Below are 288,358 nucleotides of genomic sequence, written 5' to 3'. Positions count from 1 at the left end.
AACTATTATAAAGGCTTTATTGGCACCATGAAGTCTAATTGGTTTAGTGGAAAGCTCTCAAGAGGTGTGCTTGAAGTGGGTGTAGGTTGGAAGAGTCAAACCTCTGTAAATCTTTGGTGTCTTTGTGTTTTATTATTTGCATTTCATTTTTTATATTCTAGTACATCCTCTTCATTGTTTTGTGAAGAGGATGTACTTTGCAAGTGGCAATTCTATCTATCTATCTATCTTTCTATATATATATATATATATATATAAAGTGTGCATGTGCTTTGCATGTGGCAATTCTAGATGATAATAATGATAGTAATAATGTATCCAATTTTTTTCTATAAATTGTGTTTTTTTCTTTTTTTTTTTATATTTTTTGTTTTTATTATTAATTAGATGAGATTGCAAATTTTAAAACGCCAAACATCTCATCCCAATATGTGATAATGGGATGGAGTTATGAAGTTTCAAATATCATTGACAAGCCTACATGCTTAGCCAAACTATTCTTTTTATAATGTTTTATCCTTTTTGTGTATCTACTTTTGTTCATTTATAAAAAAATATAAGATTTAAATAGAGAGAAGTGAATGAGGTGAAAAGTAGTGGTTCAATTTGCAATTTAAACCTATTAAATATGGACTAAATTAAAAAATGAGTATCTCAGTCAAAATAAACTTCCAAAATTTTATTCATATTTTTAATAATAGTGTAGATATAGAATTATAGACGTTTTCAATTTATTCTTTAGTTCTTTTGTATTTCAGTGTGTAAAAATAATTTTGATATGTCATACTTACTTTTTGTTTAATATGATAAATATATGATATTATACATATGCCTAAATGTTTTCTTTAAAAATTTATGTATTTTTTTTTGTTTTTTACATTTTATTAATTTTCATTATGTATTTATGACATTAAATGTTAATACATTTGATCCAAAAGTTAAACTATTTATCTTTTCCAAACAATAAAATAATGTCAATTTTGATTAGTTCTAAATTATCTATTTCATTTTCATTATCAATAAAAATAATTCTTGTTTATTAAACTTATTTTTTTAATTTGATTAATAAAAATATCATAAATGTGTTTGACTTTTTACTATATTTTTATAATTTTCTATGTTTATTTCTAATTTAAAAATTTTATTACCTCACTATGTCTTCATAGGTTGATTATTTGATTCGGATGGTTGAATTGATCAATCACCTCTTGGATAAAGAATGGTTTTGTTTTTGAGTCAGTTTTAAAATATATGGATTTGTATTGTTAAAAATATTGACATAGATCTAATTGCTAACATTTATTAGTGAAAAATAACTTAAATATAAGATTTAATAAGAGAAAATGAGAGCTAATATACTACAAGAAAATATATTTCTACCTAATTTCAGACCTAGCTATTTGTTGATTGCCGCTAGAAATATTGATATTTAGCGTTAGTCAATTAAAATTGCCACTAAAGACCCAAGTGACTATTGCTAAAAAAGAGTTGTGATTGAACAATGATTTTCTTCCTCGTGCCTCTTCCTCTACACATTTTCTTCCTGTTACTGCCCTCTTTGTCTCTCTCTATAACTTCACGCCACTGTGTCGACTGAACCACTGCACGATATCTACCCACTGGTAAATCTCTCTCTCTCTTCAATCTCACATTTCGTTTTCTTTATGTTCTCCTTGGACGATACCAACTGGTGATGACAACCACATCTAAATCTTCAACCTAGGATCCGGTGCAGGTTTGTATTCGATCTAACATTTCATTTTGATTGGTTGTTTAATAGTTCAGTGAAGACCATAGCTTGCTATACAAATCTCTACCATATTTTTTTTATTTTATAGAGAGAGAGAGAGAATTGGATCATAAGGAAGATGAGGGTTTGTGGTGGAAACATCCTAGACGAAGGAGAGGTGGAAGGGGATGTGAATGGCAATGCCGCCAAGATGGTTAGGGAAGAAAATACTATAATAAAAAACTTCCAAATGATGGAAGAGAATTTGATAGGTTTTTCATCGGTGCCTAGGTCTTTAGATTTCCTTTTGTTGCTGGATTTAGCCATCTAGGATCTAGGTTTGGGTTTTAATTTTGGTGACAAACGAAGATGATATTGGAAGAGAAACTGAGGAATTTACTACTCTTGTTGTTATTGGAAGCTTTCTCCATGGATTGATTAGGGTTCATGCCTTGGATATTTGACGAGGATAAGAGTGTTTTGAAGTGATTGAAGAGGTTATCAAAATCGGTGAGATTGAGGTTGTGATGGTAATTGGGGTTTCGAATGGGGTAGGTCCCAACCGAGGAAGTTGATCTCTCAAGTGAAATTCATTCAATTGTTGATATTGAACCACCTACTCTTGATATTATGCCCATGGGAAGCCATTCTTGTCTGCAACACTGTTTCTAGATCATCATTCCCTATCTATTATTCTAGGCTTTAGAGCTTAGACTCCTTTTCCTCATCTCTGACGTGCTGTGACTTGCATTCTTCTTAGATGGCATAGCTAAAAGAAGAACCACTTCCATCAACCAAAAAGCAGAAAATGGAGAACATGGATAACAGTTTCCAATCGAATTTAACTCAGTATGTTGATAAACAACACATAGAAGCAGAGTTGAGCCTCTATGGCCTCTCTCTTAATGTGTTAAAGCTCAGTTCCCTGAATGCTAACCACCGTTAAGACTAAGGGAAGCAGCGGAACTAGTCTTGTTTCTGACACTCTAGTAATCTTTGTTGGTGAAATGGCGTTGCCAGTGATGATATTAGTACCCAAAATACCATCTTTCGGGATTGAATGGCTTATTAAGCCTTGTTGTCATTCTGCAATTCTGATCTTCACATGTGCCCATGATTCCATTGGTTTTCTCATTGTGCTTCATCACTACATAATTCTGATAATGTCTCCGATTAATTGGTTATTTGATCAGAGAAAATAACCAATTTAGTTTAATTGAATATAGAGAAAATAGGTTATTTGAAGAAAATTAGAAAAAAAAGCTTATTTGAAGAAAAATACTTTTAGCGGCAATCTAAAGAAGCCCACAACTGCCCCTAAAAAACATGCGCCAAACTTGTAGCGATAGTTTTAGGGAAAGTCATTTTTCTTGTAGTTATACTATAAAACTTAATGAGAGGGGATTAAATAAGGTAGAAGGTAATAATTGAAGTTACATTTTCAACCCTTACAATTAGAGAATGACTAAATAACAAATATGAGCATTTTATTAGCCATTAAAGTTGTAATAAAATAACTTTTATACCCTTCATCAAACAAAGAAATAAAGGGTAATTTTAGTCCAAAAAAACTCACTTTGCATTCACACTTTTATATATAGTATAGATATATAATATATATGAACAAATATATTAAAATTAATATCAAGATGGATATTATACAATTTTATTAACAATGAATCGATCAAGAATCCAAGACACAAAACACAAGCAACTATTGTATTTTAAATATTATATCAATTATATTATATTTTACTTTTTAATATTAACAAAAAAGTCAACTAAATATTAATAATTTATAAAAATATATAATATTAACTTTAAATATACAAGATATGTTAAAATTTCTATCAAAACGTAAATTCATAATTTTTAATTAATAAAATAATTATTCCATTATTAATACTTTTATATCTATATACATTTTTTTCTGAAATAAAAAATTATTTTTTGATATAAATGTAGCTTTGTGATTATGATAAGTTCAATCTAATATTATATACTTGAATATTTTATAAACAATATCTTTATCTTTTAAACAAAAATGTATTTTTATTTAATATAAATTAAAATAATAATTGATAATTTATAAAATATATAAAAATTTAAGATACTTTTTATATTCAAATTTATAAAACTACTTTTATATGAAAGCACTTTTATGGAAGTACTTTTATGAAAGCACTTTTGTAAAATCACTTTTACGGAAGTACTTTTATAATAACACTTTTATGTAATACTTTTACGAAAACGCTTTTACGAAAACACTTATAAAAGCACTTTTATGGAAGTACTTTTACAAAAGCACTTTTTGCGAAAGTACTTTCACAAAAGTACTTTTACAAAAGCAATTTTAGGAAAGCACTTTTATGAAAGTAGTTTTATCAAAGCACTTTTACGAAAGTACTTTTACAAAACATCTATGCCAATTGGTAAACATTGACTATTGGAGACCTAGGCTGACAGTTTGTGAATATCGACACTTTTTTTTTTTGAAGAATGAAAATGAGTAACATAGGACACTTGTTAGTCAAAAAAGAATTTAGTTTTAAGAGACAAGCGTTTGGTTCATAGCAATATTTTCTCATTCTGCCTATTTTTACACATTCTTTTCAATTTTAGAATTTCATCTTAGGTAAGAATGAGAAAGAATGAGAATTGAACCAAACATGGCCTTAATGTTTCCACCTGCACATATGTAGCCTTAGATTCAGACAAGACTCTCCACTTGACCAAGTATTCAACCTACAATGCTCCCTTGGCAAAGTTGGTCACCATTTCCCTAATGATTTCCTCTTACACCCTTTCATGTGGAAATGTTGTTTCCATTGCTTCCATTTAAGACCCTTGATTCAAACTTTGGTTCCAAATTCAGCCCCCTTGGGTTTTGAAGATCCTGAATTGGATTTGAATCTATCAGACTTAGATTAGATTCAGATTTAATTTGACTCCACTTTATTTTATAAAAATAAAGAAAAACTTAAGGCCCCGTTCGCTTTTCGGTAAGTTACTTACCTGGGTAAGTTTTTCCAGGGAAACACTTACCCAGGTAAGTGCATTTACCCGTATTCTTTTATTTTAGGTAAACAATGTAATGACCATTTTAGCCATAAAAATCAATTATTAAAGGTGGCAAATTTCCCCTTTAAGTGCTAACAAATTTCCCCTAGTTGGGAAAGTTATTTACCCCACCTAGGAGATGGGGGTATATCCAAGAAAATAAACTTTCCCTAGTCCCTACATAAATCTGAAAAATGAACATGAGATTCTTGGTGAATAGGAACCACAATCCCATTGACCAACTTTCCCCGCTCCCAAAATCCCAAAAAAAGAACACCCCCTAAAAAACAATTACTCTTTAACTTATATATAATAAATAAATATTAATATTAAATACTAAATTTATTATATATAGTATAATATATAAAATTATATTTATATATAATTATATAAAATTTATACATTAAAATCAATATATTGCAAATATAATCGAATTTAAATATTAATTAGATCAAATAGGGTTAAATTTGCATATGATCTGATCCAATTATTAATCGGATGTAGATGTAGATGATAAAATCCTAATATGATTTGAATTTGAGATAATTAGATCTGATGTTAGATCAGATCTCGGACATTTAGAATCAGAGTCTTTGCTCAAACAAGTGAATTGCACTAACATTATCTTTATTCCTAAGGGCAAAAGTTTCTAAAGGTCCGTATCAATACCAGCCTACCGGTCTTTGTAATGTTTGCTATAAAATTATTGCCAAATGGTTGGTGATGAGATTTACAACTACCAGCCTACCGGTCTTTGTAACAAATCAAGATGGATTTGTTAAAGGGAGGAAAATATTAGATAATGTGGTATTAGCCCAATAAGTAGCTCATCGACTCCAACATCAAAGGGCATACACTATATTGCCTTTAAATTGAATATGTTTAAAGCATATGATTGTATGGGCTGGCAATTTACTAATGAGGTGCTATGTAGAATGAATTTTCTAAAGAAATGGAGAAATTTAATCAATCAATTCATAGCTTCTTCTGAAAATAAATGGTGAGGTAGGAGATCAATTTAAGATTAAGAGGGGGCTAAGACAAGAGACTCCTTGTCACCTTATTTGTTCATTCTTGCCATGGAGGTACTCTCTCAAATGCTTTATAAAGCAGAAGCAAATAATGAAATTCAAGGGGTAAATTTTGGAAGAGGTACAATGAAGATGAGTCAATTGTTTGTAGATGGCTGTATTCTTTTTTTTTTTTTTTTTTTTTTTATGGCAGATTTAAGAATGCTAAGAAATTTTGAAAATCACCACAAATCTAGGCTCGTGTTTAGCAAAAACCTACATTCAAGACACCAAAAGATTATCTCAAAATTATTGAAGATTGACAAGATGCATCCTAGATCAAAGTATTTAGGTGTCCTACTCTGCATGGATAGAAGATTGAAGGCTGACTATAGGGAGATTATCCAAAAAGTACAGGAAATACTAACAAGTTGGAAAGCAAAACTTCTTTCCCGAGCAGCCAGGACTACTCTAGTTCAAGCTATATAGCAAGCCATACCATCCTTTATAATGGGAGTATCCATCATTCCATCAAGAGTGACCAAAGAAATTGATGTTATAAATAGAAGTTTTTGGTGAAAGCATGATCATTAAAGAAGAGAGGTCCAACTAATATCATGGGACAAATTGTGTAAACCTAAACAAGTTGGGAGTCTAGGTTTCAAGAGTAGAGAATTTAATTTGGCTTTATTTAGCAAACGTGTGGCATTTAATGAGCCATTCAAAAGCATTTTGAGTAGAATAAATTAAGTAGACATATTACCCAAACAACTGCATCAACTTAGTGGCCTTAAAAGCAAACCAGTCAAAGTAGTGGAGTTAGGCTAAAAAGATATGGCCAGTTTGGCAAGTCTTTTGAGAAGATCTTCTGGTAGCTTTAGCAGTCAAAAGATGCATTGAGCTTTGATAGTCAAGAATAAAACACAAAAGATGCGAAAAGCTTCATTTGGAGCTGATGCGTATTTTTTTACACTAACAAGTGCACTAGCCACACACGTAATAGAGTGATGAATAGAGTATCGTTCCCACGAGAACTTATGTAGCAACTATTAGTAGTACATCAGCCAACTCTTATTTGATTAATCGAAATTTAAATATAATTCAAATCTGAAATCCTAACTACAAAACTAGCTCTGACAAATTTGATCAAACACCTTCAAAGAAAATTGAGAAGACAAACTAACTATGTATATAATTGATTCAACAATTAGATCTCTAGGTCATTCGATTAGATTAGGATTCAACCTTGGTTTGGTGAAACCCCAAGGCAATGAACAACCTCTCTCAAGCGCATGTTCATTCCATGCATGAGTGGTGATTCTTATATCTCTAGCAAGAATCTAATCCCCATGCATGCATTAAGATCTAGAAATTCTAGGGCGTCATTTCAGATTTGAATGATCATCAGCCGAATTGTGCAAGTTATTTCCAACCCTGCACTCAATTCGGTTCTTGATTAGTAGATCTGAAATCTTAGAGTCTTTCTCAAGCACTCTAGGATTTCCAGTGAACAAATCAGCCAAACTGAGTTAAAGTTACCTGAATTCTCTCTCAAGCAATTCAGATATTACAAGTTCATGATTTAAAATTACAAATTTGAGATTACAGAATAGCAGTTTGGATATCACAATTGCATGAACTGAAATTTCAGATATGAGATTACAAGATAGCAGCTTGGCTAACAGTTATACAATTGAATTTGTAATCAAGAAACATCAAAATTGAATCTAATTCATTTGAATAACCCTAGAGAACTAATTACAGATCTGAATTTACATAAAACATCATTCAATTACAGCAAGAAAAATTGAATTAATGGAGAAAATAAACATGAAAGCCCTAGCTGAATTCGATTACCACTTGTATAGAAATCAAGGAAAAAGATAACCTAGATTGATCTCCTTCAATGGATTATTCTCCAAATTCGAAATCAGCTTCTTATTCTCTTGAATATTCTTGAATCTTCTCCTCTCTTCTCCTCTCTTGCACCTATCTTTCTCTTTCCCAAAAGGAATTCGCCCAAAAGGTTTTTGACCCATTTTCCCCTCTTCCTCTTCTCCTTTTATAGCCTTCTCTTCAGCCCCTTTCTCTCATCTAGAAAGTTTTCCCATCTAGAAAGTTTGGCACTTTTAGCCTCTCTTGAACCTTCTAAAAATTGTTGCCCTTAGCTCTCTTGATCTTTCTAGAAGTTGCAGCCCCTAGCCTTTGTTGAAACTTCTAGAAGTTGTTGGTGTTAGCCTCTCTTGAATCCTCTAGAAGCTACCGCCCTTAGCCTCCTTTAGCTGCAAATTGGGCTGTTCTTGAGTTGCAAATGGGCCTCCTCTTTGCTGGGCTGAATAGGTTCCCTTGGAAGGTTGCGGCTGGGCTCTCTCTTTGGCCTCTCCCAAAGAGTGCTACATAGGCTTTAAGGGCCGAATATCTCTCCTTTAACCTTTCGGCTGGGCCTTGTTCCCAGTTGGGTTGTATCACCTTCAATTTGGCCTCCTTTAGCATGGTTTTATTCTCTTTTTCCTTAGACTTGTCCCCTTTGAAAATTTCCTGAAATCAAGCTCAATTGGGGTAAGAACTCACACAAATCAGCATCAAAACCTTGCATAAACACCAGAATTTATATGTAAATTGTGCACACATCATGAGCTTCCCGAAATCAGCCCAAAATGGGCTTCTCGCATCTTTTTGGTGCTCCAGCTTTTAATGGCTAGATCTTTCGTGAACCAAATAGGAATAGACCGAAAATCGGTTTGCCTGGCTTGTAAACAGTCGAAAGACTGCACAGAAAGATGCACCAAACATGCCCATAGTTAACAAGCTCAAGATGGGTTGTTGATAGGCAATTAAAGATGGGAAGTATGTGTATGCATTTCAAGATCCTTGGGTGCCTATGCTTGTGGATGGTGTACCAACAATGAGGGTCCTTTATCTAGGCAGGAGAATAATTTACAAGTAACGGATTTACTAGTTATAGATTTCTTGGAATATGTCTTTATTTCAACAACTCTTACCTACAAATCAAATTCAACATGTAGTCTAGATTAATCTTTGTAGTTCATTACATGCATATGCTTCTTATTGTTAAAGCACAACTCAAATGCCAAGTTCACAACCAAAGCAATGTACAAATTCCTTCAATCAGAATTTGCCACCATAACATCAATTTCACTAGTATGGAAGAATAAAGTGCCATTTTCCTTCCAACTATTTATGTGGAAGGCTTGTTGGGAAGGAACCATAGTATTTGAGAAGCAATTGTATCTCAAGAAGAACAATCCACTTACATGTGTTTTTTGTAAGGAGGCACAAGTGTCAAGCACTCACTTTTTTTTTCAATTGTCCATTTACTAGAGTAATATGGCTTTAGGCACAAATAGATATAAATCCTAAGAATATAATTCAAGGCCCATTCATTCATACAATTAGGCAGTCGATGAATACTAAAATTGATAAGCTGCCAAAAGAAACACAACATCATTATTGGGACACTCTCATGATAATATTGAGATTAATTTGGGAAGCCATAAATGACATTATATATCATAGTGCTAAACCAGATCCTCAGAAGATTCTATCTCAAATTTCCTAGTTTTATATAAACAACTTAATTAGCAATCCTACACACGTAGCATAGATGGGGAAACATCAATTGATCAATTCCTAATCTTTGTGGTTCTCATTTATGCCACTTAGTGGTAAAACAAGTATTGGATATATAATCTTAACTCAGGACGTAGCATATGGTCACCATAACTATGTACATATTGAATCTTTTTTTTTCTTTGGTAAAGTAAGAGGAGCTACACAAGGCGGAAGGTAGCTTGGCCCCACGGATCACTACACACTACAAGAAAAAAAGGGTTATGGTGGCAAACAAAATCCGTTAGTATAGACTTAAAATCCGTCACTATAGGATCTATAATGACAAATAAATGATGAAATGTCATCTGTCACCACAAGTGGCATCACTATAGCCTATAGTGACGGATTTCAAAATCCGTTGCTAAAATTAGGTTTTTAGTGACGGTTATGTTCGTCACTGTAAAATCTTATTATAGTAACAAACAATATATAACCGTCACTATAAATAATATCTACATTGGCAGAATTCAAATTTCGTTACTAATTTAAGCCTAAAATGACAAGTACATTTGTCACTATAGAGTCTTGCTATAGTGATAGACAATACAAAACAGTCATTATATATAATTATAGTGACGGTTTTGTCTATCACTATATTAATTTGTAAGTACCTATAGTGACCATTTTAACTGTTACTATATTTAATTTTAAATATTTAAAGTAAATTTTATTCGTCCCTATTAGATCTGAACATTTATAGTGATGGTTTTCTGTCACTATATTGGGTTTCAAATTCCTCTAGTGATAGTTTTATCTCTATAATAACACTTTTGTCCATCACTACATCAAATTTTAAGCCTTTATAATGATGGGTTTGTTTATCAATATATTTGATTTTGGTTATTTATAGTTAAGTCTTTTATGATTACAAGATTTTGACTTGTCCAACCTGTAACATGTATGAGAGATCACCTGTTTTATTTTGCATCATATCAAATTTATAAATAAGTTTCTATAAAATTTTAATATATTAATTAAAACTAAAAGTACATGAAAATATAATTTCCATACATCAATGTGTAAAAAATATATCACAAATGACAATTATCTAATTACATATAATAACCCACAAGAAGAATGAAAAATATCAATCATAAATCTCTTCATCCATGATTGTTACTCCTTACAGTTCAACTTAGAACGCAAAATGAAATAAAAATTAAAATTTTACATTAATATACATGAAAATTTCAAATATAAATTGGAAAAAATACATAAGTCAATGGTTCTACAATAATTGTTAACTTGTCTATAGGCCATTCTCTTAGCATAAAATCCATCCAATTTAATAACTAATGCATATGGAATGAAGTGTATACTTATAGGTCATCTTTGGTAAGAGATAAATTCCCATACATTTGTCACCATCAAATTAATCTTAAACATCCCTTTTCTTTCACAAAAAGAGGACCGACCCATATCACCTTCAGCTTTGCTTAAGTAGAACCTTGAGATATTCTGCAATAACTAGCACCTGTAGCACATAAAACACTTTGATCAGTTCTAATAACAAATCCATAAGACACAAATTATCATCTTTTATGTCACCATAGCACCAGCAAGAACCATTTACAATTTTTTTAGTATGAAAGGTAAACTCTGTTACAAATTAAAAAACTCTTTTAAAATTATTGTTTCTCTACAAGTTTCTGCTTCAATTTTTTGTTAGAAGAGAACAAGTCATTGTTGAACACTAGGGGTGGCAGGAAGACTAGAAGTTTATACCGGAAAGAGTACAAAGAGGCATGTGCCATGGATTGGAGAGGTCACTCTGGTCATGTATACTTGCACTTAGTGTATACCTTTACCTAGTCAAGGTACCTTACCATATACTTAATATGATACAATTGTTCTGGAGTTCAAATTTGGCCGTTCAATAGTAGTCTTTCTAATATGCTAGCAATCAATATGATGAGCGATCCAGGCACTCCTAGCTGGTGGTCGAATGGCTCCTAGCTGTAACGGACTGTACCTGAGAAGAAGACGGTGAAGGATTCCCGGGGGACTTGCCCGATGGGAATACTCCGATGCTTAAGTTAGAATGCTTCTGTGAGCAGTAAAGAGTGCAGGTAGCGCTAGATCAATGATAGTTCGAGGTTTTCTTGAGATTAGATCATGGTATGTTCAAGATACCCCTTCCCCTTTGACTATGGGGCTCTTAAATATGGGCGTTCTTGTCAAATTGAGCGTAACCTCCATTGAACCTCTGTCGCAGCCATTATTTGCCAGGGCTGTGCATGTAACCGCTGCAGATTACTACCCAATCAGATGATTGACACGTCCCAGGAAGATAGACACGCCACCACCTGTCGAGAGACGTGGGTGTAGTCTGTTGGGCTAGTAGGGACTGTGTCATTAGTCAGGAGACGTGGTGCAGTCTGACGAGTACGGTCTTGTTAGATAGAAGCTTCTTGAAAGCGTTACGTCGCTTAATGGCAAGCTGCCTTGTAGCAAGCTATTCCGTAGCGAACTTCCTTGTAGCGAGCTCCAAGGGGCACTTCGAGGCGATTTCTCTTGAGGTTGTCTTTGGGGTAGTTTTCCTGCCTAAGTATCGGAGCAAGCTGGTTATTATAGCTCGTGAGCTGAGATAAACTTGTCTTGGAGCATTCCCTTTCGATACGTCGGGGGTCCTCGAGCTCGTGCTATAGCGATCTCATCTTGTGGCGAGTTGTAATGTAGCGATCTGTTCTGTGAACTCGTTACTTAGTCGCAACCAGGCTGTTGTGCTGAGCTGTTACTTGTGTTGAGTCATGTCCACGGGTCACCTTCTCAAGGGGTCGAGTCAAATCGACCTCCATCAATTGCCCCCCACTCCTTGGGCCAAGGGTTCTATTCTGGTGCGAGGAGTTCATGGAGTGTGACAGGTGGATTTGACCCAAAATTCAAACTTGGTTGACTGATCGCATTAAATACGCGCGCAGAAGTCAGGGGGACTCTGGACCATTTGGATGCCAAAAAACGTGCTGAAGTGGCTCTCAATTCCGGAAGACGTGCAACCATCATTACCTTAATCATGGGAAATGTGCAGCCAGTCACATTTCAACTTCAGGAGGCGTGCAGTCAGCTTGACTGTGAACCGTCAGATCCGTCTTAATCTGAGCCATCGGTTTGAGGGCACAATGGCTATAAATAGGAGGGCCCCAAGCCTCATTTCTTTTACGCTAACTTGCCTTGCTTTCGGATTCTGAGGTCACATCTTCATCTAGTTGCCCGAGCTCTTCTTCTGTTCACACCATCTTTTCTGTTCATCTCTTCCCTGGTGAGTCTTATCATTTTGTTAGTATGCCTGGGTATCCGTACCACGTCTTTCCCCAGGGTGATGACCAAGATGATGCCCCTTCGAGCTCAGGGGGAGCTTGGGGGCAGGCTCCAGAAGCTCGGGAGGCTTCTGGCGAGACTTCTTCTACCTCTCGGAGCAGGGAGCCAAATATCTTTGGTCCTTCCTCCATGTCGATGGAGAGACGTAGGACCTTGGTTCTCCAATTTAACCTCCCCAGAGACTTTTTCTATAGTCTCCCTTCCGGTAACTATCCCTGGGAGCATGGTCTTAATGAGATAGTGATCTTCCAGGAGCAGCACATCGCTGGCCTCCGTCTTCCTCTGCATCCTCTCGGGGGAGCTTGGGGGTAGGCTCCGGAAGCTCGGGAGGCTTCTGGCGAGACTTCTTCTACCTCTTGGGGCAGGGAGCCAAATATCTTTGGTCCTTCCTCCATGTCGATGGAGAGACCTAGGACCTTGGTTCTCCAATTTAACCTCCCCAGAGACTTTTTCTATAGTCTCCCTTCCGGTAACTATCCCTGGGAGCATGGTCCTAATGAGATAGTGATCTTCCAGGAGCAGCACATCGCTGGCCTCCGTCTTCCTCTGCATCCTCTGATAGTGGAGGTTTTGAATCACTTCAATGTCACTGTTGACCAGCTTCACCCCAATTCCAGCTGAAATGTAGTTGGGACTATTTCTCTATTTTATGAGTACTATCTTCCCCTTAACCTTGACATCCTCTCCACCATTCTTTGCATCAATAATGCTTCCCCTGGAGCACCTCCAGAAAGGCGTTCCTACTATTTTTCACCCTGCCACGGCTTCAAGCTCTTATACGAGCTGCGAACAGGATCCTGGCTTGGAAACGAGACTATTTTGTAGTTCGCAACATTGAAGAGTGGCCCTTCCCAACTCACTAGAGGGCTGCCATCCAAGATTCGGGGGTTGACTTGGATCCCAAAGTTTGAGAAACACTGCAGTCTTGGGCCACAGTTAGCTTCCATTGGTCGGACTACTTGATCGAGGACAAGCTCGTGCAGGCCGGCCTAAGCCCTGGTAGCTTGCCTTTTAGGTCGTGTAGTGTCTTGCAAAATTTTTTTGACTAATACCTTGTGATTTTTGGCAGCTATCATGTCTGGTGTTGACGCGCACCACCTTCTATCCAGCAACCAAAAGCGCAAGGCTAAGAGGCCTCGCCCTGACCAAGCTTCCACTTCTGAGGGTGCTGAGATTGAGGCTGCTGATCCAACCTTCGCTTTTCCACCGCTTGAGGTCCCCCTAGTCTCGTTCGGGGGAATTGCCATGGAAAGTGGCCTTGAAGAAGGCGAGCTCCCAACGCAAGGGTAGTTCCCTCCGCCTAGGCAATCCCACTCCCTCGCTCTCCCACGGTCCCTACCAGGAACTGGGAGAGTGTCACTAACTTCATCGTGGCTTCATGGAGGAGCCGAAGGGCGGTCTCCCACGAGGAGGTCGCCAGCTGGGGAGGGATGGACCCCAAGCAGCTCGTCAGGCTAGCCTCTGCTCACTACATGGTGGTAAGTGATTACTTTTTCTTCTTTTCCCTTCTTCTTCTTCTTTTTCTTTTCTGACCTCGAACTTTTGTTGGCAGGTGAACTCCGCCATCCACGCCATGGCCCTCCAGACCAACATTGACTCCGGTAATGCTCTCGCTCAGAGGTCAACTGTGCAGAAGCTCCAGGGCGAGCTCGATCGGGCCAAAGGTGAAGCCCTTTAGGCTCGAAAGGGGAGCGAAGCCCAAGAACTGCTCGTCCAGGACCAGGAGGCACAGATCGCCCGGCTATCTGAGGAGAGTGCTCGCTACCGGGAGGAGTCGTCAAGGGTGACAGTGGAGAGGGAGCTTCTTCGCCAGCAGGTTTGAGACTTGGAGTCCATGCTTCAGGACCGAACTCGGAACTTCGACACCATGGTGGAGGCCAAGCGGGCTAAGTCGGTGTGGGACTTCAAGGACTCCCAGGAGTACCATGACCTCCAGGTAGAGTATGGCTTGAGCTCCTACCGCTTTGGATTTAAGCTCTGCCACTGGCTGGTCCAGAAGAAGTTTTTCGGGCTCAACCTTGACGTCATAACAATGAATGGTCTGGATCCTAAGACGGTAGACCTAGAGGAGGAGGAGGAGCCTGACTCTTCGAAGGATGATGAGGATGTGGAGGTGGTGGATCCTTGAGGCTGGTTGCTGCTCTTCTATTTTTTGTTTTCCCTGAATGGATTCTGGTGGTTCCCGGGTATTTGAACCCGGTTTTAAATATCTCTTTCTAATGAAGTCTCATGGGCGGTTGGGCCCTGCTTTTTATTTGTTTTCTGTTGAACTTTTCTCGGGCTGTTAAGCCCGGTTTTTTGTTTATATGAATTAGTAATGAAATGTTTTACCTTTTTCTGCTATGTTTGGTGTGCTCTTTACTTTCTGTTGAAGCGATTTTATCACTCGAACTGTTAGAGATACATACCCGAAGTAGGGTTTTTCGGTAGTTGTTATCCCGAGCTTCTCCTTGGTGCTTGAGGTAGTTTCATAGTATACCCCGAAGTGGTTACCACGTATGCTCGACCTGTACTTCCCTTACCGGGTTTAACTAGTGTACCGAGACGAGCTGCGCTTCATAGGGTTCACACCCGAGCTGCCTGCGCCTCTGGTACTAATACTTGGCCTTTGCCGATGAAACGGTTGTCTTATATAGTGCCGAGGTCTTCGTTAGCTCGGCATTCTAGCTCTTAGCCTAAGGGAGTGACTCGTGGTCTACTCAATAGTTCGCCCATGCCATAAAGGCGACCGGGTCTTATCGCGCCGAGGTCTACGTTAGCTTAACATTTTGGCCCTTAGGCTCTGAGAGTGAATCGTGGTTTACTCAGTAGTTATAGGTAGTATTGCCTTAAGTTGACAATATTCCATGCTCGAGATACTTGTTTCCCTTCTAGGGTTTTGAGCTCGTATGTTCCTTCCTCGAGCATTCGTTTTACTCGGTAGGGTCCTTCCCAATTAGGGTCGAGCTTGCCAACACCGGGCTCAGGCACCATAAATTTACGAAGGACCAGGTCACCGATGCAGAGGTTCCTCTTCTTGACCATGGCGTTATAGTACCGAGCTACTCTCTGCTGGTAGGTTGGGGTCCTGATATATGCGAGGTCCCTTATTTCGTCAAGTAGGTCGAGGTTGGTACGTAGCTCGTCTTCATTTTCCTTATCATCATATGCTTCTGGTCGTAATAAGGGAACCTCAATCTCTACTGGGATGACTACTTCGGTGCCGTAGGTGAGGTTGAAGGGGGTTTCGCCTGTAGCGATCTTCATTGTGGTCCAATAAGCCCATAGAATGTTGGGTAGCTCGTCTGCCCATAGTCCTTTAGCTCGGTCTAACCGTGCCTTCAGTCCGCCGATGATAGCTCTGTTTATGACTTCTGCTTGACCATTTGCTTGAGGGTGTGCGACTAAAGTGAAGTTCTGCCGAATTCCCATGTCTTGGCACCAGTTCTGGAATTTAATGTCTTCGAACTGCTTACCATTATTAGAAATCAGTACTTGAGGTAACCCAAAGCGGCACACTATATTTTTCCAAAGGAAGTTCTGTACGTTTCGAGCTATGATAGTTACAAGAGGTTCAACTTCTACCCACTTGGTGAAATAATCAACTGCTACCACTAAGAACTTCGTCTGGCTTGTCGCTGGTGGAAATGACCCGAGTATATCGATGCCCCATTGTACGAAAGGCCACGGGCTGGTGAGATACTTGAGGTCGGCAGCGGGCTGATGGTGGATATTGGCATGCCTCTGGCACTTGTCACACTTTTTGACGAGCTCAATAGCATATGTTTTCATTGTTGTCCAATAGTACCTCTGTCGTAGCGCTTTTTGGGCGAGGGCCCTGCCCCCCAAGTGTCCATCGCACAGGCCCTCATGAGTGTTGCGAAGCATGAGCTTGGCTTCAGAAGGTCGTAAGTAGCGTAGGTAGGGGAGCGTGTAGGATTTTCGGTACAGCCGTTTGTCTATCATGACGTATTTGGCTGCCTGACGCTCTACCCTTCTGGCAGCATTGCGGTCTGTAGGGAAGGTCTCGTGTAGCAGGAAGCTCGCAAGCGGTTCAATCCAGCTCGGATATACTTGAACGACATGAGCGACCTCCTCTGCCCCCCCGAGAATGCTAGGCCGAGGCAGGTTCTCTATGTACATAGTTCTCATGGTATTATCACTGGTGCTGGCTAACCGGGATAGGGCGTCGGCCTCAGTGTTCTCTGACATCGAGATTTGCTTGATGAAGTGTGACTGGAAGTTGACCAAAGCCTCTCTTACTTTGGCTAAGTAGGCGATCATAGTTGGTTCGTGAGCTTCGTATTCACCTGTGACTTGATTGACCATGAGCTAGGAATCACTACATATGACGGTATGCTTGGCTTTTACTTATTTGGCTAGAGCTAGCTTGGCTATTAATGCCTCGTACTCCACTTCATTGTTGGATGCCGCAAACTCGAAGCGTAGTGCATACTCCAACTTTATGCCACTTGGGTCGTACATAACGATTTCGACTCCATTGCCCTACTGGTTTGAGGAGCTATCTATGTGAAGGATCTAGGGCTCCTCATCCCAGTTCACGCTTGGCCTAACCAGGAGAGATGCCGCACTGGTTTCTACCTTACGATCCTCGAACTCAACCGGCATGGGAGCTTCGGGCTCGCCCGAACTGGGGGCCTCGTGCTCAACCGCCCTGGGGACTTCGGAGATGAAAGAGCATTTCACTACGAAGTCTACCAAGGCTTGGGCCTTGATAGTAGTTCACAACTTGTATTGAAGGTAATACTAGCTCAACAGCCCACTTCGTCAGTCAACCAGAGACCTTGGGCTTGAGTAAAACTTGCTTAGGAGTATGTTGGTGAGGACAACAATAGTATGAGCTTGGAAGTACGAACGAAGCTTCCAGGCTGCAATAACTAGTGCGTAGGCCAACTTCTTTATCTCCGAATATCTCGTCTCTGCTCCCTGCAATACCTTAGTAACATAGTAGATAGGTCGTTGGACCTGATCTACCTCTTTTATCAATACCGAGCTGACCACTTCATCACTTGCTGAGAGGTACACCTCTAAAATATCGCCTTCCTCGGGCTAGGTTAAGACCGGTATGCTAGCGAGGTACTTTTTCATCTCATCAAATGCGAGCTGGCAATCTTTGGTCTATTCAAACCCTTTGCTTTTAATTGTTTTAAAGAAAGGTAGGCAGTGCTCTGTCGACTTGGACATGAAGCAACTCAGAGCTGCTATTTGGCCATTCAGCCTCTGAACCTCCTTCATTTTTCGGGGTGGTCTCATGTCTAGGATGACCTTTATTTTATCTGGATTAGCCTCAATGCCGCATTGGTTAATGATGTATCCCAAGAATTTACCCGAGGTGACACTGAAGACACACTTATTCGGGTTCAATTTCACGTTAAATCTATACAGAATTTCAAAAGTTGAATGCAAATCTTGTATTAAATCATATGAAAACTAGGTTTTGACGACCATGTTGTCCACATAACATTTTACTTTTCGGTCAATCAATGGCTCAAACAATTTATTCACAAGTCTTTGAAAGGTTGCCCCGGCATTTTTTAGCCCAAAGGGCATGACCTCGTAACAGTACTGGCCAAGCTCGGTTATGAAGGCAATTTTTTCTTCATCGGCTGGGTCCATCTTGATCTGGTTGTAGCCCAAATAGGTGTCTAGAAAACTCAACAACTCATGCCCTGAGGTCACATCTACCAGACAGTCTATCTTGGGGAGTGGGAAGCAGTCCTTTGGGCAAGCTCGGTTTAGGTCGGTATAGTTGACGCACATGCAACATTTACCGTTGGCCTTTTTTACCAGAACAGGGTTGGCCACCCAGCTCGGGTAGTGGACTTCCCTGATAAAATCGGCTGCGAGGAACTTCCCGACCTCCTCGTCAACTGCCCTCCATCGCTCTGGGGCTAAGTTGCGTTTCTTCTATCTAATGGGCCTAACTACAGGATCAGTATTAAGCTTATGAGTTATAATGCTGCAGTCTATGCCGGGCATTTCTGCCATGGACCATGCAAAAACATCTAAGTTTTCAAGTAAGAAGCGTACCAGTTTAGATCGCAGAGGCTCCTCGATGGAAGCGCCAATCTGAAGTGTCTGGGTTGGGTCCTCCGTCGATGCTAGGATGGAGATGGTCTCTTCTGTGGGCGCAGCTTGCTCCTCGCACTAATCTGTAGGTCGCTCCAGCTCGAGGTCGTCGGCCACCTTGGCTTTCCGTTTCAGGGCAGCAACATAGCATTTGCGAGACTCAAGCTGGTCACCTCGTGCTATCCTGATTCCGAAGTCCGTGGGGAACCTCATGGCCAAGTAGTAAGTGGAGACCATAGCTCGTAGGGCATGGGTGTTCGACCGACCTACTATGGCATTGTACGAGGAGGGGTTGCGATCACTAAGAAATCGTGGTTGAGCCTTACTATTCTAGGCCAAGTGCTGACTTCCATAGGTACTGTAATCCTTCCTAGGGGTCTGACTTCCTCTCCACTGAAGCCTACCAGGGGAGTGTTCGTGGGCTTCAGGTCACTCTCTTGGAGCTAAAGTTGGTCGAAGGCTACTTTGAAGAGAATGTCTATTGAGCTGCCTGAGTCGACGAGGACACACTTGACTTCAAAGTCGTTGATCTTTACCTTTATGATGAGCACGTCATCATGGGGGTAGTGGACCCCGTGTGCGTCATCCTCTGTGAAGAAGATCGGGTCTTCTACCCTTGGCTGCTTCGGGGGGTTTTGTTCTTCCCTGGTGGCCTCGCGAGCTGACGCCCGAGCTGCAGCTGAGGTGCAGCCCTCTATAATCGAACCTCCGACAATCACGTGGATGGTCCCCCGAACTGCTCTCTCTTTTGGGGGCTGCTTTTGCGATTGTTCTGCTTGCATGCTGGATTCGGGAGCATCTATATTATGCTCCCCCTGCCGACCTACTTTATTATTATTATTATTATTTTGTACAAAATTTTTCAAGTATCCATGACGGATGAGCTCCTCTATCTCGTCGTGGAGGTTTTTACAATTTTCGGTGCTATGGCCGTGATATTTGTGGAAACTATAATACAAATTTATATTCCTTACACTAGGATTGACCTTCACCCAAGGTGGCCACTTCACGTACGGGGCATCCTTGATCGCCTTGAGGATCTCGGCCCGCTTCGTGTTGAGGGGCGTGTAGTCCGCCCTTTCTGTTGCTAGAGCTCGGAAGGGTTGATTCGGCCTTGCCCCACGAGTTGGATCCTTCTTTTTCTTGATACCCCCTTGAGTCAGGGGATCGACTTCCCTTTTCCTTTTCTCGAGGGCCGGCTCGCCCTTCTGGCTGATCTCTTCCTCCATCCTATAAACTGATCCACGAGCTTAAGAAACTCGGTTACGGTCTTAGGCTGATTGACAACCATGTGCCATTTGAATTCTTTATGGGTAATACCTTGCTTGGCCGCGGTGAGGCAAACTGTAGGGTCCAGATCGGGTATTTGTAAGCAAGTGTCATTGAACCGCTTGATGTAACTCCGAATGAACTCCCCTTCCTTTTGAACTATGACGAGGAGGCTTTTTTGGGTTCTTGGGCATCTCTTGCTGGTGACAAATTGGGAGGTGAAGATTTGCACAAACTGCGCCCAACTTCTTATCGATCTGGGCGCAAGGTTTCGGTACCAAGTGCAGGCCACCCCTTTGAAGGTGGTGGAGAAAGCCACGCATATACAAGATTCATTGGATCTTGCCAGGTGCATTTGGGACTGAAAGGCATCCACATGATCATTCGGATCGAAGGATCCATCGTACTTATCCAGGTGAGGGAGATTGAAGTCCTTTGGCTTGGGGACAATAAGAAGTTTTGGTGATAGGGGGGAAGGAACTGAAAGGAGAGGAGTAGCTTTTACTTCATCTGAGCTTACCTCCTCCTTACCTCTGAGCTCGGGCAAGATGTGAGTAGCAGTTCGGCAAGCTCATCGGCACCTCCGCTTCTGTTTCGTCGGCTCAGCATTGGTGCTGCTTGCTTCAGTATTACCGAGCTCGATAGGCTCGGACTGTCGATGGTAGTTCTGAACCAAAGAGCCCTACCTGTAATCTGCGGCTAGGACCTCAAACTGGTTTTCTGCGAGCGAGAGTGATAAGACTGAAAGAACCCTATTTTTGTCCCCTAATTTTCATCCTTTTATACAACCTTAGCACTTAAATGCACTCATTACTCTTGTATTTCAATTCAGGGCAATAAAGAAGGCAATTGGAAGGAAACAGGCAAATTCAGGTGATTTTGCACAGTTTCGGCGATAGTCGGTGATCTGGGCCTAACTCACAATTCCAGACTCTACATTGGGCAATTCAAGAAGAATTAGAAAGAAGAAAGAAAGGCCCACAACTTTTGTGTTTTGGGTTTTGACTGATTCGGTCCGCATCGAGTACAAAACCGGGCCCGAATTCGGAGCAAGTTCGCAGCCAGGCCCGTTTAACAGCTGAAGCCCAACTCGCAGAAGAACTTGGAAGCAACCCAAGTAGCAGAGAAGCCCAACTCGGATGCAAGAGTCTAGAGTCCTAATTCGAATGTGATCTCCCAAGAGGGAGAGTGTCTTATTAGATCTAAACTTTGAATGTAATCCTATAAGGATAAGAAGGTGGGGATTAGATAAGAGATATGATAGGATCAAGACTCCCTAAAGATAAGACGATCTCCTAGAAGGAGTTGGAAAACAACCATCTCCTTTGGCTATATAAAGAGGGGGGCAAACCAGCTCTAGCATCACTCATTCCAAGATCCAAGAGATCATCAAGAGGCCAAGAAGCTCAAGGAAGCAGTTCTGCTATGGAGAAGAAAGGCATGGAGATTGCACAGATCATGAGTAGCTAAGCTTCTTTTTCTGGTTCAAGGGGGGAGGTTCGATTGTGTCATTGTGAGGTTTTGTAGTTACTTTATTTTCTTGATTTCTAATTCAAGTATTCATTGATTTTTGTGTATATTTTTATTGGATGTTGATGTTAATTAGTTTGACAAACTGAATTAATGTTGATTTTCCTATTGCTATCCATGATTATGATCCGCAATTGTCACGAATAATGGTACAAGTAGCAATTAGGTTGATATCTTTTTGGGTCAATTGTTCGTGACAGCCTTTGACCAATGTTTTATCATGGTTCAACCTAAAGGAATCGATGAAACGAAATTCAATAATTGCAGCTATCTCAATTATTGTTATTTTGGTTTAACTGTTTTCACAAATCTTAATGCTATCATTGTTTAACATGGAACGCTATCGTACCCAGTTGAATGGTGATAAGTGTTGATCGAATGCTGGGTTTGGTCAATTAAATTAGGAAAACACAAGGTTTATTATGGCTATCCTAGTAAATCTAAGGTTAAATGCTTGAATTGCAAGAATGCTGATATGTACCTAAGATCGATGGCCAATCGATTCAACCCGAACCCTTGAACCAGAATTCAGTAAGACTGATTTTCTCTTGTTTGCTTAGTTTGTTATTCTTTTAATTTTAGTTATTAAATTTTCCCACACAATTACTTTATCCATTCAGCTAAGAGATTACTGATTTGCTCCCTGTGGGATTCGACCTAGTACCACTTTTACTACAAATATTTTATTGTGGGACTAGTACTAATTTTGAGGGCTTCGACAAACCCGTCAAAATTTTGGCGCCGTTGCCGGAGAGCAACGTTAATTTCTTAGCTATTACCATCTTTTGCTTACCTTCTTGTTTATGACTCGTGCTTCTCAATGAGGTGAACTTCAGTACAACCCCAAGATTGAGAGGACCACCTGTCGTTTGAGGAAGGAGGCGAAGCAAAGGAAGGATCGTTCACCAAAAAGGGTGAACTCAGATTGCGAATTGCCCACTTGTGATTTTCCCATCTTCGAAGAAGGAGAAAAAATGGCTAACAGAGAGAGGGCATTGAGGGAGTTGGCTGCACCAATTATGAACCAATAGCCCTTATGCATCACGTACCCCACTCTTGAGGTAGCCTTTGAACTCAAATATGGTTTGATTCAACTATTGCCTCTGTTTCACGGTTTCCTAGGTGAGGACCCTCACAAACATCTAAAGGAATTTCATGTCGTCTGTTCAAGCATGAAACCCCACGGTATGACTGAGGACCAGGTAAAACTCATAGCCTTTTCATTTACTTTAAGAGATAAAGCAAAGGATTGGTTGTATATTCTCCCTCCCGGTTCAGTACGCACATGGGATGAAATGAATAGGATATTTTTAGATAAATATTTTCCTGCGTCCCGGGCTGCGAATATAAGAAAAGAAATATGTGGAGTTTGGCAGTTTGGTGGTGAGACATTATATGAATATTGGGAAAGGTTTAAGCAACTTGTTGCTAGTTGTCCCCACCACCAAATTCATGAACAATTGTTAATCCAATACTTTTATGAAGGGCTTTAGCCCATGGATAGAAGTATGGTCGATGCAGCCAATGGAGGAGCTTTAGTGAACAAGACACTTGAAGCGGCCAGGGAATTAATCTCCAATATGGTAAAAAATTCTCAGCAATTCGGTACAAGGACAGAAGGTACCATTAGAAGGGTTAACGAGGTAAGCCATGCAAATTTAGAAAACCAGATTTCTGATTTAACTGCTTTGGTTAAGTAGCTCGCAGCAGGACAATTACAAACTGCTAGGGTGTGTGGTATCTGTTCGATCCCTAGACATCCTACGGACATGTGTCCATCACTACAAGATGGCCCGATGCAGCAAGTCAATGCCGTGGGATGATTCCCGGGCCAACTCCAACGAAAGTATGATCCTTACTCCAATCATTACAATCCGGGGTGGAGAGATCATCCAAATCTAAGCTACGGGAACCAAGGAAGACAATAGAAATATCATCCCCAATACTTCAGTCGACAACCCTAGTTTTCAACACCTATCACAGCGCAAGGCCAACCCCCGAATTCAGGTATGTCCTTAGATGATATAGTTAAGGCTCTCGCTACTAATACTCAGCAATTTCAACAGGAAACAAGAACCAGCATTCAGAATTTGGGGAACCAAATTATCCAACTTGCCACTTCCATCAGCAAGTTGGAGGCGCAGAACTTCGAGAAACTACCCTCACAAACGGTAGTTAATCCGAAAGATAATGCAAGTGCGATGGTGTTGAGGAGTGGAAGAGAGTTGCAGTCCCAACCAAGTTCACCATCGAAGGCAGCCAAGGAAGAGGAAGGACAAGGGTCAAACAACAGCCCCATTGAGGTAAAATCGGACCCCCCTCCCCTTAAGGTTACTAATGTTGTACCAACTTTTCCTAGCAGGTTGGCAAGTTCAAAGAGAGAGGAATATGAACAAGAAGTGTTAGAAACCTTCAGGAAGGTGGAGATCAGCATTCCCTTGCTAGATGCAATAAAACAAATCCCTAAATATGCAAAATTTTTGAAAGAGTTATTCACTAACAAGAGGAGGCTGTGAATTGATGAAAAGGTAAGAGTGGGAGAGAACATTTCAGCCATAATTAAGAGGACCCTGCCAGAAAAACGTATTGATCCAGGTATGTTTACCCTACCTTGTGTGATTGGCAATAAACGAATCGAGCATGCCATGCTGGACTTAGGTGCATCTATTAATGTCATGCCATACTCGATTTTTTGTGCATTGAGACTAGGTCCTTTAAAAGAGACTAGAGTTGTTATTCAATTGCTTGATCGTTCTAATGCATACCCCGGAGGGATTGTTGATGATGTATTAGTGCAGATTAACGATTTGATCTTTCCAGCTGATTTTTACATCCTGAAGATGGAAGAAGACACAACCACGAGTTCAGCCCCACTTCTATTAGGTCGGCCATTCATGAAAACGGCCAAGACCAAAATAGATGTGGACGAGGGTACCCTCTCTATCAAGTTTGACGGAGAGATTGTAAAATTTAATATTTTTGATGCAATGAAATATCCTAGTGAGTGTCATTCGATCTGTTCCATTGATACTATCGATTCGATTGTGCAGGAAGTCTTTGGAGAGGAGGACATGGACGATGAGCTGGAATATAAGGCACAATCAGATAGGGAGGAGGAGATCGATGCATCCTATGATACTCCGGAACCTGAATAGGAGATAAGTACTTCTGATGTTCAATCGAAAATTTCTCACACAAGGCTGCTGCCCTCTGTTTTACAGGCTCCGGAGCTGGAACTAAAGACCCTACCTAATCACCTAAAATATGCCTACTTGGGCGAAAAAGAGACACTGCCTGTGATCATTGCAAAAGGGTTGACTGAGGAGCAAGAGGAGAGGCTCATCAAAGTCCTAAAGGACCATAAGGAGGCGATTGGCTGGACCCTAGCCGACATAAAAGGGGTCAGCCCCTCGATTTGCATGCATAGGATCCTTTTGGAAGATGATGCCAAACCGATTAGAGAACCACAAAGGAAACTCAACCCGGTAATGAAAGAGGTAGTAATGAAAGAGGTGCTTAAATTGTTAGATGAAGGGATAATTTATCCAATTTTAGACAGCAAATGGGTAAGTCCTATTCATGTTGTGCCTAAGAAAACTGGGATGATTGTAGTAAAAAATAAAAATAATGAACTAATTCCCATGAGGGTACAAGGTGGCTGGCGAATGGTAATAGATTTTTGAAATCTCAACTTGGCCACTCGAAAGGACCATTTTCCCCTACCCTTCATTGATTAGATGCTAGAGAGGCTGGCAAGTAAGACTTTCTTCTGTTTTCTCTATGGATTCTCCGGGTATTATCAGAATGTTATTGCGCAGGAGGACCAAGAGAAAACGACATTCACTTGTCCATTTGGAACTTTCGCCTACAGACGAATGTCCTTTGGTTTGTGTAACGCTCCGGGCACTTTTCAAAGATGCATGATGAGCATATTTTCTGATTTTATTGAAAAATGCATTGAAGTGTTCATGGATGATTTTACTATTTATGGTGATTCGTTTGATGACTGCTTGAATAGTTTAAGTAAAATTCTGAATAGGTGCGTGGAAACAAATCTTGTCTTAAACTATGAAAAATGTCATTTTATGGTGAAGAAGGGTATTGTGTTGGGACATGTAGTTTCAGCTAGAGGAATAGAAGTCGACAAGGCAAAAATTGATTTGATTGTGAGTTTACCTTACCCTACAAATGTTAGGGAGGTTCGTTATTTTATTGGACATGCAGGTTTCTATCGTAGGTTCATCAAAGATTTTTCAAAAATTGCCCTGCCATTGTCCAGTTTGCTGCAAAAAGATGTGCCTTTCGATTTTGATAATGAGTGCAAGGAAGCATTTAACAAGCTTAAAAATTTATTAATCATTGCACCCATCATTCAACCACCCGATTGGAACTTGCCCTTTGAGATCATGACTGATGCAAGAAATTATGCAATAGGGGCTGTTCTAGGGCAGTGAATAAATGGGAAGAGCCATGTCATTCACTATGCTTCCAAAATGTTGAATGCTGCACAGAGCAATTACACAGCCACTGAAAAAGAGCTATTAGCTATTGTGTTTGCTTTAGACAAATTTAGGTCATATTTGCTTGGCTCTAAAGTGATGGTTTTTTTTTTACCATGCAGCTTTGAGATACCTACTAGCAAAGAAGGAGTCGAACCCGAGGCTGATAAGGTGGATACTCTTGCTCCAAAAGTTTGATCTAGAAATCAAGGATCGAAGGGGAGCTGAAAATTCGGTGGCTGATCACCTAAGTAGGATGGTGAAAGACGAGGACTCCTCTCCCATCTGTGTGTTGTTTCCTGATGAGCAGTTGTTCCACGTGAGAGGTATGACTCCATGGTATGCTGACATTGTGAATTACTTGGTCACTGGAATTTTGCCTAATGACCTTAGCAGATCCATAAAGAATAAAATCAGGTATGAGGCAAAATATTATGTATGAGACAAACCCTATCTATGGAAATTTTGTTATGACCAAATGATTAGGAGATGTCCCTGAGGAGGAGCAGATGTCGATTCTAAGGTTTTGACATAATTATGCTTGTGGGGGCCATTTTGGGCCAAAGAGGACTGCTCGAAAAGTCTTGGATAGTGGGCTGTATTGGGCCACCCTACTTAGAGATGCCTACTTGTTTTGCAAAAACTGTGAAAGATGTCAACAAACAGGTATACTATATCGTGGGAATGAGATGCCCCAAACCCCCATTCTTATATGTGAAATATTTAATGTTTGGGGCATTGATTTCATGGGACCCTTCCCCCCCTCTTGTGGTTTTTCTTACATACTTTTGACAGTCAATTATGTCTCAAAATGGGTGGAAGCCAAAGCCACCAAAACTGATGATTCTAAATGTGTTGTAGGGTTTATAAAATCTAACATCTTCAGTAGGTTTGGCATTCCTTGAGCCATCATAAGCGATCAAGGGACCCATTTTTGTAATAGAACAGTTGAAGCCTTGTTGTGAAGATATGGGGTGCATCACCGAATTGCCACTGCTTATCATCCCCAGACTAACGGGCAAGCTGAAATTTCCAATAGAGAGGTAAAGTCCATCTTGGAAAAGACGGTGAATCCAGGAAGGAAGGATTGGAACATACATCTAGATGATGCTCTCTGGGCATATCAGACAGCTTACAAGACCCCAATAGATATGTCCCCTTATAGGTTAATTTTTGGCAAATCTTGCCACTTGTCGGTGGAAATTGAACATAGGGCCTATTGGGCAATCAAGTAATGCAACATGAACATGGAAGAAGTAGGGAAGGAAAGGAAGCTCCAGTTGCAAGAACTAGAAGAGTTGAGATTAGAGGCATACGAGAATTCAAGAATCTACAAGGAAAAGACCAAATCGTTCCATGACAATGCACTCTTAAGAAAACAATTTAAAATTGGACAAAAGGTCTTATTGTATAATTCTCAACTTCAACTCATGCCAGGTAAGTTGCATTCCAGGTGGATGGGTCCGTTTACTGTGACTAATGTTTTTCCCTATGGTGTAGTAGAGATCAAAAGTCTCGACATAGGTAAGATCTTGAAGGTAAATGGACATCGATTAAAGTTGTTCCACGAGGATGCAAATGTCCCCTCTACAATAGACATCTTGTTGGACATTCCATGGTATTCTTTGGATTAAAGGAGCAATAGGAGGACGTCAAGCATAACGACGTTAAACAATTGCGCTTGTGGGAGGCAACCCATTGTGTTTAGTTAATTTTTTTATTTTGTTTTTGATTTTTGTGTTTAGCAGGAACCTCACAAGGCAAACAGGAAAGTACCCCCAAATCCTTCTACTTTATGCATAATCACATACATTGGGGACAATGTATAACTTAAGTGTGGAGGGATTAGGAAAATCTGATGGAAATTTGGGATACCTTACCCTTTTAAAATTTCTGCTCCCGGAAACTTATCCTTGAACGATTCAACTTATCAGGAATCATGTGCTTAGGCTGAATAGATAAGATAGGATGCAAGCATGACTAACTGAGTCTTTCTTGGCTGCATATGGTACCTCATGATTTTATTCGATCAATAGGCAAAATGCATAAGGGTTTGATTGATTTTCACATAATTATCTATCAAACATGGTTTGATTATTCTAGAACTTGCTGTGTTAGGCATATTGAGACCATGATCAATGAATTCACGGATCAGGCGGCGAAACCCTGTGATTCTTGTGCAAAAAAAAAAGAGAACAAATTGAAAATCGTGACTAATGTGAGATGGAGCATAAAATGCACTCACATCTTGAAATGAAGGCAAGGGTGAGATAGAGCATAAAATGCACTCACCCTAGAACCCCAACCCCATTCTCACCTTAAGATCCTAGGAATTCATACTAAGTGGTGGAGATGTGATACATAGCAAGCTTATGGCAAACACCTTGTTTTGATTCGAAGAAAAGTAATTGCATTTGGCTGAATTGGTTTGTTAAAGCAACGAGTACCCATTCAGCCAAGGATGTTTCAGTCGGGAAGGCTTGTCTCCTAGACTATCGATTTAACCTGGGACCATGGGGAATGGTGATTTGCAATCACTCTTGGACAAGAAGAAGGGGAGAAAGAGATATAAAGAGGGAAGGTTACTAAGTCTGAATTAAAGCATGCAATGAACTAGGCCTCATGTAGAGAAAAATAAAGATTGAAAAACAATAGTTAGTCTCTCTTGTGTTACTTTAGATTTTTGCCTTGCCCGAGGACGGGCAAAGTTTAAGTGTGCGGGGATTTGATAAGACTGAAAAGAACCCTATTTTTGCATCCTTTTATACCACCTTAGCACTTAAATGCACTCATTAATCTTGCATTTCGATTCAAGGCAATAAAGAAGGTAATTGGAAGGAAACAGGCAAATTCAGGTGATTTTGTATAGTTTCGGCGACAGTCAGTGATCTGGGCATAACTCACAATTCCGGACTCCGAATTGGGCAATTCAAGAAGCATTAGAAATAAGAAAAAAAAGCCCACAACTTTTGTGTTTTGGGTTTTGACTGATTCGGTCCGCATCGAGTACGAAACCGCACCCGAAGTCAGAGCAAGTTCGTAGCCAGGCCCATTTAACAGCTGAAGCCCAACTCGCAGAAGAACCTGGAAGTAGCCCAAGTAGTAGAGAAGCCCAACTCAGATGTAAGAGTCTAGAGTCCTAATTCGAATGTAATCTCCCAAGAGTGAGAGAGTCTTATTAGATCTAAACTTTGAATGTAATCTTATAAGGATAAGAAGGTTGGGGATTAGATAAGAGATAGGATATGATCAGGACTCCCTAAAAATAAGATGATCTCCTAGAAGGAGTTGGAAAACAATCCTCTCCTTTGGCTATATAAAGAGGGGGGCGAACCAGCTCTAGCATCAATCATTCCAAGATCCAAGAGATCATCAAGAGGCCAAGAAGCTCAATGAAGCAGTTCTGTTATGGAGAAGAAAAGCATGGAGATTGCACAGATCATGAGTAGCTAAGCTTCTTTTTCTGGTTCAAGGGGGGATGTTCGATTGTGTCATTGTAAGGTTCTGTAGTTACTTTATTTTCTTGATTTCTAATTCAAGTATTCATTGATTCTTGTGCATATTTTTATTGGATGTTGATGTTAATTAATTTGGTAAACTGAATTAATGTTGATTTTCCTATTGTTATCCATGATTATGATCCGTAATTGTCATGAATAATGGTACAAGTAGCAATTAGGTTGATATCTTTTTGGGTCAATTGTTCATGACAGCCTTTGACCAATGTTTTATCATGGTTCAACCTAAAGGAATCGATGAAACAAAATTCAATAATTGCAGCTATCTCAGTTATTGTTATTTTGGTTTAACTATTTTCACAAATCTTAATGCTATCATTGTTTAACATGGAACGCTATCGTACCCAGTTGAATGGTGATAAGTGTTGATCGAATGCTGGGTTTGGTCAATTAAATTAGGAAAATACAAGGTTTATTATGGCTATCCTAGTAAACCTTGAACCAGAATTCGGTAAGACTGATTTTCTCTTGTTTGCTTAGTTTGTTATTCTTTTAATTTTAGTTATTAAAATTTCCCACACAATTACTTTATCCATTCAGCTAAGAGATTACTGATTTGCTCCATGTGGTATTTGACCTAGTACCACTTTTACTACAAATATTTTATTGTGGGACTAATACTAATTTTGAGGGTTTCGACAAACCCATCAGAGAGCTCAAACTAGGAGTGCCGAGGTGATGCAGGCTTGACCGGCTGGGAGGCCCCCAACTTGCCTGCAGGCTACGAGGCGGGGGTGGCTGGCCTCTCCTTCCTGCCATGGGACGAGGCTTGGCTTTTGGAAGGATTCTGGGTTTGAGAGGCCTCCCCCAGGCGAGGATGTTCACTCCGATGGGAGGGCTTGGCTTGTTTCGAGGCTTGTTGCCGGGGAGGGAGTGGTTGCTGGGCCTGAGGCAGTGAGGGGAACTACTGGTGGTACTGGTACTAAGAAACTTGATGCAGCACTTGCTGCTGGTAGAATTGGAACTGCTAGAACTGTTGCATTTGAGCTTGCATAGCTCGCATGCACTGTACTAGATCCTCCAACTGGTTTTGGTTGCTCGTTGGGGGAACAACAGAAGGTTCAACGAAGGTTGCTCCAATCACGGAAGGGAGTGGAGCGTTCACGGGTGCCACTATGAGGGGCACGTTCAAGCTGGGAATTCCGTCCACAAAGAGTGGGACGGTGAATTGTCCAATGCAGACAGTTAGGAGCTGGGGCTGTTCCTTGAAGTGTTCTGGTCGATACTGCGTCCGGCATTACTTGAAGAAACCATGAATGCTAAGTTCTCAAAGAGAGTTGCATAGATTAGAGGAAGGCTTTTTGAAGCGTTTCCCACAGACGACGCCAAATGATACTGCACAATCCGGGCACTCCTAGCTGGCGGTCGAATGACTCCTAGTTACGACGGGCTGTACCTGAGAAGAAGACGGTGAAGGATTCCCGGGGGACTTGCCCGGTGGAAATACTCTGATGCTTAAGTTAGAATGCTTCTGAGAGCAGTAAAGAGTGCAGGTAGTGCTAGATCAATGAGAGTTCGAGGTTTTCTCGAGATTAGATCAAGGTATGTTCAAGATACCCCTTCCCCTTCGACTAGGGTGCTCTTAAATATGGGCGTTCTTGTGAAATCGGGCGTAACCACCATTGAACCTCTGTTGTAGCCGTTATTTTCCAAGGCTGTGCAGGTAACCATTGCAGAGTACTACCCAATCAGATGAGTGACATGTCCCGGGAGGATAGACACGCCATCACCTGTCGAGAGACGTGGGTGTAGTTTGTCGGGCTGGCAGGGACTGTGCCGTCAGTCGGGAGACGTGGTGCAGTCTGACGGGTACGATCTTGTTAGATAGAAGCTTCTTGAAAGCGTTACGTTGCTTAATGGCGAGTTGCCTTGTAGCGACCTATTCTGTAGCGAGCTTCCTTGTAACGAGCTCCAAGGGGCACTTCGAGGCGATTCCTCTTGAGATTGTCTTTAGGGTAGTTTTCCTGCCTAAGTATCAGAGTGAGCTGGTTATTCTAGCTCGCGAGCTGAGATAAACTTGTCTTGGAGCATTCCCTTTCAGTATGTCAAGGGTCCTCGAGCTCGTGTTGTAGCGAGCTCATCCTGTGGCGAGCTGTAATGTAGCAAACTGTCTTTCGAGCTCGTTACTTAGTCACAGCTAGGCCATTGTGTTGAGCTATTACTTGTGTTGAGTCATGTCCACGTGTCCCCTTCTCAAGGGGTCGGATCAAATCGCCTTCCATCACAATACAATATAGAAGTTTTAATCAATTTGATCCCAAGGAAAAACAAAGAAAAGAAAAGTCAAGGCTATGTGAAATGGTTGGATCTTATAAACTTTTGAAAAGTAATAGCAGAAATAGAAACATGCATAATAGGAGCATATTTCTAAATAAGATAGCTTATCACATTAACATGAACTATAAGAATACTATAAATCATAGTACCTACTAAAATGCTTTAATAGTCTAAAAAGTAGACTATTAAAGTATTTAGTGCTCTGCAAAACAAACCTCCTTTAAGAATTTCCATAGAAATAAGTGGACGGAATGATCCTAAAGTAATTGTTCTGCTAGTCTTTAAGGAACCTAAGCATAAAGATCAAAGTTATATCAAGTGCTTTCCCATTGGTTGTTACATGTGTCACATGAATTGCAGAAGTATAGAATCTCTGAAAGCACTCTGCCCTGAACTACAGATGGAGATCCATAAGAATGGTCTTAGTCAATAGACAATGGGGGGAGGATCTTCAACTTCTTCGAGTGCAAATGTAAAGTTTCCAAACTCTCTTTGCAGTAAAACTGTTTTATGTATAAGAAAACTTCTCTAAGATTTGACAGAAAAGTACCCAGACTAAAATGCTTTCCACAACCTGCAATCTGTGACAAGAGGTCTTGGCTTGACATTGGTGTATCGGTTTTAGCATCAGATCCATTCTGTCAACTTCCCATTCAAATAGATTTCTTCGCATTGTCAAGTGAACAAGAGAGAGAGAGAGAAAATAGAAGATTTTTTTTTTGAAAATTGGGAACTGGTTACCTGATTCATGTGTATATTTCTGATTAGCTAATGCCTCCAGTCATGATACCTTTCTGGTATCATAGAAAGAGAATTGCTTCTTTGATCTGTCCACAAATCATGATAAGCTTGTCTTCTGCTTTCATCTCTAATAAAATGTCATGTCATCTCTGTCCATAAAGTGTTTTTTTCTTTGAAGTTTTAGAGAAGATGGCCATTTTCTCATGTTCTCTATTTTAATTCATTTATAGTCTCCAATAAAATTCCACATCCCAAGTTGAACTTTCACTTGGGACACATGATTACCTTGCTAACACCAATCCCATGAATCTAAATTCGCAATTTAAGTTCCTAGATTTTCATCTTTTCTTTTTCTTTGATCAACAATGAAGGAAATCAATGTTATTAATGCTATCCCTCCCTAATATTTTCAGGAAAAAATACAATTTTGTGCAAAACAAGTGGTTTCTATTACACCTTGCTTAGCTAAAGCAATAGTTTTTTTGGTAGTAAATAAAAAAGAAATTTTATTAATAATAAAAAAAGAGGTACAACTGAATCGTGATGAGAAATCACCACAAAGTAAAGAAATCAACTCATAAATGGAACTAAGAAAAAAAAAAGTAGAAACAGGAGATCTAACTCAAGAAGGTTCCAGAATCCAGCACCAAGTTCTTCCTTTGAAACCCCATCAAACTCTGGAAGAATGAGGACCCAGTCCATGATCATTTTCTTGCAAATAAGAGTGATTTGATCTCTTGTATGGGATTTGTTTTCGAATGTTATCCTATTTCTTTCTTTCCAAACTTCCTAGCAGGTAGCAAAAGGGATGCAACTCCAACTCCAAGCAAATTTTTCCTTGCCTATCGAGCAAAAATTTCTTCTGGTGATCTAGGTTCTACCCAACTAGCTTTAAAGAGACCAAAGAAAAATCATCTGTTTCTACATTGCAAGTTTGTAACAATGATTTAGAACTATTTTCTAAAGAACTTAGGGGGTGTTCTTTTTTTGGATTTTGAGAGGGGGGAAAGTTGGTCAATGGAATTATGGTTCCCATTGACCAAGAATCCCGGGTAAGTGATACCCATCTCCTAGGTGGATAAATAACTTTCCCACCTAGATAGGGGGAAGTTGCCAAAACTTGAATGGGACAAAAATGCCCCTTTTAATGATGGATTTTTATGGCTAAAATGGTCATTATCTTATTTACATGAGATTAATGAACATGGGTAAATGCACTTACCCGGGTAAGTGTTTCCCAAGAAAAATTTACCTAGGTAATTGCATTTACCCGGGTAAGTAACTTACCGAAAAACGAACAAAGCCTTAAAGGTAAGCTGGAGTATGCCGGCCTCAGTTAGAACATGCTTGGAGGCTTGGCACATATCTGGAATGACAGAAGGGGAAATTATGTTGGAGCGTGGTCCTCCTTTCCTTTGGCTATTTTGTGGGTAGTTTGGGCTGAAAGGAGTTACAAGACTTTTGATCAGAAAGCCTCCTCGGAAGCTGAGGTCATTAACAGGGCTATAGAGCTTCTTAGGAGCTGGGTGTCTATACACGCAGGTTTCAAAGATGATACAAATGATTGTACTTTTTTGAGGTCCTTTTGTTGCAATTTTTGTACAGTTTCTCTTTGTTCAAAGGACCGGTTGATTAATACAATTATACTTTACCTTTTCTCAAAGAGACCAAAGAAAAATCCCCAAATGAATCTCATGTAGTGGCATCCAATAAACAAGTGAAGAACATTGTCCTTTGCATTCTCACACAAGTAGCATCTATCAGCCAAGTGAAAATCCCTACTCTGGATATGGTTTAAAGTTAGATGCTGTCCAAATCCACTAACCAAGCAAAAGCTTCCATCCTTGGAGGAATAGGGTTTCCCCAAATTCCCTTTAACTCAGTTCTTTCTCCTTTGTTTTTTAGAAAGGCCTTGCAAAAAGATTTGACAGAAAACAAACCACTTCTAGATTCCTTCCACCATCTTAAGCCTCTCCTTTCCACTTGCACTTCAGCTGATTGTAGTTGTGAAAGTAACTCCACATGGTTCCAGATTTCCCAATCAAAAATAGGTATATGTTTGGAATCAATGTTGTGGTTGCAGCAAGAAAACGGTGCTGCTGATGTGTGGGTTGGAAGCACCATTTTCTCAAAAAACAATGCCTTTTTGGTTTGGAATCATTGCTGCCAGGTAGAACGTTTCCTGGAGAAACAGCTTTTTTCATTTGGTACTAATGCTTCAGGAAATGTTTTCTGCACTTCTACCCATTATTCAATGCCATATCATTGCTACATCACTGCCCTATTGGCAGCAATGAGCTGTAGCTCCAGGAAGCGCCAAATTTGGCGTTGCTCCAAGCCATGCCTTCTTGATTTCCAAGGCGTGGCTTGGAGCACCGTTTTCTATGGAAAAACAGTTCCAAATATATGGTTGTTTCTTGGAGGACCATTTTTTCCTACATTGCATTGATGTAGCGCCATTGCTCCAAGAAACAACAACAATGCCAAACAGCCACTAGATCTTTTAAATTTTGGACACCAAGTTTCCATTCCTTGGTTAACATCAAAATTCTTTTTAACCAATATGGTCTTCTTACCCAACCTGTACAAACATGGGCAAAGATTGCATTCTCACATGCATGTTTCTTATAGCCATCGATATCTTCTCATCTTGTTTCCAAATATTCACATATCTCCCTCCCCATTCCAAATATTCACACATCTTCGTTTTTGCTTTAGTGTTTCTGTTTCTCTACTGCTTCTAGGGGTGCAAATGGATCGGATCCGATCCAATCCAAATTCTAATCCTATCTTGTTATAAATGATGCAAAACATATGCTGAAATATGTGGGTTACAATTTTTTTCTTGATTTTTTGTGATTAATAATTAGTTAAATGTTTATATTTTTATTGATTTGTGATTGCATTTTTCTTTATTTTTGATATGAACAGTTGTGTGTGATGTCTTTTGTATTTTGTTGTGATTAATATTTAGTTAAATGTTTACATGTATTCTTGATTTGTGATTGCATTTTTCTTTATTTTTTATATGAATATTTGTTATGTTTGTATATGTCATTGTGATTAATAATTAGTTAAATACTTGAATTATTTTTTGAAAACTTGTGATTGAGTTTTTATTTCTTAAGTGAAATGGTGAAGCTTTGTTAGTAAAATATCATTTGGTGATGTTAAATTCACATTGTATTTTTCATGATTTTTTTTGTTCATATTTTAATTCTTTTGAATAACCCAAAATTTCAATTTTTTGAATAAAATAATTTTCCTATTTTACTTTTTTTTTAAATTCTCATTGGTATTGGTGTTTTTTATTAATATGTATAATTAATATTATCTTATTTTTATTTTTTAAATAGGATAAAAATAAAAGTGCTTTATAGAAGTATTTTGTGAAAACTATGCCTTGAAAGTACTTTATAGATATACTATTCAATATTTATTAAATTATTATTATTTATTATTTGTTATTATTATTTGTTGTTGTTGTTGTTATTATTATTATTATTATTATTATTATTATTATTATTATTATTATTATTATTATTTGGGTCCACATGGCACTCCACATGTGGACTCACGCGGGTTCTCATGTGTCATGATGTGACGATTTTTCATTGAAATGTATAGTATAATATGTGAAAAGCATTGTTTATATGTATGAGTAAAGTGAGGGCTAAAATTATCATTTGTGTCAATATAAACACTTATGGGGAAAGTAGCTTACCGAACATCCCCACACCAATAAGTGCTTAAAAAACATAATAAGTGATTTAGTAAGTGGGTCACCAAACAACCTTAAGTGATTGTTAAAATAAGCATTTCTAAAAAGTACTTGTTCAACAAGTACTTTTAACAATTACTTATTCACCAAACATAGCCTAAAGACAACAATAATAAATATGTCTCCTATTTTTTTCTCACAACATGAAGAACAACAAGACAACAATAATAAATACTGCATTCTATCTACTTATCTCATGGCACAGGCACCTAAATTGGCAATCAAGAAGAACAACAAAGAAGCAACCAAACATTTAGGCCCATTCATTTTTTGGATTTTGAGAGGGGAGAAAGTCAGTCATGGGATTTTGGTTCCCATTGACTGAAATACCCATGTTTTTTTTTTTCGGATTTATGTGGGGTATGTAGAAAATTCATTTTCCTTGGATATCTCTCCCAAGTGGGGTGATGTGTGGCTCATTGTGACACTAGCAAGTGCACTAGCCGTTCAAGTAATAAAGTAGTGAGTGAAGTATCGTTCCCACGAGGATTTAGGAAACAATTACCAATACTAAATTGAACATTTCTTATCTGATCAACAAATAAATCGAAACTCTAATGAAAGCTAAGAAATCCTAAATTAAAATCTATCTAAATCATTGGTCCAATTGCCTTCAATTCAGGTTAGAAGAGTAAGCAGTAAATGTCAATCTCAGAATTCAGCAATCTATCAATTTGGATCATTCGAATGAATCATGATTGAGCCTTGGTTTGGTGAAACCCCAAGGTCATGAACAACCTCTCTCAAGTGCATGTTCATCCTATGCATGAGTGACGGTTCTTCTATCTCTAGCAAGAATCTAATCCTCATGCATGCATTTCTTCAAACACTTCTAAGGCATCAATTCAAATCTGAATTGATCACCAACTGAATTGTGCAAGTTATCTCTAACCTTGCACTCAATTCAGTTCTTGAATAGTAGATCTGAATTCCTAGAGTCTCTCTCAAGCACTCTAGGAATTCCAAGCTGTAGATTAATTCGCCTAATCTGAAAATTGCAGATCTGAATTCTCTTTCAAGCAATTCAGATCTTGCAATCTCAGATCTGAGAATTCAGATCTGAGTTTTGAAGGTTAGTTGGCTGAATTAATCTACAATCACACCCTTATTCAAGAAACTTCAAATACAATGCATGACCATTTGAATGAATCAAAAAGAATTAGATTGCTGAACTGAAATTTTACAAGCTGAAATACATCAAGGAAGAATGGAAACAAGGAGAAAGAAGAAAGAACATATAACTAAGAAACTGAATTCAAATCAAAAGAGAATGAAACTACAAATGATTTATTACAGAAGATCTTTGAATCACAAACTCTCAATTCGAACTCACCTTCTTCTTCTAGCTTGCTTGTCTTGAACTTCCTTCAGCCCTTCTTCTTCTTCTTCCTTGCGCCTAGCCTTCTTCTCTTCTCTTCTCTCAAGGTGGCCGAACCTCTAAGAGTGGGAGAGCCTTCCTCTCAAGCAATTGAACAACTTTATCCCCTCCTAGAGGCCTCCTTATATAGTTTTTCAAGGGGGCTCTTGCCCCTTCTTGAAGCCTCTAGAATGGGGTGTATTACACCCCTCATGAACCTTCTAGAGTGCTCCCTCCTTCTCTTCAAGAAACTCCTAGAAGTTGCCGCCCCTAGCTCCCTTTGGGCTGCTATTTGGGCTACAACTTAGCTTGCTTTTGAGCTCATGTGGGCTACACTCTAGGCTGTTATTTGGGCTAAAAATGGGCCTTCCTTGCTGGGCCGAATTCTCCTCATAGCTAGGCTTTATTTTCTTGGGTTTTCTCAAGGAATTCACTTGCTCTTTTTGGGCCGAAGTGCTCTCTCTTGCTTCCATGACCGGGCTGGACTGAAATTGGTCTTTTTGAACCTTCTTTTCTTGCCTTTTTCCTTCATTTTCTTGGATTGATTATCCCTGAACTTATTCTTAGCATTAAGCTAAATTAAGGCAAAAATTAATAAAACCGGCATAAAAATCCATGCTAAAGTCCTCAAAAATTATAGATAAATTGTAAGTTCATCATGGGGGGAAGTTCCCAACACTTGACTAAAATGGTCATTGTCTTAGTTACTTGAAAAATAAAAGAATATGAGTAAATGTAATTAGTTGGGTAAGTGTTTCCTGGGAAATACATACCCGACTAGGTAGGTAGCTTCCGGGGATAATGAATGGGGCCACGAATGTAAGTTCAAGGTGTGAAGGTGATAAAATCAACTAACAAGATGTAGTATTATAAGTTTATGAAAGGAAGAATATTGGATAGACAGAGCATAGTACCTTCTCAAAATCTAGTCAGAGGAGGAGATTGAAAGACCGTAACAGAGACTGAAAAAGTGGAGCAAGGTTTAGCTTAATGCTTTAGCTATTCAACAGGTTGTGAGACTAATGATAAGGTTCCATGGCAGTATTTACATACAAGGGCCCAAGGATACGATACTCCCGATATGGGGTGTATCATATCCGTTTCCATGATGATATGCCTTTGTATCGGGCCGTATCACACTATATTGATGGATACGGTCCGATACGAATTGTACATTGAGTGCTTTTGGATGGTTTTTCATCTTTAATACAAGTTAAAAAATAATATTGTGAAACTGAAATAAATACTTTAAGATTTAATTTTTCCAAAAAAATAATAAAAACTAAAAATTATAAAAATAATATTTTTCATCTACCTTAGGTGATTTAAATATTTTATTTTACACATAATTATATGTTAAAATGAAAACATAGTTATTATATAAAAATACTAAATAAATAAATTTTCTCAACAAAGTTAATGGAAAACAGAAAATTATAATTATAAAAAGTGAAAATTAAATATAATTTATTTTATCTATCTTAAATTATTTATTTGTTTTATTTTACAATTATGTATAAAATAAAAATATTATATTTTAAAAAGGGAAATATATTTATTATTTAAAAAATAGTTGTTATTTAAATAAAATACTAATTTAATAAATATCCCCAAAAATTAATAAAAATTGAAAATTATAATTATAAAATTGAAAGAATGATAATTATTAGGGTAAATAACAAAGACCCTCTATACTTTGGGGTCTGTGACAAAGACCCCCCTGTACTTTGTTTTGCAACAAACACCCCCTTTGTACTATGATCGTGAGACAAAGACCCCTTTCCGTTCAAAAAAACCATTACAATACTTTTTAATCCCTATATTACCCTCGGACGAACAAACATTGTTCATCTTCCCCGACCTCATACACTAAGAATAGCGGCACTAATCTCATCTATCTCAGATTTTTTCAAATTTCTCTCTCCCTCTCTCTCTCTCCCAGATTTTGTCACACCCAAAGTGCTCTATGTTCATGATACACTAACAGATCTGGAGGATAAAAATCCAGAGTGCATTGGTGTGAATCCTCCGTGGATCGCGTTCTATAACAGTATCATAGACAAGTTGCACCTTCTTCATAAATGATAAATCATGTGCACCTTCTTCATAAATGACAAATCCCATTTAACTAAGTTACTAGTATGTTGTAGGAGGGAGGTTTGGAGACGTTAATCCTAAGGGGACCGCGTTCTATAACAGTATCATAGACAGTCTCCTACTGAGAGAGGTGAGTCAGAGACTTGGAATTTAATTCTAACCAAATATGCTCTGATAGACATCAAGACTAGAATTCTAACATTATGATAGACAATCTCCTAGACTCATGTGTTCCTCTTATTGTCTGTAACAAATTTAGGCTTGTGTCGGCAGGGATCGAACCGTTTGTGACCTTGTATCATCATGACCTGCCACAAGAACTAGAGGACAGATATGGGATGGTTGAGCCCTCTAATACAGTAAGCTCATGAACATTTGTTTCTCTAATTATCTGAATCTCGTTTAGATTTTTTGAATTATAAAACACAAATTTCTAGGGAAGTCTGTGTTTGTGTCTCAGAGTCACAAATCTTGTGGTGAAATCGTGAAGAGAGCTTGACTGGAAATAGAAAACGGGACTTTGATTTTGTTGGTGCTTGTTGTTGCAAGGAAGATTTTGTATATTTTGCGGAAATCTGTTTTGGGAGCTTCGGGGATCGGGTAAAGTTGTGGAGTAGCTTGAATGAGCCAACGCATATGCTATTTATGTGTATCTCAGGGGAGTGTACCCACCAGGCCATTGTTCAAAATTGAACTTGTGACTGTACTTCAAAATATGGTGTTGTCCCACGCCAAGGCCGCTAATTTGTACTAGATTTTTATCCTCCAAATCTGTTTGTGTATCATGGATAGTGCACTCTGGATTTGAAAAAATCTGGGAGAGAGAAGTTTGAAAAAATCCGAGGCACAAGGGGGGTTTGTTGCAAAACAAAGTACGGGGGGTCTTTGTCACAGATCCCATAGTACAAGCAAGATTCAATGTATCAATACGATACGAGTTTCAGTCGTATTGCATCGGTACTTAGAATCGGCTGATACATACTTTTTGTTTAGTTCCTTTTTCAAAGTTTAATTTTTTAGGAAGCTTATAAGATATTTTTTATTATTAAAAAAAATGGGGGTCTGAAACACCTGGGAATAGGCATTTCAGACCGTATCTTTTTAAAAAAATATACACTCCGTATTGAACATATCATATCGATACTTTGAACCATGAGTATAGGGAGGTCTTTGTAATTTACCCTAATTATTATACAATGTTTGAATGTTCTAGAGTTCCCGATATTATAATATTTCTAAATATGCATTTCTCATGTGTTATATATTGAAATATGCATTTCTCATGTGTTTATATCTTATTCCTAAATAATTTTAATATTATCAGCTAATCCGAATTTGAACATCCAAGAAACCGGTTAAAAGAGACCAGCTAATCCTACGCACACGCCAAAAAGGGCAGTTAAGTAAGACTACGGATCTGCTACCCAAAAGGCTACTGACATGGCACGACAGCTGCACATCGGGAAACTGATCCGTGCTCGTCTGTGTATCTCCGTGACAGCAGATCTGAGCTCGATGATTAGCTCATCTATGATATGTACATAAATACATGATATTATTTTCTCTTTTCTGCAGCTGCATGTATTTATTTGATATTTCTGGATTTGGACATCCGGGTTTTGATTTTTCTTTTTTTGGAAATGGGTTTTGGTTTGCAATCTTACCCGAGTTCTACAGAGTTAACATGTCTCGTCCTACACTCTGACACCTGAAATCTGAAAACCACGGCAAATGTAGATAATCAAGATGAACCACCCAAGAGTGTGCAACGTGACAACCGATTTCTCGATCAGTCGATCTCTCTCTCTCTCTCCTCCCCAAGTCCCCAACTTGTGGATATCTGTAAACGCTGAACAGCTAAGGCCGCAACTTCGCCACATCGCTCTCTTCTTGCGCTACAAACGAAACTTGGTGAGACAGAGACAGAGAGAAGAAGAAGCAGAAATGGTGACAGCAGTAGAAAAGAAGACGGAGCATGTTACCAACGGAGCGCCAGGGTTCAAGCTGGTGGGATACGCCAACTTCGTACGCCACAACCCCAAGTCCGACCGGTTCCATGTAAAGCGCTTCCATCACATCGAGTTCTGGTGTACAGATGCTACCAACTCTGCTCGTAGGTTCTCATGGGGCCTCGGCATGCCCATCGTCGCCAAATCCGACCTCTCCACCGGAAATCTCGTGCACGCATCTTACCTCCTCCGCTCCGGTGATCTCGACTTTCTATTCACCGCCCCTTACTCCCCCTCAATTACCGGAAACCTGACCAACACCGCCTCAATCCCCACCTTCAACCACTCCGCCGCCCGCTCCTTCTCCGCTTCTCACGGACTCGCTGTCCGAGCTATTTCGATTGAAGTCGAAGACGCTACGTCTGCGTTCAACATCAGCGTTGCTCATGGCGCGAAACCGTCGTCACCCCCCGTTGAAATCGGTGATGGTGTCGTCCTCTCCGAGATCCATCTCTACGGTGACGTCATCTTACGCTACATCAGCCGCAAAAACCCTAACTTAAATCTAATCTTCTTGCCCGGATTCGAGAAATACGAAGAAGGTTCATCGTACCCACTAGATTTCGGAATCCGACGGTTGGATCACGCGGTAGGGAACGTTACGAATTTAGCGGAGGCGGTGTCGTACGTGAAAGAATTTACTGGGTTTCACGAGTTTGCCGAATTTACGGCGGAAGACGTCGGGACGAGTGAGAGCGGACTGAACTCAGTTGTTCTAGCGAGCAACGACGAGATGGTATTATTGCCGATGAACGAGCCGGTGTTTGGGACGAAACGGAAGAGTCAAATACAGACGTATTTGGAGCACAACGAGGGACCGGGGGTGCAGCACTTGGCTCTGGTAACTGAAGATATATTCAGGACATTGAGGGAGATGAGGCGGCGAAGTGCGGTTGGTGGGTTCGAGTTCATGCCGTCGCCGCCGCCGACATATTACCGGAATTTGAAGAACAGGGCCGGAGACGTATTGACGGACGAGCAGATAAAGGAGTGCGAGGATCTGGGGATTTTGGTGGACAGTGATGATCAGGGCGTCTTGCTTCAGATTTTCACCAAACCCGTCGGCGATAGGTGATCTCTCTCTCTCTCTCTCACAAACCATTTGTTTGTTACATGCTCCGCGAATTTGAATGTGGGTCCCGTTTTCAGAGAGGTTTGGATCCATCCAATGATGCGTGGGTCCTCTGCCCTCGCCTTATGGTTACACGCCATGTGGCAACCCTTTCCGGGTGGCAAATATCCAATGTTTTCCTTTCCGCATGAGGCCTATTTGTTTGCAGTGCACATCTCCAGTTTGCACTCATGCAATTTTTGCATCCTACTTCATATCCAAACAAATATGAAACCCTCTTTCTACCTCCATTCTCACAAATAAATAACGCAAAGTTAATTCTACAGCAAAAAGAAAACAGAGTTTACAGTTGCATTCATTCGCATCGATGCAAATGAAATTTGCACTGCAAACAAGTTGAGCCAGAATGAATGTACCTTTTTCGCAATGAGAGAATTTTCCTCGGTTGGACAGTTTGTCACGGGGAGGGAGAACAAGATAAAAGGTAGAAACAAAATAGCAATAGATCGACTTTTTCTCTGTACCCCTTACGGATGCATCTTTGGTGGGCCATATATTTGAAGAACAGTTTGTCACAAATATATCGACTCTCTTTCTCTGTACTCAATCACACAACCTGGATTTGGTATAATTAGTTGAAGGACAATGATCACTTGATAGATATAGTCCACCACTTTGGTGGGCCATATATCTAGTTTCATCTACCATTCGATGTTCATCGGAAAGAATGCACTGTACGTATTTGTATTTGCACTATTCCCATACTGAGCCGAGGACTTGTTTGTTTTAACTACAATTTCATTTGCACTGATGCAAAAGCATGGAAGTGCAAATAAGTTGAGTCCAAATTTTGGTTTAATTTGGTTATAGGTTTTACTTTGCTTTGTTTATTTTTAGTGCAAATGAAGTAAAATAAAACCTTAATGCTGTGTTTGGTTGAAGTGTAATTTTATTTGCATTAGTACAAATGCATGAAAGTGCAAATGAAACAAATGCAAATTCTCGTTTAATTTTGTTTTGGGTTTTATTTTATTTTGTTTCATGTCTTAATTTAATGTACTACCGTCAAATACTCAAACAAAATAAGCTAAAATTTGAAACAAAATTGATCAGAATTTACACTAAAAATCATTTGCACTGCTACAGTTTTGCATTACTTGTACTCCCACACATTGAATCAGCATCCCTCTATGTGGGAAAAGTATTGTGGTCATGTAGGGAAGCTTCCTACATGAGAATGTAACTTGTTATCATATTTATTGTTCTTGACTTCTAGTACTAACAAATCAATAACTTTTTCCCTCTTCTTCGTTTAGAGGAATGCTACCTAGTATAAGAAGTGTGCGACTGTGTTAACTAGCATTTGTTGTTTTCTTGGGAATAGTTTGAGATACTCTAATATACTGTTGGAATCTCTAGGCATAATTGATCTATATGGCCTCTGTAAGTGTGCGACTGTGTATTGATCCATTATCGATGTGTTTGTGTCTGTCTGTGTGTATAATATATTTAATTTATTCCGTTTGCTTCCGTTGTTAATGATGAATGAAGGAATCTTTGAAACAGGAGTTTGTCTCATTTGGTGCAGATGAAGACCTGAAATGATTCTTCACTGACAGAATGAGCCATATTTAATTAGTGGATGCTTTAGCAATCTTAAATTAATGTATTACTGAGATTTTAGTTTGTTTTAGTTCATGTAAGTAAAGTAGAGAAGGAAAACAGGAAATGTCAATGTTGTCAGGACTTGTCATGTCTACCATCTGACTATCTTTGCTTCTTCATTTTGGCAGGCCAACCATATTTATAGAGATAATCCAGAGAATCGGGTGCATGGTGAAGGATGAGGAAGGAAAGACATACCAAAAGGGAGGGTGTGGAGGATTTGGGAAGGGAAATTTCTCGGAGCTCTTCAAATCCATTGAGGAATACGAGAAGACCCTTGATGTGGCCAAGCAGATTACCAAGCCAGCTGCTGCATGAGAAAAATCATTTCTTTCTTTCTTTCTTTATCTTAGTAGAAGAAAACAACTTGAAATTTGAAGTTTATATGTTCTTCATGCTGTTCTATCAAATGGATAATTATAATCCATTCTTACTAGGCAATATTTATAACATATATAGGTCCCAATATTTGTAACAATTGGTTTAGGGAAATTTACACTCTCTCTTTCTTTCTCATGTCTTTTCCAGTTAAAGGCAGCATTTATTCTTACCAAATCACTATAAAACAAATTAAAAGAAAAGAGAGAGTGAAGCACCTGATTTATATGGTTTGCAAATTTGCCTACATCTGTATGTAAGCCTATATTTGGTTTGATAGAAAATAAGAAAGAGAAAGTTGAGGGAAAGTTACTAACATATTATGTGAAATTCCTTAAGAGCTTCCCCTCAATTTTCTCTCTCTTATTTTCAATCAAACCAAACACAACCCTTTTTCTGTATGTAAGCGAAACAATACAAGAAAGGTATTCAGAATTGGGGAAAAAGTACAAATATAAATATGTACAAAGAAAAACCTTGTACTTGTATTCTCTCCAAACAAAGCCTAAAACTTTTCCTCAACTTTTTGTTTCTCCCTTAGTTCTTATCAAACCAAACATAGTTAAAGCTATCTTCTTCAGCATATAAGAGAAACAATTAAAGAAAAATATTCAGAATTTTTAAGTTGAGTATTAGGCGTTTTCAAGTAATAGTGATGATAGTGATACTCTAGTTTTTCTTTCATTCTTTTTAAACCTTTTCAGGATGATAATTCATAGATGGATAACTGAGGATGGGAATTAACATGTGAAACCATTGCAATGCTTGAACTCTCAGTATTTTATTTTTTTGGTTCTTTTGCATATTAAGTGAGAAAGTTTGCTAATTTGGTTAATTCAATTATGTTTTCAAAATAATTATAAAAACAATGAGTGGGAGAAGTTTTTAATTTTTTAAAACCAAATTTCCCTTCATTTAAAACCTGTCCATACTATCTTACTCTTCTCTCTTTCTCATCATTCTTTTAGTCTCTTGTCTCTAAGTTGTTCTTTGAAACTGCATAAAAAAAAAAAAAACAACAAACATTAGAAATAACAGAATAAAACAATAGAAATCTCCTAGAAGTTTTTGGTTGAGAGCCATCTTCATGTATTCTTGATCAGTCTCTCGGTGATAGTCGATGTCTCCTAATGAAAAACCAAAACTAGGACCCATATGGCCAATGAATAACCAAACTGGGTCTGTACAAGATCCCAAAAATTAACAAATGCAAAAGAGATAAGGGCAGATGTGTGTGGACAATGGAAGAGAGAGCCATTCTTCATGCAAACTCTGCCATAGAATCTCTATCAAAACACCGGTTAATCAGACTTCGTTCATGGTGCCAATGAAAACGATTTTTGGTGCTTCATAGATGGAAATACATTGGAAATGGGTTTAGTGAAAGAGGCAAAAAGGGATAAATGAGAGATGAAACTAAAGAAAAATAGAAGTAAATAAACTAAGAAAATGAACTAAAGTAAACATCGAACAAGATCCAACAGGTGGCAAAGATGCCAAGCCACCCGCTAGAAGAAGGGAAGCATTTTGGGGAACTTCTACTTTTAAGAACTTCTGTTATAGCCCTGGTGAGATTGGTGGCACTGAATGAAAGGGATAATGAAACCAAATGGAAGAATGCTCCAAGATCAGTTCTTGTTGAAGATGACACAGCTGTGGATGGAACAGAACCAGCAGGGTGCGTCCTACACACTGGATCCTTCACAAGAATCCTTTTAGTCTTTGTTGCAAGACTAATGTCAATAACAGATTTCTTGACTTTCTTTTTCTGCAAAGTTTTAATCTTGCAAAAACAGATGACGGCGGCAGGAGGAGAAATCTAAAGGCGAAAAGGCTGAACTGCCTTTTTTTTTTTTCTGGAGTATGAAATGAGATCCTATCTCAATTCGCAGGAGATATCCTATATCTCTTCAAGGTGGTTCGAAATCTGATATTTCTCTTTTTGGGTTTCTCCTCCTTTCTTCTTGATTAAGAATCCTCCTAATTAGGAGTTATCCCAATCCAAATCAGTATTTGGATAGGGGATAATCTTAATCCTATCTGCAGATAAAGTTAGCTTACTCCTGATCTTATTAGGAGGTTACCAGATTCAAATCTAATTTGAATTTGGTCTCCAAGAGTGGATAAGGCTAAAGGCCCAATCCTTTTATTAACATTAATCTCAGATTCGCCCCAAAGATGGGTGATCATATCAGCCCACCTCGAAATGGGCTTCTGACCCATTAAGTGTTCAGTGTCTAATTACTTTCCAATCTGCTGCCCAGTTGGGCTTCTTTGTATGGCGTGGGACCCAAGCATTGATCTACACACCAGCCACATGGGTTCGGCCCAGCCTTTAATACAAGGCCCAGCCGAATTCACTGAAAAACTCAATGAACCCCTTGAGTCCATCATATGGACCCTATGGGCCCAACACTTACATTAAGTGGTCCCTGGGCCAAGCCATCTTATAAAAACCCAGGGACTGTGGGCAGGTGCAAGATTAGCCCATCAGGTATTATCCTCAATGGTCTTACACTTAACCTCTCAGCCCTTAATGATCAAGCACTGCCCGACAAGAGAGGACCTCTCCCTCGGTTGCAAGGAACAGTGCCGCACTCTCCTCTCACATGGATCCCGGGAATTAAAACCATTTGCAAACAATTTAAAACCGTACATATATATATATAAATATATTAATTTTGCAAAACAAAATTCCAACGATTGAAATCAATTGCCGGCAGTTTGGTTTCCATCAGAGAGAGTGCATTCCCGATCATTACCCTTTGTCCGACAAAGTGGCTGATTCTGTCATTATGATCACCCACTCAGATGAATTCTCAAACTGCCCCAACATACCCAGGTTTTGATCCCCGCTAAGGATCTCACTGATTGGTACATCAAAGACAGCCCGATCCGACACCTAGTGTAGTATCATAATCGAGTCTAGGGGTCGGGTGTAACTTTCCAGTTTTGCCCATCAATCTCCAAGGTCCAGGGCAATACTGGAAATCTGGTCCAGTTCAAAGATTCAATTAATCCCACACTGTATGTGCCTAGGGTCTCACCCCAGTAGCTGAGACAAGCCACCCCAACCGACTTGGTGGCACCACAGTGTCAGCCTTGTCAGGATAGGTCTCCCCAGACCGACCCACTGGCTGTGAACATTCTAAACTAACACGAGTCTCAATAAGTGTCTAGTTTAAGGGTATTACACAGAAACATATCAAGGGAACATGAATCAAATATGTACTTTTAATCATTTACAATAAACTCATAAAGTACATCAATTTTGATTGAAGCTAAGGGCATACAAAATTGTCTAACAGCTCCCACTTGCACTTAGGTCCAATCAGGTACTAGCCAGAGTCCCATGCTTTCCACGTGTTTCTCAAACACTTTCTGTGTCAGTGGCTTAGTCAATGGGTCTACCACATTCTCCGCTGATGCTACCTCTTGCTATCATCCTCCTGTAGGTCCAGTGTTGTCATACAACAATGGAATGGGTGATGTGCTGAATTCCAAATTCATGAATGAACACCTTCATTCATAAGGCAGCATCACTTATGGCAATGCACTCAGCTTGGGTTGTGGACTATTAATTTGCAACTTAGGACCCCTGTTTGCTGACACTCAGAAAACAACACACGATCCTATCGTGAAAATATATCCAGATGTAGACTTTCTATCATCTGGGTCTGACTGGAAATTGGCATCTGTATACCCTTGGATCTGTAGTGAGTTACCGTCGAATACTAGACAAAACTCTTTTGTCCTTCGAAAGTACTTAAGTATGTTTTTCACAGCAGTCCAATGCTCCTGCCCTGGGTTGGCCTGAAATCTGCTTACTACACTCACTGCCTGAGCTATGTCAGGACGAGTGCACAGCATGGCATACATGATGCTCCCTACGGCAGAGGCATAGGGAACGTCTTTCATGCCATCAATCTCCTCAGAAGTCTTGGGAGACATCTTTTTGGAGAGAGTGACTCCGTGCCTGAAAGGAACATTTCCTTTCTTGGAGTTTTCCATGCTGTATCTTTTGACTATTTTGTCAATGTAGGCAGATTGGGATAATCCTATTATCCGCTTCGATCTATCTCTATAGAATCGAAGACCCAGTATATAGGAGGCTTCTCCAAGATCTTTCATGGAGAATTGTTGTGATAACCATACTTTCACCGTAGTTAACATACCTACATCATTCCCAATGAGTAGAATGTCATCTACATACAGAACCAAGAAGGTAACCTTATCTCCACTGTACTTCCTGTAGACACAGGGTTCATCCGAATTCTGCTCGAAGTCAAACGATTTGACGGCAGAGTCAAAATGGATGTTTCAACTTCTAGAAGCTTGCTTAAGTCCATAAATGGATCTATTAAGTTTACATACCATGTTTTCCTGACCTGCAGCAATGAAGCCTTGCGGCTGCTGCATATAGATATCTTCAGTAAGATCTCCATTCAGGAATGCAGTTTTGACATCTATTTGCCAAATCTCATAATCATTGTATGCTGCTACAACTAGCAGGATCCTAATGGATTTAAGCATGGCCACAGGCAAAAAGGTTTCCTCATAATCGATGCCCTCTTTCTGAGTGTACCCTTTCGCCACCAGACGAGCCTTGAAGGTCTCAACCTTACCATCGGGGCCCTTCTTCCTCTTGTAAATCCATTTGCAACCGATTGCTTTTACCCTGGAGGGCGGATCTACTAGAGTCCAGACTCCATTGGTCTCCATTGAGTCCATCTCTGCTCTCATGGCCTCCACCCACTTCTGGGAATCTATGTCCAACATAGCTTCCGTGTAAGTCACGGGATCCTCCTCACTAGTCAAGGTTTCCACCAGGTAACTATCCTGGTCATAACCATAACGGACTGGTGGCCTGGATACCCGAGTGGATCTTCTAGGTTGGTCACTACCTGGAATTTGTGGGACATCTCCCACTGCTCCTGAGCTCTCCTCATCAAGAACAACTTCCTGACGATGGGTGTCCAGGATATTGTTGGTTTTCAAGAATTGCGCATTACGACTGCAGAACACTTTCTGCTCACTTGGGTCATAGAATAGGTAACCTACAGAGCCTTTTGGGTAGCCTACAAATAGGCAACGACTGGTCTTGGATTCCAACTTGTCTGCACTCGTTCTCTTAACGTGTGCTGGACAACCCCAAATCTTCAAGTGTTTGACACTTGGTTTCTTTCCGGTCCAAAGTTCATATGCAGTATTCGGAACCGATTTGGTTAGAACCCGATTCAGCACATAAATCATATTCTCTAATGCGTAACCCCAAAAGGATGTGGGTAACTCTGAGTGTATGAGAAGCGACTGGACCATATCCAATAAGGTCCTATTCCTCCTCTCCGAAACACCGTTAAGTTGTGGTGTAGCAGGAGGAGCTAATTGTGATACTATCCCATTGTCCTTTAAGTAGTCCCTGAATTCGTCAGAGAGATACTCGCCACCTCGATCTAATCGAAGGGCCTTAATTTCTCTCCCTAACTGTTTCTCGACCTCTTGTCTAAACTCTTTGAACTTTTCAAAGGATTCAGACTTGTGTCTCATTAGGTACACGTAACCGTATCGTGAAAAATCATCTGTGAAGGTGATGAAATACACGTGTTGATTTCGTGTCCTAACACTCAAGGGACCACATACATCAGTATGTATTAGGTCAAGTGTGTCCGTACATCTTTCAGGCTTACCGTTAAATGGCCGTTTCATCATCTTGCCTTGTAGGCCAGGCTCACAAGTGGGAAGATCTTCTACAGTTAGAAAATCCAAAGGACCATCCTTTACCAACCTTGTGATTCGGTCAACACCGATGTGGCTAAGTCGATAATGCCACAGACACGTGGGATTAACTGTATCACGAGCTCTCTTCTTAGGGATTTCAGCCGACGTAGTTTCAGTTATGTTAGTTTCTAGAGAAGGATGTAGAACATAGAGACCGTTCTCCAGTTCCCCGTATGCGATGAATCTGTTGTTTCTTTTAACAGTAATCGTATTACTAGAGAAGACAGAATAACCATCTGCACACAGTTTTGAGACAGAAATCAAATTTCTCCTTAAATTTTGTACATAAAGACAGTCTTTCAGTACAATTATTCCTTCTCTAAAAATTAATTCCACGGTTCCTATGGCCGCGGCTGCAACAGTTGCAGTAGTCCCCAAGAAGAGTGTGACTTCTCCTTCACTCAGCCTTCTGCTTACCTTGAACCCCTGCAGTGAGTTACAAGCATGAGTCGAAGCCTCGGAGTCAATACACCAAGATGCAGAAGCTACCAACAAATTGGTTTCTATAACCCAAGTTTCGAAGTTACCTTTCTTGGATTCCAGGTAGGCAGGACAGTTCCTTTTCCAGTGGTCAGTCTTCTTGCAGAAGTGACAGGCATCCGATGCTTTGTCTTTCTTCTGCTTCTTGCTCTTAGTGGCTTTCTTCTGAGGCTTCTTTGCCTTCCTCTTTCTCTTGCCTGTCTTGCCAGATTCAACAAGCATGGCTACAGGCTCATCCTTTCTAATCAGTTCTTCAGCTCTTTGCAACATATTGCTGAGCTCTTGTAAGCTGACATTCAGCTTGTTCATGTTATAGTTCGTGATGAACGGATTAAAGGAATGAGGCAAAGAGTTAAGGATAGCATCTATCTGGGTAGCAAGGTCCAGCCCGGATCCAAGAGCCTCCAGTTCGTTGATGTATCCCATCATTCGAAGACAATGGTCGTGAACTTGTTGACCCTTGGACATTTGTGCGGTCATGAACTATTTCAAGACCTTTTGTCGAGTAGAACGATTCTGCTCTTCATACATTGTCCTGAGACTATCCAATATGTCTTTAGCAAGTTCGATCTGATCGAACTGCATCTGTATCGGGTTGTCTGAGGCAATGATGTAACACCGGGCAAGGGAGTTTTTCTCCTCCCATTCTTAATAGTCTCTCCTTCGGGCCTCAGAAGCCCTATCACCCGGACGCTCCGGGGCAGGATTCTTTGCCACTTTGTCCAGCTTTTCAGAAGCTAGGACCAGCATAAGGTTCTTGTACCAATCAGCATAGTTTGGGCCCTTCAGCTTGTTGTCATCAAGTAGTTTTGCAAAAGATCCGTTTGCCATTTTCTGATAAAAGATCAAACATCAGTCCACAACCTAATTTGATTCATGTTCATTTCATAGATATGGATTTTAATCTATGATCCATTTCCATTTATTCGTCTTTGAGATTTTCCTCCTCTCTCAGTGACGGAGACTACGGGTTGTCTCTGGAAATGTGGGAAATCACATAGGGTGCATGGAGCCAACTGTTTCAGCTGCATAACCCCACCACCTTTTTGTGAAGGATCACATCCACTCATCATATGAGTTTTCCCTTTGGCCTCTGTCAGACAAGGTTCAGAGCCGTTTTCAGGTAAACCTTTCTGTCCAGTGAGTGCTTACCCATCATATTCGTGAACACCAATGTACCGTGAGAGAGTTCCCATTTTCTGGTGAAGCCCCTCCCACAGGTGGAGATCAAACTGGCAAACAGGGTGGCAAGAGCAGGGAGGCGGCAAGAGAGTATTCGCAGGGTGCAGAATTCTCTCTTCTTGATTTCAGCACTAAAGAGGATCTGATGTGTTTCTTGGTCTCTCTCAAGGCTGCCGCCCCCTCCTTCCTTTTGTTACTTGAAAAGATCAGCTTCTAATCCCATTAGGAGGTGCTTATCCAAATCATATTTGGATCAGCCTTCTCTTCTAGTGATAAGGATAAACCCTTATCTTATCTGCAGATTAGATTAGCTTTATCCTAATCTTATTAGGAGGTTTCTAGATCTGAATCACATTCAGATCTAGACTCTCTGAGTGGATAGGATCATGACCCTATCCTAACTACTAATCCATCTCAGAATTCGCCCCTTTAATTAACTAAATTAATAGCCCAGTTCGAAATGGGCTTTAGGCCCATTAAGCTTATGTGCTCACTTAACCTTCCTAACTGCTGCTCAGTTGGGCTTCTTTGTATGGCGTGGGACCCAAGCATTGATCTACACACCAGCCACATGGGTTCGGCCCAGCCTTTAATACAAGGCCCAGCCGAATTCACTGAAAAACTCAATGAACCCCTTGAGTCCATCATATGGACCCTATGGGCCCAACACTTACATTAAGTGGTCCTTGGGCCAAGCCATCTTATAAAAACCCAGGGACTGTGGGCAGGTGCAAGATTAGCCCATCAGGTATTATCCTCAATGGTCTTACACTTAACCTCTCAGCCCTTAATGATCAAGCACTGCCCGACAAGAGAGGACCTCTCCCTTGGCTGCAAGGAACAGTGCCGCACTCTCCTCTCACATGGATCCCGGGAATTAAAATCATTTGCAAACAATTTAAAACCGTACACATATATATATATATATATATATATATATATATATATATAAATATATTAATTTTGCAAAACAAAATTCCAACGATTGAAATCAATTGCCGGCAATTTGGTTTCCATCAGAGAGAGTGCATTCCCGATCATTACCCTTTGTCCGACAAAGTGGCTGATTCTGTCACTATGATCACCCACTCAGATGAATTCTCAAACTGCCCCAACATACCCAGGTTTTGATCCCCGCTAAGGATCTCACTGATTGGTACATCAAAGACAGCCCGATCCGACACCTAGTGTAGTATCATAATCGAGTCTAGGGGTCGGGTGTAACTTTCCAGTTTTGCCCATCAATCTCCAAGGTCCAGGGCAATACTGGAAATCTGGTCCAGTTCAAAGATTCAATTAATCCCACACTGTATGTGCCTAGGGTCTCACCCCAGTAGCTGAGACAAGCCACCCCAACCGACTTGGTGGCACCACAGTGTCAGCCTTGTCAGGATAAGTCTCCCCAGACCGACCCACTGGCTGTGAACATTCTAAACTAACACGAGTCTCAATAAGTGTCTAGTTTTAGGGTATTACACAGAAACATATCAAGGGAACATGAATCAAATATGTACTTTTAATCATTTACAATAAACTCATAAAGTACATCAATTTTGATTGAAGCTAAGGGCATACAAAACTGTCTAACAGATCCAACAGGTGGCAAAGATGCCAAGTCACCCGCTAGAAGAAGGGAAGCATTTTGGGGAACTTCTACTTTTAAGAACTTCTGTTATAGCCCTGGTGAGATTGGTGGCACTGAATGAAAGGGATAATGAAACCAAATGGAAGAGATGTTTCCACCCTCCTCCCGGTGAGAAGAGGCATGTAGCCAACCTCGAGCTATAATGAGATAGCTCACTGCTCCAAAGGATATTAAGACAAACTAGGGGTTAGCTACTTCATTCATAATTGGAGAAAAAGGAGAAACAGATATCCACTGTTGTAAGCCTTGTTCTCAAAGCGGACCCCAGGATACTTACTCTTTTGAATTTCCCATTCCTCCCATGTACCATCAGAAGCGGGAGTGCATCCCATTGTATCAACATCTCAACTCTAGATTTGTTTCCCTTCTTAACAATTCTTTGTTCTAGTATGGTTGTGGGGTAGGGAAGTAGTGTTCCAATAGTGTTAAGGGGAGGTAGTGTAGTCATTGAATGGCATTGGTTCCCCAATTTCTTTTTGAGCCATGAAACATGATATATGGGATGGAGCCTATAGCCAAGAGGCAACTCCAGCCTATATGTCACTGGGCCGATACTTTCTAACACCTTCTAAGGCCCATAGAAGCAAGCGGCTAGTTTCTGTGATTTTCTTAGAGCCAGGCTGCTTTGTTTGTATGGTTGGAGGCGAAGATAGACATAATCACCAACTTCAAGCTCCCTCTCACTTCCTTGAGTTGGGAGAGAACCTTATCCCTTTATAGGAGTTCCTCTTCAACGGATTGTGCTTTAACAGTTCCAGGGATGTATGTCAGTGGGTTTGGAGGTGGTATGCCATAGACAAGCTGAAATGGGGTAAGCTTGGTAGCTGAATGATAAGTGGTGTAATACCATCATTCGGCAAGAGCCAACCATTTGGCTCAACTATGGGGACGGGTGCTTGCGAAACATTTCAAATAAGCTTCCAAAGTTCTATTCAATATCTTGGTTTGACCATTGGATTGTGGATGGTAAGTCGAACTCAAGCACAACGTAGTTCCTTGCAACTTGAATATCTCCTTCCAAAAGAGGCTGATGAAGGTTGGACTATGATCACCGACAATAGAGGATGGCATTCCATGCAACCTGAAGACTTCTTCCATGAATAACTTGGAAACGCTTAGGGCTGAATAAGGGTGTTTTAGAGCAATGAAATGTCCATATTTGGACAACTGATCAATGACCACTAGTATGGAAGTCTTCCTTTGAAAGGGGGTAATCCCTCTATAAAATCCATACTAATATCAGTCCAGATTCGCCTAGGCAAGGGTAAAGGTTGTAGTAACCCAGAGGTGTGGATATTTTTTATTTTATACCTCTAGCATATCTCACACTATCAAACCCATCCCTTTACTTGTGTTTAGGTACCCAAAGTGGCCCCTTGAAGGTGAGTCGTGGGCCCCCTTTCTCCATAATAGCCCATTTTTGCACTTAAATTTTTCTGGGTTGGGCTTTCCAAGATAATTTGTTGTAGATCTGGGTCTCTGTTTCTTCCTTCATCGTCTCTATCCAATTGGGAACGAGCTGGGAGATGGCGAGCAATTCTTCTTCGGTTCAACGAGAAAGGGCGTAATACAATGTTGTCCTTCCCTTTACTTGTCACTATTTCATAATCAAAGCCCAATAATTTGGTGACTAGACTTTGCTGGGTGGGGGTGTGAATCCTTTTCTTCAAGAGGAAACCCAACTTATATGATCCATCATTGTCTTGAATTTTGTCACAAGTAAATAATGCCTCCAGTTCTGTACTGCTGACACCACGACTAACAATTCTTTCTCATAGGTAGGGAGGCCCAGATTCCTCTTAGGCCCATGGCACTTGCAATCGCTTTCTACTATGAAGCTCTTTGAGAAATCAGGTAGCGCCAGCACTAGTGCGGTCACCATGGCCTATTTTAGTCTTTCAAAAGTTGTTGTTGCTAGTGTTGTCCACTTCCATTCCCCTTTTTTAGAAGTTGTGTTAGGGGTTAGGTAATGACTCCGTATCTTTTCACAATCCTGCGATAGTACCCGGTTAGTCCAAGAAAGCCCCTTAACCCTTTTATGGATTTGGGAATAGGCTAAGTGGTAATTCCTTGGGCCGAGATAACATGGCCTAAATATTCCACCCTAGGTATTGCAAATTGACATTTGCTCAGTTTTATAAATAATTTGTGGTGCTTGAGTCTCTCTAATGAAATCTTCAAGTGGTGAATATGGGCCTCAAGGGATTCATTGTAGATGAGAATGTCATCAAAGAACACAAGGATAAATTTTTGCAAGTGGTCTTTGAATATGCTGTTCATCAAACCATGAAAAGTGGGTGGGGCATTAGTAAACCTAAAAGGCATGACAAGTAACTCATAATGTCTTCTTCTTTAATTCTTATTTGGTGGTACCTAGTTTGGAGAGTACTTTGGCTCTACATAACTCATCGGGAAACTCATCTATTATGGGCATAGGAAATTCGTCCTTTATGGTGGCATTGTTGAGGGTCCAGTAATCGACATAGAGGCGCTACCCTCCATCCTTTTTTCTTAAAGAGGGACTAAGGCCAAGAAGGAGTTGGTATTGGGCCTTATGATTCTAATGTGAAGCATCTCTTTCACTAGAAGTTCAACCTCCCTTATTTTTGTATGGTAAGGTCGAGCAACAATGGGTCTGGTGCTATCCAAGAGGGAAATGGCATGGTCCTAGGCTCGAGGGTGTGGTAGGCCCACAGGTTTTGCAAAAATTTTCTGATAAGCATCCAATGGAGTTTGTATATACTGGTTCACCTTCAACACGGGCCCTTCTTGGGTATGAGTAACTATTTGTAACAAAAATATTTCATGGGCCTTGTCTATTGCCCTTTTAGCCTGACCCGTTTCAATTATTTTGGGTTTGGGCACCTTCATCCCCTTTAGTTCATGTGCTCCTTCACTGTCAAGGAACCGAAGCCATAAGGCACTAAAATCCCAGAGGACTAGCCCTAAAGTTTTCAACCACTACATACCTAAGATGGCATCATATCTGGGTAGAGGTAAAAAATAAAAATTTGCAATGATGACCACACCTTTGTCACGGTCTAACACAGGCTTAGCCTTGCCTACGCTTGGCGGGCTTACGTTAAGGGACCTCACTATCATTTTTGCCAGCAAGATTATTGGGAAATCTCATGTCATCTTCAGGAAGACCTCCAAAAGCTTAACGTACTCTTTGAGGAGGGGTGGTCAACTTCCTTGGGTGCCTGACCATGGCATTCGTAGACCAACATCCCTTGCGGGGCGGCCCTGGTTAATGGCTAGCATGGCTACCAGGGCTCCTCATGGGTGCACACATGCTCATGGGGATAGTGCATGGACTGGCACTGCGCCACCGACACTTAAGGGAGGCTTGGCATGCAGGCCTGGCCTAAGCATGACCCTTCACCACACCAACCCCTTGCCTAAGTTGAATGAGCTATCCCGTTGCCCATAGCGCATGGGTGTGTTCCAGCTCAGCAGTTGCCTATCGTCATTGGCAAACAGGTGCCTAGCATCATCGGCATACAGGAGTTCCTCTCATCGGTGCCAAGTCGCCTCTCATCATGGTTGTCTCCCTTTAGCACGTAAGCGGCGCCTCCCATGGGCCGAAAGGAGCCAACACAGTGCCTCGACCATGCGAACTGAGGTCATGATCCAGTGCTACTAAACTTGGTGGAGCCATCACATCAGTCAACTCCTAGCCCCAAGCACACATAAGGCTTGTCCTGGCCTGCCTTGGCCTGTACGCCGCACGGGTTTCTTCCACTGCAGATCTATTCCCATGACACCTTGGTCCTTAATGGGTAACTTGAGGCATTTGCTTGTACCCTATAACCTTTGTCCACTAGCAACCATAACTTCAAAGGCCCGGTCACTGTTGGGGGAGAGCCTAACTCTCTTAGACATTTGAGGATCTTAAAAAATTTTGGGTTAACCCACTATGTATGAGAATTGATAGAGGTTTGTTATAGAGAGTACCGTTAATCTTCATGGACTGAGATGAATTGGTACCGAAAATGGTATTTAAAGAGATTTTCTCTTTTGTCCCGTTAGTGTGTTCCTTGTTCCACCTTGTATCTTCTTGTGTCTCTTCATCAGGTCCCATGATCCAGAATATTTTCTACACCTTTCATATGTGTTAAGGGGTGAACAACTCATCATAGTTGTAACAAAGCCCTTCGGCTCTTCTTTCTCTAGCTTCTGTTGGGGTCAGGTGATTCACCTTCGACATTTGGGTTCTTCCATCAGTCTTCTGGCTTAAAAATGGTCGGGTCTTCGAACTCAAAGTGACCTTCCTCTTGGCTTCCCATTCTTCTTTTTTTAGTTGGGCTAATCGGATGGCTCTAGTAAGAGTCACTAGTTTGAATTTTTTCACTCCAGAATGGAGCTCAGGTTTCAAACCGGCCATGAAACAGCTAAGAAGGTGCTTATCCTACAGTTCCTCAACTCTCGTTGAGAGTCTCTGAAACTCCTCAATATATTAAGTTATTGTCAAAGGTTGTGTTAGTTTGGCCAGTCCTCAATATATTAAGTTATTGTCAAAGGTTGTGTTAGTTTGGCTAGTCAGCCTGAGAGGTTGTAGCTTTGCAGTCCATTAAAACAACTATCCAAGGTTGCAACATACCATCTCCACGTCGGGTTGGGCTGGTAACCTTTGAACCAGTAGCACCACTTGACCTTTGTTGGCATCCCCAATTTGAGTTCTAGGAACCTCCCTCCACGTTTAGCTTTTCTTGGTTGGGTCCAACGATGCTTGTCTACTGGTTCCTTCTGATGGGGTGAAGCTGCTTAACCGGTTGAATAGTTCTTCAAGCCTTTGGTCGATGCGTTCCAAATGATGTTCAATTTTTTCCATCTGTTGTTCCAATACCTTCATATTTTGACTCAGGATCTGGTTGTGAGCATTGAGAAATGACTCACTTGGGCTGGAAATGGAGTTGTCACTTATCAGTTATGGAAATGGAGGTGATGGAACATTCGAGAATGATTTTCAAAACCGCTTTGTTTTAGCGACTCCAAAGCCCGAGGCACCAGTTATACCAATCTGGGTAAGACTCGGATGGGAGAAGGAAGGTGTTAGACACCCCTCTCCAGGTTCCAATAGGTTCTTCCTCTCCTTTCATTTTTTTTGTACAATTATTTATCTCAGTATTTTGTTTCAACAACCCACCCAGCTCAAGAGGGTACTTGTCACCTAGTCCATGAAAGAACAGGAATTATTCTCCATAGTCCAAATGCTTGATTATCCATTTATCTATTTATAGTATATTCTATTGATCAATATCTTGGTATTTCCCTCATTTTTTATATGTGATAAAAGCATGTCAAAGGATGCTATTGTAAGGAATTCCAGAAAACCATCTCAAGCATTAAACCTTGAAACAGATCATTATAGTTAAATCAAAAAGAGGGAAACAAAACATATTATTATCTATTGTTGTTATTTGAATGAAATAAAACAAAATTGTAATATTAATATTAAACATGATGAAAAAAGAAAAGAAAGGAGAATGACCCTGTATGATGAATGGAATATGAAAATTTAGCTAATTGGTCGTTTTAACTCACAACATTAAAGTACTTGAGCCAAACTTCTCATTTAAGCCAAGGTGCGAGTCGAGCAAAGCAACGTTCAGAACATAGAAACAAAATCAGCGTAACCTGATTCATTATATAGCCTAAGTGGTTTGCTGCAATGGGTCAGTAGAATAGCAATTGGACTCTCCTTCTCTTACCCTTCCTTGGACTCTTTAAGTGCACGATGCTGTCGAAAATGAAGAGGGGAAGCTCTGAAACTGAATCGATGGTGAAAGAATGCCGAAAAAATAGGGGAACCACCTCTCTTAGTTAATGATCGGATTAGACGGGTTGAAGAGAAGTTGTAAGGTTAACGGATAATTGTTGGCTATGGTTCAATGTGATGAGGAGATGGTAGGCGAAGAAGAGAAGAACATCAATGTGCTTTACTAAGGACAACAAACCAATGCATGTGGATGGAAACAGGGGTACAACAGAGATTAGTGCCATTCATGTTCGGGATGGTGATGGGAGGGATTCTTAGAAATGATGAGTGCCCATCGAAAACATAGATGGAAGATGTTGGATCTTCATTACTGCTAAAGTGTTCCATTCATGTTCGGGATGGTGATGAACTAAGGTATGGGAGGGTGATGAATTTGAGAACAAATGGGGAAAACATAGAGAGAAGTGAGAATGAGAAGATGAGAGAGGCCAAAATGAGAGGAATAGTTGGAGGAAATTGGGTTGCCTCCGCCATTGATTCACTAGTCAAGAGGTAGAAAGATGGTGAATAGTAAAAATTTCTCCCCCTTCTCAGGTTCGGTGGTGATAGAAGAGCAAGATTGAAGAAGAAGAAGAAGAAGAAGAAGAAGGGAGGAGAAAGGTGAAGGAATTGGAGGTAGAGGGGATTACCGCCACTACTGTTTGGGGGGAAGATGAACAGTGTTTCCTCCTCTCTTTCAAATGAAAGAAAAAATGAAGCTTTAGTATTAGGTTAAAATGGCATTTTTTTTGTAATTTTTGGGTTTAAGTGGTAATTTGGTAATTTTACAAAATCCAGTGTAATTTGGTCCAACTGGGTCTAATGGGGTCATACTAGGATTCATGGGTGGGTGGCTAAGATTTCTAGGCCAAAATGTGAAGGGTTAAGATGGGTTTGACCGCTGAGAAGGGTTTTGTATGCAAGCCAATAAGATTGACCGAAATGGAATCTTTCTTGATGAGCGGGTTAATTGGGGAAGTTTTTGCTAAAATTTGGTAGGGTGGGGTTTTTGGATGTTTTTATCTGATTGGTGAGGTCATATTGGGCCACATGGGCCCGTATCGGGCAGATTTGGAAAAGGGGCTTGAATTGATCAATCCGAAGCCTCAAAACAGAATCTTGGTGCAATGGAAGGTTAAACAAAGGCAGATTTGGGTGAAACTTCATAGGGTAGGGGTCTTGGGATAATCTGAAGTGATTGGTAGGGTTTGATTGGCCATTTGAGCCCAGATAGGAAATATTTGGAATCCAGTCAATTTAGAGTCTTGAAAGGAAATCTAAGTGCGATGGAGGGGCAAATAAAGGCAGTTTAGGGTGAAACTTCACAAGGCAAATGGAGGAATTTGGAGTTGAAACTTTCTGGATAGGTGTTTTGATGTATTCGGAGTTTAATGGTGTAGTTTGATTAGTTTGGATGTGTTATGATCAAGGGAATCTAGGATTTGAGTGTTTAGGCTAACAAGAGGCATCAGAATGGAATCTTCTCTTGATGAAGTGGTAAACGAAGGAATCTGTAGTTGAAATTATATGGGCAGTTATTTAGAGAGGTCTTGATTCTGATGGTATTGTCTGATTTGAGAGTAAAGGTGTAGATGAAGGTTGATCATGGTCATTGAATTGGTATCGGATGGGTTTAATGTTGGATTTAGGGGCTTTGGGGCTGAAAGTTGGGATTTTTGGATTTTGGGGTGTTTTGGAGAGGTTAGATGAATCCGATCAGGTGTTTGGGGTAAATTGGAGGTTCAAGCAATGGACTGAACAAAAATTGGATACTAACACTAGTGTTTTGATACCAAATTGTCACTGCCCTCCTCCCACCATCGAGAAGAGGCTTATGGCTGACCTCGAACTATAGTGAGATGACTCGCCGCTACAAAAGATATTAAGAGGTTTGGCTATTTCATTCATAATTAGTGAAGAAGGAGAAACATATGCATATAGGCTAGATCGTTATAACAACCTTCCAGGTGTACAGAATATTCCCTTGTCCGCATGATTTCCCTAATGATTACAACTATTCTATTTAAAAGAAAATATAAAGAAAAGCAAGGAAGACTTGTGAGCTGGCATGAAGTGCTCCTTTCATGTATGCATACATGGGTTTGTTACATTCCCCTAATCTCTCCTAATCGGTTTCTATGAATGTGGGTTGGGTCGTGATATCCAGTAGAATGCATATCAAGAGATGAGTCCAACCACTTATTTTGGCTATCTTCTTCCTTGTTTTCTTCCTAAGATCTAAGATCTACAATTAACGTTTTGCCTCCGCCATTGATTCACCAGTCAAGAGGTAGAAAGATGGTGAATAGTAAAAATTTCTCCCCCTTCTCAGGTTCGATGGTGATAGAAGAGCAAGATTGAAAAAGAAGAAGAAGAAGAAGAAGGGAGGAGAAAGGTGAAGGAATTGGAGGTAGAGGGGATTACCGCCACTATTGTTCGGGTGTCAACATTTCCTCCTCTCTTTCAAATGAAAGAAAAAATGAAGCTTTAGTATTAGGTTGAAATGGCATTTTTTTTTTGTAATTTTTTGGTCTAAGTGGAAATTTGGTAATTTTACAAAATCTAGTGTAATTTGGTCCAACTGGGTCTAATGGGGTCATACTAGGATTCATGGGTGGGTGGCTAAGATTTCTAGGCCAAAATGTGAAGGGTTAAGATGGGTTTGATCGCTGAGAAGGGTTTTGTATGCAGGCCAATAAGATTGGCTGAAATGGAATCTTTCTTGATGAGCGGGTTAATTGGGGAAGTTTTTGCTGAAATTTGGTAGGGTGGGGTTTTTGGATGTTTTTATTTGATTGGTGAGGTCATATTGGGCCACATGGGCCCGTATCGGGAAGATTTGGAAAAGGGGCTTGAATTGATCGATCTGAAGCCTCAAAACAGAATCTTGGTGCAATGGAAGGTTAAACAAAGGCAGATTTGGGTGAAACTTCATAGGGTAGGGGTCTTGGGATAATTTGAAGTGATTGGTAGGGTTTGATTGGCCAGTTGGGCCCAGATAGGAAATATTTGGAATCCAGTCAATTTAGAGTCTTTAAAGGAAATCTAGGTGCGATGGAGGGGAAAATAAAGGCAGTTTAGGGTGAAACTTCACAAGGCAATGGAGGAATCTAGAGTTGAAACTTTCTGGATAGGTGTTTTGATGTATTCGAAGTTTAATGGTGTAGTTTGATTGGTTTGGATGTGTTATGATCAAGGGAATCTAGGTTTTGAGTGTTTAGGCTAACAAGAGGCATCGAAATGGAATCTTCTCTTGATGAAGTGGTAAACGAAGGAATCTGTAGTTGAAATTATATGGGTAGTTATTTTGAGAGTATCAGATGGGTTTAATGTTGGATTTAGGGGTTTTGGGGCTGAAAGTTGGGATTTTTGGATTTTGGGGTGTTTTAGAGTTGTTAGATGAATCTGATCAGGTGTTTGGGGTAAATTAGAGGGTTAAGCAATGGACTGAACAAAAATTGGATACTAACACTAGTGTTTTGATACCAAATTGTCACTGCCCTCCTCCCACCATCGAGAAGAGGCTTATGGCTGACCTCGAACTATAGTGAGATGACTCACCGCTACAAAAGATATTAAGAGGTTTGGCTATTTCATTCATAATTAGTGAAGGAGAAACATATGCATATAGGCTAGATCATTATAACAACCTTCCAGGTGTACATAATATTCCCTTGTCTGCATGATTTCCCTAATGATTACAACTATTCTATTTAAAAGAAAATATAAAGAAAAGCAAGGAAGACTTGTGAGCTGGCATGAAGTGCTCCTTTCACGTATGCATACATGGGTTCATTACACTCCCCTAATCTCTCCTCATCGGTTTCTATGAATGTGAGTTGGGTCGTGATATCCAGTAGAATGCATATCAAGAGATGAGTCCAACCACTTATTTTGGCTATCTTCTTCCTTGTTTTCTTCCTAAGATCTAAAATCTACAATTAACGTTTTGGCTTTAACCTATGACATGTATCGAGCTTAAGACTTACAAGAATTTAGAGATACTTGAACAAAACTAACAAGCTCATATGGAGATATCATTTACTATGTTCATAAATATAAACAACTAGCTTTAGAATATCCCCTTCTATAGAATCATAAGATCCATGTGCATAGAAAGATCTCTCTCTCTCTCTCTCTCTCTCTCTCTCTCTCTCTCTCTCTCTGAATGATGTGTATGTTGAAAGAGGTCTCTAAAATATGAGAATAGGGAAAGGGCCAAGATAGTCGAGAATGAGAAAATAGGCAATCATTTATTTAACGGTATTGTAGTCCAAAAAAATAGAAACCTCGTCCCATCTCTTTTGTTGCAATTTTTTTTTTCAAAACGTACTTGATTTAGTCAAATGGCCAAACTTGGTCATTTATTTTTGAAAAAAGGCCTTTTCTTTTATTCAGTAGTCTCAACACTGATACAATATGCATGATGCAATGCAATATGCATATATTGATTCTTTAAACCCTGTTTACAACTACTCATAATCCAATTCAGTTTATTCAAAAGTATTTGGTCACCTCAATATGCTTTATACGATCAGATTGAATAGGATTGTCAGCAATATTTATGGTTGCTTGATTGTCAGAATACAATCTCATTGGAGTATTTGCTTTGATGTCAATCTTAGTCAATAAGGTCTTCAACCAAAGTAGTTCAGACACTCCATGAGCCATTGCCCTGTACTCTGCCTTAGTATTAGAACAAGCAACAATCGATTATTTCTTACTTCTCCATGGAACTACTTTGCCTCCAACTAAGGCATAGTAACCATATGTAGATCTTCTATCATCAATTGATCATACATAGTCAACATTTGTGTAACCTTCAATCTTTAGATGGTCTTGATTGGAATACAACATTCCTTTACTAGGGCATCCTTTCAGATAACCTAAAATTCTATTAATTACTTGCATGTGAGATGTTATAGGTTCATGCATATATTGACTAACCATTCCAATAGCATAGGATATGCCAAGTCTAGTCAAGCAAAGATACAAGAGATGGCCTACCAATCTCTGGTATATCCTTCTTTAACTTATCCTTCAGTGGCATTCAACTTGTGGATATGGTCAATATAGTCAATTGGAGTTTCTATAGGATTATACTCTAATTTCCCAACTTCATAAAGCATGTCAATAACATATTTTCTTTATGTAAGAAAGATTCCCTTCTTAGATTTTGCAACTTTAATGCCAAGAAAGTATTAGATATCATTGAGATCCTTAATCTCAAATTTTGAAGCATTGAAAGATTTTAATTAAGAGATACATGTGATGTCATCACTCGTCATAACAATGTCATCAACATATACTATCAAGATTACTTTACCATCAACTCTTCTTATGAACCAGGTGTGATCTATTTGAGATTAGAAAAATCCAATCTTTAAGACACTATTTCTAAATTTGTTAAACTAGACTCTAGGGAACTACTTGAGCCTATAAAAGGACCTCTTTAAGTGGAAAACTTTTCCTTCAATGTTAGTAAAGCTTACCCCAAGTGGTAAGTTCATATAAATTTCTTCTTGTAAGTCCCCATTAAGGAAGGAATTCTTTACATTCATTTGATATAAAGGCCAAGAATGGTAAGTAACAAGAGATATAATCACATGAATAGAATTTATTTTAGCAACTAGAGCAAATGTTTCGAGATAATCATTGTCATAAATTTAAGTGTATCCTTTGGCCATAAGTCGAGTTTTGTAATTGAGTCATTTTCCTTGTGCTTAATAATGTAAACCAACTTACACCTAATAAGAATCTTATCCTTGGGATAATGAATAATCTTCCAAGTCTAATTTCTTATAAAGGCTCTCCATATCTTTGTTTATAGCTTCCTTTTATTAAGGAGACTACATTGCCTTTGCAACACAACAAGAGATAAAAATAAAAGAAATAACAGAAATATAGGCACAATAAGAGGGTGAAGAGCATAATAAGACACATAATTAGTAATAAGATACTTACTACATGTCCACTTCTCTTTTCAAATGGCAATAAGATGATCAAGGTCATGATTAGTAACAAAATTATTAGGAGGTTAATGATTACCTCAATCGAGGAAATCAAATTGTGATGGGAATTCATCTTTTAGAGCCACCCTCTTATTGTGCCTGATAAGAACTACTGGCAGGATCGAGGCTGATACACAAGAGGAGGAGGATGAGAGTAAGGAATATCATTGTTATAGGGAAGAGAGGAAGAATAAAAAGGAATAGGGATAAGAAGATGAAGATAGAAGGGAGTTTAATCTTCACTTAAATTTCCCCCCTAAAAGAAAGATGGATGACTAGAAAAAAGGAGGAAAACTCTATAAAGGTAAAATCCTTAGAAACATTCTCTTGCTAGAGAAAAGATCAAAACATCTATAGCCTTTTTCTAGACTATAGAGTAACCAAGGAAAATACATTTGATTGATTTAGGATCAAACATATGTTGAAAAGAACTCATATCATGAACAAAACAAACATAACCAATGATCCTAGGGGTGTAAATTAAAGTGGAGTTCATCAGGAAAGGGGTGGGAACATAACTATCTCAACAACATCACCCTTGAAATGGGTGGGAACATGAGTTTGAAACAGTAAACCTCGAGCAATTTCAGTCACATGCATGTTATTCCTTTTAGCAACTCATTTTATTATGAAGTATGACTACATGGACTCTAGTGAATAGTTCCCTGATCTTCAAGAAATCCATACAAATGGCTTTGAAAATATTCCTTGGAATTGTTAGATATTATTATCTTAACTCTTTTCTCAAACCATATTTGTACCATATTCATGAAGTTTTGAACAATCATGGGAACCTCATCTCGACTTTTCATTAAGTAGAGTCATGTATACCAACTATAATCATCTATGAAGAGATTGAAGTATTTATACCCACCCATGCAAGGGATAGCATATGGACCTTAAATATCAGTATGGACCAAATGAAAAGCCATATTACTTTTTCTACTACTCGCAAAATATGTGGTTCTATATTATTTGGACAGATGACATACTTCACATTTAGAGTCCAACTTTGACACTAAGTTAAATAAATGGAAATAAAAGTTTTACAAAATTAAAAGACATGACCAAAGTGATGGTGTCATAATTTCAAGAGACTCATTTTCTCATTAGAACAAAACTCAGTCTGGCTCGATAATCCATGCTTTGAAGGTCCACCAAAGAGGTAAACTCCATTGACACTTCTAATCATCTTCCCCTTGCTCAAGTCCTTAAAAAGACAAATGGTAGGTGTAGGTATATAGTGCTCATTCAGACCCTCAAAGCACAGTAAACACTGCATTGATACCACATGGACACTCGTGATCAGTCTGTAGCCAACCCTCCTTCTACGATGAACCTACGGCATGCATCGCAGGACTACGATAAACTCGTGGTTCATCACATGCGCACGATAGGCCCATTCTTAACTCGAGACAATTCAATCCCAGGCTGAACCTACGATTAGGTTCACTCACACTCGGTCCTACGGTAAACCCTCAACTACTGCGGCACCCCAGTCCGCTGAGAACTGCGTCCAGATGCCACCTGTGCGCATAATGTCGAAGAGATGAATGTGACAAGGCATCACGTAGGTCTAATGAGATTTTGCCCGCTAGACGGTGACGTCACTAGCGACATGTCAATTAAGTGAGGCACACATGAGGTAGTAGCACACACGAGTTATGAGGATCTCCAATTGAAAGGAAAACCAATCCTCGGATAGATCCCCATAAGGACACGTGGCGAAGCCCTAACAGTGCCCTTAATGACTGACAACAACTCCAATATTCCCTTTCCTAGTAGGAAATGAGCACCTCTGGCTCCTTCCTTTTAGGATGTCGGGATTTCCCCCATAAATAGAGATCCTCCTCGTAATGAATGACACTTATCCAGTCATTGATTAACCTTATCATTAGACCCCGGCTCAGCCATCTCTTTACCCTCTTCGCCTCAACCTCCCATTTGACTCCTCATCCCTGGTCTTCCTCTGTCTTTGAAGGAGACCATCACCCTTAGCCTAATTACCACTTTACTTATATTAGAATCTCTAGTTGCACCTTTGATCACAGAGGGTGGCTGCACGAAGGATCAATCTTACACCAATCACTAAGGAACGCGGTAACATCCCCAAGGATACTAATCCAGGGGTGGAAAATCAATTCGAGACGAAGGCGAACAACCAAATCGATATTGAGATACTCTCAAACAAGGTATACAAGTTCGAGGCTTGTTTCAAAACCCGTTTCGAGAAATATGAACAAGTGCAAGAAGAGATGAGGACTGCTCTCCAGATCCTTCTCCAACGAACGGCCCCAGTTGAGAAATCTCCCCACACCCCGGCTATCATCCCCATGGGACCTCCCACCAGCCACCATGCCTCCAACCTCAACCCCGCTGCACTAGAGCGACCCATCAGATCCAATCACGCAGCCATGCAAGCAGGATAGAACATTACAGTGCAGTCAAGGATCCTACCCTGATTGGATCCAGTGGTAGAAGCTCCACTTAGTTGAGATGAATTGAGAGAGTACGTACAAGAGTTAGTAGTAGAAAGTCGTAATCGAGTGCAGGATTCCGCCGTCTTGCAAAAGCAATACTCTGACCAAATCCTATACAAGCCTTACCCCACCGATTACGTTCCCCCGCAGCAATGGCCACAATATGATGGGAAGAGGGGAAGCCCATAGGAACACATGAGCAAATTCGAAGACGCCTTGGGATCCTTCACTCTCGATGGGGACCTCAAAGTCTGCGAATTTTCAAAATCCTTGATAGTCCCAGCATATACTTGGTTCGTTAGCCTCCCCGCAGGAAGTATTGACTTGTGGGCTGAGCTAGCAAAAAGATTCTTATCAAAGTGGTTCACCCTGGAGAGGAAACTAACAATGGCCAATTTAAAGTACCTAGAGCAAAGCTTGGGAGAAGGCCTCTTGGCGTATGTCATGTGGTTTCAAAAACTGACCCATTCCATTTCTTATGAGCATGCCACGAAGAAAAGCTTTCTTGAGCAGTGCGTACAAGGGATGCAGCCCGCCTATAGGATTGGCATCGAGAACGTGGAGCAGGCAAGTAGAGCAGCTGCAGCGGCAGCCCCCTAAAGAGAGACCAGTTCGGGGGACTATTCATGTGATCGTCGGAGGTTCGATCGTCGTAGGCTGCACTTTGGCTATAGTTAGGATTTCAGCTCGAGAGGTCGGAAGGGAGGAGTAAAACCCCTCGAAGCGGCCAAGGACAGAAGACCCGATCTTCTTCACTGAGGGTGATGCGTGCAGGGTCCACTACCCCCACGGTGACACACTCGTCGTAAAGATATGGATTAATGACTTTGAAGTCAAGCATGTCCCTGTTGACTCCGACAGCTCGGCAGACATTCTTTTCAAGGTAGCATTCGACAAGCTTCAGCTCCAAGAGAGCGACCTCAAGCCCGCAAGTACTCCCTTGGTGGGCTTCAGTAGAGAGGAAGTAAGGCCCTTTGGGAGAATCACAGTACCTGTGGAAGTCAGCACCTGGCCTAGCATAGTGAGGCTTAGCCATGATTTCTTGGTGGTCGCAACTCCCTCTCCGTACAATGCCATAATAGGACGGCCCACCACCCACGCTCTACGTGTGGTGGTCTCCACCTATTATTTGGCGATGAAGTTACCCACGGACTTCGGAGTTGGGTAGCATGAGGCGATCAGCTCGAGTCTCGCAAGTGCTACATCGTCGCCCTCAAAGGGAAAGCCAAGGTGGCCGACGACCTCGAGCTAGAGTGACCTACGAAGCAATGCAAAGAGCGAGTTGCATCTACGGAAGAGACTGTTTTCGTGCCCACTTTGGCGGAGATGCCCAACATAGACCCTAACATTCTCAACTGGTAAGTTTTTTGCTTCAAAATTTAGATGTTTTTGCATGGTCTACAGCAGAGATGCCCAACATAGACCCTAACATCATAACTCACAAGCTAAATACTGATCCTGTAGTTAGGCCCGTTAGACTGAAAAAAAACATAACTTAGCCCTAGAGCACTGGAGAGCAGTTGACGAGGAGGTCGGGAAGCTCATCGTAGCCGACTTTATCAGAGAGGTCCATTACCCAAGCTGGGTAGCCAACCCAGTCCTGGTAAAGAAGGCCAACGGTAAATGGCGCATGTGCGTCGATTATACCGATCTGAACCGAGCTTGTCCGAAGGATTACTTCCCACTCCCCAAGATTGACCGCCTGGTGGATGCGACCTCAGGTAATGAGTTGCTGAGTTTCCTGGACGCCTACTCGGGCTATAACTAGATAAGAATAAACCTTGCCGACGAAGAAAAAACAACTTTTATAACTGAAATAGGCATGTATTGTTACAAGGTCATGCCCTTTCGACTGAAAAATGCTGGGGCTACCTTTCAAATACTTGTAAATAAATTATTTGAGCCATTAATTGGCAGAAAAGTGGAATGTTATATAGATGACATGGTCGCCAAGACTCAGTTTACACATGATTTAATAAATGATTTGCATTTGCTTTCGAAATTCTGCATAAGTTTAACATGAAACTAAACCCAAATAAGTGTGCCTTCGATGTCACCTCGGGTAAATTCCTAGGGTACATCGTCAACTGGCATGGCATTGAGGCCAACCCGGATAAAATTAAGGTTATCCTAAATATGAGACCACTCCGAAAATTGAAGGAGGTTCAGAGGTTGAATGGTCATATAGCCACCCTGAGCCGCTTCATGTCCAAATCGGCATATCGCTGCCTGCCTTTCTTTAAGGCGATTAAAACCAAAGGCTTTGAATGGATCGATGAGTGTCAGCTCACCTTCGACGAGCTCAAAAAGTTCCTCGCCCACATCCCAACCTTGACCCGACCCGAAGTCGGAGATATTTTGGAGCTATACTTCTCCACGAGTGACGAGGTAGTCAGCTCGGTACTAATAAAAGAGGTAGATAGGGTCCAATGACCTATCTACTATGTTAGCAAAGTGTTGTAAGGGGCAGAGACGAGGTATCAAGAGATTAAAAAATTGGCGTATGCTCTAGTTGTTGCAGCTCGGAAGATTCACCCGTACTTCCAAGCTCATACTATCGTAGTTCTCACCAATAAGCGTTTGAGGCAAGTCTTGCTCAAGCCCGAGGTGTCTGGTAGGTTGACGAAGTGGGCCATCGAACTCAGTGAATACGACCTCTAGTACAAGTCACAAACTGCTATAAAGGCCCAAGCCTTAGCTGACTTTGTCACGGAAAGCACTTTCAGCACCGAAGTACCTAGGCTGGTCGAGCCCGAGGCCCCCAGTTGGGATGAGGATCCCTGGATCCTTCACGTGGATGGCTCGTCCAACCAGTAGGGCAGCGGAGCTGGAATCGTTCTATATGGGCCAAGCGGGGTGAAACTGGAGTATGCATTACGCTTTGAGTTTGCGGCGTCCAACAATGAAGCGGAGTACGAGGCGTTAATAGCCGGGCTGGCTCTAGAAAACGAAGTGAAAGCCAAGCACATCGTCATCTGTAGTGATTCTCAGCTCGTGGTCAACCAAGTTATAGGTGAATATGAAGTTCGCGAGGCAACCATGATTGCCTACTTAGCCAAAGTAAGAGAGACTCTGCTCAACTTCTAGTCTCACTTCATCAAGCAAATCCCGAGATTTGAAAACGCTGAGGCCAACGCATTGTCCCAGTTATACAACACCAGTGATAATACCATGAGAATCGTGTATATAGAGAACTTGCCTCGGCCTAGCATTCTCGAGGGGATAGAGGAGGCTTCTCCTGTCATACAAGCAGAGCCGAGCTAGATCGATATGCTCGTGAGCTTCCTGCTACATGGGACCCTCCTTGTGGATCGTAACGCCACCTGGCGGGTGGAGCATCAAGCGGCCAAATAAGTCATAATAGACGAACGGTTGTACTGAAGATCTTACACGCTCCCCTATCTGCGCTGCTTGTGACCTTCTGAGGCTGAGCTCATGCTCCGCGACACTCATGAGGGCCTGTGCGACGGACACTTAGGGGCAGGGCTCTTGCCCAAAAAGCACTACGACAGGGATACTACTGCCAACAATGAAGGCAGATGTGATCGAGCTGGTCAGAAGATGTGACAAGTGCCAGAAGCAAGCCAACATCCACCACCAGCCTACCACCGACCTGAAGTATCTCACCAGCCTGTGGACTTTTGCACAGTGGAGGATCGATATACTTAGACCATTTCCACCAGCGACAGGGCAAATGAGGTTCTTAGTGGTGGTAGTTGATTATTTTACTAAGTGGGTAGAAGTTGAACCTCTCACAACGATCACAACGCGAAATGTGCAGAACTTCTTCTGGAAGAATATAGTGTGCCATTTTGGACTACCTCGAGTACTGATCTCTGAAAATGGTAAGCAGTTCAAGGATATTAAATTCCAGAATTGGTGCAAAGATATGAGAATTCAACAAAACTTCACCTCGGTGGCGCACCCTCAAGCAAACAGCCAAGTGGAGGTCACGAATAGGGCCATTCTCTGCGGACTGAAGGCACGCCTCGGCCGAGCTAAGGAACTATGGGTAGATGAGCTACCCAGTGTACTATGGGCTTATCGAACCACGGTAAAGACCACAACAGGCGAGACCCCCTTCAACCTCACTTATGGCATCGAAGCAGTCATCCCAGCCGAGATCAAGGTTCCCACGCTACGTTTAGAAGTGTATGACGACAAAACAAAAGAAGACAAGTTACGCACCAACCTCGACCTACTTGATGAGGTACGGGACCTCGTATACATTTGGACCGCGGCCTACCAGTAGAGAGTAGCTCGGTATTATAACGTCAGGGTCAAGAAGCGGAACCTCCGCGTCGGAGAACTGGTTCTTTTTAAAGTTATGGTGCCTGAGCCCGGTGTTCGTAAGCTCGGGCCAAATTGGGAAGGACCTTACCAAGTAAAGCGGGTGCTCGGGGAAGGAACGTATGAGCTTGAAACCTTAGAAGGGAAACAAGTAACTCGGGCATGGAATATTGTCAACTTAAGGCAGTATTACATGTAATCACCGAGCTAAGTGGACTACAAGTCATTCTCCGAGCCTATGGGCCAATATGTCGAGCTAACAAAAGACCTCGCACTATAAGATCCAGTCGCCTCTTCGGCATGGGCGAACTCTGGAAAGGGATGGACCGTAGTCGCTCCCAGAGCCTAAGGGCCAATATGCCGAGTTAACAAAAGACCCCGACACTATAAGACTCAGTCGCTTCTTCGGCATGGGCGAACTTCAGAAGGGGGTGGACCGTATTCGCTCCCAGAGCCTAAGGTCCAATATGCCGAGCTAACAAAAGACCTCGGCACTATAAGACCTAGTCACCTCTTCGACATGGGTGAACTTCAAAAGGGGGTGGACCGTAGTCGCTCCTAGAGCCTAAGGGCCAATACATTGAGCTAAAAAAAGACCTCGGCACTATAAGACCCAGTTGCCTCTTCGGCATGGGAGAATTCTATGAGAGTGGACTATAAGTCACTCCCCCAACCTAAGGGCTAAAATGTCGAGCTAACGAAGACATCGGCACTGTATAACACCCAACCGCTTCATCGGCATAGGCTAAATATCAATACATAAGGCGTAGGCCGCTCGGGCGTGAATCCTGTGATGCATAGCCCGCCCTGGTATACAAGTTGGACCCGTTAGGGACAACCGACTTCAACTTCAGTAACCCAGGTGTAGACAGGTCAGGCATATGCCTTACTATGTTGCTCACCTCAGTGTACATCATAAAATCACCCCTACTAAGTACGGGGAGATAGCTCGGGGTGACGATAGTCGAGAAACCCCACTTCGGGTACTTAGCTCTAACTGTTTGAGTAAAATAGTCACTTCGACAAAAGAGTAAATCGCACAACACTTTGCAAAAAAAAAAAGAGAGGAACATTTCATTACTAGTTCTTATAAAAAAAATGAGGCCTGGGGCTCTCCTATTTATAGCCACTGTGCCTGAAAGCCAACAACTCCGATTAAAGCGAATCCAACGGCTCACAATAAAGACAACCGCACGTCTTCCGAAATTGAAGGCAGTTTGGCACGTTTTTTGGTGCCCGAAAAACCTAAAAACCATGCGTGGTCAGTCAAAGTAATTTGAATTGCAGGTCAAATCCACCCGTCATTTCATGAACTCCCTGCGCTAGAGCAAGACCCTTAGCCCGAGGAGTGGGGTGCAATTGATGGAGGGTGATTTGACCCGACCTCCTAACCAAGGGACACGTGGATATGACTCAATGTAAATGATAGCTTAGCATGGCATCTTGGCCACAACTCGGCGTAATGAGCTCGTTGAAACCCCAACAAAACTGCTCAGCACAAAACAACTCTCTACAAAATGACTTGTTGCAAGGCAGCTCGCTACAAAGGAGTTCGCTACAAGGGAGCTCGCTACAAAGGAGCTCGTTATTGAGCAACCCGGAGTTTTTGGAAAACTCCTTATCCGACAAGACCGTGCCTGCCAGACTGCGCCCACGTCTCACGTCAGGCGGCGTCGTGCATGCCAACTCTTTATAATGTCTCTCAACTAACAGGACCGTACTCTGCGATGGTTACCTGCACCAATCGAATCAGCCTGGCGAATAATAGTTGTAGCAGAAAATTAGAGGCGGTTACACCCGATTTGACAGAGCATCAATATATAAAGACCCCAATTTCCAAGGGGCAAAGGAATTTTTTGGACGAAGTGTGCATCTCCACTCTTAGCTAATTTTCCTTTACTACTCTCTAAGCTCTCCACTGAGTTCTAACTTAAGCATCGGAGTGTTCCCGTTGGGCGAGCTCCCTGGGAATCCTTCATCTTCTTTTCCTTCTCAGGTGCTGTCCGTTGCCAGTTAAGAGCGAGGCCCCTGCCACCTAGGAGTGACCAGATCGCGCTACATCAAACTTCAAACTGTGGAGGTTTGTTCCTCTCCATTATTTTATCTTATAATATATGAAGATAGTGATTAGTTTTGATATTATGATATACAAATATTTTGAATAGATCATAAAATGGATATTTAAAATTTTTGTGTCAATGATCAATGATAACAGAAATCCACAGGACTAAGCACCCACCCTTAGGAAGAAATTCTATGAAGTCATTAATTGATTGATGAATTTGGGTTGATTACCATACCCTCAAAGTATTTTATTATTTAAATGCTTTATCCACTAAAAGATTAAGGAGTAAGTCATTCAATTCAGCTATTTTAGCTGTTGTCAAACAACCCTAGGTCTTCCTTGGCATTCAACAAGGAATCAAGTCAAGGGTTTCATGACACAGCACAAGGTCGTCTACATAGGCATTTGCCTTTTCTAGTCCATCATGTTATCTTTATTGAGTTTCCTTAATGTTGTGCTTGGTTTCCCTACCTTTCCCTTAAGAAGAAGAGGAGGAGGAGGAGGCCAGAGAATGTACTGCTAGAGTTGTCCCCTCCGATGGCTTCCGAATGGAGGGACACCAGTGTGGTGTGCTCATTGGTGTGTGGGGTAGGGTTTGGTGGAGGAGAAATAGAAAACTGGACGTCAACTTAAGATCACAAAGGAAGATTCGGACGTCAACTAAACATTTGTGATTCAAGTCACAAAAACTGGACGGTATTAGGAAGCTGTCTTGGTTTGCGAAAAGAAGGGAAGAATGAGAATACAAATCAAGATGCATATACAAAAAGAAGAAAAGAAAGAGGTCGATTGATAGAAGAGATAGATATATACCTATCTTGACAGTATGGATTATGAAAGGCTCCACAATCCGTGTCTGAAAAAGTAACCAGCCCTGTTAATTGGGTTTTTATCAATCTTTGATTTCGTAGTAGATGATGTTAAGGAGATTGTCTTGCATAATGACAATGAACTCTCATGTTCCAAATAACAAACAATGTAAATAATGGAAGATTGCTATATGGTGTAAATTTGTAAGAAGGTAAGACAGTCGTGCCCCATTAGAACTCTATACTCATTGAAAGTTTGCCAAAAGGAGTTTCAAAGGCATGCACATGCAGGTGCAAAACAAATTCATCATCTGCATCAAGACTCTAAAAGACAACAAGAGGTAGTATGGACATACAATATGGGGAGGAATACCTTGTGTCATTAACCATTTCAATGGTGTGGTACACCAAACTGCCCATCATGATCAAAGCTCACAAGAAAGTGCAGGCATGCATTTCGAAAAATTACTTGAAGCTCAATGACTATAGATGTAGAGCTTTGTAGTAGAGAGCACCTACATACACTACAATTCAAAATTTTCAATTTATTACTTTGGGATAAAGGCTAATACGCATCATCTCCTTAAAGTTTCCAAGCTATGTAGAGGTCATCTCCAATGGCTAAGTCAAACAATCATTCAACATGAAAATGAATATCGGCACCGTATGGAACTCGATCACCTCATTCTCGAGGGGGCATTTGTAGACATGAGAATTTTCTTAAACTAAAAAATTGGGCTTAAGAAGCCATCTTCTTAGGAATGCGTATCTTGTTATGCTATGAAAAGTTTCCCTCCCTGTTTTAGTTATTTACTCTTTTCTTTTACATATTTGAGTGACATCTATGTAGGTTAGTGGTTTGATTTCATCTTGTTTGGCTGAAGTAAGTAGTGGTGTTCATTGTTTAAATACCTCCCTAGATTAGTTTTTTATCTTCTTTTCTCTAATGAAGCATGAAATTTGGAAATTAGTCCTTTAAAGACATCTATGAGTAAGAAGTCTAGAATAGAACAAAAAAGGATGGGAGGAGATCTCCCAATCACTTTGCTTCCCTCTAGGAATTTCGAAAGAGGTGTTACTTGTAGGAAGATCACTTGGATAAAAAATTGAGGAAGGGAAGATCCTACCACACTTTGCTCCAAGTGAGAATTCCAAAAGAACTAGGAGGTTTAATTCCCAATAGATTGCTAGTCATAATGAGAAGGTTCCCAAATGCACATACTAAAATTTTTGGAGATTTTTTTGCTATGATTTCTTTGATTATTATTGAGGAGATTGGCATTATACATAAATTATGGAAGAGGGTGCCTAACACCTTTCCTCTCCCTCTCATGCGATGCCTAGAAATGCCATTAGGGTATGAAAGCCTTTATTTCTTAGTGCTTTTAAGCATGGGAGGCCCATCACTCCTATGCCTTTCAAATAGATGGGCGGCAGTTCCATTGAATTTCAACCATGGATTGAACCCCAAACCAATTTGTGGTGCACCTTCCTAGCTCCCTATAGAATGGCATATCCATGGGGATTGGAACAAAGCGCGTGAATGCAAGCAAAACACTTTGAAAACACAAGAAAACTTGAGGGGCCCCAGCTTAATTCGGCTTTAATGTATTATTATTTTAAATGATTTATGTAAATGATGAAAGAGATCGATAGGGTCGAGTTGCTCTATTTGATGATTTAGGGCTTGATAGGGTCGAGTCACAATTTTTGATTGGTTCTACATCCCATTGAATATATAAGTGACAAACATATAATAATGCAAAATTTATCCCATTTAGTATAGAAGTGACAAACGAATAATCTATTGCAATTTTTAGACTTATCTTTGTTTTGTGTTAATGTTCAGTAAATTAATAAAGTTCAAAACTTGTGATACTTGGTATGCATTGACAAATTAGTACAATACACGGTTATTTGAGGCTGACCACCATGGATGATGCAAGAGAATATCATATTTATGGCATTTCAAAATCAAGATCTATTTGTGAAAATTAAGGCAAATAATTTTTTGTGGTGTTCAAAGAGATGAGATTAATAAAATATAAAAAACTCCCCTAAGGTTTTTAAAAATCATAAAACCTCCCTTTGAGTTTCAATTTAGCAAAAACCTCATTTAAACTTTTGGAAAATTCAATACATACCTCCCTTCCATAGACCTCTTCATGGGCGGGTAGCCTAATGGCCCGGCTCGGCCCAGCCCGCACCCCGGTCGGGCTTGGTCATGTAATTAGGCTCGCGGGCCTGACCTCAGGCCTAACACAGTAAGCCCAACTGTGTTACGGGTCGAACTCGGGATTTGTCAAAAAAACCAGGCCTAAGCCTGGCCTGGCCCGAATCAGCATTATATATTTTATAAAATACATAATATGTATTTTACATATTATATAAAATATAATATTTATTGAAATATATATATATATATTTTATAATTTAATATATACATTTTTTTATTTTTTCTTTATAATTTCTCTCTCACTCTCTCTCTCTATTCAGTCACTTCAACAGTAGTAACAAGGGCTAAATTTTGGGTTCGGGCCTAGGCCCGGGCTTCGGGCTTTTTATGAGGGCCGGGCTCAGGCCCAAGTTGTAGGTCCGATGGTCGGGCTGAGCTCAGACTCAGGCCTTAGAAAAATCTATTAATGCAGAATGAAAGCCCAACCCGGCCTATCCCATGAACAGGTCTACCCTTCCATCATTGACACATACAAAAAAAATGAAAAGTTATGAAATTACCCCTAACTAATTATCAGGGCCTACGGGGCATCATTCTATATATTTTAGAATACTAAAATTACCCTTAATCAATTCACCCAACTTTTACTTTTGAGAGTCATTTGACACAAATCATGGCCAATCTCTAGTTCCTTAATGAAGCTCGTCCCTTATTCCAACCCCAACAAGGCCAAAAACGACTCTGGTTGATAATCATGTAAAAATCAGAGAATCATCTCAGCTTCATGCGTTCAATTTTGAAAGGTGGAAGTCCGAATTCTTATCGGTGGTTTTTTTGATTAGTTTCAATTATGTAAATTCTTATTTTTTATTTAAACAAAATAGGATGAAGAAACCCTAATCCATATTTTTTATTTGTTTTAAAATTTTAATATATTAAAAATAGAAGGAGTGGATGTTTGAATCGTCACATGAAATTTAAGTGTTGAGAGAATGGTGACATGACACTCTCTTAGGCTATGTTTGGTTTGAAGGAAAATATAAGAAAAGAAATAGAAAGGTAAGAAAACCTTTACAAATCTTTACAAACCAAGCATAGCGAGTGTGCAGTGGATATGGACTCTTTGAATTATTTTGGGGTTTAGTTTTTAGTTTTTCTTTTTTTTTTTGATAAGTTATTATTTAGGCTGCCTTTGGAAACAAATGCAAATATGTAAAGTGTAAAATGGTTCATATAAATTACAAAATTGAGTTGTTTTTGGACGAACAAATTTACCTTCTTACCAGACTTTAAGCTGTAATGGATGTAAACATGAATTCCAATAAAGTATATATATTTTTTTTAATCAAGTTGAATGCAAATTTAATTCTTTTTTATTGATGTACTTTTACATCTTATTATCAATGTAAATATGCATCGATGCATAAATGTAATATTGCCGAATATAGGCAAAAGTGAACGAGTGCAAATTTACCCAGAACCAGATTTAGGCTTCATTTGCATTGTTTCCAAACGCACCTTAGGGGTTCAGGGGTTAAGATTACCAAGGTATAGATATGAAAATCAAGAGGCGGTCGAAAGCTCTTCTTCAACGGGTAGGAGCCAAAAATATTGCTGTGCTGGCCGCGTATCTTTCTCTTTCGTGAAGCTTAAATCTAAATGTATTCGTAGGGTTAGATATCCCCAATTAGTACTGTTAGAAGCTCCAGAGTCTAAACCCAAAAGAGTTGCAGCAGCTAGCCGGAGAAGAAAAAGGAAGAAAACACTCTCAGTTTCCTTTGAATTGTTAGTCCTTTGTCGAAACCCTCCTGAGGTATCGACTGTATCATCTTGTATCGCGTTGACACTGTGTGATACATGCGACACATAGTCGATACGCATATTGATGCTTTGATACTTAAACTTGTTGGGCGCAACTTCTAAAGCCTCCTCACGTCGCTTGTGTTTTAGGTGTCGATAATCGGAACTGCTCGCTCACTTTCGCCCTCGTTTGTAAAACAAGTACAAAGATGTCTTCAAGCGAAGATGAGATCACAAGGCTTTTTCGAATCCGGCGAACCGTGATACAAATGCTCAAGGATCGTGGTTATTTGGTTGGAGACTTCGAACTTAACATGACGAGATCCCAATTCGTCTCTAAATATGGGGAGAACGTTAAGAGGGAGGACCTTGTAATCAACAAAGCCAAGCGAAACGATTCCTCCGATCAGGTTTGGGTTTTTACTTATTTATTTTGATATGTTCCTTTGCCCAGATTTTGTCAAAGTTTTAATATTTATATATGGTTCTTCGTGAAGTTCTAAAGCGAAGATTATTCTGCTTAAGATAAATTAGAAGAAAAAGGATAGGTAAGTCTTTAGACGATTCAGGATAAAGTGGGACTGGATATTAGTATTTATTGAATGCGTAGAGAATAGGGGCTGTTGAAATCGAACAAATGAGGCGGGGTTTTAGAGGATTTCTTTTTCGTTGGGGTTGAAGCAAGGGTTGATATCTGCAGGTTGAACATGGCTTTTTCTTGGGCTACTTTTGACAGCAAACAGTTAGGGGAGTGAGCCATAGCTAATAGTTGTAGCTCTAGGTTTAAATCCTAATTGAAAGACTTTTCCTGAGCTTAAAGATCCTCATCCATACCTAATTTTACAAGACATGGATTTTTTTTAAGTAAAAAACATATATCGTAGTTTGCTAGGTACCATAACCATATTTCCTTAATAATTATTCATAATTTTCATAAGAAAAGTATAAGCTTCATGTCAAAACATAGAAAGTCAACATATTCATGAGAAGAAAAAGAAGAAAGAAAAGAAAGTTAAAAAAATATAGGGGCTGAACACTTATTTTTGTTATAGGAAAGGAAGAAAACAAAAAATGTGGAAGTCTTTGAGGCAGGCTTCCACCTTTTTATTGATTAGACAAAATTTTAAGTTCATCCTTACTTATTGGTTCAGGTTTTGAAGTCTTTGAGTGTTCGACACAGCATTTAGCAATGCCTGTGTTGATTAAACCCTAACAAATAAGAAAATAATAAAATGAAATTAGTATATAAACACGCAAAATGAATATTTTAGTTCAATAATGTCTATTTTAATTATAATCTCAAAAAATCAAGAATATAAAAGTATTTCATATACATTGTACAAAACTGCTTGGCGATTAGGCGAGGCGAGCCTCCAAGGGTGCCTTGTTGCCTAGGCCTTGGAAACTATAGTAGAAGCCACTGCTTCCCAAGCCCAACTCCTCCATGGATCATCATGGGAATAATTCTCATGTAAGTCAAACAAATCCACACGCAATGGCTTTTTATGCTACATATGAAGGAAAATAAATTCAATTTCTAGTCTTAAATAGCGTAAATAAATCATTTTCTAGTAAGGGCTTAAAAAATCTCCCTTGACAAAACTAAATATAAACAAAAGCATAACAAAGTAGGGAACTAATTCTTAATTGAATTTATTTGAATTGTAGTGAATTGTATAAATTGTAGGATTAAAACAAAAATCATAAGGTTTTTGCAGAAAGGATTCGGACATAAGATTCAAATTGTATCACAAATCATAAGATTTTGACAACATTGATCGGTGGAAATGTTGGCCATCCAAATATAGTGGCTCACCCATCAGGAATTCAAGGAAAAGGTAAGGGTTGGTGGGACACCCAAGTTCCAAAACCTATTTGGGAAGGTCAGAAGTTTCTGAAAAAGCTGCAAATCTTGAAAGGAGAAATTAAAGAATGGAACAAAGTTAGGTTTGGGCCATCCTAATTTCACAAATTGAGGAGATTGATAGGAAGGAGATGCTGAGTGTACTAGATGATCATGATACGGGAAAGAGCTAGAGGTTGCTTTATTGAGAGAGGAGATCAGCTGGAAGCAGAAGTCTAGGGAGAGGTGAATTAAGGAAGGGGATGGAAACACAAAATTTTCCATGCTATAGCAAATGGTAGAAAAAGGAAGAGCTCAATCTCATCTTTATTGGTTGGGGGGGGGGATTGAAATAACAGATGAAGGTGAAATTGCTTTGTAGACCATTTCAGATCAATATATCGCAGGCCAATCAATGAGAGGTGGCCATTGGATGGGCTTGAATGGGATTGTTTGGGAGAAAATCAAGTGGAGATTTTGGAGAAAAGGTTTGAGGAGGTTGAAATTAAGGAAGCGGTTTTGTCTATGGATAGATCTAAGGCTCCCAAGCTTGATGGATTCACAATGACTTTCTATCAAGATTGCTGTTAGATAATTAAAGATGAGTTGATTAAAGTTTTTAGGAATTCCATAGAAGGGGTGTAATCAGCCTGGGGATGAATTCAACCTTTCTTGGCCTTGATCCCAAATAAGAAAGATGCCACCCAGGCAGGGGATTTCAGACCTATAAACCTAGTGATTTTTTTTTGTTATTGAATTGTGGTTTTATTATTAATCAAATTATAGATAGTACAGGCATCCCAAGGAGAGGCACAAGGTGCAACTTCTCCTTAAAAGAAAAGTACAAGTACACAGACAACAGTAGCGAAAAATTACAAAACAGCCCAGTACAAATTTCCCTATTGACCCCTTGTTTGGCAAGACAATCAGCTAACGCATTATCCGACCTTCCCACCTAATGTAGGTTGATATTCATATTTCTAGTTAACCACTTAGCTTTCTTTATCAGGTCCCTGTAGCACCAAACCACTGAATCTGAATCTGTCAGCCATCCCACAACAACTTTAGAATCTCCTTCAAGTATTAGGTTTTCCACCCCAAGTTGATGTGCAGTTTGAATACCTTGTAAGGCTGCTAACAGTTCAGCCCTATTAGAGTCTCCCAAACCCACTGAGCCAGAAATAAGGCTAAGATGTTACCGTCCTTATCTCTCAAGACCCCTCTTATTCCAGAAGGTTCTGGGTTACCTTGACCTATAAGCCTAGTGATTTGTATCTATAAGATAATTGCCAAGGTACTATCTTCAAGACTTAAAAAAGGTACTCCCCTCTTAATTGCAAATGAATGTGTGGAGGCTTAGAAAAGGTTAAAGAAGAAGGGAATAACAATCAAGTTGGACTTGGAGAAAGCTTATGGTTTAATGGACTAGGATTTCTTGATTAATATTATGACGAGGTGTAGCTTTGGGGTATTATGGTGTAAATGGGTCAGAGGTTGTTTGCAAACAAACCACTTCTTTGTTATAGCTAATGGGCCAGCAGATGATTTCATTGAGGGGCTTCGAGGTCTTACACAAGGTGATCCACTCTCTCCCTTTCTCTTTACACTAGTAGCTGAGGTCTTATGTAAGCTGATCTCTAATGGTAACTCCATGCAGCAAGAAAGGAAAATTGGTTTGGAACACCATTCTGGCAGCTGTTATTTGGGCTATTTGGACTGAGAGAAATAACAGAATTTTTCATGGTAAAACTAAAAGTCCAGATGGGATAGTGCAGAGAGCTGTAGGCAAGTTATTGTCTTGGGTGTCGGTGATGGAGGAATTTAAACATCAAAATTTGCGTCTGTTGTTTTGTTCTCAGTCTTGGATGAGATTGTAATCTGAGGTGGTCCTAGGCAGCCTTTAATGGCCTGAGCTCTATTGTAATGTTTCTTTGAATGAATAAATTACCTTACCTTTTACAAAAAAAAAAAAAAAAAACTCCATGCAGCTGTTTAAGGGTTGGGTAGTAGGAAGAGATAGAGTTTTGGTCTCCTACTTGTAGTCTGTAGATGATATTATGGTTTTTTGTGATGGGGAAGGCAGGGAAGGGGTTGAAAATATGAAGTTAGTAGTTAAGCTCTTTGAGAGGATTTCCAATTTGAAAATCAACTGGTCTAAAAGTTTACTGGTTGGTATCAACTTGGAAGATGATGATTTGAGAACAAAGGTAGATTTGTTAGGTTGTGAGAAGGGGAATTGGCCTCTGTGTTATTTAGGATTGCCCCTTGGTGGCAATCCTAGATCAGTTAGTTTTTGGACCCCAGTAATGGAAAGGTTCGAGAGAAGGCTAGCAAGCTTGAAAAGGAATTAGATCTCAATGGGAGGGAGAATTATATTAATCAAGTTCACTCTAGCAAATCTCCCAGTGTACTAGCCGATTTTTAGGATGCCCCAAGCAGTGCTAAAGAGAATTGAAAAGGTTATGAGAGAGTTCCTTTGGGGGCCTGGGGAAGGGAAGAAAGAACACTTGGTTTGATGGGACAAGGTGGTACAATTGAAGGAGGGAGGGGGACTAGGCATTGGAAATGTTAAGTTGAAAAATATGATTTTGTTGAGAAAATGGCTCTGGAGATTCCCTAAAGAAAATGTAAAGTTGTGGAATAGAGTTATATCAAGTATCCATGGGCTGTCAAACAATGGGCGGGATGCGGGCTGCTTGAGGGTTGGGGTTCCTCCTTATCTGAGGTCTTTCCTTCTCTCTTTGATCTCTCTAGTTTTAAAGGAAAACCTGTGTGTCATTTTATCAACTCATCCTTATCCCATTCTGGTTTGAATTGGAACCTAGGCTTTACTAGAAACCTTAGAGAATTGGAAAATTCCAGTGTTTCTGCTCTGCTTAGCCTGTTGAATTCAGTGGTCTTGGGATGATGGTTTAGATTCCAGAGTGTGGCCCTTAATCAAATAAGGGCTTTTTCTTGCAAGTGAGGTTAGGGTTAGGTTGGAGTTACATTGGATTGAGCCAAACTCATAATGAACCTTATCCATTGACATCTCTACTGACAGGTAACTCTCTCTCTCTCAAAATTTAAAATTTGTAATATATTATATTATTATATATTATATAATATAAGCAGTCAATTGAGCGTTGACTGGTATAAACCATTGATCCATGAACAGTTCAAAATTCATTGGGTTGACCATCTGGTTTTGTGGTTTTTGACCAAGTCAATGGGTTGTTTCAACTTACTGGGTTTTGTATAAACCAAGGTTCAAAATTTCAATACATATTGGGCCGTATCGTATTGGGGGTTTCCCGATATGCCCCTATAGGGGGTGCTTTGGGTCAGACCATGGTTCAGGGGGTAGATGGTCCTTAAACCAACCCCTCTGAACCAGATTAAAAAAAAATAAAAAAAAAGGGACAAGCGAGCCTCAATACAGGCCGATACGCCCCTACTGGTGTATCGGCCTGTATCAATATTTTGAACCTTGGTGTAAACCAAACCTGGGTTTAGCTTTTTCAGATCAAAGAAAGTCATTAAGCAAAATGAAAGCTATTTAAGTTTTGCTTCCCCTCTTTTTGTCATATTTCGTACAATGTCCTTTTTGGGCTCAGCTGTTTTAAGGAGCAAGTGTTAACCTGATCCTGTGGGTAAGGGTTGGGTAGGAAGTGATTGTATTGGTCTTTAGTTGTTACATATGCTTTAAGGGGTATTCATTCCCTGGTTGTATCACTTTCTGTATATTCTTGTTTATTTAATGAAATACTTTCTGTTACCTATCTTAAAAAACAATATTCTATTTGGGAATAAAACAAAAAAATTGGAAAAACATTTGGTGGGGGATAGATCCCTAAAAGACTATTTCTTACCCTTTTCAAAAATTGGAAAAAACATTTGACAGGGGATAGATCCTTAAAAGACTATTTCTTACCCTTTTCTCTATTCCTTTCTGTTAAGTAAATGCCAAAACCTATCTCCCCTTTTGCTTATTTGTCTGGTATTGGGATTTCTTGGTATTTTGGTTTTAGGAGAGGCTTGAGATATCTTGAAACTAGCAAAGATGAGAGAGGACCGGTAGAGATTTAACTTGTGTTAGATGCCTCCAAGAGGAAGATATCTTATAAAATATGATAAAATCAAGGACAGATGGAAAATATTTAAGAAAATATATTAAATGGGAAATATATAGACAATGTGATTTGAATCCAAAACACCTATATGAAAGACATCCATTCTTACTATTAGGCAAGTCTTGGATCTTGATAAGTTAATAAGTCAGTTTAAACTTTTTTCTGGTAATAAAAGAATTATTAAGAGGAGAAAAAGAAAATACAAGAAAGGTGACTAGAAGTTGCTTTTAAAATTTAACCCATATTTTTATAAAACTAAAATTGTAACAAGGTTAATGGGTTGTGCAGGATGGTTGGGTCAAAGCAGGTTTGGGTTGGGTTTTTTATTTAAATGGGACATTAATGGGTTAAAATCCAATCAAAAACCAAATATGCCTAATTGCCACCCGTAATAGTCTTCACTAGCTTGTTTTTCGTTAGCATGGTTCTTTGATTTGATTGGAATCATTTTGTTATATCTAGACTTACATCTGCTCCACGTTCCTGGTTACCATGGCAAACAATCATCAAACTGGGAATCTTAAATTGGGGCACTAAAGCAGCAATTCTATAGACACCTTGGGAAATGACATGCAAGACTCTTTACAGACAAAAAGAGGGAGAATTATGTGGAAGTGTATCAGAGCAGCAATCTTGTGGGCTGTTTGGGAAGAAAGGAACACCAGAATCTTTTCTGAAAAGGAAAGAAGCGTATCAGACGTTAAGGACTGTGTTTTGCCAAGGGCAATTCAGTGGCTGAAAACTTCAAACCTGTTTGATAGCTATTCCTTTGATGACCTTTGGAGAAGTTGGTTAGCAGAGGCTAATACTTCTACAAGGAAGAACAGACTTTTGGTACAATGGATACCTGGGGAGGAGTTTTTTAAGCTGAATTTCGACGGGAGTAGCCGAGGTAGCCCTGGACCTTTGGGTATAGGAGTTCTGAGAAATAAAGGTAGCATTATCATATCCTTATATTCAGGTCCTGTGGGTCTGGGAGATTCTATAAGGGCTGAATTGCTTGCTGCTGTACAAGGAATCCAGCTTGCAAACCACCTAGGAGTAGAGCATTTGCTTATTGAAGGGACTCTTTGGTGGTGGTGGGATGGTTGCTGAATCCGGACTCTGTTTTGGGGCTATAGGAATCTCCTTAAAAAAGTCAAATGGCTGACAGGAAATATGACAATTAGAGTCCAGTGGGTAGGAAGATCAGCAAACTCAATGACTGATTCACTTGCTAAACAGGGGGTCTCTCGGGATTCTTTATTTTGAGCTACCTTTTTATTATGCTCAACTGATTTTCTAATGCTGTGATCAATCATAAAGGAAAGGTCGCATCTTGTGCCTCTCCTTGGGTTGCCTGTAACTCTTATTTACTGGATTAATAAAATGCTTACTCATTTATCAAAAAAAAAAGAAAAGAAAAGAATCTTTACAGACAAAAGCTTATCTAAAGAAACAATGAGTGAAACTATTATGGTGAGGGTGGTACATTGGGCAATATCTAGGCCTATTTTTGATCACTAATCCACTGATGGCATCATAGGAAATTGGCAAATTATTGTTGATACATTACATTTAGGTAACTGATGATTAAACTTCAGTCACCTCCTAGACACACCTTCATTAATATGAACTTTGACGTTGAAGGTTGGGCAATCGTGGAAATTCAGGGATTGGGGGAGTTTTTGGGAGATGCTATTTTTTTTATCAGAAACACGGAATTGATATCATTAATAAAAACAGGCATTGATACAACAAGAGGTTGTGAAAAAAAGTTAAAAAAACACAGCTATAGGAAAGCTGACTCAACCTAGATATTACAATTGAGCCCAATACAATTGAGTTCTTTGTACCTTTTGCTTAGCTAAACCATCTGCCAAGCTGTTGGCAGTTCTTCTCACCCACTTAACTCTGATTGTCATATCCTTTGATAACCATTTAAATCGCCTGAAATCATTCCTTAGGTGCCATACCCCCTCCCCTTTCTTCAGCCATTACACAACAGTTCTCGGATCACCCTCAATGACTAGGCTATCAATGCCAACTCCTTTGCCTTCTCGACCCCGTATACTGCTGCTAATAGTTCTGCTCTTGCCATATCACCTTGTTCAGCAGGCCTGGAGTATTAAGGCTACAATGTTTCCTTCCTCATCCCTAATTACCCCCCGATGCCTGAGGGACCTGGATTACCCAAACAACTCCCATAAATTCAGTTTCTTCCAGCTGCATAATGGGTATGATCACATCTCAGCGGGTTTCTGTCTTCTAGACGATGAAGCAGCAATAAAAGCCCATGCCCTAAAAAAATCTTCAACCTTAAAAGTCTGAACCCATTGTGCCACTCTTAAGGTCATTATTTCTAGCAAGGCTTCCTTGCTCCTTTCTCTTTCCTTAAATATTCTTGAATTTCTTTCGAGGGATACTCAGAAGTGGTGTTGGTTTGTTCTGGAATAACAACACACTGGGGATTTGGAAATATGGAATTCTTATTAGGGAATATAGAAAACTGGCTGTGGAAATGAATGCAACTTTTTTTTTTTTTTTGAAGAGTCAGAATAAAAGATTTCATTAAAATAAAAAAAGATTCGTACAACCCAGGGGGTGTTATGATAACACCCAGCCACATCCTAGCACAAATGCCGGTTACATCACAATAGATAAATCAAGAGATAAAGAACTGGTCAAAATAACAAGTCTGTAACTCAAGAAAATTCCAAAATTTCTCCTATAACTCTGTTCTGCTAGTCTGAAGGAAGTCTGGATGCACCAGAATCCAATCTGACACCAAATTCACAATCAAGACTAAAAGACCTCGAGTGTTCTTCTGTTTGTTCTCAAATAATGCTCTATTTCTCTCATTCCGTAAGACCCAATAGACTGCAAAAGGGATGCAGCTCCACACGATCTTTGCTTTCTTGCTTCCATTAAATCTTGGCTAAGAGGAGAATAACTCTGTTGTAGTCGAAGGCTGAAATAAGTTCATCCCAAATAGAAAATAGAAAAAACTCCATATGATATGAGCCATCTTGCACGTGTAGAACAGGTGGGAAACTGTTTCCTCATCTGAACTGCAAAGATAACAAAAAGTGGCCATGCGAAAACCTCTATTCTTCAGGTGGTCTGAGGTTAAGATGCTGTCCAACGATACTAACCATGCAAAAGCTTCCACTCTAAGGGAGGGGGGGATAGGATTCCCCCACACTCCTTCCACCTGATCAGCAATCGTCTGCTCCCTTATCAGTGCCATGTAAAAGGATTTCACAGTAAAAATTCCATTTTTGCATTCCTTCCACCATAGTCCATCTCTATCAGAAGCAGAAGTTTCAGTCTGTTGCAGATTTTCTAACAGTAGTAGACATTCTTCAATTTCCTGATCTCTCAATCGCCTCCTAAACTTTGGGCTCCGCATTAATTGGTCTCCCCTCATCTCAAAGCATTGATCCTCCTAACCTGCTACTCAGAGAGCCTGTAAAGTCTTGGACATACCTCCCTCAGCTTCCCAAGCCCACACCATTCATCTTCCCAGAATCTCAGTCTTGACCCCTCCCCCACCTTAAAACTGACCAAAGCTTTGAACTCTCTATTAATTTTTTTTGATAAATAACTCTCTATTAAAATTCATTATCCCCTTCCACATACTCACCCCATAGGAATTCGAAACTTCCCTTGATTCCCATCCAAACCTCACTACCCCATATTTCCCGACTACCACCCTCCTCCATGAAGAATCCTTTTCTCTATCCAGACCAAACTTCCATAGCCACTTACCAGAAAAAAGCCCTATTAAACTTTCACCCTTCTAAACCCCAGTCCCTCTTTTCCTTTTGGTGTACAAACCTTATCCCAATTCACCAAATGGAACTTGTTTTGACCCCCAACTCCTTCCCAAAGGAAATCTCTCTGAAGTATTTCAATCTTTTCGGCCACCTTCCTTGGAATATTTAGGAGCAACAAATAATATATTGGTAAGCTTGAAGAGAGTTATTCTACCCCCAAAGGACAAGCATTTTGCTTTCCACTTCTCTAGTCTTCTTTCCACCCTTTCTAGCACTGGCCTCCATACCTCTGCTTCAAAAATCTTGGTTCCCATCGGGAGACCCAAATAGTTGAAAGGTAACTCCCCTAACCGGCACTCCAACACTGTAGAACATTGATCCAGCACCTCCCTCTCTACTTCCCCCACTTCAATTAGAAGACTCTTGGATAGATTAATTTTCAGACCTGTTAAACTCTCAAAATTTGCCAATATGGCCCTTAAACTCAGCACCTGGTCCATCGAGGCATCTATAAAAAAGAGAGTGTCATCTGCATACTGCAAATGGGAGATGCAGGCCCCCTCCAAACCTACTCTAAATCCTTCAATCCAACCCAGTTGAACACCCTTCACCATAAGTAAGTTTAGCACCTCCATAACCAGAACAAAAAGCAAAGGGGAAATTGGATTTCCCTGTCGTAAGCCTCTAGATGCCTGAAAGAATTCTGATGGAACTCCATTAAGAAGAAGAGAAAAGAACACTTAAGATACACAAGCATACACCCAACTCCTCCATTTCTCCCCAAAGCCCATCAAATACTGCATCTCCTCCAGGAAACCCCATTCCACGTGGTCATATGCCTTCTCAATGTCAATAAACCAGACTGGCCTCCCGCTTGTCGGCCTAGAGTCAATACATTCACTAGCCACCAGCACCCTATTTAGAATTTGCCTCCCTTACACAAAGGCCATCTCTGTTTCACCCACTATTTCATGCTGAACTGATTCCAGCCTCCGTGATAGCACCTTAGCAGAAGCTTATGAGTGCTGCTTATTAAGCTGATAGGTCTGAAATCTTTAATATTCACAGCCGCATCCTTCTTTTGAATCAAAGAGATAAAGGTGGCATTCAGCCTTTTGTCCAGATTTTTTGTGTTGCAGAATTCCTTGATCATTTGAACAAAATCCTTCTCCAAGAAACTCCAGCCAGCCTTAATGGAACTAAAGTTAAACCCATCAGGCCCCAGAGCTTTGTCTCCTTCAATCCTTTTCAAAGCTTCTCTGATCTCCCCAATCTCTATTTCCCTTTCCAGCCAAACTGCTGAGTTATCATTCAACTTTCTATTGCTGGGCTCCAATAGCATGTCCTTGTCAAGACAAGGGGTTAATTGGGGACAATTGTTTAGGGGAGTTGTTTACTTGGAGAACTATTTGTAAAAAGCAAAGAATAAAATACAAGTGGTAGGTAGCAAGGATTACCAACAAAATAGGTGCCTGGCCCAATTGTTCATCTATACCATTCTTTCAAACTATTTAATAAAATTCATGATTTTTGCTTGATGGCTTTTTATTTATTTTTACTTGTTTTATTGTTCTTTTTCCCTCCTTCGACCAGATATTTGTTTTCTTTCCGGAGGAGCAAAAGGTTGGTGTTAAAACTATGAAGACCTACACCAACAGGATGAAATCAGAGAATGTTTTCAGAGCAATATTAGTTGTTCAGCAGAACTTGACTGCCTTTGCCAAGACATGTATTAACGAAATAGCTGCTAAGTTTCATTTGGAAGTTTTTCAGGTATTGTATCTTTCTACGAAATTATACAGATGAAGTTGGTACTGAACTGCTAATGAAGTCTGGTTAACTTTGCATTATTGATTATTCTATGGGGATAAATCTTAAGAACTATAGTAGTGACATTGTAACAATATATGTAGATGCAAGCACTTGTTTCTCTCCTTGACGATCAGGCCATGTAATCCTTATTGTGTAGCTGATCTAATGTCAGATTAATTTGGGAAATCAGGTGCAAAAATCGATGGTTCAGAAAAAGGACAAGGCTGATAAAAAAAAAAAAATAAAAGGAAAAGTTTTGCATTTGCATCACACACATTGGCTGTTATAGTCTGTGCAGCCTGTTAATGGGTACCTGCTTGTTATTTATTTGTTTAAGAAAGGGAAATGAAACCAACAAAGTACAACTTTGTATTGATCTCAAAAAAAGAAAAGTACGACACTTTGTAATGGTTAGTATGTGATTACAATGTAGTAGTGATGGCTGTGCACATTGACAACTTTTCTGTAGGAGGCGGAGCTCTTGGTCAACATTAAAGAGCATGTTCTTGTACCTGAACATCAAGTGCTGACGAGTGAAGAAAAGAAGACTTTGCTCGAACGGTATACTTTAAAAGAAACACAGGTTAGTTTTATGGAATTGTGGTATTTAATCTTTGATAGAAAGTGAGTGATTGTTATCTTCTTTTTTTTTGATGAATAAGTGATATCTTCTTTATGGATCGGCTGTAAGGTTACAATTTTCTAGGACAACCCTCCCAATGTGCATATGTGAATATTTGGGTGGATAAAAATATCATTTAATAGGAATAATTATTGCAATCCTAGAAGTAGGGGTAAGCGTTTTAGTCCATTGTACACATAGTAGGGGAGTAGGGGATTCATCTTTTCTAAAAGTTGTTTTTTTTTTCCTTCTTTGGGAAGAAATTATTATATGTTTAATTTATGTTCCCCCCTGTTTCATTTAACATTAAAGTGCTAAGGAGTTCCTTCAAAAAGCTTATCCACATGCACCCTTTCTAGACAAATAATGGGATGAGACCAATCAATACACCCTAATACACTGGAAGGGGTGTATTGATACTTTGAGCCTTGCATTTACTTTTTTTTTTCATAATTTCAAGGGGGGCATTTTTGTGTTATTTAATTAAAAAATGGTTTCTAAACCTTGGGCAAAAGATATGATAATATACCTGATTTAGGGTGTATAGTATTGATACTTCGAACCATGGATGATTCTAAGAAATTTGCTGTAAATCTCTGCATGAAAAAATTATTGCAGAATATTTGTATAAAAAAACAATATAGAACTGATTAGGAAAGAGAGAAAAAAAAAGAAAGAAAAACAGAAAGGAAAACCACATAACATGCTTGTAACTTGAGATTTTGATATTAATATTCACTGTCTCTGGAGGAAATGGAGACAAATAGTGACCAAGAACTCCTTTCTGAAGAATTCTTTATCAAATAAATCCACCCAACTTTTATTTTCCTCTTTGATATTCTATTTGCATTTTAATTTTCTGTTGTATGTTATATGTATTTTCTTGCAGCTTGAGCTTGATGGATTAAGCTCCTGTTAGAGAATTCCATTCATGTTCCTTGAAGTACTTTCAAGCAGCCATTACACAATTAGTTAATGATAGGATCTGCATTGTAACTACTTTACTCTAAATATTTGTAACGGCAGTAGGAGTGGAGTCCTGTGTAGGCAGTTGATAAATAATCATCCAATGTTTATCCATTTCTATTGTGTTGCGCTAATGCTATGCTGCTATATACTTTGGATGACTTGGCATGTTAATGATGCATGATCTATGTCATTCAGCACTATTCTTGCAACTAAACATAGGTTTAGATGTGTAGCACAGAAACAAATAGCTAATAAAATAAAGAAGAGAAGAAAAGAGCCTTGCAAGCTTAATAAGAAGCTTTCTTATTACAAAAATGTTCTCTAAATGAGCCTCAACGGTTAACAAGAAGTTAGATTAGACTAAACACATCCCCAAATAATTACAAACATAAAGCCAAACAAGGGGAAATTGTTAAGCTAAAACCTTTCACCAAACATAATCACCCAAGCAATAAAATTACAAAAATACCCTGGCTGTCTAGAGATGTAAGAAAGCCAAATAAGTCCTGTCCATCATCCATCTTGACCACAAAAAGCATCTTAAGGTGGATTGAAGATTCTACGATCTTCTCAAATTGATTCCACCACTAACCCAACTCTCATGTGGGCTGATTGTCATTGTAATGATGCCAAATAAGCATAGGTGCAGCTTTAGTTCCCTTTTAATATGCCTTAAGTTGATTCCCATCATCTCTCCTCAGCTTGGAAAAACTTGACTGTCGAGTAAAAAGAAAGGTACCTCTCATACATGATGCATATCACAACTTAGGCATTGGAACTCATTGGTAGTGATCCAAGTGCAATCCGAGTGAGGATGACCTTTCCATTTGACAAGAAACTTGTGGTATCCGCCTTGTTTTGTTGAAATAATCTGATCATATAACATCTTCAATCTCTTCTTGGGAAGTGAGGGATGGTGGTAAGTGGGCTACAAGCTGGTCCATGTTGGTGGCATCACCATGATACAATGGTAAATCCTCCACATTGAATACATTAGAGCTGATTTTCTTCATAATTTTAAAAGGACTTGGAATTTCTTGAGTGCAACTTCTTGTAAACTAAATGTCCCTAATAAGTTGACCTCCAACAAAGAGTTGTAGCGACTACACCTTTCATACTGTAATGAGGAGTCTGGATAAGCTAAATGCTAATGGCTGTTAGCGGGCTGTTTGATCAATTGCACACCTCCACTTTATCATTACACGTTCACCAGCACTCCCATGTGTGGAGTGCTCAAGCAGTCACTACAAATTTTGTTTTTCATCTTTTCTATTTTTGAGAGTTTATTTTCATCATCTCTCCTCTTTCTCTTCTCTACCTCCCTCTCCCATCGGTCGTGTTAACAGTCCTCTCAATCTCTCTCTCTCTCACATTTGCCATCTTGTGCTCTGATTTCTTCCACCATGAACCATGTTTACTCTAGCCCACACCACCACTGCAACTCCAGATCCTTCAAGTCAATTGTATGGATATGACAAGAGGCCACTCCTTTGAACACCTCAAAGATCAAACCATGGGTTCCATTTTAATTAATTAGAATCATGATTTAGAGTTTTAAAATATGATATCTAATATTTTCTTTGAAGAAGAAGAAATCACAAACACTGATTTAGGAGAGAGCTCATTATTTAAAATTATTGTGGAGGGGAACCACAAACACTGATAAATTATCTTCAAAATTATGAGGAATGGAAATATAGTATTCTCGTCTTCATGAAAAAAACCATGGGAGCTCTGATTTTTTTTTTGGTTTATGAAACAAACTACAAAATTAATAAACAAAAAGATAAGATTCCCAACCAGTCTGTATTGTGCTTCTTTTGCTTTTTCCCAAGTTCCTTTTTAGGTTTTGGCTGTGGAAAGGCAAATGCAGAATATACAGTGTTCTTTGACCTTTTTTTTTTATCAATAACAGGAAGCATTTCATTAATAAAAGAGGTTAAAATACAAAGGAGGGGAGATAAAATATCTTTACTCCCCAAGGGATCAGAAATACATCCAAAAGAAGAGAAAATAGTTACAAATGAGCCCAGAAAATAGAATCCCTATGAACCCCTTGCCTAGCTAGTCCATTGGTGAAGGAATTGACACTTCTCTTTACCCAAAAACATTTTATATCAATGCCCTTTGTCAACCATTTATACTTTCTCTTCTCATTGCTGTAGTTACAGAGACCAATCTTGTCTTCCTTTAACCAGCCCACTACTATCCAGAATCTCCTTCTATGACCAACTTACTGATATTCAGGTCCCTACTGCCTATCTCTTTTCACCCCTCCCAAGGCCACCATTACCTCAGCCCTAAGGGAATCTCCCACTCCAATTGGATCAGAAAACATGGCTATTATATTCCCTTGTTAATTTCTTAGAACTCAATGCCAGAAGGCCCTGGATTTCCCGAACTGCTATCATTGAAATTCAGCTTGACGAAGCCATGAGGGGGAGGATTCCATAAGGGACTTGAGGTCAACAAGGGCAACAAAGGAGGACATCCTGTCTCTCATTGTAGGCCTAACGCTTGGTTGTTAGCAAGGGCAAAGTGAAGTGCTGACAATGGAAGCCATCACCACAGTTTCCTCTCTTTTGAAATGGACCGCAAGTTAGTAATCCACCATTTCCAGAACCGTCTTCAAGTCACTCAATAGTGGCCTAGCTATTGACATCAAGAGCTACTCTTTCTTGGAGCAAAAGGCTTTGATTGACATGATTAGTTCCAGAACAATCACACAAAAGCTATAAGCATTCTTTCAAAGATTCCCGTCCTTGGATAGTGAGGGTCAATGTAACTAGGTGAACCCATTACTGGGTTCATAGACAATGGAAGAACTGAAGATGAAAAACCCATTTTTGTGAAACTGAAATGTTTGTTGGAGAGGATGTCGATGCTTTGACATTGCCTTGAAACTATTTGAACACCATGACTGATTGCTTTTTTTTTTTGATAAATCCCCATGACTAGTTCTACAACAACGAAACCAAACCAATAGGAACGACTGGTGGGAGGGGGGAGGTAGAATGGAGAGATAAGAGAAAGGGGAAAGGGAGAGGTATTAGGGTTACAGCTTACGGAGAGATTAAAATAGATTTTCATAGGAAAAAAAAAGAAAACAAAATTTGTGGTCCCGTGAGTGACTATTAAAAGGGTTACACATGGGAATTCTGTGAAAAATAAATACAATGATTATATTGGGGGCATTTAAACTAGGGCACAGCAATCTAACATAGAATAAAACAATATGATATGAACAAGGCTAACATAGGACTGTATCCTATATAGGGCTATAGTGTGGCTAAAATCTTCAGAGTTATTTCAGCAGTTTTCTTTTAATTACCTGTGAAGGCATTGGGTGAAAGTGGTTCTGTGGCTCTTCTATTTTCAGGCCCATTAGGTGAGGGGGACTCCACGAGGGCAGAACTATAAGCTGCACTACAAGGGGTACAGTTTGCTGTACAGATAGGAGTGGAGCAGCCTACTAATAGAAGGTGATTCTAAGGTGGTTGTGGGGTGGTTACAGTATCCAGAGACTGCAGTTTGGTGCTTCAGAAATGAACTTAAAATATTAAAATGCTTGACGAGAAACTTGTATGTTAGAATACAATGGGTAGGGAGATCTGCTAATGCTATGGCTGACTGTTTAGCCAAGCAAGGTGCAACGGGGGAACATTTGTATTGGGCTCAGCTGTAATCTGTTTTCGTATTTGGTGGGTTGGAGAGGTTGCAGCTCGTGCCTCTCCAAGTGTCTTCTGTAAAAGTTGCTTCTGATTTCTTTCTCTAATAAATTCTTCATTTATCAAAAAAAAAAAAACAATATGATATGAATAGACTAAAATATTCCTAGTCAAGGTACGAAGTATATATGCACCCGTTATGAGGGTGTTTCGATACTTAATAGCTTTTTTTTAGTTTTTTTTCAACATTGCTTCAGGGAGTTGGTTTTAGGCATACCTCCTGAAAGTGCTCAAAATCTGAAACACCCCTTATTTTGGGTATTGGAGAGCTCCCAATACGATATGGTGATATCGGAATTTTGAACCTTGTACCTAACAAGTCGACCTCCAACAAAGAGTAATAGCATTACAGCTTCTATACTGTAATGAGTATTTTTGCTTAGGATGTTACAAAGTTTGGAGTGATCAATTATACCTTCCATGCTGTAATGACTGTTATTTGTGCCTTTATGTAAACCATGCTTATTCTTGAGATGAAGACCCATGCCTGTGGCTTGTGGGGTGTCCATTCAATTCGTGTATTATAAGCTATTGACAGATTGATCAAACTTCATATAAACCATGGGCAGAAGGTGCATATGTCAAATATTTATGCTTGGTGGTGGTCCTGATGAAAACATTTTTTTCCTTTCAAATTTCTTTGGTTTGTACTTTTGTAAAATTCTTCTTTACGCAAAAAAGAAATTGTAAATTTCTAAGGCCATTTCTGTAGATTAAGCTTTTGCAGCTTCTCTATTATGGCATGGATGTGATTAAGAGGTCGAGATGAGGTGATTCTGAATTTATAATTTAGGATTATGATAGTTATTCATGGTGTTGGGAATCCCATTATGGATACAATTTTCATTTTCTTCCCTTTCTGTATACCTGAAGACTCAAATTTTGTCCAAGTTCTGATGCTCTTTGCATTTTCTTTTCACGATTGGTTGGTTTCAGCTTCCTCGGATTCAAATCGGTGACCCAATAGCTAGATATTATGGATTAAAGCGTGGGCAAGTTGTGAAGATCATCCGGCCAAGTGAGACTGCAGGAAGATATGTCACTTATCGCTATGTCGTCTGAGAAGTTTGAGGATATTTTTAATTATTCTTAAATACATCAAATCTTAAAGTAGCAGGCTTTCATATCCAAGAATAGAGAAATATGAAACCTATTTCTTAGGAATTTGTCTTCTCTGTGAGACACACTTGAACATGCGATGGTGCAACCGTGCAATGCATCAAACAATTGTTTGGAACTTGGTGTGCATCTTTCTGTTTGTAATTTCTTAGAGTGGAGCTTGGTTTCCTGAAAAAAAAAAAAAGAACAAAAGGATTTGGAACCAAGGTAACATTTCAATGCGAAATTATCACATCGTATTGGCAGGCCCGAAAATGGTTTCAGGAATTTTGATCTTTTAATGAAAATTTATGGTTTGCCCTATCTTGTAATTTTTTATTGGTTTTTTAGTTTTATTTTATCAAAACTCTGATACTCTTGTATTTTGGAATTCACATCTGCGTCCCACTGAGGGCACCCCACTAATGCCCCCACTAATGCCCCATAACTTATTCCAACCGTGTATTGAGAATATCTCCCGCTGACAATTGGGAGATGTTTCCAATGTACGCTGAGATGTGCATATGGGGTGTTTGTGGGGCGCCAGATGTGATCTCTGTATTTTGATACATTCCCCACCAGACGCTTATTGTTCCCAAGGCTTGGGAGTTGGGACTGCAAATGTAACAAATGTTAATTCTTGTTTAATTTTGGATTTTATTTTATTCTGCTTCATGGCTTAATATACTTCATTTGTACTACAATCAAACAAAATAAGCTAAAATTTAAAATAAAAGTAGGTTAAAATTTACACTCAAATCATTTTCAGTGTCACAGTTTTGCATCAGTGCAAATTTATTTGCATTGCAGGCAAACGCAGTCTAAGGATCGAAAGATATAACGTCCGAAATTTACTACTAATCAATTGAGATCATAAAAGAGGTGATCAAGCTGGTGCTATTAATCAAAATTCATGAGGTGCTTTGATTGGTCAAAGTTTCTCTAGTATCATCAATTTTCCCCTATTTCAAACGGTAGGAACCAATAATATAGGTGGGGAATCAATGAAACCTTTCTATTTTTTTTTAATATAATTTTTTTTTTCAAGTGGCCACACAACGCGGGTAACCCATCCCCCAAACCCATCCAAACTGAATGTGATTTGGATGGATTGGGCGGTCCAAAAAATTCTATTGAATCGGACCTGTGGACTCGTGTAGACAGACTCCGGGAGAACGGGAACCGTTGTATTAGCATAATTGCATGGGCACATGTCCAAACCCTAACCCTCTTACTAATCCAAAATCTAACAAATTGTCAAATTTAGAATCGCCTTCCATTTGCCGAGGAGACCTCTATAAATTGAGAGCCTAGCTTCCTTGGATCTTTTACACATCGCCCATCCACTGTCTTGACCTTGCCACACAGGTCGTGTTTATATCTCTCATGGCACGTCACTTTTGTTGAAGGTGACTTTTTATTTGAGCTATTCCCCCTTTTAGTACACCTCGGGTCGGTTCTTCCTATGCCACCACAACCATGGCCACCTGCTCAGAGTTCACATTTGCCCCCCCACAGATTGCACCCCAAAAAGGCTTCACATGCACATCTCAACGTGCATTGAGAATATCTCCTGTACTCGTCACTCGGAGATGTTCCTAATACACCATTGGGATGTTCTGTGGGATGTTTTTTTGGGGCATCTATGAATCTACATCCCTAGTTGAAGATGACACTACTACAATTCCATCTACCCGTCACCATCACATGCTTACTAGATCCTAAGATGGGACTTGCCCCACTAAGGCATTAGGCAGTACTCAATATCCTTTGCTAGCTTCACTTATGGTTTTACTTAGGGTTTGTTCATTTGCTCTGAAGTTTGACATATGAAAGTGTAATAATTACATTAAGAAGTATATTGGTATTGGTGAAATTTTCTTTCTTCTGAACTTTGAATGCAGAGAATGTTGTTCTGAATTTTGAATTTTGAAAATTATCAAATATCTATTTCGATCTTATATATAAGAGTTTTTGTTTGTCTTTTGAGGGTATCATTGAAAAATAAAAAGTTATATGATTGCACTTTAAGAAATAAGAGAAGAGAGAAAACGAATACCCAATTTTCTCTTATGGTAAAAAGATTTCTCTTAAAAGATAAGAGTTAGGAGGAAACAGACATGCCCATACAGTCCATAGCCCAAACCATCATGTTTTACTTGGCCTGTCAAGTCTTAAAATTGAAAATTGGTGCCTGAGTCATGCCTTCTGAGTTCAGTGCACTCATTCGCAATGACACTTGTCACCTGGTCATTGCTTTCCTACAAATCAGGTAGGGATGTGGTTTTCTGCAAACGAATTTATTGCCTTAAGCATGGTGTTGACTATGATGAAACATTTAGTCCAGTTGTCACATGCACCACCATTTACTGTATTCTCTCTATTGCATTGCAACACGATTGGCCAGTTCAACAACATGTGAATAATGCTTTTATCCATGGATATTTCTCTAAAGAAGTTTATATTTAACAACCTGAAATGCTTGTTAACCTCGATTTTTATCATACATTTGTTGCCTATAAAATTTAACATAGGGCTTAAACAGGCTATGTGGGCTTGGTTTCTAAATTGGCACAATTTCTTTTATCTCTTGGCACAACCACTTGGTTTATTTACTCATATGTTGATGATATTTTACTCATTGGAAGTAATAGTAGTCTCATTTTATGTGTTGTTTCTTCATTGGCACGAGAATTTTCTATTAAACATCTCAACACTCTCCACAACTTCCTAGGGATATTGACTAAGCGTATTCCTCATAGACTGCTTCTGTCTCAATGCTAGTTTCTTTTGGATCTTCTCAAGCAGACTGATTTGTTGCATGCTAAGACTCCCACTACACATTTGGCACCCAACACTCTCTCAAAGGAATCTGGCACACTACTCCTAGATTCTACACTTTCTTCATTGCCATACTAATGCATACATGGTTGCAGTCAAAAGGATATTACAATACTTCAAGGGTATTCTTGATTTTTGTCTTCCCTTTATTCGAGGTTCCTCTTTGCAGGTGATGGCCTACATTGATGCTGACTAGGCCCATTGTATTGAGGATTACCAATCGACAAGTGCTTATGCTATTTATCTTGGCTCTAATTTGGTTTCATGGGCTTCAAAGTAGTTTACTATTGTACTCTTCAGTACTGAATTTGAATTAGGGTCTCTTGTTGGTGCCACCGCTGAACTTGTATGGATTTAGGCTTTATTGCAAGAACTTGGGTTCACTTTTCTCCATTGGTATTGTACTTTGATAACATCAATACCACATATCTTACTGCCAATCCTATCTATCGCGTCTGGATAAAGCATGTCGAGGTTTATTTCCATCTCATATAAGACCAATTTACCCGCAAATGATGTTCAACATCTCTGCTCTGCTGATCAACTTGTAGGTGTTCTTATCAAACCTCTATCTTGTAGTTGCTTTTCTGGTGTAGGTGGGATTTGATTCCAAGTCTCCGCTACAACCAGTAGAGGCGTTAATGTTGGGGTTCCTTCCTTGTGAGGTGGGACCCACTAATAAAGACAAAAGAAAAGGTAAATAAGTAAAAACAAAAAGGTTGGAATGCAAAAAAGATTTTTGCATTGGCTTGCAAGGCAAATCAACATGTTTTTGGCTACCCAACGAATTGGGATAACTCATTCTCTCTCAATTTTAACAGCTCTCTAAAGAAAAACATTAGAGAAAGAAAAAGGGTTACTTTTGATAAGAAGGTTTTAAGGAAGAAGAAGACAAATCTGTTTTTAGCATCTCTTCTTACTTCCTTGTTGTGCTTCCACTCTTGGTGAGGAACTTCTTATTTTCTATTCATTTTTGTTTATATTGTTTGTTGTTAGAATCCAAGAGTTTTCTTAATGTTCATCATTTAGTTGTAATTAGATAGACAAACATTGTATCCCATTATTATTAATGATATTGGATGGTTTGGACTTTGGTTCCTTGATTTTTACCCTTACATTAAGGGGTTTTCCACATAAATCTTGGTGTTTACTACTATTGCTTGCTTTGTGTTTGATTATATGCCTCTATTACTGCATGCTTACTATTTGTTGTTAAAAGCTCTTTGATTTGCACAAAGAATATATAAGGATTTACTCCCAACAAATTGGTATCAGAGCAAGGTTAGTTTTTGTGTAAATCATGGAAGGAGACTCGGTTAAAATGATTTTGTTAAATGGAAAGATTGGTTTCTCTAGAAGCAAAAAATGAAGGACTTATTGCATTCCAAAGACTTGTGTGCACCTAAAAGATGTGATAATGGCAAGCTAAAAGATGTGTCCAATGAAGATTGGGAACTCCTTGACTTAAAAAGCAGTTGTCACTATTAGGCAATGGTTGAATGACAATGTTTATCATCTTGTAGCAAATGAAACCTCAACTATTTCACTTTGGAACAAATTGAAAGAATTGTGTGAGAAGAAGATTACTGACAATAAGGCTTTATTGATTAGGGAACTTGTAAATTTGAAGTACAAGGACTATACCTCTATCACCGAACACTTGAATCAAATGCAAGATATTGTAAACCAATTAAATTCAATGAAGATGGTGTCGGATGATGAACTTTGAGCTCTATTAGTAGTTAACTCTTTGTTGGAAAGTTGAGAGATACTTGGCCAAAGTAGAGGTCCACGTAGCTATGAAAAGTCTAGAGGCAAGTCCAAGTCAAGAAAAGACATAACATATTTTCATTGATAGAAATAAGGTCATTACAAGAGTGACTGTCAAAAATTCAAGGAAGGCAATGAGAAAGAAAGGAAAAAAAATGTAAAGAATGAAGAAAATGACACCATTGGAATTACAAGTGGAGATATCATTGTTCTTACATGTTGTGAAGCATCTTGCATGAATTTAGCATGTTATGACACATATTGGATTGTTGATACATGTGCTTCCTATCATGCTACCTCTAATAAAGAATATTTTATCTCTTATAGTACGAATGATTTTGGTGTTGTGAGAATGAGAAATAGTAAAACATCCAAAATTGTGGGGATGGATGATATATATCTTGAGACATATGTATGTTGCAAATTAGTTCTCAAGGATGTCAGACATGTTCTAGATTTCCGCTTGAATGTGGTTTTAGTTGGAAAGCTAAATGAAGAAGGTTTTAATAACCAAATTGGCAATGAAAAATGGAGATTATCCAATGGGTCTCTAGTGGTAGCAAAGGGCAAGAGGTGTTGCACTCTCTACTATACATAGGAATGCATGTGCAAAGGTAAAATGAACACTATGGAGAAGGAAGTCTCTATAGAATTATGACATAGACAATTGGGCCACATGAGTGAGAAGGAAGTGCAAATTCTTTCCAAGAAAAATCTCTTAACCAACATAAAAGGTATGCATTTTAATGCATGAATTCACTACTTAGTGAAGGAAGGGTAATGATCCATCATATGGATGGATGAACCATGCTAGATGGTTGGGTGAGCTTTCAAAAATTTCCTAATCCTTTTGAGAATCGAATTCCCTATGTTTAAAAAAATTACATTTTTCGAGGATCGGTCTTGCATTGAACTGGACCAGATTTGAAACCAAACATAGAGAGTGATGTATACTTGATACAGATACCACAAGCACAGATCCCAAGGTGGAAGTTCACTCCCAAATCAAACCTAAAACTAGCTTCCACTAAAGATGGTGCAACGTGATCTCGAAGCTGGTTCAACAACATAGTTTTCAACAAAACTACAATCCAACTGCTTGGGTCCAATTAGGGAGGTGAGCACAAATTTTCTCTGAATTTTTCTTACAAAAACCAGAGGAAGACTGATCTCTATCAGTCCCAAATAGTTGTAATCTAATTAGGGTTTCTTGAGAGACAAAAGAAGAAGAGAGAGTAGAATTGTGAGAGTGTTCTAGTCTAATTCGCCCTCTTCTTCTTTTATCTCTTTATGGAGCAATTCTCCTAATCAAATTAGGAGATTATCCAAATATAATTTGGATATAGACTCTATTAAAGAGATACGCCTTGTCATCTTAAGAGGATAGGTGCTCCATTCCCATTTCCAAACTCAGATTCGCCCTATGTCACATGACAACTTAAGCTGTCATGTGACAATTTAATTAATCATATTAATTATGGGCTTTAGGCCCATCAACTATAAGGTTCACGATGCAAGGGTATTGCATGACCAACTTAGGCCTGATTTGTATGGTGTGGGACCCCACAATGAACTCACATAAGTCCACATGGGTTTGGTCCAACCTCTATGAAAAAGGCCTGGTCGAATTCACTACTAAACGCATTGAACCCCTAAGCACATCACTATGGGCTCAAAATGAGCCCAACATTTACACTTAAGTGATCATTGAATTCAACCATCCTATGTAGACCCAAGGCTAATGGGTTTATATAAGATAAATCCCATCAAGTAATCAACCCTTAATGGTCTCTTACACTTAACTTCTCGGCCCATAATGATTAAACACTGCCCGACCAGGAAGGACCTCTCCCCTGGCTGCAAGGTGCATGCCATACTCTTCGCTCAGATGGATCTCGGGAGTTAAAACCTTTTGTAAACATATTTTATAAAACATAATATATATCATATAAATATATTTTGCAAAACCAAATCTCAAACACATTTGAAATCCACTGTCGACAGTTTAGGTTTCCATCAGGGAGAGTGTAAACCTTATCAATCACTTTATCCGACAAAGGGGCCGATTCTATCACTATGATCACATACTTAAGTGGATTCTCTGACTGCCCCAACATACTCAGGTTTTGATCCTCAATGGATCTCACTGATTGGCATATCAAAGACAACACAGTCCAACACCTAGTGCAATACCATAATCAAATCTTGAGGTTATGTATAACTTTTTAGTTTTGCCCATCAATCTCCAAGGTCCAGGTATAACTGAAAAATGGTCTGGGTTCAATGTTTCAACTAAACACACACAGCATGTACTTTGGGTCCAACCCTAACAACTGAGACAAGTTCCCCAACTTCTTTGGTAGTACATCAGTGTCAGTCTTGGCAGGATAAACTCCCCAAGTCTATCCAATGGTTGAGAACATTATAAACTAACACAAGTATCATAAGTGTCCAGTTTAAGGGGTAATTTCACAGAAACATACCAATATCAATATGAAACAATAATATACTTTTATTCATTTACAATAAATGTATTTATACATCAATCTAATTGGAGCTAAGGGCATACATTGTCTAACAATTAGCTGCTAAACAAAATAGAGTTTCATTTCAAAGTTCTCCTCATAGAAGAAATTATGTTTTAGAACTAACTCATTCTAATGTTTGTGGGCCTATAAAAGTCAAAAGGCTTGGTGGTGCATCTTACTTTGTTACTTTCATAGATGATGCTAGTAGAAAAGTATGGACTTATGCTTTGAAATCTAAAGGTCAAGTGCTTGACGTCTTTAAAGTTTTCATGCTATGGTTGAAAGAAAAACATGTAGACCTTTCAAATGTATTTATACTTACAATGATGATGAGTATGAAGGCCCATTTTAGAATTATTGTAAAATCCATAGCATTCGACATGAACGACCAAGATGCAATTGGAGAGAAGCCATGTGTACAATTGTATACTTGATTAATTTATCTCTTGCAATTCCCTTGATGTTGTTGAAAGGGTATGGGTAGGAAAGGACATTTCCTATGATCATCTCAAGGTATTTGGTTGTAGGGCTTATGTGAATATACTCAAGGATGAGCAGTCCAAGCTTCATGACAAATCAAGCAATGTATTTTCTTGAGATATGCATATAAAAGTTTGGTTATAAATTATGAGATCTAGTGGGAAAGAAGATCATCAGAAGTAGAAATTTGGTCTTTCTTGAAGACCAAGCAATTTGAGAAAATTAAAAAACCTCAAGCAGATGATGGCTAACTTGTAGACTTGGATTTAGTTTCTCCTCCCTTGGTGCATAGAAATGATGGGGAGGATATGCAATGAGAAGATATGAATTCAGAAAATTATGAGAATATTCCTAATGAAGATGTCAATGATGATGACAGCCCCTTCAAGATCCACCGGTTGAATTAAGAGGATTAATTAGGGAACACCAACCATTGAGAAAATACCCACCAAATTGGTGAACTCAAAAGCTATTATGAAGCTCAAGAGAGTAAGAACAAAAAAGAATGGTTCAAGGCTATGCAAGAGGAGATGGATTCATTGCATAAGAATCATACCTATGATTTAGTGGAACTACCCAAGGGTAAAAATGTACTCAAGAACCAATGGTTGTACAGGTTGAAGCATGAAGATAAGAGCTCATGACAAAGGTACAAGGCAAGATTAGTTGTGAAGGGATATTTGGATAGAAAAAAGTGTGTTGATTTTGATAAAATTTTTCTCCAATGGTAAAAATGTCATTACAATGTATTGCATTGGGTTTGGCTACAAGCATGGATTTAGAGGTTGAATAATTAGATGTCAAAACAACTTTTCTCCATGATTTGGAAGAACACATCTACATGGAACAACTAGAAGAATTTTTAGTCAAAGGAAAAGAACACATGGTTTGCAAGCTTTGGAAGAATTTATATAGTTTGTAACAAGCTCTAAGGCAATTGTACTGAAAAATTTGAATCATTCATAATGGAACATGGGTGTAGTAAAGCAACTTCAGATCATTATGTTTTCACTAAATATTTTTTAGTGATGATTTTATCATTCTTCTACTTTATGTTGATGGCACGTTGATTGTTGGACAAGACAAGACAAAAGTTGATAGGTTAAAAAAGCAATTACACAAGTCTTTCTCCATGAATGACTTAGGTCCAATTCAACAAATCTTGGGCATGAAGATCTCACGTGATAGGAAATCCAAAAATTATGGTTGCCATAAGAAAGCTATATTGAAAGGAGGCTTGAGAGATTTTTTATGGACAAGGCAAAACTAGTTATTACTTTATTGGCAAGTCACTTTAAGTTGTCTGGTGACCAAATCTCAAAGAATGAGGAAAAAAAAAGAGAAATGAAGAACACTCCCTATGCCTTTGCCATATGCCTATGCCATAGGAAGTCTTATATATGCTATGGATTGTAGTTGACCAGACACAGAACATGTAGTTGGTGCGGTTAGTAGATTTCTTGTCAATCCAAGTAAAAAGCATTGGCTGGCAATAAAGTGGATTTTCATATATCTAAAAGGTACTTCAAAGGTATGCTTGTGTTAGTGGTAAACCTATGCTTGAAGGGTTTCATAGATGCCAATATAATAGGTGACATTGACTCCATAAAGTCTACATCAGGCTTTTTATTCACTTTAGTTGGGGGAACAGTGTCATGAGCTGAAAATGTGTAGCTTTGCCAACTATAGAAGCTGAGTATATAGCTGTCATAGGCTTGTAAGGAGATATTGTAGATGAAGAGGTTCTTCAATGAACTTGGCTTGAAGAAAGAAATGTTTACACTCCATTTTGATAGTCAATGTGTCATTTATGTGTAAGAATCCAAACTTTCATTCTAAGTACAAACATATTGATGTGAGGTATCACTAGATTTGTAATGCTCTTGAAGAAAAGAAAGTGCAACTTGAGAACTTTGAATAATGTAAAAGCATTGCAGATTTGGGCATGATGCATCCCTCCTCATAAGTTAGAAGGGGGAGATTGTTGGGGTTCCCTCCTTATGAGGTGAGATCTATTAATAAAGACAAAAGATAAAAGTAAAGAAGAAAAAGACAAAAAAATGTTGGAATACAAGCCAATACATCTTTATCTACCCAATGAATTAGGACAACTCAGTCTCTCACAATTCTAACAACTCTCTAAAGGAAAACATTAGAAAAAGAAATGGTTATTTTTTAGAAGGTTTTTAGGGGAATAAGAAGAAGATTTATAAGGATTAAAAAAAAAAGAAGACAAATATGTTTTCAACATCTCTTATTGCTTCCTTATTGTGTTTCCACTGTTGGTGAGAAATTTCTTATTTTCTATTCATTTTGTTTATGATGTTTGTTGTTGGAACCTAAGAGCTTTCTTGTTGTTCATTATCTAGTTGTAACTAGATAGAAAACATTGTATCCTATTATTATTGTTGATAATGAATGATTTGGATTTTGGTCCTGTAGTTTTGAAGGATTTTACACATAAATATGTGTTTATTATAATTGCTTGCTTTGTGATTGATTATTTGCTTCTATTATTGCATATTTGCTGTTAAGGTTTTACTTCCAACACTTACCAACCAACCAATTGGCTCCTTAGGTTTCACTTTAATAGTTGCGCTTGAGGGAGTGTGTTTAGGAAAGTCAAGAATCCGTGCATATATACTTTTGTAGAAACCACACCTCACTAAGATACAAAACCTCTCAACTATTCAATTACTAATACTGGGTAATTCATTATCTGTTTGATTGATACCCATGATTGTACATGCCTTCTTTTGTAGAAAGCTGATTGTAAAGATCAATGACATTATTCATACATCAACAACCTAAGGGATGAGCAACCTAGAGTTCATTCTCTCTTTCTCTCTCATATTTTGATATTGTTATCATTCCCAAACCTCCACAATAAACCTTTCTTATAAAGAGATTCAAATTGTGCATGGTGGATACTTCTCCAATCCAATGATGGGTAACTTTCAATTTTGGCCTTTAAAGTAAAAAATCTGCATAGTGGAGTCTATTAATGTAGCTAGTCCATATATAGTGGGGCTTCTTCATGTATTAGACACAATGTAAGTTTAGAAAAAGGGACTGGTTGAAGGCAAATATCTATACTACTATAAAAAGTAGGAATGGGGTCTCAGATTTCTAGAATTTATCTTGACTAAAATACCCTTTTCTTGAGATATGATCCCTCTTTATTATGAGGGTATAAAATATAATTTTAATATTATTATTGAGTGCATTCAATTCCCTCTCACTAAATCCCATGTTTAAAGTATTAACTCTCATTCACCCTCATTGAATCATATATTTAAGGCATTTTTGTTTCTTCTCATTGCTAAATTCCATTAATTAAATCCATACATAATAATTCCAATAGAATAAAACTTATACCTAAATCAACTTGGGAAAAATAATATTTTCATGAGTGGTGGTAAGAAATTAAATCATTTTGGGTTAAATAGGCCAATCCAACTCATGTTGACATATTAAATAATAAAAATTAAAAATAGATAAAATGAAAAAAGAAATATAGAAATTAAAGAAAAATTTGGGAACATCTTTAACATCATATACTCATCCTATTAAACAAGAATGAATATGATAAATAAGAAATATTTTTTATTAATAATGGAAATTTAATATAAAATTTAAAACCAATTGGAAAAAACTATCTTCTTATTCTCTCTCATCAAGTCTCATGTCCAAGTTATATTCTCTCATTAAATCCTATATTTAAGATATATCTTCTCATCATTAAATTCTACTAATTAAATACAGAACATTAATTTTAAATACACAATATTAATTTTAATAGCATAACTTATTTAATTATGGAATTATTTGGGTCAAATGGGTTAACCAATAATTCCATAATTAAATAATAAAAAATAAAATAAATAAAATATAAAAATATAGAATAATGAAAAGAATTGGGCATATCTCTAATATTATATATTCATTGTATCAAACAATGAATATATAATATATGTATAATCTTATTCTATAGAATAATGAAAAGAATTGGACATATCTCTAATATTATATATTCATTGTATCAAACAATGAATATATAATATATGTATAATATTGTTCTTTGATCGATCTCAATACCATCAATTAATTAGTTGATCGGTTTCAATTCTTGATAGGTTTGGTTCTTTGGTTTTTTATATTTATAATATATATTACATAAATAATAAATGATATATAATATATTTATAAATATAATATACATACATATTTATATATAATATATAGATAATATGTAACATATATTATATATATAATATACATATAAATATATATACTAGTCGGATTGGTTAACCGCATTTTCCGGTTTTGTTTTCTTGGTTCAATTCAGTTATTTAGTTTTTTGGTTTTTAATGGACACCCCTAGTCTTAATCAAATAAAACATTTTTAACAATAAAAAATACAAAGAATCACAAAAGTAAAGAAAAATTAGAAAAAAATTGGGCACTTATTTGATGTTATATATTTACAAAAAATAAAATAAAACATTGAGTACATTTCTAATATCATATATTTGTGATAAATAGGAACTAATTTTATCAGTGATTGAAATTTTATACAAAATTTAAAGTCAACCTTGAAATCAAACCGTTTTCCTTTTTAGTGTTGGGCTAGTGATTTGGGTCAAATGGATTAGTCGATGATGTGATAACTAAATAATAAAAATTTAAAAAATACAAAGTTTAAATAGTAAAAAACATAAAATAGTATAAAAATTGGACACATCTCTAATATTGTATATTAATTATATCAAACATAAATTAAGTATAAAAAGTAAAAAGATATTTATATAATGTAGATTAAATATATAATTTAAGACTGATGTGAAAGCAAATCTATTTTTCTATCTAAATGGTAGGTCAATGATCCAACTTTTAAATCAACTCATGATGTCATAATTGAATAATAAATATTTAAGAAAGATAAAAACAAAAAAAAAAGAAAAAGTATAAAATTTTATCATAAGCATTTGAAAACATTTCTAATAGTTTATATTCATCATATTCAATAAAAGTAATTGTTAAAATAAATATTTTTATTAATGATGGAAATGGAATTCAAAATTTAATAATAATAATAATAATAATAATAATAATAATAATAATTATTATTATTATTATTATTATTATTATTTAATCATTCTACGTACAACACTTGTGCACATTTACTAGTGTCTCAAAAATCTTAGAACTCCACTAACTTGGCTACACACGATTCCCTCCAATCAATCCATCTCAATCTTCTCTTACTCTCCGTTTTCTCAATAGATTATTAAGGTTTATCTTAATACTCACAAATTGACTTAGGTGTTTTAAAATTATTTAATGCAAAAATTGAAATGGTAGTGAGTAATGACAATGCTTTTGATTAATGTCAGCTCGAAGGAATAAGAGGGTGTTCATATGAAACAAGTGACTATTAGAATTGGGGTGTTCTTTCCAGTCTTCAATCCTCTTGATGTGAGCAAACAATTCTTGGGCTGCCAAGATGATTAGATAAGGAAATAAGGGGTCACCTTGGTTTATCCCCTTCAATTAACATATGTTACCTCTAGGAGTTCCATTCAGTAGAATCTAGAAGCATACTCTTGCAATGTATTAACAGATTAAACTTTCACATTAATCATTGGATCCCATTTTCTCTGATACAATCATGAGAAAATTCCATGCAATCATATGCTTTGTTTTCACTAGCACAAAATAAGTTTTCCCTCATTTATTCTATTTGAGACAATGAAAGCTTTGGTGAGCCACAATAATATTGTTAGAGAGTAACTTGTCATTGAGGAGCCACTTAATTGTCATAAGCATAATTCGTTTCATTCTATAACTAAACTTTCTCATCTACTAACTAAGTTTTCTCAAATACTTTATACCTGTTAGTTAGACTAATCAAACAACATTGAGATGAATTAGTGACACTATGTAAAGCACAATGGAAATATGGTTCATCATATTAGAGACCTCTTCTCAAAGCATTTCTTGTTAGGTGTTGGTTATAGTTTCAGCTAACTATGAGTGCATACAAAGTGGAGAAAATATTCTAGAATAGAGGATTTACATGCAACAGATTGAAGGCAAAGAGCAAAAAAATATAGCAAGAGAAAGGCTAAAATCTTCTTCTTCTCATGTATTCTATTTTCTTGCAAGAGTAATACAAGAAGATGGCTTCTTGAGCAAGCCAAATAAAAGCTTCTTTTATACACTTTTTACAATTAACCCAGGTTAACAAAAAGTGGAAAAAGACCCAACTAAAGTTACTTTTTACATGTTGTAGAAGAAGACAAAATAAATATAAAATATTTTAACTTTCTATCACATTAACTGTAACATTCTCCCATTTAATGTGCTATTGTTGGACTCCTATGCTTCTCTTAATTCTTCGAACTTTCCTCTTGCCAATGGCTTGGCGAAAATATCAACTAATTGCTCTTGAGGCCTATCATACACTAATTCCACTTCTCCATCTTCAATGACATCTCAAATGAAGTGATGTTTGAGAGCAATGTGCTTTGTTCTTCTATGAAAACACGGGTTCTTTGACATAGTAATGACATATTTGTTGTCGTAATGGATCACCATTGCATCTTCTTGCTTCTCATTAATATCTTCCATAATTTTCCTAAGCCAAATTGTTTGAGAGGTTCTCTTCATGTCATCAACACATCTTCCCCAATAATTATCACAAAAAACAACCAATCTTATTTCATTTACTTTGTCATATTTAATTCCATAATCCATGGTGCCTTGCACATACCTTAGCATTCTTTTTGCAGTTGAAAAATAAATGTAACTAGGGTTGTTCATAAATCTGGACAATAAACTTGCAACAAATATAATGTTAGGCCTTGTAGAAATAAGATATGACTAGTTCCAACCAAACTTTTATACAATGTTTCATCCACCTTCTTACCGCCATCTTCTTTCATTAAATTCTCATTGACAACTAGTGGAGTAATTATAACTTTGCATCCAAACATTTTGAAATTTTGAGAACTTTTTTAACAAACTCACTTTGACAAATGAATACACCATAATCACCTTAATAAATTTCAATACCAAGAAAGTGATGTAACAATTCCATATCTCTCATTTCATATTTTTTTCACCATTTCATTTTTTAAATCTTCAATCATTTTCATATTGTTTCCAGCAAAAATCAAGTCATTAACATAAAGAGAAACAATGAGAATATCATCCATACATTGTTTCTTCACATAAAAAGTAGGCTCACTATTGTTTTTCATGAACCCTTTCTCAACAAAATATTCATCAATTTAGCTATACCATTCTCTTGGTTCTTGTTTTAACTCATATAGGGCGTTCTTCAATTTGTTCACTTTCTTCCTTGCTTCGAATCGCAAAGCCTTATGGTTCTTGTACATATACATCTTTTGATTCTCCATTCAAGAAAGTTGATTTAACATCAAGTTTCCATGCCTTCATTTTCACAAAATTTATCAAATTCATTTGAAGTGTACTTGTTACCACGATCAATTCTCAAATTTTTAATGTAACAACCACTTTGTTTCTCAAGAAGATATTTAAATTTTTTAAAAATAATAATCACATCACCCTCATAAAATAAACCCAAGTCATACGAGTATAATCATCAATAAAAAGAATGAGATACTTGTTTTGGGAATGAGAGAGTCCTCATTCCCAACTTTCACATAGGTATGAACTAATTCTAGCACTTTGTTGGTTCTCTATACAACTCTTTTTGGAAATGGTTGTCAGTGATGCTTTCGAAGTGCACAACTTTCACAAATTTCATGCTTTTCTTCAATGTTTGGAAGCCCTTGAACAATTTCCTTTTATGATAACAACTTTAATCTATTGAAATTTAGATAGCCAAATCTTCTATGCCATAACCATGACTCATCAACCTCCTTGGCATTCATAGAAACATTTATTGCTTAACTAAAGGCTAGTGGAAAACTTTTGTTTGTCTTCCTTTTCATATTTTTCACCACCTGTTTCTCATGGTCATAAATAATACAAGTAAGATATTCAAAATGGTGTGAATAACCATGCTCCAAAAGCTGTCCAACGTTGAGAAGATTCTCATTCAATTTAGGTACAAATAATGCATCATGTATAAACTTTCTTCCTTTCTTTGTTGCACCGCTAATTATGCTTTTGCCTTTTACTTCAACAATTTTTTCCATTTCCCAACTTCACTTTTAAGATAAATGATGTGTCAATGTCAAAAAAAGTATTTGGGTGCCCTGTCATATGATTGCTACACCTGCTATCCAAGAACCACACATCATTATTTTTCTCCGTGGCTCTTTGACATGTAGAAAACAAATTTTCTTCATCTTCTTTTTCTTTTGTAAAATTTTCTTGTTGATTGTTTTCAGTCTACAATCTTTTTGTAAATGCCCAAACATTTCGCAAAACTGACACTGCGACTTTCCTTTAAACCAGCAATCTTTGTCAACATGGTTGCTTCTTTTGCAAATAGAACACCGTTGTGATGATCATTTATCACTAGATTTTCTGTCAAAATTACCTTTTCCTCTTCCTCTTTCATATCTACCTCCCTTATAGGAATCTCCGTTTCCATGTTCATGAGTTGAGGATGTCCCATCAAGACTTTTGGAACTAACATTGAACTTAGATTGGAATGCACTCTCTATTGATTTTTTGGAGTGACATGCCAATATTTGCTTATATGATTTTAATGATGCAAAAAACTCTTGAACACTTAATTCAGTAAGATCCTTTGTTTTTCCAATGACAACTACAATAGGATCAAACTCCTTAGATAAACTAATTAAAATCTTTTCAACAATCCTCTTATCATCAAAATTTTCACCATGTGCTTCCATCTAATTTCTTCACTTTCATATTTTCGAAATCTCTTATAAGAAATTGGAGTTTAACAACCCTTACCTTTTTGTCTCATTAAAATTCTTGCTGAAGTGTATCCCTGGCTTCCATTGCCTTTTTAGTGCTCATTATCCTTAGAAAAATAGATTTACTAATTCCTCTTTGAATCATTAAAAGTGTTCCTGCATTCTTACTTCTCTTGCCCTTTAGTTCTTTTTGTTGAGTTGTTGTGAAATTTGCTACATTTTTTGGTTCATTGTATCCAAGAACAACAATATCCCATAAATCCAAAGACAAAAACAAGGTTTTCATTTTAACATACCAAAAATCAGTCTTCTCCATAAAAAATAGAAACTTGGATTGTGCTGAAATTAACAACATTAGTGTTGGCTATGATTTGTTAACCATAATCAAATTTTCTTCAACTTTTCTTGCACCCAAACTTGTTCCAATGAATCTTGCAGCTCTGGTACCACCTTTTAGGTGCTGGTTGTAGTTAGGGGTAGCAATTTTGACCCTAGCTCATTTGACCCACCCAACCCACCCACATGAAACCCACCCATACCCACCCACTTTAGTAAAGGGTCATTATGGGTCGAGTGACCCATTTGGGTCAAGGGTACCCATGGGTCGAAGTTAACACTAGTTATCTACCAAATTAGCTTTTAGGGTTTGATACAAGTGTTAAAAAAAGAAGCTAGAAAATTTTGAGGAACTTTCAATGGTTGTAATGACCGGTACCACCAATCTTGCTGCCATCGATATCACTAATCTTGTCGTCGTCGGTATGTCCATCCCGATTTTGTTCCTCCTCTTCTCATCACCACTGCCGGCCAATACTATTGATATAGATTTCAGATCTACTTCTTCCTCTTCCCCTCTTCTTATTATTCTTATCACTGCCGTCGGCCAATACTATTGATATAAATTTCAGATTTACTTCATCCTCTTCCCCTCTTCTTATTATTCTTATTGTCGTCATTGGCTAATACCATCAATCTAGATTTCAGATCTACTTCCTCTTCCTCCCCTCTTCTTCTTACTCTTTTTATCACCATAGCTGGTACCAATGATTAAGTCTTCTAACTCTTCCTTCTCACCTCTTCTTATTCTAGCATTGGGCTAGATCTAGGATGGCATGGCCGCCAGTTAAAGGAACTGGAGCAAAGGCAATTTTTACATTTTTATCATATATTAAAATTGCACCATTTTCTATATTTTTTGGTATTAACTAAAATATATGATTGTTTTTATTTTATATATTTTAATTATTTTTTCTATAATTTATTATTTTTTGTTGAAATATATAAATTTTGAAAATTTTATGATTTTAGGTATTTTACCCAATTCTTATTTTTTATATTTTTTGTTTCTATATAATTTCTCGATTGAAATATATATTTATTTTAAATTTTATTTCTATAATATATATTTTTTGAAATATATATTTTAAAATTTCCTTGTCCTTGAAATCCTCAATTACTACAATATCTCCCTCAGTCAACTTGCTCCAAATGCAGTTAGGACCATAGTGATTATGTTGGTGATGGCTCACCTCCGAGGCATATTTGTGACCCTGAAAGTCTTTCGGGATCTGTTCACCTTGAGGAAGCATCCCAATGGGTATGGTTTATGGTATTTCCAAGGCCAACGGGGTAGAATAGTGGATAACCCATCATCCATCCATAACCCGAAGAAGAAATATTTCTTCATTCATTGTCCAGAGGGATGGTCCTTCAAGTCCGACTAAGGGACGCTGGATTCGCTGGCTGAGAGGATCATGCCATACAATAATGAGGGGGAGTCGGACGTGATTACTCGAATATGACTGATGGAAATGATTCATGTTGAGCCCTTAATAATGAAGGAAGCCTTGGTGTGGGTTGGCTTCATCCCCACCCCTTGGTATGGGCTCTCCTGCTATCGACTAGTTATGTTGTCTTCTTCATGTTCTTTGTCCTTCTTCTAACATACTCTTTATTTGTTGCAGAAATGGACGGTGGCATGAAGAACATGCTCATGCAGGTGGCTAGGGTGAACATCAAGAAGGGCCCGATCAACAGGCCATCTAAGAGGCCTATTGGAAAGGAGTTGCCTCGAGTGAAGGCACCAACAAAGGCCAAGAGGAGGAGGGTGGCCACACCCAAACGACCGACAGAAGGCTCTCAAGGTCAAAAGGTGAAGAGGTTGGCTGTGAGGAACTACCTAGTGGAGGGTGCTGCTGGAGGCTCTCGGCAGCCGGGGCCTCACTTGTTCGATCCTCGCAACGACATCCCACTAGCCGCACGCAAGCTCTTCTACCCTAGCTGGAATGTCAAAGAGGGAGATTGCCTCAGCAACCCCGGTGTTAGTCGAACTTTGGTCATGGGGATTCTCCATGCAAGGGATTGACGATCCTGGACTCAGGTCTCCGTCCAAGGCGTTCAGGACACCCTGCTAGATAGACTAGACGAGGTAAGGCTTGATCTTCCTATACTTGGTGCTATACTCCTTGTACTTGGTTTTTTCCAACTAATGAAGGTTTTTTGTGTCTTTGCAGACGTCTTCTTGCACCATCGACCTATCTGACAAGGTGGAGGTCTTGCTGTGGTAGCTATGATCATTGCAATATGAGAATGACCGAGGAGCAGGCCAACCGGGAAGCCACTACCAAGGTGGCCCATCGGGAGCACGACCGACACAAGAAGCTAGAGGCTGAGGTGATGGCAAAGAGGGAACAACTGAGGGCTGTGTGGATCTCCTTGGATGAGGTAGAGCAGAAGCTACAAGAAGCAAAGGAGAAGCTTCAAGAGGCCTCGATTTGAGCTGTGGAGGAGTACAAGGTCTCTGAGAACCACAAGGATGGGATGGCCCAGTTCGGTATTGCTTCTTGCTTGGAGGGCATCGATGACACCAAGGCTTAGGTGCTGGTGCTTCTCCCAGATTTTGACATAAGCCAGCTGGGGCTTCAACCTTCCGGTCAACAAGTGGCTGAGGCGATGGGGCCAACCGAGGGCCAGGGTGGTGCTAAGAAGCCTGCGCAACAAGAGGTGGCCAACGAGCATATCGATATTGAGGCTTTGTGAAGACACTCGCATAGGGCCAAGGCTCCCTTTGGATAGATTTTTTGTTTTTTCTTTTGCAATTCTTTTTGTAAGTGTCTTGGCCTCCCCCATCAGAGGTCAATTTTTTGTAAAGAGTTGAGTGATTGATATTATGAAAATACTAATTTCTTTCTTGTTAAACTTGTATTGAGTTGCTTTGTCAAACTTGTGACTTTTTTGTTTCCTGTTTCCTCGTCTTTTCTTTTTATTTACGCAAGGGACCAATGTCCCCCTCGAAGAAGCATAAATTGCAAAATACTCATAACTCTTGGCTTAGCTCCTCGCAAAGGCATTCCTCCTTAAGGTTGTTAAGTAGAGGCTGATCCTTGTCGCCGAGGTCTCGGGACCCTCTTCCTTAGCAAGAAGGAAGGGAGGTGATTGCCTTAGCCTGCCTGGCATATTCTCCCTTAAGGGTTTAGAGACTAGACTTGTGCATAGCTGAGGCCCAATGAATGGGGCTTGACCGAGGTCACGGAATGCCTTTGCCTTAGTGAGATAGCATTATTCTTTTAGTGTGTTTGTTCGTCGTGTTTTGTGTTAAGTGTTGCACTGATGTCAACTCTTTAGCTTACAAAGAGACTCACTTCTCTTAAGGATCTTCGAGGCCGAGGCCAATGTTAAAGGCCTCTCATTAATGATGGGTGAGCTCCCGTAAGTTCTTGGGTCGACGTCCAGTCTGAACGTATAACCTTGGTGAAGGTTGTGCATTGTGGCCGATCATTTGGCCGAGGGGTCCTAGCGATTAAGGGTGACGAGAACATATACACCAAAGTGACTAAAGCCGAGGTGAGAGGAACTTGCACACTTTATTTACAAAACTTTCACTAGTCATTATTACATTATTGGTAGTACATTCGGAGGTTCTTGGAGTTCCAGGTATGAGGTACTGGCCTACCACTCATGTACTCTAGTCGAAAGGTGTCGGGGCCAACCACTTGCTTGACTATTAGGGCCCTTCCCAGTTGGGGCCAAGTTTTTCGACACTAGGCTCGAGCACCATGACCTTTTTGAGGACGAGGTCACCTTTCTTGAAGTGATGCTCTCTGACTCAGAAGTTCTAATATCTAGCAACCCTTTGTTGATAGGGCGCGACCCTGATTTGGGCTTTCTATCGGACGCCTTCCAACAGATCAAGATTGTTTCTCAACTCTTCATCGTTCCTAGCCTCTTGGTACACCTCAGTCTAAAGCGACAACTGGCCAATCTCTACTGGATGACAACCTCGGTCCCATATGTCAAGTTGAATGGAGTCTCACCCATAGCAATCTGAGGTGTCATTCAGTAGGCCCATAGAATGTTGTATAGCTTATCTGCCCAAAGTCCCTTGGCTCCATCCAATCTTGTCTTCAATCCCTCCAGGATGGTTTTGTTGGTGATCTCGGCTAGATTGTTGGTTTGGGGGTAGCCGACCGAGGTGTACTATTGTTTTATCCCCAGACTTGCACACCATTCTCTGAACCTTGCATTGTTGAACTGTCGGTTGTTGTTTGTGATGAGCATGTGTGGGGTCTGCCAAAATGACAAATTTTGTTCTTCCAAAAGAAACTTTGGATTGTCTTAGCCGTGATGGTTGCCAAGGACTCGACTCGAACCCATTTGGTGAAGTAGTCTCTGCAACGACAAGGTTCTTCATATTCTCGATGGCTTGAGGGAACGCCCCAAGGAGGTCCATTCTCCACTTTACAAAGGGCCAAGGGTTGTTGAGGGCCAAGAGGGTCGTGGCAAGCCGATGGGAGATGTTAGAATGTCTCTGGCACCTATCACACTTTTGTACTAGCTCGGCAACATCCTTTTGTATGGTCGGCCAAAAATATCCTTGCCTTATTGCCTTTTGTGCTAGAGCTCTACCTCCCAGGTGGTTAATGCAGATGCCTTTGTGGATCTCTCGGAGCACATACTTGTCCTCCTTTCGACGGAGGCATTTGAGGTAAGGCAAGGTGAATGATCTTCTATATAACTTGCATTTGAGCAGGACGTAATAGGTTGATTGTCGTTGGACCTTCCTCACTTCATTATTGTCAGAAGGCAACTACTCGTGCTGTAGGCGAGGATTGGATCCATCCAACAGGACTCGACCTGGACAGGGAGAACTGGTTCTCTTCTACACTGGGTCGTACCAGTCTCTCAACATATACTATGTGACTAAGGGCCGGCCTCGAACAACTTGCCAACTCTTGTGTTCTCGGCCCATGGGACCTGATGCATGGCAATTTGTTGGAAGTGGGTTACCAGCTATCGGACCCTAGCCAAATACTTAGCTATATTTGGTTCCCTAGCTTCATATACTCCCCGTTCACTTGGCGAGCTGTACTCCGGCAAGCAGGGCCTCATACTCGACATCATTGTTGGAGCAGGGAATTCGAACCATAGCGCATACTCCACCTCGTTGTCATCTTGGGTGACAAGTATGAGGCCTATTCCGCTTCCTTTGGCAATGGAGGATGTGTCCACAAACAAGGTCCAAGTAGGTCGAAGCCTCTCATATTCTTTTGGGGACTAGACAAGGGCACTACTAAAAGTGCATTCTACCAAGAAGTCTGTCAGTGCTTGTGCTTTGATTTTGGGCCTCAATTGGTAGTGCAAGTCAAATTCCTACAAATCAATGGCCCATTTGATTAGATGACCCGAGGTCTCTGGGTTGGAGTATTGACTTGAAGGGCTGGTTAATCAGTACTATAATGCTATGAGCCTAGAAGTAGGGCCTTAGTTTCCTAGTCGAGATCACCAAAGCAAAGGCTATCTTCTCTACATCTACGTACCTGGTTTCAGCACCGTAAAGGACCTTACTGACATAGTAGATCGGTCTCTGTATTCCTTCACCTTCTCATACTAGAACTGAGCTGATGGCCTTGTCCTTGGCTGAGAGGTATAAGAGAAAGGTCTCTCCCAAGAGGGGCCGCATGAGAAAAGGAGGCGACGCGAGGTAGGACTTCAATTCCTCAAAGACTTTCTAGCACTCTTCAATCCATTGGAAGTCCTTCAGCTTCTTGATAGCTCAAAAGAAGGGTATGCAACGATCAACTGACTTTGACATGAATCAGTTGAGAGCTGTGACTCAGTTGATAAGTCTCTAGGTTTCCTTGATGGACTAAGGAGGCTCCATGTCAAGTAGGGTCTGTATTTTCTCAGGGTTGGCCTCTATGCCTAGTTAGGTAACCATGAAGCCCAAAAACTTTAATGAGGTGACGCCGAAGGCACACTTACTGGGGTTCAACTTCTTGTTGTGTTTTCTTAGCACCTCAAAGGTCTTGCTGAAGTTTAAAGTGTGTTAACTAGCTTTCAGGCTCTTTATCACCATGTCGTCGACGTAAGCCTCAACTTTTCTTCCCATCTGGTCCTTGAAGGTCTTGTTCACCAACCACTAGTAAGTGTTCTCAGTGTTTTTCAATCCAAGATGCACGGTGTTAGTAATGTCGTTCACAATCCATTAAATAATAAATAAAATAATAGGATCCCACTTGAACTTTCCTGTTTTTAGAATTTAATATATTGATAATAAATCTAAAAATCTAAAATAAAAGCAATTTAATATATTGATAATAAATGTTGAAAATCATATATAAGTGGATCCCACTCGAACTTTCCTCTTTTTAGAAAAATAATAAATGAACCCCACTTAAAATTTCCTCTTCTAAAAGAAAATTAAAAGATAGGCCCCACTTAAAATTCCCATCTCTCTCTCTCTCTCTCTCTCTCTCTCTCTCTTCTTCTTCTTTCTATACTGTCTCCTCCGTCGTAACTACCCCAGGGATTGGGAAACTGGGACTTGGGATTTGCCGATTAACCTACCTTGTAAATTCGAGTACCCATTGCAACTTGAAGCATGGCTTCCTAAGTCCTAATTTGTTGAAGTATTAGCTGTCATCTTCATTTAATAAATAGAAATGCATACTTTCCTAGACGGGGCACCTAGATTTCTACACGGATTTGAAACACCACATTTTATTAAACCCGGGGCTACAGCCTTTGAACAAGAGCGCGAAGAATTGGCAAAATTAAATCTACTGACATATAAACTAAATGCCCTCCTCCCATCGACTCACCACACTACTCATAACATCTGCAGGGTTTTATTTGTTAATTCATTTGACGGAGAAAACTCTCACCAAACATATATTAACAAGGGAGTTGAGGTCACACCCGGTCTTTGCCAATCATGTTTCCGAATGGACTGTTGAGGTCACGCTCGGACGATCGAGCTGTTGCTGTTGCTAGTCTTAATCCTGTGGCAATGGCGTCAAAGAAATCCAAGCACTCTCAAACGTATAATAGCAAGAAACCTTCGCCCTCAAGGTCCAAGCAAGTCCCTTCTCTGCTTCTCACGTTGTTATTTGTTTTCATCCTCGTCTCTCGTAATCATCTCTCGAAGTCCACACCAAAGGCTAAAGATATCACACGATATCGGCAAATCCCAAGTTCCAATTGCCCAATCCCTGGGGTGGTTACGATGAAGACCCCAAATTCCGATGGGTGGTTATGTCAGAGGGACGGTATGGGTGAAAGAAGAGGAAGGAGAGAGAGAAAGAGGTGAGAATTTTAAGCGGAACCCACCTATTATTTTTCTTTTATTAGAGGAAATTTTTAAGTGAGATCCACCTATTATTTTTCTCTTAAGAGAAAAAGTTTTAAATGAAACCCACAGAATTTCAAGTGAAACCCACTTATAATTTTAAACAGGGCCTACCTATTATTTTTCTCTTATAAGAAATTTCAAGTGGGACTCACCTACAATTTCAAGTAGGATCCACGTATACCTTGTTTTCAACATTTATTAGTTATACATTAAATGGTTTTGATTTTATTCAATGGGACCCACTTGCAATTTTTTAGTTTTTTGAGTTTAATAATGCCACCTTAGTATTTTCTATTATTCTATTCATTATTTAATGAATAATGAACTACATCACTAACACCTAGACCTGTTCATTGGCCAGGTAGCCCGACGGGCTGGCCCATTATTTTTCGGGCTTGGACAAAATTTCAGGCCCACAGATTCAAGCTCGGGCCTGAACATTTTTTGTTGATAAAGAGGCAAAGCCCAATCCGACCCTTGAACAAGTATACTAACACCGTATGTTTTGGGGCTAACGATGGCTTTTTTTGAACTTAGTTTGAGGTCGAAATTGGCCCTTAGGTTTGTAAATGGGAAAAAGTGACTTTTTCACAAAGTACAAGGGTTATCAAAGCCGGAAATCCCTTCTAATAGTTATCATGAAAGCAAGGTTCAAAATATCAATACGCTCGATACAGCCGTAGGGGCATATTGGGCCCTCCATCCCCTCCATCCCCTGAACCGGTCAAACCCCCGATACACCCACTGTAGGGGCATATCAGAAGGGTCCCGGAATGATACGTATCGGCCGATACATAATGATACTTTGAACCTTGCATGAAAGGAATCAAGTACAAATCTCACCACAGCCATGCCTGTTCTAATTGGGACTTGAGAGGGAATATCTCCCATTTCCTATAGCCTATCCATCTTATTCCTACCTAGTACCTAACATAGATAAAAAAACCTTTAGCTCAATATTACAAGAATAAGTAAATTTAAGATTAAGAAAAACAAAAGCTAAATCCTCCATCAACTAGAAGATTTTTACTTGACCTTTCTCATTACTTGATGACATCCTTTCTCAGAAACTTTACAACATACGACATCAATCTTGTGATGCCATTTGATTAATGATCTTTTTCCCTGCACTTAATATGAATAAAAAAGGTGAAAAAAGAATACACAACATCCCATGGAAATGCCATATCTGAACTCTTCTACCAATGACAAATCTTTGCCAACGACCTACTTTTTGTCCTGTAGAATCATGCAAGGCCGCAGTTATTATATGCCTTTGGAGTTTACAAGACACAAATAATAAAGCTACAAGGTTTTATGCCTTCAAGTACCATGTGATACACAAAAACAACTTTGATGTATTAATCAGTTTGAATGGGAATGATTCAAAAACCACATCAAATTGATCATGTAATCATGCTTGGGCTAAAATCTTTGGATGGCCAAGATAAAATGGTTTTGAAAGATATTGAAACATTTACTAATCAAGATTACTTTGTATGGCCTTCTGATGTAGCAAAACAAATTCTATGAAATCAATAGGTGGACCTCTGGAAACTTGTGGTATGGACCTTTTTCAGACTGCTGAAACATAACCTTTACAGAGTTTCTATTAGAATTGCAACTAATCGCTAAGCTGGAATTGAGCCCTCAACCTGACCCAATGCTATTGTATCATGGTGTCAACTATGGAAACAATATAATAACTAGAAATTAAAACAAGGAAGAATTAGATTATAAGAGTTTACCATGGAACTGATTTTTCCTTGTTGAAAAAGGGGTTAAGGATTATTTGGATTTACATGCTGTGCTGTTATGCCAGTGTTGCCCTTTTCCCCTTTGCATCCCTTGACTGCAGAAAATCAGTAACGTGTCAGAAAAGAGCATTATTCATGATAGCAGTGTCCGTATCTGCTAGGTTAATAACCATGTGCATGCATGCCCTAGTAAGCAGGAGAAACAAATTATATCATAAAAAATACTAAGATTTTTGTCTTTTTCTAGAATATTCCTTTTTTCCTTGAATGGAATGGCGGCCAGTGCATCAGCAATCATATGGTAATGCTGAACGCAGGATCTGATCGCTGGTCAGAGGTACAAAAGCATCCAAGGCTTAACCAATTAGCTTAGCTAGCTAGTACCTTCAAAGAGAGCACCCATTAACCATATTGCCTATCTAACCACCAGTATGTCAAATCAAACTTATCAATTGAAAGGCCACATATGGTATAGAAACTGGATCTATCTAGCAGAGCTATTTGTGAATTAAAATTTATCTCTAGCTCAGGTCTTAAAATCCTCTGAGAGCATCCTGTTGAATAAAAAATTTCAATACATATTTCAGGGCTAAGATTAATGTCCTTCCAAAGAAGCAATCCCGATTGAGTTGTTACTGACCATGAAAATAGGACAAGTATTATCACCAGTTGTTACAAAACAATCAATACATCTCTATAAAGAATATCCAATTTCATTTCAAAGAGGCAGATTTACAGGTAAGGCAGGCTGTATTATCACCTTCTCTTTGAAATTCAATACCTGAAGTTAAAATGTCATTGTAGAGACATATTATGCACACAAGTAGACAGTATCTTAGTCTATAGAGTTCCAACAGGTTTAAGAGATTTTAGCAGAAAAGTGACATTGGAGGAGCTGAATAATTTCTTTTTTTAATTTGAAAAAGAGGTAGTGGATAACAATAGCACTGACTAAGACTAGTTGATGCTACTAGATTGGCACCCAGAGAGGGCTCTGATGCCTTGACATAGGCTGGATGTGAAGAGTGACTTCAGAGATATTTGATGCCAAAATATTATGTAGTTACAATTTGCCTTTTATGAGGTATTGTCCTGGTCCTGTGTGCTTCTATGGGGGAATAGATAGTTCTATTGTTTTTTTCCTGTTATTAATCTAAAAGATTTACATATTACACATAAGGGAAACCCTTGTAAACATAGAAAACATAAGGGAATAGATAGTCTCCTGTTGGTTGTAGCGAAGACTTGGGATCGAATCCCACCTGCACCTGGGTTGGGAGGGTTATGGGTTGGGGTATGGGCTACCCCCATTGTGTAGCCCTTTAGAATAAATCAAAAACTTCAAAAAGTAATGGTGTAGATAAAAAGTTTCCAAGGTAGTATGTGTGCTCTAAGAGAAGATGGTACAGATAATCAAGTATTAATAACATTAAAGAGAAATTCTGAAAGGATGCAACATGGCATAAATTATCTAATTCCGACATTAAAAGTTGTTGAATGATACCTGTGTAGCAACAGATTTTTTTGAATCCAAAAATTGACTGTAAATGCCATACAGCCGTTGCTTCTCCGCTTCTGAAACAGATGGCTTTGCCCTCAAAGCAACAGACTTCAAAAGGGTGTTACTGATGACTGGCATTTTTCCGGGTGTACCACTATCACTGTTTTCCAGAAGCTCATGAACTGATGCAAGCTGTGCATCTGAAAGAAGAGCTTGGAGATCCGCACCACTAAACCCTTCAGTTATAGAAGCTATTGCATTCAAATCAATGTCACCAGCCAGTGGAAGCTGAAACAATTTAGACAAGCAGGACAACCAACACGGAATGCTAAGATTAATGTTGAAAGTGACACATGAGTCAGAAATTCAAGATCAACATACCAATAGCTCAGAACAATAGAAAAGTGCAGAAACCAATGCAAGAAATATTACAAACAGGTATGATTTTAACAACTGGTTACCACCACATTAAGATATGGAGTTCTCCCAATAAAAGGGGCTGCTGCAGCTAAAGGTGACAAAGCTGCTAGGAAGTTTTATCTTTCTGGTGGATGACTGGTTCTTCCATTCTTAGTACCAGTCAATGTTTTAAAATGCAGAGGCGCGACACAAGGCATTCCACTACTTAGAGACGTGAGGCGTAGTTCAGAATGTAAGAGGCGTAAGCCTCCTGAACACAAGGAGGCGTAAGCCTCCTTAAGAGGAGCGGAGGGGGGATGAGGAGGAAGAAGAGGAAGAAGAATCTCATTTTTCTTTTCCCTTACCTTTTCCTCCCTTCCCTTTCCTTTTCTTTTCTTTCTTTTTCTTCTCTTTCTTTCTTTTCTTTTTTTCTTTCTTTTTTCCTTTTTTCTGTCTTTACATGAGGCATACGCCTCTAGCACACCTCATGAAAAAAGCATATGAGGCTACCTCTTGCACCTGAGGCATACACCTCAGAGGTGTCAGCGCCTCAGGGCGTTTTGGGGGCACCTTGCCTGGAGGTGTGCCTCCAGGCGTACGCCTCCCACGCCTTCTAAAACACTACCAGTTTACTTGAGAATCATGGAAAAGTCCAGATCAATTTAGTACTTCAAGAGAATTTGTCAAGTCAAAAATCTTTATGAATGAAAAATGGTCTTTATTAGTGATATGTCAGGCAATAACTCCTAGATACCTGTACATGCTTAGCAACACAATATGTACCTGATAAAACACCAGATACTAAGCCATAAATACAAAAATTGTTGAGCAAGAGCAAGAGAAGAGAAGAGAGGAGAGGAGAGGAGAGAAAAGAAGGAGAGAGGAGAGGAGAGTCGAGAGGACTGAAAAGCCCCACAGAATACTGCAGGTGTGTGCAGTAGTTATTATTTATACTAGTCTAGTCGTACAACATAAAGATGGGGAAAATTACAACAGTACCCTTGCGGTACTAAACCTGTGAATAACAACATCTGTCAACACTCCCCCTCAAGTTGGCACATAGATATCAATCATGCCCAACTTGTCACAGAGATCATGATGTCTGGAATGGTTTAGACCCTTTGTAAAGATGTCTACAAGTTGGTTCTCAGAGCTGACATAGGGAGTACACACTTCGCCTGTGATGACTCTCTCTGATAAAATGCTTGTCAACTTCGGTGTGTTTTGTTCTATCATGTAGCACTGGATTGGCAGCAATGCTTATAGCTGCTTTGTTATCACATAATAGAGTCATAGGTTTGTCCACTGGGAAACCCAACTCACTCAACAGATTCTTTATCCACATGCCTTCAGCTACCCCGTGGGCCATAGCACGATATTCAACTTCAGCACTGGATCTAACAACCACATTTTGCTTTTTACTCCTCCAAGTGACAAGGTTCCCTCCAATAAAGGGTGCAGTAGCCACTAGTAGACTTTCTGTCACTTTGAGATCCAACCCAATCTGCACCTGTATAAACTTCAACTTTCAAATGCCCATGCTTTTGAAATAAAAAGCCAGCACCAAGAAACTTCTTTAGATATCGGAGGATTCTCTCTGCTGCTTCAAGACGAGAGGACCTAGGAGCATGCATGAACTGATCGAGGACACCAACAGCATATGCGATGTCTGGACGAGTCATAGAAAGGTATAACAATCTCCCTACAAGCCTTTGAAACTGTTTCACATCCTTGAGAGATTCATCTTGGTTGTCACCTAATTTATGGTTGGGGTCAATGGGAGAGTCAACTGGCTTCACCCCCATCTTCCCACTGAAGTAAATCTAGGACATATTTCCTTTGATAAATGAAGATATCCCTCTTTGATCGGGCAACTTCAATTCCAAGGAAGTATTTGGTAGGTCCTAGATCCTTCACTTCAAACTGAGTAGCAAGAAAAAACTTCAACCTCTGAATTTCATCCTTCCAGTCACCAGTAACAATTATGTCATCCACATATACAATTAAGGCAACAATTTTACCTTCTCCTCTTTTCACAAACAGTGTGTGATTTGATTGACATTGCTTGTATCCTTTCAGCTGAACTGCAACATGGAATCTGCTGAACCAAGCTCTTGGTGATTGTTTCAGCCGGTATAAAGACTTCTTCAACTTGCACACTTTCTGTTCATTGCCTTGAGCCAGAAAACCAGGGGGTTGAATCATGTAAACTTCCTCTTCAAGGCCATCATTCAAGAATGCATTCTTGATGTCAAGCTGATGTAGATCCCAATCCAGATTAGCAGCAAGAGAGAAAAGAACTCTAATGGAGTTCATCTTGGCAACAGGGGAAAAAGTTTATGCATAATCAACTTCGTACACTTGAGTAAACCCCTTTGCCACTAAGCGAGCTTTATACCTCTCCACCGTTCCATCAGCCCTATGCTTGACAGTGAACACCCATTTACATCCAACTGGAATCCTTTCCTTAGGAAAATCAACAAGTTCCCATGTGCCATTTTTATGAAAGTCATTAATTTCTTCCTTCATGGCATTTGTCCATTCAGGAACTGAAAGAGCTTCTGCCACATTCTTGGGGATAGGGACACTATCAATAGAGGTAAGAAAAGCACAGAATGAGGGTGAAATGTTCTCATAGGAAACAAAGTTGGAAATGGGATGTTTAGTGGTGCACAATCTAACACCTTTCCTGTGAACAATAGGAAGGTCAAGGTCATTAGCAGCAGAAGAATCATTTTCAATAGAATCAGGAACATCATTGGGAGCCAAGTTACCTGAGTGAGTATGATCCACCCTGAGGAGTCTGGTGGCACTGGAGGTACAGCTTCCGGATTCTCCACAGCTCTTGAATTTGGTTGGCCTTTGCGATGACGAGAAAAAACACGAAAAGGCGGAGGATCAGGAAGATAAGGGAGCTGAACCAGTTTCTCCACATCCCTACACTCCCCCTGAGGAGAAACAGGAAAAAAAGGCTCATCTTCAAAGAAAGAAACATCCATGGAGACATAGAATTTCCGAAAAACAGGATCAAAACAACGGTACCCCTTTTGAGTGAAGGAGTAACCAAGAAATATGCAAGGGATAGCACGAGAATCCAATTTCCCATGGGTGGGAGACAAATTTTGGACAAAACACCGACAACCAAATACACGATGAGGAATAGAAAGAAGGGGAGAGCCTTAGGAAAGAGAAGCTGATGCAGGGCTTTGTACTCTAACCAACGAGAGGGCATACGGTTTATGAGGTAAGTAGAACAAAGAACTTCAAGCCAAAAACGTTTGGGGACATTCATATGAAGTAGTAAACCCCAAGCCACTTCAAGGAGATGTCGGTTCTTCCGTTCAGCCACACCATTTTGTTGTGGTGTGTGGGCACAAGAGCTCCGGTGAAGTGAACCACGCGAAGCAAAGAACTCCGTGAAATCACTATGAAAAAATTCTTTTGCATTGTCTGATTGAAAAATTTGGATTTCAGTCCGAAATTGAGTGAAGACCATCCGCTGGAAATCTTGAATGATTTTTGGTACTTCCTCCGTGGTTCGCATCGGATATACCCAAGTATATCTAGAATAATCATCAATGAGGGTAATGAAATACTTGTAGCCACTCTCAGATGGTAAAGTAATAGGGCCCCATACATCAAAATGAACAATGTGAAAAGGAGATTTAGATTTACTATTTTTATGAAGAAAATGAGTTCTACAATGTTTACTTAACTGACACGTTTGACAAGAAAAATAAAAAACAGACATTGACTTAAACAGTTCTGGGAATACAACTTTTAAAGACTCAAAAGGCAAATGACCAAGACGACAATGCCATAAATAAACTTTACTCTTACAGGTCAGACTCATAGACTCTGTAACATGAAGATCAACCTTATTCTCCAGCATGTAAAGTCCATCAACCAGACGTCCCCTACCAATCATCCTCCCCGAGGCCAGATCCTGAATCACAATGAGAAGGGAAAAAAAGTCACAGAGCAATTCAAAGAATTAGTAACACTACTAACAGAGAACAAATTAATGGGAAATTTTGGGACATGAAGGACATCAGAAAGGGTAAGACCAAGAGGAAGAGAGAGGGTTCCTTGACCAGCTATGGAAGTGTGATCCATCGGCTAGTCTCACCTTGTCTCTTCCAGATAGAAGGTGATAGGTTTGAAAGTAAGAGGACGTACCAGTCATGTGTTTTGACGCTCCAGAATCAATGATCCATGGAGAGTTAGGGGGTGTGAGAAGCAACATGGAAAGCTATGGCAGGGTTACCTGACGTAGATGCAAATGAGGTAGAGGGAGGAGCATCCATCTGACGAATTGCTCTACCATAGAGCTCTAAATGGTAACAGAAGGAATTAATAATATCCTCCCTTGGGTCAGATCCAGTGAGATGTGTCTGAGTCACAGTAGAAATGGGGGGCTGATTCTCCCAAGTAACCATGTTGGCCATGTGGTGTTTCTTTGTACCTTGCTGTTCGGACCTCTTATTCACATCTAAACCTTGCTTCTTAGTCAGATCTTGAGCCCATTTTGGTTTCCCATGAAGATCCCAACAGGTATCTTTGGTGTGTCGAGGTTTTTGACAATGAGTGCACCACAATTTGTCCTTATCTTCTGTTTTTTTCTGGAGATCTCCTTTCCTGGAAGAAGATCCCACACTAGTAGAGACACCCCCTTTTGCTGCCAACACAACTGCCTCCCAACCAGGGCTGTTCATCAAATTTCTCTTGCTCTCTTCAGATTGTACAAGAGCATAGACTTCCTGAACTTATGGGAGATCCTTAGAGCTGAGAATCTGTATAATAGATTCATACATAGGATTCAGACCATGTAAGAAGGCAAACACCCTTTGCTGGGAGACAAGTTTCTTGTACATTTTAGCATCCTCATCACACTTCCAATCGACATTCTGGTAATGGTCCAGCTCCTTCTAGACAGAGGTCAAGTCAGAATAATATACTGATAAACATCTCTCCTCCTGTCTACAAGTAGATGATGCTGCCTGCAGTTGATAAATCTTGGCATAGTTTCGCAATTCTGAATATGTAGATTTTTCTTGTTCCCAGATCTCATTTGCAGTTTCAGCCCACATGAAATTCTTCCTTATTTGAGGTTGCATGGAGACCAAGAGCCAAGACATAACCATACTGTTCTCCTGATTCCATCTATCATATTCAGCATTCCCAGAGGGTGGTTCTTTGATTCTCCTATTAATATAGCCTATCTTCCCCCTTGCAATGATATATAACTTGATCCCTCTTGAGCACTCTAGGTAATTTAAACCATCAAGAGGGACAACAGCCATAGGAAAGGATAGGTCACCCCCACCCATTCCATTCAGCATTGAGGAAACTCCAGATGTGGCTGAATCTTCACTACCCATGATTTTGGGTTTAAGGGAAAAAAAAAACAACCACCAAAGGAGTACTTCCGTACAGGGCTATTACAAAACAGGTCCTTATAACCTTCAGTCCACAAACGAAAGAACACTTGCTATCTCAGCACAGAAACAGGTCCTTTTGACCTATGGTTTCACTGGGAACAAAGACATTGCTGTTGCAGTACTGGAACAGGTCTGTATGACCTACTATTGTACAGAGGTCATATGACCCCCACAACAGAATGGAAAATACAGGGTGAAGTTCACCACACACCTAATCGGCAGACCCGGTAGCCGAACAGTCAATGAAATCAACAGGGTAGCCGAACAGTCAATCAATGAGATCAATACAACACCAGCTTTAGGGCATCACCAGCCCATCAAAGGGGTAAAGAAATACAAAAAAATTCAGTTGAATATAGCTGCTTTGTTAAAGAAATACAGTCCAATCAGCTGAACAATCAATCAGCAGGGCAGCCGAACAGTAGATGAACAATACCTCTTTGAACATCAGATGATAGCCTCTCTGCAAACCAGAACTTCCTCTACGAACCTCAGATGATAGCCTCTCTACAGTCGAACAGACAATGGATACAACTTCTGGGCTGGAAGATGAAAAGTCTCTATAACTAGAACCCATTTTCTGCACTGGAAGATGAAAAGTCAGGCAGGATGATGGATACAGATTAGCAGCTCTCTCTATAACTTCTGGGTTGTAGGCATCTTCTTGCACAAGGTCGAACTGAACACAACAGATTAGCAATTTGATGGATACAGCTCTGGGAGATGAAGAGACTATCTGCTCGACATTGAACACAACAGGTTTGCTTGACACCACCCTTCAGGCCTGGACGACTTGCTCTGATACCATGTTGAGCAAGAGCAAGAGAAGAGAAGAGAGGAGAGGAAAGAAGAGAGAGGAGAGGAGAGTCGAGAGGACTGAAAAGCCCCACAGAATACTGCAGGCGTGTGCAGTAGTTATTATTTATACTAGTCTAGTTGTACAACATAAAGATGGGGAAAATTACAACATTACCCTTGCGGTACTAAACCTGTGAATAACAACATCTGTCAACAAAAATTATGGATGCTAAAATATTAATTAAGTTTGGAAAGATATAAGCATTAATAGGAGATACTATGCTTTAAAAATTTAAGATAAATGACATTAAATGGATAACTAATACATATGCATCTCCAGGATCCAAAAAAATGGATAGTTGTATCCATATTTTCCATATTTGAAGCAACATGTAGCCATTAGATTTCAATGATGTAGGTGTAGAGACACTAGTCCAATGGCCACGAGTCATGGTCGGTCGGTCTCCTTGTGTATAAACATGAACAAGCATGTTGTCACAGTTTTTTCATATCTATACTATCATTGATAATTTTATTATTACTCTTCTATAACTTTATATTGTGGTCTCTCTGTTTTAGTGGGTATTCAGGTAAGGACATGTAGGGTTTGGGATACCTGCTAAGTCTTACTAAGTGCAAGGATGTTTGGTCAAAGTCAAAGTGCAACCACATGGCCCTATCTACCTAGCCACCAATTAGTCTAGTAATTTCTATTAAAGTTTCATTATTTTTAGTTCATTAGTTAGCAAGTCAGAGTTCAAATTTGACTACAATTGAGATTAAAGATCTAGGAGAGATAAGGTAGTTCCAAGGCATTGAAGTGGCTGTATGTAATCTTTGTATATTATCTACTAATATATGAGCAACTTGAACATGGGAGTTGGAAGCTGACATGTGTTAAGAAATCCTACTCAGTGAACCCAAAAAATTAGGATTTGTGGACACATCACATAAATAATATTTTATATATGCATTGAATATCACTACTATTAAATATTTCTTATAAAAAGAATAGAACTATATAATCATAACAGCTTAAACAGTTAAATTATTTTTACAATTGACAAGTTAAAGTCAGAGCCTTTGCTATTCACCACATGACCACACTAGTTGTTTTTCATTATTTTCCTAATTTTGATATTATTTGGAAAAGATCCAACAAACAATGGATCATAAGTTGTGTAAATGGAAAAATAAAATTACTAGAGTGCCCTATTGGACAGCATAAATGGTTGGAGCATTGTTGCATAGAAGTGTTTTAAGTGAGGATTTTGTAATTTTGGATAGTAGATGTGCTGAGCATTTTAGTAAATTTGCCTAATTTGCACTACAGATAAGTCTCACACAATTTTTGGAGAGTCGAATGCAGACCGACTCTTGAGTCCCTTCCAAAGGTGGGGTGTCCATGCAACATTCGTTTCAGTGGCTGGTTAGGAGATTGTTATATTTATGCATGCTTAGACTTCGGCCGGTGGTTGCAGTTGACAATATATTATGTTAGTTGAAGGGCTCTCTTCGTAGAGGCTTGCCTTATTCTTGTCATGGACATCTTGGGATTGAGGATTATACTAATGCAAATTAGATCAAATTAGCACTGATGATGGGTAGTCTACATAAGATTATCGTGCCTTTGTAAGAGGTAATATTGTTTCTTGGACAAGTAAGAAGTAGTTTGTTGCCAAATCAAGTTCTAAGGACGATGATAATTGGGCAGCTATAAACATTGCACATAGACCAATACAACATGATCACACCAAACATATTTAAGTTTTAAAAATTTTATTAGAAAGGGAGTTGCTAGTGGAGAAGTGTGTTTGCTATCTATTTGAAGTTTAGTTCTTTGATTGTTTGACAAAAGTTAGGGCTGTTAATGAGTCAGGTAGACCAGACAGACCCAAACCGAACCGATCCAATTGTATAAGGTCTGGGTTAGGGGTGATCATGGGCAGGCCAGGCCTAAGCTGAGCTTTATTATTCCGATGACTAAATATATTATACTTAATATATAATATTTCATATACATGTGTTTTAGCAGCAGTAAATATGTAGAAACAGAAAGCAAGAAGTGAGATTTCAAAATAAGAAGAGAAGCAAAGAAGAAAGCTTGGGAGAAGAGATGTTGGAGAAGAATAGATTGTGGGGTGCATGGGAGAATGAATGTTGGAGAAGACATGTTAGATATAATGGTATTCTAGCTATGCCCCCCCCAACTCAAAATCTAAAGGATGTGCCTTCATTCAAAGAAAATCACTCTGATCTATGGTGTGATATGTTGTGTTACCCAATGAATTTCAAGATACTGGACTGATCAAAACACCCCTAAAAGATTCCAGAAAAAAAAAAATCTTCATTGCCTAATAATATCCACTTGCAGATTGTGACAACAGATTGCGCAAAGATAGATGTGGAAAAAAACCAAACTTGCACTTTGCTCTTCTAAACTCTCTTGGACAATCCAATCAGCTCTGATACCATATTAGAACCAGGAGATGATCAGTGACTGAGTAAGAGTAGAGAGAAGAAAATTAAGTGCAGATAAAATATGTGATGTCTTCAACAGTTTGACCCCACCCAAAAAGAATTCAATAATTGCAATCAAGTATAAATTAGAAAACAGTCCCTAAGAAAGAACAAGATACTAATAAACAAAAGTTTTATGTTTACAAATGATCAAGTAAATTAAGTAATATGATAATAATGTAAGTTATCACTTATCTTCTTCACTAGTATATCATCCTCTTATACATGTAAATTTAAAATCCTGCATTGATATAGTTAAAGTAGAACTTGTTGAAACAATAAAAAAATATTAAAGATACTAAGGAATATATTGAGATAATCTCCAATAATATTTCGTTTCAATATCTACAGTAATGGAAATATTTTGTGAAAATATTTGGAAATACTACACTTTACACCATGCTTGCAATAAGATCTCTGTATTTTAATAGCTTGTTGAGTTTCCTCACTCCATTTCCGCCACCAAATCAAAGAGAAGAGTAACATTATATGGGCTGGATTAGCCAACAAGGAAAGAACAAAGAGCTCATGTATACACATTTTCAAGAAGAAAACAATCAGCGGACTGTGAATAGACATGTTCATGGGCTGGGCTCAGGATTGGCTTTTGCCAAAATTTGAATTGGCCCGGCCCGAAGCCCGAGCCTGACACAGTATAAAGTCAGGCCTGAAGCCCGGCCCTTGAATAGGTCTTATTTTTTTAAGTAAAAACATATATCCTAGAGTAGTTCCTAGGTTCCATAACCATATTTCCATAATGATTATCCAAAATTTTCATAAGAAAAGTATAAACTTCATGTTAAAGTCTAGAAAATTAACATATTCATGAGAAGAAAAAGAAGAACGAAAAGAAAATTCAAAAAATATAGGGGCAGAACGCCTATTTTTTTTATAGGAAAAGAAGAAAAGAAAAGTTGAGAAGAATAATAAGAAGATGCAGAAGAAAATATGTTGATTAGACAAAACTTTAAGTTCTTCCTTACTTGTTAGTTTAGGTTTTGAAGTCTTTGAGGGTTTAATACAGCAGTTAGCGATGTCTGTGTGGATTAAACCCTAACAAATAAGAAAATGATAAAAATAAATTAGTATTATAAACACACAAAATGATTATTTTAGTTTAATAAGGTCTATTTTATAATTAATCTCAAAAAATTAAGACTATAATAATATTTTATGAGATAGTATACAAAACTGCTTGGTGATTAGGTGAGGCAAAACTCCAATGGCGCCTTGTCACCTAGGCGTCGCCTTGACAATTATGCTGTGAAATTATCTTGAGTTAGGGCCTTGGAGACAAGCATAAAATCCCATTACTGGGGCCTTTTCTAGTGTTATGAACAATTCAGTAAACCTGTGGCATTCTTTTTATTTTCTTCTTCTGTAAATATACAAAATCCTTCCATTTTTTCTATTATGTTTTTTTTTTGTTTATTCCAGATTATGTAACATCATATATTACATAACTTATTATCTCAGAAGTATTTCTTGTTGTAATTTTTCCTCTTTAAAGCTTCCCCTTGGATTATAAATGTGTTAGAAAAACATTTATGGGAAAGAAAACAGCATAACCTTACGACTACAGAAGTAGAAATCACAAAAGAAACTAATACCATGCATTGTTAAAATGGCATTACTGACCTTTCTAGAAAGAACTGTTAGAATATCTACCCTCTCGTGCCATGATGGGAAATCACAGAAAAGAAGGCGATCAAGCCTTCCAGGTCGCAGGAGTGCAGCATCAAGTAAATCTGGTCGACTGTAATGCACAATACAAACTTCAGCTGGTGACAGGACAAAAAAAGAATACAAACACTGGTGACATTTATACAAGCATGAAAAAAGGTGAACAGTCCAACCTAGTAGCAGCAAAAACAAAAACTCCTGTCAGGACTTCAACACCATCCAGTTCAGTCAGTAGCTGCAAGAAAATGAGGAATACAATAAGAAAACTGGTTCTCAAATTTGCATGCTTAAAATTAGTCTCAAAACTAGAAACTAACTTGATTTACAACACGATCAGTAACTCCAGTATTATCATGCCCTCTCTTTGGTGCAATAGAATCAAACTCATCAAAAAATAGAAGGCAAGGAGCTGCAGCAGCTGCTTTTGAAAATATATCTCGAACCTGAAATGAAGAAAAGGGGTTGGGTGGTTCAAACTCATCAGTAGATTGCACCACGATGCAGATAGGTAAGTGATACAAGTGGTTAAAGTAAAACTTTAAGCAAGTCTAAAAGAAATTGAAGGGGTTGGATGGTAAATTTGTAGAATGCATCATCAACCAAGAAAGAATCAACTGGTTGAACAGTCCAACCTCGTTTGATTTGGTTGATATCAGGTGCTAGTGAAGTACACTTATAGTGCTCAAATAACTATAGACTTTCAGCTCAAGCCAACATGTAGAAATGCCCCAACTGAAGAATTCAAGATGACTGACTTTTGGGTTCTGCAGGTCATGATCAAAATAAAAGTCAACAGGGTACCCAGTGGACCCCACAGGAATTTATAATAATTCCCCTATATTGCTATTTATTGTATGTTTTATAATTTCTATTTATAGTAAATTTATGACTTTCTGTTTTTATTAACTTCTGGTTTTTTATGTTAAGTCAGTTTTAGTAGAATTAGAAAGTTATAAAAGTGACCTAGTTTGAGAAGGAAGTTTCTACTTTTGAAGTCAAAATACAAGTAGGAGTTAGAATCCAAGTACAAGTAGGAAGTTGTTTTTTGGTCTATAAAAGAGTTTAATGGGTCTTGTAAAGGGTGAATAAAGGGTTGTTCTTGTTTTTAGCCTTCTAAGGAGTGGATAAAAGAGTTACTTTCTGTTTCTGCCATAGCCAGCAGCTAATAGTAACAGTTTTTCTTGCTTCTTCTTCTATCTACTCTTTTTGGTTGCTTGTTAATATTGTAGAGAGATTTGGCTGAATGGGCCCTAGTGCTCTTTTATTCTTGTTTTCTTTTATTAGTTATGTTTATGCAATGTTTTAAAACTTGGAGGCATGATGCAAAGCATTCCACTACCTAGAGGCGTGAGGTGTAGTTCAGAACGTAAGAGGCGTAAGCCTCCTTAAGAGGAGGGGGTGAAGAGGAAGGAGGAGGAGGAGGAGGAAGGGGAGGAGGAAGAAGAGGAGGAAGAAGAGGAGGAAGAAGAGGAAGGAGGATCTCATTTTTCTTTATTTTTAATAAAAATCTTTCCCCATCCCTTTCATTTGCTTTTTTTTTCTTTTTTCTTTCTTTCTTTTTTCCTTTTTTTCTGTCTTTTTATATGAAATGTGCATGAGGCACATGAGGCATACGCCTCTAGCACGCCTCATGAAAAAGGTGTATGAGCCGTACACCTCAGAGGTATCAGCACCTCTAGCATACGTATGCCTCAGGGCATTTTGGGGGTGCCTCGCCTGGAGGCACACACCTCCCACACCTTTTAAAACACTTTGTTTATGTTAATGGCCTTGTCTATATGGACCTATAAACTTCTTTTTTATTCCTCTTATGTTATGTTTATGAGCTGGTGACCCCATTAAGGGCATCATTGTAATTATGTTCAGTGTGATTAAACTCTCTTCTCCATCTCCCTTCTTCCTCTTCTTCTCTTTCTATCTTCTTTCTTTCTTCTATTTTCAAATTGAAATATTCTATTTGTTTTCAGTTGATTCACATCTTGGTATCAGAGCAACCCTCTCCTCTCTTTTTTCTCTTCAATCTCATACACCCTTCAATTGGAAGAGTGTATGGAGGGTTAGATTGCAGATTTTTCTTAGTTGCTTGCAGCCTAGTTGGAGAAGGGTTTAGATATCCAGAATCTGGCTGTTAGGATGCCAAGAAGTTGCTGTCATTTCTTTTGCTCAAAACCCTAGCCGCTTAGAGGGATTCACAGTTAAGGGTCAAGGAGGTTGAGTTAGGCTGGTGCCTAAGGCTTGGCAGATGTTACTTAACGTCTAGAAGGGATCGAATTCAGTTGGGAATGTGTCTAGAGTCACTAGTCAATGGACCAATCTAGAGCCAAGACAAAGCAGAACCTAGAGTCCGGAGTTGGTCTGATAGGGTCTATAGAACCTTTGTAGTATGTTGTGGCTACAATCAAGGATAGATGGGACAAATTACTTACCTTGGCACAGTCTATATGGATTCATGTTTGTAGTAGAGGCAAGTTGGGGTATTTTTAATAGGCAGTAAGAAGCAGCCAAACTGACCCTACATTTGAAAAATGGATGCAAAAGAACTACATAGTTATTTGGGTGGTTAGTTAACTCCATGCAGCCGCATAAAAGTCAGCATTACCTTTGATCTGATTCAGGCACAGAGATTTGGGATAGTGTCACAGAAACGTATTCTCAAAAATTGAATGTTGGCAGGGCCCATAAATTGAAAAATGGTGACAATAATTTAAGACAAGGGGAGAAATCTATGGTTGTATATTATTCTATGTTGAAGTCAAGGTTCAAAGTATCGATACATATTGGCTGATACGTATCGTATCGGGAGCTTCCCGATACGCCCCTACAGAGGGTGTATCGGGGTTTTGACTGGTTCAGAGGGTGGATGGACCTTAAACCGGCCCCTTTGAACTGGATTTGAAAAAAAAACTAAAAAGAAAACTACTAATACTGCCTGATACGCCTCTACCGGCGTATCGGGTGTATCGATATTTTGAACCTTGGTTGAAGTCTCTATGGCAAAAGATTGATGTAATGAAAACAATTGCTTTGGGGAAGTACTAAGGACGCTGAGACTTATAGAAAGATAAAGGAAAGGGACATGGTTTTTGAGTTTCCTATTGGACTCAACCTTGAGTTTGATGTAACCAGACAAAATATTTTGGCAAAGGATGATCATATGACCAGTAGGACACCCGATCTCCTCAAATCATGCCACTATGTTAGGTAATCATAGAAATCCCTTGGATTATAGATTCTAGTGCTTCTAATCATATGACCAACATGTCCAACCTTTTTAGCTCATACCAACTCCTTTCTAGCTCTGAAAATATACCCCTTGTTGATGGGTCCTTTTCTCCTATTTCAGGCAAGGGGGATATCAGAACCCCAGACTCCCTTGTTTTATCTTCTGTTCTTCATGTTCCTAAACTTAACACTAATCTTTTGTTAGTTAATTTAACAAAGTCTATGAATTATAGTATAACCTTTTTTTTCTTACCCATTATGTTTTTCAGGACTTGAAATCTCGAAAGATGATTGGGGGTGGCTATGAGGCAAGTGTGATATACTTGTTGGATTTACCTAACAAGAGTCTAGTAGCACCTCAAGGAGATGCTTTGGAGTCTATTTCATCAGAGTCCTTTAATAAAGTCATGTTTTGTCATTTACGCTTTGGTCATCTTACCTTTACTACTTTGAGTCATTTGTTTCCAAACTTTTTTAAAGGAATAACCTTACATAGTCTCATTGTGAGTCATGTGGACTTGCTTAAGTGTTGTAGAAATTCTTATCCATTACATAATAAAAGATCAGCTTCTCTGTTTCATATTGTTCACTTTATGTGTGGGGTCCTTATCGTTTACTTGCTATTGGTGGCTACAAATATTTCATTCTATTTGTTGGCAATTTCTCTTGATTTAATTAGATTTACCCCATGCGTTCTCATGATGAAGTTCAATCATTGTGCAACACTGCCATGAATTTATTCTTCCTCAATTTAATATTCGTATTAAAATATTTTGCTCTAACAATGCTAAGGAATATATTGAAAAGAACATTTCATCATATTTTGATACCTTCAGAGTTATTCATCAAAGCTCTTATACCTACACTCTTCAACAAAATGGAGTGGTAGAAACGAAGAATCATCATGTTTATGAGTTGACTACTCCATAAAGGGCATCATCGTAATGATGTTCAATGTGATTAAATTAATAAAATTGATTAGGAGAAAGGAGAGAGAACTTATCGAACTCTTTCCTCCTCCCTTCTTATCCTATCTTCTTCCTCTTCTTCTCTTGATATATTCTTTCTTTCTTCTATTTTCATATTAAAATATTCTCTTTCTTTTGGATCGATTCACATCTAATATTTGTGGTGGAAGCCAATTGTTGTGTGTTAAAAACTTTCTGCTTCAAGAAAAGGGAAGAACAAAGATATAAATCAATGTTCAGATTACTACAAAACTTTTAGATTTTTTGGGTGAATGGAAATATTAATATTTTTATTGAGTTTTTAAATTTATTTTCTAATTTTTTCGTATCTTATGAATATCATTAAGTTCCAGTCTTCTAGAAATTTACCATTCCTATTAAGAATCAAAATCAATATTTTGGTAATAACTATTTATGACAAATCATAATTTACTATATTTAGTAATTTTTGGTTTGTTTAAGTAGTAACTAGTTATTAGAGTTATTTTACAAATTAAATGGCCCTATGGTTTAGCTTTGTTTTTTCTTAGTTCAACAGAAATTAAGAGTTGTTTTGGGTTAGCTTCCTAGTCCAAATTAGATTTTGTAAAGGGAGATCTCAATTATTACATTGAATCTATAAATAAAGCCATTATAATTGAAAAGAAAAGAGGCATTTCATGATGATGATGATGATGACGATGATGATGATTGTTGAAACTGAAACTGAAACTGAAGAGAGGAGAGTTGAGTGTTCTGCAATGAGGGTTTGAGAAGAGGATTTCGAACTCACCCTATCTCAGCCCCCTAACACTGTTTTATTAGATATATTTGAATAATTACAAGGAGGCCCTTAGTTGAGCAAGAATTTACAAAGAACTTAATATTGACAAGATGGGCCCAAAAAACACAAGAATAAACAACCTATGGGCCATTTGGCCCATCTTCTCTACACTCCCCCTCAAACTGAGCATAGATGTCAATCATGCCAAGCTTGCTGGTATCATGCTGAAGTTTTGCCTTGGGAATGCCTTTGGTAAGAAAATCTGCCAACTATCCTTCAGATGTGATGAAAGGAAGACACACTTCACCCGAAGAGACCCTTTCCCTAATGAAGTGTCGATCAACTTCAATATGCTTGGTTCTATCATGTTGCACTGGGTTGTGAGTAATGTTGATGGCAGCCTGATTATCACAGTACAACATCATTGGCTTGTCATATTCAACTCCAAGTTCTTCCATCAAAGATTTTAGCCATAATAATTCAGAAACCCCATGTGCCATGGCTCTGTATTCTGCTTCAGCAGAAGACCGAGCAACAACCAATTGTTTCTTGCTTCTCCAAGAAACAACATTACCAGCTACCAAGCTGCAATACCCAGAGGTAGATCTTCTGTCATCAATGTTCCCGGCCCAGTCAGCATCGGTGTAAGCTTCAAGTTTCATATGACCATGCTTGGCAAACAAAATACCCTTTCCTGGGGAGCCCTTCAAATAACATAGGATTCTCTCTACAGCTGCCAAATGAGTGTCTCGAGGAGCATGCATGAATTGGCTAATGCAACTGACTGCATACGCAATATCTGGCCGAGTCATGCATAGGTACAAAAGTTTCCCAAGAAGTCTCTGAAAGATTCCTTTGTCTTCTAACAATGTCCCTTCTGAGGCTGAGAGTTTATGACTCATCAATAGGAGTAGCAACTGGTCTAGCACCCATCTTTCTAGTTTCAGAGAGCAAGTCAAGAACATACTTCCTTTGGGAGATGAGAATCCCATCCTTGGATCGAGCCACTTCTATGCCAAGAAAGTATCTCAATTCCCCCAAATCTTTAATCTCAAACTCTGTATGGAGAAAAGATTTTAGATCATGAATTCCTGAGGCATCATTACCCGTCACTACAATATCATCTACATACACAATGAGGTATACTACTAGAGGTCCACTCCTCTTCACAAAAAGAGTATGATCGAACTGTGTCTGCACATAACCAAAGTTCACAAGTGCTGTTCTAAATTTCTCAAACCATGCTCTAGGGGACTGTTTTAGTCCATAAAGAGATTTCTTCAGCCTACATACCTTCCCTTTCATATCAGTTCCATACATCCCTGGAGGAAGAGACATGTAAACCTCCCCATGTAATTCACCATTCAGAAATGCATTCTTCACATCCAATTGATAAAGGGGCCAGTCAAAGTGAGCAGCTAAAGATAGAAGAACCCTCACAGATGTCATCTTGGCAACAGGTGCAAAAGTCTCTAAATAATCAATCCCATATGTCTGTGTATAGCCTTTTGCAACCAGCCTGGCCTTGTACCTTTCAATGGAGTCATCAACTCTGTATTTGATAGTAAAGACCCACTTGCAACCAACAGGATCCTTCCCTTCAGGCAAATCCACCACTTCCCATGTGCCATTCTTGTGTAGGGCATTGATTTCAGATTTCATAGCATCCCTCCATTCTGGAATCTTAAGAGCTTCTGACACAGACCTGGGAATAGGATGAGAAGCAATAGAAGAGAGAGAGGCAAAATATGAAGGTGAAAGCAAACTGTAAGAAAGGTGCTTGGAAATGCAGTGTGCAGTGCACTTCCGTTTTCCTTTTCTAACAGCAATGGAAATATCAAGGTCAGGGAAGGATGAATCCAAAGGTGTTGAACCAGTACCTGTTGTCTCTTCTGTGACTGGAAGTGTATGAGGCTCATGTGTTGTAGGAGAAATAACCTGCACATTTTTGGATCTCTGCCTTTGATACACCTTGGGATTGAGGATAGGACGAGGAGGTAGAGTACGGGGACAAGGAGAATGGAACGACTGATCCACCCTTGATTCATTTAAAGGAGAGACACACACATCAAGGGACTCAACAGGGACAGGAAGAGGAAGAGCAAACACCTGTGTCAAATCCTCCCCCTGTGGACAATGTCCTTCTGGAGAGGAACCATAAAAAGGGGAAAACTCATCAAAGGTGACATCCATTGAGACATACCGGTTGCCAGACTTTGGATCAAAACAACAATAACCCTTCTGTGTGGGGGAATAACCAAGGAAGATACACTTTTGAGCTTTGGGTTCAAACTTATGCCTTTGGACACTTGAAACATGTACATAACAGGTGCAGCCAAAGACATGAATAGGAATAGGAAAAAGGTCTTTGTCCGGATGAAGAAGAGTGAAGGGAGACTTAAACCCCAAAACCCTGGATGGCATGCGGTTTATAAGATAGGTAGCAGTAAGTACAGCATCACCCCAAAACCTAGTAGGAACATGTGAGGCAAATAAGATACTTCTTGCAACCTCAACAATATGCCTGTTTTTCCTCTCAGCAACCCCATTCTGTTCTGGGGTCCTAGTACATGAGCTTTGATGAATAACCCCCATGTCAGAAAGATAGCAGGATAGGTTTTTCTCAAGGTATTCTTTTGCATTGTCCGATCTGAAGATTTTAATCCTGGTATCAAATTGGGTTAGAACAAATTCATGGAATTGTTTTACAAGTCTTGGAACTTCATCACGGGATTTCATCAGGAATATCCAAATGAACCGTGAAAAGTCATCAATAAACAGGATAAAATATTTGTAGCCACCCATGGAGGGTAAGTGGTAAGGTCCCCACACATCAGAATGCACAATATTAAAAGGAACTGAAGATCTTTTATTGCTCAAAGGATACTTGCTTCTACAATGCTTTGACAATTCACAAGACTCACAATGAAGATTGGACAGACTAATTCCCTTAAACAGTTCAGGGAATAGATGACTCAAGGCGGAAAAAGACAGATGACCAAAACGACAATGACACAACATAATCCGACTAACAGACTCTGAAGAGACAGATCCAAGAGCAACATTCCCAAGATGATCAATGCATTGTCCCAGAGTATCAAGTAGGTATATTTCGTTCGCCTCATGGCCACTCCCAATCACCTTCTAAGACTCTAGATCCTGAAAAACACAGTAGGAAGGAGAAAATGTTACACAACAGTTTAGTGACTTGGTTAAACTGCTCACAGACAACAAATTTGTATTTAGTTTAGGTACATGAAGGGCAGAAGGTAGGTACAAGGAATCCGTAGCCTTGATGGTTCCCTTACCAGAGATAGGGGCAAGTGAACCATCAGCTAAAGTGATTTTATCACGTCTAGGAAGTAAGTCATATGAAACAAACAAGGTAGACGGATTGGTCATATGGTCAGAAGCACCTGAGTCAATAATCCAAGGGATCTTGAGATTACCTAAAGAGGTAGCATGATTAGTAGAAGCCCTTATACCTGAATGAGCAAATGCTGAAGTAGTAGAATTTCCTGAAGGGTCGGAAGGAGAGGTCACATCACTCAGCTGACTGATCATCTTCCCAAACTTTTCATATTCTGCTCTCATGGCTGCCAACTGTGCAGAAACAGACATCTCTTCACTATCTGGCCCGGCAGCTACATTTGCACTTCCTGATCTTTTACTATCATGTTTTTTCTGAAACCGAATGGGAACAATATTAGGATGTAACTTCCAGCACTTGTCTTTGGTGTGCTTCGGCTTCTTGCAGTATTCACATATAACTTCTTTCTTTCCTGTGCCACTAGAAGTTCCAACATTCCCTTTAGGTTTAATCCCCATATTGGCAAAGTGATCATTAATATCAGCCCCTTGAACCTGGACAGCCCTTCTGCTCTCTTCACTACTGACCAATGCATAAGCTTGTGACAAAGAGACACACTCCTTGGAAAGAATATTCTGTTTTGTGATATCATATTCTGGGTTTAGTCCAGTTAAGAACTCAAAAACCCTGTTCCTTTCAACCAATTTCCTATAGGTCTCTGCATCATTGGTGGTGTCCCAAGTTACAACTTCTATTAGGTCAATCTCTTGCCATAGGGATTTCAGGGTTGAGAAATATACAACAAGAGGTTTCTCTCCTTGCCTTAAATTCTTTACATCACTTCTCAATTTATATGCCCGGGTCACATTGAGTTTTTGGGAATATGTTTCTGCAACACTGTCCCAAATTTCTTTTGCTGAATTCATCCATATGTAGTGTTGACTGATTTGTGGCTGCATTGAGTTCACAAGCCACCCAATGATAGTGTAATTTTCTTGCATCCACTTCTCGTAGGATGGATCATCTTCTGGGGGAGCATTTTTACTCCCGGAAATGAACCCCTTCTTTACTCTACTACATACATGAATCTTTACTGATTGTGACCATGCCAGATAATTAGTTCCATCTAGTTTAACTGTGGTCACAGTCAATAAGGAATCACATGGAGTCCCCTGAACCAGTCCATATTCAGCACCACTTTTGTTTTCAAACTCTGAGGAGTACATCATGTAAACACTCCAAATATGATTTCAGATGACTTCTACAAGTATACTGAATAAGGACAAGCAATAACTGAGTTCAGCCGACCACAAGGAGGCAACACACTGAGTTCAGCCAACCACAAGGAGGCAACACACTGAGTTCAGCCGACCACAAGAAGACAATACACTGAGTTCAGGCTTCAAGAGGTAATCAGAAACTCCTAGGCACTGTGCACTCAGCCGATGTACCTTTTCAAACTTGTACACTCAGCCAAGAAGAGTAAGTACCAATCAGTATTGCTGAATAGGCCTTTTCACAAACACAGTGTGGGGAATAGAGACAACCCCACTGTCAAGGAAGAGAAAAGACCCAAAAAAACAGTTCGTACAGCCCCCTAAAACAGCCGAACAAGAGTAACAATACACAGCCTTGTTACAAGGATGTTTTGGTAGGTTGTAACAGTCCAAGAAGAAGAGAAAAAAAAAACAGCCCAGAAATTTCTGGGTTAAACCAGATTTAATGCAGTTGAAGGTAGTACAAAACAGCTAGGATTTTCGGACACTTCAACAGTCCAAACACAGTCGAAGGTAATACAAAACAGAACCAGAAAACTGAGCCCAACTTACAGTTCGAGCTTCAACAGTCCAAACACAGTCGAGCTTCAAAACAGAACAAAAAAACTGAGTACAACTTACAATTCGAGCTTCAACAGTCCAAACACAGTCGAGCTTCAAAAACAGAACCGAGCTGTTCTCCTTCCCCCCCCCCCCCCTTTTTCTTCTTCTCTAATTCTTCCTGGTCACCGAACCCCTTCTCCAAGAGATTCTAGTCTTGGGCTCGTCCAATGACCTCCAAGAATCAGGCAGTACGTGACAGCCTCCAGCCCTAGGATATTCAAGTTCAGATACGCTCTGATACCATGTTGAAACTGAAACTGAAGAGGAGATTTGAGTGTTCTGCAATGAGGGTTTGAGAAGAGGATTTCGAACTCACCCTATCTCAGCCCCCTAACACTGTTTTATTAGATATATTTGAATAATTACAAGGAGGCCCTTAGTTGGGCAAGAATTTACAAAGTGGCCCCCACTCCTCCGGTTTCTCCCTTTTAAATCCTTGATCAAACTCTTCAAAAAGTGGCCCCCACTCCTCCCCTTTTCCTTAAGACCATCAGTTAACACCTGCTCTATATCTCCATTCCACACCTCTCTGCCTGACGGTTGATCTTCAAAGGTTAAACCTGAGTAAACTGCTACATACCTTCCACACCTCTTGTTCATCCCTTGGTGGACAGAAAACTTCTACTTCTCAACCTATAGTCTTCATCCTTAATCCCTGTATCCCTTTTAGTCTTTTATCTATCTTCTATTCATTACAGATGTTACTTGCCATTTTGACTTTTATCCTTTTTGTTATTATATGTTGACTTCTGCTTACATTGAAAATCTTCTTTCGTAGTTGTGTGCATTTTCTTTTTTTCTTTTATGCTATAGTGATTTAGTGAGTGAATCATATAAAAATAGTAAGCCAATTACCCAATGATTGAATCCCTGTTGGTTCTTTTAGGAAATGATTTTTAAGAACCACGGTGATTTTGAGGAAATATCAGAAAAGTTTTAATAATATTCTAAAACCTTAACCGATAGATTAGAAAAATATCAGAGCTATTAGGAAAAAACGATTTTCAGAAAATTTCATATCGCCACCTAGCAAAATAGGGAGATTTCTCAGAATTTTTGCCAAACCTCGCTGATATTGAAAACCGTGTTTGTTATTCCTGTCATTAAGTATCTAAAGTATATCATAGACTTGTTTTCCCTTGTTTCTTAATTTTTGAAACACTCTTTGTCTAGCCTAGATACACCGTATTCAAAACAAGAAAGCTAGAGTCCTGTGGTCTGTTTTGACCTTGATATGGATCATTCTCAAATTTCAACCCATTATTACCCCTTTATTTCATCCTTGCTCCTTTAGATTGATTTTCTTGCAACCCTACTTTTGCAACCAAGGTTTAAAATGTCAATGTCAATGGAAATGTCGCTTACCAAAATATAGGACATATGTCAGAAATGTCGAGGGGAAGTATTATAAAAATTAGAGACATTGTAGAAATATTATGAAATATGTGGAAATATGCAATGATATTTTGTAAAATGATAAAAGAAGCATTAATACATATTTCTAGACTATTATCTTATTCCCAACCATTATATAAAGCTAAGAAACTAAGATCAATAACAAATTAGTAAATGACGATTTACTGATTTATTATGCATTTTGATGTTTTTACAAGGTTATCTGATATTTTCTTTTCTTTTTTGATTCTGATTTATTATAAATTCTAATATATTTATTTCACACTAGTAAATAGAAATACATTTATTCTGATTTTTTAAATATTAAAGTTATAATATATTATGCTTTATTATAAATTTAATAAACCGATTCTCCTTTTTGTAGTATTAAGGTTATGATAAATTCTGATTTCTTATAAAACTTAATGAATTTATTATGATTTTTAATACTAAATTTATAATAAATTATAATTTAGTATAAAATTTAATAAATTTACTCTGACTTTTTATATTAAATGTAGAATATGATTTATTATAAAATTTAATAAACATTTTCTGATTTTAATAAATATTTTAAAAAGTACTAACTAGTTAATATTTTATTACTTGAAAAATATTTTATGTTTTATATTATAAAGTAATTAATTTATTCTTTTGTTTTTATATTTTGTTAATTCGTTTTTATAAATATTTTATTTGAAATATTAAATAGAAATTATTAATGGAATAATTTATATTAATATATTGTATTATATTAATATAATATACTAATATATTATATTATTAATGTACATTAGTCGACATCCTGTCGACATAATAGGAAAAACTGTCTTTTTTTTGGTTATTTGGACTGATTTGGTTGACATTTCCGAAATATAGGAAATGTCAACCGAAATAATATGATTTTTATATTATCATCCATTTTCATGTCAGTGAGCCTCGACATCGACATATGTCGGGCGACATTAGTGACATTTGGTGACATTTGAAACCATGTTTGCAACTTCAACTTGTTTTCCCTAACATAATCAGAAACCTCATCTTTGTCTTTGAATTCAAAGGAAGCTTTTTCAACCACTAGTCTGGCATCAGCCTTCCCCCATTTGGGTTCCAAGGTACCATTAACTAGCCGACAATCTAGCCAGGCTAGTTGTAATTAGACAATAAACTATTTTGAAGGCTATTCGCCTTTGTAGTTCTTCTATAAAGCTTAAGTAAACTAGCCCCACAGTTTTTACACTTCTACTGATACCTGGATTAGCTAGGTCTTCAACCATTGAAATGATATTAACAAGAAATAAAAGGAATTATACAATATAATCATACCACAAGAAGTGCTAGAGTGACTTACAGCTTGCTCAGAAGCACCAATGTATTTGTTCAGCAGTTCAGGCCCTTTCACTGATATAAATCGTAAAGAACAAGCAGCAGCAGCAGCACCAACAACATGTGTCTTTCCACATCCAGGAGGACCATATAAAAGAACATTTGACCTCAACCTTAAAGGAGCATGTGCAAAGATGTTTGGGAACTGTGAGGGCAGTTCAACCATCTGGAATTGCAGAAGTCCCAATAATAAAGCAATTGAATAAAAGAAAAGCATGAAACTTTACATTCCATGCATAAAATGGATCATGGTGGATAGATGCAAAATATTGCATGAAATAAAAGGCATTAAATCAATTATAATATCCAGATCAAGAAATGAAAACAAGAAAGAGAGGGTCATGAAAAAGAACAATCATGGGTAAAATTAAATAACAAATTCCCAATGCGACAACTCAACATTACTATACTCCCCCTCAAGTGGTGCATAAAGGATAAAATAAGGAATAATCATGTCTATTTTAAGTACTATTGATTCGGCAGACAATACTACAGGAATGGTTAATGGGAATGGTGATAGTTCTGTTCTCCAAATTACTACAGTGAAGTTTGATAGAATCAACTTCCTATGCTTTCTAGATTGATCCCAATCCATCCAAATATTCACAAGTGGTAGGGAAAATTATTGGCTTCTCCCTATCTCTTCTCTTCTCATTAGGAACTCTCTCTTTCTCTCTTCTTTCTCATTGTTATCAAATCAGATTATTGCTTTTTCTTTTCTACTATATCAAATCTTGGAAATAGCCTCTCTGTATGTGCAAGGGTAAGGCTGCGTACATCTGTCCCTCCCCAAATCCCACATTGGTGAGATCCTCGTGCATTGGGCTACCCTATATATATAGGATGTATGCATGTATGTATAATATTCTGCTTTTCCAGTAACAAGATTGTCATGAATATAGATAAAAAAAATAAAAGCAATCCTTCAGACTGTTCGGATATAATACATATGCATGGGAGCACAAACTGAAGCATGGCAGGATAATATACTTAATGCAAAGCCAACAGCAACTTTAAATACCTCCTGAATAGCCTTTCGAATGTCACTAAGCCCACCAACATCCTCCCACCCAGTACGACCACCTTCAGAACCAGATTTAGTAATATCCCGCATAGCAACTGGGAGGAAATCTTTCATTGCTTGTGAAAAGTCATTCGCCATTAAAACAGGCCATTCATGATCCTCTAAAGAAGAATGAGAAGATAAATAGCGACCAACGGCAGAATGGACAGCTCTATCAACCAGTATTTCCTATATCAAAAAAAAAAAAAAAAGACAATGTTAATAACCAAAATAATGTACAAAAGGTAATTCTCCATCTAGCTTACTAATCTGCAATTTCTTTCCATAATGCATCTAAATATAAAAGCATGGGATCAGTTTCTATTCTAGAATTAAAAAAATGGAAAATTAGAAACAAAAAAAAAACAACATTTACTTCACACAAGATGGTTCCAGTTTGTCTTTCTTAATTGGTAGCAGATCAGGGGTTTTACCAGTAGAAAGAAGTATATGCTTGAGAGTACAAGTCACCCAAATGTCACAAGTCAAGAGTTTTCCAATCATCTTAGCATCTCAGAAGAATATGTATTTACAAACGGTACAATAAGATCCTATCTAATGATATCAGCTGAGGTCTTGCCCATCGCTCTTCAATCCCCTATAAGATGAATAAAGTCCCCCCCCAAAAAAATAAAAATAAAATAAAATAAAATAAAAAGTATATAGTCATTCACCCGCTCACCTACGGGATTTGATCACTAATATAATGCTTGCCCATCTTTTCTGTATTCTTTGATCACCAACCACATCAAAACTGGATACATAATCCTCATCGCATAATTAGAAATGAGAAAGTTCATTCTCATCCTACACTTGACACCCTATATTTTTATACAACTTGAGATAAATCTTAGAAATATAAATTATCAATGAAATTTGAAATGTTGCTTGTGAACACTATGCCATCCCTAAGTACTACTAATTCAGCTGGAAATACGACAGAATTGTTAAGGGACTGCTGACAATCCCATTAAATGGATTACCACAGTGAAATTCAATTAAACTAACTTCCTATAACAGTCCCAATTTGGTGGCAAGGGAAGTTCGGATATCTGGAGATGTTGGTCTGAAGTAAGAGAGGAAGAATACAGAGATGTTGGTTGACGGAGAATTCAAAGCAGCAGGAAAGTGGCAAGCGGAGCTGGGTATTGAGGCAAAGAGGTTTAGGTTTGAACAAGCAAGATCCAATGGTAAGGACACGCTGAAGATACGAGAAGGAAACAGGGCGACCATATTCTTACCTGAGGATGCTACTATGTGGGTGAAGTGTTTTCTGAATGGAGCACTTAATTCCATCAAGGTAGTGTTATTCCAAATGACGGTGCCAGGGAAGAAACTTGAAGTAGAACTAAGAAGGAACACAAAGGGGTGGTTTATTACTGTAACGACACTTTTTGGCATGAAAGGAAAACAACTTATTTGTGTACCGGAAGGGAAAAACCAGCTGGGTTGGGTAGTCTTCGCAGAGAAGTTGCAGTTACTTCTCCTAGTTGCAAAACTGAAGGATTTTCAAGAACCAACACAGCTCCTCAGATACAGTATTTCAGAAAGTTATGGGAAAAATGTTTTCCTGGTTAGCAGTAAACAATGTTTTCAAGGACAGAAATTTTAATTCCCTTTTTGCAGTTGGGAATCTTTTTGTAAATCAGGGTTTGGGGGTCTAGCTCTGCTGGTGCAGTTTTTGTAAATCCCTGTGTACAGCTACTTGTTGTACATGTTTTGTGTTAATGCAATTCTTACTTTACCTGTTTCAAAAAAAAAAAAAAAAAGAAACAGAGGAAGGGGAGCAACTTGGCAGAGGCAATGAAAAGGAAGATCAAGAGGTTATAGGGGAGGGGAATGAAACTGAGATGTATAAACCATCTGAGGAGCAGAGTGCTCCAAGCCCTGGTATTGCGATGGTATGTTCAACCGGCAGCCCCAGAGTGTTAGTTGAAGCTGGGACTGATACATGGAAGAAAAGAATGGTATTATTGGCAAAAGGGAGAGTGAAGGACTGGGAAAAAATCTTGGATGCAGTTGCATCGAGAGTAGAACCTGCTATGGAGGCAATGTTGCTTCCATTTGCAGACCGGAAAGCTATTCTTAATTTCCGTGAGTTGGAGTTAGCTTCAACACGGTAACAGTAGACGAGGTCTGATTCAGATTAAAAATTGGATGCCAGTCTGTAATAAGGTAGAACTCAAAGAAGGAAGCTCCCAGTTGATGCTGCTTGGGCTTCCCTTTAATCTGTGGTGTGAGCCAGTACTTGAACAAATTGTATGCAGTTTGGGGGTATCTTACTGGTGGAAATAAACCAAAAGGATCTGAGTGCAATTGAGGTTTGAGTGGCAGGAATCAAGCAAGAAAACCTGGCCCGATCGTTTGAAGCTTACTCTGGGGGTGCCTGGTATCGGGTGTGGGTGGCATCAGAGATTGAAGCGTTGTGGTGGGGAAGGATTCCGGAGGTTGAAGACGATGCCAAGCTGGCAGGCTGGAGGACACGTGGACGGAGGGGAATGGAGGAGGAAAAGGAAATGACTAGGAAGATGAAAATGGAAAAGAGCCTGTCAAATCAGGTAGACCAACCGACAAGTCAGCCATTTAAAGTAATTGATTCAAAATTTTTTGAATTAGACAAAAACAGGGCGGGTGGGTTATCCTATGCTGACATGGTTAAAAAATCTGAAGGTTTTGGTTACACGAACCGTCTAACGAGGTTTGAACCAGCTGGGTCGGTGGGTTGTCTAAATGGCAAACAGGGCAGTCGTTATAAGAGCCCATGTGACTACTTATGTGGTCATGTGGGGCGGGCGAAGCTAGCGGTGGAGAAGGGAACTATAGACAGGGAATCCTGTCTGTCCAGCTAAAGTCGGGCCGGTGAAGAGGTGATGCAAGGGTGGAAACCAGATCGGGAGAACTCCCTACAGTGGTCTTCCTGTCCAAACTACACTACTTCTAATGAAGCCCATTACTCCGTTGAGCGCCCGAACCCCAGGTATGCAAGGGAGAGACAAGAAGAAAGGGAGTGAGAAGACAAAGGTGGAGTGTTCTGAGGAAGAAGAAAGTAGTGACAGCTCCGATGAAAATACCAGTGTAGGAAGTGTGAACGACAAAGTTGGTTGCACTGTGGAGTTGGCAGGTAACATGAATATCAACAGCCTATTTCAAGGAAAGATAGTGGAGGAACAGAGAAACTATTCAGAGGGTCTGAAAGATGCTATAGGTGAAGGAAATAAAGCAAGAAAGTGTAAGGAAGTAGGGACTGATGGTACTTCGAAATCTGAATGCCTTCCAAAGGCTCAGACTGCGCAAGTTGCCAACATGGAATCAGAGAGGATCGCTATGCTGACCGTAAGACAGAGTCGTATTTCCACCAACCGAAGGGGATAGACAGAAACCGGATCCCGACACAGGGTAGGGTAGGAAACAATAACCCAGTCCCACATCCAACCTCTCGAAAAAACCCGGGTAATCATGTGGATTTGGTTTTCTCTACTGATGAGTGCTCTGTGTCTTGTGTTCCAGATTCCATTCCCATCCATAGTCCAACAGTACAAGGAAAAGAAGCTAGTCCAGACAAATGCCACTCCAGAACTGATGGTACTTCGAAATCTGAATGCCTTCCAAAGGCTCAGACTGCGCAAGTTGCCAACATGGAATCAGAGAGGATCGCTATGCTGACCGTAAGACAGAATCGTATTCCCACCAACCGAAGGGGATAGACAGAAACCGGATCCCGACACAGGGTAGGGTAGGAAACAATAACCCAGTCCCACATCCAACCTCTCGAAAAAACCCGGGTAATCATGTGGATTTGGTTTTCTCTACTGATGAGTGCTCTGTGTCTTGTGTTCCAGATTCCATTCCCATCCATAGTCCAACAGTACAAGGAAAAGAAGCTAGTCCAGACAAATGCCACTCCAGATGGTTGGAGGGGAAGGTGGAGGATAGTGGGGAGCTGGTGGATGTAAGGATCAAAAATAGGAAGGTGTGGGGAATAATTGAAAATACTTTCAACGAGGTTGAGCAACTTGTATTTCAGAGAAAGGACAAAACTGAAGCACCAAGGAATGATTTTGTTGAGTGGGGCGGGAGGGTTGAAAATGAAAGTGAGAAGGAATAGATAGGGAGGAGGGTAGTGGAGAACCTAGCAGAGAGGATTCTATAGAAGCATTCGTTGGAAAACTAGGATGTAAGGGGAAGAACTTGAATGAACTGAAATCTGGGTTACAAAAGAAAAAGGAGGAGAGCAAAGTCAAGAAGAGAAAACTAAGCGAAGTGGAGAGGATAAGAAGAGATGTTGAGGGAGACGAACAGTTTCGGGTAAGAGGAGATAGGAGAAGGGAGGGAAGTAGAGGTTTGATGTAGGAGGGTGGAAGAATAAAGGTGTACATGAACTCATGAAGATATTAAGTTGGAATGTGAGGGGCTTGGGGAGTGCAAGGAAAAGAGCAACGATTAAAGAAGTAATCAAGAGGTGTGATCCGGATGTGGTACTAATTCAGGAATTCAAAAGAATGGATTTTGATACTAGACGGGCAAAGAGTGTATGGAGAGCCAGGGGGATTGATTGGGCAGCTGCCCCATCGTAGGGGGCTTCAGGAAGTGCTCGAAGGAGTGGAGGAGTTGATTGGTAAATATTCAGTATCATTGAAGTTTAAGCAACCCAGGGATGGTTTTGAGTGGGTACTAACGAATGTTTATGGACCAAACAATTATAGAAAGAGAAGGCAATTGTGGGAGGAGTTGGGTGATGTATGGGGTCTTTGGGAGGGGCCTTGGTGTGTGGGTGGGGATTTCAATGTGGTTAGGTTTACATAGGAAACCAACAACCCCAATCAGAGAGTAACAACAATAATGAGGAAGTTTAACCTTTTTGTAGATACTTTTGAGCTTAAGGAGATCCCATTAGCCTAGAAGACCTTCACCTGGTCCAACCACCTCCAATCAAACCCAATATGCTCTAAATTGGATAGGTTTCTTTTCTCAACAGACTAGGAAGAACATTAGGAAGCTTAACGTCTAGAGCACTCCTAAGACTGACATCAAATCATTGGCCCATTGTGATTTGCAAGGAGGAAAGGAGGAGTGGTGAACCTGCCCCCTTTAGGTTTGAAAATATGTGGCTACTTCACCCGGGGTTTACACAGTTGGAGACAGGTGGGGTCAATGCCACCCTTTAGTGGAATGGGAAGGCATGAGATTTAATAAGAAACTGCAATAACTGAAAGTTAAGATTAGGGAGTGGAACCAGTTGGAGTACGGAAGGGTAGAGGAAAGAAAAAGGTCGTCGATGGACCAAACTGAGTTGTTGGACCTAAAAGAAGGAAGGGGAGTTTCTAAAGAGGGAGATAAAGAACAGAGAGGGAGGTTGAGGAGGCAGTTGGAAGAGTGGTTATATAAGGAGGAAGCTGGAGGTAGAAATATGTGGCTACTTCACCCAGGGTTTACATAGAGAGTCGGGGACTGGTGGGGTCAGTGCCACCCTTCAGTGGAAAGGGAAGGTATGAGATTTCATAAGAAACTTCAATACCTGAAAATTAAGATTAGGGAGTGGAAGAAGTTGGAGTATGGAAGGGTAGAGGAAAGAAAAAGGTCATTGATGGACCAAATTGAGTTGTTAGACCTAAAATTAGAAAGGGGAGTTTCTGAAGAGGGAAATAAAGAACAGAGAGGGAGGTTGAGGATGCTGAAGGAGGGTGGCAAAAACACTAGTTATTTTCATTTTGTGGCAAATGGAAGGAGGAAAAATTCCATTTCTAGAATGGAAGTTGATGGGTCGGTCTTGACTACCCGGGATGAGATAGCAGGGGCACTTTTAGAACATAAGTCCATCTTTAGAAGGCCTCTAAACGGGAGGGTGAGGGTAGAAGGGCTGGATTGGCCAGACATAGGGGCAAAAAATAGGCAATGGTTGGAGGAAATCAGGGAGGCAGATGGTTTCACAAATAGCATTTTATCAAGACCGTTGGGATGTTTTGTAAAGGGACATAATGTTAGTCTTTGATGAATTCTATAGAAGGGGTGTAATTAATCCTAGCTTAAACTCTACTTTCATTGCATTAATCCCAAAGAAGAAAGATGCCTCTCAACCAAAAGATTTTAGACCAATTAGCTTGGTAAATAGCCTTTATAAGATAATTACTGTTGAGAATATAAAGGCATTTATGTCCTTTCATTCTTTTTGTATTTGGGCAACTATTCAAGAGCCCATTTGTAATTTTCTTCAAATGTTAAGAAAGCCTCTTCAGGGTGTGAACAGTAACACACCTGAGTTCTTCAACAAACCTTTCTTCTTCCTCTTCTTCTTCTTCTACTTCTTTTTCTTCTCGACTACATTAACTTGGTATCAGAGTATCAGAAGATCAAGGAGAGCACCTGCCGCTGGTCATGACTCATAGACAAACCTGCTGATGTCAGCACGCTGCCGGTTGATGTCAGCAGCCCGTACAATCAGCGTCGTTCATTTGCAGTTTTGACACCCCTTGATGCGCCTCATTTTTAGAGGAATTTTGATATACATTTCATGGAGGTTTGAAGCTCTTTTACATTTTTCTTGGACTTATTAGATGAAAATTGGTGAAATTTACAGATTTGGAGTTTAGGGCTTGCATGCTCACATGGTGGGCTGGTTGCTGTTAAACCCACTTGCATTTGAAGTGTGGTAAACTTCTGAGATTACAAGAAGCAGTCTCAGATTTTTTGGAGCCCTAAAACTTTTTTTGGGAATTTTTTTCTTCCCCTATTTTGCCGCCAGCACCCTCTTTTCTTTAGTTTATTGTTGTAGCCCGTGTTTAACCTTTAAGAAAAGGTGTTTGGGTGTTCAGCTAGTGTTGGGAGATTGTGGTGTTGGTGAGAAAAGTGTTTTTAGAGGGGTGGTGATCAATGGACTCACACAAGGGTGTGTACGTACGTACCTACCTATGTCTTCCCAAGAAGTAATGACAGTGCTAGAGGGCAAATTATTATTGTAAAACTTGATGGAACAAATGTTCTTGAATGGTCTCAATCAGCTAAGCTCACAACCGGAGGAAGAGGTAAGTTTGGGTTTACTACCGGTAAGGAAGCTAAGCCAAAGCCTGAAAATCCAAATTATTCCAAATGGGAACAAGATAATTTGTTGGTTATGTCATGGCTGGTATGCTATATGCAGCCTGACATTGCCCGCAACTATATGTTCCTTCCAACAGCTAAGGACATTTGGGATAGGTTAACTTCAACTTATTCTCAAGCGAAGAACACGGCTAGAATCTATCAGTTGCGAAGAGAAGCATGTAATATGCAACAGGGGGAGAAATCAATGGCCAAGTATTTCTCTTCCTTACAATCAGTTTGGGAAGAAATGGATCATCTAGAAAGTGCATTGAGAAAAACCAAGTCTTTGATTTTCTTGATGGACTGAATGCCGATTATGATTTCACTAGGCAACACATCCTTAGTGCTGTTATTTTGTCACACTCTACAGCATATTCTTTGGTGCAAAATGAAGGGAGTAGGAGGATTGCCATGACGCAAGTTCCTGTCAGTGAACACACATTTCTTGTGTCTACAAAACCCAAACAGAGTTTTGGTAAACCTGAAGATGTAGTTTGTGAGAATTGCAAGAAGCCAAGGCACACCAAGGATAGGTGTTGGAAACTAAATCCCACCTAAAGCCTGAGAAGTTTAAAACCGGAAAGAAGGTAAATGCTCATGTTGCTACATCTAGTCATGATTCTCAGACTCACATGCTTGAGGAAAATTCTTCTGTTCAGGCATCTACTCATGACATCTCTGATTTGATTTTAAAATTGAGAGGCATCTTGCTCCATCTGGAAAAGAGTGGATTGCCCACATCTATTGGTTCACATACACCTTCTAGTGCCTTTGCAAAATCAAGTATTGCACTTGCGTGTCATGCCTCATCCTCTGGCTCTTGGATAATTGGCACAGGAGCCAGTGATCATATAACTGGTATGCCTTCATACTTTACCACGTATAAACATTTTTCAGGGAAAGGTAAGATTATTGTTGTTGATGGATCTCAGACCCCAATCTCGGGTTTGGGTGAAGCTAAACTTACCAACAACCTTTCTTTGAAATCAATTGTTCATGTCCCACAACTGCATAGAGATCTCTTATCTATTAGCTCTCTTACAAAGTCTCATAATTGTTTTGTAACATTCCTTCCATCTTATTGTGTCTTCTAGGATCTGAGTATGGGAAAGACGATTGGCAATAGACATGAAGCCAATGGAGTTTACCTTTTTGATCAGTCTCCAAAGTTTGGGTTAATGTGTCAGTTTGAGTCCTAACATGATGAAAAACCAAGTCAATTGAAATTGTGGAGTCACCATCTTGGGCATGTGTCTTTTGGTTCATTGAAGTTTTTGTTTCCTAGTATCAAAGCAATGTAAAACCATATATTTTGCAAGTAACAAGAGAAGTAATGTTGCTCTCCATTTAATAAATACTGATGTTTGGGGACCTTATTCTATTCCATGTATGGGTGGTTATAAATATTTTACTCTCTTTGTTGATGACTACTTGCGATATACCTGACTGTATTTGATGAAGAGCCGAGATGAAGTTCCTTCAATTATAAAAGGCTTTTTTAATATGGTGGAGACACAATTTGAAAAGAAGATTAAGATCCAAAGTTCATGTCCTCATACCCCCAACAACATGTGGTTGAAGTTGCCAGGGGATTGTTATTCCAGATGCATGTCCCAACTCGGTTTTGGGGGGATGTTGTACAAACAACTATATATCTCATTAACAAACCTTTTCACGGACCCTTCATCTCCAGTCTCCTCATCAGCTTCTTTTTCCTAATGAGGATACCTTCCATCTTCCTCCTAAGGTCTTTGGGTGCGTTTGTTTCGTCCATGACATGAGTCCTTCTAGGTTGAAATTTGATCCAAAGTCTATTAAGTGTGTCTTTTTGGGATATTCTTCAATCCAAAAAGGGTACCATTGTTATGGCCCTCGCTCTAGAAAAAGGTATGTGTCCAAAGATGTTACATTCTTTGAGTCTACTCCCTTCTTTTCCTCTTCTCGTCGTTCTCTTTAGGGGGAGAATGCTAGGGAAGATCGGACTACATTTTGTATGCAAATTCCTGCTCCAGCTGCAACTGGTATTGTCGATCCTTCTCCTTCTCCTCTTCCTCCTTGTTGTGGTAGTAATACTCCTCCTGTGCCTCCTCCTATTCCTCAGTCTTGGCACTAGTGGTTCATTAAACAAAAAAAGAGGATGACTCCAAAGATTGAATGTCCATTACAATCTGACTTCCCGAACTCAGGTAATTTGGATTCTGAACCTCTTTTTGTCTCTGATACTTGCGATGAACCTGTTACTGAGCCTCCTAGTGTGTTTTCTGACCTTAACCTTCCTATTGCGGTTCGTAAAGAAAAAAGGACATGTGCTAAATATCCTATCTCAAATTGTGTCTCTTATAATATCTTATCTCCCTCTTATTGTGCCTATATCTCTTCCATTGCTTCTATTTTTATCCCTCACAATGTTACTGAGGCAGTGCAGTTCCCTCATTGGAAGGATGCTATGAACCAGGAAATGGAGGCACTTGAGAAAAATCAAACATGGGAAATTGTTTCTCTTCTAGTGGGAAAAGTTCTTGTTGGATGTAAGTGGGTTTACATAGTGAAGAATAAAGCTGGTGGCTCAATTGAAAGGTATAAAGCTCGACTTGTGGCAAAAGGGTACACTCAATCTCACGACATTGATTATCAGGAAACCTTTGCTCTAGTAGCCAAGATGAACTCAATTCGAGTTATCATGTCTCTTGCTGCCCATTATTCTTGGCCCTTGGAACTTCCTCCAGGAAGAAGTTTACATGGAACTTCCTCCAAGAGTGAACATCCCTGGGAGTGAAGGAAAGGTTTGACATTTGAAGAAATCCCTTTATGGCCTTAAACAGTCTCCTAGAGCTTTGTTTGACAAATTCAGAAAAGCTAACTTAAAAATTGGCTTTTCTATATCTCAAGCTGACCATACCTTGTTTATCAGAAGAGCGAATGGAAAAAATAGTATGTTGATAGTATATGTTGATGACATTGTTATCGCAAGGGATGATATCTCTGGAATTGTTGAACTAAAGTCTTTTCTTGCTATTGAATTTGAAATTAAAGATCTTGGAAATCATTGGTATTTCCTAGGGATTGAGGTCGCAAGGTAAAAGAGGGGCATTTATATTTCTCAGAGGAAATATGTCCTTGATCTGCTTCAGGAAGTAGGGAAATTGGATTGTAAACTAGCTAAAACTCCAATTGGTCCCAATCATAAGTTGGGAGTTGATGATGGAGATGTCCTTCCTGGCAAAGTTGGGTATCAAAGACTTGTCGGTCGCCTTCTCCACTTGTGTTTGACTAGACCAGATATATCACATGTTGTGAGTGTAGTTAGCCAATATATGCACAAGCTTAGATCATCTCATATGCAAGTAGTGAATAGAAATCTAGCCTATTTAAAAGGATGTCCAGGAAAAGGGATGTTGTATTCTAATCATGGGCATCTCAAGGTAGAGGCTTATTCTGATGCTGACTGGGCAGGTTCTATTGATGATAGGTGGTCTACTTCTGGCTATTGTGCCTTGGTGGGTGGTAATGTTGTATCTTGGAGAAGTAAGAAACAATCAGTTGTGGCTCGATCTAGTGCAGAGGCAGAGTACAAAGTTATGGCTCATGGAGTTTCCAAATTGTTATGGCAAAGAACTTGTTGATAGAAATGGGAGTGCAGATTGATACTCCAATTATATTATATTGTGACAATCAAACAGCCATAAACATGACCGTACAAAGCATATAGAGGTTGATCAGCATTTCATTAGAAAAAGAGTTGCCAATGGAGAGATTTGTATACTAAAGGTGTCTTCAAATCAAAGCTTGACAACAATTTGAACAAGCTGGGCATGACAAATATCCATGATCAGCTTGAGGGGGAGTGTTGAGAATGTAAGGGCATTTATGTCCTTTCATTCTTTTTGTATTTGGGCGCCCATTCAAGGGCCCATTTGTATTTTTCTTCAAATGTTAAGAAAGCCTCTTCAGGGTGTGAACAATAACACACTTGAGTTCTTCGACAAACCTTTCTTCTTCCTCTTTTTCTTCTTCTTCTCCTTCTTCTTCTTGACTACTTTAACTATTACAAAGGGTGTTGTCTTTAAGGCTAAAGCAAGTTTTACCAACTACCATTGCACCAAATCAAGGAGCTTTTGCGAAGAGAAGACAGATCACTGATCAAATTTTAATTGCCAATGAACGTTTGGAGAATTTCAAAAGAGCCAAAAAGAAAGGGGTGGTGTGCAAGCTGGATCTAGAAAAGGCATATGATTTAGTGGATTGGTCTTTTCTTGAAGGAGATTTTGGTGAACTTTGGGTTTGGGGATAGAAGGTACAAATGGATTATGGGGTGTGTCCAGAATTGTCATTACTCTGTGTTGGTAAATGGGTCAGTGTTAGACTTTTTTGTAGTTCTAAGGGGAATAAGACAAGGAGATCCACTTTCTCCATTCTTATTTACACTGATTGTCGACGTTTTGGGGATATTGATTCATAGAGCAAATTCAAGAAATCTAATAAGAGGATGGAGAGTAGGAAGGGAGGAGATACCCCCTACCCATTTACAGTTTACAGATGATACTATACTATTCTGTGAGGGTAGAAACTTGTGTTGGATTAGAAACTTGAAACTGGTGGTACAAGTGTTTGAAAAGATGTCAAACTGGAAAGTGAATTTTGAGAAAAGTTGTGTAGTGGGAGTGAATTTGGAAGAATGGGAGGTTAGGGAATGTGCAAAGACTTTGGGGTGTGTAGTGTCAAGTTGACCTTTGAGCTATCTAGGGTTACCTTTAGGAGACAATCCTAACAAAGAAGACTTTTGGAACCCGGTAGTGGAAAGATTTGAGAAGATACTCGCCTCTTGGAAAAGGAACTACCTTTCTCTTGGTGGAAGGATTACACTCATTAGAGTTACCTTAGCCAATTTACTCATTTACTTTTTGTCGGCCTTCAAGATTCCAGCAAAGGTGGCTAATAGGTTAGAGAAACTAATGAGAGGTATTCTTTGGGAGCCAGGAGACGAGAAGAGGGACCATAGGGTGTGTTGGGAGATGGTGTGAAGGAATAAGGAGCAAAGAGGGTTAGGGCTAGGGAACATTAGAAAAAAAAGGAACGAGGCTCTGTTGGGGAAGTGGTTATAGAGGTTTTCGTTAGAGAAGTTGAGGGCTAAAATAGTGGCTAGCATTCATGGACTAGAGGGCACTGGATGGGATCCTAGAATTTTGGCAAGGACTACAAATGCTTCACCCTAGAAAGCCATCCACAATCTGCTATCAGCTTTCTCCCCATTCATCAGGTGTGACGTAAATTCTGGAAATTCCATAAAGTTTTGGGAACAAATTTGGTTAGGGAATGCCCCTCTGAAGGATCAACTTCCATCTTTATATGCCCTCTATGATATGAAAGATGAGACCATCTCTTCCTTCATTGTCCCAACTTCTTCAAACTCTGGGTTCGGTTGGAATCTGGGGTTAAGAAGGGCTGTTAGAGACTCTGACCTGAACAGCATTTTGTCTCTCCTTGGTCTCCTCGAATTTATTTTCTTGGATCCCACAAAGGAGGACACCAGAATTTGGACACCCAACCCCTCAGGCTTGTTCTCTTCTGCTTCTTTCTTCAAAGCCTTGACTGAGCCGACCAACTCCTTGGGCCCTCCCTTCCCTATCAAAGAGATCTGGGGTAAGCCAAGTCCTCCTAGAGTTGGGAGCTTTTGTTGGGAAACGTTTCTGGAAAGAGTCAACACTAGTGATTTGCTTCAAAAAAAGAGAGACCCGAGACATGCTTATCTCCACACGGGTGTGTTCTCTGTAAAGCCGATGGGGAAACTGGTTTCCATATGTTGGTCTCTTGCCAGTATGCAAGAGTGATTTCGGAATGGGCACTTTCTCTTATTGGTTGCAGTTGGCTCCCTCCTATAAGCTTGCAAATGTTATTTTCTTCTTCCTTCTTCAGGTGGCAGTGGAAAAAAGGCAGGACTATGTGGAGATGCCTAAATGCTGTAGTATGCTGGTCTTTGTGGGAGGAAAGGAATTCAAGGATTTTTTCGAGAAAAGAGAAAAGGGCTGAAGACCTGATAGACCTGATCCGTTTCAGGGTAGTACAGTGGCTGAAATCCTCAAAGCTGTTTAGAGATTTCACTGTGGATGACTTGCTTAGAAAGTGGGGTGAGATTGTTAATTGTAAAACAGACCTGAGATTATCATGGATTTCCCCACCGTTTGGCTTCATAAAACTGAACTTTGATGGGAGTAGCAGAGGGAATCTGGGACCCTCAGGTATTGGGAGCGTGTTTAGGGATGAGAATGGGACTGTCTTAGCTCTGTTCTCAGGCCCAATAGGGATGGGGGACTCCCTCAAAGCAGAGATCTGTGCAGCTGTGGAAGGTGTCCAAAAAAACGAACCAGATGAATATCAGAAGACTCGTAATTGAAGGGGATTCGGAGGTGGTAGTAGGGTGGTGGCTGAAAGAAGATATGGCTGGTTTATGGGGGTAGAGAAATGAAAAGAACAAATTTAAGTGGATAGTCAAGGACATGGAAGTGAAGTTCAGTTGGGTGAAGAGATCTGCTAAACCATTTGCTGATGAGTTAGCAATGACTGGGGTGGGTAGGGAAGCTTTATTTTGGTCCCAGTTGTAATTTCAGACTTTGTATGGGGCTTTGGCCTCAGTAGGGGGAGTTAAGAAACTTTATCTCCCTGCTTGTACTATATTTACAGTCTAATTAATGAAAATGTTGTTATTGATCAAAAAAAAGTTGGGATATCTCTGGCAAGGTGAGGAAGCCTATTACAAAAGCACCTAGTTATGAAAAGTAGGATCAGGAGAACCTCACTATCATGTTATGGCTTTTGAGCTGTATGAGAAAAATAAAGAAAACCTGTTCTGCTATGTAGAAGAGGAGGAACAAGAAGAGAGAAGAGAGGAGAGTTTGTGGAATCCAAATCGTAGAGCCTAACTGCCACCCCAAGGCTCCCAATATCGATGATTGGTGATATATCCCCAAAATATCTCCATTTGCTAGGTGGTGATATGAAATCTTCCAGGAATCTTTTTTTCCAAATATCCATGATATTTTGCTGATATTTCAGTGGTATTTCGATTTCATTGGTAGACTATATATTTAAAATTTAAAATTTTAGAATAGAAGAAAAACAACCTTCTGAAAAGAATGGACAGTTTAAAAAGCTGTAGAAAAGTGATTGAGAACAGCAGAAATCAAGATTCAAGAAGAGAGAAGAGGAAGAAGAAGATGGTGGCAATAAGGGTTCAAAGAGAGATTTTCTAACATAATCTCCTCTTACACCCCTAATTCCTTTTCATTAACTTAATTTCAGTAATTTACAAAGAGGCCCTTAGTTGGGTGAATAATTAAAAATACATAACATAAGAGAAAAAGGCCCAAGTTGAGGCCCATTACAGAAAAGAACATAAAGAAACAAAATAAGAAAACAGTCTATGGGCCATTCGGCCCATCTTCTCTACACTCCCCCTCAAGCAGAGCATAGATGTCAATCATGCCAAGCATGCCAGTATCATGCTGAAGTTTAGCCTTGGGGATGCCCTTGGTAAGGAAATCAGTTAACTGTCCTTGAGAAGAGATAAAAGGTAGACAAACTTCTCCAAAAGCCACTCTTTCTCGAATAAAATGTCTGTCAACTTTAATATGTTTGGTTTTGTCATATTGCACTGGATTGTGAGCAACATTGATGGCAGCCTAATTATCACAATATAACATTAACGGCTTATCATGCTCAATACCCAGTTCCTCCATCAAGGATCGAAGCCACAACAACTCAGAAACTCCATGAGTCATGGCTCTATATTCACCTTTGGCTGAAGATCTGGCTACAACTGATTGTTAATTGCTTCTCCAAGAAACAATATTACATGCCACCAAGCTACAATACCCAAAAGTAGATCTTCTGTCATCAATATTTTCGGCCCAATCAGCATCTGTGTAGGCTTCGAGTATCATATGACCATGCTTAACAAATAGAATTCCCTTTCCAGGAGCCCTTCAAATAACACGGAATTCGTTCTGTTGTTGCCATGTAAGTGTCCCTGGGAGCATGCATGAACTAACTAATGCAGCTGACAGCATATGCATTGTTTGGCCAAGTCATGCACAAATAGAGTAGCTTCCCAAGTAACCTCTGGAAGACTCCCTTATCTTTCAACAATACTCCATCTGAAGCAAAGAGTTTATAACTCATATCAATAGGGAGTAGCAACTAGTCTAGCACCCATCTTCCCAGTTTCAGTGAGCAAGTCAAGCACATACTTTCGTTGAGAGAGAAGGATCCCATCCTTAGATCGAGCAACTTCTATGCCAAGAAAATATCTCAATTCCCCTAGATCTTTGATCTCAAACTCTGTATGAATGATAGATTTAAGATCATTAATCCCTGATACATCATTGCCAGTCACAACTATATCATCAACATACACAATCAGATATATTGCCAAAGATTCTCTCCTCTTGACCAAGAGGGTATTATGATCAGACTAAGTTTGTATATAGCCAAAGTCAATAAGGGCAGCCCTAAACCTTTCAAACCGTGCCCTGGGGGACTGTTTATGTCCATAAATAGACTTTTTCAACTTGCGTTCTTTCCCTTCCATATCTTTGTCATACATCCCTGGAGGAAGAGACATATAGACCTCCTCATGTAACTCTCCATTCAGAAATGCATTTTTTACATCCAGTTGATAAAGTGGCTAATCTAAATGTGCAGCCAGAGATAGCAGAACCCTCACAGAAGTCTTCTTTGCAACTAGAACAAAGGTCTCCAGATAATCAATCCCATATGTCTATGTATAACCTTTTGCAACCAGCCTAGCTTTGTACCTTTCAATGGTGCCATCAGCATGATATTTGATGGTGAAAACCCACTTACAACCTACTGGAGGTTCCTTCCCTTCAGGAAAATCAATCACTTCCCAAGTGTCATTCTTATGCAAGGCATCTATTTTTGTTCTCATAGCATCCCTCCATTCTAGAATAGTAAGAGCTTCTGACACAGACCTAAGTATTGGGTTAGAAAAAACAGAAGAAAGATATCCAAAATATGAAGAGAGCAAACTATAAGAAAAGTATTTGGAAATGCAATGTGCAGTATGTTAGACAATTTTTGTATGCCCTTAGCTTCAATCAAAATGATGTACTTTATGAGTTTATTGTAAATGAATAAAAGTGCATATTTGATTCATGTTCCCTTGGTATGTTTCTGTGTAATACCCTTAAACTGGACACTTAATGAGAATCGTGTTAGTTTAGAATGTTCACAGCCAGTGGGTCGGTCTGGCGAGACCTATCCTGACAAGGCTGACACTGTGGTGCCACCAATTCGGTTGGGGTGGCTTGTCTCAGCTACCAGGGTGACACCCTAGGCACATATAGTGTGGGATTAGTTGAACCTTTGAACTTGACCAAATTTCCAGTATTGCCCTGGACCTTGGAGATTGATGGGCAAAACTGGAAAGTTACACCCGACCCCTAGACTCGATTATGATACTGCACTAGGTGTCGGATTGGGATGTCTTTGATGTACCAATCAGTGAGATCCTTAGCGGGGGTCAAAACCTGGGTATGTTGGGATAGTCTGAGAATTCATCTGAGTGGGTGATCATAGTGATAGGATCAACCCCTTTGTCGGACAAAGGTAATGATCGGAGATGCACTCTCACTGATGGAAACCAAGATTGCCGGCAGCCGATTTCAATCGTTGAGATTTGTTTTGCAAAATATATTTTATATGAGATATAAAGGTATATATTATGATTTCGAAATGATTTGCAAAAGGTTTTAATTCCCGGGATCCATACTTGAGAGAGTGCAACATTGTTCCTTGCAGCCGAGGGAGAGGTCCTCTCTTGTCGGGCAGTGTATGATCATTATGGGCTGAGAGGTTAAGTGTAAGACCATTGAGGATAATACCTGATGGGCTAATCTTGCATCTGCCCACAGTCCTTGGGTGTTACAAGGTGGCTTGTCCCAGGGACCACTTAGGGTAAGTGTTGGGCCCATAGAGCCCATTTGATGGGTTTCAGGGGGTGCACTGTCCATAACAGTGTATTCGGCCAGGCCTTGTAACAAAGGCTGGGCTGAACCCATGTGGCTGATGTGTAGATCAATGTTTGGGTCCCACGCCATACAAGGAATCCCAACTGGGCAGCAGTTTGGAAGGCTTAATGAATACATAACCCTAAATGGGCCTTAAGCCCATTTCGAACTGGGCTAATTTGATTAGTCTTTAAGGGGCGAATTCTAAGATAAGATCAGCTGATAGGATTGGGCCCACACCCTATCCACTCAGAGAGTCCAACATCTAAATGAGATTTAGATTTGGAAACTTCCTAATTAGATTAGGAGCTGGCTGATCTAATCTGCAGATAAGATAAGGATTATCCCTTATCTTAAAGGGACTTCTAATCCATATATGATTTGGGTTAGCAACTCCTAATGGGATTAGGAGCTGATCCCTTTAAGTCTATAAAAGGAAGAGGGGGCGGCAGCCTTTAGACACAACATCCAACAGACTCAAGTCTTGTCTTCAGAGCTGAGATCACAGAAGAGAGAATTCTGCATCTTGCAAATACTCTCTAGACGCCTCTTTCCTGTAGCCGCTGCCTATAGCAGTTCGATCTCCATTCCTTGGGAGAAATCAAGATTGGATCTTGATTCCAATCTTTTGGAGAAAAGATTGGTAGTTGTATTCACAAGCCGTCCAGGTGATTCTTGGGAAGAATCAAGTTCCTAGGAAGGACACTGCTGATTCTACTCCACCTTGCACTGCGCCATCTTCAGTGGGAGCAAATTTTGGTTTCTACCTTGGGCGTGAACACCTCCATTGAGATATATTGTTTCTCTGTATCAGGTATTATCTCTCTCTCCTCCTTTTGGTTCAGATCTGGTTCAGTTTATGGTTCAAGAATGATCATTGAAAATATGATTTTCTAAATAGGGAATTCGATTCCCAGTTGAAGGGAAAGAAAAATTTTTGAAATTCGCCCCCTTTATTCCGCAATCTTGGGCGTCCATATGATGGATTTCCTATCCCTTCACAGTACACTTCCTTTTACCTTTCCTGATAGCAATAGGTACATCAGGGTCTAGGAAGGATGGCTCCAAAGGGACTATATCAGTACCTGTTGTCTCTTTTGTCACTGGAAGTGTAGGAGGCTCATGTGGTGTAGAGGAAACAATCTGCTCACTTCTAGTTCTCTGCCACTGGTACATCCTGAGATTAAAAAGAGGACGATGAGATAATGGAGAAGGAATAGGAACATTGGAATGAGAATGAAATGATTGATCCTCCCTTGACTCATTGGAAGGAGGAAGAGGGAGAGCAAACAACTGTGGCAAATTCTCCCCTTTTGGATAATGCCTCTCCTGAGGAGGATCATAAAAAGAAGAAAACTCATCAAGGGTGACATCCATTGAGACATACCGAGTTCCAATCTTTGGATCAAAACAAAAATAACCCTTTTGTGTGAAGGAATAACCAAGGAAAATGCACTTGTGGGCTTTTGGTTCAAATTTGTCTCTGGATACTTGGAATGTGTACATAACAAGTGCATCTAAAGACACGAACTGGAATAGGAAAAAGGTCATTGCCCAGGTGAAGAAGACTAAAAGGAGATTTAAACCCCAACACATTGCATGGCATATGGTTGATTAGGTAGGTTGTAGTGAGAACAACATCTCCTCAAAATCTTGTAGGGACATGTGAGGCAAGCAGGATACTTCTTGCAACTTCAACAATATGCCAGTTTTTTCTTTTTTTTTTTGATAAATGAAAGTAGTTTTATTAAATCAAATATCAAAAATACAATCAGCCTAGGAGGAGGCACAAGATGTTACCCCCCTAGGACTGAACCATATACACCAAAACTGCCCAGGCCTGAGACACAATTACAAAGTAGCTCAAAATAGATCTCCCCTTGACACCCCTTGCTTGGCCAAAGAATCAGCCATTGCATTTGAAAGAATGGTAGGATCCATCTAATGGACGCCATAAAGGTTGCGGAATGGGTGGGCGAATTTCAAAAATTTCCTACCTTCTCCCAACTGGGAATCATATTCCCTAAATTTAGAATACAATATTCAAGGATCCTACTTGAACCATAATCAAACCAGATCTGTACCAAAAGACAAATGGGAGGAAAATGCCTGATCCGGAGAAGCACTATCTCCCAAAGTTGGTGTTCACGCCCAAAGAATGCTCCAAGATCCGTTCTTGCTGAAGATGACACAACTGTGGATGGAACAGAACCAGTAGAGTGCGTCCTACACACTGGATCCTTCACAAGAATCCTCTGGAAGTACTAAACACTGAATCTATTTTAGTCTTTCTTGCAAGACTGATGTCAAGAACATATTTCTTGACTTTCTTTTCTGCAAAGATCTAATCTTGCAAAAACTGATGGCGGCGGTAGGAGAACTCCAAAAGCGAAAAAGCTGAACTATTTCTTCTTTCTTTTTCTGGAGTATGAGATCTGATCTCAATTCGCAGGAACCTTTCTTGCTATTTTTCTTGATTCGAAAACTGTTGTGTTTCTCTCCTTTTTGGTTAGGGTTTCTCCTCCTTTCTTCTTGATTAAGAAACCTCCTAATTAGGAGTTATCCCAATCCAAATCAGTATTTGGATAAGGGATAATCTTAATCCTATCTGCAGATAAAGTTAGCTTACTCCTGATCTTATCAGGAGGTTACCAGATTCAAATCTAATTTGAATTTGGTCTCCAAGAGTGGATAAGGCTAAAGGCCCAATCCTTTTACTAACATTAATCTCAGATTCGCCCCAAGGATGGGTGATCATATCAGCCCACCTCGAAATGGGCTTCTGGCCCATTAAGTGTTCAGTGTCTAATTACTTTCCAATCTGCTGCCCAGTTGGGCTTCTTTGTATGGCGTGGGACCCAAGCATTGATCTACACACCAGCCACATGGGTTCGGCCCAGCCTTTAATACAAGGCCCAGCCGAATTCACTGAAAAACTTAATGAACCCCTTGAGTCCATCATATGGACCCTATGGGCCCAACACTTACATTAAGTGGTCCCTGGGCCAAGCCATCTTATAAAAACCCAGGGACTGTGGGCAGGTGCAAGATTAGCCCATCAGGTATTATCCTCAATGGTCTTACACTTAACCTCTCAGCCCTTAATGATCAAGCACTGCCCGACAAGAGAGGACCTCTCCCTCGGTTGCAAGGAACAGTGCTGCACTCTCCTCTCACATGGATCCCGGGAATTAAAACCATTTGCAAACAATTTGAAACCGTACATATATATATATAAATATATTAATTTTGCAAAACAAAATTCCAACGATTGAAATCAACTGCCGGCAGTTTGGTTTCCATCAGAGAGAGTGCATTCCCGATCATTACCCTTTGTCCGACAAAGTGGCTGATTCTGTCACTATGATCACCCACTCAGATGAATTCTCAAACTGCCCCAACATACCCAGGTTTTGATCCCCGCTAAGGATCTCACTGATTGGCATATCAAAGGCAGCCTGATCCAACACCTAGTGAAGTGTCATAATCGAGTCTAGGGGTCAGGTGTAACTTTCCAGTTTTGCCCATCTATCTCCAAAGTCTAGGGCAATACTAGAAATCTGGTCCGGTTCAAGGATTCAAGTAATCCCATACTGCATGTGCCTCGGGTCTTACCCTGGTGGTTGAGACAGGCCATCCCAACACTTGGTGGCACACCAGTATCAGCCTTGGCAGGATAAATCTCCCCAGACTTATCCAACGGCTGTGAACATTTAAAACTAACACGAGTCTCTATAAATGTCCAGTTTTAGGGTTTTACACAGAATTAAACCAAACAACATGAATCAAACATGCACTTTATTTATTTCCACTAAATAACAAAAGCACATCAAATCAGATTGAAGCTAAGGGCATACAAAAACTGTCTAACAGCATTTGCCGATCTTCTGACCCACTGAAACCTGACAGTCATATTCCTTGTCAACCATTTAACTTTCTTTAACAGATCCTTGTAGCCCCAACAGGCTTTTTCCGGGCTAATTAGCCAGCTACTACTACCTTGGAATCCCCTTCTACTAGCAGATTGGTCACTCCAATTTGACTAGCAATCTGTATAACTTGTACCGCTGCTAGTAGCTCTGCCCTTACTAGATCACCTTCACCCACTGGTCCTGAAAATAGAGAGAACATATTGTTGTCTGTCTCTCAGAATCCCACCTATTCCTGATGGCCCTGGATTACCTTGGTAGCTACCATCAAAATTCAATTTTACCACACCATCCGGTGGGGGAATCCATTCAGCTTGTGATTTGATCTTGGTGGAGACTGTAACAGCCACTGCAGCCCAATTTTTCCTTAAATCTGCCAACAAGTGTGAAGATTTTAACCATGAGATAGTCCTTGTCAATATGCATTCCTTGATTTCAGCAAGACTTCTTTCCTATTCTTGAAATATTCAAGCATTTCTATCCTCCCATACAGTCCACAGTGTAGCGGCTTTAATACATTTCCACATTAGCTTCCCTCTTTTTGTCAATCTCCCAAAGGCAGCCGGAGTGAACAGCAACTTTACTTCAGAGGATAAATTCCACCTGCACCCAAATAAAGAAACAACCTAGTTCCAAAAATTGGTAGTGAACGAGCATGATATCAGCAAATGGTTACAGTCCTCACCCCTCACTTTACACAAAGAGCACCAATTAGGGGACAAGCACATAAAGGTTTCTTCTTTTGCAAGTTTTCCATAGTATTGATCTTATCATAATAGGCTTCCCAACAGAACACAGCTATTTTGGGGGGAATTGATCTTGATCATACCTCTTTAATGGGGAAGACCTGAGAGGAGGGGTTGGAGCAAAGGGCTTTGTTGACAGGTGTATTATATGTACTGTACACATGTTTAGTACCCGCAGGGGTATTTTTGTAATTTTACAGTCCTATTGTGTTGTACGGCCAGTATAGTATAAATACAATGCTTCACTCGACTGAAGTAGAACTTTTGACACCTCAACTCTGTTGCCTCTTCTTCTTCTTCTTCTTCCTTCCTCCTCTCTTCTTCTCCTTCTTCTCCTGCTCAACATGGTATCAGAGCAGGACTGTCCAGGCCTAGAAAACAACCAGCCGAGGTCTCTCTCCACTGCTGCGTAGAAGCTTAGTCCTCATGCTCGAAGACAAGGATGAGGAAGTATTCTCTAGTGCTGCTGCTAGTCTCCACTGCCGAGTAGGGTTCTGCTACAAGAAAGCTGATTGTTAAATTTCCTAGCGCAGAAAAGGGTTCTGCTACAAGTTTTTTCTTTTTCTTCCTTCATCCTTCAGCCTTAGGTGCTGGTAACTGGAGTTGCTCGGCTAAGAAGACTATAGAAACCATCCCAGATGTACGAAGGAAGGTTCTGATTTGAAGAAAAGTTCGAGTCCTTGACTGTAGTGCCTATTCACAGTTCGGGTGACCTAGGTACTGAACTGTTTTTTTTTTCTGTTTATGGTTCTCTTCTTGTACAACTGTTGATGTCCCAAAATCTGAGTAGGGATTGTCCCCCTTCTTCCGATTGTGTGTTGTTCTATCCTGCTCTCTAAGGGACTGTTGATGAACCCTAGACCCTAAGTGACTGTTCGGCTGCCGTGGAAAGTGGATATCAGCCAATTAGGTGTGGTGAACCACCACTCATATTGCTGTTCCTACTGAGTTTTTTTTTTCAGCTGAGAAGCTGTATTAAAGTTGTAAAACTGTAGGTCATTCAGACCTGGTTACACTGCAAGTGCAGTTCGTATATTGTTCAGTGGACTCCTACACAGTGTAGGCCATACAACCTGTACTACTACTGCAGTGTTTGTGCTTGGTTCCCTGTGAAACCAAAAAAATTTGAAAGGCCTAGTTGTGAACTGTAGCAGCTCTATAAGGCAGTGTGCCTTTGGTTTTGTGTACTTCTAAACCTAGAATCATGAATAGTGAAGATTCAGCTACATCCGGAATCTCCACAATGCTGAATGGAATGAGTGGGAATAGTGACCTATCCTTCCCTATGGCTGTTGTTCCTCTTGATGGGTTAAACTACCTAGAGTGGTCAAGGGGGATCAAGCTATACATAACTGCAAGGGGAAAAATAGGCTACATAAATGGAAGAATCAAAGAACCAACTTCTAGAAATGCAGAACATGATTGATGGGATCAGGAGGATAGCATGGTTATGTCTTGGCTTTTGATCTCCATGCAACCGCAAATAAGGAAGAACTTCATGTGGGCTGAAACTACAAATGAGATTTGGGAACAGGCAAAATCCACATATTCTGAACTTCAATACTATGCCAAGATTTATCAACTGCAAGCAGCTTCATCTACTTGTAAACAGGGGGAGAGGAGTTTATCAGTTTATTACTCTGACTTGACAACCGTTTGGAAGGAGTTGGACCATTACCAGAATATTGATTGGAAGTGTGATGAGGATGCAAAATTGTACAAGAAACTTGTCTCACAGCAAAGGGTGTTTGCCTTTTTACATGGTCTCAATCCTATCTATGAATCCATCAGAGTACAAATTCTAAGTTCTAAGGATCTTCCTTCAATTCAGGAGGTCTATGCTCTTGTCCAGTCTGAAGAGAGCAGAAGAAACTTGATGAACAGCATCGGAAGGGATGCAATTGTGTTGGCGGCAAGGGGGGTTCCTCTACTAGTGGTGGCCCTGCTTCCAAGAGAGGGGATCTCCAGAAGAAAGCAGAAGATAAGGAAAAATTGTGGTGCACTAATTGTCAGAAGCCCCGACACACCAAAGATACTTATTGGGATCTCCATGGAAACCCAAAGTGGCCTCAAGATCTACCTAAGAAGCAAGGCTCAAATGTAATTAGGAGACCCGAGCAACAAGGTACCAAGAAACACCACATGGCCAATATGGTTACTCGGGAGAATCAGCCCTCCACTTCTACTGTGACTCAAACACCACATGGCCAACATAGCTACTCTGGATCTGACCCAAGGGAGGATATCGTAAACTCCTTCCGTTACCATTTGGACCTTTATGGTAGAGCTATTCGCCTGATGGATGCTCCTCCCACCACCTCTTTTGCATCCACATCAGGTAATCCTGCCACAACTTTCCATGTTGCTTCTCACGACCTTGACTTTCCACGGATCATTGATTCTGGAGCATCAAAACACATGATTGGTATGTCTTCTTACTTTCAAACTTATCACCCTCTTTCCGGAAGAGATAAAGTGACACTAGCTGATGAATCATACACTTCCATAGCTGGTCAAGGAACTCTCTCTCTTCCCCTCGGCCTTACTCTTTCTAATGTTCTTCATGTTCCAAAATTCCCTATGAATTTGTTTTCAGTTAGTAGTGTTACAAATTCCTTAAACTGTTCTGTGACCTTTTTCCCATCCTATTGTGTGATTCAGGATCTGGCCTCGGGGAGGACGATTGGTAAGGGACGTATGGTTGATGGACTCTATATGCTGGAGAATACAACTGGCCTTCATGTTACAGAGTCTATGAGTCAGTTCAGAAAGAGTAAAATGTATTTGTGGCATTGTCGTCTGGGTCATTTGTCTTTTGAGTCCTTGAAAGTTGTTGTCCTAGAACTGTGTAAGCCTGTGTTTGTTTCTAATTTTTCTTGTCAAACGTGTCAGTTAAGCAAGCATTATAGAACTCAATTTCCTCAAAGAAATAGTAAATCTGAGTTTCCTTTTCACATTGTAAATTCTAATGTGTGGGGCCCTGTTACTTTACCTTCTTAGAGTGGCTACAAGTACTTCATTACCTTCATTGACGATTGTTCCAGATACAATTGGGTATATCCAATGCGAACCCGTGAGAAAGTACAAAAAATTATCCAAGATTTTCAGCAGATGGTCTTCACCCAATTTCAAACCGAAATCCAAATATTTCAATCAAACAATGCAAAAGAATTTTTTCATAGTGACCTCACGGAGTTGTTTGCTTCACATGGCTCACTTCATCGGAGCTCTTGTGCCCGCACGCCACAACAAAATGGTGTGGCTGAACGGAAAACCGGCACCTTCTTGAAGTGGTACGAGGTTTACTACTCCGCATGAATGTTCCCAAACGATTTTGGCTTGAGGTTGTCCTTTGTTCTACAGACCTCATTAACCGAATGCCCTCTCGTTGGTTAGAGTACAAAGCCCCACATCAGCTTCTCTTTCCTAAGGCCCCTCTTCTTTCTATTCCTCCTCGTGGTTTTGGTTGTCGGTGCTTTGTCCAAAACCTATCTCCCACCTGGGGGAAATTGGACTCTCGTGCTATCCCGTGCATATTTCTTGGCTACTCATTCTCTCAGAAAGGGTATCGTTGCTTTGATCCTGTTTCTCGAAAATTCTCTATCTCCATGGATGTTAACTTTTTTGAGGATGAGCCCTTCTTTCCTGTTTCTCCTCAGGGGGAGTGTAGGCATGAGGAGAAACTGGTTCAACTGCCTTTTTTTCCTACTCCTCCTCCTTCTCCTTCTGATCCTCCACCTTTCCGTGTTTTTTCTCGTCATCGTAAAGGCCAACCAGGTTCAAGTGCTGTGGAGAATCCAGAAGCCGTACCTCAAATGCCATCAAATTCCTTGGGGGAAGATCATACTCACTCAAGTAACTTGACTCCCAACCTCCCTATTGCTAATGATCTTGACCTTCCCATTGCCCACAGGAAAGGTGTTAGGTCGTGCACCACTAAACACCCCATTTCCAACTTTGTTTCCTATGAGAAAATCTCACCTTCATTTTGTGCTTTTCTTACCTCCATTGATAGTATCCCTATTCCCAAGAATGTGGCAGAAGCTCTCTCAGTACCAGAATGGACGAAAGTCATGAAAGAAGAAATTGATGCTCTTCATAAGAATGGCACGTGGGAACTTGTTGATCTCCCCAAGGGAAAGGATCTAGTTGGATGTAAATGGGTGTTCACTGTTAAGCATGGGCTGATGGAACCGTGGAGAGGAATAAAGCTCGTTTAGTTGCAAAGGGTTTTACTCAAGTGTATGGGGTTGATTATGCTGAAACCTTTGCCCCTGTTGCAAAAATGAACTCTATTAGAGTCCTTTTTTCTCTTGCTGCCAATTTGAATTGGGATCTACATCAGCTTGACATCAAGAATGCCTTCTTGAATGGTGACCTTGAAGAGGAAGTTTATATGGTTCAACCCCCCAGTTTTTTGGCTCAAGGAAGTGAACAAAAGGTGTGCAAATTGAAGAAAATCTTTATATGGGCTGAAGCAATCTCCAAGAGCTTGGTTCAACAGATTTCATACTGTAGTTCAACAGAGGGGATACAAGCAATGTCCGTCAGATCACACACTATTTGTAAAAAGAGTAGAAGGTAAAATGGCTGCCCTAATAGTATGTGGATGACATAATTGTTACTGGTGACAGGAAGGATGAAATTCAAAGTTTGAAGGACTTCCTTGCCACTCAGTTTGAAGTGAAAGATCTAGGACCCGCAAAATACTTCCTTCGAATTGAGGTTGCTCGATCAAAAAAGGGTATCTTCATCTCCCAAAGGAAATATGTCCTAGATTTTCTTAAGGACACTGGAAAGATTGGGGCTAAACCAGCTGACTCTCCCATTGACCCCAACCACAAGTTAAGTGACAGCCAAGGTGAACCTCTTAAGGATGTGAAGCAATTTCAGAGGCTTGTAGGGAGACTGTTGTACCTCTCTATGACTCGTCCATACATAGCATATGTTGTTGGTGTCCTCAGCCAGTTCATGCATGCACCTAGGTCCACTCATCTTGAAGCAGCGAAGAGAATATTGCGGTATCTTAAGAAGTTCCCAGGTGCTGGCTTATTATTCCAGAAACATGGACATTTGAGAGTTGAAATTTACACAGATGCGGATTGGGCTGAGTCTCAAAGTGACAGAAGGTCTACTAGTGGTTACTGCACCTTTGTAGGAGAGAACCTTGTTACTTTGAGGAGTAAGAAGCAAACCGTGGTAGCTAGGTCCAGTGCTGAAGCTGAGTACCGTGCAATGGCACACGGAGTAGCCGAAGGTATGTGGATAAGGAATTTATTGGGAGAGTTGGGTTTTCCAGTTGGTAAACCCATGACTCTGCTCTGTGACAACAAGGCAGCTATAAGTATCGGTGCCAACCTGGTACTACACAATAGAACAAAGCACATTGAAGTTGACAAGCACTTTATCAGAGAGAAAATCATCACAGGCGAAGTATGCACTCCATACATCAACTCTGAAGACCAACTAGCAGACATCTTTACAAAAGGGCTAAACCATTCCAGACACCAAGGTCTCAGTGACAAGTTGGGCATGATTGATATCTATGCCCCAACTTGAGGGGAAGTGTTGACAGGTGTATTAAATGTACTGTATACAGGTTTAGTACCCACAGGGGTATTTTTGTAATTTTACAGTCCTATTGTGTTGTACGGCCAGTATAGTATAAATACAATGCTTCACTCGACTAAAGTAGAACTTTTGAGGCCTCAACTCTATTGCCTCTTCTTCTTCTTCTTCTTCCTTCCTCCTTTCTTCTTCTCTTTCTCCTGCTCAACAGGCTTTAAAGAAAGAAGCACAAGTGAATGAGCCAACCGAGGTTAGGGACCAAACTCATTTATCTGGGTTAGGGGGGTCCAAACACACCAAATCTAGAAGAAACAACAGCTCTGAAATGCAAAGAGATTCTTCATCCTTTAACCTTCTTCAAAACCCAAAATCCCAATTTAAGGCCAAAGGCCAAACCAGGGGGGAAAGGAACCAAGAGATGGGTTTCATTTTAAAGAAGGAGATGGAATAGAGAGAAGGGAAACAGTCTTTTAGGGGTTGAGAGCTCACCCAAGTATCTTCCCAAGAAAGAATGGAGTTTCCAGAGCAAGCATCGTACCTTACAAAACCGAGGAACTTAGGGAGAACGCCAGAGATAGCCTTCCAAGGTGTTGTGAGCAAAGCCCTTCGGGATACTCCCGCATCCCAACCTGATTCGGAACAACCATGGATACTTTTCACTACTTCATGCCACAACCTCTCCCTCTCCAGGGGCCACCTCCAAAGCCACTTACCTAAAAGAGCCTCATTCTTGCTCACCACGTTCCCTAATCCTAGACCTCCTTCTTCCTTACTCCAACACACCACCTCCCACCTGATCAAGTGATCTTTTTTCTCTTCACCAGGTTCCCATAAGAAATCCCTCATTAGTTATTCCAACCTCTTTGCCTCCCTTTTAGGAATTCTAAAGACTGACAGGAAGTATAAAGGCAAGTTGGCTAAAGTTGCTTTAATCAAAGTAACTCTACCCCCTTTGGAAATATAGTTTCTCTTCCAAGCTGCCAATCTCTTTTCGAATCTTTCCACCATCGAGTTCCAAAACCTACTTTCCTTTGGATTTGCACCTAAAGGAAGTCCTAGGTAGGATAGAGGTCATTGAGAGCAGGTGCATTCTAGCAAGGCTGCTATAAACTCCAACTCCTCTCTGTTCAAGTGAACTCCCACAACACAACTCTTCTCAAAATTTACCTTTAAATTTGAGGCCCTCTCAAAGTGAATTATTAAATCCTTCAGATTCCTTACCTCCATCAAATCACAACCTTCACAAAAGATTATTATGTCATCTACAAATTGGAGATGGGTTACTGAAACTCTGTCTCTACCTCTTCTCCACCCTCTTAGAGATCCGGCTCTATCTGCTTCTGAGAGGAGTCTACCAAAAGCATCGGCAACTAAAGTAAAAAGGAACGGTGACATAGGATCTCCTTGTCTCAAACCCCTACTAGCTGGGAAAAAATCATTAACCACCCCATTGACTAGGATGGAATAATGGCAATTGGATAGGCAACCATTTACCCATTTGCACCATTTATCCCCAAACCCACACTTCCTTAGAACAAGTAGTAAGAATCCCCAATCCACCAAGTCATAGGCCTTTTCAAGATCAAGTTTGCAAACAAACCTTGACGCCTTGATCTCCCCATCTCCTCTCCACACATTCATTTGCTATTAGAATCTGATCTACAATTTGTCTCCCCCAAACAAAAGCTCCTTGCGCTTGGCTGATAAGACAAGGAAGCACCTTTTTTATCCTCAAAGATAAGACCTTAGCCACAATCTTGTAAACACTAGTCACCAAACTAATAGGTCTAAAATCCTTTGGATGCTTGGCCTCTTCTTGAGAATTAAATGTAAAAAAGTAGCATTAACTCCACGACTCATCACTAGGTTATCCTCAAATTCCTTAAAGACCTCGATTAAATCTTCTTTGTTTACGTCCCAACAGTCTTGGAAGAAAGCCATTGTAAATCCATCTGGCCCAGGTGTTTTTGACCTGTCCATTGAAAAAACGGTTCCTCCTATAAATTCCTTTCCAACCAGCTTCTACTCTCTTCTAGAAGCCTTTGCTAGGTAACGCCTTCCAACTCCACACTAGGTCTTAGGGATCTCCTCAAAATGGATTTGAAGTGGTCAACAAAACAGTTGGTTATCCTCTCTTGGGTATCAAAGACTATTCCATCCACTTCCAGTTTGGACACTAGGTTTTTCCTTCTCCTTCCATTGGCTAGGTTATGAAAGAATTTAGTGTTCACATCTCCTTCCTTAATCCATTTACATCTAGACTTCTGCCTCCAAGAAATTTCTTCTCTCAAAACAACTTCATCTAACTCTCTTTTTAGTTCCCATCTCCGATCTCTCTTCTGAGGGCTTATGGTTCTTTGAGATTCCTTCACGTCCAATTCCTCTATTTTGGTCAACAGAGAGGATTTCCTTTCTTCTATTCTCCCAAAATGCTCCCTATTCCACTCCTTCACATGTGCTCGCAATCTTTTGTTTTTTGTGAAATCTTACCCCTTTCCACTTCACCCCCCTTAGGTCTTCTCTCCACCATTTCTCAACCTTCTTCACAAAGTCCGGGTGAGTCAGCCACATGTTCTCAAACCTAAAAGGTCGGGGTCCTTGCCTAAAAGGTTCCTATCCAAAGCCAATGAGGCAATTCTTTTAATTCACAGTTATTAATAAAATCATTGAACTGCATGCTGGTTGTGATGACCTGTTGGGGATTATTTGATTCATTCGTAAATCGGATAACATTGAAATCTCCCCCCAAGCACCATGGACCATCCCAAAGCCCTTGTATCCCATAAAGTTCTTCCCAAAAATCATTCCTCTCTGTAATTGCTTGGTCCATACACATTAGTTAGTGCCCAAGTAAATCCATCATCTTCCATCCTGAATTTTAACAACACTGAAAAATTTCCTACTAGCTCCACCACCTCCACAACATCCTCTCTCCAAAAAGTAACAAGTCCCCCTGAAACACTGAAAATTTTCCTACTAGCTCCACTACCTCCACAGCATCCTCTCTCTAAAAAGTAACAAGTCCCCCTGAAGCCCCGCAAGAAGGTGTTGATACCCAGTTTATTCCTCTAGATTTCTAGATACTTCTTGCCCAACTTCTATCAATATCGGCTAGTTTGGTCTCATGTAACATCACTATATTCGGCCGTTCCCTTCTAAGGAGGTCCTTAATTAGCCTTCTTTTCCTAGCACTCCCCAACCCCCTTACATTCCAATTGATGATTTTCATGGAGATAAAAGATTTGGCATCCCCTCCTGAGGTCAGGCCCCTACTTGGAGGCTTTCCTTCTCTCCCCTCTTCCGCTAAACTCCAAATTTTCTCCTACATCTAATATCAACCTTTCCACCTCTGATCTTATCTTCTTCCTTCGGATGTTAATTGTTCTAGATTTACTTAAGGCTGCTTTTGTTTTATTTTGCCTTTCCGGAAGTCCTTGGCTTTCCTCCACAGATCCCTCTGCTTGCCTATACTCCTTAAGGAGGGCACAAATCTGTCCCTAGTTCCTCCTCCTGCTTCTTTCCCATAATTGATTCATCCCCAGCTTTTTTGCTACTTTGAGCCCTTGTTTTCACTTAACCTTCTTGAAACCCATACTACCCTACCTCTTCCTCCTTTCTCTAATACTCATCCAAAAACCTACAGATCTGATCCCAGATCTTCTCTAACTCCTCTTCTTGTAATTTCCTTCCTCTTGCCACTTCTTCTCATCCTTGACCCTCCTTATCCCCAATTAAATATTTTCCATCCATGGCTGTTGAATCAATTTGAGCTACAAAAGTACTTGTTCCAAGCATAAAACCCACATTAGTACCATAAAACGAATTGACAATATTACTTGACAGGTTGTGGGAAGAGGCCAATGGATCTCGAGAAGCAAAACAAAGGGGCAAGGTCGCGTTTACTCCTTCCAAAAGAGGTGATTGTGGGTCCCCGTTGGGTTCAACCAATATTGTTTTAGTCCTTCCATTAGAATCTGCCTTTAGATGTTGTCCCCCGATTGATACCTCTGCATTCGGTGACTGAGGTATGTTCTGTTCCTCTAGTCTTCTATCAATGCCTTGCTGCTCTAGCAAACTGGGAGCAAATTTAGGAAACGGTAACCTTTGCCTCTCCTCCATAAAAGCTGCGGTAGACCCCACTTCCTTAGGTAAGGGGGAAGGCTGAGTGAGCTTTTCTTGAAATGAATCTTTTAAAACCGAATCGTCGTTTTCCAAAAAAAGCAGCTCTGTATGTAAGCTCTCATTGTCGCTAAGGGGTTTAGCTATCTTCAGTTCTACACTTCCAATACTTGAAGAGCCTTCAGACTTTGAATTTGAGCTGCTTCCTTCCTCCATCTCACAATCCTCAAAAGCATCTGTGGTATTCTGGTTTTTTGTCGCCGGAATGATGGAGAACCCTATCTCCACTGTGGCCAAATGAGGCTTCTTGAACCTCGGATTGCGTCGTTCTGAAGAGACGCCCTTTTACTTCAAACTTGGGACCCATGCCCAATTCATATTTGCCGCACCACTGTAGCAAACCCTACTTCCTGCAAGCACTGGTTGCAAATTGCTTGAGGGAGACGATGATAGACCAACTTTTCGGTCCATCATCTCCCCATCTCCTTTGGTCACGTGCCCACTTAAAAGGATGCGTGACTTTTTAAATTCTGGGTCCACCCGATTTAAAGTAACCAGACATGCTCATTACTAGACCCATTATATCTTGATGAGCCTAAGTCCAACCCCTCTATCCCCTTACCAGCTCCTTTGGTCACATGCCCACTTAAAAGGGAGTGTGGCTTTTCAAGTTCTGGATCCACCCAATTTAAAGTAACCGGCCCATTCACTTTTCTAGACCCATTAGATCTTGATGGGCCTGGGCCCAACCCCTCTATCCCCTTGCCAGTCACCTGTTTACTTAAAAAAGCATGTGATTGGCCTTGGTTAGTTGAACCAGACTGAACCGGCTCACAGGACTGGCTCGAGCCCTGAAACCCTACTGACTTTTGTTCATTTTGTTTTGAAATTTGAACTGCAGAAAGCATGTCTCCAATTAATACCCCTGTCACCTACTGAACATAGGACCTGCCATCCCTCAGCCCACCGTGGCAGACTTTCCCCAAGTGTTTAAATCATCATTTTTTTTCTTGGGAACCTCAGTTATCTTAACTTCTCTTGTAGAGACTACTTTTCCTTGCAAAACACGCAACCATCTGCCCCTTCATCTTCCTCCCTTCTAGCCTCCTTCCATAGCTGGGCTTCAAGGGAGGTAGCAAGCCAAACGGGGTAAACTAAACCATCTGAAACAACCTCTATCTTCCTTAGAATGTCACTGGGTTTAACACCACTTAACATCACTGCAACTAAATGGAGATCACAATCAAACACACCATCTAATCTTGCATCACAGACTATAGCTATTGACTGTAACACTTCCACCTTCCAGAGGTTGAAAGGTAACCCAAGCAATCTAACTATTACATTGTCCTCAATCAAAAACTTTTAGTATTGGAGAGAGGACACCATTTCGAGACTGTGGTAGCACCAGCCTCCGAGTGAATAACTAGAGCTGAAATCTCCATTTCGAGACTGTGGTAGCACCATCGGCTTTTGCAGGTTTTTTCTTTCAGCAACTCCATTCTGTTTTGAAGTCCTATTGTTAGACAGTTTTTGTATGCCCTTAGCTTCAATCTGATTTGATGTGCTTTTGTTATTTAGTGGAAATAAATAAAATGCATGTTTGATTCATGTTGTTTGGTTTAATTCTGTGTAAAACCCTAAAACTGGACATTTATAGAGACTCGTGTTAGTTTTAAATGTTCACAGCCGTTGGATAAGTCTGGGGAGATTTATCCTGCCAAGGCTGATGCTGGTGTGCCACCAAGTGTTGGGATGGCCTGTCTCAGCCATCAGGGTAAGACCCGAGGAACACGCAGTATGGGATTACTTGAATCCTTGAACCGGACCAGATTTCCAGTCTTGCCCTGGACCTTGGAGATAGATGGGCAAAACTGGAAAGTTACACCTGACCCCTAGACTCGATTATGACACTTCACTAGGTGTTGGATCAGGCTGCCTTTGATATGCCAGCCAATCAGTGAGATCCTTAGCGGGGACCAAAACCTGGGTATGTTGGGGCAGTTTGAGAATTCACCTGAGTGGGTGATCATAGTGACAGAATCAGCCACTTTGTCGGACAAAGGGTAATGATCGGGAATGCACTCTCTGATGGAAACCAAACTGCCGGCAGTTGATTTCAATCGTTGGAATTTTGTTTTGCAAAATTAATATATTTATATATATATATATATATATATATATATATATGTACGGTTTTGAATTGATTGCAAATGGTTTTAATTCCCGGGATCCATGTGAGAGGAGAGTGCGGCATTGTTCCTTGCAACCGAGGGAGAGGTCCTCTCTTGTCGGGCAGTGCTTGATCATTAAGGGATGAGAGGTTAAGTGTAAGACCATTGAGGATAATACCTGATGGGCTAATCTTGCACCTGCCCACAGTCCCTAGGTTTTTATAAGATGGCTTGGCCCAGGGACCACTTAATGTAAGTGTTGGGCCCATAGGGTCCATATGATGGACTCAAGGGGTTCATTGAGTTTTTCAGTGAATTCGGCTGGGCCTTGTATTAAAGGCTGGGCCGAACCCATGTGGCTGGTGTGTAGATCAATGCTTGGGTCCCACGCCATACAAAGAAGCCCAACTGGGCAGCAGATTGGAAAGTAATTAGACACTGAACACTTAATGGGCCAGAAGCCCATTTCGAGGTGGGCTGATATGATCACCCATCCTTGGGGCGAATCTGAGATTAATGTTAGTAAAAGGATTGGGCCTTTTGCCTTATCCACTCTTGGAGACCAAATTCAAATTGGATTTCAATCTGGTAACCTCCTGATAAGATCAGGAGTAAGCTAACTTTATCTGCAGATAGGATTAAGATTATCCCCTATCCAAATACTGATTTGGATTGGGATAACTCCTAATTAGGAGGATTCTTAATCAAGAAGAAAGGAGAAGAAACACTAACCAAGAGAGAGAAATATCAGATTTCGAACCACCTTGAAGAGATATAGGATATCTCCTGCGAATTGAGATAGGATCTCAATTTCATACTCCAGAAAAGAAAAAGGCAGTTCAGCCTTTTCGCCTTTAGAGTTCTCCTCCTGCCGCCGCCATCTGTCTTTGCAAGATTAGATCTTTGCAGAAAAAGAAAGTCAAGAAATCTGTTCTTAACATTAGTCTTGCAACAAAGACTAAAAGGATTCAGTGTTTAGTGTTTCCAGAGGATTCTTGTGAAGGATCCAGTGTGTAGGACGCACCCTGCTGATTCTGTTCCATCCACAGTTGTGTCATCTTCAGCAAGAACGGATCTTGGAGCATTCTTTGGGCGTGAACACCAACTTTGGGAGATACTGCTTCTCCGGATCAGGTATATTCCTCCCATTTATCTTTTGGTACAGATCTGGTTTGATTATGGTTCAAGTAGGATCCTTGAATATTGTATTCTAAATTTAGGGAATATGATTCCCAGTTGGGAGAAGGTAGGAAATTTTTGAAATTCGCCCACCCATTCCGCAACCTTTGTGGCGTCCATTAGATGGATCCTACCCTTCTTTCACCTATTTGGTTAATAACCCCAAATCAGTGAGATAACAGGTTAGGGTTTTCTCAAAATATTCTTTTCCATTGTCGGATCTGAAAATTTTGATTCTGGTATCAAATTGGGTTAGAACAAACTCATGGAACTACCTCACAAGTTTGGGAACTTCATCACGGGACTTCATCAAAAATATCCAAGTATATTGTGAAAAATCATTAATGAACAAGATAAAATATTTGTAGCCACCCATAAAGGGTAAGTGGTATGGCCTCCACACATCAAAGTGCACAATATGGAATGGAGATCTTTTATTACTCAAAGGGTAATTGTTTCTACAATGTTTTGACAACTCACAAGACCCACAATGAAGACTTGACAAACTAGTTCCCTTAAATAAATCTGGAATAAATGACTCAATGCAGTAAAAGAAAGATGACCCAAACGAAAATGACATAACATGATACAACTGACAGACTCTGAAAATGTAGATCCAAAGGCAGCTTTCACAGGTTGTCCTTGGTCCTATCCAGGAGTATCTAGCAGATATATTCCATTCACCTCATGGTCACTCCCAATCACTTTCTGAGACTCCAAATCTTGAAAGACACAATAGGAAGGGAAAAAGGTTACACTACAGTTCAACGACTTAGTTAAGTTGCTTACAGATAACAAATTTGTATCAGTTTGGGTACATGAAGAGCAGAAGGAAGTACCAAAGAGTCTGTAGCATTGATGGTTCCCTTGCCAAAGATAGGAGCAAGAGAGACATCAGCAAGGGTAATTTTATCACGGCCAGGAAGCAAATCATAAGAAATAAACAAGGTGGAAAGTTTGGTCATATGATCAAAAGCATCAGAATCAATAATCCAAGGGATACTACGATTACCTGAGATAGTTGCATGATTGGCAGAAGCTCGTATACCTGAATGAGCAAATGCAGAAGAGGTTGAATTTCCTAGAGGGTTGGAAGAAGAGACCACACCCTCTAGGTTACGCTGCACCCTCTGCCTTCATAACTGCTAACTGCCCAATAGCAGTCCTCTCTTCAATTAGGCATATGTCACTATCTAGACCAACGGCAATATTGGCACTTCCTGCCTTCATATTATCAGACTTCTTTTAAAAACGAAGGGGATGAAACTTTGGATGCAATTTCTAGCACTTGTCTTTCTTTTTGTTCTGGTTTCTTACAATAGTCACAAATAATTTCTTCCCTAAGCCACTTGGATTTCCTATAATTTCCTTAGGTTTCAGCCCCATGTTAACAAAGTGATCATTTAAACCAGCCCCTAGAACTTGGACAAGTCTCTTGCTTTCTTCACTACTTACCAAGGCATAGGCTTCAGACAATGAAACATTATCCTTGGATAAGATGTTCTGCTTTGTGATGTCATACTCGGGATTCAGCCCCGTCAAAAACTCAAACACCCTATTTCTCTCAACAAGTTTCTTGTAGGTTTCGGCACCATTAGAACTTTCCCAGGCTACAGCTCCCATCAAGTAAATTTCTTTCCAAAGAGATTTCAGTATTGAGAAATGAACGGCCAAAGGTTTCTCCCCCTGCCTTAAATTTTTCACACTCCTTAGCTTGTATGCTCTGGCTACATTTAGTTTCTAGGAATAGGTTTCAGCAACATTGTCCCATATTTCTTTTGCTGAATTCATCCACAAATAGTGTTGACTACTTTGAGGTTGTATTGAGTTCACTAACCATCCGATTACAGTATAGTTGTCTTGCATCCATTTTTCATAGGATGGATCATCTTTTGAGGGAGCCTTCTTGCTCCCGGAGATATAACCCCATTTGCCTCTACTACATATATGAATTTTTACTGATTGTGACCATGCCAGATAATTAGTTCCATCTAGCTTGACTATGGTCACAGCCAGTAGAGAATCAACAGAGGCTCCGAGAACCTGTCCGAATTCAGCAACATGCTTGTTTTCAACTTCTGAAGGATCCATCTTCTTAAAACACTTCAAAAATAGTTTCTAATAACTTCAAATAACAGTCAATGAAGACAGAAAAAAAAAATTGTGTTGTGAATCAACCTCTATGCAGCCGTACCTATTAATTGTGTCACACTCGGAACTCGGGAGAAATAGAAAAAACCCAGCCGCATGGCCCACACCTTGTAGACCACAGAACACCAAGCAACTTGAATCGATCTTCAAGATGAAGAACAAGGAGTCTTTTAGTCATTGAGCGCCAAGGTCAAACTCCCCATGGGGACCGCAAGTAGATTTCTCCAATTAATTAGGGTTTCAGGCAACACACTTGATACTGTCAAGAGGACGACAAAGGTAGCCTTCTCTCCAAAAACCACTAAAAACTGGTCGAAAAAATATTTTTTTAACTATTCATCCGATTCAGTTCTCCATACACACTGTGTATGGGAAAAAGAGGAGAAAAGAGAGAAAAGAAGAGCTTGCTCTAATACCAAGAAGAAAAACAACATTCTAAAAAGAATGGACTGTTTAAAAAGCTGCAGAAAAGTGATTGAGAACAGCAGAAATCAAGATTCAAGAAGAGAGAAGCGGAAGAAGAAGATGGCGGCAATAAGGGTTCAGAGAGAGATTTTCGAACATAATCTCCTCTTACACCCCTAATCCCTTTTTCATTAACTTAATTTCAATAATTTATAGAGAGGCCCTTAGTTGGGCGAATAATTAAAAATACATAACATAAGAGAAAAAAGGCCCAAGTTGAGGCCCATTACAGAAAAGAACATAAAGAAACAAAATAAGAAAACAGTTATGGATCATTTGGCCTATCTTCTCTACAAAAATATTACAATTTATTTTTCAATTTCAATGCCTAGAGAGGGTGGGCCTTGGCACAATGATTGGTTTGCTCCATTGCGACCTGGGTGACCAGGGTTCAAATCTTGGAAATAGCCTCTGTATGTCTAGGGGTTAGGTTGCGTAAACTAATCCCTCCCCAGATCCCACACTGGCGGGAGTCTAGTGCACTGGGCTGCCCTTTATTAGAATTATTTTGATGAATTGCCCTTTATTAAAATTTGTTCAATATTTCATTAAAACCATCATAATTTTTTAAAAATATTTTTCTAAAAGAACCAGCAAGAAATTGGTGATTAGATAAATGGCTTACTACTTTGATATGATTCACTTACTAAGTCACTTAATGCAAAAGAAACAGAAAAATGCATATAACTACAAAAGTGTATTTTCGATCTAATCAAAACATATAATAACAATAACGAAAAAAGTTAAAATGGCAAATAATTGACATATATAAAGAAGAGAATATGGCTTAACACCGAAAGGAAGACAAAGAGAAACATACTTATTACTGTCTTTTCATTTTTTTCTATTTGATTTATATGGTTCTTTGCTATGGTTTGAGCCTTAAATGTGCAATTATAGTTATTCTAATGATCTCTTGAAGGTTTGTTAATTATTCTATGTTTCTAGAAAATTATCCTGATTATTTAGAATTATCTTTAGCGGAATTATCCTTTTAGTCCTACATCAAGGAGATAGGTGACATCAAGGTGCTTTGTTATCGACCAATTGAATACGAGAATATCATTAAAGCAGAAACTTTGACTCACCTACATAGTTTTAAAGGATCATTTATTGGGTCAGGGAACAATACCAATAGAAGGTGATTCATGGGCAACAATAAGATGGATGTTTCCTTTCTTGGAAAGCCCATAGAACTTGCTATACTTGACAAGGAGGCAAGATTATTGGCCTCTAGGATGAACAGCTCATTCATTGGACTCCTAGATAGGAAAGCTGTCCTATACATAGCCTTTCTAAGAAATGCATGGGGAAGGATTTGTTCATTCATGGCATATCTTCATCATGTAAGCTCATTCATTGAGTCTTCTCTAGCTACAAATTCAACTTTGGTATTTTTTAGTTTGTTACTGAAAAAAAATATATGTTCAGGAGATCAGAGTTTGCTCAGTTCTTTAAAAAAAATAATTATTACAATTTTATTGCTTCACAAACAAAGGATTTTAGGAAAAATTCAGAAGGATTTTTTGCAAGGTCTATAAGTGTCACTTTAATACCCTATTGAACAACTAAATAAGAAATCGGTTGCTCTTCAAGGTAATATTATTGTCCAGTATGATTCCACAGTTCAATGGCACAATACCCTTGAATCTTCTAATACAAAGAATTCAAACTAAAGATTCCTCAACTATCTTGTATATTTCCATTACTTTTTCATTTCCAGATTTCAAGCAACATAATGTATTTTTACTGCACTAAATGTTTCATGGACAATAGAAACACAAATCTTGATTTGAAGAACCTGTAGATGGAAGGGGAACATCCATTTATAATGGAGAAAATGATCACTTTCAGAAGTAATTTATCAAAAGACAATACCAAATCATATGCATCATATCCATCACATTTAGAAGCAATATTTGACAGGATATCATCAGAACATCTTAAGGAGCGTTTATGAATTTCATGCTTCAATATAGCTGTCCGTTCTGAGGCAGCAGGAGAAGGGAGTTGCACATGGAAATCAAACCTCCCTGAGACAAACCACATTGACAAATAAGTAATCAAATCATGGGAACTAACCAAATCATAAATCATCCTACCAAGTTATTTCATCAAGTTCTTCTATTATACTATACATTTTGTCTCAATAGAAAAGTGGGAAAGTACAGAACAACCTGAAGAGGTCAAGGATTGTGGCAAATTTCCAAGAGATTGTGCAGATGCCAAAAACGCAATTGGCCCAATTCCACATGAACAGTGCCTCTTTTCCTAAATAATGTAAAGACAAAGTTTAGTTATATAATAGATAAAATGGCCCAATTCCACAATCAGAAATGGACTGAGCTTAATGCAACAACCATTGTAAATGTCTGACATATAATTCAGAAACACAAATAGTACCCCATATTCATCCATCATATCAGTGAGAAATTCCACCAGTGCTACAGTTGAACTTGAAAGTTGAGATCCCTCAGAGTCGGAAGATGAGACAATACTATCAAGATCATCAAATATTACAAGAGAAGGTGTGTGATCCAGAGCTTCAGATATGTAGCCAGAAAGTGATTGCCGAATAGTCTGTGTCTTCTCTAGAGCCAAATTGGAACAGCTTACAAAAACACTGCAGACACAGTTACAGAAAACTTCACAATATTTTGCTGCCCACACCTTTATGTTGTATTTAAAAATTTCATCAGTCCATAATAGCCGAGTTTAAGTCCATAGACCTTTCAAGTTTCTAAAATCAGATTAAGTAATTGTATAGAGAAATGATAAAGGAAGTCAAGAATTAATAAATTTCATACATGTGTGCCAAGATCTCTGCATGCTCTTCAAAGAATTTTGCAACGGCTGTGGCTAGTGATGTTTTCCCAGAACCCTGACAAACAGGAATAAAACACAGAGAAATGTAACCCATTTCTCAAATTTCCATCAGATACACAGCAGCAGCAGCATAAGCAGACCAAAGCGAAGTCAATATTTATCATGGCTATGACTAGTTACATGCTTATGATATCAAGGCATAATTATTTTCAACCAATAATAAGATTTTTCTGAGGGAAAATTAGGTTGAAAGAGGAAAATAGAATATAGAAGTATATGAGAAATCCAAGCAAAACTCCCAGGGAAGAAAAAGGAAAAGCCATGAGATACCCAAAGAAGAAAAGAGTTACAGCACAAATGAGTCACTTTAGCTCCCAGACCTATCTAAAAAACTATACAAAAATGGCTACCACTAAATACAAAAACCCATAAAACAAACCAATTTACAAGTTGAGTCTCAGCACTGTTTGGGCTGAAAGAAACAGAAGGCTGTTCCATCAAGCTTCAAAGGTGGAGGAGTTGGTTTCCAATTCCTTTGGAAAGCTGGTGTCCTGAGTTTCAGCTGCTAAAGGCTTTCAGCCTCAGGTCTTGGCATACTTGCTGAGAGCTATAAGACTGTGGGAGTTGTAACTCTGTTGTATTGTGTTTTCTTTTCCCGGCCGGGGGCTTGTTGTGTCATGCTTTGCTTGGATCTAATAAATCTTTACCTTTTTCACAAAAAAAAAAAAAGAAAGAGTCTACAGGGCATGTCTTGCTTCATTGCTTCATTGGCCATTTCCTAGAGGCAATGGACTGAGCTCTGAGAATCTAAGTTGAAATACAAAAACACAATGCAGAGTTTGGCTTAAAAGGGTGGATTGAAATCACTGATATGCAGAAGGAATGTTGAAGAAAAAGATTAAGGGGGCAGAGGAGAAAGTGTAGGGTTGATGCTTCAAGTTGGAAAAGAGAAGCAGTGTTCAAAAGCACACTAGAAGGAAATGAATCAAAGACAGAGAAGCAAACAAGGAGATTTGCGAATGGGTGGTTTACAAAGGTTAAATAAGGGAAAAAATCTGAATAGTTCTGCAGATTGTGAGAAGGGAAACACCATAAAAGAAGGGATAAACAGTATGAATGCTCAGGGAGAGTTTTTGAAAAATGTGAAGAAGTTCCAGAGACTCGTGGGGAGACTTTTGTACTTGTCTATGACCAGGCCTGATATTGCCTATGCAGTGGGTGTCCTTAGTCAATTCATGCACAACCCTAGAACAACTCACTTTGAAGCTACAAAGAGGATTTTGAGATACCTCAAGAAGTTTCCCGGAGCTGGTTTGTTGTTCCAGAAACATGGTCACTTAAAGGTGGAAGTATATACTGATGCAAATTGGGCAGGAGCAGTCAATGACCGAAAGTCTACCAGTGGATATTGTGCCTTTGTAGGAGGAAACCTAGTCACATGGAGAAGTAAAAAACAAAGTGTGGTGGCTAGATCTAGTGCTAATGCAGAGTATAGAGCGACGGCTCCTGGTTGCTGAAATCATGTGGATAAAAAATCTGTTAGGTGAACTGGGTTTCACAGTGAGCAATCCTATGTCACTCTACTGTGACAATAAAGCTGCCATCAATATTGCTGCTAATCCAGTCCTACATGATAGGACGAAACACATTGAAGTGGACAAGCATTTTATTAGAGAGAAACTTGAAAATGGAGAAGTGTGTACACCATATGTCAGTTCAGAAGAACAACTTGCAGATATCTTCACCAAAGGTCTTCATCATATGCGGCACAAAGATTTGTGTAACAAGTTGGGCATGATTGACGTCTATGCTCCAACTTGAGGGGGAGTGTTAAAATAATTTAGTTGTTGGTGGTAGGGTCTGTTTGGCTAGTTAAAGTGTCTTTTTATTTCGTTTTTTCACTTCTGTTATGTCTGTTATTGTACTCAGGGGCACAAGGGTCTTTTCCCTTGTTATTTCTGCCGCCCTATATATATTATAATAAAGGCTGGCGCCGCCAGCACTGTTACATTGCAAATCCCTTCTCTTCTCTTCTCTCTTCTCTCTTCTTCTTCTCTTCTCTTCTCTTCCTCTTATTTCTGGCCGGCCATACTATCAAGACCTATGATGGTAAGGAAGGAAGATACTCCAGATTCTAATAGGACAGATTTTTTACTAGGAATGATGATAATCAAGATGGTTTGATGAAAAACAAAAACAGATTGATGAAATAATAACCATAGGGAGGGTTGAAGGAGAGGAGAGGAACTGTGTTTAGGGATCTGGTGCTGAGATCTGGTGCTGAGAGGGTGAGAGGGTGAGAGGGTAAGAGGGAGAGGAACTGTGTTTTCATCTGGTGCCATTGTCTGAGATGGTGAGAGGGTGAGAGGGTGAAGCAAAGAGAAGGTTGCTGAGAGGGTGAGAGGGAAAGGAACTGTGTTTTCATCTGGTGTCATTGTCTGAGATGGTGAGAGGGTGAGAGGGTGAGAGGGTGAGAGGGTGAAGCAAAGAGAAGGTTGCTGAGAGGGTGAGAGGGAGAGGAACTGTGTTTTCATCTGGTGCCTTTGTCTGAGATGGTGAGAGGGTGAGAGGGTGAGAGGGTGAAGCAAAGAGAAGGTTGCTGAGAGGGTGAGAGGGGGAGAGGGGGAGGAGCTGAGATGGGAGAATTTGTGGAGGTAGGCCATTGGAAAAAAGTTTTGAAGATTGAATCTAAGGAACTCCTATTTGAGGAACAGAGATTAAATGGTCAGCTGAGCTTGAAGATCAGGGAAGCAAAGAGAGGGATGGTGCTATTAGAAGGACTGGGGGTAATTGAAGGGCTCAAGGAGTTTGTGGAAGGTGCAAGTAACAAAGGCAAGCAAAATAGTTGGTAAGAGCTTTTCTCAGAATCTAGAAGAAGGGTTGTTGTAGAGTGTAAAAGAAACCTTAAAGGTTATTTTATCTCCTTGACAGAATTTTTTGGCAAGGGTAGAAAGCAGATGATCTGCTTTCCAGATGGAAGGAAGAGTCAGGGCTGGAAGGCAGTTCTTGACGCCTTATGTGAACTGCTGAAACACAGGAGTGTAAAAAGAGAAGCAATAGTAAAAAGGAAGATAAGCAGGTCTAGTAGTATGGTGAACAAGACTAAGCAAGAGACTCCTTTAGTGTTAGCTGGGGCAGGTAATTACAGAATGGGAGTAAACATACAAAGAGGGGATTGGGAAAGTAAATTGATAGTTGAAGCTTCAGCTCCCATTCTTGACTGGAGAAAAGTTGCAGATCTGTTAACAGCAAGGTTAAAGTTGAGTGGTGGTGTGTCTGTTAGGTCTTCCCTTTCATTTGTGGAAGCAAGAAACTGCTGAAGCCATTGCTTTGATATGTGGAGGATCACTAGGAGGGGCCTTTTGGGGAGACCTTCGTTCAGCTTCCATTTTATTGAATGGAGTAAAACCTGAGGAGATACCTCAGAAGATAGAGGTGCTAGTCGAAAGAAAGGCAGTGCTACTCAGTGTGGCTGGCTTCATCCACTGAATCGATGCTCTGGAAAGAGGCTCGTATGGAGGGAGATGAGAAGATTGAAGAAGAAGAGCTGCGTGGCAAGAAAGGGTTGGAGGATTCAAACAAGAAAAGCATTTTCACTAAAATGGAAAAACATTTGCTGGAGAAACAAAAGGGTAGTAGGCAGGGGGTGGGATTTTCGTGTGTGGAAGAAGTGAGCAAGCTGGAGGGTGGCAGGTCCTTTGCACAGGTTGTAACTGGCACCAAGACTGTTCTGAACAGGGAAAAGGGGTTGGGCCAAGGAAGATTTGAACTTAAACCTGTTAGAACCAAACCGGGGTCAGGGCTGGACGCGCGTGACCTTCTTAAAAGTCACGTGAGTTCGTGGGTGCTTACAAATGGGCCAAAGCAAAAGCCCATGTGGGCTGCTAATGGTATTCTTAAAGGCCCAAACAGGCCAGCAGGCCCGACCCAGATTGTTTATAAGGCACGTGAGCCACAAAAGAAACATGTGACTGGGGTTTCGACTATGATAGACATCGGTTTCGGTCTATCATCGTCCCCAGCCGCGAGCCAAAAGGGGGAATGCGCGCAGCGTCGGAAACCAGGAAAGAAGAGGGCGTTACAGTGGGTCTCCCGACGCAGCTTGAAGGAGCTTAGCCCCGTGCGAGGCTTCTCAGAGAGGCCGGAGCTAAGCTTCACTAGGGGAAGAACTGAAGAGAAGAAAGAGAAGTTTGAAGGGTGGGTGCAGTGCGGTGAAGACGATGGTGAACCGGAGGACCTTTCTGTCAATGGCTCTAGCGTGGGCAGTGTAAACGATGAAGGCAGCTGTGTTGGAGGTGATATGGAAGGGTGGAATATTGCAAGATTATTCCAGGGTGAAGACTGCAATCGGATTATCTCATTCCCAAGACCACAGAGTGCACAAGGTTTATCAGAAGGGGAAAACCGGGAGAACCGGAAGCAGAGAAGGAATATGCTATCTAGGGGTGACACAGGGGTAGAGTGGAAAGATCACCAGGTTGACCAAAGGACAGAAGTACTTCCCAACCAACTCAGGAAGATAAATGTTTACCAACCTTCGGAACAAGAGAAGGAGGCCGAGAGCAGTCCTATTCTAGCTTGTCCTCTAGTCCCAGGTAACCATGTGATTTCGGTTTGTGCTACTACTGTGTCTCCTGTGTCTTTGGTTCCAGATTCCGTTCCTGTACCATGTCCTGTAGCCCATGAATATGCAGCCGAGCTAGTAGGCGGGCTCTCTGAGGAGGGGGAGAGGGGAAGGAAGGATTGTGGGAAAGTGCGGGAAGAAAGTTATAGAAGTGGACAAGTGTGGGAAATCATTGAAAGAGTGTTTAAGGATGTGGAAGGGCAGTTGATATGAAAGAGGGAAGGGGAGGAAGGAAGAGAGGAGGGGTTAATGGAGAGGAGGGATAGGAATGAGGGTAGAGATGGAGAGGTTTACGGGGAGAAAGCAAGGAAGGAGGGAGGTAACAGTAAGGGGAGGAAGGTTGGAGAGGAAAGAACTGAGGTGGGAATAGAGGAGAGGAAGGAAAGGCAGGTGAATAGAGATGAAGGGGATTTTGTAGGAAGGGTAGGGGTGGTGGAATCGGTGAGAGAAGACACGAAAGCAGAATTTGTAGGGAAGTTGGGCTGTAGGTTGGAGAATTTGAACGAGTTGAAAGAAAGTTTACAGAAGACGAAGATGCAGATCATAACAAAGAAGAGGAGGTTGAGTGAAGTAGAGAGACTAAAGAGAGATGTAGAAGGAGACAAGAAGCTCGAGGTAAAAGGAGATAGAAGGAAAGGGGGAAAGTAGCGGGTAGGTGGCAAGGGGTTTGTAAAAAGAAGCGGAATGAAGATTCTTAGTTGGAATGTGAGGGGAATTGGGAGTGCGAAGAAGAGAGCAACAATAAAAGAGGTAATAAGATGGTATGACCCAGACATCGTGCTATTGCAAGAGTATAAGAGAATGGAGTTTAGTGACAAATGGGCAAGGAGTGTATGGAAAGCCAGGGGGATTAGCTGGGTGGCGGCTCCATCATGGGGTGCTTCGGGGGGATTGTAACAATGTGGAAGAGGGATGTGGTTGAAGGGATGGAGGAGTTGATCGGAAAGTACTCGGTTTCCATGAAGTTTAAGCAGCAAGAGAATGATTATATGTGGGTGCTCACAAATGTTTACGGACCGAATGATTATAGAGAGAGAAAGGAGCTGTGGGAGGAACTGGCTGATGTTAGAGGGTTGTGGGATGGGCCTTGGTGCATGGGTGGGGACTTCAATGTGATAAGGTTCTCGAAAGAGTCCAATAAGATTAACCAGAGGGTAACAAAAAGCATGAGGAAGTTTAACAGTTTTGTGGATGCCTTTGAGCTTAAAGAGATTCCCCTAGCACATAAGGCATTTACATGGTCAAATCTCCAATCTAGACCCATTTGCTCTAAGCTGGATAGATTCCTGTTCTCTTTGGATTGGGAAGAACATTGGGGAACCTTGGATGCTAGAGCTCTCCCAAGGGAGACCTCGGATCACTAGCCCATAGTGTTATGCAAGGAGGAAAGAAGGTGTGGAGGTCCTACCCCCTTTAGATTTGAAAATATGTGGTTACTGCATCCAGGGTTTACTAACAAAGTGAGGGAGTGGTGGCATGAGAGTAACCCGTCGGTGGAGTGGGAGGGGTTAAAATTCCATAAGAAACTACAATTCTTAAAAGCAAGAATTAAGGAGTGGAACTTGATGGAGTTCGGGAGGACAGAAGAAAGAAAGGGAGACTTGATGAAGAAGATTGAAAGCATTGACTTTAAAGAGGAAATGGGAGAATTTGGAGAGGAAAACAATGACCTCAGGAGAGAATTGAGAAGACAGTTAGAGGATTGCCTGCACAAGGAGGAAATTAGCTGGAGGCAAAAATCTCGGTGTAAATGACTGCAAGAGGGAGATAGAAACACTAGGTATTTCTACTCTCTAGCAGATGGCAGGAGAAGGAAGAACTTTATCTCCAAATTGGTAATAGGGAGTTGAGTTAGTACAGCAAGAAGAGATTGCCAGGGCCTGTGTGGAGCATTTCAAATCTATTCTAAGAAGGCCTGTGAGTAGAAGGGTGTGGGTAGAAGGTTTGGATTGGCCAGATGTAGGGATGGAGAACAGGAGAAGGATGGAAAGAAGCTTTAATATAGAAGAGATCAAGGAGACTGTGTTTTCTATGGATAGAACAAAAGCTCCAAGGCCGGATGGGTTTACAATGGCTTTTTATCAGGAATGTTGGGATATTTTGAAAGATAATCTCTTGCGGGTGTTTGAGGAGTTTTTCAGGAGAGGAATTGTCAATCCGGGTGTGAACTCTACATTTATAGCCTTAATTCCCAAAAAGAAAGATGCATCCCACCCGAAGGATTTTAGGCCAATAAGCTCGGTGAATAGCTTGTACAAGATCATTGCAAAAGTATTGTCTTTGAGGCTGAAGAAGGTAATTCCGGATATCATTGAACACTATCAAGGAGCTTTTGTTAGTGGAAGACAAATTACAGACCAGATTTTAACTGCTAATGAGAGTGTGGAGAGCTTTAAGAGGGATAAGAAAGGAGTGGTCTGTAAGCTGGACTTGGAAAAGGCTTATGACTTGGTGGACTAGGAGTTCTTGAGGAAAGTTTTAACCAAATTCGGGTTTGGTGCTAGATGGTGTAAGTGGATCATGGGTTGTGTCCGGAATTGTCATTATTCAGTGTTAGTGAATGGGACAGTGGTAGATTTCTTTCTAGCCAGTAGGGGTATAAGACAAGGAGACCCCCTTTCTCCTTTCTTGTTCATTTTAATTGCAGAGGTTTTGGGTAAATTGATTCACAGAGCATATTCTAGGGGGCTCATTAGAGGCTGGAGGGTTGGGAGGATGGAAACCACCCCCACACATTTACAGTTTGCTGATGACACGATTCTGTTTTGTGAAGGTGGTAATGTGAGGTTTATCAGGAATTTAAAGTCAGTGATACAACAGTTTGAGCAACTGTACAATTTGAAGGTTAACCTTGGGAAAAGCTGTGTAGTGGGGGTGAATTTGGAGGAGGGAGAGATCAGGGAGAGTGCTGAAGTGCTGGGGTGTGAAGTCACGGGGTGGCCTCTGAACTATTTAGGATTATCATTAGGTGATAATCCCAAGAGAGAGAGCTTCTGGAACCCGGTGATGGAAAGGTTTGAAAAAAAATTGGTATCCTGGAAAAAAGAATTACCTCTCTCTTGGCGGGAGAATTACATTAATTAAGGCCACGCTTGCTAACTTACCCATTTTCTTCATGTCAGTGTTTAAAATCCCAGTGAAGATTGCTAACAGATTAGAGAAGTTAATGAGAGATTTCCTGTGGGAGCTGGGAGAAGAGAAGAGGGATCATAGAGTTAGTTGGGAAATAGTGTGCAGGAGTAAGTCGTGTGGTGGTTTGGGGCTTGGGAGTATTAGGAGAAGGAATGACTCTGTTGGGGAAGTGGTTGTGGAGGTTTCCTATGGAGAAGGAGAAGCTATGGGCTAGAATAGTGGCAAGTATTCATGGGCTGGAGCATAACGGATGGGACGCTAGAATCAGAGCTTGGATCACAAGCAATTCTCCTTGGAAAGCCATTCATGACCTGCTACCAGTTTTCATTCCTAATATCAGGTATGACTTGAATTCCAGTAACTCCATAAAATTTTGGGAACAAACCTGGGTGGGGAGCCCCCCTCTAAAGGATCAGTTTCCGTCTTTGTACGCTCTTTCTGATTTGAAAAATGAGCCGATCTCGTCTTTCACCACCCCGTCCTCTTCCACTTCTGGAATTGGGTGGAACTTGGGTCTAAGAAGGGATTTGAGGGATTCAGACTTCGACTGTATTTCGAGCCTTCTTGCACTTCTTGATAACGTTGTCTTAGACCCCACTAGGGCAGATTCTAGAATTTGGACACCTAACCCCAATGGCATTTTCTCTTGTGCTTCGTTCTTCAGTCTTAAGTCAGTCCACCAGTCCTACCCTGTCCCCTTTTCCTGTTGGTGAGGTTTGGTGCAGAGCTATACCTCCTAGGGTTGGTAGTTTTTGTTGGGAAGCCTATCTGGAAAGAATCAACACTGGTGATCTACTCCAAAAGAAGAGACCCAATACTTGCTTGTCACCTCAGTGGTGTGTTCTGTGTAAAGCAAATGGGGAGACTGGTTTTCACCTAATGATGTCGTGCCACTTCGTGAGGTCATTGTGGGATTGGGCTTTCTCCTTATTTGGAAGCAGCTGGAATCCCCCATCAAACATGCAGGGCCTTTTTGCCCCCTCCTTCAGGTGGCGGTTAAAAAGGGGAAGGACAATGTGGAGAGGACTAAGGGCTGCAGTATGTTGGACACTGTGGGAAGAAAGGAACTCTAGGATATTCTCAGAAACTCGGAGAGGGACAGCAGATTTGAGGGCTATCATACAGTTTAGGACGGTACAATGGCTGAAATCTCTGGAAACATTCACAGATTACACTGTGAATGACATGTTGAGGAAGTGGGGTAAAATTGCAAGTTGCACGCAGACCAAGTCAGTAATGAGTGTGGCTTGGACCTCCCCACCTAGTGGATTCTTGAAATTAAACTTTGATGGATGCAGTAGGGGAAACCCGGGACAATCAGGGATCGGGGGTGTTTCTAGAGATGAAAATGGGGTCATCTCTGCTATGTTCTTAGGTCCAATTGGAGTGGGTAACTTCCTTAGAGCTGAGATATGTGCAGTTATGGAAGGAGCCCGGAAAGCTAACGAATTGAACATCAAGAAACTTATAATTGAAGGGGATTCAGAGGTGGTGATAGGGTGGCTGACCAAAGAACAAAATGATCTTTGGAAGTATAACAATGAGAAGAGGAAATTCAAATGGCTGGTGCGGGAGATGGAAGTTAAGACATGTTGGATTAAGAGATCAGCTAATTCCCTAGCTGACAGTTTAGCAAAACAAGGAGCAGAAAGGGATTCCTTGTTTTGGGCTAAGTTGTAATGTTAGTGTCCCTGTGTCTTTGTATTTTCTTCTTTCCTTTCTTGAAGTTCTTTGTGACTCTTGGAAGATAAGTGTGTTTGTCTTCCACTTGTAAATTTTCTACTGATGAATTAATGAAAGTGTTATTGATCAAAAAAAAATAATCAAGATGGTTTGATACCTCCTGAAGGTTTAAGGCTTGATACTAATGGGGCTAGTAAGAGGTTAGAAGACCGGATTTTTCAAAAGAATAGCATACTGGAGTTACAAAGAATTGTTAGAAAAAATAAGGACCCAAGGGTTCTTAAGAATATCCTTAATGCAGTTAGAAGAGTCAGCGAATTGCCCAGGTATCAAAAGTTTTTGCAAGAAAAGGGAAACTATTTGGAATGGGACCCAGAAAAAAGTGAAAAGAAAGAAAACTACCAAGAAAAGCAAAGAGGTTCCAGGTCAAGATTCAGGAGGCAGTTGAGTAAATGGATTTTTGCTTGCATAGTAGTCATTTGGGAAGGTCTCTTTTAATCTTTGGGATTGATGGTCCTGTGGATTGGTATTTTTGGGTAATTTGTTGTATTAGTGGGAAGATGGCTTTTGTATTCTAGTTTGTTTGGTATTAGGGCTTTGGGTTTTCTGTTCTGGATGTCTTCTATAGTTAGATGTTGAATTCTTATGTTTCTTTGGTCTTAGAAGTGTGTTTTTTTTTTTTTTTCCGCTTCAACTTTAGAAGTGGGTTTTTGTATTTGGGATTTTTTCCTTCTACAGGGTGATATTTTATCACCTTGTTGTATTATTCTTCTTTTATCTTAATAAATTTCTTTCTTATTGTTATCAGAAAAGTCACAAAGATGAACTCAATTAGGATGGTAGCCATTACACAAAGTAGAAATCAATATTTTCACATATTTTACAATCCTCCATGTCTATAATTTTTACAATATTTTCATATAGCATTCCAGACATTTCCAACATCTTTCCTATATTTGGATGACCAATATTTCCACTGAAACCAACATTTTAAACCTTTATTAGAATATTTATAGTATTCTTCTTCCAAATCTAGGAGTTGGGCTTTAAAGGAACTATGCAACTATATTGTGATAACCAAGCAGCAATCAACATTAATGACAACCATAGTCCAATCAAATTGGACTACGCATATGGAGATTGACTGACATTCTGACAGGGAAAAGTAGCTTCTAGTGAAGTGTATTCTGCATATATTCTAACAATGGTGTATATAAGTTGAATTTTAATGGTTCACTAGTCAAAATGAGCATACTTGATTTCAATGCGCAAATTGATAATGAATGTTCAATTATTTTTCATTTTATCTATTAGACATTTCTTTATACTTGGGGAGCAATTGGAGTTGTACTATGCATTATAAATATCAATGAATGGGTTAACTGCCCATGATCTTTGGCTCTCTCAAACTCACATATGCCCACTTGTTTCTTCTTCTCCCTTTTCCTCTTCTACCTTCTTCAACCAAGTGGTTTGAGGATCACGTAACACTCAAGTGCATAAAAGGTTTACAGAAACCTTCACCATAATATTTCCTACATGGATCAGATTTTCTTGTTTATCAATGGTGAACCATAGAAGCACAGTTGTGTGATCAAAAGTTCATTGACAGCAACGGAATGCTACAAACCTTCCAAAGGAACATGAAGGAATAGCAGAGAAAATGCAGGCCAAATGATTGTCATGTACAATATCATAGAAAGCTCCACTAAGCTTCAAACTGAAACTGTTAACTTAATATTTAAAGAAAGATGGATAGCAAAGAACATAAACTGCTATAGCCTATAGATAGTACAAATTGCATCAAGACTGAAAGCCAACAGCATGAACAATTTTTTTTTTATCAATAACAGCATGAACAATTTTTCTTTAGACACAATCATAAAACAATACTTTTAAAAGCTATCTTTTCCAAAAAAATTATTAAACAAAAAAGTAACAAAATCCAAATTCAACTCAAAGAAAAGAAGCATCAAACTCCATAAAATGAACTTACCGGAGGTCCATATATGAGAACATGTCCAGGGAAAGGAAGATTGTGAGTGCCAAAAAACTTCCCAGAAGCCAGAGACAAAAGAACTTTCAACCCTGCGTTGAAAAAAAAGGAAAAAAAAGAAAGAAACAGTGTATAACTGAATATGAAAGAAAATCTAAGGCCATCTTCCAGGAGAGAAATGAAACAGCTTAGTATTCTCAAACTTGTACACACCATACATCTGCTGGGATTGGGACAGCTGATCACTGTATAAAGATTATAGTCTGTACAGGCCACTCACTGTATAGAGGACTTTTTTTGAGTCATTGTAAGTTCAGTATAGTAATAAAATTCAAATTTAACCTCTTCAAAAAAACAATTTTGCATGGATGGAGTGGCTAATGGTTCATCTTGAGGTTGAAGACAAGAATAGAACATCATTTGGATCCAATACTTGAGCTGAATTATTTATGAGATGTTACCATTTTCCATAGGTGAAATATATAAACCTTCTACAGTAATTTCCCTTTTCTTCTAATGAGAAATTTAACTTATTAAGAAAAAGGTTTCTGCAGTCAAGGTTGTAAGGTATTTGTATTTGTATAATGTCCTATTAGCCTTGTAACTCCTTTTTATTTGGGGTGGAATTTATACCCACCCTCTTGTAATCTTCAAATTTGCATTAATAAAACTCTTTTCAACTGATCAAAAAACTCATTTTTATTTAAAAGAAATTTTCCTTTATCGAAAAAATATGCTGCTGTGCTATATTTTTTTTTATAAAATTATATTACACTTGCACTGTCGGTTGATATTAGCTTCTTCCAACAGAAGGTTTTTTCTCTCTAAATAAATAAATATCCTTTTGATAATCAAAAACAGTTTTGCATGATTTATAAAAAAAAATATTTCTTAAATGAACTCCACTCCTAACACACATCACATATTCAGAACAAATGGCAGTAGAACAACCTCCTTTGTACCATTTACATAACTAGAAATACTTACGGTTAATAACATCAGACGTAATTGTCCCCATCCAGCTCAAGGAAGAAATGGTGGAACTGAAGCTTTTGTTAATGGTTCTCTCTTTAACATATTCAATAAATATAGGAGCACCAAAATCCAACTTTCCATCAAATAATTTTAAGCCTCCAAGGTTATCAATTTTCATATTTTCCTCATTGAAGGCAACCTCATAAACACTAGCCTGACTGTAATAAGAAGATTCCTGAAATGCTGTCAATAAATATATGAGTTCAATTGGACATTCTCCAGCATTTTCTCTCTTCGTTAACACACTGCCAGATGATGCTTGATCCTTTCCAGGATTCCCAAACTCATGACCCATCACTTCAAAGTGAAGCAAGGTTTCATTTCCCAGAACCAATGAACTTACAACTACTCCGGAATTCGAGGCAATCCCCTCCTTTTGTGCAATGAACCACGCATGAAGAAGACTTTGTGCTCCACTTTTGATAGGGGTCTGTGATACAAGGTCTTCATTTGCATATTTAGAAGATCCAGAAGAAAGGCTAGTAACAAAATCTTCATTAACTGACCAATCCACATCATTTGTGTTGTCACCCAAGCTAGTCCTGAGAGAGCCATTCATTGTAGAAAGGCTTCCATGACTGTCAAGTTCCTTAATAGTCTTATCCTTCACCGGCATCCTTAATTGGCAAGGAGAAAGTATAAATGAAGGAATATCCTGCCTTGGACAAAAATTGCATTTCTTAACATGAACCCCTGAACATACACATGGTTTACTCATTACAAAGGCTTCATAACAGTAAAAACAAATATATGATTAAAACACAAAATGTTTCCAAAGTGATCATATTCATTTTCTGAAAGGAACTCAGAATAACACATATCTACCTCAGCCTAAATACCTTTTACAATGTTAACTTCACATTATATGACCTTACAAATGCTAACACCTTTATGGTGAAATTAGCTAGTCAATCATTTATAGATTCCACATACAATTAAAGAACTCCTTGTCAAATAAAAGTGAAAAAAAGGAAAAAAAAAAAAAACCTTTTCTGTGGCCACTCTACTTATAGCCATAGTTTTCAAGGTGCCAAGGCAAGGCTACGCGACAGGGGGCACCAAGTCACCTAGGTGATGGATTTTTTTATAAGTAAAAAGCATATATCCTAGGGTAGTTCCCTAGGCTACATAACCATATTTCCTTAATAATTATCCATAATTTTCATAAGAAAAGTATAAACTTCATGTTGAAGTATAGAAAAAGAAGAAAGAAAAGAAAATCAAAAAAATATAGGGGCTGAACCCCAATTTTTGTTATAGGAAAAGAAGAAAATAGAAGGTGGAAGAAGAAGAAGATGATGATGATGATGATGATGTCTATTTTATAGACAAAACTTGTGTTGATTAGACAAAATTTTAAGTTCTTCCTTACTTTTTGGTTCAGGTTCTGAAGTCTTTGAGGGTTCAATACAGGATTTAGCAATGTTTGTGTTGATTAACCCTAACAAGATGAATGTTTTAGTTTAAAAATGTCTGTTTTATAATTATGATCTCAAAAAATTAAGAACACAATACACAAAACTTCTTGGTGATTAGGCAAGGTGAGCCTCCAAGGGCGCCTTGTCAGCTTAACAACTATGCTTATAGCATTATTCATCAACATGTAATACACAAACTGAAATATTTGAGAGCATCTGAACTCCTCCATGCTCATTTCTAGTGGTTTGAAGACTATGGTTTTCTGTTACAGTAAAACAGCAAAAAGGTCCAATTAAAGTTTCATTTCTTAAATGTGTTTAAAGGAATTGTTACAACAGACATAAACAAATTAAATGATTACTATTAAACTTATAATGACTAGTGTAAGGGCACATGTTATGCAGGTGTGCAAGTAAGGGGTAAAGATATAAGCAAACATTATACAATCAAATTTAACTTTTATGACCTGCACCAAAACCAAGGCAAGTATCTACTTTATATATTAAAGATAAATGAAACTGGACTGCAATAAGTGGGGTAAATTGGAATCTGGGTTTCAGAAGGGGCCTTAGGGAAAATGAATGTGCATCTTTAATTCACTTGCTGGATCTTTTAGGACAAGTTCTTTTGGACCCATCCTTGGAAGATTCCATAATTTGGAAAGACTCCGCAGATGGCCTCTTCTCTTGTTCCTCTTTCTTTAATGTTCTTGCCACACCTAGCAACCTGGTTGAGGACTTCCCTATAAAAGAAATTTGGAGCAAGCCTATCCCCCAAAAAATTCAAGCCTTCTGTTGGGAAATTTTCCTTGGCAAGGGGTTAATACGTGTGACATTCTGCAAAAAAGAAGGCCTTATGCTTGCTTTTCTCCTCACTTGTGCTCCCTTTGTAAGGAAAGTGGTGAGACCTTGACACATCTATTTTTATCTTGTTCTTTTGTGGTAGGTCTTTTCAACCGAGACTTTTTGAGGCAATCAAACAAAAGAGGGAAGGTTATGTGCAAATCTACAAAGGCAGCTATTTGTTGGGTGATATGGGGAGAAAGGAGTAACAGAATATTCTTAGAAAAGAGTAAAACAACGGAGGAGGTAATTGACACAATCAAAGTTAAAGTAGCCCATTGGATAAGCTCCTTGCATATTTTCCAAGAGTTCTCAATCACAGACATTATAAGATCCTAGACAAAAGTAGCACAATCTTCAAAAGTGAAAGAGAGAGTAAGGACGGAATGGAAACCCCCACATGATTATACACCTTTTCAATGTCAATCTTGCATATTAACCCCTCCATACCACTTTTTACATCAACACATTCACTACCAATCATCACCCCATCTAGAATGTCTTCCTTGCACAAATGTCATTTTGGTAGGACTCACTATCTCATGAACTACCAATCTCAATCTTCTTGAAAAAACTTTGGCAACGAAGGACCTGAGAACAAACATATTGGTCTGAATTCCTTAACCTTACATGCTCCCTCCACCTTAGGAATATGGGAAATGAAGGTTGAATTTGCATTCTTCTCAATCAATTTTTCTTCCAAAGTTCCTTCAATGCCATTACATTATATTTGACAAAGCCCCAGCATCTTTTAAAAAATGACACTAAAATTTAAAATCATCTGACCCCATAGACCTGTTCACATGCAGGGGCTTTGTCTCTATATTAACAAAACATGTTTATGCCCAAGCTTGAGCCTGGTCCGACAATTGGGCCTAGGTGTTGAGCCAAAGCCCAGCCAGAAAATTAGGAATGAAACATGTAACTATGAATTGAAAATTGAGAAAAGGTACAAGAAAAAGAGAGTAGCAACAGTAATGAGAATATCAACAGTTTCAGTTGATGTATACCATCTTGGTCATCCCAGTAACGAGAATATCATCAACATAAAGTAGCAACAGTGTGGTGATACCTTGAGGGTCCTATGAGGTGAAAAGAGAGTAGTCTAAAGAGCTTTGAGTGAATCCAACATCAGTAATAACAGATCTAAATCTCTTAAATCAGGCACAGGGAGCCTATTTGAGACCATAAAGGGACTTCTTGAGTTAGCAAACAAGATGTGGATCATCACAGTAGCCCGAAGGGGGCTTCATATGCAGTTTTGACATCCATCTGATGAATAACCAAACCTTTCACAACTGAAATAGCAAGGAGAAGAAAAATTGTGGCCACCTTAGCAACTGGAGCAAATGTCTCTTCATAGTCAATTCCATACTCTTGCTTGTACCCCTGTGCAACCAATCTAGCCTTGTATCTGTGCAGGCTACCATCACACTTCAATTTAACTAAATACACCCACTGACTTTTTTTTTTTAATCAATAACACTTTCATTAAATCATCAATAGAAGATTTACAAGAAGAAGACAAACACACTTATCTTCCAAGAGCAACAGAGAACCTCAAGAAAAGGAGAAAAAGAAAAAAAAACACTAAAGTTACAACTTAGCCCAAAACAGTGAATCCCTTTCTGCCCCTTGTTTAGCCAAACCGTCAGCTAGGGAATTTGCCGATCTTTTAACCCAACATGTCTTAACTTCCATCTCTCGCACCAGCCACTTGAATTTCCTCCTCTCATTATTGTACTTCCATAAACCATTGTGCCCTTTAATCAGCCACCCTATACACCACTGACTTTCAATGACTGAAGCATCAATCTCAGAGTCCATGGCATTTCTCTAGTGTGTGTAAGCAATGGCTTGCTAGTAGGATCTAGGAATATCTGTGACAAACAACACAGTAGAAAAGGAATTATGGTCTGAAGGAAAACCATAGCGATTAGGAGGTCTGGCAACTCTAGTAGAACGGTGTTAAGGTAGTTACATCAGTAGATGGAGAAGTTGTGGTAATAGAAAGAGATGGCATACATATAGGAGCTAGAGTGGATGAAGACCATGCTTTGGAAGAGACGGAGAGATTGAAAGAATAGGAACTAGAGTAGCAACCCACTTCTGGAAATAAATTTTGCACAATAACTGAAGAAGAGATGGTGCTTCTAAAGGACCTACAGGCTCAAAGTATTGCAAAATGGACACTGAAGGAGCAAGAAATTTGATAATATGCTGAAAGAAAGAAGAAAGAGAGATTTTCAAGAAAAAATACACTCGAGAAATTCTAGTTTGATGGGATTTAGGATCATAGAAGATAAATCCCCTATGATCGGAACTATATCCCAAAAATGCACATAACACAGACTAGGCAATAGCTTAGTATGCTCATGAGGGAGGTTACAAAGCAAATACATCCAAACACACATAGCATATAAAGGTCGGGAGATGTTTTAAAAAGGAACTAATGTGGGGATAGGTTCCCGAGAACAAAGGATGGAAGAAGATTTATAAATGTACAGCAATGCTGACTGCCCCCACCCAGAACGTTGAGGGACCATGGGAATCCAAAAGGAGGGTTCTCACAACACTCAAGATGTAGCCATTCTTGCGTTCAGCAACTCCATTTTGTTGAGTGCCAACACAGGATCTTTGGGTATGCATTCCATGATGTTACAAATAGGTAAGAAACTCCCCATCCATGTAATACCCCTAAATCCGAATTTAAGGTATGAATTGTAGCATTGAACTGCCTGGTAACCTAGCATGAAAAAGTTTAAACACAAAAAAGGAATCTAACTTTTGCGGAGAAAATATATCCACATATACCAAGTATGATCAACAATGATAGTAATAAAATATCTAAATCCCATTTTGGATATCAGAGGAGATGACTAAACATCACTATGTAATAATAGAAAAGGTTCAGTAGCATGAAAAGTGGAGATAGGAAATGGTAGAACATGATTTTTACTTAGACAGCACTGCCTACAACCGAATGATTTAAGATAATCAAGGTTCTATGCAAAATGATGGCCTAAACGACGGTGTTAGATATTCCAGTCATTATTACAAGACAAAGCAGTAGTAGAAAATAAAAAAGAACTAGTGGTTGAAGAGGCTAGCTTCTTCTCAAATTCCAAAGCAAACAACCATCCCAATCTACGCCCCTTCCCCTTCACCTTCCCAGTGTGTTCGTCCTACATCAAACAACCATCATGTAAGAAAAGGGCAGTATAACCATGTTCAACAAGTTGACCAATAAATATTAAATTAGTAAGTTGAGGTACAAACAAAGTTTGAAGTTGTTTGACAAGGGTACACTGAGAGTTAGACAAGGATGGATCCTTACAACCCACAATATTAAGCTTCTCACCATTAGCAGTAACAATATGTCTATTAGAGGGAAGAGGGTAAGAAGATGGACCACAAGTAGCCCCCATCATATGATTGGAGGCACCAAGACCTATGATCCAAAGATGATTAGGGGAAGCACAATATAGATACACTAACCAAACAAGCCAAAGGTAGAAAAAGCTATCAATTGCTAAATCTTCTGTTCAATCATCATAATACCAATTGTGTCACTCTTGGTCTGTGCACTAGAGGATGAAGTAGTCTGATAGGCCTATGCTGACTTTTCTTCCCTCTAGATTGATTTCCCTTAGGTGGCCTAGTAGGACACTATAATAACGTGTCCATGCTTCTTGTTAGTATGTATAGATGTACTTCCTGCAACGGGATGCCACATGCTCTTATTCTTTACATTCATAACATTGTACTTTGGATATGTCCTTTGGTTTGGCCTTATTTGAGGCCAAAAAAACAAAAAAAACAAATTGAGATCTTCTGTCAAAAAAACACATTCCAACCCTCTACCAACATGATCTAATACCGCACATCTCACCATGAGACTAGGACCCACCAAAAAAGTGGGACCTGCCATGTGTGAGATGTGTGGTGTGATATCATATTGGTAAAGGGTAGGAATGTGTTTTATTGACAGAGTTTCTTCTCTAAGTAGCTCACCAAGAATGGTATCAAGGCTAGGTATTGTACCTCTATAAAGGATATTAGATCTTATTACCTCATACTCGGGGCAAAGATGCATTAGGAAATGCATCACTTTCCTCCTATCAAAGTGTTCCTTCAAAGCCTTGATACAACAAGCTTCACCAATGTGAACAAATTCACACTCAGTCCAGAGGTTAACAAAACCCGCATAGTATTCTTGAATTTTCCTTTCCCCTGTCTATAAGAAAATATCTCTGTTTCAATGTCATACAGTCTCGAGATGTTGGATTGCTTATAAACTTTTTCTAGGAAATCAAACATCTCCTTTGTCGTCCTGAGATAGTATTCTTGAATTTTCCTTTCCCCCTGTCTATAAGAAAATATCTCTGTTTAAATGTGATACAGTGTCGTGATGTTGGATTGCTGATAAACTTTTTCTAGGAAATCAAACATCTCCTTTGTCACCCTAGGACATAGTATTCTTGAATTTTCCCTACTCCCTATCTATAAGAAAATATCTCGTTCAATATGATACAGTCTCAAGATGCTGGATTGCCGATAAGCTTTTTCTAGGAAATCAAAGAAATTGCCAAGTTTGCAGCCTTTCACATCAGTTTCTCAGGTTTGGTGGCAGTTCCATAAACATACAACTACAGCCCCTTCCATTCACATAGAACCAGAAATGAAATTGCCACAAGGCATAATTAGTGCCATCTAACTTAATGGGAAGAATATCACCTCGTTCGGAAGCCATTCAAACCAATATGATGTAGAGAAGTCACAAGAGATCTGAAGCTGAGTGTAGAATTGCTAACAGTCCAGAAAGGGAAAATTTCTAGAAGTATCATACCAGAGAAGGGATCAAACCCCTAGAAATACAGATCCAATTCCAATCTTCACCAAAATTTAGAAGCTGAAAGAACAACCTAGGGCAACAAAAGATCTAAAATCTTGGCCCAAATGGATCACTCACTAAGGAGAAATCTGAGATTTACTGATCTGAATGGCATCTAGGTCCAAAAAAACAGATTTCTTAGTTCTAATCAAAACAGAACAAGGTAATGAGTAGAAACAGTGAAAACAGATAAAAAGAGGCACGAAAACAACCCCTAACACAAGAGAAAAGAGTCTAAAATAAAAGGCAAAAGGATCGAACTTGAATAATAAGCGGGAATAGTAACTCAATTGCTAGGTAGCATTTGGTAAATCTGAACTCTGAAGTCTGAAAAGCAAAAAAAAAAAAAAAAAGAACTTTGGAAAAGCTCTAAAAGGATCCAATGGAAAATTTGTGCTTTTTTTGCTTTTGTAAACATCCAAATATAGTGGAGTTGTTTGGTAATCTGAATATTGTGATGTCTGAAAAGTTTGCATTTTACAAATTTACCCCTCAAGTGGTTATTTAAATAAAATTAAATGAAAATGATTAAAATAATATGATATTGCTACAAAAATAATAAAAATATAAAATATCACAAAAAATCAACAAATAATATAAATAAAAATTAAAAATAATGTTAAAAATGATAAATTAGTAAAAATGAGTATAAATATAACAAAATTGTAGAAAAATAAAATAATAAAAATAATGATAATAAAAAATTAAATATACAAATAATCATTTAATAATAATAATAATAAAAAAAAAGTAATATAAAATCTAATAAACAGATTTGTAAATAGTAAAATAATGTATGTTTGCTGGAATACAGCAACTGAAGAAGAAGAAGAGAAGAGAAGAAGATTTGAGAAAGGCGGCATACTTTCTTCAGCCGGCCCAACAATCTTATATAGATGATTATAAAATAATATTACATGAATGGACTAGAATGCCCCTGATTAGTGATGGGACACCTAGACAAATAAAACATTAAACAAGTTTAGGCCTAATAACTAAGAACTTAAGACACAAATATGACTAACATAAACACTAAAAACAGCCAAACCAACACTCCCCCTCAAGCTAAGCATGGATGTCAGTTATGTTTAGCTTGCCAAGGAAGTTTGAGAATTTCGTTGAAGCTAGTCCTTTAGTTAATACATCTGCAATCTACATCTTGGAAGGAGTACAGCCTGAGACAATTCTTTCTCTAACGAAGTGTCGGTCAATCTCAATGTGCTTCATGCTATCATGTTGCACTAGGTTATTTGCAATGTTGATGGCAGCCTTGTTGTCACAGTACAACCTTAGAGGACACTCGACCTTTATCTCGAGCTCACCAAGAAGGGTCCTAAGCCACAGCAGTTCGGCAACACCATGAGCCATAGCTCGATATTCAGCCTCTGCACTTGATCCAACTTGGTCTTCTTTGGATACTTTACATGTATAAAACACACACAACCAAAGACTCTAGGTGGAAGAGGAAAATCTGGAAGATTAGGGCAGAGGACAGAGAAAGGATTTTTCATACCCAACACCTTGGATGGCATCCGACTTATCAGATATGATGCAGTAAGGACTGCTTGAGACCAGTAGTGCTTGGGAACCTTGTGCTGAAATAATAAAGCTCGAGTGGTCTCCAATAAGTGTATTTTTGCGCTCAACAACCCCATTTTGTTGAAGGGTACTAGCACAAGATGACTGATGTATCATATCGGCATCCTCCATGAACAGGTTCAAGGATCTTTCAAAATATTCCGCAGCATTGTCTGAATGGAATTGCTTAATCTTCTTGTCAAATTGAGTTTCAATCATTTTACAAAATGCCATGGTTATCCGTGGCACTTCATCACGTCCTTTTAACAAGTAGATCCATGTGCATCGTGAGTAGTGATCAATAAAACTGATAAAGTAACGAAAGTCATCCACAGAAACAAGGGGTGGTGAAGGGCCCCAAACATTAGAATGGACCAAATCAAAAGGAGCTTAAATTTCATAACTAGAAATTGGATAAAGAGTTCTACATTGTTTTGACAACTAACACACTTCAAAAACTAAACTTTGACTAGAAATACCCTTGAATAATTCAGGAAACAGCCCCTGCAATGATGAAAAAGGTAAATGACCTATCCTAGCATGCCACAAGTGTAACCTAGCTATTGACTCCTCATTATTCTGATTACCAGTAGCAGGTGATTGTAAGGCCGAACTTATGTCTGCATCAAAATAGTAGAGACCTCCACACTCATGATCGCTCCCAATCATTCTCTTCATCAATCTGTCCTGAAAGACACAATGAGTAGGAAAGAAAGTCATGCGACAGTTTAAATTCTTGGTAAGATTCGAAACAGATAAGAGATTAAAAGTAAGATTGGGAACATGTAGAACAGAGTTAAGAGAGAGGTTCTAGCTTAGGTCCACCCCCCCTTTCCCAGAGATGGTGGAGAGGGAACCGTTAGCAACTCTCATCTTATCTTGGCCAGACATCAATTGGTAAGAAGAAAAATAAAGAGGACATGTGTGTCATGTGGTCAGTTGCACCGGAATCAATAATCCAAGAAGTAGAGTCTATAGACCTAGTTGTGCTATAAGCAAAGACAATACCTGATATGGCAAGAGAGGTGGCAGCAAGGGAATTAGTCCTTAGAAGGGTTAAGACCCAACTAAGGACCTCTACCTCATCACCAGTGAAGCCCAAGGATCCAGAAGTGGAGGAATTAGCAGTCTGTCCCATGGGGGAAGAGGTAACTGTAGATGTGTTCTTCAAGCTATCACCACTGTGACTAGTAACATGATTCCCACTTGCTGTTTGATTCTTCTGGGGCTTCTTGTCTTTCCTTAACGCAGCTGGTTTCAGATGAGGATAAAGAAACCAACAAGTCTCTTTTACATGCCTTTCACCACCACAATGAGAGCACTTAAGATGCCTCTTGTCTGAATGCTTGCTCCCCTTTTGGTTTGAAGAAATCAGGGCTGAATGTTCAATAGGCTGTTCGGTTGGCTGTGTTTAAGTGTCAACTTGCATCTCTTTCCTCCTAACTTCTTCATTCCTTACTAGATAATAGACATGATGTAAATCTGGCATTTCATCCCTTCCCAAAATTTGAGACCTTATGCTCTCATACATTGGGTCTAAACCAGCCAAGAACTTAAAGGCTCTACCCTCTTCAATTTGTTTATCATGCCTCTCCTTGTCTTTTGCATTCTCCCAATCAAGAACGAGATGATGATCAAGTTCTTCCCATAGTCCTTCTAGGGTTGCAAAATACGTTGGAACTGTCATATCTCCTTGTCTCAATGCAGCAATGTCTTGGTTCAGCCTATAAATTCTGGCAGTGTCCTTTCTCTGTCCATAAGTTTTAGAGACTTTCTCCCAAATCTTAGCAGCAGTAGGAAAGTGTTGAACAGTCCTGGCCACTCTTGAAGTCATCGAAGCAAGCAGCCAGGACATAACAGTAGCATTTTCCTTACGTCATACTGCATACTCCGCACTACCCACTACAGGTTCCTTCTATCCATCTAGATAACCCGTAAGTTCCCAGGAAGTAATGAAGAGCATGGCTGAAACAGACCATTCTCTAAAATTATATTCATCCAACAATAAACTAGTGATCTGCAAGCTGTGTAGATTTGGATTTTCTAGATTAGGAGACCTCTCACCAGTTCTATGATCCCTAGAAGACACTTCTCCCGATATTGAAGACATCTCCTTCCTCTTACAGTGATCACAATTGAAAACTCAGTACAAAGAACACTATTTCAGACTTACCGAAGCTGTTGCAGGTCTGAGAACCCCTTGTAACAGGTCCGAAACCAAGAACAATCCTCCTTTGTACTGCGCTGAACTCTTCTAGACTAGATTGGGCTTTGACTTCTACTGTAGTAGACTGTGATCACCCGTACGATCTGCACTAGGATTGTCGAAGTCAGTCCTTCCACCTAGATTTGTTCCACACAGATCTCTCTTAGCAGCCGAATGGCTACTACCTGCTGCAAGGTGTCTACTAGGGCATCGATTTCTGGAACAAACTCCCTTTGGGCCCTACAACCAAGGGAAACCCTAGATACAGACCTTGCTATGTTCTACGGTCAGCCCTAGGGTTTCTTCGTAGTGGCCAAGATGGGAGAGAGAGAGAAAAAAAAAAAGGAATAGAGAAGAGCAAAAAAGGTGGCGGTTGTAATCAGATAGACGGATTAGTGCTCTAATACCATGTTTGCTGGAATACAACAGCCGAAGAAGAAGAAGAAGAAGAAGAAGAGAAGAAGAATTGAGAAAGGCGGCATACTTTCTTCAGCCGGCCCTACAATCTTATATATATGATTATAAAATGATATTAGATGAATGGACTAGAATGCCCCTGATTAGTGATGGGACACCTAGACAAATAAAACAAATAAAACATTAAACAAGTTTAGGCCCAATAACTAAGAGCTTAAGACACAAATATGACTCACATAAACACTAAAAACAGCCGAACCAACAATGTAGAAAAGATAAAATAGTAAAAAATTATAAATATAATAGTAAAAATTATCAAAAATATAATAAATAGTAAAAATAATATAAAATAAATACAGTAAAAAAGATAAATAATAAAAAATTATTATAAATATAATAAAAAGAAAAAAATAATGGTAATAAAAAATTAAAAATATAAAATAGATCATAATATTTTGAAAAATAATATAAAATGAATTAAGATACTTTTCCATAAATTACACCCAATAGAAATGGAGCTAGATGCCCATTTCATCGACCCAAATGCAAACCAAGTACGCTTGATTTGACATGTATTAAAGTAGGACAGGATTAGCCAAGCGATTAGCAAACGCTATCAATGAGTTCCTCGAAAATCCCCCAGATCCCTTGTCGAAATCCCATGATGACTGCTCGTCAAACCACTGTTTATGTTTTGTTTGTCTCTCTTTTTGGAACCAGTATTGCCGTCTTCCTCTTCTATGTTGTCTTTGTAGATTGAATCTCTTCCTCATTCGAACCATCATCTTTTCTTAACATCTCAATGTTTGAATACCAGTACAAGTTACTACCATTACTATTTCAACAAGAACGATACCTAGTAGAGCAGCAGGGAAGATGAACTGAGAAATTAAGGTTTCATAATAGAGTATATAGTTTCTCAATGGCTATGGTGAAGTAGAGATGGAGCAAGGGAAGACAACGGGAGTAGTTTTGGGTATTCTGAAGGGCACCATTGGAATGAAAGTTTTGTGCGCCACCTGTGAATGCACTCAGAGGTAGCTCAATGCCTAAAGAGTTTGGAGGCATTTTCAGGATTCAGTGGTTCCATTCAAAGGTGCAGCCAAACGACCACCGAGTGCTCAAGTTTTCAGTCTTTGGTGATTGATTCAGCCCTACCGAATGCCACCTTAGTTTTCCTTGGTTCACCAAACTAATTCCCACATAAACCTGCTCTGATACCATGTTAGGACAATTCGAAATAAAGAAACTGAACAGATTTGTGGTGTGTCTAAGTGAATCGACCACACCAAGAGAAAGATATATAATAGTGAAGAGTAAAAGGACAAATCATTTTCATCACTTCCCTCACAAAAAATGATTATATCATCTCCAAACTATAAATGTGTTACAACCACCTTATTCTACCTACCCTTCAACCTCTGATCATGGACATTGTCCATGTCAGCCTTGATAATTAATCTACTTAGAACCACAGCAATAAATGTGAAAAAGAAGGGGAAAATAGGGCCTCCTTGTCTCAAGACTCTTTTTGCTAGGAAGAAATCTTTAGCAACTCATTTATTAGAACCGAGTAATGCACTGAACTAAGACAGCCCTTGATCTATGTCCTCCAACAGCTATCCATCCCTATTTTCTCCAGTATTTCAAGGAGGAAAGACATCCAACATATCATAGGCCTTTTCCATGTCCAATTTGCACACCTGACCCTTCCCCCTCTTCCATTTCTTTTCTGCCATACATTCATTTGTTGCTTGTATTTGGGAAAGATTTTTCTCTTTGGCTGCAGGTGGACAAAGCCCTCAAGTTTAGCAAGGCTATTTAGTGCAAAGACCTTCATGTGGCAAAGAAAAAGAGAGGGTTTTGTGGAGATGCACAAGGGCTGCTATTGTATGCAAAATATGGGAAGGAAGAAATGCAAAAATTTTTAAGGAGAGAGGCCAGGAGACTTTATTTGAATGCATAATGGCTAAGGTGGTGCACCAGATTAAATCCATGGAGCGATTCTCTTCATATTCACATGATGATTTGTAGAAAAAATGAGGGGGTGATTGCATCTTCATCAAAGAAAATAATATATATATATATATATATATATATATATATATATGTATGTATGTATGTATGTATGTATGTAAACATTGGACACCACTCAAGGAGGGCTTCATCAAGCTAAACTTTGATGGGAGTAATGTAGGGAATCCGACTCCTTCAAGCGTGGCAGGTGTCTTTAGAAGTATGCGAGGACATATCATTGGCTCATTGCTATGTTCTTCGGACCAATTGGCTATGGGGATTCCACAAGGGCTGAGCTTTATGCAATGTTGCATGGACTACAAAGGATGAGAAAAATGAATGTCATTAACTTAGTCACTGAAAGTGATTCTAAAGTTATAATTGGATGGCTAAAACCAGTGAGAAAGCAATATGGGGCTACAGAAATGAACTCAAGCATATTGATTGGCCGGCAAGAAGCATGAATGTAAAGACAGAATTGGTGCAAAGATCTGCAAATGGGTTGGTTGATGCTTTAGCTAAGCAAGGGATTAATAGGAGTCATTTGTATTGGTTCATTGTCATGTATTTTTCTGCAGTAGGGTGCTAACCATACCCTACCCAAGGGATTTTCCAATTCCTTGTAATCTTTCTAATATCTATTAATAAAATGTTTCAGTTATTTATCGAAAAAAAATGGCTTTCCATTACACAGAAACATTGAAGTCCTAGAGAAAACATCCCAAGGGTAGGGAGATTTGCTCTAGGGTAGAAGAGCAAACACCTTTCCTTTCCTCTCTAAGGAAAAAAAATTGAAAAAATCTTTTCTCTTGGATTTCTTTAAATAATTCTAGTTTACTTATATTTCAACACAAATCCACAATTTGTTGTTGTACAACTCCTTATCATCCATACATAAACCCCAATAATGATCTAGTAATCTAGTGAATACAAATACGGAGCAAACACAAACAAATTTAAGATATTAATAAACAAAAGTTGGACCAGAGAAGGTGAAGGTTGAAAGATTAAATTACATAGGATGCTCTCCAAACACACACACATGAAGAGAGAAAAATTACAAAGAAGTGTAAAAGAATAACTTACATGAGTGCAGGCCCACTTTTAGATAGAGACGAAGAGATTTAGGAAGCATGACATGCCCCTTAGCTACCAAATCTGAAAACAAAAGATGAGTAACTACATGTCTAGGAGAGTCCTTGTCTATTGGTTCCCCTCGGTTTCCTTCCTTAGCAGTTGAACTGCTCCTTTTCCTTAGAGCATTGATTTTATGATCCTTTGGGTTCTCATTGGGTGGTATATTAGGCAATATAGTAACCAACTGAAAATTATCAAACGGTGCACATTTAGCTGTTTCCGGATGAATAAAAACAATAGAAGTGAGTGCAACCCCCAGCTTAATCCCTTTTACTTCAAACCTCTGAAATAATCCTTTGCCTGGATCTTGAACACGTAATAGTGCCTTTGTACTTGAGTGTTCTTTGTTTAAAGCTTTCTTATAGGAATCCTGGTAGGAATCAACATGTTTCTTTCGTGTCTTTGGTGCAACTGCAACTTCAGTTCCTGGCACAAGTTGCACTGACAAATGTGTGTTGAATCAGAAATAATTGTTTCACCAAGATGCAGATTTTACTTTTCTGCTTGGAATATAAATATGCTAAGATGACACTACCAACATGAGAATAAAACAACTTTTTATTGGAAACAGAACATGAGAACAAAACATAGTCAAGCCTCAAGTTCATTAATATCTATAGCAGAAGCATCCTCAGACATTACATCCCATAGATTCCAAATTCAAAAATGTATATCTCAGATTCTAGACTTCTCTAATAATTTTTATTATCCATCAAATTAAAAATAAACTGAAGAATCCATAGGAGACAAATAAGAACTGAACCAGATATTGGTACCATAAATCAGTCACAAGTCTGTCAGATGTGCTAGGATGAAAAAACCAGCATGAGAACACCGATTTGAGTCTAAGAGTGGCTTCTGTGCATAAAAGTGTCAAAGGTTGGGTATATGAAGCAACAACCTAGGTTTGTTGATCAGAGGCAATCATAGATTTCAAAGCGACGCCTAGGCACCAATGCCTAGGCAATAAGGCATTCCTGGAGGGTCACCTTGCCCAAACACCTACATATTTATATGTAAGGCACCACATAATATTTTATATTTTTATTTTATGTTATTAATAGTAGTACAATAGATATTGTTAGACTAAATTATTCATATTGCGGGTTTATAGTATTAATATTGTTATTGTTATATTTCTTTTTGTTATTTTCTTATTTGCTTGGGTTCAATCAAGACACAAGTTAGTGACATAGTCTTGAACCCTACGCGATAAGGCGTTCCTGGAGGGTCACCTCGCCCAAACGCCAACATATTTATACGTAAGACACCACATAATGTTTTATATTTTTATTTATATTATTAATAGTAGTACAACAAATATTATTCATATTGCGGGTTTCTTTTTGTTATTGTTATACTAGTTTGTTTTTGTTATTTTCTTATTTGTTTGGGCTCAATCGAGACACAAGTCAGTGATATAGTCTTGAACCCTTTAGGACTTTAAAACCTGAATTAATAAGTAAAAAGTAACTTGAAGATTGTATCCAATTGACACGCAAGAAAAATCAATAGGACCAAAACAAGGGCTCAACCCTTATGTTTTGTATGTTTCTTTCCTTTCATGGTTTTTTACTCATAAATATGTTCAGTTTCTATCTATTGTTATGGGGTTTATACTTATTTCATGAGAATTATGGTGATTATTGGTTAAAGATCACTACTTATTACTACGAAACTAAGGATCTACTGTAGGGTTCATATTTTTTTATTTTAAAAAACTCATTGCCTAGGTGTTGCCTAAGCGTCCACCTAGCGACTAGGCAACTCCCCTATCGCCCAACTTCACCTTGGCACCTTGAAAACCATGGAGGCAATGTATAGGACTGGTGAGTAGGTTGAAGAAGGCTTTGTATGAGCTCAAACAATCAGCACAGTTTGGCTTACAGTGATGTCAATCCAATTATTCTGCTTTCTGTCAAACTTTAGTGGCTGATTAGATCATTCTAATTGTCTATTTATCTATTTTCTCCATTTTTTGCATTTTTTATTTTTTTTTTTGTTTTAAAATATAAAAAAGTAATCATTGTCTATTTTGGTTGGATCAATAAAGATGTACACTATTACAGAGAGAAAAAGAGATTTGGGTTTTCCAAGGCCTCATATTTTGATGCATGTTATTATTACATTTGAGAGAGAGAGAGAGAGAGAGAGAATAGTAATAATATAAATAGGTTGAGATTAAACAATCAAAAAAAGAGAGAGAATAGTAATAATATAAATAGGTTGAGATTAAACAATCAAAAAATTATTAATTTAAAAATCCACTAAACTTTCACTTAAAATAAATATTAATAAAACTTAGTAAATACTAAAAATGTTAATATCAATTGCTAGTTTTAATAATATTATTAGATAACTTTGTATTAATGTATTTTTAATTAATTAATAATTTTTATGAGTTGAGACCTTTATTGTGCATAATGAACTCATTAAAAATGATAAATATTAATGAAAATATAAAATGCAGAAGCTGTTTATTGCAAAAATTACTGAATAATAATGAAAAACATACCATATAAAATGCAGAAGCTGTTTATTGCAAAAATTACTGAATAATAATGAAAAACATACCAACAATTAATTAAAAATCCAGAAAAAAAATGTGTTTACTATTATGATGATATTAGTTCATAGTGTTACAATGGAAAATAGAAAAAAATGTGTTTACTATAATGTAATTAACTAAATACTTTTAATTACATGGCAAAACCCACCTTGTGAAGGTCGGTTCCAGGGTTGGTTCTAGCCTTGGTGGTTCCAGGGTCTACCCATGGAACCTGTACTTTCTTTATTCTCCCCTTTCAAAAAAAAAAGATTTTTAATAAATGTAATATATAGTTTAAAACTTATATTATCTTTATTGATTAAATTGGATAACTTAATATGTAGGTTATCGTTATATGGTTAAAAACTTGTAAATTAAATTTAAATTTTGTAAACATTACCTTTTACACTACTTATTGTGCACATAAAAACAAATGATCAAATCACTTATGTAACTCAGTGGTCAAGTGAGACCATGGCCTTTGTAAGCATATATGCTTGGGTTCAAATCTTCACATCCCAAGTTTTCTGGGTTTATTTCAAGGCAAGTTTAGTTCCAAGGCAAGTTCCAACACGATCAATTTCACCAAGGCCAACCAACGCTGATTCATCGGGTCAATTCGAGTAAGGTAAACCCCTAGACCCTGGAACCGGCCTGGGTGGGGGTCGGTTCCAAGAATTTGGAACCAAACCCTACCCTGTAACAGATTGGGTAGGGTCGGTTCAAGACCAATTCGAGGTCGGTTTGATTTGGTTCTGGGTAGAACCTAAGCATTTGCTCACCCCTATGGACAATTCATCAGATGGACATCAAGAACGCCTTCCTCCATGGGCATTTACAAGAGACAGTCTATATGAAACCACCTCCTGGATACTGTGATAATCCTCTCCTGGTGTGTAAACTGAAATCATTACACAGTCTTAAACAAGTTCCACGAGCTTGGTTTGACCGCTTCCTTAAAGTGGTGTCGAAGGCTTGTTATCAGCAAAGTGTTTCAAATTACTTTCTTTTTACCCTCAAGCAAGCACAAGGGTCGACTCTCCTCCTGGTATATGTTAATATCCTCTTGGGCCGGTCACCTATTTTCTTAGTCTTGAAATTCAGCGATGTCCTCAAGGTTATTTTATCAACCAACAGAAATATGCCTCTGATTTAGTTGCATTGGCTTGCTTCACTGATTCCAAACAAGTGGATACACCTCTAAAGCTTAACCATAAGCTGAGTAAGGATGAGAGTGAGCTCCTTCCAATGCTACTTTATACTGAAAACTTGTAGGTAGTCTTATCTACCTAACTATGACTAGACCGGATATTTCATATGTTGTCCAGCTCGTGAGTCTGTTTGTATTTGCTCCACGTCAGCCCCATTTTTCAGCAGTTCTCCGGATCATTTGTTACGTCAAGGGAACGATGTCTCATGGCTCATTTTTCTCATCTTCTTCCTCTACTCTGCTCTAAGCTTATGCAGATGTTGATTGGACAGATTGCCCTAACACTCGTCGTTCTACTACTACATCTTTCTTGGTGATTCTCTAACGTCTTGGAATTGCAAGAAACAACAAGCAGTCATCTACTAAAACAGAATATAGAGCAATGTCCTCTGCATGTAGTGAAATAGTTTAGCTCAAGGCTCTACTTCATGATATGAACATTAATCACTCATCTATCATCCCTCTGTTCGCTGATAACATGAATGCTATCAAGATTGCATCCAACCTAGTATTTCATGAGCATACTAAACATACATATTGAGGCGGATTGTCACTTCATTCGTGACCTTCTTCTTGTTCCCCAGCATCAGTTTGAGGGGGAGTGTAGAGAAGATGGAGGGTAGTTCTGTGATTTTACTCTCTTTATTGTAAACTAGTGTGTGTATATTAGTGTTCTATCTTGTACAGAACTATACCTTTATTTCTTTTGTAAGGACAATCTTGTCCATTCACTTATTAATATAAACTCTATTTTCTGGGTTGGTCCGATCATACTGAATCACTGATCAACCCTAACAGATGAAGTCTCTTGGCTTTCTCTCTGCCTTTTCTCTCTCTCGCATACTAACATTTTATTTATACTTTATTATTATTATATTTAATAAATAATATCTTTGATTGTTATTATTAATTTGTCAATGTTTTATTATAGTGTGTATATTAGTGTTCTATCTTGTACAGAACTATACCTTTATTTCTTTTGTAAGGACAATCTTGTCCATTCACTTATTAATATAAACTCTATTTTCTGGGTTGGTCCGATCATACTGAATCACTGATCAACCCTAACAGATGAAGTCTCTTGGCTTTCTCTCCGCCTTTTCTCTCTCTCACATACTAACATTTTATTTATACTTTATTATTATTATATTTAATAAATAATATCTTTGATTGTTATTATTAATTTGTCAATGTTTTATTATAGTATTATTATTTTATTACTATTTTGCAATATTTTTGTTAATATTTTATTTTATCATTATCTTATTATTAATTTAATATTATTTTATTAATTTATTAATCTTAGGGTTGGGGAATTTTTGTCATGAGCTCTTAATTTCTTGAGAGATTCAGGATTCCCTAGGGGGGCATGGATTGGCCATTCCCCCATATGGGGGAATCCCATTCCCCTAAGAACAGGAATAGGAATCCCATTCCTGCCAAACAAATGGTTGGAATCGGATGGCACATTCCGATTCCGATTCCAAGCACCTATTCCAGGAAACCAAACGGACCCTTATTGTGTGATTGAGCTATTACTTTTATAACTTTTAGTGCATTACAAATGCATGTACCAATATCAAGTGAATAAGACATAATCTTACCTACCGATTTCTTAGGAAAGGTCGAAACCACAAGAAACATAATGATATTGCGACCATGCAACCATAAAGGGAATCTCATTCCTTCATAGACTATACCAACCTGCATTCAGGAAATGTAAAGTTTTTATTAAATGTTACCATGTTAGCAAAAATATAAGAACAATGAAAACAAAAAAATATTTTTTGATAATAAATAAAAAGAAAATTTATTAAAAAGGAAGAAAAAGATTTTTTTATCAGTGAAAATAATTTGTACTAATAGTACAGCATGTTGATGATGATGATGATGATGGAATGAGAAATACTAGTAAGCTGAAGAAAATGGGGTTGTTCTAAATGGTTTCTTGGTTGGAAGGCCTGTAGTAACTAGTAACTTGAGTAGAATGAGAAGTACTGGTATGCTGAAGAAAATGGGGCTGGTCTTCATGGTTTCTTGGTTGGATGACCTGTAGTAACTTGAGTTCTTGATATATTGTCATAAAACATTCCAAGAATTCATTGATTGGGTGGACTGCAAGTCGTACAAGTCCAAATCCAGGAATGGTAGAAATAATAACAGCACGTTTAGTGGAAACCCATGTTGCCTCTGGTAGGATCAACTCCTTGGAAGGAACTGTCATGGAAGATGTCAAACTAAAACTTGGTACAATGGAAAATGTTTCTGAAGTATCAACCAATTAGGTGAAAAAGAAAAAGGAAATACAAGCACAATGAACTTAACACCATTAATTAACCAATTGTAATCAAATAGCACGTTAAATTCCTTTTTGACCTAGCCAAACAAATCTTTCTCCTTTAAATATGCATATATACATAAACAAAAACACATTTACATGAATGTACACATGTTACATATATAACATGTACGCATAATTCGACAGATTAGGGGCCATTACTTGGTAATGGTAAAATCTCAGGCTGACAAGTGTGAGAATGTGGGTTCGAGTCTGAGAGCAGCCACTTTCTGCAAAAAATTGCCAAAGGTTAGGACCGTATCCAGTCCACCCCTCCCCAAGACTCCAGATAGCTGGGACCTACATTGGGTAATGGCCTTTTGCATAGTTCCACAGAAAAAAAATTAAAAAGATAAAGAAGCACTAGATACTTAACCCCACCAAAATAATTTTTTTTTGTCATCTCCTACACATAGAAAGGATTTTTTCTATCAGTAACAGAAATATGTGAAGAAGGGGTGTTGGACAGTAAGAAGAAGACATAGGCAAAATACTGTATTTGAGTTTCAATAAAGAACAAGGTTTTCATGGTTCAATTAAGATGAATTGTTTAACTGATAAAAATAAATAAAGATTAACTGTCGAATCTTGACAGGATTTGAAGTACCTGTTTCAAAATAGCTGCCTCTGCATGGTCTGAGTTGAGCTCCAGAACTTCCCAATCATCCTCACTATTGGGTTCTATCATAACTAGTGTAGCTTTTGGCAAATTAGCAACAGCTCTCACCTGCACCGTAATACCATCTGGTAGAGAAATACACTCTGCCAGTTGTTGAGCAACCTTCACTCACAACAACAATTTGGAATTATAGAAGCAAAGTTTAATAAAAATAACATAAAGATAATACAAACATTAAAGAGTGGCATTATTCAACTACAAAGGAAAAGAAGGCATGTCATGCAGGTTCCCATAATTGAAAACCTACCTAATCCAAAGTCCAGCATGGAAATTTAACTTTGCAATGAATCAGTGCTTATAAGATAAAATTGAGTATTTCAACATGGACTGTATAAGGTATTGTATGGCATTCAGTATGCATCCTCTGTTTTTTCTTCTATTTTGACATGCAGATTTCCATTAAGGATCAAAAGAAAATTTCAATATATGCTGAATAAATAGCCCCCATCATATCAGCAAGCTAGGAGTCTATTGTATTAAGATACTAAAAGTTTTTGGAAATATCTTTAACCCAGTATTGCATGGATATGGACTCAGCAGTTCCGATGCATGTTCACTGCAGTTCCGATGCATGTCCACTTCTGCATATAAAATTAGGAAAACTCTATGATGCCAGAAAGACATGATACTAGAAAGGCTTTGACCAATCAAAACCCCTCATGAATTTTGATGAAAAGCCACCTGATTTGGTTACCACTATGATGATGCCAATTGATTGGTTATAAGTTTTTTCAGGAATCATGTCTTTTTGACATCATAGTTGGGCCCACAAAACTATATAATGATATAGTTTTTATTTTAGTTCTAATTTATATCTTTTTGACATCATAGTTTTTCAGGAATCATGAATTTTGATGAAAAGCCACCTGTCATGTATGTTTTATTTTAGTTCTAATTCATATTTTTTTTATTTTAGTTTTAATTTGTTTATAAATTAAGAACAATGTCCAAAGGACCGGACAGGCATTTAACCGGAGAGGGGAGAGGTTCATGGCTCAGAGATTGAACTGGGGTCAAACTGGAGGTCAAACCATGATGATGTGGCATATGCATATATATACTACAGGTCATATAAATTTTTATATATAATAATACATTTTACAACTCTTAATATACTTAAATATGGTGTATTGATGGCAAGTTCCTTAATTTTTAAAGCAAATGATTAGAATTCAAGTCTCTTAATTTACATTTTCTTTAAAGTACATGCATAATAAAGTAATATGTACAATAAAGAGTCATTAATTAACACAAGTTAAGAGGTGGACTAATGGTAGTTAAGCAATATATAACAATGAGAGGTCAGGGGTTCAAATCTTGCTAAGCATATTTTAAACTTTCTATTAATTAAGGACCCGGGTGGTTTCATGAAACTGGGACTGGTTCACCGGTTTTCCAGTTAAACCAGCCAGCTAGCTGGTTTTCACTGGTTTTTTAACCAAAGCGATTATTGGGGCATAACCAAACCCGGGCCAACCAGCTGGTTCGGTCCGGTTTTCTAATGTAGAGATGATGGGCTGAATGGAACTTAGTTTCTTTCTTTTCTTTAGTTATGTTTATGTTTTATGTTTAAGAGTAGTGGACCTTAGTTATGGGCCTGGTTTCTTCTTTTTCATTATTGTTTTTAGTGCTGGCCGCCTACTAAGGGTATTCATGTAATTGTGCTTACATTACAATTAAAGAATAAAAGATAACTTTAGGGGACAGGAGAGAGGTTCAAACTACTATCTTCCTTCTTCCCTTTCCTTCCATCTTCTTTCATTGTTTCTTTCTCTTCCATCTTCTTCAATCTTTTTCTTCTCTTCTATTTTCTATTTTATTTCAGATTATTGCAGGCGGGATCTACAACTTGGTAGCAGAGTGGCAGTCCTACCTTCTTCCTTTTTCTTCTCTTTAATCCCATATACAGGTTGTATGGAGAGTTGATTGGTTAATTGATTAGCAAGTATTCAGCCTAGTTAGAGGAGGTTTTTGGAGAAGATTGCAATGCTTGTTTGGGGCCCAAGACAGGTTTCTTGGAGAGTTTCCCAAGTTCTTAGATTAAGGGATATAGAGGGAATGTGGAAGTGGTTCTTGGGGCTAGAATAGAAGCATTCTGATTATTTTTGAGATCAATCCAAGTAGTAAAGATTTCTGGAGCCTCTGGTAGGAGTGGCTAGACTTTCTCCCTTTCTCCCATTTTGTCGAAGCCAATGAAACCCCTGACTTGGCTGTTTGAAGAGTAGTTTTAGCCCTGCAGTAAGTCCTGACTAGTAACACCTTATTTTTATTATCGCTTGTCTCATTTGGCCAATGGGGCAAATTGGAGGTGAGATGAAACACTCCACAAATTCCAAGTTTGGTCCAAGAGGGTCTATGGAGACTATTGGGGGCAATAACCTTAATGCAGTTGGATGGAACCAATTTTTTGGCATGGTCTCAGTCTATAAAGATTCATGTATAGAGTAGAGGGAAATTGAGGTACATCACCGGGACCAAGACGAAGCCTGCGGAGGATAACCCTATACCTATGAGAGATGGATGCAGGAGAACTACATTGTAGCAAGCTGGTTATTGAATTCCATGCAACCTCATATTAATCAACACAAATTGTGGATGGAGACTGCAAAAGAGGTGTGGGATAGTGTTACAAAGACCTATTCCCAAACAAAATCAGGTCGCTGATTTCCACAGTGGACTCAACCTTGACAATGATATTGTCGGACAGAATATTCTAGCAAAAGACAAAGTGACCTTATCCCAAGCCTATGCCATGGTTAGCAGTGAGGAGATTCGGTGACAGGTGCAGCTTACAGAAGTCTCAACGAATCACTTTGCCAATGCTGAGATGAATCCAAGGGCCAGTACTAAGAAGAAAGATGTAGTATGTGAGTATTGCAAAAAAACCTAAGCATATGAAGGATACCATAGTTTCTTTCTTTCATTTAGTTATGTTTATGTTTTATGCTTATGAGTAGTAGGTTTTAGTTATGGGCCTGTTTTCTTCTTTTTTATTATTGTTTTTAGTGTCGATCGCCCTACTATGGGTATTCATGTAATTGTGCTCATTACAATTAAAGAATAAAAGATAACTTTGGGGAACAGGAGAGAGGTTCTAACAACTCTCTTCCTTCTTCCCTTTCCCTCCATCTTCCTCTATTGTTTCTTTTTTTTTTTTTTTTAGAAAATTTAACCAGAATTTATTAAGAAAAAAGGGGGGATCGAGGATCAAGGGGAGATATACAAAACAAGGGGAGAACCCCTACAAGTTACAAAAGAGGAAGCTTGTTGCTATACAAATGCTCCAAATACACACCAAATTTAGCTAGGCCATCTGCACTATGATTGTGTTCCCTAAGAATCCAAACTCAATTAACATTCAAACCATCCAAAGAATCCCAAGCTTCAGTCAGATAATGATTCAATCTCCAAGGGCCCCCTCTGTCTCATAACCATTTTATCGTATTTGTTGAATCACCTGCAATGATCAAATTCTAAATTCCCAAATTCTTTATTATCCTGATTCAGGTGAGAGCAACCACCACTTCAACCTTTGTAGATTGAGCCCAGCCGAATGGACCACTAAAATGTTAGACGGTGTATGCCCTTAGCTCCAATCAAATTAATGTACTTAATGACATTTATTGTAAATGAATAAAATTACATAATTGATTCATGTGTTTTGGTGTGTTTTGGTGTGTTCCGGTGTAATACCCTTAAACTGGACACTTATGAGACTCGTGTTAGTTTAGAATCTTCACAGCCGTTGGATAGATCTGGGGAGATTTATCCTGCCAAGGCAAACACTGATGTGCCGCCAAGTGGGTTGGGGTGGCTTGTCTCAGCCACCAAGGTGAGACCTGAGGTACATGCAGTGTGGGTTTTCTTGAAACCCTGAACTGGACCAAAATTCCAATATTGCCTTGGACCTTGGAGATAGATGGGCAAAACTTGAATGTTACACCTGACCCCTACACTCGACTATGATATTGCACTAGGTGTTAGATTGGGCTGTCTTTGATGTGCCAATCAGTGAGATCCTTAGAGAGGGTCAAAACCTGGGTATGTTGGGATAGCCTAAGAATTCATCTGAGTGGGTGATCATAGTGACAGAATCAGCCCCTTTTTCGGACAAAGTGAATGATCGGGAATGCACTCTCTGATGGAAACCTAAACTGCCGACAGTTGATTTCAACCGTTGAAATTTGTTTTGCAAAGTATATTTCTATAGAGATATACACATATATATTATGGTTTCAAAATGTTTACAAAATGTTTTAATTCTCGGGATACATGTGAGTAGAGAATGCAGCATTGTACCTTGCAACCGAGGGAGAGGTCCTCTCTTGTCGGGCAGTGTTTGATCATTATGGGCTGAGAGGTCAAGTGTAAGACCATTGAGGATAATACCTAATGAGCTAATCTTGCATCTGCCCACAGTCCTTGGGTTTTCATAAGGTGGCTGGACCCAAGGACCATTTAGTGTAAATGTTGGGCTCATTAAGAGTCCAAAGTGATGGGCCCAGGGGTTCATTGTCTCCTACAATGAATTCAGCCAAGCCTTGTAACAAAGGTTGGGCTGAACCCATGTAGTTGATGTGTAGATCAATGTTTGGGTCCCACGCCATACAAAGAGAACCAACTGGGCAACAGGTTAAGAGGTTAAGTGAGCACATAAACTTAATGGGCCTAAAGCCCAATTCGAACTGGGCTAATTAGATTAATTAAATAGGGGCAGATCTGGGTTTGGATCAGCAGATAAAGATAAGAGGATAAGTCTTATCCACTTAAAGAGTCCAGATCCAAATAAAAATTTGAATCAGGAAACTCCTAATTTGATTAGGAGTAAGCTAATCTTAAACTGCAGATAAGATAAGCGATTATCCTTATCACTTAAAGAATCCAAATTCAAATAAAGATTTGGATCAGGAAACTCCTAATCAGATTAAGAGGTTGTCTCTTTAAGTCTATAAATAAGAGAGCAGGGCGGACATGCAAAAATACCAGACAAGACACAACAAACTACAGAGTTCTTCCCTATTTTTGCCACCCCTACCCAGTTCGATCTCCACTTGTGGGAGTGATCAAGAATTTTTCTTGATATTGCTTCTTGGCAGAAGAAGCAATCTGAAGTCGTGCTCACCAGCCCTCTACTCCATTCTTGATGAAGAATTCAGTTCTTGCTGAAGAGCCGTCCTATTGATCCTAATTCACCTCACACTGTCATCTTCAGTGGAAGAAGGTTTTGGTTTTCTCCTTAGGCATGAACACCTTCATTGGGAGTTACTGCTACTTCGTATCAGGTATATCCCTCTCCTCCCTTTTGGTTTCATATCTGGTCAAGTTTGGTTCAAGATTGATCCTTGAAAATGCGGTTTTCTAAAATAGGGAATGCGATTTCCAGATGGGAGAGAGAGAAATTTTTGAAATTTCACCCAACCTTCCTGTAGGGTTCAGCCATTCATATGATGGATCTCTCATCCCTTCAGTGGTATCAAAGTCGGGTTCAAATCTTGAACCGAATTAAACTAGATCTGAATCTGCACAAATGTGCAGAAGGTGTTCTACCTGATTTGCGTAGTTAGCGTTCTTCTGGGAAATCGGTTCCTAGTTTTTGGGCAAATGATCTAAAATTAAATCTTTATTAATCTGATTTATATTTAGAATTGTTCTATATATTTTTCTTGGATTTTGGGTTGTTCGTACGGTGGAGATCGAATTCTTTTATTGGCGCAAGAAATCTGCACACCTGCTGATTTATTCTATTCATTCTTGGTCTGTAATTAATTTTTTTTTTTTTTAGAAGGTATGTATAGGAATACAAATTTGATGTAATTTAATAATAGAAAAATTAGGTTTTCTACTTTATTTCATTCGAAGATGAAGCAAAAAGCGCAAAGGAGAAAATTTCGCAGATTCGAGTTCAGCAATCTGCAATTTGCAGTTTCAAAAACTGCATACTGCGAACTGATCTTTGTTTTGCAGGGTAACAATCTTACAGGCAGCCCTCTTACTGATTCTTAATTGTCATGTATCAATTGTTTAATTTCAGATCATCTTCTTGAATTGAATCTTGAATTAAACATCAAACCCTAGACCCAATCGAACCAGATTGGACCAAACTGGTTGGACCGAATCTGTGGTTCGATGGGGGCTGTTCTCAACTATAAAATTTCCTTCATGGGTCGAGGGATTGATGGTTAATTGTGAGATGCAATTTGGCCAACATCTGTAAAACCCTATTTAAATATGTTAAAACTGCTTTAGCCCAATTCAGCATAAATGCTATATGGGCCGAACTGCCTTTTACAGTTCAGCCCACATACCTAGATGATATTAATTGGTAATATTATAGAATTAAATGGGCTTTATTTATGGGTTTTACGGTTATTTAATTGATTGGATCAATTATGGATTTCATGCATGCGATGTATGGATGTGTGACGGGGTACGTTCATGGGCCATAAGCACTTGGCCCATGTTGATTCGATAGTGGTTCTTTCGCACACCATGGCGGGCCCCACACCAGCTTCCTCCCCAAGAGGAACCATGCAGAACCCTAGCCGTTTAGTGCCCATCTAAATCTGGCTTTATGAAAGTCAGTGAGAGCCACTTTGGTTTGACCTAAATTAAACTAGGATATAATTATTCGTTCCCTCCTAAAAATATAAGTAAATGTGATAGGGCGATTCATATGATGAAACTCTCTAAAGGCCTCCCATCATTAGTATGAAGGTTGGATGTATTGATTGGTGGAGATGCACCATAAAATTGGGCTATCCATCTGCTAATGCAATCAGCTGGATTGCTTCATAAGATGATAGAGGCATCATAGACCGATGTGGGAGGGGTCTATCCTAAAATGGAAGACTTTCTCACAGTACCTTGGTGTTCACGAACATGATGGGTGAGCACTTACTGGACTGAAAGGGAAAGCTCATAAGATGAGTGGATGAGATCCTTCACAGAAGGTGGTGGGGTTTTGCAGCTGAAACAGTTGGCTCCATGCACCCCATGTGGTTTCCCGCATTTCCAGAGACAACTGTCTCCGTCACTGAGATTGGAGGGAATCTCAGAGATGCCCAAAACGGAAATGGAACAAAGATTAAAAGCCCTTTCTATGTGATGACATGAATCAATTAGGTTGTGGACTTACAAATCTGCCTTGCCTTTACCAGAAATGGCAAACGAAAACTTCACCAAACTATTGGATGATAACAAACTCAAGGGCCCTAATTATGTTGGCTGGTTCTAAAACCTTATGATAGTTCTGACATCCGAGAAATTGGACAAAATTGCTAAGAACCCTGCTCCGGATCGTCTGGGTGACAGGGCTTCTGAGGCCTGAAGAAGAGAGTATCAAGAATGGGAAGAGAAAAACTCTCTTGCCTGGTGTTATATTATAACATCTTTGGACAATCCGATACAACGACAATTCAATAAGATCAAAGTGTCCAAGGATATATTGGATAATCTGAAGACTATATATAAAGAGCAGAACCGTTCTACTTGACAAAAGGTCTTAAAATTGTTTATGACCGCACAGATGACCGAGAACCAAGAGGTTCATGACCATTGTCTAAAGATGATGGGTTATATCAATGAACTAGAGGCTCACGGGTCAAGGCTAGATCATGACACCAAAATTTATGCTATCTTCAATTCCTTACCTCCGTCCTTCAATCAGTTTATCATGAATTACAACATGAATAAGCTAAACGTTAGCCTTCAGAAACTCAGCAATATGTTGCAGAGGACTGAAGAACTAATTAAAAAGGATAAGCCGATAGCCATACTTGTTGAAGGTGGCAAATCGGGCAAGAAAAAGCGGAAAGCTAAAAAGAAGGCTCAAAAGAATGGTAGCAAAACTAAAATGCAGAAGAAAGATAAGGCATCGGATGCCTGTCATTTCTGCAAACAGACCGGCCACTGGAAGAGGAATTGTCCTCATTATCTGGAGACTAAGAAGCAAGGTAATTTCGAATCTTTTATCATAGAGACCAATTTGTTGGTCACTTCTGCTTCCTGGTGTATTGACTCTGGGGCTTCAACTCATGCCTATAAATCACTGCAGAGGTGCAAGATAAGCAGAAGACCAAGTGACGGAGAAGTGACGCTCTACTTGGGGACTTCTGCAACAGTTGCAGCTACAGCCATAGGAACTGTAGAACTAGTTTTCAGAGAATGAACAATTGTACTTAAAGATTGTCTTTTCATACCAAATTTAAGAAGAATTTTGATTTCCGTCTCAAAATTATGCATGGCTAGTTATTTTTTCTTATTCAGTAATGTGATTACTATTGAACGGAATAACAAATTCCTCACATATGGAGAACTTGAGAGGTCTCTATGTTCTCCATCTTTCTCTGGAAACAAACATTACCCAAACTACGTCGAAAATAATCCCCAAGAAGATGACTCATGATACAGTTAATCCCACATGCCTGTGGCATTACCGACTTGGCCACATTAATATAGATCGTATCACAAGGTTGGTAAAAGATGGTCCTTTTGGATTTTCTAACTGTACAAAGATCTTCCAACCTATGAACCTTGCCTTCAGGGTAGTAAGATGACGAAGCGCCATTTATCGGTAAGCCTGAAAGATCTACAGGCGCACTTGACCTTATACATACTGATGTATGTGGTCCCTTGAATGTTAGGACACGTAACCAGCACGTTTATTTTATAACCTTTACCGATGATCACTCATGGTATGGTTACGTGTACCTAATGAGACATAAGTCTGAATCTTTTGAAAAGTTCAAAAAAGTCAGACAAGAAGTCGAAAAACAGTTAGGGAAAGAAATTAATACCATTCGATTAGATCGAGGCGGCGAGTATCTCTCTAAAGAATTCAATGACTACTTAAAGGAAAATGGGATTGTATCACAACTAGCTCCTCCTTCTACACCAAAATTAAACGGTGTGTCAGAGAGGAGAAATCAGACTCTATTAGATATAGTCCGATCACTTCTCATCCACTCAAAGTTACCTACATCCTTTCAGGGTTTTGCATTAGAGACTGAGATTTATGTGTTGAACCAGGTTCCAACCAAATCCGTTCCTAAGACTCCATATGAGCTATGGACTGGTAAGAAATCAGACTCTATTAGATATAGTCCGATCACTTCTCATCCACTCAAAGCTACCTACATCCTTTCAGGGTTTTGCATTAGAGACTGAGATTTACGTGTTGAACCAGGTTCCAACCAAATCTGTTCCTAAGACTCCATATGAGCTATGGACTGGTAAGAAATCAGACTCTATTAGATATAGTCCGATCACTTCTCATCCACTCAGAGTTACCTACATCCTTTCAGGGTTTTGCATTAGAGACTGAGATTTACGTGTTGAACCAAGTTCCAACCAAATCCGTTCCTAAGACTCCATATGAGCTATGGACTGGGAAGAAACCAAGTGTAAGACACTTAAAATTTTGGGGTTGTCCGACACATGTTAAAAGAACTAGTACTAACAAATTGGAATCCAAGACCAGTCGTTGCCTATTTGTAAGTTACCCCAAAGGCTCTGTAGGTTACTTATTCTATGATCCAAAAGACCAAAAGGTGTTTTGTAGTCGAAATGCCTACTTCCTAGAAAAAGATTACATCCTGGATAATCATCATCAAGAAGTTGATCTTGATGAGGAGAGCCCAGGGATATTGGGAGATGTCCCACCAGCTCCAAAAAATAACCAACCTAGAAGATCTACCCGGGTTTCTAGGCCTCCAATTTGTTACAACTATGACCAATGAGGAGGATCCTGTGACTTATTCGGAAGCTATGTTGGACATAGATTCCTTGAGTGAGTAGATGCCATGAGAGCTGAGATGGACTCAATGGAGACCAATGGAGCCTGGACTAGTAGATCCATAAGAGGAAAAAGGGCCTTGACGGTAAAGTTGAGAGCTACAAGGCTCGTCTTGTGGCGATAGGGTACACTCAGAAAGAGGGAATCGATTATGAGAAAACCTTTTCGCCTGTGGCCATGCTTAAATCCATTAGGATCCTGCTAGCTGTAGCAACGTACCATGACTATGAGATTTGACAAATGGATGTCAAAATTGTGTTCCTGAATGGAGATCTTACTAAAGATATCTATATGCAGCAACTGCAAGGTTTCATAACTACAGGTTAAGAACACATGGTATGTAAAATCGATCGATCCATATATGGACTTAAGCAAGTTTCTAGGAGTTGGAACATCCGGATTGTTGCTACCATCAAACAATTTGGCTTTGAGCAAAACCTAGATGAGCCCTATTTTTACAGGATGACAAAGGGAGATAAGGTTATGTTCTTGGTTCTGTATGTAAATAACATTCTACTCATTGGGAATGATGTAGGAATGTTAACTATGGTGAAAGTGTGGCTTTCACATTAATTCTTAGAGAAGCCTCCTCCTGCATATTGGATCTTCGACTCTATAGAGATAGATCAAAGAGGATAATAAGATTATCGCAATCTGCTTACATTGACAAGATTGTCAAAATATACAGTATAGAGAACTCCAAGAAAGGAAATGTTCCTTTCATACATTGCTCAGGCAATGACTGCGATAAGCAAATACCAATCTAACACAAGGCAGGAGCATTGGACCGCTGTGACAAACATACTAAAATACTTTCGAATGACAAAAGAGTTTTGTCTGGTATTCGATGGTAGTTCACTACAGATCGTAGGGTGTACTGATATTGACTGCCAGTCAAATCCATATGGTAGAATGACTACATCTGGTTACATCTTCGAGATGGGGTCCTGAGTAGTAAAAAATACCAGATTCCACAACCCAAGCCGAGCACATTGTCGTAAATGAGGCTGCCTAATGAATGATGGTGTTCATTCTAGAATTAGAATTCAACGCATCACCCGTTCCACTATTATGTGACAACACTAGATCTACGGGAAATTGATGTTAAAAGGTAGCATCAGCGGAGAATGTGGTAGACCCATTGACTAAGCCACTGACATAGAAAGAGTTTGAGAAACACGTGGAACATCTGGGACTCCGGCATGTACCCGATTGGACCGAAGTGCAAGAGGGAGTTGTTAGACAATGTATGCCCTTAGCTCCAATCACATTGATGTACTTGATGACATTTATTGTAAATGAATAAAATTACATAATTGATTCATGTTTTGGTGTGTTTCTGTGTAATACCCTTAAACTGGACACTTATGAGACTCGTGTTAGTTTAGAATCTTCACAGCCGTTGGATAGATCTGGAGAGATTTATCCTGCCAAGGCAAACACTGATGTGCCACCAAGTGGGTTGGGGTGGCTTGTCTCAGCCACCAAGGTGAGACCTGAGGTACATGCAGTGTGGGTTTTCTTGAAACCCTGAAATGGACCAAAATTCCAGTATTGCCCTGGACCTTGGAGATAGATGGGCAAAACTTGAATGTTACACCAGACCCCTACACTCGACTATGATATTGCACTAGGTGTTAGATTGGGCTGTCTTTGATGTGCCAATCAGTGAGATCCTTAGAGAGGGTCAAAACCTGGGTTGGGATAGCCTAAAAATTCATCTGAGTGGGTGATCATAGTGACAGGATCAGCCCCTTTTTCGAATTCATCTGAGTGGGTGATCATAGTGACAGGATCAGCCCCTTTTTCGGACAAAGTGAATGATCGGGGATGCACTCTCTCTGATGGAAACTTAAACTGCCGGCAGTTGATTTCAACCGTTGAAATTTGTTTTGCAAAGTATATTTCTATAGAGATATACACATATATATTATGGTTTCAAAATGTTTGCAAAAGGTTTTAATTCTCGGGATCCATGTGAGTAGAGAATGCAACACTGTATCTTGCAACCGAGAGAGAGGTCCTCTCTTGTCGGGCAGTGTTTGATCATTATGGGCTGAGTGGTTAAGTGTAAGACCATTGAGGATAATACCTAATGAGCTAATCTTGCATCTGCCCACATTCATTGGGTTTTCATAAGGTGGCTGGACCCGATGACCATTTAGTGTAAATGTTGGGCCCATTAAGAGTCCATAGTGATGGGCTCAAGGGTTCACTGTCTCCGACAGTGAATTTGATCAGGCCTTGTAACAAAGGTTGGGCTGAACTCATGTGGCTGATGTGTAGATCAATGTTTGGGTCCCATGCCATACAAAGAGAGCCAACTGGGTAGCAGGTTAAGAAGTTAAGTGAGCACATAAACTTAATTGATCTAAAGTCCAATTCGAACTGGGTTAAATAGATTAGGAGGTCATTTCTTTAAGGCTATAAATAAGAGAGCAGGGCGGACATGCAAAAATACCAGACAAGACACAACAAACTACAGAGTTCCCTGTTTTTGTCGCCCCCTACCCAGTTCGATCTCCACTTGTGGGAGTGATCAAGAATTATTCTTAATATTGCTTCTTGGAAAAAGAAGCAATCTGAAGTCGTGCTCACCAACCCTCCACTCCATTCTTGATGAAGAATTCAGTTCTTGCTGAAGAGTCGTCTTTCTAATCCTAATTCACCTCGCACTGTGTCATCTTCAGTGGAAGAAGGTTTTGGTTTTCTCCTTGGGCATGAACACCTTCATTGGGAGTTACTGCTACTCCATATCAGTATATCCCTCTCCTCCTTTTGGTTTCAGATCTGGTCCGATTTGGTTCAAGATTGATCCTTGAAAATGTAATTTTCTAAAATAGGAAATGTGATTCCCAGATGGGAGAGAGAAATTTTTGAAATTTCGCCCAACCTTCCTGTAGGGTTCGGCCATCCATATGATGGACCTCTCATCCCTTCATAAAAGTCCATCATATATTGCCCCTTTCGTCCCTTACTGTACCTCCCCAATACCAGCAAGGCCAGGATTACCTAGTGCACAACCGTCAAAATTAAGGGTTATCACTCCTTCACTGATGTATATGGGATGCCTCAAGGATGGATGCCTCAAGGATCTTTGCTGGGGATGAGGGAAAAACAGAAAGGGGTGAATATCTCTGATATTTGCTGTGGAGCTTATCCATGTAAGACTCAAAGATAGGATCTTTCGGCCATACAGAGGGACATGTTCTCAAGCTCGATGGTATCCAGGTCAGGGAATTTGCTGTGGAGCTTATCCATGTAAGACTCGAAGATAGACTGAAAGATGTCGCCTTCATCAGAAGAAGGCTTCAGGGCTTTTGTGAGATCAAATTTGTCCCACCACTTTATCTCTATCACCTAATCAATGGCTGGAGGCAACCAGGAAACATCTAGCTGATAACTCCATTTTAAAATCCATGGGAGGCGGAAGGTCTTAAAGAATTCGAACTGCTTAACGTGACTGAATTCCAAATAGCTTCTCCCTTTTCCAAATTTTTTATATTTGTAAGCTAATTCTTGACAAGGAAAAATATCGTCTGAGGCTCCCCATGAGGTCCACCAAACATAGGCCCAATCGGGGAAGGGGCCTTGAAAGTCTTCAGAAGACCGGATGAACCATGAGTGTCTAAAGATGGAGTTTTGTAGCAAAAAAACTTTATACCAAGCATCTTGATAGTCCCAGTTGTTGAACATTTTGGGTCTTCTGTCAATTGGCTTGGTAATAAACCTGGTCTTGTTGGAATCAGCCCATGCTGTTTTAGTCATAAATCTTACTATTACTAGCTTGGAATAAGCTAGTTCAGTTTTGTTAGGACCTCTAAAATAATGTTGAACATTCTGGATCTTCTGTTGATTGGCTTGGTAATAAACCTGGGCTTGTTGGAGTCACCCCATGCTGTTTTAGTCATAAATCTTACTATTACTAGCTTGGAATAAGCTAGTTCAGTTTTGTTAGGATCTCTGAAATAATGTTGAACATTTTGGGTCTTCTGTCGATTGGCTTGGTAATAAACCTGGGCTTGTTGGAGTCACCCCATGCTGTTTTAGTCATAAATCTTACTATTACTAGCTTGGAATAAGCTAGTTCAGTTTTGTTAGGACCTCTAAAATAATGTTGAACATTCTGGGTCTTCTGTTGATTGGCTTGGTAATAAACCTGGGCTTGTTGGAGTCACCCCATGCTGTTTTAGTCATAAATCTTACTATTACTAGCTTGGAATAAGCTAGTTCAGTTTTGTTAGGATCTCTGAAATAATGTTGAACATTTTGGGTCTTCTGTCGATTGGCTTGGTAATAAACATGGGCTTGTTGGAGTCACCCCATGCTGTTTTAGTCATAAATCTTACTATTACTAGCTTGGAATAAGCTAGTTCAGTTTTGTTAGGATCTCTAAAATAATGATGGATTCTGGGTCTTCTGTTGATTGGCTTGGTAATAAACCTGGGCTTGTTGGAGTCACCCCATGCTGTTTTAGTAATAAATCTTACTATTACTAGCTTGGAATAAGCTAGTTCAGTTTTGTTAGGATCTCTGAAATAATGTTGAACATTTTGGGTCTTCTGTCGATTGGCTTGGTAATAAACATGGGCTTGTTGGAGTCACCCCATGCTGTTTTAGTCATAAATCTTACTATTACTAGCTTGGAATAAGCTAGTTCAGTTTTGTTAGGATCTCTGAAATAATGCTGGATTCTTGCAGATCCTGTATGCAACAGGATTTCCTCATAATATTTTTTGTCTTTATTTAGACCGCAGACAGTGAAATGATGACCTTCAAGAACCGTCGAAGCGAGATGCTAAAGAGCTCCTTTTGGATTGGAATGAGACGAGACATAAGAAGCTTCTTCTCGGGAAACAGTAACCACGAACTCGATTGAATTATAGATATATTGGTTGGAATTAGCCTCAGTCATGTCAATCGATGGATCCCTAATTAAGGGAGATAACAAGGGGGATTGATTAGTCCTTGAACTGGATCCGATTTGATTAGATCTTGGATTGATCTCACTAGATCTCTTTGATTGCCTGGAATTAGAACTTATTAGAAGACGTGGCCTTCTGTCCGTCATCTTGAATTAGATAACCTTGCAAGAATTCAATTCCCTAGTTAAAAAGTCTGGCAGAGCATTATCAAATCCCATAATATATTTAATTTCAAAATCAAATACTGATAAAATAGTTTGCCATCTCGCGAAAATCTGTTTTGAAACCAACTTTTAACCCCTTTTTCTAAAATCTCTTTGGCCAATTTGCAATCAATTTGGAGAGTAAAATGTTGATTTACCAAATCACTTTGAAATTTAGCGATGCAGAGGACTATGCTAAGCATTTCTTTTTTTATGGTAGAATATTTTTTCTAGGTTTCATTCCAGATTCCCGAGGCGAATCGAATAATTTCTTCTTTTCCCTCTCTTTTTTGTTTCAGGATTCCTCCATACCTCAGCTCACTAGCATCAGTTTCTACAATCTTAGGAATTTTTGGATGCGAAATATTGAGACATGGAAAGGTTTTGACTCTCAAGTTGATTCTCTTCATTGTTTGAGTGAATTGGTTATTCCATTCAGGGAGATTTTTCCTAAGTCTTTTCTGAAGTAGTTGTCGGTCTTGAGCTAAGTCCTTGTAGTAGTCTGCTACATAATTTAGACTTCCTAAAAATCTTTGGAATTGAGTTTTTTCTTTGATTTCATCTGGAAATTTATCAACAAATTCTATTACCCTTTGTATGGGCACAATCTTTCCTTTCGATATTTGATATCCTAAAAATCTAATTTCTGTTTGGAATAATTTCATTTTTCGGGCTGAAGCCGATAAACCATTTTCTTTCATTACCCTTAGAAACCAGACACTGTGAAGGGATGAGAGATCCATCATATGGATGGCCGAACCCTACAGGAAGGTTGGGCGAAATTTCAAAAAATTTCTGACTCCCATCTGGGAATCAGATTCCCTATTTTAGAAAATTGCATTTTCAATGATCAATCTTGAACCAAAACCAAACCAGATCTGAAACCAAATGAGAAGAGAACGATATACCTAATACAAAGTAGCAGTAACTCCTAATGAAAGTGTTCACGCCTAAGGAGAAGACCAAAACCCGCTTCCACTAAAGATGACACAGTGTGTGAAGAAGCAGGATCAGCAAAATGGCTCTTCAGCAAGAAGCAGGATTCTTCAGCAAGAATCGAACAGGGGCTGGTGAGCACGACTTCAGATTGTTTCTTCAATCAAGAAATAATGTCAAAAAGCTTTCTTGATCCATTCCACAAGAGGAGATCAAACAAGGTATGGCAAGAATATGAGAGAATTCTGCAGGTGGTTGTGTGTTAAAACTAAGGAATTCGCCCCCTATTTATAGTCTTCTTTGGAACAGCCTCCTAATCTAATTAGGAGAGAGTTTCTTGATGCAAATCTGATATTTGGATCTAGACTCTTAAATGGATAAGACTTGTCTTATCCTTACAACTAATCCTAATCAGATCTTGCCTCCTTTTAATTAACTAATTTAAGCCCAGTTCGAATTGGGCTTTAAGCCCATTAAGCTTATGTGCTCACTTACCCCTTAACCTACTGCCCAATTGGCTCTCTTTGTATGGTGTGGGATCCAAACATTGATCTACACATCAGCCACATGGGTTCAGCCCAGCCTTTGTTACAAGGCCTGGCAGAATTCACTGTCGGAGACAGTGAACCCCTGAGTCCATCACCATCGGCTCTTAATGGGCCCAACATTTACACTAAATGGTCATTGGGTCCAACCACCTTATGAAAACCTAAGGACTGTGGGCAGATGCAAGATTAGCCCATCAGGTATTACCCTCAATGGTCTTACACTTAACCCCTTAGCCCATAATGATCAAACACTACCCGACAAGAGAGGACCTCTCCCTCGGCTGAAAGGAATAGTGTTGCACTCTCTACTCACATGGATCCCGATAATTAAAACATTTTGCAAACATTTTGAAACCATATCATATATATATATCTCTATATAAATATATTTTGCAAAACAAATCTCAACATTTGAAATCAACTGTCGGCAGTTTAGGTTTCCATCAGAGAGAGTGCATCCCCGATCATTCACTTTGTCCGAAAAAATGGCTGATCCTGTCACTAGATCACCCACTCAGATGAATTCTTAGGTTATCCCAACATACCCAGGTTTTGACCCTCTCTAAGGATCTCACTGATTGGCACATCAAAGACAGCCCAATCCAACACCTAGTGCAATATCATAGTCGAGTGTAGGGGTCAGGTGTAACATTCCAGTTTTGCCCATCTGTCTCCAAGGTCCAAGGCAATACTGGAATTTGGTCCAGTTCAGGGTTTCAAGAAAACTCATACTGCATGTACCTCAGGTCTCACCCTGGCAGCTGAGACAAGCCACCCCAACCAACTTGGCAGCACATCAGTGTCAGCCTTGGCATGATAAATCTCCCCAGACCTATCCAACAGCTGTGAAGATTCTAAACTAACACGAATCTCATAAGTGTCTAGTTTAAGGGTATTACACAGAAACACACCACAATGACATTAATCAATTATGTACTTTATTCATTTACAATAAATGTCAAAAGATACATCAATCTGATTGGAGCTAAGGGCATAACTGTCTAACAGCTCCCACTTGCACTTAGGTCCAATCGGGTACAAGCCGAAGTCTCATACTTTCCACGTGTTTCTCAAACACTTTCTGTCTAAGTGGCTTAGTCAATGGGTCTGCTACATTCTCTGCTAACGCTACTTTCTGAATCAGGACGTCCCATCTACCAAATATCTCCCACAATACATGGTACTTCCTCTCGATGTGCTTCAACTTCGAGTGGATTTATTCAAAGCCTTCTCATCCAAAGATATTCTTAGACAATGGCAGCCGGTTGCAAACTCCACTATAATGAAGGTTGTTAATTGCCAACCCATTCTATTAAGCTCTGTTTGATTTGTGGGAAAGGGATGCTTGACTTTGGTTTGCAAGACATAAGGATGGGAGAAGAAAATTGTGAGACGCAGTTTCTCAAAAGTGGGGACACAGGGTTGCACAAAAACGGTGCAACCCTGGTGGGAAAGAAAATTGACAAATATTACTTTGTATATATTTTATAGCTCTTTGATCTCCAACTTTGATTGCTACCATTGTCATGCCTGCAGCCTGCCATGGTTCCCAATGACCACAGCTGGCCTACAGCAATCATTTCTATGTATTTTATAATTTTGTCCATCAATGAATAGAAGAAAAAACCAGGTTTGACCTCCTTTTACCGACTTGAGTTCAACATCTCAGATCTGGGTTTTCCTAGATATTATAAGAGGGCAAACCTCTTTCTATTTTGCACAATATCTCAAACCAAATCTACCCTCCTCCATTGATGCATACACTGGTTTCCATATTCTTGTCATCCCCCACAATGTACGACACGAGGATTTAGACTGCAAAAATTCTTCTGCCTTTTATCAACATGTTTGTAAATTTATTGCAGATTTTCAAGAACACCAAACAGAAAATTCTCAATGGCTAGCAGATTTTGAGAAGACTTTTAAGGAAAAATGTGCTAGGGAGGAGCAACTGGTACTTCAAACATTGCAGTAACATTAGAAAATTTAACAGCTAAAAGATATAGCAATGGTTTCAGATGCTTTGAGAAACATCTACAAAAATGAGATTATTCAGGAATCAAAAGATTTGAACCATGAAGGAAAGATCCAGCAGAAGCACCAAAACTCCTACATAGACTCACCTAATAATACTCCTTTTCCAGCAGCAAAACTGAGAAGCAAAAAGGGTAGAGATGAAAAGACACCAAGTATCAGGAGGCTTGACACCCATGAAGAGTATCAACAGATGAGTAGGAAACAATTGTATCCAATACAGTATTTAAGACACTTGATGATGCAACAAGCTCATTAACAGGACAGGAGGGGCGGTACTGTTTTTTTTTTATCAATAACTGAAACTTCATTAATGAGAAAAAACAAATACAATAAAGTACTTGGGGAGAGGTAAGCACTCTTAACTCTCCCCAAGACAAAGATCAATTACCACAAAGCCCAAAATAGACTTTCTTCCCACCCCTTGTTTTGCAAATTGCACGTATATCCGCAAAGGAATTAGCAATCCTCTTTACCCAAGTATATTTATCTCCATATCCATTACCGACAAAACCTCTGCTCTAAGTGAATCACCTACTCCAATGGGTCCTGAATAGAAAGCTATAACTTTTCCTTTTTCATTTCTGAAGACTCCTCTAATCCCTGATGGACCCAGATTACCTCCACTGCTTCCATCAAAATTCAACCAGCAATCGGTGGAGACCAAATTGGACATGCCACAGACTTAAGAGGAGCTGAATCAGCCACTTCCAATTTTTGAACAGATCATCTGAAAAAATACCTCCAAATAATTCTAAAGATTTCACCCAATGAACCACCCTAATAGTAATGGTTTCAATGATGGAGGCTTCACTTCTTTCCTTTTCAGAGAAAATTCTTTGGTTCCTTTCTTCCCACACTTTCCAACAAATAGCAGCCTTTGTGCATCTCCATAAAATTCTACCCCTCCCTCTTCCTTGACCCCCTGACAGAAAGGGAAGTAAACAAACTTTGTACATCTGGTGGGGGAGTCCACCTACAACCAAACAAAGAGAGAAGCCAATCCCAAACCACAAAAACAAATACAGAAACCAAAGAAGTATTAGCAGTGTTGTGATCTAACCAAAAAAAAAAGTATTAGCAGCATTGCAAGCTTTGAGACTAGCAAAAAAAGGGAAGAATTACACAAATAGTCAAATATTGTGGTTGAAGGAGATACTACATCGGTGGTGGGATGTAGGGCTGTCAAGGACTCCAGAAGTCTGAAACCTAATCCAACATCCAATCTAATTATTAAGGATCCGGATGTTACAATTTTCACCCATTTAATAATTGGACCAGATGAAGATTGACCCCATGTGACCTGATTAAAATCCAAGTCCCATTAAAATTTATTATATCTATGTATATATAATATATAATAATATATTTATATATTATTCTATATAATTAAAAACAGCCCTAGTGGGATGGGTACAGGATGAAGAAACCCTAGAAGTACAAGAACATTATGGAGAAGATAAAAGAGCTAAAAAGAAGTAGGGTGGTTACAGTGAATTTGGGTGTACAGGTCGCCTAACAGTAGGGTTGATGAATTGGCCAAAAAAAAGGAGTGGAGAGAAGGAACTTTGTTCTTGTTTTGGGGGGGGGGGGGGGGGGGGGGGGGGGCGGGGGGGAGCACTTTTTGATGTATTTTGTTTTTGAGCTGGCTATCTCAACCTCTGGGATGCCAGCTTTCTATCCTTCTGTCTATAATTAATAATTTTTTTTTTCTGTTAATTCATAAAAAAACGCAATAAAGTATATGATTGTTGTTGCTGATCTAGGAAAGCATCAAGAGCATCTCTTAAGGATTTACCAGTAGGAAACCACTAGTTAAAGAATTTTGGCAGTAGTTGGCACATGCTCCTAAAACAACTCGAGGGTGCATTCTATGATTGAAAGATAGATAAAGATATCAGCATGCATAATGAGATCAATGGTTTCTTCAAGTCTACAAGGATGAATTAGAAGGAGATATAGGATTTCTTTTATAAACTAAAACATGAAATGCATCTGAACTAGGAAAATAATCTCAAGGACTACATACTTATTGGGGGAAATGGAGGAATAGATTTCATAGTTACTAGAGTTGCAAGCCAAGTACCTCGATTGCCGAAGACATCGAAGAAGAGCCGGACCATGCTACGTGCCATAGATTGTTGTCGCGAGACCGGAGTTCGAGAGCGAGAACAGGAGGAAGAGGCCCAGAACGAGTCGACTGAAGAGTTTGGATGAAAGATAGAGGGAGAGAAACAAAGCAGCTCTCTATCCCTCCCACAGCCTTCACCTCGTACTCCATTGAAATGCTTCTCCCAGCTTCAGACACAACGCTCTTATATAATTGAGGATAGTAACGTTTGCAGAGACTGAATCGTAGTTAACCTAGGTCCCACCCAGCACTCGCCACCAAAAGAATTAAGAAACATCCAGTACCCACCGGCCTCTACAACGGTCGGATAGAAAGGCGAAAGCGGACAGAGATCCTTTTTACTGAAATTTTTGTCTTACGATTTTCCAACTTTATCGTGAACTTCAATTAGGCGAGAGATTTAGTTATGTTTGGTTTATAAGAAAATGTAGGGAAAGAATGCAGTGAAATCTCTACAAATTAAAGACTTGAGTTGCGCCATGGCTGCGTTCTGTTTTGAAAAAATAATGGTAGGGAAAAGAAAGAAAATATAAGAAATCTGTACATTTCTTTCAAACCAAACAAAACCAGTGAAGGAATAGATCAGGTGTCTTCTAAATGGACAGTACGTCGGTACCCAAAAGCAGTATCCACCCAATGACGCAATTGTAGTTTTTGAGGGTGCAAATTGGGCCGGCCCAGTCTTTTTATTTCCTTTAAGGGTGCAAAAAGGCATTAGTTGAATACTTCTCATTGGGCTTGGGCCCAAGAAGTTGGGATTTTTTCATAATTGTCAAGGTGACGCCTACGCAGGCGATTAGGCGGTTTTCCATGGTCGTCTCCCAAATGCCACGGATTTTGTATACTCGGCGCCCACCTAGCGAGCACCTAAGCGACTAGGTAAGCACCTACATACATCTAAGAAACTATTTTTTTTTAATTTATGATTTTGATATTTTACTGGATGTTTTATTCTTTTAAAATAAAATTGGTTACATAATATCATTTTATTATTAAGATGTTCAACTAATGCCTTTTTATTTTCTTTATGCATAAGGGTTTTTTTATTCGATTGGAGAGGGATGAGAACCGAAGACTTCAAGCCCTAGCCCAACTCCATTGCACCTCAGCTTCAGCAGGTAAATTCTTCTTCTTCTTCTTCTTCTTCTTCTTCAGATTTCAGTCTTGAGTTCTCTCTTCTCACTCTCAGACACTTTTTCATTTTTTTCCAAAAAAAATAGAGCCTCTGCCCCTATACTCCTAAGTCCTCCCTTTCTCCACTCATCATCATCATCATCATCATCATCATCTTCTTCTTTTTCTTCTTCTTCTTCTTCTTCCGCACCATGAGTACATAACTATTCTCAGTCGTCAGTAGTCACTCTCAATAGTCACTAGTTAGTCCATTTTTTCCTTTTTTTCTTTTGAAAAAAAATAGGGGCTCTGTCCTATACTCCTCTCCTCCCTTCATTGATTCACTCATTGTTCTCACTTATTGGTTTTTAACAATCGAATCTACTCTTCTTCTTTTCTTCAATTCTTCTTCTCTTCTTTAATTCTTCTTCTTCTCATTCAAATATTTTTTATATCATTAATATATATATGGCTGAAATCTTTTTACATGGCTAAACTACAAGTCTGAAACTTGATTATATGGCTGAATTGAAAATCTGATATTTGATTATATGGCTGTTTTTTTTTTCTATTTGTATATTGCAATATTGCATTTGCTTATTTGCATTATTGGTTGCTTGTTTACTTAGGAAATATATGAATATTGCAATATTGAATGAAATTTGATTACATCATATAGATATAGCTGAATTTATCTTGCTTTAAATTTTTATTTAACTTCTATTTCTAACTGAATAACTGAATTATTGATTAGATTAATATCATTAATTGATTTCTAATTTAACATTTATTTTTGTTTGCTTTTGTGTACTTATGAAAAAAAATTATTATTTGTTTTTATTAGTATTTTTCTCTTAGACTCTTAGGGCGTGTTCATTTCCTCCTAACTCTTATCTCTTAAGATGAATCTTTTAACTTTAAGAGAAAAAGGGTTGTTCATTTCCTCGTATCTTTTATCTCTTAAAGTGCAATCATACAACTTTTTATTTTCCAATGATACCTCCAAAAAGACAAACGAAAACTCTAATATATAGGGTCAAAATGGACATTTGATAATTTTTAGAATTCTGAATTCAGAACAACATTCTATTTCAAGTGGTAGGAGCACTCCAATTTCAAATTCATCATTTCCACAAAAAAAAAAAGAAAAATGTTAGAGGACCTATGGATAGTTTTGTAACACCAAGTCTAGAAGAAATTGATGAAATAAGGCATAAAAGACAATTGGTTCAAACAAGCATTCAAAGTCGTTTGAATAAATAAAAAAAGGAAAAAAGTAAATGAATATGTAGCAAAGTGGTTTTATCAAGCTAGGATTCCTTTCAATATAGTGAAATTGAAAAGTTTTGAAATTATGGTTGAAACAATTGCACAATTTGGATCCGGATACAAACCTCCAAGTTACCATGAATTACGAAAGCCACTCTTGAAAGGGGAGGTTGAGAAAATAAAGCAAATGCACAAGGAGTATGAGGCTTCTTGGAAGAGTTATGATTGTACAATCATGTCTGATGGATAGACTCATAAAATGCAAAGATTTTTCATTAATTTTTTGGTGAATTCCCGTAAAGGGGCTTTTTTTTCTAAAACCAATTAATGCCTCAAATGAAGTCCATAATGCAACTTTTCTGTTTGAGTTGATTGATAAAGTTATTGAGGAAATAGGGAAGGAACATGTGGTGCAAGTGGTTACCGATAACTACTCTACTTATGTTGTTGTTGGTGATCTTTTAAGATTGAAGATGATGAATTTATTTTGGACTCTTTGTGCGGCTCATTGTATAAGACTTATATTAGAAGACATTGGAGATTTGTGGTCTACAAAAAGTTGTATTGCCAGGGCAAGACAAGTAACTAATTTTATTTATAGGCATCATCTTCTTATTGCACCTATGAGGGAAAAAAACAAATGGAAGAAATCTTGTACGATGTGCAGATACAAGGTTTGCCACATCTTTTCTAACTTTACAAAGTTTGGATACTTTCAAGGAGCCCTTGTGTGCTTTATTTGTTGGTGATGTGTGGAACAAGAGTAAATGGGATAAGAAATCAAATGGACTAAAATCATCAAACACTGTACTTTATGTTGGATTTTGGAAAACTATAAGAGTTGCTCTTTTGGCTGCCCAACCAACTGTGGAGGTTTTATGATTGGTTGATGGTGATGAAAAACCCACAATGAGTTATTTTTATTATGCAACGGAGTGAGCAAAAGAGAAAATAAAAAGAAAATTTTAGTGAAAAGAAATGTAGTATAAGCCCATTTTAGACATTTTTTTATAGGAATTGGACTAATATGATGCAACATTCGTTGCACCTTGCGGCTTTTTTTTCTCAACCTAGCCCTTTATTATAAGGCTAAAGCACAAGAAGAAGCATCAATTGGAAAGCTTGAAATAGGCTTTCTAGATTGCATTGAGAGAATAGTTAGTGATATTGAAATTCAATACAAGATCTCTCATCAGTTGGAAGAGTATAGACATGCTTGTGGTGTTTTCTCTAAAGAATTGACAATTAGGCAACGTGAAACGAAGCAACCAAGTAATATAAGTTATATTCTCTTGAAACTTATATTTATATTTTATTCCTATTATTTTAAATTTATATTGTCTTAATTCTTTTTTTTTTCTATTTTATAGCTGATTGGTAGCATAGCTATGGACATTGCACCCCAGACCTTAGGCATATTGCATTATGCATATTAGGTCTTACATGCACTTCTTCTACTTGTGAGTGCAACTTGAGCATTTTTTAGCATATAAGCTCTAAGTAATGAACCTAATGGTTGGTTTTATGATAAAATTATCTATAAAAGTTAAAAATCTTATTTTTATAATTTTTCTTATTTTGTTGTGAATGTAGATTCATACAAAAAAGAGGAATAGGTTTGATTAAAAGAGGCTCAATGATCTTGTATTTATTCAATACAATCAATGCCTCCGAGAAATATTTACAAGGCGTGCAAATCCAAAGCAACTTGATCTTATTTGCTTTGATGATGTAGATGAAACTATTGAGTGATTGACAATGATAGACCTCTTAAATGACTTAGTCTATGAAGGGTGTGATCTTACATAGATTCAAGTTGATGAAGCATTAGGAGCATCTGAAATCCTTGAAGGGTTAAATAGGCCAAGGAGAAGTGGACATGGACATGGACATGGAAATGCAAGTGGGGGACCTAGGGTGCAAGTAGAGGTAGAGGTGAAGGTGGTCGTGGAATAGGTGAATCTGAAAGGCAAGATAAACGCAAAAGTTTTGTTTAAGAAGAAGAACAATACTCGATGTGGGACAAAGATATGGAAGATAATGAAAATGAAGAAAAAGATATTGATATTGAAAATGATCATGATGATGACGAGGATGAAGATATTGATTATGGTGCTAATGATATTGGTGCATTTAGTGGAGGTGTTGGTGGTTCTTACTTCTTAGACACTCCAATTAATTAGAGAATACAGAATTTTCTTTATGAATTGTTTATGATACATTTAAAGTTTTAAACTTCATATTTATTTTTTAAGGACTTGTGAAGATGAATGATGATTTATACTTCTTCATTATATGCTATTATGATTTTTATTTTTTAATGATTTCTTGACTTTCATAGTTTCACTTTATTATGTCTTAATTGGCTACTTCCTAGTTCCTACATAAACTACCAAGTACCAACCATCAACCAAGGTAAGTATTTTAATCCTAAAAAGATTGATATTGAATTCTTGTGATTTTTTTTTGTAGTGCTTCTTCCATTTGTTATTGACAAAGTTGATTTCTTATTGAATGATTAATTCTTTTAATTTGTTTTCTTATTGAAGGTAAAGTTGCAAAAAAATAATACTCAAGACCAACACTCAATCATCCAAAAGGTATGGTTCTATGAAACTAAAATTTTATATTATTAGTGTTTTTCTTTTTTTACATTTTTAGTGTTGCCAACTTGCCATGTTAGTAGACTTGTTACTCTCACTTCACTTGCTTGATTGCATATTATTTTGAAAAGCCACTTGTTTGATTGCTTATTTCTTTTAATTCAAATGTTCAATTTTTATGTTTCCACATGAAAATTACACATATATGAATGATTTTATTAATTATGCTTAGTGTAATGTGTAGCTAGTAAGCAAATATAACTTATAAAATAGTTTAGGCCATTTAGGAAGTGTAGAAATCTATAGATTTTATATTTATTGATTTCATCACCTAGGTGCCTGGGCGTCCCATGGTCGCCTAGCCTTGCATAGTCACCTTGACAATTATGGCTTTTTTATTTTTCAGGCCTGGCCCTTAGGTAGTTTGAACCCAGCTTGAGCCCAGCCCAACTATATACATTTATTTATACATACATATGTGTACATATGTAATTATTGCATACATATTTACATACATACATACATATATATATATATATATATATATATATATATATATATTTATATATATACATAAATACAACAATAAATGTATAACTTTAGAGTGGATTCATTGACTAGCCTGAGCCTAACCCAAGTGCATCAAATTATAGTGCGGGTTGGGCTCAGGTTGGGAAAGGCAAGCTTGACCTCGAGCTCGGTCCAGGTGCAGGCCTTAAGCCCAAGTTTTAATTAGGGTTGGTCCTGGGTTGACCATAAACCCAGCCCAATCGGCCCGACTTGCACCCCTAATAGTTTTTTCGCAATACCAGCAGGTTGAGTTAAGTGGTAAGCCCACATTGACCCCACAATATTAGAGGGCTATGTTTGGTTCTATGGGTGTTTATTGGAAAAATGCTGCCACATCAATGCCAATTAGGCATTAGCATTTATTGTACATGAAAAACATTGTTTGGTTTCAATATTTATCAAATAAACATTAAAAAGCATGAAAACACTTAGATTTATGTGCAGGAGGCATTAGGGGAAACTTGAAATTCTGGTTTCTCCCAACGCCCCAACATTTATTGAAATTAAATGCTTACCTCGAGCATTGTAAGCAAGGGTGGAAGATAGCTTTATGGGGTGTTACTTGAAATACCTAACGAAACAACAAATGCAATAAACATTTAAAGTGATGCTTTTCAATTAAATGTTTATTTGAGAAACATCCCATCTATAAATACCCACAAAACCAAACACATACCAAATTAGGGTTGGTCAACTTTGTACAAATTGAGAGATTGCATCATTCCAAATGCAACACATTGAAGCTTGAGGGCCCATTAGGGCATAAGGCTGCAATCAAATTGAGCTCTAATCGAATAGTTTGAGCTCAAATTGAATTCAATTCTAATTGAGCTTGAATCAAGTTCAAACTTTGGGGTAAGTTCAATTAGTTAATTGAGTTCAAGCTCAACCAATAAAAGGTTCAGCTTGAAAGCTCGTAAGCTTGACTTAATTAACCCATACATACATACACATTTATATATTATCGAATATAAAAATATATTATATTATATATATTCTAAATATAATTTAAGAATATAGTATATATTATAAAAACATATAATTCATATTTATATTTATAAAGTATACAAATATATTCATGTTCGAGCTTTTGAGCTGAACTCGAGTTCATCAAATATTTAATTCGACCAAGCTCGAACCGAAAATACAGTTTGAATTGAACTCAAGCTCAAACTCAAACCTAGTAGTATTTTAGTCAAGTCGAGCCATGACATGCCAAAGTTTGGCTTAGTTTAGCTCGACTGCGCTGCTATTTTGGAAGGCTTCAATGTTGATTAAGTTGTGAAGCCACCTTAAAGAAGCTACAAAAGAAAGTTTAAAGTAGAGGTGCTCACATTCGGTGGGCCTATTTTTCTAACCAAACTAGTACCACAAGTTTTTGGAAAAACCATGAACTCAAACCAAACTAAAACCAAGCGATTAACCGATTGACTGATTCAGTTCTTCGATTTTTTCTATTTTTTATTTATAATATATCATAAATATATCGTATAAATATTAAAATTATATATAATCTATTATATTATAAATAATATGTTATATATAGGTTCAGCTATGATGCTGGAAATACGTGATAACAAAAGAACTTACAACCAATCAACCGACATCATAAAACTAATAACCAATCAGGTGGGTTTTCATCAAAATTCATGGGGTGTTGTAATTGGTTAAAGCCTTTTCGATATGATGTTTTTCCCACATCATAGATTTTCCCTATTATATATAATGCATGTATATTTACATAATATATAGATAGTCAAAAATATATTATAAAAAAATGTAATACATAAATATATATAATGGTCAGTTTGGTTAACCATCACTTTTTCATGTTGGTTAACATTATTACTTTTGGTTTTTCGAAAATACCAAACCAATAGGTTAGGTTAATAGAAATTTTCAATTTGATTTTAGTTTTTCGATTTTTAATAAGCACCCCTACTAAAAAGTTAACTTCTCAACTTAAGTAAATGTATTATTGGCTTTTCAAAGTTTTCACTAAACATGGCTTCACTACATTCTTTGTGGGGCTACCTTGCAATGAAATGCCAAAATTCCACAACTTAAAAGCCCTCCTAAACTGACACTAAAAGAATCTTAATCAGAAATCCAGCTTTTCGGTTTTTTTTTGTTGATTGACAACACCTATTTTAGGCTTTATGGATTTTTCACCAAACATAAGCTCCCACCTTTTAAAGTTAGAAGTTGTTGCATGAAAACCCTCCCAAGCAATCATTCTAATTGGAGTTTGTTGATGTGTAGATTCCCATTTTAGAATCAAATGGACCTCTTTGGGGCAAAGAAAGATTGCATGCTCAACTATCCTAGCTTTAGCATCACAATTTGGACATTTTGGAAGTGTTTTTAGACCTCTTTTAACTACAAGGGTGTTTAGCAAATGTTAATCTTTCAATCAATGGAAATATCAAAATGTTGGAAGTAACCAAATGCATTCTAATGATAACAAACTCACCCATTCATTTTACTAAGTCTATTATTAGGTCTTGTAGCCTTAAGTGGTTCAAAATGCCAACATCCTTCTATCCAAGTGCTTCAAACTTCACTAATTCAAAAATTGTGCAACTGAAAGAAGATGAATGTGTGCTTCTTTGGTCTAATTAATTTGTCAAAATCTAAAAAGAGTAGTCTATAAAGTTATGCGATTTCATATTTGGCCAAGCATTGAGGACCATCTTAAGTAAATTAGCTCATACAGATAGAAAAGGGTAAAGGGAGGGAAGATCCATCATATGGATGGCCGAACCATACAAGGTGGCTGGGCAAAATTTTAAAAATTTATTTTCTCCCTTCTGGGAATTGTATTCCCAGTTTTATAAAAATGGTATTTTTCAAAGATCATTCTCGAAACAAACCGGACCAGATCTGAAACCTAAAGATAGGGAGAACAATACCTAATACGGAATCCACACGTGTAGCTCCCAACGTAGGTGTTCACGCCCAAAGAGGGTACCGAATCCCGCTTCCACTAAAGATGGCACAACTTGAGATGAAGTAGGTTCAACAATGTAGTCCTTTAGCAAGAACTGCAATCCTTCAACAAGGATCAAGCAAGGAAGGTTGAGCACGAAATCTGATATAATTTTCTAGCAAAATCAGAGGTAGGAACTGATCTCTATCAGTCCAAGAAACTGGAGATCGACTTAGGATTGGGCGGCATAACAGAGGGAGAGAACTGAATACAGAAAGGTGAAAATTAAAGCAGTTCGCCCCCTCTATTTATATGCCTTCAAGATCAGCTCTTCTAATCCTATTAGGAGGAGTTCTTTGATCAAAATCTTCATTTGGATCTGAACTCTTAAGTGACATATTAAAGATAGCCCAATCCAACAGTTAGTGTAGTAACATAATTAAGTCTAGGGGTTAGGTGTAACTTTCCAGTTTTGCCCACTAGTCTCTAAGGTACAGGGCATAACTAGAAAATGGTATGGGTTCAGTGTTTCAAGTAAATACACACTACATGTGCTTCGAGTCTAACCCTAGCAGCTAAGACAATCTACTCTAACCAACTTGGTCGCACATTAATGTCAACCTTGATAGGATAAATCTCCCCAAGTCTATCCAATGGCTGAGAACATTCTAAACTAACACGAGTCTCATAAGTGTCTAGTTTAAGGGTAATTACACAGAAACATACTAGATATAACATGAATCAATTATGTACTTTTATTCATTTACAATAAATGTCTAATGTACATCAATCTGATTGGAACTAAGGGCATACACTGTCAAACAAAGGGCTCAATGTAATTTTTCTCATTGGAAAACAATAAAGGCACCCTATACAATGGGTCATTGACAAATACCCTTTGCACTTTCATTTGTGACAAAGACCACTAAAAAATATTGGTTTGGAATATATGTACAGGGGTTCTTCTCCATTGGCGGTGATAAAAATACCTTCTTCTTTAACAATGGAATAAAAGATATGAATGCTTTTTTTTTTTTTGTAATGTCAAAGACGATTCTTTTATATCTGGCAATGGCATACTGCAGAACTCTTCACCAATGAGAAGTGTAGGTTTGTGAAATGGTTCTCTAATGGTATGTTTGTGTAGGTTAGAGTTTATGAGAAAATTAAAAAATATGGGAGAAATAGATAAAAGAGGGAATGGCTTTGCCATTTTCATCATTTTGAAAATTTTATTTCATACCCCTTGAGTTACAAAAAGGGAAATTGTCTAAAACTCACCATAAATTTTCAACATTTCACTTAAACTCGTCACAACTTTTCAAAATGTCTAAAACTCACCATGTTAGTAAGTTTTTATTTTCCAAAACTCACCTTCCGTTAGTGTACCATTAATGCTTCTTAATTGAGGTGTCCATGTCAGCATAAATAACAATTTTCATGACCAAATTACCCTTGAATGGTGAGTTAGAGGAAAATGGTCTTTTTCAGTTTTCAATTTTCTTGTTTTTTTTTTTTTTTCATTTTCGGTGTTTTGTTATAATTTCCAATTTTTTTTATAATGTATGTTTTTTTTTACATTTTTCTATTTTCTACAATCTATAAATTTTCCTATATTTTTTTGTTATTTATTTGCATTTTCTGTATTTTTCTATAAATTTTGGTGTTTTTCTACAAATTTTATTTTTTGATTTTGTTTTTTAATTTCTATAGTTTCTACAATTTGAAAATAATTTTTTATTTTGTTTGCAATTTCAATATTTTTTTATATTTTTTGTAATTTCTATGTTTTTATGTATTTTAAATTTGAAAATATTTTTTTGAACTTTTTCCTTTTTCATGTCTAAAAATTAAAATGGTAGTATATTAACACGTGTTAATCTGTTTAACGTCAAGTTAGTGGCATGGTGAGTTTTAGGCATTTTGAAAAGTTGTGGTGAGTTTAAGAGAAATACTGAAAGCTCATGGTGAGTTTTAGACAATTTATCTTACAAAAAAGGCATTTTGGTAATTTAGTGCCTTCCATTAGCAGACTTAATAATCAAAGGATCTTTATCACAACTTAAAAGTTTAGGAGGCCTTTATTGCAAAAAAAAAAAAATACAGAGGGTATTTATCATGGATGCCATATTACAAGAGAGTCTTTATAATTTAGCCTTTGTATAACTTGGACCTTTAGGTTAATTACCCTATTCCCATTAACCAAGTAATAGATTGGTTTAAAATTGTTTTAAATTGATATTGGTCAAAGAAAGTTTAATTTACAGTTTTCTAATAATAAGAAACGACGACCAGTACCTATGTAGGAGATGTCCCATGAGTAAAAGCAAAATGGCAATCTTGGTTCTAGATAAAGAGATGATCCCTAAGGGATGAAGACTCATCCCCAAAGTCAGCTTAAGCAGAATTACAAGGAACTGACTCCTGACTTGTGAAGAGTCAACCTCTAAGTAATACTTTGTTTTAAATTTAAAATCATTGCACCTACAATAAATACCCAATTTCTATATTAATTATTCTATGTTCAAATTGTTGAAACTACCTTATTAAATACTTTGACATTTGAGCAATGGTAGAGAGTCTAGATCTACACCTCACACTAGACTACGCCCCACAATAGGAAAATAAAGTTTTCAAATTTGAGCTTAAGTTTTCAACAACAACGAAGAAAAAGATTTTTCAACAACACCTCACACTAGATCTACACCTCACACTAGACTACGCCCCACACTAGACTACTTTGACATGGTGAGTTTTAGGCATTGTTTCCCTTAAAAGTGTAAAAAACAACAACGAAGATAAAGATTTTTCTTGAGCTTAAGTTTTCAAATTCAAAGAATAGGAAAATAAAAAAAAGAATCCACCAAAGAGGATTTGAAGTTTGAGGGAAACAATGTCAAATTCATGAAAGGAAACTTGATGCCCTAATCTATAAATCTAAGTTGAATAGTTTGAACTATATTGTCATATTAGACCAAAAAGGGTTATGTTGTGTGCTTCATTGTAAAATACAATTGATTATGAGACTGAAAGGAAGAGTGAAGGGTGTTTTTGGTGTTTGAGCAAGCACAGTGTCAACCCATAGGCTGAGGTGCAACCAACACTGACAAAACTGGTTATATATGAAAGGTTTAACTTGCACCAAAAAAACTAGTTAGGTTGAAAGTCGTGTGACTAGCATCGTAAAAAACAATATATTGGTTGTATGGCATTAGCAAGCATGTGGATATAGCTATATCTTGAATTAGATAGCTACTTGTTTCATTGCAATTCACCCCCATAAAATGTCAATCGTAGGAAAAATAGTTGCTAAGAATTGAATAGACTGAACTAGGTAATGGTTAAAAATGAATGACAAAATTAAAAGAAAGAAAACAACTTTAGATGCTGAAATCAACTTAAATTTAGTTGAGTAAATTATAACAAATTTCTAGTTTATCTATACATTGCTTACATACTTGTTCTTATAGGCATTGAAATCAAGTGAAGGGAAACATGCAAAGCCACAATCATCTCTCATCGTGGAGAACCATTAGAAGAGAGATCATTGAAGAACTTGGCCAATGCTCTAATTTTATTCTTGAATAATATATAAGAGAGACTTATCAGTATACACAATGTTCAAATAATCAAAATTATCAAGACAAACAACACCATGGTTTGTCAAGAAAATCTTACTTTGCAAGTGTCATTCCTTGAGGAATGTGGCAACAATTGATAAGGTGTTTACCATAGAATACAATATTTCAACAATCTTAAAAAATGAAAGTAATAAAAATAAAGCTTGATCATTTGTGATTGTCTCCATATAGTAATAACATTGTAGCTTCAGTCATTAAGAGATTTTTTTATTGGGAAAATTCACGAATGTAAGTGGTGTGGAAAGACTAAGCATGGAGGTCCCCTTAATGGACAAAGAAAGACTAGGAGTCTTAGGTAATAGGAGTAGGTTAGGATCTTCTGTTAATAGAATTATGTGTTTGTTGTGGTTTGCACTCCCTTTTATAAAGGGAGATCCTGAGGCCTTGAATGGAAAGAACCAAAAGGGATTTGACTCCTATTTGGAAAGGGGATCCTTGATTTGATATTGACTGACAGGAGGGTGTTGCTTGGGGTTCACAACGTGTCACATGAGATCTTCACAAGACGAAATTTCCTTTAATCTGAGGATTCTCCTAATGCACATATGCCACTTCCATTTGCGGTCTCCTCTGTTGACATGGCATGGGTGACGTCAAAGTTAGTTTGACATGTTGGACTACTTGCTCCATTATCAACTAATTATTCTATCGACAATAGTCTTTGGCTTGTAAATGCATGATTCTAGGTTCCTGACGCTCTTGATCTTATTGCAGATTTGTAAGTACATCTTGGTTCCTTCATCGCAACCACAGTTATGGTGAACAACATGTACTTATAATTAGCCCCCCTAGTTATTGGTAAGCATAAGTTTATCAATAATCATTTGCGTCGTAAATGTGTTTTAAAAGGCAATAGTGAGGTGAGGATTTTGTTTTGAATTTGGGGGTTTTTGATAGGAAGCAATTAAGGGTTCAAGGTTTTTTAGCATTGATGCGATTGGTCCATTTTTGCTTTGGGGTTTGATTTGTCTCTTGTGTTATTAGCCCCCTATTTCTTGGTCGAAAGGCTTCTGTCAAAAGTCATAGGTATTGTTACTTTTGGTTTTACAGCCCCCCCATGACTTTCGATATAGGGCTTCCTAGCAAGAAACGTGTATTTACTTGGGCAGGCTGTGGGAGTTTTCCGTTTTTCAAAAAATGGTATATTGTGGTGATATACTTTGATTGGCGGGGTGATAGCCCCCTAGTGTTTTGGCAATGGGATGTCTGGTGTCGATGTTATTCTCAATGCCGTACTGGGTAGTTTAAGCGATTTCCCATGTTTTGTTTACACTATGCTTATGTAACTATTTTGTCGTGCATGGTGTTGAATTAACTGTTAATCTATGTTCTAAGAGGCCAGCGCTGATTGGCTGGTGAGGTGTCTCGGATGATGTAGTGTGTAGCCTTCATTTAGGCTATGGGTACGAACATTCAGTGATTTCATTTGAATCGTAACAATTTTAAGTCGCTTCCTTTTTATTTGGGACACTAACAATTTTAAATTGCTTCCTTTTATGAGACACTGTTTTGGTTACTACATAGTTTCCAAATTATCTTTAAAAGTGGGGTGAGGGTGGTCTACTCTCATTCGTTTTTGTCTGAACTGTTGTGCTACCATTGTTGCGACTACTCTACAACTCTATTCCCCTTCTGCTTGTTGTTTTTTCCATTTAGGGTTGTTGCATTTTGTATTGGATGGCACCACGCAAATAGTCTAAGGGTTCTCGCAAAGGTGGGAAGTCCCATGCACGGGAAGAGGTGATTAAGCAAGTTTGTCCAATCCTAGGCTTTGTCTGGGACATAGATACAACGGAGTTGCTCCCCAACCACGAGTCTGAAGGGTGGCTGGCTCAAGGAGGGGTTTTCGCCTCTGGTGCCTGTGGCGATGGGCAAGGGCAACACCTTCAATATTGTTGAAGGCAAGGAGTTTCTCTGTCTGTATGGGCAACAGGTGTGCAAGTTCAGCTACCGTTGCATAGAGCCTAGGACCATGGGCTCTGAAGGCTCCACCAACCATACTTTGTGGGCATCATTTATCTTAGAGAATCCTATGTATTGCAGGCTACTGTGTGATGCAAGTTTGTTAAGTTTTATGGAATGCTTCATGGATCTTCCAGGGATGACGGTGTGGATTTTGTGGAACCATTGGTGGGACATTGGTGTTGCCATACCTGCACCTTTTTTGGTGCATTAAGAGAGTTTGGCGTTACGATAGAGGATGTTGTAGCTTTACTGGCACTACCACTGTTTGGTACTATATCAACACGTCATCTCTAGCACCTGGAAAGTATTCCTAGGGAATTGATTCCAGTATATGAAGAATTGGTGGCCGAGATAGACCACTTTAAGTTGAAGATGGACTCTACTTCTGCTCAGGGCAAGATGACACTTAATGGGTGGATGAAGTACTGGTTCAAGTACCATGGCGGCAGTTGCTTCATGGTGCAGAAGATAAAAAGTCAGTGTCACTTGGTTGCTTTTGTTCTTTACGTGGCTTCTAGGTTCCTCTTCCCTGATGCCCCTAACTATGGATTGCGTACATGGGTCGTGACATTGGTCATTTCTGTTGCCGTGGGACATCAGCTGCCATTGGCATCAATGTTTCTCGGTTATTTGAATGAGCAGATGGATGACATAGTACGTCAGATTATGGATCCTGGATGTGCATGTCGGTCTTCGTATGTGTTTTTCGCATTCTTCTTTATGTTTATCTCTGAGCATTTTGATTTGGACATTGTGCCCCGCGAGCTATCCCCTTTCAGTGTGCATGTGGCCACACTAGACGAAGTGGAGTCCTGGCAGGTCTCATTTGGCGTCTGTAGGGGAAAGTGGTGGTTGAATGCGAAAAGGGACAGGGTTTTGGTGTTAATAGAATAGAATCCTGGCTTGCTAGTTTGGATGGGTTTGTAGCCCGTCCATATGTTCAGTACGTGCCCTATTCCATGCAATTCTATGTGGGAATGAACGCTGCCAAAGGGGGAGATTAGCAGTGCACCGTCAGTGTTGATAATCTTGTAGTTAGGGCCACTCGTCTAGTGTTATGGCTTAGGGTCCTCTGTTATTTGGATAGGCCAGGGGAGGCCCAGACCAACGCTTACCGTCCAGACCGCCTATTTTGGTATGATAGCTTGGGCTTGCAGTTTCTTATTCATGAAAGTGAGGACATTTTTTGGTAGCGGCACAATAACCTTGCATTTTTTGGTGTTTCCTGTTTTCCGGTAGCTGGATGTAAGTGCATTGAGGTTTGTTCCTCACTCCGTTGTGTAGGTGCATGGTGCTCACTTAGTCCCTCAGATCATAGTGAACACTAGATTGATACAGCACGGATGCTTGTGATCAGCCTACTGTCAACCTTCCCTCCGTGATGAAACCCCGATTCATCACACACCTGTGATGAACCTTCAAGCGCTACGACATCCCGATTCCTTAAAGACTGAGCCCAGATATCACTTACATGTGTAATTTCAAAGGGGCAAATAGGACAAAGTGCCACATAGGACTAATAAGGTGTCATCCACCAGATAGTGATGCCATTAGTGCCACGTCAATAAGGTGAGGTGCCCAAAGGGCAATAGCACACGTGAACCATGGGGATTTCTGAGTAAAAGGAAAGCAAACCCTCGGAGAGATTCCCATGGGGACACATGGCAAAATCCCAGTAGCACCCTTAATGATTAGTGGCAAATCCAATATTCTCTTTCCTAATAGAAAACAAATACCTTTAACTCCTTTCTTTTAAGACCTCGGGATTTCTCCCATAAATAGAGATCTTCCTCGTAATGAAACTCACTTAGTTATCAAGTATCCTCACCACTAATCCCTTAGCCCATCACCCTTTTATCCTCAGTCTTTCTCTATCTTTCAAAGAGACCGCCTCCCTAACCTAGCCACCACCCTACCTACATGTTGCGACTATCCTTGTGCATTACATGGGGGCTTCCAACTATTCATGGTGGTGGAGCCTTGTCCTAGGCCTATAATGGCTCCCCCACTTGATCATGCTGAGGAACAAGGTGGGGTGGGTTTGTCTAGTGTGCAGGTTCCATTGCACTCGTCTACTTCAATTTTCCCGCTTGACACAGAAGCGCGATTTTACGAAGGGAAGCGAGTCATGGTCGAGGAAGGGGAGAGTAGCCATCCTCCTATCACCAAGAATCCTCATTCAATTAGGCAGATCCATCGTACTTTGCTACCGGGGGCGACAGATGTGAGTGTTCCGGTGGTGGCCACTTGACTTAGGGAATAGGGCTCAGTTCCTATAGCCAGCACGACGAGTGTTCCAGTCCAAGCTCCGGTTGACACACTCACAACAAGGATGACGTTCTGCCTCAGGCTGAAGTGGGGTCTGGTAAATAAACAGGGCATTCTTGCCACCTGTTATAGGTGTAGCAGTCTCGGTTGTGGGTGGTCGTGTGAAGAAAATAGCCCCTCATGTCCGTGTGAAGGGAGCAGGGTCATCCACATTGGTAAGCGTACTAACAATTGATTCAGTTTGCCATTCAAATTTTATTTTTGTTTTTTGTCGGGATTTAATGTACATTTTTGTAGTCATTTATTTTGAAATATGCAAGGGTAAGAGATGGTTTTTGCGAGCCTGTCGCCACGCAAGCGCCAGGCGACACTCATTTTTTCTGTAGGGAGTGGTCAATCTTTTCTTATAGTATTGTTTTGTTTGAATTCGTGATGGCACACTCATTTTTTCTGTAGGGAATTCCAGTGTCATCCCGGCTAGTGTGCCTATGACACCTATCATCAAGCGCTTGATGGAAGACTTAAAGTCTCTTCGCCCGGTGGTTGGAGAGGAGTCACCAAGGGAGGTTGCTAGTGATGTGGGCGTTCCAGTCGTCACTTCAGATGTTCGTCAGGGGAGTAATGCTTGTGATGGGGATGACATGCCTACTGATGCTGATGTAATCATTGAGGCTCCTGACACAGTATTAGGGCAGCCCCCCGCAGGTCTTGTAGCAGGTGGAAGCGTGGATGTGCTTGTTGTAAGCGAGTTAGGGCATGAGCGGGAGCCTTCTCCCGCTGAGCATGTGACATCGGCCATCAATGAGGATATCTCAGGTGTTCAGCTGTCATCATCAGACATTCAAGTAAAGTGCCCTGATCATCCTGAATTTTATACCCGAGATAGTACGAGTGGAGGTTGACGAGCTGGATTTGTAGGCTGGCGATTGGACCTTAAAACTGTGCTTAAGATAATGTGCCAAGAGCTGAAAGATTGTTATGGGAGAGAAGATATGGTGACTATTGGGTTCGTAGTGTCCGACCCCATCGTAGTTCAAGGAGTTTGCAGATGGGAGCAATTCGTCGTGTCCCACAGTGTTGCCGACACGGTGTCATTTGTTATTAAAAAGGGGTGGTTGCCTTCTGTTGAGTTTCTTCCTGTGGTTATCAATGCCTCTTTCAACATGGTGGTGGGTTTATTGAACTCCATTGTGTTACAATAAGTGGACAAACAATCATGGTCTCTCTTTGCCTGGTGGTTCAAGACATATGTTTCATTTGCTTTGATGGGCTTCAAGATGGAGAAAATCAAAGAGTGAGTGGCTTGTATAGCTCACGTGTTCTGGAAGACCGCCAATATGGAATCAAGTCCAATTTCTTCCAAGGGCTTGGAAGAAATTCGTAGGCGATTGAAGCTTGTGGACGCCTGTATCTCGAAGACAAAGGAGAAGATAGCTACTCTTCTCGATGAAGCCACTTGCCAACAGAAGGTGTTGTCGTAGTTAAAAAAACAGCACGAAAAAATTGAAGGGATGAGAGATCCATCGTATGGATGCCCAAATGAAGCAGAATAAAGGGGCAAATTTAAAATTTTTTTCTCTCTCTTTTAATTGGGAATAGCATTCGCTATTTAGAAAATCATATTTTCAATGATCAATCTTGAACCATAAACTGAACCAGATCTGAACCAAAAGGAGTAGAAGATGATTATACCTGATACGGAAAAGTAATATCTCCCAACGAAGGTGTTCATGCCCAAAGAAGGATCCAAAGACTGCTCCACTGAAGATAGCACAATGTAGAATAGGGCAGAATCAGCAGCGTTCTTCTCCAAGAACTCTGTCATTTGCAAGAAAAATCAGGATGGCACATGAGCACAGCTTCCTATCAATACTTTCTCAAAGAACTAATGTCAAGATCGAATCTTGACTTCTCCCACAACTGGAGATCGAACTTGGATGTTTGGCTGCTACAGAAAGGAGGCGGCAAAAAAAATCTTTGCAGGGATAGCATAAATCTTTCTTCATTGATTTCAACTCTGAAAAGGATTTGATTATGTGATTCTTCTAAAGACTGCCTCCCCCTCCTTCTTTTGTAAGCCCAAAGGATCAACTCCTAATCTAATTAGGAACTGCTGATCCAAATCATATTTGGATCAGACCTCTCTTTAGGTGATAAGGATAAACCCTTATATTATTTGCAGATTAGATCAACCTTCTCCTAATCTCAGTAGGAGGTTTATAGATCTGAATCATATTCACATCTAGACTCTCTGAGTGGATAGGGTTAAGACCCTATTCTATCTACTAATCCATCTCAGAATTCACCCATATTTAACTTATTAAATAACTCCAGTTCGAAATGGGCTTTAGGCCCATTAAGCTTATGTACTCACTTAACCTTCCTAAGTGCTGCCCAATTGGGCTTCCTTGTATGGCGTAGGACCCAAGAATTGATCTACAAATCAACCACATGGGTTCGGCTAGGCCGTGTAACACTTACCCTAAATGGTCACTGGGCCAAGCCACCTTATAACACACAGGGACTGTGGGCAGATGCAAGATTAGCCCATCAGGTATTATCCTCAATGGTCTTACACTTAACCTCTCAGCCCATAATGATCATACACTGCTAGACAAGAAAGGATCTCTCCTTCGGCTGCAAGGAATAGTGTTGCACTCTCTACTTATATGGATCCTGGGAATTAAAACCTTTTGTAAACATTTTAGAAACCATAATATATATATATCTATATATATAGATATATATATATATATATATATATATATATATATATATATCATATAAAATATACTTTGCAAAACAAATCTCAACGATTGAAATCGGCTACCGGCAGTCTTGGTTTCCATCAGTGAGAGTGCATCCCCGATCATTACCTTTGTCCGACAAAGGGGCTGATCCTGTCACTATGATCACCCACTCAGATGAATTCTCAGACTATCCCAACATACCTAGGTTTTGACCTCTACTAAAGATCTCACTGATTGTACATAATGCAGTATCATAATCGAGTCTAGGGGTCGGGTGTAACTTTTCAGTTTTGCCCATTAATCTCCAAGGTCCAGGGCAATACTGGAAATCTGGTCCAGTTCAAAGATTCAATTAATCATACACTGTATGTGCCTAGGGTCTCACCCTGGCAGTTGAGACGGGCCAGCCCAACCGACTTGGTGGCACAACAGTGTTAGCCTTATCAGGATAGGTCTCTCCAGACCGACCCACTGGCTGTGAACATTTTAAACTAACACGAGTCCCATTAAGTGTCCAGTTTAAGGGTATTACACATAAACACACCAAGGGAACATGAATCGAATATGCACTTTTATTCATTTACAATAAACTCATAAAGTACATCATTTTGATTGAAGCTAAGGGCATACAAAACTATCCAACAGAAATTGTCACCATTCAACAACCAAGGGCATGTTTAAAGAATATCACCGAAATGCAAAATGAGTGGTTTAGTGAATAAGAATTTTGTATTTAATAGTTGACTGTTGTTTTGTAAATATCTAACTGTTGATCTCATTCAATGAAAGCGACTTTTTCTTATGTGCACTATTATTCCATTTTTGTCATTTTGTGTTGTATCTATGACCATCGGCTAAGTTTACCCTATCATGATCCTGAGGTGAGATCGATATGTTTGGGTGATGTTTATTGAGTGAAAGAGTGGTCTTAATCCCGAGTTATGACTTAAACCCCTATTGGTCAAGTCGTGACCAATGTGATATCATCACTTACATTTGATTATTTGTTTGTGATATAGATGTGATGGCTTACAAGTGTCTTGGACTGAATGCACATGCTTCGTAGGTAGGGCACCATGCTTGGTGCTACTGGGGTTTTGACAAATCACTTATAGAGTTACCAGGGTAGTAAGGGGTTGTGCTTGGGATTTCCAAGTTTCCCTGGATCCGCCAAGATAACTTGAAATTGCATCCCGGGCTATCGGGGCTTTCCTAGGGATGCCATGGAATATGGGATTACACTTAGGGTTGCCAAGGTCTTCTAGGGATCACCAAGGAACTTGTAATTGTACTTGGGGTTTTCAAAGAATATGAGATTGCACTTGGGGCTACCAAGGCCTTCTTGGGGCTGCCAAGGAACATGTAATTGCACTTGGGGTTTCTAGGGCCTTCCTAGGATTGACAGGGAACATATAAACACGCCCAGGGTTGCCAGGGAACGTATAATTGCACATGGGATTGCTAAGGCCTTCCTAGTGTTGCTAGGGGATGTGTAATCACGCCCAGGGTTGCTAGGAGATATGTAATCGTGCCTGGGGTTGCCAGGGGATATGTAATTGTGCATGGGGTTGCCAGGAACGTGTAATCACGTCTAGGGATGATAGGGCCTTCCTAGGGTTTCCAGGGGATATGTAATCGTGCTTGGGATTACTAGTGAAATCACGTAAGTAGCACACAAGAATTAAATAATTGCTAAAGGAAACATAACATGCACATGTTTCTGAAACTAAAAGGGAATCTTATTAACATATACATATCAAATACAAATATCATTGTCATTCATTATACAATTTATACTAGTGTCCATTCATTGTCTCGTCTTGTAAATTTATGTTTATATCCCACAAAATAGAATATCTAGTCATGTGTGCTTCTTTGACAATGTACGTAGAGGTGTAAATTGGGCCATTCTGCCCGTGGCCCGACACCATGGAACACAGGCCATGCCAAGCCTAGCACAATGGTCCACGCCATGTTGGGCCTGGAGTTCAAATTCCACAGGTTGGCACAACACGACACGGCCTACTCGACTTGCCTGAGAACTAGCCGTTAAGGACCCCCAAACAGCTAGTTTTAGCTTTTTTGGGGTGTTCTTACAGAAATACCACTAACAGTTTTAAACAACCATATATGGGGTGTTTTATGTATTTTGGTTATGGGGGGACAAAAAATGACACAAATGCCCTCCAATAGCTATATAACAACTAGTTTAGAGGGGCATTTTAGGTAAAGTGAAAAATAACTTTACAATGACAAAAATACCCCTCTCAACAACTAAAAAAACTAGTTTTTAGGGTATTTTGGGTAATCGAATTATTTTCAATTACTATAAATAGCCCTATCCTCCACCATTCTCATCATACCAATTCAATAATTCTCTTAATCTCTTCTATAGTTCTCATACTCTCTCAAGTTTCAATCTCCCAAGTTCTCAAATTCTCAATATCTCATGCATTCTCTAAACTTTGATTGATTGATTCTCTCCAATTCTCAACTTTATTGAAGTTTCAACAAGAAGAAGGCTTGCTCAATCACTCAAGTATCTTAAGTTAGCAATTTGGGAGGCTTGGACTCTTGGAGTTGAAATCAATTTGGGATTCCGAACCGACAATCCGAATAAGTCCAATTAAATTCAATTTTATTTTATTAGAATTAAAAAAATGATCGGCTCCTCCCAAAACCAATTCCCTAACATGTTCAATTTCGACGATATTCAGTTGTAGCATGATAGTCTAAGCACCGATATGGATGCTATTGATATTGATGGAACTTCCACCCCTAGTACTGATACTATGTGAAAGAAAAAGATGACATCTAAGTTGATTATCCCGGTTTGGAAATTTTTAAAGTATAAGAGGTTGATGGGAAGGGAAAAAGAGTTATTTCCAAAAATGTAGGAAAGACTTTAGCTATTATATCAAGGGTCGTACTGGCCATTTGGGCAGGCATTTGCTCACCCATGAAAAAGAAGAAGAAGAAGAAGAAGAAGAAGGGAGAGAAACAACACAAATACAAATTGGGTGCGGGGGTACATTTAAATATTCTCAAGAAAAAATGAGGCAAGAATTAGCAAAATACATTATACATGATGAACAACCATTTTTGTTAGCTGAAAATACTAAACTTGAAAAATGGTTACGTAATTCTATAAATCTACAATTTTAAAAAGTTTCTAGGAATACTGTTAGATTAGATGCCTTAAAAAATTTATTCATACAAAAAAATTTAATTTATATGTTATCAAATCTAAACTTTAAAGTTGCAATTACTTTTGATGTTTAGACTTCTAAATATAACATCAGTTATAATTGTGTTATGAGTCATTTTATTGATGAAAATTGGCTTTTAAATAAAAGAATTTTAAGTTTTACTTGGTTTGAATGGCCACATACTGGCCCAACTATTGTTGCAAGCATTTTAAATACTTTACATGCTTATGGAATTAACAATAAATTATTTTCTATTAGTTTCGATAATGCTTGTAGTAATGATTTAGTAATAAATATTTTTAAATCTCAATTAAAACCATGTTTAAATGGTAAATTATTTCATATCAGATGTGCATGTCACATATTAAATTTATGTATTTAGGATGCTTTAAATATTATTTCTACTCATATTTCTAAAATTAGAAATTGTATTATATATATTAAAAGTTCTGGATCAAGAAAACAAGAATTTAGATATTTATGTCAAAATTCTGGTTTAAAATGTAAACATTGTATATTAGAAGTTAAACATAAATGTAGTTCTACTTATGCTATGCAAGAAAGTTGTATTTCTTACAAACAAATTCTTAATGATTTTTTAAAATATTTTTATGATGCAACTAATGAATTATTGGGTATTTACTATCCAACTAGTTCTAATTTAACTTATTAATTAATGTTGATTAGTGATTGTTTTGCAAAATATAGAAATAATCCACAATTTAAAAGTATTGTTAAAATAATGGAAAATAAATTTAAAAACTATTTGTAAAACATTTCTCCTATTTATTATTTGAAATGTATAATTTATATAAATCTAAAGTAATATGAAATTATTCTACAAGTTGTACAGTTGCATCTTCCACTTCTGAACTTGAGCCCAATAGTAGAAGAGAAAAACTTTTTTATCTAATAAGTAGAAGATAGAAATCTGCTACACCAACAACATGTTCTTTTATTGAACTTAATTTTTATTTACAAGCAATTTTTCTACTTTAGGTGAGGAAACAAATAATTTTGATATTTTAGCTTGGTTGAGTGAACATTCAAAAAATTATCCAATTCTTGTCGGCATTGCACATGATCTACTAAACCCTCCAGTGTCTATAATTCCACTGGAGTCTTGTTTTATAGTGCAGGTACTAGGGTGTTGGACAACAAGAAAAATTGTTTGAATGATGAAAGTCTAGAGCTGTGCATCTGCTTTAAAGATTGGTTAGATGCTGAAGACGGATTACAAGACAAAATAGGGCATGACACTACACCCGATATTTCACTTGAAGCAGATGATGAAAGTCATGAACAATAGGAGAAAATTAGAAAATGATGAAATCAATATTTTTTGTATACTCACTCAATAGTTGTATATCATTTTTTTCAAATTATTGTAAATTTTGTTTAAATTTTCCTTAATTTATTTGTATTTTTAACAATGTAATTTTGTATTTTCAATTGGTAACTATTTTGTATTTTCATATTTTATTAATTTATTCAATTTTCCAGTTTTCATATTTCATTCATCCAAGTATCCAACCATTGTATGCTTTGTAATTTTTATCATTCAAATTTAAATAAAATAAAATTCCTATTTTTCTTCCAATTTGTTATTCCATTCTTATTTGGTTAAGTATTTTTTTCATTTATTTGTTAGATTTCTCATTTCATACTTAGCAAAGAAATAAAATAATTCAAAAAACAAAAAAAAAAGAAAAAAACTAGTTTGGCCCGATTCGGCCCACACCCAAGGCCCAGGCTATGGCCCAGCCTGCATGACACGACCCACACTTTGCACGGCTCACTTGTCGCACATGTAGCATTGTCTTCAGCACCTTATCCCCTTTGAATTTGTGAGGCTTCACCAATTTGTTGAAGTTAGAGGCCATGAGTTGTTTGTATTTTATTTGTTTTTGCAGTGATTTCTCCCTGACTTCTTCTTTGCATTCTAGTTTGTCACTAAGTAGTTGGTTCATGTCCTCTGTCTAGAAATACTTTCCCATTGTATAAGCTATTCCAGCAAACACCGTTTGTATTTCTACCAGCAAGACTGCTTCTTGGTTAGAGACTAAGGAATATGGAGTTGCTTGTGTGCTCTTCCTAATCATTGTGCGATAAGCCTAGAGTGTCTCAAATAACTTCTCGATCCAGTCCCTTTGATTTTTGACCACCACCTTGCTTAACATATTCAACAAATTTTTGTTAGTTGCCTCTGCCTGCCCATTCCCTTGCGGTTAGTAAGTTGTCGATACCCCCAATTGTGCTCCATACTACCCTAGCAAATCTCAGACTTCTTGATTTTTGATAGATAATCCATTGTCCATAAGTATCCTCATTAGGATGTCAAATTGGTGGACTATGTGTTGTCTTAAGAAATTTGCTATATTTTCTATGCAAATCCTCCTCAATGGTATGGTATCCACCCATTTTGTGAAATAATCCATGGCCACAATGATGAAGCAATATGCCCTAAAGGGTGGCTATACTTAACCTATTAGGTCTACCCCCAACTATGGAAAGGACATGGTGTCATAATAGGGTGGAGGTTGTTGGCTGGCTAGTGTATTCGTTGGCCATGTACTTGGAATGGGTGACACCTGCGTACATGTTTTTGGGTATCCTCCAACATGGTTGGCTAGTAGAAGCCTAAGTGCAAAATATGGTTTTGTAAAGCTATATGTCCTTGGTGTAGGGCTGGTTTGGAGCTATGAGTTGCATCCAACACTTCTTCCACTTCGTCACTGGCTAGGCAATGTAGAGGTGTCCCCATGTAGGACTTCCTATAGAACACCCTGTCTTGCAAGTAAAATCTTTTAACTTTGGTCAGGAGTTTCCTTCGTAACTTTGGGTTGACTGGTGTAACACCATTTTGGATGTAATCTATATACATGTTTCTCCAGTCCGCATTGCCTACCACAAGGCATTTTTTATAGTCAATCTTTGGTACACACCTTTCATAGTCATTCTGCACCTTAGTTGAATCTACTTTCATCTCTGGCCAGTAATACCCCAACCTCTACAACCTTTGATATAGTGTCATCATTATGTCTTCGCAATAGGCCTCATGGGTTTCTTTTAATACTATTGTAAGTTCTGCGGGTCCTAGGCACCTCGCCCACACTCCATTTGCCATTCTATAATACAGTACCCCATTCACCAGTTGGAATCGCAAAAGCACCCTATTATCCTGCATTGCCGCCGTTGGATTATTTAATTTTTCTATCACGGCATACCTCCAATCACCTTTCTTAACATCATCCTCCGTCTCAACCTAGTGCCCCAATCTCTCTGTTGGTGGCTCACACTACATCTCAATTGTTATAGTAATTGGTCTATTGCACGACTGTATCTTAAATCCTTGGGTAGCTAGAGCATCAACATATCATTATTGGCCCTATTATGATGTTCGTATGTTACTTCCGAGTCTTTGGTCAGATTTTGGATCAGTGTTCTGTATGGTAAGATTGTTAATTCTTTCACCGTCATGTAACCTCCCATTTGTCCAATCACTAGTTTAGAATCTCCTATGACTTTTACTTTCTTTACCCTGGATTCCTTTGCTACCATTATACCTAGCCCCAGTGCTTCGTATTCAGTGATATTGTGTGAGTAGGGGAGTTGCAACTTGAAGGAGTAGGTCGAGGTCTATCTGGTAGGCAAAGTCAATGTAACTCTGTCTCTCGCGGAGGAATTAGTACTACTACCATCAAAGGTCAAGACCCATTTTGCCTCCTCTACTGCTGCAATGAGGGGGAGACCACTACTCTAGGTATCTCTTCGGAGATGAGGAAGTGGTCACTAGTGGGGAAGGAGACTAAGAGATCTATGTCCGCTTGACATCTTATTGCCCTGGGTTGGGTGTATTCAATACTATACACACTCAACTGCATCATCCATTTGACCAATCTTCCAAAGAGTGGGGGCTTATCAATGAAGTATCCGATTGGATCACTTCTTGCTATTAGTATCACCTTTTGGCCTAGGATGTAATGTTTGAATTTCTATGTGGCAAAGACTAACACTAAACAATGTTGTTACATATGTGAGTAGTTTTTTTTTGTCGGTTTCGAAGTCCTACTGGCATAATAGATAGGGCACTTGATGTTTTTGTCATTCTCCTGTGCTAACAGACAGTCTATAGCTTTTGAGTTAGATGTTATATATATAACCTGAATTCTCAACCACTCTTTGGAGGGGACATGGTTGGGGTTTTAGCTAGTTTCTACTTTAGTTGGTCAAAAGCATATTGATGATGTGTTGACCACTTGTACTCTACAAACTTTTGGGTTGCTTAAGAAAAGGCATGGCTGCGTGTGCTAGACCAGGGATGAATCTCTTGAGGTAAGACACCTTTCCTAAGAATGTTTTCAATTGTGACTCGATGCTCGGGGGTGGAGAATCTAGGATTGCCTTCACCTTGTTCTCATCTGGGTGAATTCCAATGTGGTCAACTCAATTTTCCAAGAATTTTCCTGATTGCAGTCCGATTGCACACTTAAGTAAACACTTTCTTCAACACTTCAAAATGATCCTCTGTCTGCTTGGCCTTGACTACGATGTCTTCCACATAACATTCTATCACTTTGTGCATCATATCATGGAAGACACTTGTCATTGCTCTTTGGTACATTGTCCCAACACTCTTCAAATCAAAGAGCATCATCTTGTAGTAAAAGTTCCCTTTTGGCATCCAAAACGTTGTATGGGGTGCATCTACAAAGATCTAATTTTAAACACTATATGCATCCCAGAAAGAGAACAACTGGTTCTCATCCATAGAATCAATGACGATTTCCATATATGATAGTGGGAACTCATCCTTGATTTCCATATACGGTAGCAGGAACTCATCCTTAAGGCAAGCTTTGTTCAGGTCTGTAAAGTCTATGTAGCACCTAGTGTAAGAGTGAAAGTAAATCAGTGCATGAGACCCTCACTAATGGTTATGAGCTAGTGTTTTAGGATCTGGATACTAAACTTAACTGGTCATTTTTCTTCTTGACTTGGACAACATTTGCTAACCACTGTGGGTGAGTGATTGACTTTATGAAGCCTACTTTTAGGAGTCATTCGACTTCTTCTTTGATCCTTAGGGCTATTTTTTGTTTGAAGGCACTCTACGATTGTTTCACGGGCCTGAATTTGGGATTGATGCAGAGCGAATGCTTGACTAGTGCTATGTCTAGTTAGGGCATCTGGTTGTATGACTAGGCAAAAACATCCAAGAATTCTAATCTTGCAATTAGGGTGAATGCTTTGTACCTTTTAAAAGATCCAATACTTTTGTCTTCTGTTCAGGGTATAACTTGGTCGACACATACAATGTCCTCTTTTCCATTCCTTCAGTGGCCAAGGAAACTTCTTCCAAGGATTCTTCCACGGCACCATTTGAGTCTTGCATGTGCTTAGGGAGCGCATGGATTTCATCATAGTATTCCATTCTTTCCTTAGAATGGTCCTGTTATTAGTGTCGTGTTAGTATTTCTCTTATCACTAATGGATGTTGGAGGATATTAATTTGTGTACCTTTAGTATTGTTGTGTTTTGTTGTGCTTGTTCAGGTTTTGCTTGCGATGGGAGCATCAATATGTCTTTGCATGGTGATTTCATAGTTGTCCTTTTAACGTAGTAGTTCTGATCGAGACAAGATCTAGAATGGATACATATGCTTATTTTTTTTTATTGTAAAAGCAAGCCGATTACAATAAGTAACAATTTTTTTCTTAAAATAAATCGAGATGCAACAAGACAAATCATACCTCCAGAACAACTTTCTTCGTGGCTAGGGTGTCAACTTCCTCATACTCTTCCATGATGATGTAATAGCTTCTTCCATTTTTGTTCGTCACCTGCACACACCTGGAGGCTTATTCATCGGGTACTAGGGGTGAGCTTTATTCGGTGAAAACCGAAATACCAAATCGAAAATTTTGGTTTTGGTTTTTTTTTGTTCGACTTTTGGGTAATTTAGTTTAGTTAATTTGGTTTTCTATTTCAATTTTCAAAGATAGAAATTCAGTTAACCGAAAAAACTGAATTAACTTAAATTTATTACAAAACATGTAATATATAATATACAATATATAACATGCTATATATTTATATATTAATATATTATATATAATGTATTATAGTGAAATTCAATTTCATAATATATATTATAACAATATATATTATAGGTTATAGTATATAATATTTTATATATATTAATTAAATTCAGTTTTTAACCGAAATAATTGAAAACCGAATCGAAAATTTCTGTTTTCTTGTAATTTAGTTTCAGTTCAGTTTTCATACTTTTGTTTTTGTTTTTAAAATTTTGGTTTATTCAGTTTGGTTTTTAACCGAATTCTCACCCCTACCGGATCTGACAATCGCACAACATCTACTTTGCTACCTGAGTTTCCTCTTCTTTAGCGAGCTCCATGTAATATATAGTGTCCTGTAGGTGGGCCATTGATCTATCAAATGAGAAGCGAGTGTATGAGATCCTGATGGTGGAACCCTTTTGCATGGCTTTTATGCACTAATGATAAGGTGGATGGGACTAACGCTAGATCGTGTATCAACAGTCACCCAAATAAGGCGTGGTATGCCCTTTTTCTGAAAATTACCTGAAACTCCTGGTGATGAAGAAGGGTCCGATGACAACTGGAAATTCAATCGACCCCTCCTATGGGCTCAAGAAAGCTCATGCTCGACTCAAAAAGATGGAGTTGCCACCCATTTTTTAGAGGAAATGAGCCCTAATTTTCATATTTGAATTTTTTGGTTTAAGTCATCAATAATGACTTTGTTCTCCATGGAAAAGGCACACAACCTAGAGATTTTGAGTCCGAAGGATTGGGAGAATGAATGTATTAAGCACCCCTTTCTCCAAGTTGCTATAGCAACCCAATGTCGTGGAAGTTGTTTAGGCTTAATTTCTTTCAAAAAAACCAATAAACACAACTGCCAGAATTTATGAAATAAGGAGAAACGTGCTCTCAGCTTCTCTTGAGACGGACTTTGAGGTGATGTTATCAGGTTTAATTTTCCTAAGACCCTTGCCTCACTGCCTCTAAACTCAGTCTAGAAGAAGTTGAGAACAATGCTTCACCAAGGTCTCAGAACTTCAAGTAATCCAAAGAAAATAAAAAAAAAAACAACGATTATGAAATCAGGTTTAAAAGTTAAAATGAAAGATTTAGCTGTTGTATTCACCATGTCAAAATTTATCCAATGGCTAAGGATGAGATAAAATGAAGTTTAAATGGGTTCTTGAGTTAGGGTGTGCTTTTGGTTGCAACAAATTCCGCTTGAAAATAAAGGAGGCGAGTTTAGGAACAGAGGTTCAGAGTACCTCAGAATTTCAAGTGAAAATGAGGCAGTATAAGGGTTGGGAGAAAGCTCTCTTCCCTCTTTGGGGACCTCCCTCAGGTTTCTCCTTCAAGTTTTCCCCTCCTTTCAAAGCTTAAGTTAGGTTTGTATTTATAGAGATAGGGAGAGGAAGTGATATGAATTCATTCAGCTATAGTGCTTGGGATTCAATAGAGTTTTTAGCACAATTAAGCAAAGATTCTTCAAAAAATAGGTGTCTGTCAAACTTTCCTATTTGGTGAAATATTTTCTTCGATTTGGGGGTCATTTTCGTAGGTTTTGTGTGTCCAATTGGAGCTTAAAGCGTTCCTCTTATGGCAGTCTTGTATTTGGTGTTTGGGCTTTTTAGGTTTATTAGGCTCTATTTCATTGGTCCAAGTGTTATAATTGATTAAGAATGGGTCTGACATCAGTCATCACCCTTTTGAGGCTTCAGGTGGGGACAGTTGACGTGACAATTTGATTTGGTGTGTTGAAATAGTATCTTTCCAGTTTAATGGCCAAACAAATGAATTAAGATGTGAAATTTGATGTGCTAGGGATTTTGGGGTCTTTGAACACAATGGTAATGTCTGATTAGTCAAATAGGGTTGGGATGATTGAGATCTATAGCAGATAAGTTTAGATCAATGAGATTTTCTGAAATAGAATCTTTATTTGATGAAAGGTCAAATGGGGGAATTTTGGGATGGAATTTAGTGGGTTTGGCACTTTTGAACATCTTGAATCTAATTGAAGTGATGGTTCTTTAATCAGATGTATGAATTAATAGATTTAGTTCAGATCATGGTCTTAGTTTTTGGTTTCCAATCAACGAGAAGGCTCGAAATGGAATTTTAACGATCAAGTTGAGGTGTTTGGTCATGAAATTTGATGTGGTGGAGGTTTCTGGGGTATTTAAGCACAGTGGTAAGGCCTGATTAGCCATATGAAGTTGGGGTGGTGGATGGTAAGCTTTAATTAATGAGATAGGCTGAAATAGGATCTAGGCCTGATGAGGGGTCAAATGGGGGAATTTGGAGCTACAATTTGGTAGGTAGGGATCGATTAGGGCGAGGAGTCAAGTGGTCGATCTTGGTTATCATTCAGGACCATTAGAATGAGATCTTGATGTTTTTGTGGTTGATTGTTGTAGATTCGTATTGAAATTCGCTAGTTAATTATTTCCTAGTGATCTTGAGGTGATGGATTTGTTGGGTTTTAGTTTGGATGAGTTTGAATTTAAATATTGCATAAATCATGGATTTGAAGTGATGGATCTTTGTATTTTAGTCATGAAAACTAATGTTTAGCTAAGTTATAGTTTTCCAAGTCTAGGGATAATGGCTGATCAGATGTTGATATCGATCTCAAAGTTCTTATTTGTCCTACATATTGTGTCAAATGAGGGTATTTCGGAAAGTCTCAAGTTGGTTTGGTTGTGTTTCCAAATTTCTAGGGTCTAAGACGAGGGTACAAAGAGGGTGAGTGAGGGGAGCGAGGAAATATTAGGTGTTGATAGCTGGCCCTCGTTGTTGGAGGTATCAAGCTACCGAACAACAAAGAAAAATAAGTACATGAAGATTTTTGTGAGGGCAATGAGTTTGGAGGAAGAAATTTCGCTGCAAGATTTTCATTAAAGGATGAAGTTGATGTAGTGCAAAACTTTTGCTTGGAATGTTTGGTATCCTAAGCCTTGGAATACAATTCCATCTATCAAACAAACATGAGAAAAACATAGTGGTATCATCCCAAAAATAGCTAACCTTAGTTGATGTTTGATTTTTCATTAATGCATGCATTGGTGATTGATGATTTGAAGGATTTGATATGTTTTAGTATGGGATGAAGATTGTTTAGTTTGTTATTATTTTTATATATTTCAAATTTGTTATTTATTGGATGCTTATAGGTTAAGTTTGTATGGGTTTGACCTTCTATGCTATGACATTTGAATTGGTGATATGATGAAAGCCTATTCCTTTTGATTTGAAAGACTATTGAGTTTTTATTGATTTAGGTTTTTTATAACTAGTTTGATGATTGAATTTGCTATTTGATTCAAATGTTTGATAGAATTTTACTAAGTTAATATGAATTTTAGTTTTTTATTTGAGTTTTTTACAAGTCTTGATTATCATTTAAATATTTTATGGATTTTGAATTTTTTACAGGTTTTGACTTTTGAAATTAGTTATTTTATTTAAATATTTGAATTTTTGTGTGTTTTCGTTATTTGATTTAAATGGACTATGGCTTTTGATTTAAACTTTTACGGGTTTGATTGTTGAAATTAGTTATTTGATTTGAATATTTGATGGGTTTTGAGGTCTTATTAAATGGGTCGAAACGTGGCTTATGACAAGGTTCATAATCAAAAGATAGGAGGCTCAGGTATTCTTTTGAGATAAATTTGATTTGCTTGAATTAACAAATAGAGCTTTTAGCACTATCTTTTTGCTTTTCTTCTTTTCGTTTTTTCCTCCATTTTTTTATTCCCTTTGGATGGGAAATGGTTTCATGTCTTTCAATGCCATGAGCCAAACATCTTTCTTGATACTTGAGGACTTTTCGTTGGGGTGAAGAATGAGGTGGGGTTATGAAGAAATTGGAAACAAATGTATAGCTTAACTACTCCTTTTTTTTCTCTTTTTTTTTTTCCTTCAAAATTTGACTTTCCTAACTTAGTTTTTCCTTTAGGCTTGTTGTAAGAGCATTTGAGCATTTGACATTTGCCTCTTGAGGTAGTGGTTTAGTCAAAGAAGAGGTTCAGAGCATTGGTTAGTGGATCAAAGACAAGGTAAAATGATTCACAGATGGTCTCCCTTCATCTCTTGATAAAATGTATGAATTATGAAATGAAATACATGTTAAGCTTGTCCCCATTAGATCCTTTAATGGAGAAGTATTGTTCTCTGACAATGTTGGGGACCTTCAGTGAACTTGTCCCTAGTTATTTTTGCTTTTTTATATCTTTTTAGGCCTTTTCTTTTCTTTTTTCCTTTTTTTTTTTGCCCTTTGATTTTCCCTTTTGATACAAGCATCTTTGGAAACTTGTGTGATTTGTTAAAGAAATGTTTAGATGAAAGGCTCAAATTGGCTGATTATCATCTAAAGGAATGATAAGGAACAAGGGAAATGATCGACTGAAAATAGCCTCCAATCCCTTTTTTATCGATGAACAATTGATATTGGTTTTGATGCCTTTATGCTGACTTAGGCATACCTATTGCGAAATTGTTTTAATTCCCTATTGCCTTTAGTGCTTGTACTACCCAAGGTTGTCCCCTTCTCCAGACATTTCCTTTTTTTTTTAATTTTCACTCAACTACCAACTTTTCTCAAGAACATAACGATGAGACTTGTTGAATGTTTTCGATCATCTAATCTAGATACACAGGAAGGATAAATTGGGCCCAGTTGAATTTGTTGTTTTATTGGGAGTAAGCATTGGGACAACAAACATTGGTTGATAAAAGACACAAAACAAACTTTCATTAAGTAAAAAATTGAGTACTTTGAGCTTTAAGGCACAAGGAAAAACAAAGTTCAATGTGCTTTAGGTAGTAGCATGTCTATAAGCTTGAGCCCAAGGTTGTATTGGGCATTATCGATGAGGCGCAGGATATCATACTTCAATTTTCATCATTCATTAGTATCATGTCCTAATCCTTGATGGTAGGCATAGTAAGCATCTTGGTTGAAACTCTTTGGGTCTATAGGAGGCTTCTAAGACAACAAATAAAGGTATCATTTTTCGACCAAGATGGGCAAAAGTTGGGATGATTGGCAAGGTAATAGGCTGAACTTTTTCACTTATTTTTTGGATGGTTAAGGTGGTGGCGTAGGAATCAAAACAAAAACTAGTGGTGTTGCTTCTATGCGGGAGATTTGCCAATTAACTTTGAAGGGTTAATAGGTTCATTGCTTTTTGAAGTTCTTCAATCTCTTGTTGGATTTTAAATTGACCTTTGGTAGGTGAGGTCATATTTCCTGCTAAGAGCATGAAACTTTAAATGAAATGTAGACATGTATGGAATGAATGAAAAGATGATGCAAGCAATGCGTAGATTATCTGGGTTGGTACCTAGAGGGTGTTTGGGTGGATAACCTAAGGCTTTAGGTAATGATATCAAAAGGTGTTTATTTGAGAGTGTTAAGGTTTTATTTTTATTCGATTATTTGAGTCACACCCAAGTGCTATTGCCCAAGATTCTTATGTACCCCTTATGAGCGATTGGGCCAGTCATATTTATTGAAAATGTTAAAATTTTGATTACATATTTTAGTCATGTTTTAAGGGATATTGTCTAACGTTGATTAGATCTTGAATGTTGACTTTGAGAACTGTGCAATTATTTATCGAGTGCACTAGTCCTTGGTGATAAGTGCATTATTCACCCATCTTGAAGCTCTTGGGTTAGGATTGTGAATTGGTTTAGGTGACAATGGTGTTAGATATCTACTCTTGATCAGCTTAAGGAGCAATTGAGACAACAGAGGGAGGGAAGCAAAGTGTCTCTTGACTCTTCTTTTGAAGGGGGATCAGTTAAAGTTTGATGTGTCTGTATTGAAGAGGAAGGTTGATGTATGACAACAACTACTTGAAGGGAAGGGAGATCCATCATATAGATGGCCAAACCTTGCAAGGAGGTTGGGAAAAAGTTCAAAAATTTTTTTTCTCCCTTTCGGGAATCCTATTCCCTAATTTAGAAAACTCCATTTTCATGGTTCATTCTTGAAACAAACTAGACCAGATATGAAACCAAAACAAAATAAGTAGGGATATACCTGATACGGAATAACAGTAACTCCCAACGTAGGTGTTCACTCCCAAAGAGGTCACCAAAGCCCGCCTCCACTGAAGATAACACAACTTATGGTGAGGAGGGATCAGCAAAGCGGTTCTTTAGCAAGAATCACACAAGGGGCTGGTGAGCAAGACTTTAGATTGTTTCTTCTAGCAAGAAACAATATTAAGAACTATTCTTGATCAGCTCCAAAGGTGGAAATCAAACTGGGTAGGGGCGGCAAGAACTAGAGGAGAATTTTGCAGATTGTTGAATGCATGAAACTAGTGAATTCACCCCTTATTTATAGTCTTCTTTGGATTAGCTTCGTAATCCAATTAGGAAAGAGTTTCTTGATTCAAATCTAGTATTTGCATCCAGGCTCTTAAATGGATAAGATTTATCTTATCCTTTTGCTAATCCTAATCTGATTATAAACCAAAATTCCCTTTAAATGCTGGTTAGCTTGGCTCTCTTTGTATAGTGTGGAACCCTACCATTGGTCTACACATCAGCCACATGGTTCAACCTAGCCTTTGTTACAAGGCCTAGCTGAATTCACTACAGAACACCGTGAACCCCTAAGTCCATCAGCGTGGGTGCTTAATGGGCCCAAATTTTATACTAAATGGTCCTTGGGTCCAACCACCTTATGAAGGTCCAAAGACTATGGGAAAATGCAAGATTATTCCATCAGGTATAACCCTGAATGGTCTTATACTTGACCTCTCAACCCATAATGATCAAACACTATCCGACAAGAAAAGACCTCTCCCTCGGCTGTAAGTTACAGTGTTGCACTTCTACTCACATGGATCCCGGGAATTAAAGTCTCTTACAAATATTTTGTGAAACCATAATATATATATATATATATATATATATATATATATATATGTATATCTCTATATAAATATATTTTTCAAAACAAATCTCATCAATTTGAAATCAATTGCTAGCAGTTTCGGTTTCCATCAGAGAGAGTGCATTCCTCGATCATTCATTTTGTTTGACAAATTGGTTGATCCTGTCACTATGATCACCTATTCAGGTGAATTCTCAGATTTCCCCAACATACCTAGGTTTTGATCCGGTTAAGGATCTCACTGATTGGCATATCAAATACAACCCAATCCGACACCTAGTGCAGTACCATAATCGAGTCTAGGGGTCAGATGTAACATTCCAGGCTTACCCATCTATCTCCAAGGTCCAGGGTAGTACTAGAATTTGGTCCAGTTTAGGGTTTCAAGAAACCTACACTACATGTACCTCAGGTCTCACCATAGCAGCTGAGACAAGCCACCCCAACCCACTTGGTAGTACATCAGTGTTAGCCTTGGCAGGATAAATCTCCCCTGATCTATCCAATGGCAGTGAAGATTCTAAACTAACATGAGTCTCATAAGTGTCTAGTTTAAGGGTATTACATAGAAACACACCAAAATAACATGAATCAATTATGCACTTTATTCATTTACAATAAACGTCAAAAAGTACATCAATCTGATTGGAGCTAAGGGCATACACTATCTAACACTACAGTAGGTTCTTTGATCTCAACTAATGGATTTGTAAATACTAAGTGGATTTACTCGTGCTTAATTCCCCATTCGATGTGTGCACCAACTTCTTGCAATTGATGAAAATCTTGGAAAACTTGTCCTATCCTAAACAAATAGAATGTTTCTCGGATTTACTTGATGAAAATCTTAATGACATCATCCTCCGGCAAGGGTTCCTATACTTTGATAGACATAATCTTCTATCATTTCAAACACATTGAGAAGTTTTTATCTTGTTATTGAGTAAGGTGTTCTAGATCACTCCATGCCAACGATGGGTGGAAATAAAAACTCTTGATAAATTGCTCCACCAATTTGCTCCATGTCCTCCGATTGTTTAGGTTGAGATGGGTATATCAATCCCTAAAAGCTCATTTTAGTCTCTTAGAAAATAATTTGGCTAACAATCTTTCATCAAATACAACCTGAAACATGTCTATACAATAAAGAAGGATGTGGGCTCTAGAACAACTAGATCCATCATACTTGTGGAATTTTGGGATTTTAACATTTTCAGGAAGGTTTAGCTTAGATTGAGGGTACAAATCATTGAACTCGATTATTTCTTCTAGATGGGATGCTCATATGTCCTGTATGTCTTCCTTCATACTGGTCAATTCTTCATGGTAGAGCACAATTGACAACTCCTTCTCGGTAGGAGGTAGATGAGAGGCTTGCTCCATGATGATCCTGAAATGGTTCTTTTTAGTTTAAGAGGGATTTGAACTTTTGTTTGATTTGTATTGTGTCCTTTTGTTTTACTCTATTGGAGCTATTCTAGGTAGAATTTTAAACTTGGTTGTCTCAAGGGCCTATATTGTTGGTTCTATAAAAGTATCAATCTAAGTTATAGGCATCTAACAGGTGGGAGTAAACTAGTGTAGGATAAGGACTAGTTCTAGGGATGCAACATGTTAGGACATGCAATATGCTCATGTACATGATGAAGTGTGGGCAAAAACAACGGAATACGACAAAGCTGGCCTACCCCAAACATGCACCTAGAGCTATTAAGGATAAGTGGTCATCCTTGGACTGTTGGGACAAGGGCTAGGGGGTTCAGTAAGTATTCCTTGATTTTGTCAAATGCTACCAGACACTCCTCAGTCCATTCCTTGGGAGAATTCTTTCCAAACAGCTTAAATATTGGCTTATAGATTGGAGTTAACCGGGGGATATGAACCAACTGACGTACTCTATTCTGCCTAGGAATCCTCTTATCTCCTTTTCTGTCTAGGGTGATGGCATTTCTAGAATTGCCTTGACTTTGACAGGGTTAACATATTCCCCTTTAATTGACAATGAAGCCAAGGAGTTTGCTAGAGGTTTCTCCGAACACACATTTTTGGGGGTTCAGCCTCAGCTTGAACTTCTTGAGCCTAGTGAAGAATTTCCTGAGGTTGGAAATAGGGTCCTCCCTTGTCCATGATTTGGCTATCATATCGTCAATATATACTTCAACTTTCTTATGCATCATGTCATGGAACAGGATTGTCATGGCCCCTTGGTAAGTAGCACCAGCATTCTTGAGACAAAATGGCATGACTCTATAGCAGTAAATTCCCCATGGAGTGATGAAAGATGTCTTCTCCCTATCGTCTTCTGCCATGAGAATTTGATTATACCCTGAGAAGCCATCCATGAAGGAGAGGAGGGCATGCCTAGTGGAGATGTCTACCAAAATGTTGATATGAGGGAGTGTAAAATCATCTTTTGGGCTGGCCTGGTTCAAATTTATGTAGTCTACGCACATTCTGACTTTTCCATCTTTCTTGGGCATTGACACTATATTTGCAAACCACTCATGGTAACACGAAATTAGGAGAAAACCAGCATTTCATTGCTTCTCAATTCCTTCTTTGAGTTTTAGAGCCCATTCTGGCTTGAGTCTTCTAAGCTTTTGCTTCATTGGTTTTGATCCCTCTGTGATGGGTAGGGAAGTGCCTATCTTGACCATCTTTGGATCATCCTTAGTGTCTAAGTTAATAGTCTCAGTCTCATCTTATGTTGGATGGGTCCTATCCTCGTGCCATTCAAATGGTTTTTCTAGTCCTTCCAAAGTATACCTATGCTCATCACTTGGACCGTTCTCGAGGTTAGAAAGCAAAGCTAGTTTAAAACTTTCATAATTTTCAAAACGATTTTGGATGCTTTTTTTTTTTATTTTTCTTTGTGATTTTTGAAAATTTTTTGCTTTTTTGAGTTTTGGAAAATATATGTTTTTTTTTGGATTTTGAAAAATATTTGATTTTTTTTTTTTGGATTTTGAAAAATATTTGATGTTTTTTGGGCTTTGAAGAATATTTGATTTTTTTTTTTTGGATTTTTGAAATGGCAATGCAATGCTACTTGATGCAATGTTAAAAGCCTCTAATATGGAGAGGTTTACGAACTTTTCTTTCGAGGCACTAATGGGCTTGATGGTAGACTAGATGACCCTAGGACTGATCTCTCTATTGTAATTTGGACCTATCACCAGTCGGATGCAGAGGGTTGGGTCTATGTTGCACTCATTATGAATTGGAGCCATGATTGTGCAAACATGGGACTTACCCCAATTTCCACTCAAACCTAATACGGTCCCATCCCCAAGATGATAATATGGAGAGTGCACATCTAAGGATGTGGAGTTACTGCCCATACTACCACTAGGTGAAAGGGTCATGTCAGATTGCAGGCTTGTTGGAATTGGGATGATCATCATGTGTTTTTCCTCCTTAGAGGCCTCTATTTCAGTGTTCTGATGTAGGAGTTCCTAGCTCAACCCAAGGTACTTGCTGGACTTACTTTAGGGGTCCATGAATGGTCTCTTCTGACCTTTTCCCTTCAGTTTCATCCATAGATTTTGTATCCCAATCATTCCATGAATTATCCTCCTCAATGTTTATGAGAAATCTCTAGAGGCGCCGATAGGAGTCTACATCCAAGGTGTGAGGGTTTGAAGTCACAAAACTAGGTAGTGCCTTTCAAAGGTTCAAGTCAACAAGTTGAGTCATGCAGAAAACCTGGTTTTTATCTTCATTAATGTATAAGCAGCCTTGTCCGAAGAGGTTCATTGTTTGCACTGGGTCAATTCCAATCGATTCTTCATCATCATGTGATGGGTTATACATTAGCGATTGTCCAAGGTTCAAACTAACCCAAAACTTTGGAGGGATGGGAGTAATATATGCCTCTTCATTTCCCCCAATCTTTTGGACATGATACCACTATGGAGATGGCTCAATTTCAAAGGTAGCTACTATATTCATCTGATGCTTGATTTCAACTGGTTGGAAAAGTACAAGGTCCCCAATCGTCAATAATTGAGCTACATCAAGTAGTGCTTCATCATTTAGTTCATGGAATAGATCAGCCATACCAAGAAGGTTAGAATCGTCAAGTTGGAAGGGGTCAAGGATTGTTTTGGTTGACCCAGGGATCAGGCTTAGAAAGTCCTCCTTTACAAACTCAGCTAATTGGATTTCCCACTTGTAATGGTCAAACTCTTCTTCTTGAAATCTCTCCTCTTTCCACCTAGTGGCTACGGTCCTTTGGTCTAGCTTAGGGGTTGGGGGATTAGCTGGTTTTTCCCCTACCTTAATGAAGTAGTCATTTAGGTTCAAGGTATAGGGTGTCATTGGTAGGGGTTCCCTTAATCGGGCCACCTTCAATTCAGCCTGTATTGGTCTATGCCCTAGCCCAAACCTTCCTTTGGGTTGTGGTATTGAGATCAGTTCAATAATTCCTTGTTGTTCTTTGCCCGGTCTTAGCCCAGGCACATACCCCATAGATCTCAATGTTCGTACTACCATGATCTTAGTGGACCCCGGTAAATGGGTAATGTTTTCATCCTCAAGGTTTTTAAATTGTACTCTCCTAACAGTGGCAACCCGCTCTATGGTGGCATGGATTCCAGAGTGTAATTATGAATCTCCAAGGATGCTAACAATGTCATCACCATGGTAGAACTTAATCCTTTGATGAAGGGATGATGGTACCGCCCCGATTGAATATAGCCATGGCCTTCCGACTAGGAGGTGAAAATTTGCAGGTGCATTGATAACCACAAATGTCACCTGAAACTGGATTGGCCCTATGGTAAGGATGATATTGACCTCCCCTTTTACTTCTGTTTCATGACTATCAAAAGCTTTTACTATAACTCTAGAAGGATGGAGATTGTCTTCTGGACCCCAATATTGAAAGGTCTGAAGTGGACAGAATTCAACCCTACCCCATTGTCTATCAAGCATAGGGGGACTCTTTGTTTCATGTAATCTACAGTTATATTAAGAGCTTTTGTATGGTTAATCCCTTCCTTTGGTAAGTCTTGATCCGTGAAGGTAATGGCACAGGTTTGACCTAAGTTTGCAATGGTATGAGCCAAGTCTTGAGGGCTTATGTCATTTGGGACATGTGCTTGGTTGAGGAGGTCTACCACTGCCTTTTTGTGGTTAGGAGATGTCATCAATAATCACCAAACTGATATGTTATTTGGGGTTCTCTTTATCTGCTTTACCGCATCTCCATCTAGCCTACTTGACTCGACACTGACTTTTGTTTTTCCCATGCTCTTGTCAATTGTTGCTTGTGTTGGTGTTGATGGTTCAACTAGTTGTACTATTGGTGGCATCATTGGAGGCATCATGGATGTTGAGGCTTCACCTACCCCTTGTTTGGCCAGGTGTTGTGATTCTAACTGAGGGGGTTTAAAATGCCTACCACTTCTTGTCATATGTGTCACCTTAGGTAGCCCTTCTTGTTGGTCTTGAGTTGACTAGCTCTTTTGTCCCTTTCAGAGGATCTTCTCCAATAGAACCGGATTGCTTATTCTTGGGGTCCTATTTTGTTGTCCCACCTTAATTATGTCTTCTAATGACACTGGATGATTAACTTTTGCCCAATTTTGTTGAATCATTTGGACTACTTCTTTAAGAGTCATAGGCCAGGTTGGGTGTTTTGTTGATTCTTCAAGAGCATTATGCTAGTCATAAGGGACTGCATGATACTCTGGCGACCTGAATAAATCTTCAACACATTCATCAATCCCATCCCATTTTTCAGACTTAGACTATATAGGAAATATGGGTCCCTCTTCTTCATCTTCTATGTATCCAACTAGCTCATCAAATGTGACTGCACCCAGAACATAGAAGAGGCCTTTGATTGAAATTGGGAAGATCATATTCATGTTTTACTGTAGTTGGATCTTGGAGATGAATTTTGTTGGGTCAAAATTTGGTTCCATTTGTTGATAAACTGTAGCTACATCTCTTTATTCCATTGGCTTCTTTCCCTCCTTCTTGATTGGTCCGATTAGTGATGTGAGATCTAACATCTATGATGACACCAATACCATTGGTATGAAATTTATTGGTTGAATTGGTCTGATGAGCTTTGTTGGATCGATGGTTGGACCATATGCCTTGGATTGTAAAGTGCCAACCTGATGCTTGGGAAATGGGTTCATAGTGATATTCGGCTATTATTGATTGCTTGAACCTGGGATAGTGATCTGCTTCTTGTCAATCAGGTCCTGCATGGCATTCTTTAGTGCATGATAATTGTTAGTCCAGTGACCCAGTCCCTGGTAAAAATTCACAAATAGCATTTATGTTAAACCAAGATGGTAGAGGGTCCGGAGGTGGCCTAGGTTCTAAGTGAGTCAAAAGGCCCATATCAAGTCATCCCGGGAGTAGTTTGCTCATGGGTCTCCCCAAGTCAGAATTTTATCTATCTGGTCTCCACGGGAGTTGATTCCTGTACTGCTCGGGTTGGTTGTTTTGGCTATGTTGAATCTTCCTAGTTTACTCTCATAAACTGACACTTTTCTTGAATTATTCATTGCTGGTTGAGTCCTATAGTTGGTTGAAAATTGGTTGACCTCTAGCTTGGAAGATCTGGCCCCTATGGGCCTCTTGCTGCTGGCGGGCGCAATACCGATCTTGTTTGTAGGGTGAACTAGTGAGATTGTTATACCAATTGCAAATGAGTCTTTGATTTGACAGCCAACACAAACTAATGAGTAGAAGGAAGGATGATGGGTCAACATCAGTCTACTTGAGTATTTTGTATTGAGACTCTTCAAAACCATAGCAATATGATCTTCTCCACTTGGCCTTCTTAGCACTTGGGCTGCCTGGGCCCTCTACCTAAAAATAAATTCTGTAAATTATTCATAAGGACACTGCTTGATCAAATCTAGTTTTCACCTAGACAATTGAATGTCTGTATTTTATGAGTAGTGTGTGATGAAGGCGTTAACTAAATTTGGCCAAGTACTAACTATGCTTGCATCTGTATTCATTAGCTAGGTAACAGCTGGTCCAATTAGACTTCTTGAAAACATTTGGACCAGCAATTCATCAGTCAGGCCCATTCGTCTTAGATTTTGCACATACATTCTCACATAACAGTCAATTTCAGGCCACTTAAATCTCAGGGGAAGTCTATGCCCTGTGATTAAGTCCAAGTCAACCAAATCCAAATGATTGACTTGCAACTTGAGAAGTCTCTATTCTATGCGGGCTAATCTTTGGTCCATCATACTTTGGGCTAGCGGCACTGGTGTTGCCCCTTGCATTTGGGTTTGGACTAGGGTAGAGGTTGAGGGTTGTGCCTGAGTCTGAACCTATTGAGAAGGTCCCTGAAAGTTAGCCCCTTGCATTTCTGGTGGAGTTGCTCCATGACCCTTAAGAATTGGGTAAAATCCATCCCTTGACTTTGGTCGGTGGGAGTGGTTTCTTTGGTGCCCGAGTTGTGGGTTATAGGTACTAGCTCAACCATCAATCTGCTCTCAAGGGTCCTTGGGGATGTTGGGGCCACCCCTGGATCAGTTACAAGATTCAGGGTCTCTAGTTCTTCTACCCTACTTAACTTCTTACCAATTCTTTTCGAAAGAGTTGTGGTGTGACTTTTAGGGTGCAAACTTAACTAAAAAGAAAGGAGAGGAGTACCTATGTGGGCCTAGTGTAGTCCAGTTCAATTGCTTTAGCCAGGACAAGACAAAGCAAGTAGTGGCGGATGACAAGTAAATGAAGAATAAATTCTATGACTTGGGCATGTAGAAGAATGCAATGTGAAGTGTGTGCAGCCCAAGTGAAGCCCAAAAGTTTGAAAATAATCCTTGGAACTTGATGCTTCAAGTTAGGCCCTCTTAGAGAGTCCCTAGTGGAGTCACCATCTATGGCTACCGGACCCGAAGGGGGGACGAATTAATATAGAGTTGGATGGAGTTGCCATCTAAATTTTTGGGAATTGAAAATTTAGGAAAACCCGGGATTTTTCAAGAAAAGTAATTTGGTTTTCTTGGTGACTCAGTACCTAAATGGGGATGAGATTCTTAGGATCCGGGGACCACGGTGCGGTGCGAGAAGGTGTTAGCTGCCTCACACACGCCCGATTAATCTGGTCTCTACTTCACCAAATTCCAAGGAAAATCTTAAAAATTTTTGGGCTTGAAATAAAGTGATCAACACACTAAAAGAACTATATTATACTAAATTAAACAAGAGAGAAAAACTAACTATGGCCTAACAAATAACAAGAGAATAATAGTCAATAAACACTAAAGGATGTAAGAGCAATTTAATAATTGGCTAGGAAATTCAAACAACAAATTTGAATTACGAATTCTAAGGTAGAAAGCCATAAATAATAATTGAAAACTAAAAGGAAATGAACAATATGCAAGAAATTCTAATTTGACCTAATACTAATGCATGGGATGAAAAGAGATTTGCTATTGATTAGATTGGTAATAGGAAAAAAAAGAAATGATAAACCGAAAAGGACGTTTCTAGCATGCTTAAGGATGTAGAAGTAAAAAGACTAAAAGAAAAAGGTGGAGTTTGAATAAAAAAGAAAACAAGAATTAAATACCCTATAGTGCAAAATAAGAAAACAAAGAAAGAAAATGTAAGGCATGGCAATTTCCTATCTTAACGAAAACTGATTTATTGAAACCGAATCCATAGTTAACTTAGGTAATAGAAAATTTTAAAGTAGAAAAGATGATCTATGTGTTAAAACAGAACACAACATTTAAAGAAAGAGAAACCAAATGCTTTTGTAGACTAGCAAGGTAATTGTTTGTTGAAAAAGAGAAGAAAAACTTTACGGGAAGAAGCCCAAGAGAAATT

General features: G+C 38.9%; 3 protein-coding genes, 1 long non-coding RNA gene and 2 other non-coding genes across 18 annotated transcripts; 3 read left to right on the top strand and 3 right to left on the bottom strand.

Annotated features, from left to right (window-relative positions):
* Positions 1 to 2,746: 2,746 nt before the first annotated feature.
* LOC148846291 (small nucleolar RNA SNORD96 family) lies at positions 2,747 to 2,829 on the top strand. Its single transcript, XR_016102756.1, has one exon. It is a non-coding gene; the product is annotated as a small nucleolar RNA SNORD96 family (small nucleolar RNA).
* Positions 2,830 to 22,961: 20,132 nt separating this feature from the next.
* LOC148846290 (small nucleolar RNA R71) lies at positions 22,962 to 23,068 on the bottom strand. Its single transcript, XR_016102706.1, has one exon. It is a non-coding gene; the product is annotated as a small nucleolar RNA R71 (small nucleolar RNA).
* An 18,378-nt stretch (positions 23,069 to 41,446) lies between these two features.
* Positions 41,447 to 42,011, bottom strand: LOC148846289 (uncharacterized). The gene is made up of 2 exons (XR_016102344.1): positions 41,871 to 42,011; positions 41,447 to 41,783 (listed from the first exon to the last, which is right to left on the bottom strand). It is a non-coding gene; the product is annotated as an uncharacterized LOC148846289 (long non-coding RNA).
* On the top strand, positions 41,635 to 45,150 carry PDS1 (4-hydroxyphenylpyruvate dioxygenase). The gene is made up of 2 exons (XM_088955333.1): positions 41,635 to 42,968; positions 44,763 to 45,150. The coding sequence occupies exons 1-2, from the start codon at positions 41,635 to 41,637 to the stop codon at positions 44,950 to 44,952; spliced, it is 1,524 nt and encodes a 507-aa protein (XP_088811459.1). The 3' UTR covers positions 44,953 to 45,150.
* Positions 45,151 to 79,161: 34,011 nt separating this feature from the next.
* Positions 79,162 to 97,755, top strand: NRPB5 (Eukaryotic rpb5 RNA polymerase subunit family protein). 4 transcript variants are annotated; one of them, XM_088953881.1, is made up of 5 exons: positions 79,162 to 79,474; positions 79,640 to 79,899; positions 90,796 to 90,975; positions 91,484 to 91,597; positions 97,270 to 97,755. In XM_088953881.1, the coding sequence occupies exons 2-5, from the start codon at positions 79,699 to 79,701 to the stop codon at positions 97,393 to 97,395; spliced, it is 621 nt and encodes a 206-aa protein (XP_088810007.1). In that variant the 5' UTR covers positions 79,162 to 79,474; positions 79,640 to 79,698; the 3' UTR covers positions 97,396 to 97,755. The 4 variants fall into 4 exon arrangements, with proteins under 4 accessions (XP_088810007.1, XP_088810005.1, XP_088810008.1 ...); XM_088953879.1 differs by having other exon boundaries at positions 79,162 to 79,502; XM_088953882.1 differs by having other exon boundaries at positions 79,162 to 79,502; positions 95,985 to 97,567.
* A 24,766-nt stretch (positions 97,756 to 122,521) lies between these two features.
* Positions 122,522 to 244,571, bottom strand: PEX1 (peroxisome 1). Of its 10 annotated transcripts, none has more exons than XM_088953878.1 (19): positions 244,187 to 244,514; positions 223,590 to 223,763; positions 222,249 to 222,348; positions 216,836 to 217,327; positions 202,330 to 203,070; positions 201,343 to 201,434; positions 189,889 to 189,962; positions 189,485 to 189,704; positions 189,259 to 189,352; positions 188,960 to 189,114; positions 149,607 to 149,837; positions 148,551 to 148,751; positions 135,979 to 136,104; positions 135,835 to 135,896; positions 135,617 to 135,734; positions 131,097 to 131,649; positions 124,824 to 125,108; positions 123,311 to 123,414; positions 122,522 to 122,801 (listed from the first exon to the last, which is right to left on the bottom strand). In XM_088953878.1, the coding sequence occupies exons 1-16, from the start codon at positions 244,379 to 244,381 to the stop codon at positions 131,644 to 131,646; spliced, it is 3,081 nt and encodes a 1,026-aa protein (XP_088810004.1). In that variant the 5' UTR covers positions 244,382 to 244,514; the 3' UTR covers positions 122,522 to 122,801; positions 123,311 to 123,414; positions 124,824 to 125,108; positions 131,097 to 131,643. The 10 variants fall into 10 exon arrangements, with proteins under 10 accessions (XP_088810004.1, XP_088810002.1, XP_088809997.1 ...); XM_088953876.1 differs by having other exon boundaries at positions 131,097 to 131,245; XM_088953871.1 differs by having other exon boundaries at positions 131,097 to 131,240.
* Between the last annotated feature and the right edge of the window lie 43,787 nt (positions 244,572 to 288,358).

The sequence above is a fragment of the Nelumbo lutea genome, chromosome 7 (assembly GCF_056320005.1).
Source record: "Nelumbo lutea isolate HS-2025 chromosome 7, American lotus-T2T, whole genome shotgun sequence".
Lineage (NCBI taxonomy): Eukaryota > Viridiplantae > Streptophyta > Magnoliopsida > Proteales > Nelumbonaceae > Nelumbo > Nelumbo lutea.
This window is presented reverse-complemented; position numbering and strand designations above follow the sequence as displayed.

Excerpts from the sequence above, each read along its gene's own strand:
- PDS1 (XM_088955333.1), top strand. The coding sequence starts at position 41,635 with ATGAACCACCCAAGAGTGTGCAACGTGACAACCGATTTCTCGATCAGT. Across the intron at positions 42,969-44,762 it reads ACCAAACCCGTCGGCGATAG|GCCAACCATATTTATAGAGA; the intron begins GTGATCTCTCTC and ends TCATTTTGGCAG.
- NRPB5 (XM_088953881.1), top strand. The coding sequence starts at position 79,699 with ATGTCTTCAAGCGAAGATGAGATCACAAGGCTTTTTCGAATCCGGCGA. Across the intron at positions 79,900-90,795 it reads GAAACGATTCCTCCGATCAG|ATATTTGTTTTCTTTCCGGA; the intron begins GTTTGGGTTTTT and ends TCCTTCGACCAG. Across the intron at positions 91,598-97,269 it reads ATACTTTAAAAGAAACACAG|CTTCCTCGGATTCAAATCGG; the intron begins GTTAGTTTTATG and ends GGTTGGTTTCAG.
- PEX1 (XM_088953868.1), bottom strand. The coding sequence starts at position 244,381 with ATGGAGTACGAGGTGAAGGCTGTGGGAGGGATAGAGAGCTGCTTTGTT. Across the intron at positions 201,435-202,329 it reads TACGTCTGATGTTATTAACC|GGTTGAAAGTTCTTTTGTCT; the intron begins GTAAGTATTTCT and ends TTTTCAACGCAG. Across the intron at positions 189,353-189,484 it reads ATATGATGGATGAATATGGG|GAAAAGAGGCACTGTTCATG; the intron begins GTACTATTTGTG and ends TACATTATTTAG.